We start from the raw sequence: 244,503 nt of genomic DNA, 5'->3' as shown, positions 1-244,503 counted from the left end.
CCAGTTTTTCTCCAGGAAAGGTTGGTATAGTCTTTGAGTGGTTAAAATCCACCTGTAGCTAGTTTGATGTCCACAATGAAATGAACTACGTTGTAGCTACTTATACTAAATGGTTTTCCCCGCCCTCCCTACCAGACTCAGCAGCTGATATGTCAGCAGGTGAACTGTCTCCCCACAACTCCCCCCAACCCAGTGAACAAGAAGGTGAGCAACGTAGCATGTAAATTAGCATTATTGAAGGGGGTCTGTGGGAATCTCTTTTTTCTCTCTCTATCTGTACTATTACAAAGGCCTATAAAAACAAAGCTATAGCTAAGCTACATAGGCTACAGCCTATAGTCTGTTTTGGATGCTGGGCAGGTTGAAGCATTGAGTGATTTAGTCTGTTTTAATGTCACAGAGATTACTCAAATAATACCTTCAAATCAGATATTTTGATGCTGACTGAATTTTGGGAGGTACCCCGAGGGGCAATTTGTTTAAGTAGCTTTCACCTCTTAATAATTGTAATTAATAAACTTGATCCGATAAACTTGAACACAATAAAGTATCAAATCTAGCATTGCTGATACAGAACAGCATTATAGATCCATTATTCTGCATGATTCAGTGCTGCTCTTTTCTGTTGTGCATTCATTTTTAAAGACTGTTGTAACTTTGATTTTGATGTTATTATAAATGGTATACTACCAGACATATATGGGGCCCAATGTGATATTTTTTCATGGGGCCCAAAATCCCTCAGGGTTCCCACGTGTCCTGGAAAACCTGGAAAACCTGGAAAACAGTTGACCCGTTTTCCAGTACTGGAAAACACCTGGAAAATGGGAGAAAAAGTAAAATGTCCTGGAAAATTATTCCAACATGGCTGCGTTTGACCTGACCCTATTAACAAAACACATCCCCATTCATTGAAAGTTGAGTGCACGCTGTGCTGGAAAAGACAGCGACACTGCGCAACTTTTTTCACGTCTTTTCTCCTTCACTTCATAATCATGCATTCACAGAAAACGGGGGTATATTGTTTATGTTTTATGGTACATGAACCTTGTAGAGTGCTCTATTGATTCAAAGAGTCTTATATTTAAGTTATAGTGTAACCAGTGGAGTCGGGCAGAGAGCTTGGGGGTCTGTGCCTCACAACTTTCTCTGCAGGCTGAGAGCTCAATTACTGTACTCTAGCTCAGTTGTTCTGAGACCTGGGACCCCTGGGGGTCCGCGAACCATAGCGTGGGGGTCCGTGAAATAATTTGAATAAATTTCTAATAAATTATAAAATTGTGCTGTGTCATTAAAAACAGCATATACACCATTGTTATGATACCATTTGGTGGCTCTAAGGGATATGTGAGTCTTGTTACTGTTAATTTTCTGAAAGTGTTTAAGATCAGTTACTTGAAAAGTATAAATGCTGTCATGTTGAGTCCACAAGGAATGAAATGACCCTCTGTTTTAAAGTATAGGGTTAGGATTAGGGTTAGGGTCATGATTAAGGTTAGGATTAGGGTTGTGATTAGGGTTAGGGTTAGGGTTAGGATTAGGGTTAGGGTTAGGATTATGGTTGTGATTAGGGTTAGGGTTAGGTTTAGGATTAGGGTTAGGATTAGGGTTAGGGTTAGGGTTAGGATTAGGGTTAAGGTTTGGGTTAGGATTAGGGTTAGGGTTAGGATTATGGTTGTGATTAGGGTTAGGGTTAGGATTAGGACTAGGGTTAAGGTTTGGGTTAGGATTAGGGTTAGGGTTAGAACCAGAACTAAACTTAACCAAACAGAACTAAACTCATGCAAACAGAACCAGAACCAAACTCAAGCAAACAGAAGCAGAACCAAACTCAAGGGAACCCAACCAGAACTGAACCAGACCTGAATCAGAACCGAACCCGAACCGAACCAGAACCGAACCAGAACCGAACTGAACAAGAACCGTACCAGAACCAAACAAGACTAGAACCGTTCCCGAACCGTACCAGAATCGCATCAGAACCGAACCAGAAACAAACGAGAACTGTACCAGAACCGTGTCAGAACAGAACCAGAACCAGAACAGAACAGAACTAGAACCGTATCAGAACCGAACCGAACCAGAACCGAACTCAAGCAAACAGAACCAGAACCAAACTCAAGCAAACAGAACCAGAACCAAACTCAAGCAAACAGAACCAGAACCAAACTGGAGCGAACATTATTAATGTCCTCAGGTTGGCATTGAGAAAAATCAGATGCCTCAGCTTGGATGGGCTGATCCGATTTCTCCTCTCAGTGAGTATTTGCCCGGTCTTCAAGAAGACTCTCTCTGAAGGAACAGATATAGCCAGGATACACAGGCTCCCCTCCATCACCTGTATCCTATATCCTCACATGTGATTAGCCGCATGGCCGCCATGCTGACCAATCAAAACAAAGTTCTGCTGTGAACAGAGCTGGGGCTGAGCTCTGAGAGAGCTAAGCAGCGAAAGGAAAAAACTGGGAGCCGGCTCTCTCTTGATGCGAGCCGGCTCTTCTGATTCACTATAAAGCATCGGCTCTCAGAGCCGCAGCTTTTGATCATGACATATCACTAATGTTCTTAATCTGTGTTACAATTATGAGGGGGCCATGGACAATTTTCTCACCTGGCTCCAAAAAGTTTGAGAACCCCTGCTCTACCTAGTAGGAGTGCAAACTCCCGATAGTGAAAACAAACAGAACAAAAAGAGTGACACAGCTGCACAGAAACTCCACGTTGTAGACATCGCTGATCATAATAGACATCGCCACGCAGGAAGACAGATTAAATTTTTTTAAATCTCTGAGAGATCTTCAAGTACAGAGTGCGTCTTTACACCGGTGAGATTTTTTCAGAGTTTACGGTAACTCAAATACAAAAACCTGACATTTGCTTTGTTTTATATCGACCACTTAGCAGGATGAATATCATGATGAAGCAGATATATTTTGAGTTTGAGTTGAGTTGAGAAACATTTATGGCCATTTTTGTCATTCAGTTCTATTTAGGTAATTAAAGCCCTGATACTCTGATCATTATTACTATTTAATTATTTCAGTAAGGCAGCTTCCTGATTCCTTTGCAGGCTCTTTTGTTTTTTTCTTAGCTCATTTTATATTTTTTGAGAAAAGAGAACGCTGAGATGTTGCCCATCATTGTTACTTGGTTGCACTAATAAAGTGAAGTGCTGTACATCTGTGGTTGCATTATTCTATTATCAATTTGCCATAATTTTTAAGTATGTAAGAGATGATTTCATTGATAGCCATAGACTACATGTCTTTCAATGTAGAATTCCACTGAGAGGAACATATTAGACTATTTAGGAACTAAATTAGGAACTAAATTTAGACTGTCATACCAGCTTGATCATCAATGAAAATGTCCTGGAAATGTCCTGGAAAATGATCTCTGGAAAAGAGTGGGAACCCTGCCTATACTGCAGCCAGCCACCAGGGGGCAGACACACTGCTGAAAGCTTCACCACCAGGGGAGGATCCGCCTCCCTTGGTTTGGATCAACTCCTTGACACCAGAGAGTGCCGTGAGGTGACTCTAGACCTAAACCGCCTGTCACTGCAGGTGCATTCAGGGACCGTCGTAAAAGTGCAATGCAGACCTGTACTTTGCGTTCATGGCATTTTTATTTGAATCAAGAGAATTTAGATATAGTGTTCACATGAAGAATGTTTTCTTTTGACTTTTTTGCAGGCTAGATTATTTAACTTAAGATATTACAAAAATAAAAGTGTTAAAAGAGTGAAATGTTGACGATTCTAATACTTTGTATTAAAAGTAGGCTATGCTGGACCAGCATGTGAATAGTTTGGTATGTTCTTCTTTTTATCACTCAAACTCAGACCTTTTGTGTCCACAGCTGAGCTGGAAATGATTATACATGATTTTGTGTCATCTCGCATGGATTATTGTAATTCTCTCTTTACAGGTCTTAGCAATGCATCCTTGAACCGCCTACAAGTGGTCCAAAATGCTGCTGCTAAACTATTGACCAAATCATCTGGAGATCTCATGTTACACGGATCCTCATTTCTTTGCACCGGCTTCCAGTTAAATGTAGGATCCAGTTTCAAATTCTTGTTGTTGTGTACAGAGTGCTCAATGGACAGGCACCAGTCTACATTAGGGAACTGCTGAAGCCTTATAACTCCAGCAGGACTCTGAGGTCCTCTGATCAGGATTTATTGGTTGTGCCTCGTACCAACCTGTTGTTGTGGACTCTGTTGACATGTTTAAAAAGCAGTTGAAGACCTATCTGTTTAGACCTATCTGTTTAGACTTGCCTTTGTTTAATCTGTCTGTTTTTATGTCATGTTTTTGTATGTACTTGCAATCGCTGTTTTGCCTTTTAATGTTTTTCTATTGTTGTTGTAAAGCACCTTGTGACCTCTGTTCCTGAGAGGTGCTCTATGAATAAATGTTACTTACTTACTTACTTTGTAAAACCCTGATACCGATATCTGATCGACTAGGCCTACATAGATAGATAGAGGCAAAGTCTGTCTGCCTCGGTAAACAGTGTTCAGGTTGTTTTTTTTTCCTTTAAAGTGGACCTAAGGTAAAGTGATCATTATCAGAAACCATATAATCTCATCTTGATCTGTTACACAATCCCCACACTGGTAAAACATCCAGCCCTGCTGTCATACACAACATGGACCTTGACTCCGTACACAGACACACTGACATATAATGACATAATAACATAACTTGAGCGGCAGCTTCTTGTGTTGTTGCAGAGTGGATCGTGGCTTCATTGAGTTAACTCGCACTCCCTGGTGTGAAGGAGGACAACTACATCTTCATCAGAATACTTACAGCCATGGTATGTTTGCTTTAATTCTATTCAGTCTCGTGGTTTGGCCAAATCACTCTAAGGGAAAGGAACTCTTTAAACCAGATAGTTAAATGGTCAAGCAAGTTGATTGGTGAGCCACAGGCATCCACAGTTTCCCTGTACACTCATCAGTTACAGCAGATAGCCACCTCTATTTTAAATAATGCCTCACACCCTCTGCACAGTGATTTCCAGCTTCTTCACTCTGGACGACAGTTTTTAGTCCCAAGGTGCAGGACACAGCGTCACAAGAAAAGCTTTGTTCCTGCTGCTGTTACTGAGCTGAACAAGCAATAGCTTTTATTTTCCACGCAGTCAGCCTCCAATCTTATGACTTGAGCCCAGATTGTCTTATTTATTCATGTGATTCCATTGTTTTCATTGGTTGACTGTTTTCTGATATGCTTTTTAAATGGAACCTTTAGCACTTTTATCATTTTATCATTTTATCATGTCTATTCATTTTACCATTTTTAGTGTTAGATTAGTTTTTAGGATATTTTTTGTATGTTTTGCACATTAAGTAGATTGTTCTGTCTGAAGTCTATCTTGTAATTTTGTATCGACCTAACATCTCACTGGCTGCAAAACAAGTTTACCTACGGGTACAAATAAAGTTACCTGAACCTGAACCTGAACCTGATTCATTCTGTGTCTTGGGTTGTTTTAAATTAGCTTTGATGCTGTTTTGAAACACATAACTTGCATTCAGATACTTGTTTATCACTGACTACTAAATCTAATAAATTAATGTTGTTGAAGTGTTTTTGCCCTCAAATAACACAAGATCTGTTGCCATCTGGTGGTTTGGTAAACAATTGTTGTATGAAGGATCCTAGCAAAAACGTTTAAGTACATTTTGCTACGATTTTGCATTTTGGTACACAAAGAATGACAACATATCATTATTCTTAAACAGACAAAAATTTTAAAAGAAAAGTCTTATACACATAGGTTAATCACAATGTTTAATGAGGTATCTACATAATGTATTGCTTTTGAATACAAGCAATGCAAAATTAGCCATTATACAATAAACTGACCTTTGTGAGAGATATTGTTCAATATGTACCGTTTGTACATGATTATGAGATGACTTACTGTTACTTAATGTGGAGCTAACTGCACTTTTTAGGTAGTTTAACAAGTATCAGATACTTTAAAAGCTGGTCTTTTTTTGCATGTGAAATGATAAAGGAACTGGTTAGTAGTTAGCTTATCTGTCAGATAAGTAGAGGACGTGAAAGGTGGTGAAGTAAAGAAGTTGTGTTAAAGTACAAGACAAAGCATGCTCATTGTTCAGTAGATAATGTCAGTAGTTCATTTCCTTCATATACAGTTGTGCTCATTAGTTTACATACCCTGGCAGAATTTATGGTTTCTTGGTTAGTTTCTGTTGTCTTTATGATATAAAATGAGTGAACACAGTTGTTTGATAAAATTTTTGCTTCACCCAACCACTAACCATGAGTGAAAAAAAGTTTTTCTGTTATCATTCATATTCTCTGAAAAATGGCCAAAAAAAATCACAAATTCTGCCAGGGTATGCAAACTTATGAGCACAACTGTATCTGTGATGGTTCAAAGTCACCCAGTTCACAGTAATTCAATGCTTGATCTGAAAAGGCAACTTGAATTTGTAGAAATTCTTGAAGATGTTTCATTTCTCCTCCGAAAGGTTTCTTCAGTTTGGAACAGACTGAGGACGAAACTAGGAAATAAAAGCCTCCAACTTCTTCAAGAAGATCTAGTCCCATCCTGGCTTATATTAACTCAATTTAACTCAACTCTATTTATAAAGCACTTTAAAAACGACCACAGCCGAAACAGAGTGCTGTACATAAATAGACAAACAACGCAGGCATCAAACAATTAAAACACAGGACAAGAAAACAATAAAAACAATAGAAACAATAAATAAAAACAAACCATAAAACACTAAAACTGGAGCAGACATATATTAAGATTTAATATCATTGTTACACAACTATTCCCTCACTGAACTAATAAGGTTTTAATAAGATGTCTTATATGAATACATTTACCAGCAAGAAAGATATGTAACCCTATTTTTTTTAAACATTGGGAGTTCCATGTAGAGTAGATTTAATTGCAAGATTGAACCACTAGGGGGTGTTGAAGTAAAACCAAACAGCAACAGTCTGCTGTACTGCAATTTTTGAGGAATGTTAACTATGTACATTTTAACACAGGCCAGAAAGACTATGTATATCATTTTAACTATACTATGGGGAATTCATTTAGTTATTCCTAATGCTTATTTATTTCAGCTAAAGATATTTTTAAGTAAAAACTAAAAGTGTCATCTCAAACCAAACCTACTGGAGGGGCTGTTTTGTACAAAATCAGAAATAAATAAATCTGAGTGGTCATAAAAGGATTAACAGGAGAGTAACAGAAGAGATAAAGAAAGTTCAGATACACAAGTCTGTGTTAATTATCAGAGTTTCCCCTTTATTTATGTTTGACAGTTTGATCTCTTTGCACCTTGAACAGTAAATTGAATCATCTGATAAACTTGCTTAAAACTGGCTTTGGTCAAACCACGAAAACATGTGACAAGGCGACAAAAAACCACAGATTTAATCTTTCACAAGGAATTGTTTTGATAAACTGATACCAGTTTTTATGTCAAGTGTAGTATGCAAATACTTTGCAACCTGCACTGCAAAAAAAAAAACGTGGTGGAGAGCAAAGATAGAATTTAAAAGGAACCTCAGAATAATTTCAATTGCAGCACATAAGCAAAAGTATTAAGAAAGCAATAATTCAAATGTAATCTGTCTTACTTCTCTGTGATGTTTAAGACTGAAGAAATGTATTCATGATTCTTCTTCTTTTAGGTGACAGCTGAGAGTCTAAGAACATGTTTATTGGAGGTAAGTTGATTTGTCTTTACTATCAGCATTAATTACTTTTAAACACATATTTTTTTGTGTTTTACAGGAAATATGTTGAATATTGAATATTAAGAAAAAATGAGAAATCAAAGCTGTATTTTATCCACTGTATGTTTCAGGTGATCCTCTCACACCCAGTCTTGTCCTGTGTTTTACTTCTGGTCGCTCTTGCTTCAATCCGCTGGTTAATCAGAGATTCTTACACACTGAGCGGCCTCAGCCAGAAGCATGTGTTCATCACTGGCTGCGACAGTGGCTTTGGAAACCTTCTGGCCAGACAGCTGGATGAAAAAGGTGTCCACGTCATCGCTGCATGTCTGACAGAGAGAGGTGCAGCAGATCTGACAGCGGCGGCCTCCCCCAGGCTGAAGACCCTCCTGCTGGATGTTACAGACAGCTCGAGCATCAGGAGGGCGGTGGAGTTTGTGAGCGGAGAGGTCGGAGAGCGAGGTGAGGGGCACACATGCTCACACAGATAGGGTGCCAGTCAGAGTGAGGCACTGGAGGAGATAAAAAAAAAACAACAACCTGGAGCATCACATCAACTCATCATCCTCCTACTGAAAATCCTTACCTCATAGGCAGAGTTTTACCAGGCAGGAGAAAACTAAAGCTTCTCCACACATAAACCTGGACTACACATTGATTAGAAGTTGATCCTGACCATGGGATAAACTTTGAAGAAGCTCTCTTATTATTTTCACTGAACATGTCTGGTCTATATGGGTGAGTTTAGCTGTGGACATAAATACACAGAATGTGCTTTATTCTAATCTCCATAGTTCTGATAGTTTGGCATTCCGACACTGATTGCATATTTCTTTGTCATTATTCCCATGGAGCAAAAACAAACATTTCATATAAGTATCTTATTAGTTTTCTGGATCTAACAAAAATTAGATTGGTCTTTTTTATTTCCTACAGAAATATTAGACAACTAATTATTTTTTTGCATACTTAATTCAAGTATAGCAGGGTTTGTGCTCAGGAACAACAATAATGTTCCTGGGTCAATTTGACCCGGGGCATGTTTCATTATTCAAAATGTCAGAACCCCCCAAAAAATCCCAGCCACATTGAGTGTCCCTTCAATGTGGCTGGAGTTTGCTCAAAGGAACAGAATAGGTACTCGTCAAATGTCATGCCAACACCTGCATTCTCCCACTTTTCAGATGAGGTCAAGTGATAGGGAGAGTGTGTGTGTGTGTGTGTGTGTGTGTGTGTGTGTGTGTGTGTGTGTGTGTGTGTGTGTGTGTGTGTGTGTGTGCGTGATTGGGGTGAAATATGTCACACAGTTGCAAAGAAACCATTAATATGTGACACTTTGTGCCCCTTTTGACCTCCAATTTGGGTGCCGGGTCAAATTGTCCCCCAAACAGTGTCTATGTAATATAAACATGCAGGGGGGTTGCAAATATGTGAATGAACCCTTTTCATTTCATATGTTGATTACGCTAATTAAGCCAAGCAGAAGAAGTTTCATACCGAAAAAATACTTTGAATGATTTTGTTTTACATGTTTAGCTTTGAAATGGGTTACTTTGACCCGCAACATAACAGGTGGGTTAAATGAGAAGGGAATTATTTTTATTGACAGTTAAATTAATCACGATAAAATATATATTAATAGTGTCAGAATGATGGAAAACAGGTAGAAAGATCAGGATGATTGTAAGAGCTGGAAACAAACTAACTCACCACCATTGCCAAGCAGCTGACGACAAACTAAACTGAAAAGAAATTTAGAGAGGAGATCTCAAAAGCGTTTCACGAATGCCGCTGTCCCACTTCTCCACACTTAGCTGAGTGTGCCTGATTATGCACACACTTTGGCACGTTTTGCTACGTGAAAGGAACATTTGCCTACCACGTGTAAGTATGTCTTAAGTTGCCAAAGGTGTGGGAATTAAAAAACAAACCACAGTTACCAACCCTGTTTTCATCGTGTGATAGATTGTCAAAGACAACAAAGTGCTTCTGATTGTGCTTGCATTATTTGGCACCCTGCTTGGGCACTTTCTTATTACTTGCTGTGGACAGTAGGAGCTTGCATACCTATGGTTATATCACCATTGTTAAGATATGAATATAATATAAAGTTACAACATTTACATTTAAAAAAAATCTTTATACATTGAAATTTATTCTTAAATTTCTTATTCTTAAGTAGCATCTCGTGGCTCTTGATAATAACTTAGTGGGAATAAACTTCTTCAAAGTGATGCATTGTGGGATTTATATTGGGCTAATACTGCCAAGTAAATACAGATAAAGTGGAAATCAAGTGCACTGCACTTTTGATTGCTGAAGAATTGGGAGCTTTGCACACCTGGGGGCCTCATGTACAAAGAGTGCGTACGCACAAAAACGTGGCGTACGCTCTTTTTCACAGCAAAGTTCAGATGTATCAAGAGTGAAATGACCGTGGAAATGTGCGGTGCCTCACGCCAACTTCATGGCTGGCGTACACAAGTTTCTACAGCTGTTGATCCTTGTGCACAGATTCATACATCTGGATATGTTTGTGCGTACAATGTTTTCTGGATTTGAGCGTACGCCATGTTTCGGTAGGAAATTCACGCAATTCTTTGTACATGAGGCCCCAGGTCTTGATCAGAGACCAATCAGACACACACCTGATCCCGCACTGAGAGGATTCCCTCACAAAACTGCCCTCAGTAGTAACAATAACTCCATGCTTACTGATTTAGAGGCGGTGTCTGTTTAGAGTGGGAGTGTGTAGTGCTGTCCAGAAGTCACATCATCAAGTGTGAGCTCTCTGATGGAGATTTTACTTTGCCAATTTACACTCACTCCAAGAGTCTGTAATTCTGCTGACTCAACTTTGGGACTCAGAGTTTATTGTGAAAGTGCTGACGTGAAGGGTGTGATTATCCAGCCCCCTATTACATATAAACAAATGTTTTATTTTTAGGCAGCAGTGTTAATTTTGGCGGCTATTTTAGATTTAGTCTTAGTCTTTTTTAAATGAAAATGCCTTTTAGTTTTAGTCTAGTTTTAGTCGGCGGAAACTGAAAACATTTTAAGTTAAATAATTAAGCCTGTCCTTGCTAAAATGTCAAAAGAAAACATTCTTGATGTGGCCTCTGTGAATGTATCTTGATTCTCTAGATTCACAGAAAAATGCCATGAAACGGCTGTATTGCACATTTACGACGGTCCCTGAATGCACCTCGCTGCGACAGAGGCATAATAGGCAGTTTTCAATCCAGTTTTTCAACAACATAATTGAATAAATTAATAAGTAGATATAAAGAAAGCAAGCATGATATAAATTACTTTTTCAGTGAGATATCTCAGATGGTTTAATCACTAGTCATTCATTCATGTATGTGTGTGGTGTCTTGTGTCTCGGCAGGTCTGTGGGGTTTGGTGAATAACGCAGGCAGGGCCATTCCTATCGGCCCCACAGAGTGGATGCAGATCGAGGATTTCACAAAGGTGCTGGATGTGAATCTGATTGGAGTCGTCGAGGTCACTCTGCAGTTTTTGCCCCTGCTGAAGAAGGCGCGGGGCAGGGTGGTGAATGTGGCCAGCATTCTGGGCAGACTGTCTGCCACTGGTGGAGGATACTGTCTGTCCAAATGGGGAGTGGAAGCCTTTTCCGACTCCCTCAGGTACCCTCATGATTAATCACACAGAGTAAGAAGTCAAGAACAAGAAATATGGGAAGGTAGAGCAATCAAAGAAGTACACAGGTTAACATCTATTACTGTCAGAAAGCAGCTTAAAAAGGACATAAATGATGAACCTGTGTCTCTGTTATGTCACCTGTAGGAAGCCTACTTCACAATACTTCACAATACTTAACAATTGTAAAAAGTATGTTGAATTGATGTGATCTAAAACTGTTTTTAGAGGAATTTCAGAGACAGAATGATAATAAATATTCCCGTCCAAATCACATTTCAATATAAAATCTAAACCTCCTATGTGCCTCAACATGGGAACACTGTAGCTGTTGGCTAGGAGGCTCAAAGCTCGCCTCTTTATGTCACAATCGCTTGACAGCAGCAATATGGTTCCCTTAGCTCCCCCTATGTTTGATCCCTATGTATGGCCCCTGTATATGGCCCCTGTGTATGGCCCCTGTGTCTGGCCCCTATGTATGGCCCCTGTGTATGGGCCCTATGTATGCCCCTGTGTATGGCCCCTATGTATGGCCCCTGTGTATGGGCCCTATGTATGGCCCCTGTGTATGGCCCCTGTGTATGGGCCCTATGTATGGCCCCTGTGTATGGGCCCTGTGTATGGGCCCTATGTATGGCTCCCTCCAACAATTGGCTTCAAAACAGCGCTTCAGAAACAGATGGGTGATGTCAGGGATACTATGAGTGGCACTAAAGGAATATGATATTCTTCTTTTTCCCAGATTGGACATGAGGCATTTTGGCGTCAAAGTAAGCATCATCGAGCCTGGTTTCTTTAAGACAGCCGTCACACAGTTGGATCTCATTGAAACCGACCTGAGGAGGCTTTGGAACCGCCTCCCTCAGGAGATCAAAGACTCCTATGGGGATACTTACTTTGATGAATGTAAGTAGAGGCATTACATGCAGCAACGTACGGGTGCCCTGAAGGACAAAACAAATTTACAAAAGATGAAACACTTTTACAAAGTTGGAGAAAAATGTACATTTTATAAAGCAAAATGACATCAGCAAAACACTTTTACCAAAGGCCAAAACAAATTCACATTTAAGAAAACAAATTTACAAAATCAAAAAAACACATTTTCAAGCGTTGAGACAATTTTACAAACTACGGAACACTCAGCTATCAGGGAGGTGTTTTAAGTTTAAAGCATGTTTCGATGTGAATCAGCTGTTAAAGGTGTTGCGCACAGCGGAGACGCTCAGCTGGCGGCTGCAACTGAGTGGCAGGTCTCCGCTTTTTAAAGAGGATCAATACACAACTGCTGCCTACAATGACACAAAGGTTGACAACTTTAAACAGGACATTTCCACCTTTAGATACAAAGCCAACAGACCCTGGGAATTGCTAGTACTCTAAGTTTGCAGACCAGCAACATCAGAGCCGTCTGGGCTTTTCTCACCTGACCGAATACACGTTTATTTTTCTCAATAAGAATGAGTAGACAGAAAACTGGACACTGTGAGTCTGAAGTACTTTTCTGTTAGTATTATGGTTCAGGTTCAGGTTACTTTATTTGTACCCGTAGGTAAACTTGTTTTGCAGCCAGTGAGATGTTAGATCGATACAAAATTACAAGATAGATGTCAGACAGAACAAACTACTTAATGTGCAAAACATACAAAAATATCCTAAAGCTAATCTAACACTAAAATGGTAAAATGAGTAGACATGATAAAATGATAAAAGTGCTAAAGGTTCCATTTAAAACGCATATCAGAGAACAGTCAACCAATAAAAACAATGGAATCACATGAATAAATAAGACAATCTGGGCTCAAGTCTTAAAATTGGAGGCGGACTGTGTGGGAAAATAAAAGCTATTGCTTGTTCAGCTCAGTAATAGCAGCAGCAACAAAGCTTTTCTTGTGATGCTGTGTCCTGCACCTTGGGACTAAAAACCGTCGTCCAGAGTGAAGAAGCTGGAAATCACTGTGCAGAGGGTGTGAGGCATTATTTAAAATAGAGGTGGCTATCCGCTGTAACTGATGAGTGTACAGGGATGCTGTGGATGAGCCTTCACATTATAAGATATGTCCTCTGAGAATATTTTTATGAGCCTGATGGTTGATAATCAGTGTTAAACATGTTACCTATATTTGGAGCGCTGGTGGCCTAGCGGTCTAAGCACCCAACATACAGAGGCTACAGTCCTCGTCGCAGGAGTCGCCGGTTCGATTCCCGGCCGGTTGACCATTTCCTGCATGTCTTCCCCCGCTCTCTACTCCCCACATTTCCTATCAATCTTCAGCTGTCCTATCCAATAAAGGCAAAAAAGCTGAAAAATATAAAAAAATAAAAACAACAAAAAAATAAAACCATGTTACCTATATTCAATACCGCCAGTTATATGCATTTTGTTGCTGTAGAAAATATAATTTTGGTGGAAAAACATATTTGGCCTTGTTTTTCCACAGAAGAATAATATATATATATATTTTTATTGATTAACCGATAATTGATCGTTAACATTTCCAAAAATTGATCACGGAAAATACTTAAATGTACATCCCTATTTTTAACGGAAAGGGAATGTACCAAACACCGGAAGTGATCCGGTACCAAACGGAGTACCAGTACCAAACCTCGCTCCGTTTGGTTCCTCTCCATCCAAACAAAATAAATGACCCCTCACTCGATCACTTCCTGGATCACTTCTGGTATTTGGTACATTCCCTTTCCGTTAACAATAAATGTAAATTTGTTTAAGGAATGGTAAAAGTGTTCCGTCATTTGTAAAATTGTCTCACCGCTTGTAAAAGTGTTTTTTGATTTTGTAAATGTGTTTTCTTAAAAATGTAAATTTGTTTTCCAAAATGTAAATTTTTCTCCAACTTTGTAAAAGTGTTTCGTCTTTTGTAAATCAGTTTTCCTCCTTCAGGGCCACCGTAGCAACGAGTGGATCAAATCAAACATTCTAGGCAGCTAATTCTTTCTTGTTTCTATCCACCAGATTTGAAAGCTCAGGACTTCTCCATGGGCATGCTGTGCAGTTCAGATCTCTCTAAGGTGACGAGGTGTATGCAGCACGCGCTGACCGCTCAGTTCCCACGCATACGTTACAGCGCTGGCTGGGACGCTAAGTTTTTTTGGATTCCTCTGTCCTACATGCCTTCGTTTGCATTAGACTTTGTCATCAGTGTGCTTCTGCCTTCACCTAAGGGTGAAAAAGCAGCCAAGAAGGCGCAGTAAGACACTGTAATGTTTTTGTAACGTGACAATCAAACACTCATTGTGACAATACAGTAAAAAAAAAAAGGAGTCAAGACTGTGTTACAAAATAGGAAATGTATTCATTCATGTTTCAGCAGCAGCAATTTAAAACCATGCGGGCATGTTGTGAATAATCACAGTTACAGTTTTTATTTGTTCTCATTATGATACAAAATAAATCATCCTGTGATAAATTTATGAAACATCTGTCCACGTCTGCATCCTCATGTCATGTGATGCTAATCAACAACATACAAATTAATTTCCATGTGGCAAACATGGGCACATTCAAGTATTGCTCCAAAACATTTTGGCCAGTATCCAATGTCATTCTTAATAATAATCATGTTGATTCAAAGTCATAAAGTCTGGGGTACATAAGATGTGAATGAGAAGCCTGTTTTTATCTGATGTGTCTGTTTGTACTGGAGCAGATGTCTTCAAAAATGAATGCTATAGCTTTAGATCCAATTACTTTAGTCTGGTTTTCAGTTTCCAGCCCTGAAATGAGGTATATAAACATACAAGACGAAGTAAATACATCTTCAGTTTTGTTCAGTGGCAATAAAAATATCATAACTAAATAACCTTTGATCACATTAAGTACTGTACATTCAGAATGCAGCTTTGTTTATGTCTGTTATTGAGTTTATGCTGAACTATTCATAGGCTCTATTTCAAAGATATTTTCTGACAAAAATCTTACTGTTCAAATTTACAAATATACAACTTATTTATTAACATTTCTATCAGCAGCTTCAGTGCAAAGATATACATATTGTACATCAGAATAAAGAAAAACATCAACACAAGAATTGGCATAAGAAATATCAGAAGGCATAGTCACACCAGACTTTTTTTCTTCATCCTATAGAAATGTGTTTCTCTCTCCTACAACAATTTTAATTTTGTACACAGGCTGCATAAAAAAATAAATTCTGTGCAAATCGTGTTTCTTTTATAAATTTCCCGTCTGAGAGATGGGGTTATACATCGCTGTCCTCTTTCACGAGGTTGGCTGTGTCTTTGAAAGTGTCCTCCGTTGGTGAAAAGGCGCTCGGACGATTTTTCTTCAGAGGTTTGGCGGGGGGCGCGAACGGGGAGGGCTCAGGAGCTGAGGGGCCCCCGCCATCTACAGGCTTTTCATCCTTCATCTACAAAACAATATGCACTTAAACCCTCTTTTTTATATCTTTATAAATGTCTTTAAATTTTAATATCTTATCCAAACTTACCTCTGAATATGAAGGGTTATCAAATGTGGTGCTTGGCTTTAATTTCCTCTTGAATAAGCTCCACCTGGACTCCTGGGGAAAAACACAAACAATGATGTTGCATCACATGTCTCTAAGTCTGCTTGTGTTGTTTTATAAGGACTCGGTGAGAGACTTACCGGTACAGGTTTGGTACTGACAGAGGATGTGTTCACGATGACGGCGCTCTGATCAACTCGATACGCTGGGTTCACAAAGTTGTTCTCCAACTGTTCACCGCTCACATTAACAGTCACCTGTAGAGAGGCAGGTTATTATTATGTCATGTTTGTAATGTTTGGTGATACATACAACCTTTATTTTGAAATGCATTGCAACGGAAACCGGAAGTGTTGTGTACATGTATGTAGCTTGACGCTAGGACGTAAATGCACGGTGCGGGAGAGAAATAAAGAAGTTAGCCGATGAGCTCAAACTCCGATACAACTGCGTGGACCTGGATTTATTAGTAGACAGTCAGTCACAACATGGTGTCAGAGTAAAAGAAAAGTAAGTCTACGAACCCACTAAAGAATTCAGTATATTCAAGAAAGGAAGAAAATGGAAGCTTTTGGTGTTCCGACCCCGCGGATGGACTGGGAATCATCCAACCTGCCTGATGCATGGCGCCGTTTCAAACAACATGCAGAGCTCATGTTCACGGGCCCGCTCAAACAGAGAACAGAGGAACAGAAATGTAGTTTTCTCCTGCTGTGGATTGGGGACAAAGGACGGGACATCAGTAACACATGGACTGTGTCGGTGGACGATGCTAAACTGTTAACAACATATTATGACGGGTTTACAGCATACCTCACACCGAAAGCAAACCCCATATTTGCAAGGTACAAGTTTCATGTAAAGACGCAGGGGAGTGGTGAGTCATTTGAGCAATTCATCACGGAGTTAAAACTTCTTGTCAAGGACTGCAACTATGCAAATAGTGATGAAATGGTTAGAGACCGCATTGTATTTGCCACCAACTCACCTAAAGTGAGGGAAAAGCTGCTTAGTCAGGGACCAGAGCTAACGCTAGAAAAAGCGATTGATATAGGGCGCTCCCATGAGCTAGCCCAGGTGCAGCTAAAAGCTATGGCTAGTGACAGCCAAGTAGTGCACGCGATACACAGAAGATATGGAAAGCCAGGCGCTGTTAAACATGCTAACAGACCAAATGAGAGCCACAGAACGTCTGACAAAGCCTGTGGTGCATGTGGAGGACACCACAACAAGCAAACAGAGTGCCCAGCAAAGGGGAAACAGTGTTTAAAATGTCGGAAATTCAACCATTTTGCAAGAGCATGCAGATCCAAGTCCCATACTCCATACAAAACAGGACACAAAGAAGTGCACGCTGTTAAGGAAATAAATGAGGATTTAGACTCAGAGCTGTTTGTGGACACCGTCACAGCAGTGGAGGAGGAGGAGGACAGTGCGTATGCAGACTTAACACTGGGACAATGTAATAAAAAAACTGTCATTCAAATTAGATACTGGTGCACAGACAAGTGTCATACCCTTAAAAGACTTTATGAAGCTCATGCCTAGCACAAAGCTGAAGAAAGACAAACAGAAGCTATATGGCTACGGGGGATACCCGCTGACAGTGAAAGGCTACTGCAACCTTGAAAGCAGGTACAAAGACAGATCAACCACACAAAAGTTCCACATTGTTGACTGCAACGGTCCACCCATTCTAGGCTACAGAGCATGCAAAGCCCTTGGACTCATCAAGGTGGTGTACGCAGTCACTACCACCAGCAAGAAAGACCTCGTCACCCAGCCGCCGGACATCTTAAGTGAGTACTCGGATGTGTTTAAAGGCATAGGGGTATTCCAGGGAGAGTGCAGTTTCAGAATAGACCCCAGCGTAGCGCCGGTGGTTTGCCCACCAAGAAGGGTGCCATTCGCACTTAAAGACCGTCTAAAGACAGAATTAGAGAACATGGAAAAAGATAACATTATATGCAAAGTGACTGAGCCGACACAGTGGGTCAACGCACTAGTAACTTGTGAGAAGCCAAAAACTCAAAAGCTCCGCATATGCCTGGACCCACGGCCTTTAAACAAAGCAATAATGAGGCCATACTACCCCCTCCCAACACTTGATGACGTAACATGCAAACTGGCTGGAGCTAAATATTTCAGCATATTGGATGCAAGATCAGGCTACTGGGCCATAAAGCTAAGCGAGGAGTCGTCATTGCTCACTACCTTCAACACCATATTTGGAAGGTACCGTTTCCTCAGGCTCCCTTTTGGCATCGTGTCTGCTCAGGATGAATTCCAGAGGAGAATAGACGAGACATATGAGGGCCTAGAGGGAGTGGCCGGCATCGTGGACGACATCGTCGTGTTTGGAAAAACAAAAGAGGAGCATGACCACAACCTCAGAGCTATGCTCAGCCGGACCAGAGAAAGAGGTCTGAAACTAAACCCAGACAAATGCCGGATCTGCGTCAGTGAAGTGAGTTACTTCGGACACAAGCTCACAGCTGATGGACTGAAGCCCGACCCCCTCAAGGTGAAAGCCGTCAGTGACATGCAGCCACCACAGAATGAGGCGGAGCTGGAGACGATTCTCGGCATGGTGAATTATCTCGCTAGATTTGCTCCCAATCTGGCTGAGGTGAGTGCACCACTACGACACCTGCTACGGCAAGGCACAGAGTTCAGATGGGATGAAACACATGAGAAAGCGTTTCAAAAGATGAAAGACATTATAACATCTGAACCAGGGCCGGTGCTAGCCTACTTCGACCCAAAAAAGGAAGTGACACTGCAAGTGGACGCATCGAAAAATGGCTTGGGTGCAACAATCATGCAGGAAGGCAGACCGGTTGCATACGCATCAAAGCTGCTCAACAATACAGAGCAAAATTACGCCCAAATCGAAAAGGAGCTATATGCTGTCCTCTACGGCTGCAAGAGATTCCACGAATACATATATGGGCGACACATAACTGTGGAATCAGACCACAAGCCGCTAGAGACAATACTCCGCAAACCATTAGCCCTTGCACCACCACGCCTACAGCGTATGCTACTCGCACTACAAAAATACAGCATGACCCTCATCCACAGACCAGGAAAAGAGATTCCAGTAGCCGACACATTGTCGAGAAAATCTATGGATGATGAGGACAGTTCACTAGCTGAGGCTATGGAGACCCAAGTGCACACAGTCATCAGCACAGCGCCAGTGAGTGCAGACCGGCTAGAAGACATCAAGACAGCCACAACTCAGGACGAGCAACTGTCCGCCCTCAAGCGTGTCATCCGGTCAGGCTGGCCGGAGACAAGGAAACGATGTTCTCCACTCCTCTGTGAGTACTGGAACCATCGGAATGAGATCACAGAGGCTGATGGGATTCTTCTTAAAGGTGAGAAAATAATAATCCCTCTCAAGCTCAGAAAAGACATGCTGCAACGCATACACACAGGACATTTTGGAGTGGAAAAGAGTAAACACAGGGCTAGGGACATTATGTTTTGGCCAGGTATGGGTCAGCAGATAGAAGAGACAGTAATGAAGTGTGACATATGTCAAACACACCGCAACTCCAACCAAAAGGAGCCCATGCTCTCACAACCAGTTCCAGAGAACCCATGGCAGACTGTAGCAACAGATCTATTCTCCTGGAACTCTGAGAACTACATCGTCATATGTGACTACCTCAGTAGGTACTTTGAAATTGAACGCCTACATAACATCACAACAGCTGCTGTCATTCACAAAATGAAAACTGTGTTTGCTAGACATGGCATCCCAAAGAAGGTTGTAAGTGACAACGGACCATGCTACAGCTCACAAGAATTTAAGCAGTTTGCAGAGACATGGGGTTTTCAGCATGTAACTTCAAGCCCTCGTTACCCTCAGAGTAACGGTTTGGCCGAAAAGACTGTCCAAACTGCAAAGCGGATCCTCACAAAGGCCAGAGAAGACGGAAAAGACCCCTATCTCAGCCTACTAGAGTATAGGAATACTCCTGTGGACGGGCTGAAATCACCAGCCCAGATCCTTATGAGCCGCAGACTGCGCTCCATCTTACCTACAACAACACCACAGCTACGACCCCAGGTGACCCCTCAGAACAGAGTATTAGCAAGGAGAGAGGAATGCCAACTTCGCCAGAGGCAGAACTACAACAAAGCTGCGAGACCTCTGCCGTCATTTCATGCTGGAGAACACATACGCTTCCAACAGGAGGATGGTCAGTGGCAACCAGCTACAGTCATCAAGCCAGCAGAGACCCCGCGCAGCTACCACATCAAGACCAGAGACGGACAGAACCTCAGGCGTAACCGCAGACACCTCCTCGACGCAAAAGACAACTCTGCATCCCCTTCACGGCAGCCCGAGTGCAGCAGGGACAATCTTACCACTAGAGATGGACAATCAGAAGTACAGCAGCCTCATCATGCCCCAATGTGTGAACCAAATCCTGCTGAGCCCTGTCTCCGCACAAGGTGTGGCCGTGTCATCAAACCGAGACAAGTCCTCGACTTGTAACTGACTGAGCGAGATGTTAAAAAAATAATTTAAAAGAATGAATAAATAAATAAATTAAAAAAAAAAAAAAAAAAAAGACAAATAGAAAAAAAAGTTTGTTCCAGTTGCTAAGTGAAGAAAACAAAATAATAATAATAACTGGTATATCTACCTGATGTTGCTGATCAGTCAGTTCAGGACTGTTTATGCCTTGATGTGCATTTCAGTGTTTCTGAAAATTGAAGTGGTGTTTGCACTATGGTTAGGATGTTAAAGCTCTAGATTGTTCTGTTACAAGACCTTAACATATTTTTGTATACTTTGCAGGAGCACTTATTTTGTTAAAGGGAGATGTAATGTTTGGTGATACATACAACCTTTATTTTGAAATGCATTGCAACGGAAACCGGAAGTGTTGTGTACATGTATGTAGCTTGACGCTAGGACGTAAATGCACGGTGCGGGAGAGAAATAAAGAAGTTAGCCGATGAGCTCAAACTCCGATACAACTGCGTGGACCTGGATTTATTAGTAGACAGTCAGTCACAACAATGTTCATCAGCCACCACTGAAATAACCGCATGAAATATTAACATCAGTCTTAGGCCCAATCTCAATGTCCTCCCTGAGCCCTGAGCCCTGAGCCCCGAGCCCTGAGCCCTAAGCCCTGAGCCCTGAGCCCGGAGCCCGGAGCCCGGAGCCCTGAGCCCTTCTTGACTTAACTGATGTCACCTGGAAAGTGATTGAGGGCAGGAGGCTGTAAGGGCTCAAAACTGTAGAACTGGGAATGGGACAGCACTTTGCGACTTCTCACGTGACGTCACCAGCTCACTTTAGCGATATTAGGAACTATTATTGCACAATTTTTACTTTCCTGAAATTCAAGGCACTTAAGGGACTGACTGCCTGATTGTCATGTGATCCATTCTCTTACTGTACAGACTGCTTAACCATACAATGTAAAATATACAAATATTATAAAACTAGGAATTTATGATTTATACTGTATACAAATACAAGTGCAGCTAAAAAAATGTGAATATTTTTTGTCACTCATTTCAGAAAGTGAAACTCATATATTATACAGTTTCACGTAGAATTAGAGTAGAATTGGGAGCTTTGCTCTGTCATTCTGGACAGTACCCTCTCATTCGCACCTCACATTCAAAACATCACCCGGACTGCATTCTTCCACCTCCGCAACATCTCCAGACTCCGCCCATCACTGTCCCAATCCAGCACCGAAATCCTGTTTCATTCATTTGTCACTTCCTGTATCGATTACTGCAACGCCCTCCTCACCGGACTCCCCACCAAACTCATCAACAGACTGCAACTCATTCAGAACTCCGCCGCCCGAATCATCACCTGCACCAAATCATCACCTGCACCAAATCATCCGACCACATCACTCCTGTTCTCATCCAACTTCACTGGCTCCCTGTACAATACCGCATCCACTACAAAAACCTTCTCCTCACCAACAAAGCTCTCCACAACCTGGCCCCCACTTATCTCTGCGACCTCCTTCATGAATACACTCCCTCCCGCTCCTTCCGCTCAACCTCTGCTGGATTACTAATCATCCCATCGTCACGCCTCAGTACCATGGGTGCCTGAGCCTTCAGCTGCTCAGCACCCAGACTCTGGAACTCCATAAGACAGTCTGACTCCATAACATCATTCAAATCCCAACTCAAAACTCACCTGTTCAAACTGGCATATTCCCTCTAACTGGACTCTTTAAACTTCACTAGTTTTTATTTTGTATTTATTACTTTTTGTTTGTTTTTATGATGTTTTAATGATGAATCTTTTTATTATCTGTACGGTGACCTTGGGTGATTTGAAAGGCGCCCAAAATAAAATGTATTATTATTATTTGCACACCTGGTCTTGATCAGAGACCAATCAGACACACACCTGACCCCACATTGAGCGCCTTCATTCTTTCAAAGATACCTGTGTAGCATGTATGACAGCAGGATCCCCGGACACAGGAGCAGTGGCATATAACGGGTTCTCAAATGTGATTGGCTGCCTCCCAGCTTCAGCTGCAAAATTTTCATCCTGTAGGGACAATATATTGATGATTACAATTTCACACTACTTCAAAACACAGATGAATGCTGCTGACACAAGCAGTCCAAGAGGTAATGCTACACCTGAAGTTGTTAATAAACACCACAATGAAGACTTGTTTTGAGTCACAAATCGCTGACAGCAACACTTTCAGCACTCTTGAGAAGGCAGTCACTGCTAATACGCATTCTTGCTGCACTCACCATCTGCATGGCTGTGTCTATGAATGACACTCCGATGCGTGATGGTCCAAGGTCAACGTTATCACCCGAGCGAAATGTCACCCCATTCCCTGTGTCAGCAAACTTCACCAGGCTGCTGAGGCTGGTCAGAAACAAAAAAACACCCCATGAACTCACATTATTCACATTCTTCATGCAGTGACTTAGTTAAAAAAGAGTGGATCAAACCCAAGATACCTGGGTAGTTTGGGCATGGAGGGGATGAAAGACCCTGTTCGTTTGTAGTTAAGGAAAACCCCGACAGCCAAAGCTCCAGTTATCATGATGATGATGACAGCCAGGAGAACTGCCACAGCTAATAAAGAGGGAGAATATTTAGATACGTGCACACACAAACGCACACACACTTGCAATAAAATGGTACTTTAAGAATTCATCTTGTATTAAAAATGTGTTTATTTGTCCATTAATGTTCATGTCAGATGGTCCACTGGTTTGCTAATCCATTAGAGGTTGAACAGTGATCAATTTAAATATTACGTAGTTATCTATTAAGGTAATGTGTGATGAATTTGCAGTCAACATCTTTAGAAATTGCTGATGTGACTGTTTTCTAAGCTGTTTTGTTGAAGCAGTTTTAAGGGAGATAAGCAAGAAGTGTGACTTCATCATGTTTGGCCCTGATCTGCTCTGATAACGCCAACATATCAGGACCATTACTGCACAGCAGCTCCCACATGTTAACCAGTGCGAGGGGGGAATTCGTTTTGTCAACACTTCAAGTTGAAGGAGATAAAATTGTTTCTAGTAGTGAGTGTGATGAAGTGATATTAAATTAATGAATAAAAATAGATAATTATTATATAATGTGGACTACAATACCTGTTCCTGCTGGAGCACCCCTTGACTTCCCCACCTCACAGTAACTGCCTGTGTAACCATAAGGACACCTGCAGGAGGTCATGATGAACACAGGAGAACAATTAGTTAAAGTGTGTTTGAAAATACCAAAACATCAAACTTCACAATATTTGATTGATAAGAGAGTCGATCAATCGCTGCTGTAAGTGATACCAACTGACTCACTTGCACTTTGGCAGACCGCCTTCATCAGTGTAGCACGTTCCACCATTCATGCATCTACATGCAAGGGGCATTGCAACAGGCGCCTCAATGGCTGCAGGAGCAGAAGCCAGGCAAACATCAAATCAACAACCACAAGAACAACAAACGAAAAACACAACAAAACCAGGAGCAGCCAGGCATGTGAGAAATGTATTTATGAACACCAAATGAAATGCAACCAAATAGCCACCACAGGGTGTGGGCACCAAGATGCAATAAGGCGGCGGTTTACCTGCGTCACATTTACTGGAGTCGAACTCCATCGTAGACGAGCCTTGTGGACAGGTGCAGGTGTACCCGCCAGGTCTTAGGAGACAGAGGTGACTGCACACGCTCTTGCACGGGTTAGGTACTGTGGAAGAAACACCAAAGCGAATAAAAAAAACTCCACATTTCATTACACGTTACCACATCAACAAATCTCTCATCTGAACATCTTGAACAATGCCAATGTTTGGAGTAGTTTCTGTTTTTTAATTGTTTTTCAATTAATCAAAGAATATCAAAGTCATGTCTAGGATTGAATATATTTTTTATTCATAATTTCATTTGTGTTCTGTTCTTGTTTGTCGCATATTTTGTCATGTGTCTCATGATGTATACTATGTGACTGCTTATTGTTGCTTTCCTTTTTAGCCAGGACACACATAAAGCATATTTTTGTTTGTACATGCTTAAAGTGTTACTAAACCCCAAACCACTTTTTTTTCAGCTGAGAACATATTCATATAGGGATTTAATAGTGCTGTTAATCCCAGCTGTTGAGCATAAAGTATTAAAATTCCTCAAATTGTGTTGAAAATGTGTGTAGAGACTGTAGCAAGTTCTCTTTACTAAGAGATTCCCACTACAGGGAACTTACTAAAATAGTAACAAACTTCCCAACATTAACCCCAGAAGAGAAACTGTCAGTTCTCCTGGGGGAAGGGTCAGCAGCTCCTCTGGCTGCTAAATATGTGTCTGCCTGTCACAGCCTGAGGGACGCACCATCCCATAATAATTGATTTTAGGTGATGGTTTTAGGAGCATACCGCATCAAGTGAGGACATTGAGATATGCTGTATGGGTGACACCATTGTTCATTAATGCATATAAAATATGTAATATATATAATATGTAATGAATAATATGTAATGAATATATATGTAATGTATGTGTATGACTTTTATGTGCTTTGGCAACAACATGTCTTTGTTCATGCCAATAAAGAAAATTGAATTGAAATGAATTGAATTGACTGCCACCTGCAGGTCGAAACCTGAGTACTGCAATGGAGTTTTTCTAATGGCTGGCTGAGTTCACGGTGACATCATTTGGTACCTGCGTCTGTCATCGTACCCTATATAATTTACCTCACCACATTCAACAAACTCCAGCCCTCTCCAAATGTATACATTGACGTTCCAATTTAATTTTTAGAAATTCCTGGATAGATGTTATTCCTCGAAACTCGGGGGTTTAGTTACACTTTAATAAAGGTTATTATTTTGCAGTATTTTGAGTACATACTCAAAGTTGAAACAGATAAGATTGAGTTGAAATTTTGAACAGACTGTCATGCCTTGAGGAGTCAGAGTTACTGCATTTAGAAAATATGCTGCATAAAGATTTCATATCTATTCATTAATCTTGTACTGATAATATTCTCCACTGGGAACCTTTTCCTGATTATTATTACGAAATATTTGGCAAAAAAGAGAAACTTTATTGTAATTGTTTGTAAGATATGACCTAACATGATGCAATACTGAACTAGAATTACAACTGTACAAGACTGTCTCAACACCAGTCCCTTTGTGTTCTGACCTGACTGGTTGTGCCGGTGCTCCTGGTAGATCCGGACTTGAGTCAGCCAGGGGTTGATGGTAAGAACTTTGACTTTATTTCCTTTACCAAACTTGTTCGTCTTCCACACTTCACCTTTGTCTTTCGTTGTCCAGTACACATGCCCCTCAAACACATCCACACTGAAGGGATGTCCAATGTCTGTAACAAAAAAGTCCTGATCACTTTCATTGTTATTTTAATAAATCCTTCATAAATCAATGATGAACATGAAACTTCATGTGAACTTCTCAGTGTTCTGACCTCCTGATAGGACGATCTTTCTGTCTGTGCCATCAGGCTTCATGGACTCAATTATGTTTTCTTTGGAGTCACACCAGTAGATCCTGTTTCCATTCAGATAGTCCACAGCCAGACCAGTAGGCCAGCCCAGGTCTTCCTCCTTTACCAGCACCTCTCTGTGCTGACCATCCATCCACGCTGATTCTATCCTCGGCTTCCTGCCCCAGTCTGTCCAGTACATCATTCTGCCAACAGAGACAGAGACAAAAACATCTGAATATCCAGATACAAAGGAACTAGAGCTACAAATTTTTAAATACGGGTTTTCAGCTTCATACCCGAGTGAGGGATTCACAACAATAGCAGCCGGCTGGTCAAGGTCAGTGTGGATCAACCACTTTCGGTACCGCCCATCTAGTTTGGCCACTTCAACTCGATTGGTGCCAGAATCTGTCCAGTAAATGTGTCTGTAAAAGGTGATAAAAACAGACTGAGAAGCTGGCTAAACTTAGGAGGAACCTTTTTAATGGATCAGAAACATTCTTGGTAAATTACCCGCCAACCCAGTCCAAAGCGATGCCGTCAGGATTAGCGATGTATCTCAGGTTTAGATCCACCTCTTTCACTGGGTTGTTGCCGTTATCATTGAATGTTGTCATGTAGGCACGTTTGATAGATCCAAACTGAGATCCTCGACCGAGGACTGTCCAGTAAACGATACCTGCAGCACATCGGGGGATAAGGTTAACAATAAGTATCAATCAATCAATCAGACTTTATTTATAAAGTGCTTTTCATACAATGATATTGTAACAAAGTGCTGTACAAATAAAAAATAGAAATAAAAAGACCCCACCCATCCTTATCCCAACCCAACCAGGCCCCGACCCCAAAACCCACCCACAATCATAAGGTGAAGAACACAATATATGCAACAGTAATAATAAAAACAATGAAAATAAAATAAATAAATACAAATCAAATAGAAGTTGCTGAAGGAACTGAGGAAACGCTCCTATGATATCTTAATGAGGAAACACTGCAGGTGAAATAAGATGTTAAAACATGTGAAAAATTAAAGTTAAAATATGTTTCTAAGATAATAAAACACTAAAATATTAAACCATAAAAGGAAAATAAGATGCTATACTTAAAAAATGTTTTTAATAAAAAGTGACTAAAATTTGAACTAGATGATAAATAAATAAATAAAACTGTTAAGAACAAAACTCAGTAAAAGGCGAGACTAAAAGGTAGGTCTTGAGTTTGCTCTTAAAAATGTTTATGCTCTGTGCAGCCCTCAGATATATGGATTTATTGTCTGTATATTTTCATGCAGCCATTAAGAACAACATTAAAAGGCTTACTGAGTCCTTCCCCCTCTGGATCCCACAAGTAGTCCAAGGCTTGGATGTGCTCAGCGTTGTCCACATAGTCTGAATACTGCTCGGAGGACAGGTTGAAACGACGGATGCGTACATTGTCTGGTAAGAGCAGCACTGGCGGGTTTCCTGAACAGAAAGTGAGGTTTGTTTAATGAAATTAGCACATCAATACAAAGAGGAAACTTCTGTGTGCACATGCTGAGCTCTTACCCTGGGCAGCACACTCTGTCCCATGTGGCTCACCAAAGGACATAAAACCCTCAGCACAAAAACACTCGTAGCTGCCCTTTGTGTTCTTGCACTCCTGAGGACATGTGCCGTAAACATCACACTCATTTATGTCTGTTTGAAAAGGAGAAAAAACACACAAAAAAAAGGGACAAAGGAAGTCAGTGTCAGTTTTGTAACAGATAGAGAGCATGACTGAAAAACGGATGTGCTGTTTACCTTCACAGGTGTGTTTCTCTGTCGGTCTGGGTTTGTAGCCGGGCCTGCATGAGCAGAGCATGCCTCCTGATGTTAGGTCTGTACAGTTGTGCTCACACATGTTGTCACTGCATGTGTGCCCACCGCCATGGTCTGAGAGGGAAAAAAACACAATTTAGGCCTAGTTAATTTGAGAGTTGTTAATTAATCATGCTGACTGAACAAAACTAAAGTAAGTTCAATCCATCCATTATCTGGACCGCTTATCCCATTCAGGGTTATGGGGAGCTGACTTTGGGCGGAAGGCAGACAACTTTTCACGCACACACACCTACGGGAAATTTAGAGAGACCAATTAATCTGGTGAGCATGTTTTTGGACTGTGCGAGGAAGCCAGAGTACCCAGAGAGAACCTACGCATGCACAAGGAGAACATGCAAACTCCACACAGAAAGGCACCTGACTCAAACCTGGAACCTTCTAACTTTGAGGCAACAACGCTACCCACTGCACCACCATGCAGCCCGTATGTTCAATCATCAGAAATGATTTGAACTGTGAGACAAACCTTTTTATCATGTGAGAATAAACTCTAAAATAGTAATAATTGAGAAAATAAGACATTTTTGACATATCATGAATGTTTACATTTAGCAGTTTAAACGTGCCGACTTAGTTTACCCCCAGTTGGTGTCAAGTTTGGAAAAAGACCACAAAACAGACTCTGGGTTTGTTGGAATATAACTCTAGAAGACAAACAATGGCAAACAGAAAATATGGATCTTGACTTGGTAGCCTTTAAAATAAGTGTTTACTGATTAAGACATTTCTCCACCATAGATGTTGCACGTTACTGCCACCTTCTGCTCTGGAGAGGTATTGCAGATGGGATTCCTACCTAAACCCTTTAGGTTGTGTTGACATAAAACAATCTTGTAGTTTTAAGGATTTTGCAAGTCGTGTTAAAACTACATGATTTTAAAAATGTTTTACCACTAAACATGAATTAATACAATAGAAGCTACATGTAATACTTATGTTGATAAAACAGACAACCATGTTGCTTTTTTTGGGTGCACACAGCTGCAAAAGAAGTGCACTGTGTAGTCTTTATGGACCTGTTAAAATAGTCTTTGTGAAACAAGCTTTAAGACCAGGCAGGGGTGGCTGTTCATGGTATTAATTAATTAATTCATGGTACTATCAGCAGCCGCAGTCCATTCTTAGGGAATTTGCCTCTGATTATTAGAGCAGACACTAATGGAGAAAGCAGTAAAGCACCTATAGTTTTCCAATGTAATGCTGTGTATGTATGCCCAATAAGGAAGTATCGTATTGTATCAATATCTTCTTTGTTGATGTACTCACGGCAGCCAAGCTCATCTGACTGATCCCCACAGTCATCATAATCATCACAGGCGTACTGTAGAGGGATGCATTGAGCATTACTGCATTTGTACTCTTCATCTGTACAGGGTCCATGAGTCGGGTTCTGACCTAAATCAGGAGAAGCATGTCAGCTTATTTAAAGCCATAGATTCATGTAGTTAAGTTGCTAAAAGAAAATTCGATCATTTACAAGATTTAGTAGCAAACTTAGATATTAGCTACAGTAATTCTTACAGTTTTCTTGTCTTTCATCGGAGCCATCACCACAGTCATCCACAGAGTTGCACAGCTCGTGGCTGTAGATGCAGCGGTTGTTGTCACAGCGAAAACGGAACGGAGTCTCACACTGGATTTCCACTGTGGATCAACAGAAACACATTCATACACAAACAGTGAGTTCATATTTGATTTTTTTTTTATTGTTGGCAGGAATTCTACCAAGCTTTAGGACATAAGTTTGTGTTTATGTTCCTTCTTACAGCAGAGGTGAAGCTCCTCGTCTGAGTTATCTCCACAGTCATTGTCTCCGTCACATTTCCAGTGCGGCTGGATACACACATGGTTCTTGCACTCAAACAGGAAGGAGGGGCAGTATGTGCCATTGGGAAAGCGGGTCGCTGAAAATCAATCAGGCCAAGACAGACTGAATATGCAATCAACACATTCATGCTTTCTTTTCACTCATGCTCAGACCCTCTTATTGTTGTTTAGACCAGGGGTTCCCAAACGTTTCAGCCTGCGACCCCGAAAATATAAGTGCCAAAGACTTTTCCCCACTGTCCCTCGAAGTGATTAAAAGTTGCTTCATACTTCATTCTGCTGGTGTGCAGAAAATAAGCCTAACTACATGCACATGTGGCTTCCGAAGATGCTTTTGTTAATCCTCTGTTTGCTGACCCTAACCCTAACCCTAATCTTAGGAGTCATCTGGCAACCAAAAAAGGCAGAAAACTAATGAAATGTTTTGTTTGCAAGGTCTTACCTCGAATGTAACTACTTCTGTCCCTATTTTTTCAGTAATAGGTCAAATACGCAGTTTTTAGATTACTTTACAAGAAAAATAATAATTCTTGAAGACATCTAGCGACCCCCCACTAGTGTCTGGCGACCCTCCGGGGGGTCCCAACCCACACTTTGGGAAACCCTGGTTTAGACCACCCCCAGACACTTACGACAAGCTGTCTCGTCTGTATAGTCCAGACAGTCAGGGTTGCCATCGCATTTGAAGCGTTCAGCAATACAGTGTCCACTGGTGCACTGGAAGTAACCGGGATGACACGTCCGCAGCTCTGCAACAAAGACAAACAAACACAAAATGAAACTTGTATCAAAGACTTGAATATCAACATATTTTTCTTCACTGCACAATGCAAAATCTTGTATTTCATGTATGTCAACATCAAGTGATGCTTAAAACAGTGAACTGTCTTCAATTCTCTAAGCACTTTGAGACAGGCGCAGAGTGCAGCCCTGGTGAATAAAGTATTTGTGAATAGATGACTATAGGTGGTCCTGTCTGTCTGTTCTACGCCTCAATACTTGAAGTTTTATTGCTTCTTTGTTTAGTGCAGCCCTCCGTTACTCACAAACAGCCGGCCAACAAAGGGCCTCCACTCACCACAGTCCCTTTCATCCGAGTTGTCCTCACAGTCGTTGTCATGGTCACAGACCCAACGGTCAGGAATGCAGCGCAGATTATCACAACGAAACTCACTCTCCGTGCACGCGCGTGGAGCTGAGAGACAACATGAAAATAGGAATTCAGCAATGTGGAATCAAGACATTTTCAAAAAGACAGATCATTCGTCCATGGGATGTCAAAAGGTTTTGTGTTTCTTGAGTGAAGATATCACCTTTTTTTCAGCAGCCTGTGCAGATGTTACTCTGCAGTGAGCTCATGAGTTCACTCTAGAATAAGAAGGTGAAGCGGTACCACCATGATTTAACCACAGACAACCCCTTTGAGAAGCTACATTATCGCTATTAACTGGCATGTTCTCAGACATGTTTAAATTCTCCAGGGCAAAGGGTGACAGACTCCTTCACTCCCTCTTGCTGACACACTGAGGACAGCCTGTTTCTTTAGCAGCTGATAAGACTACCTCTCTCAGCACTGCACTGCAAGCTGAAGTGTTGGGCCTCTTACAAAATCTCTCCGCTGTCTGATAAAATCAGAGCAGGACCATTCGTTACCATCAACACTCCTATTTCATTTGGACAATTAACAGGAGCCGTTTTCAAACCCTACAATAAACCTTCTTAGAAGACACTTGATGATATTATAACAATGTGTGCTCAGCTATCCCTGTACACTCTGCTCATCGCCTAAAGCAAACCCCTCAAGCCATGCTTCAAGTGATGCACTCACTGCAGCTGCGTTCATCAGAGTTGTCCCCACAGTCGTCGTCCCCGTCGCAGCTCCATCTAAGCGGGATGCAGCGGTGGTTGTCACACCTGAAGTCTCCACCAGGATCACAGGTCAGTTCATCTGGGAGAGAAGGGTGCCGGTTAATAATGTTTGTGCTTGTTTCGAAACACCTCCAAGTCTATCTTTTCCCCCTCGCTCTGCTTGAGAGTGTCTGAAGAGAACACTACTCTTCTTCTGTAAATCATTTTATACAACTTCAAGAGCACCCTTAGGATCGCTGGACTTAATGCATTTGAAATGAATGAAGCTCATGGTCAAATGTGGGGTTTTGCAATACTGCTGCTGCTTGCACCAAAGAGTGATTTCAAGCAGTTGGAAACACATACATATATATACATACACATATGTACATATGTATACATATATACACATGCATGCACGTATATACAAATATACAAATATTGATATTTTTGTAAAAATAAAAATACATACATCTTCAGTATTTCAAAAACAATAAAGTGGAAAAGTTGTTTTCAATCAAATAGTTTTGACTTAATTTTTCCTTTCAATTTTGAGTAATATTGTGTGATTTACATATACACCATCTCTATTTTTTCTTAGTTTACTTTGCAGAATATCACAAGATGTCATAATAATGAGATATTGTAATAAATCATGATATATCGTATCGTGACCCAAGTATCGTGATGCGTATTGTATCATGAGGTTCTTGGCAATACTCACCCCTCGTTGGAAATGTAAAGCACATGAAATGATTGCCTTAGATGTCTTAGATGCATTTGTTAAGTCTTTAATGTCGCATAAATGTGTGCTATCTGGGTTTGGCACATGTAATACTGTTGTTATGCCTTAATAGATGATCATCATAATAGAAGCCATGCACTTCTGTTAAATAACTGTAAGTAAATTGATATGCAGTAAAAACTGTTGCAACTAACCAACTTGAAGTTTGTAGCTTTTAAGTCATGATAAAACTGTCAGTTTGAAATGAAAGGGGTCTTGTTTTTTAATTAAACTAGTCATAAAGGGAGGAGAGCAGCCTGTCTAGGACCTCTAACCAGCGTGTTTCTGTAGAGGATAAGACTAAAAGAGATGAGAAGCACAGACGGGTGAGAAGTGGAGGAGAGCTGCTCTGAGCCGTCTCCACCACACAGTGCTGGGGGTCAAAGATAGCGCAGTGTGAGCGAGTCCTGCCCCTCTAGCCCTCCACCTGGCCCATCTGCTACATTCTTACAGGAAGATTAGCACGGATCTCCCGTCCTGCGCGGGCATGGCACTAATGGAGTGAGGGCCTCCGATAAGAGACGGGAGGGCCGCAGCAAGTGTGTTTGGATCGTAGCAAAGTACAAAGAGGCTTGTGTGAACCCTGCCCCCACGCAAGGACAGAGCAACAACACGCTCTCATACACACATGTATGTAGAACCATACCGCTGGACAGCTCATAAATCTGTGGTGCAGGGGAAAGGCAAATGGCGGGGGAGGGTGAGTGGTGAGACCCTCTCTATCAGCACCTCCCACTACCTCACTGGGTAATGTTCCACAGGAGGCTGAGGTGTTGGCTAATTGCCTTTCACTTACTCCATGAACATCTAATCTTGTTTCCATGCCTTACATTTCTCAAATCCTCTAAGATCTTTAGAATCACCTCAAAATAGGGAAATACATGTGACCTGACTAACCTGAAGAGTTCAAACTAAAGATGTACACAATTAATAGATTATCGATTAATTGATTGTTAAGAAATTACTCGAAACACACATTTTTGTTTTCAATTTTCCATCACGTGGAACAAACATCATGTGGTCTCATATTACACTCATCTATCAGGGAGGTGTTTTAAGTTTAAAGCATGTTTTGATGTGAATCAGCTGGTAAAGGTGTTGTGAGTGACAGGTCTCCGCTTTTTAAAGAGGACCATTACGCAACTGCTGCCAACAACGACACAAAGGTTGACAACTTTAAACAGGACATTTCCCCACCTTTAGATACAAAGCCAACAGACTGGTGGGAATTGCAAGTACGCTATGTTTGCAGAGCAGCAACATCAGAGCCGTCTGAGCTTTTCTGCAGCTGGACTGATTATGACCCGGTTGCACTCCCGGCTGACACCTGATCGAATACACATGCTCATTCCTCTCAATAAGAACGAGGAGGCAGAAAACTGGACACTGTGACGTTTCTGTTAGTATTATGAGCCTCCACATTATAAGACTATGTCCGTGGAGAATATTTTTATGAGCCTGATCGTTGATAATCAGTGTTAAACATGTACTCGTATTCAATACTGTCAGTTATATGCATTTTGTCGCTGTGGAAAATAAAATTTTGGTGGAAAAAACGTATTTGGCTTTGTTTTTCACATTAGAATAATATATATATTATTGATTAATCAATAATTGATCGTTAACATTTCCAAAAATCGATCACGGAATATACTTAAGATGTACATCCCTCAATCGATAAGACTTGGAGCCCTCTCTTAAATCATATTGAATCTTTGACTCCCCTGCCTGATTGTGATGGCTGAGCCCCCCCTTTCATTTTATTTATTTATTTTCTTTCTTCTAGGTTTTTATATTATTATTTATTTATTTATTTGTATTTATTAATTTTTACATTTGTGTCTGATTTTCTTATTTTCCTTATTTGTGTAATTGCTGTATGGATTCTGTATTGTCTACATATTATTTTTTGAAGTCAAAGTGGGATGGGTTTGTGGGAGGGAAAAATTAGGGAAAAAATGGGAAGAATGGAAGTCCTCTGTACCACATTGTACTGTTCCCTTGCTACCTGTGTAACTGCTTCCAATAAACAAAGTTATAAAAAAAAAAAATTACATCCCTAGTTCAGACATAAGGGGTTGATCAATCTCAGCACCCATACATATCCTCTGATATTGATATGCCTCTGAGAGTGAGGTTGAGCTCCTTCAGCATTCTGGTTTTGTCAGCGGTGACCTATAAACTACTTTCTGGTAAGGCTTCCTTGTTCAGTGCTGCATTGTTTACATTCCAGTCAGCCACTACATATGTTCAGGTCAAATGTAAAGTGAATTTAGCCCATTGAGTTGAGCCTGCACGCCATCATTTTGTGATTTATTACATACCCAGGTGTAGTGCCCATTCATCTGTTTCTGGTAGGTCTCAGTTTTACTGTAAATAGTTTTAGTAGTAAATTTCCTTGTGATTTACTTGCAATTAAGAGGGACGGGATGGATGGAGTTGGAGTGTCATTTAGGGGCATTACACCACCTGCAGCCCTTATATCAGTATTCAAGTCATTGCTATAATGTGGAGAGGGCCTCTGTTTTCTAACAAGGATGGTTGTAGCAGACTCACCACAGCCCTGCTCATCACTGTTGTCTCTGCAGTCATTTTGGCCGTTGCAAACCGACCACAGTGGCACACAGCGATAGTTGGTCTTGCAGTCAAACTCTGTGTGGTTGTCACATCGATATGCAGGTCCCACTGTTGAGAAAAAAAAACAAGGTTGTCAAGTAAACAAAACACAGATTATTGCACTTTTTTGGAATATAGTTCAAGATTTTATCTGAGGACTTCCTGTTTTAAAAAGGCATGAATAAAGTGAGACGAATATATATAAGAGAAGGAATCTCAACTTACTGCACTCCTCTATTGGTTCATCAGAGCTGTCCCCACAATCATCATCTACATCACATTTCCAGTTCTGGGGGATGCAGCGTCCATTGCGACACTTGAACTGTCCAGGGCTGCAGGTCCTGGTGGAGCAGTGAGCGGGATCCTCGTCAGACTGATCCCCACAGTCGTCCTCTCCGTCGCACTGCCACGTATCAGGGATACAACGCTTATTTGCACACTGCCACTGGCGCGTCTCACACTGGTGTGTAGCTAGAGGAGGAGAAATCAATCAGCTGACTAAAGCACACTCATTTTGAAGAAATTTAAAAAAGAGGAAGCTTCAAGAACTCAATCTACCACAAAGCACAGGGTCTTCATCTGAGCCGTCGTGGCAGTCCTGGTTGCTGTTGCACAGGAAATGTGGACTGGTGCAGTTTCCATCGTTGCACTGGAACTGGCCGAGCCTGCAGTGGCGTGCGGGGCAGGTGGAGGGCTCGTCTGAACCGTCTCTGCAGTCACTCTGACCATCACATTTCCACCAGATGGGAATACATCTGTAGGAGTAGAGGTGTTCAGGTCAGGATACACATGCTTTCTCTTTGCCCTCATTTAACCATCTAAAGCTCAAAACTAAGTCTACAACATCACATAACTCTGTAAAAGGTTGAACAATTTTGAGAGGGCTTTAAGATGAAATATGGCAAATGGAGTGTCTAACTTTTGTGTAGTTATTACACACAAAATTAAACTATTTAATAAGTAGATCTTCAGCTTCTTCTGACTTCAGCCTGTAAACATAATTTGGGTCAACAATGAGGGAGTTTGCAAACCCTAAATACATTACATTATACCACAGACAGCAGGGGGCGCTGTCCGCCAATGCAAAGAGTGCAAACACATGTTTACTGCATAATCTAGTGTTTTGAAAAAATAGATGATGGATTGAGCTTGAGACCAGGCTAAATTAATACTCCCAGAGACTTATTTCCTGTCCAGAGAAAAGAGGATAAAAACACATAAATCAATCCCAGGTTTGAAGTGGCACACACCTTTTTGAGGTAGAAACGTAACCAACTTACCGACCTACCAAGGATCTAATCATTGCAGTGTCACTAATGAGGGCCAATCAGTTAACCCAGTGATTTTCAACCACTGTGCCGTGGAACACTAGTGTGCCGTGACAGATTGTCAGGTGTGCCGTGGGACATTTTCCAATTTCACTTAGTTAGTCCCAAAAAAGTATTATTCATATACTGCAATTTGCCATGTAGTGTGTCTGTGCATGCAGTGTAGTGACTGGCAGAGTAATTCAGTACTTGTCCATGTACTGACCTGCACTACCCACCCACTGGGTGGCAATAAAGCACACTAATGACCTTGTTAATTTAAGACAATAGAATTAATGATGCGTGCGAGAGGTGTATGTGACAAGACGTAGGCATACAACAGCGATGGATAAATAGTCAAAAAGGAAAAATTAAAACTCCAAACAGGGCCCTGGACAGAATTCTACCTGGATGAAGAGCGTAATATGGTTGGTTTAAAAGGCAACTTTTATGAGAAAAGTTACAACAGTGTCTGCGTGAGCTCTCACAGCTAGCTACTTAGTAGCTGAACTTGTAGCCAAATCAAAAAAGACATACACTGTGGCAGAGACATTAATACTACCTGCAAAGCCATTGTAAATGAGATGCTTTGCCCTGACGCAGTTAAAGAAGTAGCCCTTAATGTTATGCATGACATTTTTGTAATGGAAAAACTAACGTTTACTCTGAGGCTCAAGAGTGATGTTTTTGATAATTGTTGGAAAGGATGGATTGAGTTCATTAACCCCCATAGAACGGATTTTAGGTAAAGATCTACAGCTGTACTGTAACTCCCTTAGTTCACTGCTACACATGGACTGTTATATTTTCTTTGTTTGTTGTAATTTTGTCTGTCCTCTTTGGTTTTTTTTTCTTGTGAAAAAAAAAGTGCTCATTTGAGAATGTGCTGTATAAATCTATCTTGAACATAAATACATTTTAAAAAAGAATAAAAAAAAAAAAAAAAAAGAAGTAGCCAAAGTCCCTCTCTCAGCTAAATAGATTCATAAATTGAGAGACTAAATGTGTCATTTTGTAACACTTTTGGTTGGTGGTGTGACTCCGGATTTTTTTAATGTAAGAAATGTGCCTTGGCTCAAAAAAGGTTGAAAAACACTGAGTTAACCAATCTAACTGAGATGTTTTAAATGTGCTCATGGCATTGAAGGATAACACAGCCTGCAACAGAAAGAAACCTTGACAAACCTTTCATTGTTAGCACATCTGTACTGGGTGCTGGTGCACATTGGAAGGCATCGGCTCACACCTCCTATTTGGACAGTCAGGAAATGATCCGGGCACTCACAGGTGTGTTCTCGCCCCCCATGACTGATGAGGCACAGGTGAGAGCAGCCTCCATTGTTCACAGCACAAGGATTGTTAACTGCAAGAGGAGGAGACACAATCAGCAATCTCAGATACAGAGCAGGTATTGTTCAGCTTGTGGTTGAGAACTGTATTTAAATAGACTTTAGTTGTTTTGTGAGCAGAAGCTGTATGACAAACAGCACACTTACCAATCGGCTGTCTGTAAGGATGACAAACATGAATGTCAAATGGTCTGTGAGTGGTGTTAACCAGGAGCTGATGATCAGAGCCGTCGTATTTGTTGCCTTTCTCCACTGAGCGCGTGTTCCAGTCGGTCCAGTAAACAGTGTCTTCAAACACAGTGAGAGCAAAGGGGTGCGGCAGATTTCCATCATACACTGTGTGTCGGTGTCTACCATCCAAGTCTGAGTATCTGAAAAAGAAGTCACATTCAAAGGGGTTACAACAAGTCTCCCTGCAATTTCTGGAGGCAGAACCAGTGTGATGATTACCAGATGAAGGTGCTTACTCGATGTAACTGAGGTGAGCATCAGACCAGTAGAGTTTGTCGTTAGTGTAGTCGATGGTGATCCCATTGGGCCACTCTATCTTTGTGGTGATGATGGTTGTTTTGTTGGTGCCATCCATTCCAACACGACCAATAAAGGCTTTGTCTCCCCAGTCTGTCCAGTAAACATATCTAACAGGAGGCAAGAAAATCACTTAAAACACATCAGAGAAAATAAAGGGAAGAGAATATAGAAGTCTGAACCATCATCCTTTAAAATAATGTTAACACAGTTCAAGGATAGACAAGTCTGAAATTATTCTATTTGTGAGACAGCATTGATGCTAGGTATTATTTGTGGGTATATTTTTTAATTAATTTTCAGGCATTTTTGCCTTTTATCGATAGGAAAGCTGAAGAGAGCTGTCTTTCTTCAGTTTTCCAATCAAAACAAGGGGAGTGGATAGCAGGTAAAGAAATGCTGCAAAAGGTTGATGCCAGAAGTTGAACCAGCGACCCGTGCAAAAAGCACTGCTTAAACTGCCATGCCATCTACGGCCTATTTTTGAGTACATTTTGAAGAGTATCACTGACATTTGGCGGGTTATTTGAATGCAGATGCAGCATATACAGCAAACTTTATGAAGAATAAAAGTAGCAACACAATTGTGTTACATTTTAGAAATTACCTCATTAAGACAATTTCACTGGCTTTAGTTTATTTTTAAATGTATTCATATTAACTGTCCGCCCTATCTAAAAGAGTTCCTGGTTCAATATTCATCTTCATATTCCCTCAGACATACGCAGACATACGCAGCATCCCTTCTTCATTGTCCCCAGAATCCATAAAGAAATTGGTTGCAGGTCATTCAAATTCAAAGCCCCATCCGATTGGAATAATCTACCCCCTTCTTTTAAATCCATCACCTCTATCCACTGCTTTAAATCAAACTTGTTTTATCATTTAAAAACAAGCTGTTCCTGTTTCTGAAGTGTGTTAATGTACTTTTTTGATGCCTTTTTCTTTTATTGATACTGTCTATTGTCAAGGTGTTGTTTAATGGCGGGATGCTGGGTGGGTCCAGGAGTGAGTAAGGGTGAGGGAGAGCTGTCTGTGTTTGTGTATTTGTGTTTGTTGTGATTTACTGTTTTGTGTGTATTAATTTGCTTTGTGTTTTGTTGGGACCCCCTTGAAAACGAGATGCTGCATCTGAAGGGGCTATCCTATAATAAATAAATTACAAATTACAAATTTGAAGACAATTTTGACAAATTGAAATAAAAAATGTTACTCCTGGTTCATAATAATAGGTAACTTTCATTTGATACACCTCTAGATACATACAATTTATTCCACTTAACTGTGTGAACTGGAGTCTTCTGTCATTTATGTACGAAAATAGACACTATTTATTAAGTCAGAGCTCATAAACAAAATCACTCAAAAACTGCCTTAACCCTCCTGTCATGTTGCGGGTCAAATTGACCCTTTTTAAAGTCTATTTCAGGTGATACATGCCTTCAAAACCAGCTAAATGCAGCATAAAAATCTTGGCAGCATGTGACAGAAGAAGGGTCGTGTTAATTCATCAACATCACTTTGTTAAAATAAAAATTCAAAATGTAAAATAAAATAAACAAAAATCGATGTCATGTAAAACTATTGTGTTTATATTTAGGGCTTTCTAATGTACATTAAAACAGTTTTAACATGAATTTTAATAAAAAACGAGTGAGTTATCCTCATTGAACCATGATCTGTGAGAATTAAAGAACACCAATGGACTAAATCTTGATTTAAATGGTTAGTAATGGAGTTAAAAATTATATTAGAAAAAATGTGTATTGGGATTTTTTGGGGTTCTTCTGACATTTTGGATAATTGAGTATGCCCCGGGTCAAATTGACCCAGGAAAAATTATTGCTGTTCCAGAGAAATGAACATAACAGGAGGGTTAAAAAAAACTACTGTTTCTGTTTCTGTTTATAAATTTAAGTCTTATTACATAGAAAACATTGCCAATGGAATTCATCTATAATGAAACATGACAAGGAAACATCTCATTAGGACTATTAAATTTAACATTTCTGTAAGTCATACCTTTAATTTTACACCCTAATTGGAATATGATGCTGTAAAACTAGCAGGGATATTAGCAGCCAAACAAATCCATTGATCCAGCCCCCTTACTCACCCGTATTTGGGATGCAACACAATGGCTCTGGGGTTTTCAAAACAGTAGGTGTTATTGGGGTCCACACAGTGCTCCGCCAGCTTCTTCACAAATCGACCGTCCAGCTCAGACACTTTGAGACAGTCCAAGAAGCTGTCAGCCCAATAGAGTTTCCTTGCTACCCAGTCAACTGCAAGTCCCTCTCCATGTAAAACTCCATTCACCACCACCTCTCTGTTACTCCCATTAAAGGACATCCTCTCGATGACTCTGCGGCTCACATCAATCCAATAAAGACGCTTGTCGACTCTATCAAAGTCCATGGCAACGACACTGGTCAGGCCTTGAAGGATCAGAGAGTAAGCCTCTCCGTCTGTTGACAGGTTCCTTAGGTAATAGCGGTTGCTGAAGATGAGGTAGGGTGAGATGTTGCTGTTCTGACGGCAGCTGTGGCCGTCCGGCTCTCGGAGGAATCCAGGGGAGCACTTGCACACGTAGGAGCCGACGGTGTTCTCGCAGATCTGGCTGCACACGCTCGGTGTTTCTGCACACTCATTGACATCATCGCACGTTTTGCCATCAGACATGAGGCGGTAACCGGGGTGACAGGTGCAGATGAAGCTGGTGGGTGTGTCAGTGCAGTTGTGATCACAGTGGTGGATGGATGGGTCTGTGCATTCGTTGACACCTAGAGTCAGAAAAACATGTTCTATGATTTTAATGTCATCTTTATTCATTTAGCTGTTTAATTATTATTTTTGTCTTCATCATGGCTCATCCTTCTTAGGCTATAAATGTCAGACATCAAAATAAATATATTCTGAATTAGTTCCAATTAAAAGTCTGTGTGGTGAGAAAGCTACATGTCATATCTACAGATATAATTTATTTATTTTTCTGCTGAAAAAGAAATTGTGTATGAAATGCGCCATACAAACAAAGTTGCCTTGCCTTGCCTTGAAATTATGAAATTTCATTATTTTTTTGGTCAGTAATTTTAGAAAATACTGAAATCACACATTTCCTGTGATTTCATAGGTGTCTCAACTATCACAGTTAATTAACTCTCAAACATCAATCAATCAAGCTTTGATTTATATAGTACCTTTCATACAAATCAAATGCAACCCAAAGTGCTTTACAGCGATTGAAAAACAAGAAAGAAGCAGAAATGAAACAATGGCAAGACATATTAGGGGAAGATAATAATAATAATAATAATAATAATAATAATAATTTAAAATAAGAATAACATTAAATATAATAGAGACTAATGCACACCAAAAATAAAATGTGTAATTAAAATAAGTTAAAGCATCAAAATGAAGAATAAAAATAGTTAAAATAAATAGATTTAAAAAGGGTAAGGATAAGAGTTGAAAAATAAAACTAAGGCTAAAAATATCAATAAAAAGTAAAGTCAATCAATAAAGTAGATAAATAAAAATCAAATAAATAAACTCTGGGTGACAGTGCGGATGTATTCCAGCACTTCTCAGACATCTCCTCTAGAGGCAGCAAGCACCAGCTGGAGAAACCTAACATTCAAGAACTGAAAGTTTGAAATGTAGAATTCACGGCGCATTTCCTTTTCCGAATCGCTTCACACTCACCGCATCCCTTCTCATCACTGTTGTCAGAGCAGTCATCGCTCCTGTCGCACACCTGACTCAGAGGGATACAGTGCCCATTGTCACATCTGAACTCTCCAGGGGGGCAGGTGGGTGCTGGTGTGTGACACATGTGCTCGAGCTCATCAGACTCGTCCCCACAGTCGTTGTCTCCATCGCAGACAAAGTCATGGGATATGCAGCGGCCGTTCTGGCAGGAGAACTGGTGCTGTTGGCACGGCAGGTAGGTACAGCTCTGCTCATCGGTGCCGTCCCCACAGTCATTCCGCCTGTCACACCTGGTTTGGAGAACACGACAGAAAAGGTGAACCTACAGTGCCATCAAGACGGATAACAGATCTAATCTATGTTCATATTTCTGACCTGTAGGCGCTGCGTATGCAGAGGCCGTTGTTACAGGTGAACTCATTGATGCCACAGGATCTGCGTGTGCAGTTCTGATGTTCATCCAATGCATCTGCACAGTCTGCGTCTCCGTCACACACCCAGTCACGAGGGATACATTTCCTCTGCGGTGGTTGATTGTTCACACAGGTGAATTCTAAACTTGAACATGTGCGATTGGCTGAAAAAAAAAATGAAAGCAGGAAGGTTTATGAGCATTAAATAATGACGGCGATGACCCAGTGTCAACCTGCATTTTTAGCAATCCGAACATTCCAAACTCTATTTCCAAACATGCAGCCGTGACTTCAAATCCTTCATCCATCTAATGTGATTGATGCACATTGTTTGAAGTGAGTCTCCTACAGAGGCTCAGGCTGTGCTGAAGTCTTTAGCTTCAGGCACCTTATTGTTGGGGCACACATTGGTGAGACATAAAAGTTCTTGATCCACCCTGAGCCAGGAAGCCAGAGAAAGGAGACATGCACAAAGTAACGAGTGAGGCAGGAGAAATCAGGAATGTCAGCTCCTTGGGATGGAGACCTTCTACAGGAGACTAAGATGCCAGGCACTGACTGCCAGTGTCTCCCACACAACACTCCCCCAGTGGTGTGTATCCTAATCCATCAGCGTCCTGAATAACGATAGGATGAGGGAAGCAGGAGGGGGGGAGAAGTGGAGGAGTGATGGGAAACAAGAGGATGGGCTGCGAGGGGAGGAGATGCAGCAAAGGATGAGGGAGAGGACAAAGAGAAAGAAAGGTTATGAGGGGACGCATACCGCAGTTATGTCTCTGGTCTTCATCGCTCATGTCTCCACAGTCATTGTCCCCATCACAGATCCAGGATGAGGCAATGCACCTGCCGTCATCACAGCGAAACTGATCGGAGTTGCAGGTCCTGGCCTGTGTGGCTGTATGGACAATTCATAACACATTAAACTGTTAAAAAACTGCAGAATCATTTGAATGATATATTCTGTTAAAGTTACATTCAGTGTGGATAGTTTTCATGTTTTTCTAAAACATTCCCCCATTTCTTGATTGCCAATTATTTCAGGTACTTCCCCCACTGCTTTCTTTCCAATAATCAAGGCAGAATACGACACAGGCAAAGCTTTCAAAATAGTCATGGCAACTCCCCATTCCCATGCGTGGTGAGCTGTCTAAACAAAAGCCAAAGTGAGGCTCTGTAACCCCTGATGGACAAAGGGAGGGGGAGGTGCTGTTTGTCGGAGGACACTGAGGGGCGTCAGCACCGAGGAATGCAGCACACAATAGGAGGCCTGACTGACCACATCGTCAACAAAGACATACACCACTGACTCGCACTTTCTGCTACATCACTCACACACTCTCTCACACCGGCACACAGATGCAGATTCGGGCAGACAGACACAAATACACAATAACTGAGCAGCTGATAACGGGGCAGGGGTAGACGCACAAAGCCAGTGGGATGCTTTTTTTGGGGGGGGGTGAGAGAGAGTTGTGTGACACTCACTGCAGGAGAGGGGTTCATCAGAGCCGTCAGCGCAGTCAGCCCCTCCGTCACAGTACCAGTGGGCGGGGATGCAGCGGCCGCTTGAGCAACGGAACTCACTTTGGGAACATGTGGATGTAGCTGCAGGGAGGATGGAAGACAGGCATGAAATCAGATGGAGGTCTTTGACGACTTGGGATTCTTAATATGCTGATGATGTGCTGGGGAAAAGTCTGTCACTCTTTTACATCCTCTTTCTCAGAACTCACATTGAATACATACTTTTTCTCAATTAAGTAGACTTTATATTTGTACAAGAATACAATGTTTGATTTTTTTAGTTTGATTCTCAATAACCAGTGGTGGACAAAGTACACAGCTTCATTACTTAAATCAAAGTATAGATCCTCCAGGTCAAATATTACTCCAATAAAAGTGAAAGTTGTTCAGTCAAATTATTACTATTATGTACTATTCTGTTACATTATGTTTATGTAGAAACCATGACTTGAAATCTCTAAAAACTATACCATAGAATAAAAACAGGAACTAAGTTACTCCAAGCACAAACAACTTAGTTTGAAATGTTCATTTGGAGTTAAACAAATGTTACGTAGCTCAACACACTTTCTCAGGTTGGACAGTGAATGTTTGTATGTTTGAGCAGAGTGGGAAACAAGGAGAACATTTCAAATGATACGTATCATTCTTCATTTCAAAAACCTCAAACACAGGTGGAAAATTATAGCCATCATTACCACCTCTAAATGAACTGCCTAGATCTGAATGAAATCTGCTCTGCTTGCTCTACATTCAACCGTGGAGACGCACGATATACAGGTACGACGAAACCACTGATACAAACAGAACTACACAAACACATTTTACTGTCTTAGGGATCAGATTTCAGAAAAGAGAAGGAAATTCATGAACTGACTTCAAAGCTAAAGTAGTGAGTAACCAGAGCACTGATAGAAATGTAGTGGAGTAAAAAGTACAATAATTGTCTTCTGAATGTAGTGGAGTAAAAATAAAAAGTTCCCCAAAAAATAATACTGAAGTAAAGAACAGATACTCAAAAAATGTACTTAAGTACTGTACTCAAATAAATGTACTTTGTTACTGTCCACCACTGTCAATAACAGTAATTTGTACCAGTGTTTTTAATTTTCAATACAGAGGCTCTATCCACAACCACATACTGACATACTACTTACTGCATACTCAGACAGTTTTAACTGCATACATCTTAACTTGACTCTTAGTATGCTGCTAACATCATGCTGAAGCATATCCCCTCAGTGTCATATGACTTCCTCACATACTCACATGTAACATACTACTTACATTTTTACACCACTTGTTGCTGGAATGTGAGCTCTGCTATTATACAGCTTGAAGAGCTAAAATTTTAGAGGCAGTTGGGTATGACTAGTGAGCTCCCATTCTGGCCAATCTATCCACTTCCAGGCATGTCTCCATACAAAATATTGCATACTATGAATTTTGAGCGTAGTCAGTGTTATTCCTTCCTTAATATTAAAAGTATATATGATGATATGCAGTTCAAGACACAGCCAGTGTTTCAATGTAAAATCATTTTCATTGATATAAGGGGCTATTCATCATGCTGGGTCCACGATCATCCCCTATGTTCCATCTAATGTAAAGTATCTAATTGTATGTTTGTATTACACTGGTGTCTCTGGAGCTCAGTGTAAAATCTAATTTAAAACAGAAAAAAATATAATGTTTCTCATGCCCTTTATCCCAAATTTCCCCTCTTGCAGAACAAAATAGATCTAATCTGATGTCATCTAACCTAAAAACTCAAACTGCAATACTCCCGCTATGATGGATCTGTAAATAACAGTCAAGCAATAAGATAAGATTAGATAAGATAAGATAAGATAAGATAAGATAAGATAAGATATACTTTAATTAGGGATGCACCGATCCAAATTTTTAGGTTCTGATACCGATAACGATACCTGGTCTTTGTATCTGCCGATACCGATACTGAACCGATCCGATCCCGGTATTGATTTAACAATTTCTGTTCCTTAATGTGAGGATAACACCAAGAATACTGTTTTAGCAACTTTAGGCTTTTCTGACTTTGAAAACCACATAAGAAGCGTGACATGCACCTAAACTGCAGAGCCTCTGTAGTTATCCACTGATGACGTAGGAGATGCATATGGCTGTTGTAAACACAGAAAAGCATAGAACTGAGATGAATAGATCTGCCATATGGATCAGCACTATATATCGGCCCCTTGTCACCGATATCCAATCTAGCTTTTTGAGTCCGATCTGGCCGGTATCCATTACCAGGATTGGATCGGTGCATCCCTAACTTGAGTGTCCTATGGAAAAAAAAATTTTGGACTCTGTCCTGCAGACACACATACTGTAGAAATCAACATACTCTATCACACTCCATGGAAAACACAGCAGCAATTACAAAACCTTCTGACAGTAAAGACTGTGCGTCGGATATGGCATAAGAACAGACTGTTCATAGATTGTTTGGAGGAATGAGTATTTTTTAAATTGCATGATTTTTATAGCCGTCTGTACAAGGTGCATACTCCAATTGTTGATCATTTCACGAAATATGATGTGAAAAATATAATTGAATCTTTTAATTTAGCGTAGGATACTGTATGTTGTGTTTATGATGTGAGTAATAATAAAAAACTGAAATATAGATTATCTTGTCCTGAACTCACCACAGTGTGTGGGACTCTCATCACTCATATCCCCACAGTCGTTGTCTCCATCACACAGGTATGAACGTGGAATGCAGATGTTGGTAGACTGACATTTTGTGTGCTCTGGCAGGCAGGTCCGTTCAGCTGAGATAATCATAAATGAGGACTTGTTTACATTACACATTTAGATTTAAAGCATCTTCTGTTTCATTGTAGTGGTAACCTTAAGACACTCACGGCAGTTTTGTTCATCAGAAGTCCCGTTGTCATAGCAGTTGTTGATGCCGTTACAAACGTAGTCCTTGGCGATACAGCGGCCATTGTTGCAGCTGAACTCTGCGTTGGGGTCACATGGTCTAAACAGGCAGCCAGCCTCATCGCTGTTGTCTCCACAGTCGTCATAGTGGTCGCAGCGGTAGTGGTAGGGCACACAACGGCCGTTTCCACAAGTGAATACTGTGGGCTCGCAGGTGTGGAAGGCTGCCAATCAGAGTCAAGAAGAGTTTAGAGCTCTGGCCAGTAGATAAGGAGGAGGGAGGAGGGAGGCTGATGTACACACACAGTGGAAGCTCATTTTTACCTGACAGGTCAATAAATGATGACAGCAGCTGTGGGACTGCATGCAAAGATAGAAGGGAATAGATTCATTTGTTAGAGTTAGTTTCTGTTAGTACCGAGCAGGTGCTTGTTAATGGAAATATAATCATAAAGCAGAGGAAAGCATACACACCAACAAAGTTGAAGACAGGTTTAGGTCCTATGAAACACATTTGTTAAAGCAGAAATAGAGAGAAGGTTAGTACAAGGGAGGATTAAAGAGAGAGCAATCCGTTACATAGAGCTGAGGAGAGAGTATCTCTTGAAGTAGAGTGCAGGATTGATTTATTAGTATGTGATGTGCCAATGACTTAAAATCTACAGCAAGATTAAGGTTGGTCCATAAACCAAAGAGTAAAAACTTTCTTCAACTAAACTGCGACAAATCAGATATCATCATCATCATCGTCCCAAAATCCCTCACCACAACCACCCAAAACTTCTCCCTCACGTTTGATAACACCACTCTGACTCCATCAACCCATATTCGAAACCTCTGTATAATTTTTGACACCAACCTCACCTTTGAAAAACATGTCACTAACATCACCAGAACCGCCTTCTTTCACCTAAAAAACGCTGCAGCTGAAACCCTGATCCATGCTTTCATCACCTCCAGAATTGACTACTGTAACAGCATCCTATATGGCTCATCATCCAAAGTCCTCAATAAACTCCAGTACATTCAGAACTCAGCTGCCCGTCTCCTCACTCACTCCTGTTCTCGTGATCACATCACCCCTCCAAAACCTCCACTGGCTTCCTGTCCCCCAACACATTCACTTCAAACTCCTCCTCCTGACTTACAAAGCCCTCCATCCCCTGGCCCCCTCCTATCTCACTGACCTGCTTCACCCTCACAACCCCTCCGGTGCTCTCCGCTCCTCCAATGAAAACCTCCTCTCCACACCCTGTAGGACCAAGCACCGAACCTGGGGCGACAGGGCTTACTCCATTGCTGCCCCCGCCCTCTGGAACTCCCTCCCCAAACACATACGCAACTCCACTGACCTACAAACTTTCAAATCTCAGCTCAAAACACACCTCTTCAGAACTGCTTTTAACTGTTAATGTTTTTATATCCACTGTTTCTAATTTGTTTCTTTTATTGTGTCTTTTAGTGTGTGCTATTTGTGAAGTGTCTTTGAGTTCTCTGAAAAGCGCTATATAAATAAAATGTATTATTATTATTATTTATTAAAGAAGGACTGCAACAAAATGTAACTGATGGATTCAAGCCTTTAAGTGAAAACCCTACCACAGACTCTCTCCAGCTCGTCACTGCCATCTCCGCAGTCATTGTCATTGTCACATTTCCACTGGGCTCGAATACAGCGGCCGTTCATACAGGTGAACTGGCCCGGCTGGCAGCGAGTCCCATTATCAGCGATGCAGTGCTTGTTGTCAGCCAGGTACCAGCGGCCCTCAGATGGACACTGACACTCAGCTCCATTAGGTCCTAAGAAGAGAAAAATGCACAGAATAGTTCCCTAATTAGCAGGAGCTCTTAATGAATAAAAAAGCAACAATATCAAACAGTTTGTACCTGGAGTGCAGATGTGGCTGCAGCCGCCATTAAACTGCTGACAGGGACTGTCACACTGCTGCTGCTTCCTAGCAGCCAGAACGTGGATGTCCATTGGCCGAGATGGAAGATTCTGGATCATGACCCTCTGGTCAGAGCCGTCATGCTTGTTAGCTCGATAGATGCTGCGTGTGTTCCAGTCAGTCCAGTAGATGAACTGGCCAAACATACTCATAGCAAAGGGGTAGATGGCTGTGCTGACGATGACCTCTCGATTGGCTCCCGTGAGAGAAGATCGCTCAATCTTCTGTCTGATGGCAGAGAAAAATAATGGTAACAGCAGAAGCTTGACAATGTGATAGACAGAACACTGTTTATATTTTAATAGTGGGATTCTTTAAGATCTTACAAGCTGGCATCTGCCCAGTAGAGTCTCTGCTCTTCATAGTCCAGGGTCAGTCCGTTGGGCCACACAAGACTGCTGTTCACAATATCTGTCCTGAAGTTTCCCCCTAAGGTGGCTCGCTCAATCTTTGCATGGGTCCCCCAGTCTGTCCAATACATGTACCTATGAAACAAGTCAAGATCATTATTTCTGATCTTGTTTTACCCTAATCAGCAATGAGATAGGCTCTTGTTTCAGCTTACCCCCTGCAGGGATCCAACATGATGGCCCTTGGCCTGGACACATGGGCGATAACGGTCCTTTGAGAGCCGTCTACAGACATGGAGCTGATGCTCTGGTTGACATAGTCACTGTAATAAATTCTTTTGTTTATCCAGTCATATGCGATGCCATCAGGAGCCCCTAGATCTGTCCAGACACAAGAACCAGAGCATCATCAGCAATATTTTTTGTGTAAAATCCTAGTTCTGCAATAGGAAGAAAAAGCTCAGACAGGAAGAAATAAACTTGTGTGTTTTAGTTTTAAACATACCATGAGCCACCATGACAGGAGCTGCAGTAGGAGAGGATAGACTGATGTAGCTGATCTTGCTTGCTCCAGCGCCTGAGCTCTGAGTGAAGTAAACCCTCCTGTCTGTCAGGTCAAAATCCAGAGCCACTGAAGTACGTGGCACATTGACCACAGGGAAAGGTAATGCATGGTCTTCAGGATCGAGTCGCAGGCTGCGCACTGTGCTCTCTGTTGTGTAGATGAGGTAATCATCCCTTGACACCACACAGCTCTCATTATCTGCTGCAAGATTCCCAAAAGCACAGCTGCATTTTTTCTCCTGGTTGTTTATGATGGATGCAGGGAGGGCGAAGCAGAAGTGGGCACAGCCTCCATTGGCCTCTAAGCAGGGGTTGTAGTTAAGCTCCCTGGCTGTAGTAGGCTGCGTGCGCTGGTCAAAGATGGTGACATCTCTCAGCATGTTGATGTTGTCTCTGATGACAGCAGGCTGCTCTGTGCTGCCAGGATCTTTACTCGCCTGGAGCACCTTCTTGAGGTTTCTGTCCACCCAGATTATGCTATTCTCAAACACTGTTATTCCATAAGGAGTAGGATAGCGACTGCCATACCTGACTATCTCTGTCTCCCCTCCTTGAGGATTGACCCGAGCTATCATATCCAAGGAGTCATCCACCCAGTAGACGTAGCCAGTTTGCCAGTCCACAGCAAGACCTCGTGGAGTAATAATCCCTGATGACACCAAAACTGTGCGGTTTGTTCCATCCATGAGAGCTCGCTCAATTTTAGGGTTTTGACCATAATCAGCCCAGAACAGGTATCTGTTTTTGGGATCCACTACAATGTGTCGAGGCATGTCCACCTGGGTCTTCAGCAGCACCCTGCGAAACGTGGTGTTCAGACGGAGAACCTCTACATAGGTCTCCGTCAGGAAGGCGTTGGTGAAATATAAGTTCCCTAAAGTAGGAAATAGAGGCAGCATATATTACACAGCACACTGACAGATGAGATCAGATTCTCTGCTTGTCTTCATGTACAGGGTTTCACTTATAATTCAGTCACAAGCATTCAGATTTTCCAGCCTGCAGCTGTCTCTGATTTTTCTGAACTAGCTAATCAAATCACCCCATCTGTCGTGGATGTGGAACTGATCTCCCTGTTCTGAGACTTAAATACGTTAATGAAGCTTCTGAAACTTCGGCTAAATAAGGCAGACTGCTGCCTAACTGCAGTGTCAGAAAGGTCTCTCTTTGTTTTCTTGTTTGTATAGAGAGATTCATTTTTTTACATATAAAATTTAACTTTTTTTTCATCTCTAGAAAAAATGGTGGCAGACACAAAAGCAGCACTCATCAGAAAAGTAAAATATGTTGGATTCAAGGACATTAAAAACTACTGAAATTGTACAAATGGGGTTCAAATTTCAAACTGTTAAAACTTTGGGCTATGTAACTGTCACACCTGAAGATTTATGATTATCTGCCCCATGATGTTAAATTGTTTTAAGACCATATATGATTAATAAATTAACCTTCCTCTTGTGTTAGCTTTCTGTTACCATCTCTTATGTTAACGCGTCGGTTTTGACCCATGTCTTAAATCAGCTGTAAAATACACCAAAAACAATTATCATCCAATTTGTTTCTCATCTCTTGGTTACCTTGTTAGGCTTCCTTATCCATGTAAATATTGGTTTTAATATTTTTGTGTGGGCCTCTGGGCCTTTTGTTTGTCAGTATACCCCTCGATTTCAAATTTAAAAAATGTTAAAATGAACCTCAAGAGAGCTATATAAATAAATAAAAGGTTGTTGTGTTAACTGACTATTACTGAGGGGTATAGAACACATCTCTGAAATAAATTGTTTTATTTATTTTTTCATTTTAATATTATCAACTATAGTAACATCTATGGTGTTACGCGTCAATTTCGACCCCTATATAGTTACTTCAAAAACAAGGCAAAAAAGGCATTTTTGCATTCTGCAAGTCGATGACCGCTCAAATGATTGAAGTGACGTCACATGTCTGGATATGCCCGTCTTTGTTTGTTTAGTTTTTCTGCAGGTATACTGGAAAACAACATAAAATGAGAATCCCCTGAAGCTCACATGATTGGAAGAGGAGCTGGCTGTCAGTGTGTTGACCAACAGTGCACTTTTTCAGTTTTGGCTGTAATTATTGCTTTATAATCTTATTTTTATAACTGGGTCGAAACCAACCCTAACAACACAAAGGTCATAATTTCAACCAGAGCATTTTTGTGATTTAGTGAAAATTTTGTTTTTGTTTTATTTTGTTGAAATAGAGGTTCCTGACAAAGCCAAAAAGCCTTCATACAATAAACAAATTATTTGACCCGTTTTACGCATTTAAAAACTAAAAACGGGTCGGCGCCGACCCTAACACAAGAGGAAGGTTAAATACTACTTCAGTTGGGAGTCTCACTGTCTCTGCTGCCAAAGCCAAAGTGGAAAACTACAGACAGACTAACAGTCTCTCCAATATATTCCATGATGCAGTGTCAGGATGACTTGATGATGATGGTGAAATACATCTATATGTATTTCTGAACCAAAAACAGAGCAGTAAATTACTTTCTGGGAGTGTATTTAACATTTAAAATAAATACTGCAGAAGTGCTTTAAATGGATACATTAAAAATAAAGAGCATTTAGCACTCATTAGAAATGTAAACAGGAAGGATCTTAACAACACTTCTAGAAAAATGTGGTAAAGCATCATCTGGACATACCTGAAACCCAGTCCACAGCGATCCCTCGTATCCCATTGCGTCCTATTCCAGATGTTACTATGCTACGTAATCCTGAGCCATCTGGCTTGATGCGTCTGACCCCGTTCTGTGATGCTACTGTGCTGCTGAAGTCACACCAGTAGATGAAACCCGAAGCCATGTGTACATCAATGTGTAAAGCATTACGGCCTGCAGGAGGATGACACGGTCATGAGGGATTAGAGATATTTCTTCAGACACATTAACCTCATTATGAATATTTGAGTTTAGCTTCTCTGTCAGCCCCTTATTATGATAAAGTCATTCTATAAAACATATACTGACCTCTCCCAGCTACAGGCACCATGGCCTCAGAGTGGTCTGCCCCTTCCAGACTGAAGCCTTTGACTGCAGACAGAGTGGAGATGACCACATAGGTCTGGTAGGGAGTGCAGGTCCTGTTGTCAGCACTGAGTTTGAAACCTGTGGCACACGCACAGGTAAAAAGACCCTGTGGACGAGGCAGGCAGAGCTGCTCACACGCTCCCATATTGCTGGTGCAGCCATTGGATGTTCCTGCAGAAGCTGAGTTAGGAGAGCGAATACAGTGTGACAAAAGAGCCAATGACCCAAAACCAGGCAACGTTGAGTGAAGATGATGATGATGTCACTCACTCTCACGATAATGCACTTTCAGGACTCTGAGCCCAGAAACATTATCCCGCAGCACAACCCTGTTGGCACCCGTGGACTTGTCCACACGCTCGATGACCTCAAAGTCGCGGTCAGTGAAGTAGAGGTAGTTTTGGTGGACAGCCACACCCCAGGGGTGAGACTGGCCTGTCACTATGGTGATGCGGTTACTTCCATCTGGATCACCACGCTCAATCTGTGGAGATTCACAAGCCAGACAGTCAGTCAAAAGGGCTTTGTTGATTTTGTACAATTACTAACATTAGAATAATGTTGCGTATCATATTATGTCTGCCAGAGCCTTATACAATGAAACCCACCATGCCTGTGCTTGTTACAGCCCAGTACAGCTTGTTCTCTTGGATGTCCACAGTGAGGAACTCGATGTGATCAAGGTTGTTGGTGAACAAGATAACGGGGTTCAAGCCGTCCATGTCTGCAGATGCCACCTTGGCAGGGATGCCGCTCTCTGTTCCCTGGTCTGTCCAGTAGAGTTTGCTAAGAAAACATTGAATAAAACAAGGAAACAAGTCATTTCTTTTGTTCCTGATGTTTAAAGTTTAGTCATGGATCTCTGTCCTTGTTAGTTTCACAACTTAGATGAGAATTATGTGACAAAAAAATGGTCATAAATCTTGGTTTTTACTAAGTTATAGAATTCTCTCAACACTGACAGGACTCAGTCGTACCTGAGTTTAAGGATGAACCATTTTTGTTAACAAAGTCAGATTTGAGGTGTTTTTGCATGAAAGAACATGGATCTGAAATGTTTTCTAGTTTCTTGAGTAAACCTCGATTGTACACCGCTGAGGTTTGAGTGTGCACCAGGGTATTCAGTAACACTGGTTGAGTTCTCTCTAGAGGCAGAGCAGAAGGCGTTGAGGAGGCTGTTAGAGTTCAGTAGCTGTGGGGATGAGGGGCTGTGCCAGCACTGTGTTAAATGGGGCTTACCCACGTGCTGGGTCCACTGCGATGCCAACAGGACTTCCAGCGCCAGTTGGAGAGCCGTTATTTGTGATCAGAGTTTTCCGGTACTGTACTTCTCCTCTCAACTTCAAAACCTGGCCAAACACAAAGACCAAAAAAGGGGCAGTTCATCGTACTGTGCCGCTGTGTGAGCACAAAAATATTCTGATTTAAGTTAAAGACCAATGATGATAAAAATGCAATAGTACAGAATATTTTTTGTCTCACTTCAATAGACTGAGTGGCTGGATTGGTGTAGTACAGGTTCTCTGTCATCCAGTCCAAGGCCAGGCCAACGGGAGAGCCAAGGATGGCTGCAGGGGCAAACTCTGTCCTGTTAGTACCGTCTGACTTCACTTTGTGGATCTCACCCTGATGAATAAAGGAAGGCAGATTCATCCAAACCGCTGCTTAACATGATTGTGAAGAGTATATTGTTTTGTATAATCAATAATAACTGTTATACAAAACTAGGTCTCTACTTAGAGTACAAGTTCACAGTTTAATATAAGTTTGAAGAATTAAAGAACTGTCTTTGGATGGTAACTTACCGGGTGCTCTACCCAGTAAATGGCCTGCTCGTTGTCATCAAAGTCAACATCATAGCCGTTCTGAAGCCCAGCTACAGGCACCATAGCATCATTACTCTTGTCCTCTGGGTTTAGTGAAATGCCATAGATGATGCTATCTCTCACAACCACTAGGAAAGGATCTTCACCTACAAATAAAGCAGCAGTCAATGAACAAGGACAAGGACAACAAACACAATCTGCTCCCTCTATGGTAAAAAAAAAAAAAACACTAGCTGTCCAGGACTGTTTAAAACAGAGCTATGAAAGAATGATTCCTGGATATGGATTGATCTCAGGGTAATCTCTTTTTTAGTGATTGGAACCTGGTGCAAAATAGGAATCCATCAGCCCTTCATCTATAAAGAGGATTGACTGGTGAAAGTTGTTTCCACAATCTGATTTGCTTTGTCGTCAGAGATTAGAATCAATGAATGGTTACGGGGCATTTTCATTCTTGGATAATCATTGGCCTCAGGGGGGAACTGTGTTCTGCTTGGCTTGAATAAGCTGAAACCTGAGATGAGTTAAGCTGTTGACCCAAGGAGGACTTTGAATTAAAGGTCCCTTGTCTTCTTGAGACCTTGAAAGACGTGCTTATATGATTCTAAATATTTATGACTTGGAACAGCAGTTTACACGGAGTTCTAAATGGAACGCTGTTGACAAGTACCTGGATCAATTTTCAGACTAGTTAGTGTTTTCAAAGATGACTCCTCTTACTAACACTGAGACGGTTTCAAATATGTATCGAAAACCATTACTTCTGCAATAACAGTTTATTTTTTTTTGGATGAATACCTTGGAGGTAAACCAATTTATCAACTGCATCTGACCTGACTTCCTTCTTCATCAAAATTAGTTATGAGTGTTCTCCATTTGGCAGAGATGCATACCTCTGTTGCAGGTGATTTGGTCCTCTGCCAGAGTCCAGCCTGAGGGGCAGGCACACGAGTAGTACCTCGGTCCCACAGCGGAGAGCAAGCAGATATGAGTGCAGGGACTCCTCAAGCAGCGATTCTCACCTGAAAGTTGTGAAATCACACGTGAAAAACCAAGAAGAGTCAACAGAGTAAATCATTCTAAAATGTATTATATGCTGCACATTTGTATAATATCAAAATCAATAATTTATTTATTTATTAGTTTATTTGACAGGGGCCATGCAAAACAAAAACTGTCAAGCCAGAGTTAGCTATAAGCTAGTTTTCATCTGTGGTCCCTGGGCAGGAAGATGTAAACGAATGTACAATACAATTGATAAAAAACATACTAGCATTTAAAACAATACATAGGCTACTCAACACAGTCTATCACTAATAACAACACATTTAAAATTACCTTTCATTGTCTCTAGTTTGATGCATTCAAATGATCACATGACTGTTTTTCCTTGAGCCATAATTTTCAGTTTACATAAGACATACCATAATTCAGATGGTAAACAACGGCTAGTACTGACACCACAGGTAGTACAGATTATCTTTGCCTTACCTGCTGGCTGCCTGGCTGGGTGTACCGCCACTAGACCCATGGGCTGAGGGAGGTTGAACAGCATCACTGTCTGGTTCTCCCCATGCCACTTATGGGCTCGCATCACACGGTTGATGTATCTGTCGGTCCAATACACAAAATCCTCAAAAATGGTAATTGCGTGGGGGTGTTGCAGTACCTTTTCACAGAGAGTAGCAAAAGAAAAAAACAGTGTCTTACACATTCTATGAAAGTAAAAAAAAAATTCTCATTTAACAAAAATATGAGCTTTAGAGATGAGTCAGAAAATGAAGACTCACCAGGTCACTTGCCAGAACTTGCTTCCTGTTGTTGCCGTCATAATCACAGAAGTCAATGAAATCCAAGTAGGCATCGGCAAAGTACAACAAATTGTTTGGGTAGTCAATTGTTAGACCGTTGGGCCAGTATAGTTTGTCACTTATAATAACAGTCCTCAGTTTCCCATCCATGCTGGCCTTCTCAATACGTGGGTTTCTCCCCCAGTCAGTCCAAAACATCAGGTGAGCACTGCAAAACAAATGCTTGTCTTTCAACACCAAGCAGAGACCTCAACATGCATAACATTGCGAGTTACAGTCAGTTGTTTCCCTGTCTGTTACTGACCTATCCCTTGGGTCCAGCACCAGGCCTCTGGGGTTGGTTACATTTTGACTGAGCAGCACAGTGCGGTGGGTACCATCAAGTTTCGACACTTCAATTGTCTCCAAAACGTAGTCAGTCCAGTAGAGGTTCCTGCCCACCCAGTCCACAGCCAGGCTTTCTGTTACAGTCACTCCACTGTCAAATATCTGTCCACAAGAGAGAAGCCCTTAGTTACATTTGTTTGTAAGAGAAAATCAAAGGTAGTGTAAAACTGGGACACAGTTTCAGTGCAATATCTACGTGGTGATGAAAAGGACAATCCAACTCACCACAGTTCTGTCGCTGCCATTTGTATTAGCACTCCAAATTCTATCCTGGCTTGTGTCAGACCAGTACACACGGTCAGTCCCAGAGTCAAAATCCAGGGCCACGATATTGCGTCCATCACGAACAAGAGAGCGGACCACATTGGGCTGGGAGGTTATCTCATCTTGCACAATCTGATTTCGGCTGGCCACGAGCAAGAACGCTTGACGAGAATCTGTAAACAGACATCAAAGTTTTTGTTTTCATGTCTTCTCTCATGCTAATAAGATCACGTCAGTTTTTGCATGTCTACTAAAACTCTACACCAGTACTGTGAAAAAGGCCCTGCTCAGGTAGCTTTCCATGGGGAATGCACTTTTGTCCAAATAATGAGCTATTGTACTGCAAAGCCTTTCAGCGGGTTATCTGTGTGGAAGAAGAGCTCATGTCAGGCACGCTCCCCATAAACAGCCCTTTGTTGGTGATTATGTCCTAATTACGCCAATGATGGCCACTGAGTGACATATATGTTATTTGTCTTATCTGAAGAAATCAGAGCAGCAAGGAGAGACAAGGGAGAAGAAAGACATTGTGTCCATCTCACAGTCTGGGGGCCAAGCTCCCCCTTTATCATTACTCATTCCTGCCCTGCACAGCAGAGGAAACTGAGATATGTAGACTTATCAGCTTGACAACCAAATCACTGTGGGCCAGATTAGTGGCTTATTTCCTATTTTACTGCATGATGAAATTATACATGTTTTTTTTTTTTTACAGTGAAGTATTATGTTCCATTCACAGTAGGTTCAAGACAAATCTCTCCTCACCTGAGGTCTTGCAGGTACGCTGGTCTGCTTCCAGAGTGTAACCATCCTGGCAGTGGCAGCGGAAAGAGCCTCTCTCATTAAAGCAGTGCTGGCTGCATTGACCAGGGGGGTTGCATTCATCTATATCCTCACAGGTTTTAGAGTCATTACTCAGTTGGTAGCCCACAGGACATGTGCACTGGGCCCCGAAAGGACCTTGAATGCAACCGTGGGTGCAGCCGGCATTGTTGTCAGAACAGCTTTCCTGATCTGAGAGAAAAGAAAGGAAAGCACGATTTAAAACAAAAAAAAGGAGAAGAAAACCATCCAAGTAAGTAATGTCTCACGTGACAAAAGTACAAAATCTGTCAAATAATACAACTCATGCATTCTCCTATGGTAACTGATAAACAACGAAGCTCTAACTACTCATTTTGAAGTGCTACTCAGAGACGACCCGCTATATTTTCTGTGCATTTGTTGCAACAATTAACACACTCACTCTACTGACAGCATTTTCCTCTGGTTACGTTTCGAAACTGCTACGTTTGTTGAAAATGAATCAAATCTACTTGCAGCATTTCTAGCAATGATTGAGAGTTTGTTCCTACCTGGCAAAGGCTCATCTGAAAGTAGTGAGAAAGGCAAGAAAGGAAAATCACAGATCATTTTTAGGTTAATACAGCTCAAATCACACACATGCATGATTTTAACACAAATCCAAAGACAAACACTTAAAAACAAAATGAATAAAGCCCATTCGACTTACAGAACAGAAGCTTTATAGGAGTGTAAATGTCAACAAAATTAATTGAGTGTATGATCTTGTTTTTCGTGGGATGTTAAATTTAATTGAATTTGTGAAGGCCAGCAAACTTGGAAATGTAATAAAACAATCAAGACGAGGAATGTTGCAGGCAAAGAAAGCAGAGACCAGACTTACTGCAGAGAGGAGACTCATCAGCACCGTTGGGGCAGTCGGGAGTGTTGTCACACACAGAGGTGATGTTAATGCACACACTGTGACCGGGGCACTGCCACTGCCAGCTCGGACATCGGAAAGGCGGCGTGGGACAATCCCTTTCATCGCTCATGTCCCTGCAGTCGTTGTCCCCGTCACAGATCCAGCTGCGCAGCACACAGTTTCCGTTGTCACAACGGAAGAGTGTGGAGGGGCAGGTGCGAGGCGGACAGGCGTGATGCTCGTCGCTGCCGTCTTCACAGTCTGGATGACCATCGCACTCCCAGGTAGACGGGACACAGCTGCCATCGGACTGACACTGGAACTCACTCTCATGGTGGCACATCCCAGGAGGCCGAGTGGCTGGGATGAGAAAACGCCACAGAATGTCAAAAAAAATTGAGAAAAATACAAAATATGAATGAACTTGATAACTTTGGATAACTTGATGCTTGTCCAACATAACTTTCAAATACTTACGACAGCCTCCCTCATCTGAGCGATCACTACAATCAAAGACTCCGTCACAGCGGTAGTAGGCGTTGACACACTGCTGACCGCTGGAGCACTTGAACTCATTCGCAGTGCAGTTGTAGACTGAAAAATCCAGTGGAGTATGTTAAACCTGGCATTCAATATTCCTGCAGTTTTGTATATGGAGAGCTGAATTGTTGAGCAACACTGGTAATAGGGTCAATAAACTAAGACGCTTAACAAATGCTTGTTGAAATTTAAAGAGCGTTCAATTGACCTCAGCAACTTTTTGAGCATGATCAGCTGATACAAGGAGGGCGTTGCTGAATGCAGTAATTAAGTCATGAATGAATGAATGAATGAATGAATGAATGAATGAATCTCACGGAGATATCGCAGGTCTTTTCTTCCTGCAGTGGTCAGACTCTATAACCAATAATATATATATATATATATGTTGTAAGATATGCTTATTTTTACTTCATTATTTTATATATATCATATTTTTTTGCATTGTCTACTTTGCTATTGTGACACTTGAATTTCCCCGTTGTGGGATGAGTAAAGGACTATCCTAACTTATCTTATCTTATCTTACTCTTTATTAGGATGGAGTAAAAAGCTCAAATTTACAATATCTGAAAGTTAATTGCTAGACTTAAGCCCATTAACAATTAGGTCTTTGGAAAGTCTATATGAAATCTGATAACGGATCTGAATAGCAAAATATTAAAAGATTTCTATAATCCAAAGCACAGAAACTGAATGTCCAAGAAAAACTGTAATCCAGAAAGGTATTTACCGCATCCCTGCTCATCTGCACCATCCACACAGTCCCTGTCACCATCACAGACATAGTTGGGTCCTATGCAACGGTGGTCTGGACACTGAAACTGCCCTGGATGGCAAGTGCTTCCAAGATCTGTCAACACAAATTGTGATTGAGATCCATTCTTTCTCTAAAACATACAATTTTGATGTCTTAAAAGATGGAAAAACACGCTTCAAGAAGTGGCTGATAAATAACAGAGGTGTATCTTTTGTCCAACAGCAGATTCAGCGTAATTTAATAGTCAAATAAAAACTTAAATTTGTAAATTGAGTAGCCACTTCACAAGGTTTTATCTCAATTGTTTTATATTACAGGCTATAAGCATAGGTGCATGTGTCATAACATAAAAACTGTGTATTAAATAGCATAAAGTCATATTAATGTTTCTATCTGTAACAACTGTGTTCTCAACTATTGTATATACTGGCTTGTAATATTCAGCCATCTTCTTGAATGTTTGTCCTGTTTCTATTTTTCTATGTATTCATTTTCAGTTCACAGTCCCTGTATGGACACTCACGGCAGTCAGCTTCATCTGAACCATCCCCACAGTCATTATCAGTGTCACAGCGCCAGGTATGTGGGATGCAGCGGTTGTTGGCACAGGTAAACTGATTGGCAGGGCACGTTCCAGGACCCCGTGTAGGGCAGTTGATCTCGTCACTGTTATCAAAACAATCATTTTGGCCATCACAGCGCCATCCCACCGGCACACAGCGCTTATTGGCACAGGTGAATGCAGTGGGAGAGCAAGTGTTGTCTAAAGAAAGAAAGAGAGAGAGAAAGAGAGAGAGAATGAAAGGAAGATTTAAATAAGTTATGTTAAATGACTTCAATCAACCAAGGGGCTATACAGCAGTTTTTTGTATCTAGTCAGACCAAGCCACTTGTACAAACTGGATTGAAAAGAAATAAAACATTACTGTTAATTCCACAGTTGGCTTCGTCACTGTTGTCATGGCAGTCGTCAACACCATCGCATCTGTAAGTGTTTGGGACACATTTGCCGTTGCCACAGGAGAAGGAGTTGGCTCCGCACTGCAGTGTTGGGGGCTCGTTGGAAGCGTCTTCTACACAAGTCTGCTGGTTGGGCAACAGCTTCATGCCATACGGACAGCCGCACACCCTCTGAGAGTCTGGGGCTGGGAAGCAGAAGTGGCTGCAGTCTCCATTTGGATTTGTTGGCCGATTGCAGAGGTTGGAACCTGAGAGGGAGAGTGGGGTGTAATTACCACGGATATGACTGACAAGCGGGAGTCCCAGCTATGCGTGAATAGTGGAGTGAGAAAAGATGTGAATAAAGCTACTGACCAATCTGAGAGTTGGAGTTGAAAGACTTGACATGCATGATGTGGCTGATACCCCTTCTGATAACGACCATCTCCCCACCATCAGTCTTGCGCACACGTACAATGCCACCCAGGCGCCAGTCAGTGAAGTATGCATAGCCTTTAAGGTATGGGAGCAACAGAGCATACTCTCGGTTACTTTATCTTTCATCTCCTCGTGGTAACAGTAATTGACATGACCATCATTAGAGCAAGAATGACAAGAAGACAAACTAAAGTCTGAGAAAAATACATTCCAATGAGATCCTGCTTGATTTAGATAAAATAATGATCCTTCATTGAAACTTATTAACCCTCCTGTTATGTTGTGGGTCAAACTGACCCTTTTTAAAGTCTATTTTAGGCAATATATACCTTCCAAACCAACTAAATGTATTAATTTATCAAAATTACTTCATATAAAAAAAAGAAAATCAAAATTTAAAATAAAATAAACAAAGATCAATGTCGTGTAAAGCTATTGTATTTATATTTAAGGCTTTTCAATGTACACAAAAAAAGTTTTAACATTAATTTTAATGAAAAATGAGTGAGTTATCCTTATTGAACCATGATCTGTGAGAATTAAAGAACACCAATGGACTAAATCTTGATTTAAATTGTTAGTAATGAAGTTTAAAATTAGATTTTAAAAAATCTGATTGGGATTTTTTGGGGTTCTGACACTTTTGGATAATTGAATATGCCCCGGGTCAAATTGACCCAGGAACATTACTGCTGTTCCAGAGAAACGAACATAACAGGAGGACTAAGCAGATTGATAAATATTCTAATGCTTACCTTCAAAAATGGTGAGACCAAATGGATGGGAGATCTGGGTAATGCGGTCCAAAGAAACCCTGTTCTGTCCATCAAAATTGCTGTGCTCAATTTTGTCAAAGAACGCATCCACCCAGTACAGACGCATTGAGCTGGGTGAAGAAAAAGAGACATAGCAAGACCAGTCACAAATACTGTCAGAGATTGGAAAAATCATTGCAGTAGCAACCAAAATATAAGGATAAAGAATTCAAAGTTACATAAAGGTAAAGAAGAAGGTGACATGGTGCAGCTCTTCTAGCCACATGGACTCACCTCCAGTCGATAGCCAGTCCATTAGGCCAGCCAAGAGTAGTGTTTACAATGGACAGGGCATGTGACCCGTCACCCCAAGCCCTCATAATCTTTGCTGGCCGGTACCAGTCAGTCCAAAAAATATATCTGTCAATGTAAAAAGGCAGAGTGTCAACATCATGATGTGCCTTGAAATAGAAAAGTTAAGATTTATGTTGAAGGGTTCACTTGGAAGATATAACCGGATGTGGATGCCATTTATTGAATATTTAGAGAAACTGTCATTCCCAGTTACTTAAAGCAAAATATGTCTGTGAGGTGGTATTCAGACCTGATCATGTGGTAGAAGATAGAATGTAAATGTCTTACTTTGAACACTTTATAAAATGCACAGTATTCAGGTTACAGAAGCCCTACTTACTTAGACGTCATATTTTAAGATTTTGGATACTTCAACATTGTAGAGCTTTTCTGAGTAAGCTGTGTAACTCCTTCGTGGTCTCTACAATACTGCCCGTCACGCTGAACTAATCTCAGCTGCTGGAAACACAAGCCTTATGACTTTGAGATAATTGGAAATAACAGCTTGTTCGAAATAAAGATTATTTTTATCAGGAGGGTTTTTTTATTGGAGGGCTTTTAGGAAGGGGTATTTCATGTTAACATGTATGAACAAAAATAACTACATTCAAGTAGTTTATTCATGTGAGTTTACATTTTGGAGTGAGTCGCAGTGTCATATGTGGGACGTAACATTGCCCTGCATACTCATGTTACCTTGACTTTATCTGCAAAACCTCAATCCAGCAGAATCCCAAAAACTTTTTGTAGTTTAATGTTGACTTTTCATAATCACAATAACCTCTCCATGGTGGATTAAAATTAAATACCAAGTTAACATTCTAAGACCTGTGTAGTAAAACCTGCAATACAACATGTGTGATTCAGTGCAACAGACAAAAAGTCATATATATTCTCCCATCTCTTCTTATTTACCCGATGAGAGGATGCACCACGATAGCCCTGGGGTTGTTGAGGTTTTGAACGATGGCTCTCCTGGACTTATCCGCTACCTTCATGACGGATATGCTCCTGTATCGCGGGTCAGTCCAATAAAGGTTTTTGGAAATCCAGTCGTAAGCCAGGTCCTCCACTCCATCCACTCTATTGGCTGCCAGTACCTCCCTGCCTGTGCAGATCAAAGCAGTCAGACCCCCGTTTTACACAGATATGAAAGAGGAACACATTTAAATAAATAGGCTGTCAGCTCCCATTTTCCCCATGTGGGCCTGACAGAAAAAACTAGAACAGCTCCAAAAACAACATCGCCGATCAGAGCAGTAGGGTTTCTTCTGTTGAGCAGTGTGGCTGCTCATGGATTATCACTTTAGTACCAGCTTTACTCAGATTAGGTGATAGTTGTGAAAGTAATCATCAATTTTAGGTTAGTCATTCCTATTCATTTCTGAACTATCAGTTTCACATATAAGTTGTTTATATGATCTATTTTCCACTATCCATACTCCTGTCCACTCCCTCCCCCATAGTACCAGTCAGCCCCGTCAGTCACTCCCATAACTCCCTGTATAAGCCTGACTGAATCACATGGTAGAGCTCTCTGCTAGGAAAGAAATTATCAAAGGATGTAAGCACAGAGAAAACACAGGAAAACACATTAGCTTGTAGTAGTTTTTCCTACTCTACTTACATCAGGTTATTACACTATGGTTTTAACGTCATGTGTACATATTTAAAAGACAGAAACTAGATGAAGTTAGCAAGAGAAGATGCTCACCAGTCCCATCCACTTTTTGTTTATAGATTATGTCTTTGGCTGTGTCCGAGAAGAAGATAGCATCGTCTTCAGCACTAAAATCAACCCCAACAAAGTAAGAGGGTGATCCAGTGATGGGCAGAATGATGTCTTCCTGAGTTGACAGGTTAAAGGGAATCCCTCTCACGGCCAGCTGGCTGGAGAACAGCAGGAACTGCCTCACAGCTAAGGAAAGGATAAATCTTTTAACATTTATCGTAAACCAGGAAATGTGCAGTGTTTTTTTTTAGAAGAAAATCAAACAATTACAGTTATAAAAGGTGTGCTTTCTTACCATAACATCGCTTTCCATCAGCATGTAGATCATAGCCCATGCGACATTTGCACCGGTAACCCAATCCTCCATTATCACTTCGGTGACTCAGAACACATATCTGCTCACATCCACCTCTGTCTACACTACAAGGGTTTGACACTGCAGACAAAAACAAAAACAATCCCAATGACTAGAAAAGAAATATGTTAAGAACCATGGATTCTAAGCTGCTTTGACTGCACCTATTTATGGCTTTTCTTTTAGTAACTCTAGCAGTCACATGCCAGAAATTTACCTAATGCAGTGCAGTAAACAACAAAAAACTTTGAGCTGCATCAGGACCAATCAAAGGTGACAAATGTAGATCAGTGAAGGGCTTACCATATGGCTGTTGCAGCTGATGTATTACTGCTACCCCATGAGGAGTCTGAGGTGTATTGTAAACAACCTGAGGACTGCTTTCAGTGAACTTGTTGGCTTTCATCACAGCCATCTTGGTCCAGTCGGTGTAATAGATATTGTGCTCAAACAGACTGATTCCAAATGGATGTGGGATCACAGCACCTCCATGGATCACTGTTTTTCTATTAAAAAAGCATTGATTTGTTACAATATAAATGTGATTTTCAAAGAGATTAACCATCAGAATTCTTGGGACTAATTCTTAATTCATATATGATCAATTTAACCTTAAACTGGGTGATTCTTTAGAAATAAAAAATGACATTATACCTGTGAAGGCCATCATATGTTGCAGTTTCAATGTAGTCATAGCGACTGTCAACCCAGTAGACACGCTGGGCTTCTATGTCCAGTGTGATACCAGCTGGCCAGCCCAGTTTAGTTCGGACAATCCCATAACGGTTGGTTCCATCCATGTAGGCTCGCTCCAAGGCAGGCTGACCATTCAGGGCCTCCCAATCTGAGAAGAACATATACCTGTGAAAGAAGATGAAATATTTATTTATTTATTTATTTATTTATATATTTTGGGGCCTTTTGCCTTTATTTGACAGGACAGTGAAGAGAGACAGGAAATGTGGGGAGTAGTGAGCGGGGGAAGACATGCAGGAAATGGTCGACCGGCCAGGAATCGAATCGGCAACCCCTGCGTCGAGGACTGTAGCCTCTGTATGCGGGGGGCTTAGACTGCTAGGCCACCAGCGCCATGAAGATGAAATATTTAATGTTCCAGTATTGTCCGATGTGGTATCACCAAGCGGCAGCCTTGGATGTTGAAAAATGAAGCCAATGCGAAAGTGCAACATTTAGCAGTTTCATGGATTGTCCACCAGGGGCTGGCCCCAAAGGCCCACAAAAACCCAATTAACACCAAGCGGCAACCTCCGGCCTCAAACGATGAAGCCCATGCAGAAGTGTTATAAACTGCAATTCATCGAGAATCCGCTTGAGGCTGGCTGCAGAAACACCGGAAACCACATAGACACCAATTCAAAAAAGATGATCTTTGCAGCATTAATAAACATGTTTACAGCCTGGTACAAAAAACAGCTTGGCTCGACGAAGCTAATTTCTCTATTGGCACACACTGTACGGGGGGTGAATTTATTTCTAACGCGACAGTTTAGAAGATATTAAGATAATGCCCAAATAAGGACATGACTGCTTTGACTCCCAGTCGGGAACACATAGCTGTTGGCTAGGAGGCTCAAACTCCGCCTCTTTACGTCACACTCTGCCTGGTTGAGTTCCACATTTCCAATATGTCTGCCACCGTCGATTGGCTTCAAAACAGCGCTCAGGAACAGATGGGTAACGTCATGGATACTACGTCCATATTTTACACAGTCTATGATTAACACCCATGTTAAAAAGCCCATTTAAACATCAAAATTAAACATCTACATAGTAGAAACTGACAAATGATTTTTTTACAACCTGTCCGTTTTGAGGATATTGAGACTTGAGAGTTATATATTTGCATAATTAGGGGCATGTTTGAGCTGACTGATGATGTAGCTGGTTGCCAGGAGGCCTTAGATACACCTTCGCTCCACCTCTTTGTGTGTTCCTGGGTAGACTAAATGTTAGGTTGAGTCAGCATTTCCAATATGGTGGCCACTATCATTTGGCTTCAGAATGCCTCTTCAGAAATCAATGGGTGATGTTACTGAAAATACGACCATGTTTTATACAGTCTATGGTTATCACCATAGAAACCACAAGTTAATGGGACATTTCTCTCTCCTGTTCATTACTAAAAGCGTCTTCACAATTACACTATGGGTCCGAGTGGGTGGCCATGCATCGCACCAAAGAGCTGCACATTAATTTACAAGAAAAGAAAATTATCTACTGCCACATGGCTCTCCTCCCCCCTTGAGCTATACTATTGGATTACAATGAGGGTCATCACTTACATTGCTCCTCACTAATCCACCCAGGACAATCTGCTAATCTCACACACACACACCCCATTATTCCATGCCACTGGAGCACGACAGTTACTGTATGTGGGGTTTGGGAACAGGTGGATGGATGAATGAATGTAGATTGGGAGATGTGCTTACCCGACAGTGGGGTCCACCGCCAGCCCTCTAGGGTTTCCCAGGTTTTCAGTGATGAGTGTGACCCGGTTACTTCCATCAAAGTCCACCATGTCAATCCTGTTGACGCTGGCCTCCACCACATACAGTTTATTGTTCACCCAATCCACCGCCAAGTTTTCAGGGTAGTCAACTGATACATTTAAAACCACCTGCATGTTGGAACCGTCCATATCCACAGAAAACACCTGCACACAAAGTACACCATTGTTGACAGGAAATGAGCTCAAAGGAGTCTCTACCATCAGAAATAAAGGGAAGATACTGAGGATATGTCTAATGGAATCACATTTTTAAAATCTAATGTTTGAGATACAATGAAATGCAATGGGTCAATGTAACTTTTCTGCTAGTCTACCCTGGCCACAAAAGGATCCATTCATAAGTGAATATAAATGGAAGAGATGAGAGATTAAATCCACAGATCTCTCTTTCAGGAAACAAACTTCCAAATCAGCTCTGGTATATTCTGGCTTCAGTCTGAGTTTGACCAAATCTTTCATATTTTCAGGCTTTTGTGAAAAAAAGGGATTTAATGAATTTCTTCATGAGGCAAAACAAAAACAATAAAGTGAAACGTTGTGCATGTGAGCAAATGTAAAGATATAGACTTGAAAAATTACACATCATTAAAAAGTGAGTATTAAAATAAGGAAAGGTAACAAAAGTACAACTTTTAGTGGACAAAGAAAGTAAGAGAGACAAAATTCTGTCATGTTAATTTCCATGAAGCCTGTATATTGATTTTCAGAACCTGCCACTCCACCAATAACATAATGGCACCAGTTTCTTAGACTGGAAGCCCTATCTGCAGACAGCTGTTTAGGGGGTTACTGCTCTGAGCGGCTTTGCCTTTTTGGAAACAAGATCCATTTTCATCTGACCTGTTTTAAGAGAAACTGAAGATGTGGAAATACCCTGGTAGTTTAACCTTTCTGGTTGCATTCACATGCCCTGTTTGTGCCTTCCCTACTTTTAATCAGATGCCCAGTCTTAGAAAAGTCTAAGCCTTTGGCCCGGTGGCTGTAGTTCAAAACACTGAGGGGCTGAACAAAGACTTTTTAGCTAGCCAAAGAATGCATAAAGATGGACAGTGCCACTGAAAACAAATACAGCATGATTACTTCCAACATGATCGAGTTACAAAAATTGCACCCTGGTATGTGAACATCATACCTGCCTATCAGACAGGTTTCAAGATTAGGCCATTTGGATTCCATTCCTCATCTACTTCCCTTCATTATTACCCAGCCGCAAAGGAGCCAACAGCTATCCCATTATTATAGTATCAACATTGCAGATATTCTAAAGGATAGCAAAAATAATTTCTTTCGGGAAAGCTCCAGTGTAGTATTTCCAATAACAAGAAACTGGTCTACGCTTACCCCGGCAAAACAGAACTTTGGATTTCATTAGTGAAATGGATGTGAAAATCTGATTGAAAAATGTACCTTATTCTGAATGGTATCAGTCCAGAAGATTCTATTGAGACTATAATGGAAATCCACTCCCACTGCAACCCCTCTGTTCTGTGACTGGATCAACGTGCGGAAACTGTTGCCATGGATGTCACCAATTAGCAAGTCTCTGCCATTTGAAAATATCAAGGATGGGACACCAGCTGCAGGAGACATGAACAACAATTTAAAAAACAACATGACATATATGAAAACAATAGTCAATTTTGAAGTTTGCATGCTGAACTGAAGTATCAGTGGAAATTTACAGAAAGAAAGTCCCTGACTCAGACTAATGAAGGAAGCGCTCTTTCCAGCCACTATCATTACACACTCTTTTCACCAAAGCTAGAGGCAGAGAGGTCAGCCTCTCAGTCAACACTCTTTCTAGGTTCCACAAAAGAGAGAGATTAACTAAAACAACCTTTGGTACGCAACAATGCACTAGAAAGGAGCGCAGACGGTCAGTAAAGCAGCCGCGGAGCCTGGCAAACAGGAAAGGAGGCCATGCTAATGAACCTCATTTGGATGAATCATTCACACATTTAACATCTGGGCATTCTGTATGTAAGGCAATCTTTAACTCAGAAAAAAAAAGAAGTAGGAAATGACACTCACTTGAGGTGTCAGCTCTGCAGTATCTGTGCTGCTCCAGGATGTAACCCTCTCGACAGCTGCAGCGATGGGAGCCTATGCGGTCCTCACACAGCTGGTCGCACACACCCCACATTGAACAGTCGTCAAAGTCTGCAGCATGGAATCAAATCCACAGAAGAGGAGGGTTACTTAAACAGAAGCTGATCTATTTGTTTCAGTAATGTAACACTTTAAACACATTTGAAAGAAAAGGATAATATACTAAAAACTGAAATGAAGTGTGAATCAAAATAACATACCAATGTGATCCTTTTAAAACAATTTCTGAGCACAGTATTTAAACATACAAAAATAACTGATTTATGAACACATCTAGATGGTTATAATGTTATATGAGTCAGTTAGATTCCACAATGATAGATGCCTCTGGTATAATGTCCACTCAGGTGAACTTAGCAGCAAGAAAATTACTTCCTGTGAGACTTCTCTTTATATTTCAAAAAGTAACTTGAGAAATGTGTTCAAATCAACAGTGAGGCACTTTTTTTTGTCTGCAAAAGAAAAAATGATATAATTGCTTGATTATTAAATCCCAAAGAGTAGTGCATGTTTGGTTCGTCTGTTTCTGTTAGGTCTCAGCTTCACTGTAAATATTTTGTCACACAGAGGCTTGACTCTGGCTTTGTTTGGAGGGATGAACCAAGCGGCCACCTCCAGTCTAAAAATATGAGTCCAATGTGGAAGTGCTAAAAACTGAAGTTAATTGATGATCCGCTCCGGAAGTACCGTAAACCACATACACACCAATTCAAAAAAGCTGATCTTTACAGCAGAAATAAACATGTTTACAGCCTGGTACAAAAGACAAGTGTAGTCTGGCTTGCTCATTTCTCAATCTGCACACACTCTACGGGGGGTGAACTTCGAAGATATTCAGATTACAAGTCTTCCAATGAGAGGCACAGCTGACTTGATTGACAGGCAGGAACACTGTAGCTGTTGGCTAGGAGGCTCAGAGGCCGCCTCTTTATGTCACAATCGCTCAACAGCAGCAATATGACTGCCGACGCCGATTTGCCTCAAAACAGCTCTTCAGAAACCGATGGGTGACATCACGGATACTACGTCCATATTTTATACAGTCTATGACTAGAACACACTCTGCAACAGATTCTATATTTTCTAGTGATTATTAATTAATTAGGGTCTCAGTGGAATAAGAAATGAATGTCATTGTTTACATTCACCATATTTAGTAAGCTTTTTGGTGTTCTTACAGTATCTTGTGACTGAGTATTAGTGTCGTAAACAAAATTAAGAGGAAGAAAATTCTAAAGTCTTAAAATGTTTTAAAGAGCTTCCATCATTAGCTTCTGCTTCACCCATCTTTTTTGTTTATCAAAAGTAGAAATGTTCAATTAACTCCCCTGCTATGTTCGTTTCTTAGGGACAGCAATAATGTTCCTGAGTCAATTTGACCCGGGGCATATTTAATGATTCAAAAGTGTCAGAACCCAAAAAATCCCAATTTACATTTTTTAAAATGTCATTATTAACTCCATTACTAACCATTTAAATCAATATTTAGTGCAGTGGTGTTCTTTAATTCTGACAGATCATAGTTCAAAGAGGATAATTCACTTGTTTTTTATAAAAATTCATGTTAAAACTTTTTTTATGTACATTGGAAAGAGATTGGGGTGACATATGTATCACAGTTACAAAGAAACATTTAGTATTATACACTTCTGACCCCTTTTAGCCTCCACTTTGACTGCAGGGTTAAATTGACCCATGAACAGTATCTATGTAATATAAACATGCAGGGGGCTGATTAAGCCAAGCAGAAGAAATTTCATAGCGAAAAACTACTTTTAACACTTTTTAAAGTGGGTCAATTTGACCCACAACATAACACGAGTGTTAAATGGACGAGCACTCAACATTACAACTCATCCTTTCAATCGTCTAGATAAAAGAAACTTCATTATGGGGCAAGAGTAACGTAACATCAATGAAGGACATATACCTATACATGAGCGACTGTCGTTGCTGCTGACGATGTATCCAGAAGGACAAGAACAGACCCCTCCATCAGGGGAAGCATTGCAACGATGCTCACAGCTCAAAGAGGCACATCTCAAGATGCCTGAACAACACAAAAAACAGATTTATTCATTACTATACACACAGCAAAGGTTCTCTGATATAAATGATGCTAAAGTGAATTTGATAGTAGCTGTGTTGGTACTAACTGCAGTTGTGTCCAGCCGTTGTGTTGGTTTCATCCTCTCCATCAGGACAGTGAGGCGTCCCATCACACAGCTGATCCATGGGAATACACACACCAGAGGATGGACAGGGCCATTCTCCTGGGTAACATTCCCGTGCTACGTTATCTGAAATCAACACAATTACATCAACTATGTCAGAGCTTTCTGTACAAAAACAATATCAGAAAACAGATCAGCAGAAAGTTTTAATTTGACTCAGGCTGTTGGATATTCAAAGATATTCAGTATGGGAGGTGGAATCAAGTACAGAAAGTCTCCAAAGGAATGTGGTGCTGATCTAAAGAAAGTCGTGTCCAAGACTTTATTGTCAGGGAAATTACTGTCACTTTAAATCGATGCAGGGGAGTGGAGCTTTGAGGGGGTCACATGGGGGCTCAGAGAACTTCTGCAGCCCATCCTCTAAAAACACACACTCTTCACAGCCGTGTGTAGGAATTCTAAAGCCCTTTGGGGGGCTGCGCAATCTTGTGCCACAAAGAGCCATTTGAATAACACACTTAAAGGAGCACAGGCATAGCGTCTTGCTAGCACGAACCAACCATGGAGACTGGACATGAATCAGGATCACACAGAGAGCTTGAGCTGTTAACCACTTCTTGTGTCCTAAAAGTAAAAATGAACCCGATTTAAAGATAAACTGATTTAACTGTTACATTCTTACCACAGCCTTTTTCATCTGCATTGTCCTCACAGTCATCCTCTCCATCACAAACCCAGACTTGGTGGATGCAGCGGCCACTGGGACATGTGAAGTAGTTCCCTCTGCATGTAGGATACGCTGTGAGTAAAAAAGAATATCAATAAACAAGAATGATCAGAGGATAAGTTACAATATGTCACAATTTAATAGAAGAGAAGAGGACAGACACTGGAGGTTTGGTTTAAACTGCAGAGAATAGAAAAGTCTAGGCTACATACTGCAGTTTAGCTCGTCACTCCTGTCTCCACAGTCATCATCATGGTCACAGACATAACGTTGAGGAACACACACCCCGTTGTGACACTGAAACAGGCCCGTGTTGCAATGCTGTGCTGAAGAAAACACAACAGGGAAAGAAAAGAAAGGAGACTTGGTGGTGATGTCACATTAAAGGTAGTAGTTGTCCACTTGAACGATTTATTGCTCAAATTTTCTGTCTTCTTACTGCAGTTTGCCTCATCAGAGCCATCCCGGCAGTCAAGTACATGGTCACATCGCTGGGTCCGGTTGTAGCACGCCCCATTTGCACACCTCAGCTCCGTACACTCGGGGTAATCTGGAAGATTAAATCATCATCAGGCCAATGCTATTCATTCAACTCAACCTGACAACTGTGTTCTTTTAAGCCTCTAAGAGGTGGAAAGCTTGGCGAATGGGAAGGATAAGAGACGAAAACTTAATGCCACCACCATAACAACAGCAGTCGTCACAGCATTCTTTATGCAATTGTGAGATTACCACAGTGTGTAGCGCTGCGAGTCTACCATGTCGGCACAATAATGGCATAGCAGCTGAACTTCAGCTTGACTAATCCACCAAGGAATCTGCAATCAACCTCTGACAACAAGAAGCATATTGTGGCCCATTCTGTCACTCAGCGAGCCTCTTAATCTTAACAAATTGATTAAAATGCCACAGGAGCCTGAGATAATAAAAAAAAAGGAAACCACCCTGGAGAAGACTTACGGCAGTCTCTCTCATCAGACCCATCTGAGCAGTCGGCCATACGGTCACATCGGTATTCTTCAGGGATGCATGCCCCGTTACTGCAACTGAACTGGCCACTGGTGCATGTCCTTCCGGCTGGGGAGAGATTGGAGAATGAATTAGCAGCATGAAGAAAGGTTTTATTCATTAACAGAGTTTCTCATACAGTATGCATGTGATATTCTTGTACTGTAGATATAAGTACCAAGACCTTATCCAATTCCCTAAATTCCTCAGTGCTACAGACCCTTTGGCTACTCAATATTAAAGATCTTATTACTCAAACTTCATTCAGGGCATGTTTTAGCCATAAAGATGGCCCCCCTTAATTGAATGATTGCATTATATTAGGTACGATATACTCACGTTTCAACAAAGCAATTCCTGAACATATCTTCATTTTAAATAAATTAAACATACAAGCTAGTCAACTGGAGGACAACTGGAATAATGCCTTGATACATGATTATTTTCAGGGAAACATAAACATTGTATAAAAAGTTGGATATAATGTGAAGTGTCCTTACGGCAGTGTTGCCTCTCGTCTGAGCCATCTTCGCAGTCCTCCTCATCATCACACACCCACGATTCAGGGATACACTCACCGTCACTCAAACACTGGAAATGACGCTCATCACAGGTTACCTGAGCTGTGGGAATACATGTAGAGCATTTTGTTATTTACAACAGCTGTCTGTAAGCGAGGGGTAAAAAGGAAAATAAGTCACTTTTACTGAAGTGTATTGATTTTTATCTACCCTGAATTAAGGGCATAGATATTGTGCTTTGTGCAGCACTTAAATTACTAGTTATTTTCTAGATTGAGATTTTACAATTAAAGAAAAAACAAAGAAGCACAAAATACAATATAATTAAATTGTAAACTTGGGCTTCAAGCAGTGCTGACAGGGTGGATAAAGCAGAGGTTTGCTGCATATTGGGGTGTGGAGAAAGTCTGGGTTTGATGCATGTTAGATAGAGCAGGATTCAGGTGTGGTGAATTATACCACGATATTGAAATTATTTGACCTTGTAGATTTTCAAACTGCACAAATTGTGTATAAGGCAAGGAAAAATCTCCTTCCAGGAAATATTCAAAGATTGTTCTTTGAAAGAGAGGTGGGTTATACCTTAAGAGGGAAGTTAAGATTAAAGATGGTGAGTGTTCGGACCACAAGAAAAAGCTTTTGTATTTCAATCTGTGGTGTAAAACTGTGGAACAGTCTCAACATGGAGCTACAGCAGTGTCAGAACATAATCCAGTTCAAGAAGAAGTATAAAGAAATGATTTTCCTGAGGTACAAGGAGGAAGACAAGTGTTGAGAATCACGAGGGGTTTGCTTTTGATTGTAGGTGTAAATATGAAGATTTGACTTGTGGGAGTGCACTAGTATAATGCCTGAAAATAGTGAATGAAGGGGTAGGATTAGATAAGTTTTAACTTCTTCACACTCCTTTTCACACATGTAAAGTAAAATGTTTCATTGCTTGCTAATGGAACTGATGGATTTTGTTTCTTTTGTATAACTATTTATTCTTTTCTACTTGTATGTTTTTTTTTCTATTTTACTTTTACATGTTTGAAAAAAAGACATCAAATCAAAAAAAAAAAAAATCAATTGATGTGGAGCAGCTCAGGCTGTGCTGCATTTTGATGTCTTCATCAAACACAGGACAGTCAAAACAGCTCTGAATTGCCATATGAATGTAATTGTGAGATATGATGAATTCACTATTATAATCAAACTTTAAGAGCAGTACTTTCAGGACATTTATAACACTTTAGAATTTTCAAAGCCAGACTTCCCAGCCCCCTCAGTGTGTGATTATGAGTGACTTACGGCAGTCGTGCTCATCAGAGTCATCCATACAGTCTGATGTGCCGTCACAGTGCCAGTCACCTGGTATACATCGTCCTGTCCCACAGCGGAACTGCCCCAACTCACATCCTACACAGACATGCGATAACTCAGTTAAGTGTGAAGCTTTTCTTTGTGTGCTTTTCAGGTTTGTATCAACAGTTGTTTTTCTCTTTTTTAATGTTCATTACTGATAAGCCAAGAGGAGAAACACAGAAAAACTGTATCAACTAACGATTTCTGAATTTCTTTCTGAACATTCTATGCTTAATAAAGATAAACCTGGCCTATGGTGGTAGAGGGTGCCTTCCACTGATAGAGCATGTTGTTAACAGCATCGACAAGCCTTGGAGACAAGCGTGCCAGCCATCTCCCCCCTCAAACAGTTACACAACCCTTCCTGCACTCATCACGAGCCTGCTTTTGATGTTCTCGCTGAGTGGCATCTGTAGAGATAAGGTACCACCACCACTCTACCTTCCCTAACGTTTTCCAGGAAAGATTGATTCAGGCAGCATAGCTCAGTGGCAGAGCACTCCATCAGACCCGTCCATATAGGAATGTGCAATTCTGATTGTCTCTCTGACAGCCTGATTTATGGTGCGTGCTGTTCCTGTCTGGTCTGAGATGTAATTGGAATAAATAGTGGTACTGGGTGGTACCACAACCATTTCAACCCAAATTCTTTGTGTGAAGAGTTGTGAGGTGGTGATTGGTGGTGCACGAGTGGGATTGGTTGTGTATTTTTGTCCAGTCTGATCTTGTAGAGGAAACATTCTTCCTTATTGATCAAGCAGCTTCCTACAAATGCAAAATATTGGTGCTACTGTAATAAAATGGTGAAGTACTCCATAGCTGAAGCTCCAGAACTCCACTATAGTGTCTTGAGGTTGAGATGTCTTCAGTTCAAACTGCCAGAAAATGAATGACCTTAAAACTCACATGATGAATTCTGTCTGAATGACATATTTATTATATTCAGAGTCAGTTTATCTTCTCCATTATGTAATGTCCCTGTAAACAGTTGAATCACTTCCCAAACAGTAGTAAGAACACTGCCTGTTGCACTGAAATTCTTGCATGCTCCCCAAACACAACTGCCTTTCGACCAATTCAACAAAACAAGCTGCACATTTCGCTCCTTCAGCAGTCATCCAGGAGGGTAAAGTTTTTCCTGCTCAGTTTACTAATGTTAAAATTGCTCACTGTCTGCTCAAAGGGAGCCTTTGTTGAAGTGCAGTGATCCCTGAGATCTCAGCATCATCTAATGTATGGCAAAAGTGTCACATACAGCTGGAAGAAATGAGCTTTAATGAACAAACACATCTCTGTCAACAATAACAGGCGACAATTTCACAACAGTTTTGTATGAAACGATGTTAAACGTCACTACTGTCCTCCCAGCGTTCTCTTTCTCAATTGATCACATTGAATAAAACAAAGTGGTTATACATTAAGACTTAGGTTGACACCCTAAAACCATGTATGCCAGAGAGAAACCAATCTGCTGGAGACTTTCAAATGCAGCCACTGTTTCCTGACAGTGTATCCTGACAGTATCACTTCTGGGAAAGGTGACAGACACACTGAAGCTGAACCTTTCAACAGCACTATCTCATGTGAGGGTTCTTTTTACAGTCTGAAAAGAAAAGAGTGTCTTTCTGGTAACTTTTTCTCTAATCCTTTAAATTCTACATCTTTATTCTAACAAAGCCACAGTTTCACTATGTCAGTCCATATAAGTAAAGGCAGAGGCCATGGAAATCTCCCATTCAGTATGTTTAATTGGAGTCTTGTTATTCAAGTTTTTTTTGTTTTTGACGGTTTAGTGATTTTGTTTAGTTAAATGTTTTCCTTTCCCTACTCTACTTGCTTTGTCTTTTCTAATTAGCAACTTAAACCCACAGCAGGAGACAGCACCGCACTTTCCATGCAGGAAGATAAGGACTTCCTACTATTGCCCAACAAAGAAGAGCAGTAGAGGAATTTTCATTAGAATGAAGCCCCCGAATGCTTTAACCCCACTGTGAATTTACAATGACACAAAAGAGGTGCCAGCAGGGATGCAAACTCATAACTGGAAGTGTCACCCTAAAAAAGCTACTCTGGAGATGGACAGCAGAAAGCAGAGTACAGTAGTACTCACTTCCTGGGATACAGTAAAAAAAAAAGGTGAAACTTAAGCTCCACTCTGAAGGCCACCCATTACGAAAACACCTGTCCACGACCACTGAAACATCTCCTTCTTGTCACATGGGGTGTCTGAAAGATGTCTTCAAGCTTTCATCAATGCCGTCTTGTTTTGGGCCAAGTCCTCTGGACTCTCTGAATGTGAGTGGAGAAAAGTGGAGAAAGCGGCTGCTGGCAGCATGAGACGCTGGACCTGTCCATGCTGTCAGAGCGGAGTGCTGCTGCCTATTTCATATGGAAATCAATGCAGCAGAAAGCAGTCAATTGCCAAACAAGTGACTTTGGCTCTTACAGCTACACACAAAACTGTGAAAAAAAACAAGGGGGCTTTGGCAGTGGCATGGAAGCAAAAGGAAGGAATAAATAGAGAGAGGAATAAAGCCTTGGTCTGGTTAGAATTGAGGAATACTCAACATGATTTTTGGTGCGTGCCTTCACAAAAGCATGGGTACAAGATTGATAAATAAAGATGTCAAAATGCTATCAAACTGTTCAACCCCACAAAATAAGACACAGCTTGCCAACTGTTTATTGGAACATACACTTCACCCAGAGCGTCTGTAACCTAGACAGAGAGAGCTGCAGGAAAACAAAGGATTTGCTCCTGATTGGTGCCAACTGTGTTCCTGTTTCTAACGCAGTGTAACTGTTGCACAAGGATTTAGGATCCTGTGCCGGAAAAGAGGCCTGAGTGCGTGAGGTTTAGAGTGAATTTGCTGGTCAAGACTGTGTGTTTTAAAGATTGTAGAATCCTTTAATGATGTTATCACAGATTCAACCTAAGACACCCACACCTGTAGAAATACAAACAGAGGACTATTAGATCAACAACATAATGCTGATTCTCATCATTTGTTCCTTGTTGTAGGACTAGATAATTATTTGTAACATCATTAGAGTTGTTATTGTGCACTTAATAGGTCATAGAATGGACTGGACAATGATTAATAAAGAAAACAACTAGATCTACTGGCAAAAAATGTCTGAACAAGCAGAAATGGTTAACAATACAGCACCAAGAAACCACCTCCCGCTGTCACATTAGTTATTAATGCTAGTGTAAGCATTCTGCAGCAGCATCAAGCTAACGGGCAGGATAATGTGTGACAGAGGTTAGTGGAAAAGCAACCATCAGTACAATTATTTTTATGTACATTAAAAGAAAAAGCATCATGTCATCTCACAGAAAATGTCCCTTAATAAATCATTCTTCATACTTTATCTTAAAGGTCGCACACCTTTTCTCAGATCAACTTTAAGCCTCCTAAAAGCACTTGATGCTACATAACATGGGATGCTTAAACTTAATTCAGGCTAAATTGACTCTATTAACTGCATGTAAACAGTCTTCATCCTTGTCTGTTAATCACAACAAATACAACCTAATGATTAACATACACATGCTGACAAGTCTGTTAAGTTTTAGTCAAGTCATCATTTTGTTCACCTCAGTTGTCATCAGCAGATGTCAGCTAGAAGTGACTGCAGTTCATCAAGGGGGAAAACCAAGGGATTTCTTTTGAGCACTACTGTAGCCTCAAAGTCAACACTATAACACACTTGTCTCTTTTGCATGGACAGTCCTTTCTCTCTCTTAATGTTAAAAAATGAATGAAAGCTCTCTCCATGATCTCACTCTTAGTACTTTTTTTTTCCGTGCTTCAAACTGCTCCTAAAGTTAGAAATGGTTCTATTCTGCAGCAGCTGCAGTGTAATTAGTTGCTCGATTCACACTAAGGAGCTTACATACTAAGGGTTGAGCAAAAAGAAAGCAGATTACAATTTGAGAAGTAGGATCTAGCTGGGCTACATACACAGCAGACAAACACAAGACTCTGATGTATATAAAGCAGCATATGAGCATTCTGTCTGACTCTGTCTTACATCAGAAAATAGAGTTCTTCCCCGACTCTGGGTCAAGTTCGAGTCAGTGTTTTGCAACGTAAAATCTGCTCCACTGAATGAGATTTGTACCAGTAGCTCTGAGTCCTCACAGATTGTCTGTAAGTCACATGCTCTTTTCTGTTACCTAGCAACAGTAAAGCTCAGGCAAAAGTTCCTCAAGAGAACTTCCAATCTGTCTGAGGAAGGCTTTGTGCTCAACCTTTAAAGTAATACTATGTGGTAAAACAATTAGCTCTAATGCAGGAATTACTTCATCTATTGCGTACATAAAAAGCACATGAGGTGTTTCTCTGTCTCTGCTATAGCACTGACTTTTGAGAATAACAAAGTTTTTTACATGTACTAATCTTTCTCTTTATCCACTCATTGTATTGATATGTGTCCAGGATTAAGACAAATACAGAAGCATTTTTAATTAGCCAGTATTTCAATTAAGTAGTTGAGTGGTTTGTTTTGATGAGCAACAATTGAACTGGGTGAGCCACTAGTGGCACAACAACTCTGCAGGTCCTCAATGAATCACTCAGCTGGCAGTCTATGTGAACAGAAAACCCCCCAAAAAATTAAGAGAAAAAATCACACCACTTACCTTCAGAGTGGCACCATCTAACACAGCATATGAAGATGAGAAAGAGCTGAAGCAGCAGTGCTCTCCACATTCTGGCTGGTCCGTCCAGCTCCGCTGTGCAGATGGAGGAGCTGTAGGGACTGGGGCTGAGATGCTGTTGCTTTCTTCAGTCTGTCTTTCTTGGCCCGCTAGTTGATGAAAGGGGCGTGCACAAAGGCTGGGACAGCCGCTCCCCCAAGCCAGCCTCGGCCCTCCGGATAAATCCCTCCTGCCCTGGAATCTGCATAATGCCATGCAGGTCCGACTTGTCCCGAGTGCCAGTGATTTTTCACACACAGCGGGCCATCGGCCCTGTTTATTTGCACCAAACAGGAGTTAGTGGGTACCTACCAATGTTTGATAGCAAAAATATATATATAAAAAAAACCTATAAAATGATAAAACTTAGAACAGTGTTAAATCAGGGCGTCTTTAGTAGGCCCGGACGAGTCACCTAATCCTAAAGTCTCTGGTTCAAATCCGACTAAGGACCCTTGCTGCATATTTACATAAAATTCCCCACATCAAACTGAATAGAGCTAATAACAAAACTCTCAGCCAGTGATGGCAAGAGTATAAGAAAAAGCAATGCAAATAGGTTTTAGATTTTCTACAAAATTACAAATACAATCTGGCACCATAATTACCCCTGAGATCCATTAAGAATATCAATATTTCCCTTACAGCTTTCTAAGGCGAGTTCTCAGAAATAATAGGAACGCTAAATTACAAAAGTTAAAATTGATTGATTGATTGATTGATTGATTGATTGATTGATTGATTGATTGATTAGGTTTATTAGGTTTATTTGGGTCTGCATCAACAACCAACACGTCCCTCCACAACATAGGAGCCATGTGAAAATTACAAATAAAAGCAAAAAAAAAACAAAATAATCGCTGAGGGATTCATCAAGAAAATATATAGAGAGTCTAGCATATCCATACACACACAAAAAATAATTTCAAGTTCACTTGAAAGTTAATTTGCACAATGTTCCAACGTGAAACATGGTTGAAGCAGGGTAAACACAAACATTTCTTCCTCAATGATGTACTTACAAGTTGGTCCCATAGACTGTATAAGGTTGGTCGGTTGGTCCCCACAGTGCCATAGGCCGAACAGAAGCCCAACAGCTCCCCCATGTGGCCGTAAAGCAGAACTGCAGCTCTCCACCTGCTGCTGTCGTAAATCAGAGGACAGAGCAGCTCAAAGGTGGTTACCATTAGCAACCGAGCAACTTTAACTTTGAAGTTTTTCCTGCGATCTGAAGGAAAAATGTTTAAATTTTAACTTGTACAGAATCAAGAATCAATTCAAACCCCCTTTCCATATTTTCACGATGGCAACTCCACAAAGAAATGCAGAAAACTTCTTGAACACGGAGGGAGACACAACGGAGGTATGTAGAAGTTAACACATCTGTGGGACAAATTTTGCTTTAACACATTTTGAGTTGCTTTACTCTCACGTCTACGAAGCCAACTATAGGCTACATTAAATGGATATGTATATTATTGCTGCTTTTAAACCCTCACTAAAAGCATTTGTATATAAGAAGGCATTTCTCAACCTCTAATTCCTGAATTTGCTCTGCATTCAGATGTCATGTTTTGCTTCTCACACACTTTTACATCACCATATCACCAGGGGATTATAGTCCCATACAAACACTGAGTAAATGCATTGAACAAATCAATGACTGGACGAGCCAGAACTTTCTTCAGTTAAACAAAGAAAAAACTGAAATGATTGTTTTTGGAGCCAAGGAAGAAAGGTTAAAGGTTACTGCTCAGCTCCAATCTGCACAGATGAAATGTTCAAACCAAGCCAGAAACCTTGGTGTAGTCTTAGACTCAGACCTTAATTTCAGCAGCCACATTAAGACAATTACAAAGTCCGCCTACTATCACTTTAAGAATATATCATGGATTAAAGGACTTCAGTCCCAGCAGGATGCAGAAAAACTGGTCCATGCATTAACAGGGTCTTTACAGGACTCCCTAAAAAGTCCATCAGACGACTGCAGCTCAAACAGTATTTGTTTGTTCATATTTGTAACTTATTTAGATGTAATTGTGGAAATTAATGTAATAGAGTACTGTGTTACTCTCTCAATAAACGTTTCTGATGTAAATCAGCTTTTTGATGCAGTCGCACTGGCATTAGTATTTGCAGTTTTACACTATAATTCTATAAAAACCCTTTAAAATACTCAATTGGAGCCATGTGACGTCAACTACCCAAACTAAAGCTCCATAATTGAAATAGTCTGTCTGATATGTTTGAGCTTTTACTTGATATACTGAAATCGGTGCATTTTTAACCTAACTAAGCATGTAACAGGATATTCATGTCACTTATTAGGTCATTTAAGAACACTGATTACATAGTTTCCACAAGAGAGCTTTTAGGGATAAAGTGTCTGATTTAAATTCCTTTCAACTGTTTTGTAAATATCAATCTTGTAAGCCTCCAAATCCAGCATGAATCTGGCCCTAGCCTCATCACAACATAACTTTACTAACAAGCTGTATATCTGAACATTTTTAACACTTATCTTTTCTCCATGTTCCCAGCATATGGACAGTTTTCTGAAGTCAATGGCAAAACTCCGAAGCCTCTCTGTGGAGGATTCAACAGAGACTGGGAAGCTGCGGTCCAGAATAGATGAACAATCAAGTCTGATCTGCATGCTGAAACAGAGAGCAGATGAGCTGCTTCTTCGATGTGAAGCCCTGCAGAAAATCAACACAGAGCTGGAGGGCTGCATGAAAGACTGTCAGACAGAACTGGACAGTGAAAGAAAGAAGGCAGATTTAATAGAAAAGAGGTTTATGGATTTAGCAAGCAACAATCAAGCGATTATTGCTTTCATGGACGAGTACAAAAATCAGAATGGCTTGTTGAAGCTGGAAAACAAAGAGCTGCAAGCTGAAAATGATACGCTCTTCTCTCAAAAATTACAAGATAAGGAAGTTTGTGTTCAAAACCTGATGCAAGAAATCAAACAGATGACGGAAAAGTGCATAAATAAGGAAAATGAATATGGGTAAGACAAATCAGACAAGTTTTTTTTTTGCTATAAGATAAATAAATCAAAGGTTACTTTATTAATAGACTTCCCCACAGAACTTTCAAACATTTAATAATATGAGGATTTACTGTTTTTCTGTTATCCGAATTTAATAGCCATGTATTTTGGACTATCCCACTAAATAATGTCTGAAGATGAGACTCTGTCTACTAAGAAACTGTAACCTTATCAACATTTTACAGCCTGAGGGGGTTTAGTTCCCTTCCGGAAAGAACAGCCAACAAATGTATGAATTATGAAATCCTCTGCAGTTGCTTCCGTAGCTTTTGTTTATCACTGTACTGACCAAATCTGCCTTTCAGGGAGAACCTAGTAGAGTACCAGTCAAAACTCCAGGAACAAGGAAGCCAACATCAAGCCAAAGAGGCAGTGCTACTTGGTCAACTCCATGATACCCAGCAACAGCAAAGAGATGCAGATGAGATGTGCAGAGGTGGGGGGGTTAACATTTTCCTAGGATGCTGCTACAAAATAATGCAAGCACTTGTGATCTAGTGACCTTCTTTCCATGATCAGACCTCAAGCTGAAGCTTCAAAAAGCTGGAGAGGAGCATGCTCAGAGGGAAATCCAATTGACAGAGAGCATTACAAGCCTCACCAGAGAGAAGGACACATTATTGGATATCTCAATGGAAAGAGGAAAACTGATACAGGTGATCAAAGTGGCTTTTGTTTGCCCTCTCTTGAATCTCAGGACTGTGTGGATGAACATTTACTGTGCACATACATTTGTTTTAAATATAGGAGAAGCAAGAGGAAATCCAGCAATTGGAGATGAAATTGAAAGAAGAGAAAAAGGCCAGAGCCAAAGCAGAAGACAGGTACATTTTGCATTAACAACACACTACTGCTGGAAGAAATGTCCTCATGTATGGAAAGTGTTCTTGTTTTGATCTCTGGCCCTGCTGCAGGTTTCAAAAGGAAGCAGAAGCTGTGAACACAAATTTAAAAGTGAAGTCTCTCCAGTCTGCTCTTGATGAAGCCACAACTAAAAATAGCCAGTTCACAAAGGTAGGTCAAAATTTGCAACATCAAATAGTGTATTTGACCCATGCAGGTCTGAGGACATGCTAAACATGATTTGTTCTGTCACTACTTTTCAGGACTTCGAGGCCTACAAGGAACACAGCTCCAACCTTCTAATACAAGAAAGGGAGTTAAATAAGAAACTCCGCCACATGATGGGCTGAATTTAAGCACTGTGTGAGTTGTTTTCATTAAAAGAAATATCTTTTAGCAAAATGTTTCTTTACTGACACCGCAAGGAGTTACAAATCATGACAAAATAAAAAATAGAATATATATATTTTTTATTTAATCCTCCCTTTTTGAGAGAAATAGAACCACAACATTAACATACTCAGCATGATATGTTAGAAGTTCCTCAAATCATACAAATGTACAAATGCTCATCTCATAAAACATTGCAAAGAAATCCCTTAAGAGTGTTCTTCTGCTAGTTTCTCAGCCTTTAGGACCACTTCTTCAATGGGACCCACCATGTAGAAAGCCTGTTCCGGCAGGGCATCATATTCACCTAGAGCAGAGAACAATATAATTATTGCTATTCACTATCCATAAAGTTTGACCCATACATAAATCTTTTCATAAGTTGGTGTGACACCATACCTCCAAGAATGCTCTGGAAGCCTTTGATTGTTTCCTTCAGAGGCACCAGCTTTCCCATGTGACCTGTGAAAACTTCTGCTACCTGGAAGGGCTGCGACAAGAAACGCTGGATCTTGCGAGCACGGGCTACAGTCAGCTTGTCCTCCTCTGACAATTCATCCATACCAAGGATAGCAATGATGTCCTGCAGGGACTTATAATCCTATCGAATAAAAGGGAGAGAAGTTGGGTGTTAGTTCAGTTTTTGAATTGAATTTTGAATTGTTGACAGCCATTTAGAATATCTTAGCACCCAACACAAGGCTTACTTGAAGAATCTTCTGCACACCACGGGCAATGTCATAGTGTTCAGACCCAACAATGTTGGGGTCCATGATACGGGAGGTGGAATCCAGGGGGTCCACAGCAGGATAGATACCAAGCTCAGCAATAGCACGGGACAGCACAGTCGTTGCATCCAAATGAGCAAAAGTTGTGGCAGGAGCAGGGTCTGTTAAATCATCAGCAGGCACATAGATAGCCTGGAACAAACAGAGCACATTTAGTAAGTATAAGTCAGGAAAATTAGGCTGTGCTGACTTAAGGTGCATTTCGACCAAGAGTTCCTGGGTCTTTTAGCCCCCAGAACTACTTTCCCCAGAACTAAAAGGTTCCTGTGTCCCTATTGTTATCTGCGTTTCGACCGTGGGCTGAAGTCCCGGGTAGATTGTGCAAATCAGGCCAGTGACGTATGGAGGAAAAAAATGATATTAAATAATATTTTGAAATCTTAATAAAAAACTAAACTAGAATGCATTCCCAGGGACTTCCTCTGTGTTTCAACAACTGTGTAAACTTCACAAACATCGTTACGTTCAACCGAAAGTCCCAGGACCTTTGAAAAGTACTACTCCCCAAGCAGGGGCTTGACGGGGGAGATTATCTACCCCTGAACTAAATTTAGACCCTGGTTCCTCCTGTCGAAACGCACGTAGTTCAGGGGTAAAGTCCCTAGTTCCTGCGGTCCAAAAACGCCTTTTGTGATTGACATCTCTTACTTGTACTGAGGTGATAGAGCCCTTCTTGGTGGTGGTAATTCTCTCTTGCATAGTTCCCATATCAGTGGCCAAGGTGGGCTGGTAACCCACAGCAGAGGGGATACGACCTAACAGAGCAGACACCTAAAAGATAACACTCAGATGTAAGACCAGAAAATGCGTTTTTTTGTTCACGTTAACTGAAAAAGGAAAAATAAATCTACTCCTTACCTCTGATCCAGCCTGGGTAAACCTAAAGATGTTGTCAATAAAGAGAAGTACATCCTGTCCCTCCTGATCACGGAAGTATTCAGCGACAGTCAAACCAGTAAGAGCAACTCTGGCACGGGCACCTGGAGGCTCGTTCATTTGACCGTACACCAGAGCTACCTGGAAACATTCAGACAAGTATGACTGCTTTACACTGAACTGATCTATATGTGTCAAAACATTAAGTAGGCATATTTTAACAACTAAATATAGGTCATTTAGGGTGTCACCTTCGAAGTGGTGTCCTTCAGGTTAATGACACCAGACTCAATCATTTCATGGTACAAGTCATTTCCTTCACGGGTTCGCTCTCCCACTCCAGCAAACACTGAATAACCACCGTGAGCCTTGGCCACATTGTTGATCAGCTCCATAATCAACACAGTCTTACCGACACCAGCACCACCAAACAGACCTGTAGGAATGCAATGTACAAATGATTAATTTGTAAAAACAATGAAATGTGAGAAAATGCAAGTGTAAAGTATTAATACATTTAAGGCGTTACACAGTCCACCTACCAATCTTTCCACCCTTTGCATAAGGTGCCAGCAGATCTACCACCTTGATACCAGTGACCAGGATCTCCTGCTCCACACTCATGTCCGTGAACTCAGGAGCTTCAGCGTGAATAGGAGCAGTTCTGCAGGATAACAAAGGTTGTTAATACGCTGCTAAAGAACAAGCTGGAGATTTTTTATCATAATATTCAACTTATTCTAAGTGAATAAAAAAACAGCCCAACAGTCTTGATGTTGGTCATTATATGGGATTTATAGACATTAAGAATAACAGAACGTTAGCATGATGATCATCTTTTCCACACTCACTGTTTGGTGCTAATCGGCCCCCTTTCATCAATGGGTTCTCCAATGACATTCATGATCCTGCCCAGGGTCTCAGGGCCCACTGGGATCCTGATGGGGGCTCCAGTGTCCAGAACCTTCTGACCACGGACCAGACCCTCTGTGCCGTCCATGGCAATCGTCCTGACTGTGTTTTCACCTGAGAGGAGACACACAAGGACAGACATCAAAGACATGGTTTCACATCCTATCAAGACATCCAAACATTGACTTGTTTTTTTAAAGTCTCTGCATTGGCTTCCAGTATCTTTTAGAATAGATTTTAAGATTATTTTATTGGTTTTTAAATCTCTTAATTGTCTTGGCCCTACTTATTTATCAGATTTGCTTTTATCATTTGAGCCAGTGAGAGCCCTCAGGTCTTCAGGTAGTGGACTTTTAACTGTACCAAAAGTAAGAACTAAGACCCACAGTGAGGCAGCTTTTTATTATCACGGCCCACGTCTGTGGAACACCCTACCTGAAGATCTGAGGGCTGCACAGAGCATAAACATTTTTAAAAGCAAACTCAAGACCGACCTTTTTAGTCTCTCTTTTAACTGAGTTTTATTTTTATTCTTAACAGTTTTATTTATTTATTTATTTATTTATTATCTATTTCAAATTGTAGTCACTTTTATTCTACTTTATTTATTCATGTACTTATCTATTTATTTTAAGTATAGCATCTTATTTTATTTTAACGGTTTAATATTTTAGTGTTTTATTATCTTAGAAATGTATTTTATTTTAGTGATTTTAATTTCCTGTGTTGAGTTTTAACATCTTATTTTACCTGCAGTGTTTCCTCATTAAGATATCATGAGAGTATTTCCTCAGTTCGTTCAGCAACTTCTTTTTTTAATCATTTTATTTTATTTGTATTGTTTTCATTATTATTGTTGCATATTGTGTTCTTAACCTTAGGATTGTGGGGTGGGTTTGGGGTCAGGGCTGGGGGTGGGATCTTTTTCCTAATTTATTCTATTTTAAGTTGTTTTAATGTACAGCACTTTGTGTTACAATGTCATTGTATGAAAAGCACTTTATAGATAAAGTCTGATTGATTGATTGATTGATTGATTGATTGATTGATTAGCAATAATTCCACTGCAGTATGATTTCAGCAAACTCACCCAGATGCTGTGCCACCTCGAGCACCAGCCTACTTTCCCTGCCATGCACCTCCAGTGCATTGAGGATGGGAGGAAGGCCTTCATCAAACTGGACATCAACCACAGCACCAATAACAGCAACTATGCGGCCATTGGCCAGTGCTGCCTGAGCAGCTGGGGCAGCATAACCTCTGCCTGAAAGGACAAAGACAGAGGAAGGACATTCACATAAATCTTTAAATCTTTTGCACTTTAAAAAGACTGACTTATGAAAGCATCAACTGCATTTAATAAACAAAAAGTCAAACAGAAATTACACACTGCTCAAAGTATGAAAGTAATATAACACATTATACATTGCAGCATTAGCATATAACACCATACAAATATAGTATATGTCCACACTTTCTGCTTGAAGTCAGCATAGCCCATACATTGTTGCCACTGTTGCTTGCAGATGAAAGTTCTAAAAGGGGGTGTGTGGAACATTGACTTGCACTGGGGTAATTGGAAAGGTCATACATAGGAGACATTGAGCCAAAACATGACAGAAGCTACAGAGTCTGATTGAAGAGCAAAACCAACCAAATATTTGCTGATCCCTTATTTCAGCTGCTTAATAAATCAATATACATGCTTACTGCAAATGAATGGGGAGACTTATGTCAACTTCGAGGCCTGAGTCACAGAGCATGCAAACTTTTGAGTTAGAACCATGCCTGAACTGACATTAAACATGCAGTACGTCCAAGCTGAAAAAGACTTCACTCACTCAGAGACAGAGCCGCATGTCTTCCGCTGATTGTCTTTAAAGAGTTGATCCCTGGCTTCACAGCCCCGCTGCAGCACCGTCCCACAGCACCCAACATGGTTAAAATGGCTGAAGGTGAAGGCAAACACTCGGCTATGGGCGAGCAGCTTGTATTTGATGAATCTAGGAGCCGGTCTGAGCATGCGTGGTTTGATCTGTTGCTTGCTGTCCCCTCATTTGCCGAAGGAGGGCATCAAAAACCCACACGTCGTGCTTAAGTGTTGCTACTGCCCCCCAGTGTTCTTTGGTAGTACTGCAGCAGTGTTCATAATATAAGATATACTTTATTTGTCCCCGTTGGGGGAAATTCTTTTGTTACAACAGTTTACAACACAGGACAGGGGAATACAACAATGTACTAACATAGTTAAAAAATATAGCAATAATAATAGCAATGACAAGGGTAGAATAGAATAGAATAGAATAGAATACAATACAATACAATACAATACAATACAATAGAAGAAAAGAAAAGAAAAGAAAAGAAAAGATGGCATCTATTACAGATATATACACACTATGTACACTTCTATCTGATAAATAGATAGGGTAACTTATTGCACGATAAAAATTGCACCAGGTTATTTAAACAAACATACACAGTATGAAGAACAGTGCATTCATTCACTTCATGAAAGATTTACTGTGACATGAATGTGGTGAGTAATACTATGTTTATGTTTATGTTTATGTTTATGTTTATTTATTTGCACAATTAAAAGAAAGTACATACAAAAAAAAATAGCAAAGATAAATAATATAATGTGCAGGAAGAGGCAGAAAACTCAGAGAGCTTATTTGAAGCCTCCACCCAAATAGTGTTCTATTATCAAAAATGAATTTAAAAAATACTAAATTGACACATACAAAGACAATAGTTGATACTAAAAATAAAATAACATAAGAATTAAACAAAATTAACAATTAATATAAATACAGTTATTACATCAACAGAATTCAAAAGTAACAAAATATGAATATGATGTGCACGGACACCTACTCTATGAGTATGTGGTTGAGCATGATGAGTATAATTAAGTAACAGTGGTTAAAAGTTTTTTCAAGCATCCTTTATAACCTTTTAAAGATAAGCAGTTTTTCGTTACATTGGAATAAATATTCCAGAATTTGGTTCCCCTGAAACGTATTGAGAATTGACTTCTACAAGTAAAACATTTAGGAGGATGAAGAAATAAAGTTTGACGAGTTGAGTAAGAGTGGACCTGTGAATTTTAATTTGAAGTAAGACTTGAAGTAACCAGGGATGTTCCCTTCACGTTGTATTTTATACAAAAAAACACATATTTGAGAGATATTGATGTTATAAATATTAAGAAGCTGGAGCTATCAGTAGGTAGTTACGTGCAAATATAGCCTATATATTTAATGACGGTGGAAAAATGTACGACACTCAAGATGAAACAGCACTGAACTAAAGACAACTCAGAGAGCAAATGTCCTTTAGCATTGTACCTGTTCATTTTCAGTGGTGGACAGTAACAGAGTAAATTTACTTGAGTACTGTACTTAAGGCCATTTTTTGAGTATCTGTACTTTACTTGAGTATTACTTTTGGGGGGAACTTATTACTTTTACTCTACTACATTCAGAAGACAATTATTGTACTTTTTACTCCTCTACATTTCTATCAGTGCTCTAGTACTCACTACTTTTGCTTTGAAGTCAGCTCATGAATTTCAGTAAAATGTGTTTGTGTAGTTCTGTTTGTCTCAGTGGTTTAGTCCTACCTGTATATCAAACACAGAGCAAATTTCACTCAGATCAGGCAGTTCATTTAGAGGTGGTAATGATGGCTATAATTCTCCACCTGAGCACCCATGGTCATATCTTCAGTCCGTGTTAGAGGTTTTTGAAATGAAGAATGATACGAATCATTTGAAATGTTCTCCCTGTTTCAGAATCAGAATCAGCTTTATTCGCCAAGTATGCTTGAACACACAAGGAATTTGACTTTGGTAAACTGTGCTCTCTTTGTACAAGGCATAAGAATAGGAATAAGAATAAGAACTACAATAAAAAATAAAATGAAAATATAATAACAATAACCTTAGCTATAAATACAAAGAAACAACAAATAGCTTGACTAATATGTACAGGCTAAAATAATATGATAAAGTGCAGTGGTGAGTTGCAGAGGTGGTTTTACATTATAAAATAGAAGTTAAATAATACAAAAAATAGAAATATGGAATTCTGCTTGAGAATTGTTGCATTGTATATCTACATGTATATTTACAGAGAGTATTTATCTGACAGGTATGACACTGTTATGGTTTAGTGTTCATCAGAGTGACAGCCTGGGGGAAGAAGCTGTTCTTATGGCGGGTTGTTTTGGCGCACAGTGATCTGTAGCGCCTGCCGGAGGGGAGGAGTTTGAAGAATTTGTGTCCAGGGTGTGAGGGGTCAGCGGTAATGCTCCCTGCCCGTTTCCTGGCCCGGGACCGGTACAAGTCCTGGATGGGGGGCAGGTCGACACCGATGATTTTCTCTGCAGTCCTTATAGTCCGCTGCAGTCTGTGTTTGTCTAGTTTGGTTGCAGAGCCAAACCAGACAGTGATGGAGGTACACAGAACAGACTGGATGATGGAGGTGTAGAACATGATCAGCAGCTCCTGGGGTAGGTTGAACTTCCTGAGCTGACGCAGGAAGTACATCCTCTGCTGGGCCTTTTTTCTGATTGTGTCTATGTGGGAGGTCCACCTCAGGTCCCGGGAAATAGTGGATCCCAGGAACCTGAAAGAGTCCACAGTAGACACAGTGCTGTTCAGGATGGTGAGGGGGGGGAGTGGGGGGGGGCTTCTCCTGAAGTCCACTGTCATCTCTACCGTCTTGAGCGGGTTCAGCTCCAGATGGTTCTGACTACACCAGAGGGCCAGCTGATCCACCTCCTGTCTGTAAGCAGACTCGTCTCCGTCCTGGATGAGACCGATGACGGTGGTGTCGTCTGCGAACTTCAGGAGTTTCACCGAGGGGTCTCCTGAGGTGCAGTCATTGGTGTAGAGGGAGAAGAGCAGTGGGGAGAGAACACATCCCTGTGGGGCGCCAGTGCTGATGGTCCGGGTGCTGGATTTGATGCTCCCCAGCCTCACCTGCTGTCTCCTGTCCGTCAGGAAGTTGGTGATCCACTGACAGATGGAGGCCGGCACTGTGAGCTGGGTGAGTTTCTGGTGCAGGATGTCTGGTATGATGGTATTGAACGCAGAGCTGAAGTCCGAAGTCCCACTCTGCTCAAACATACAAACATTCACTGTCCAACCTGAGAAAGTGTGTTGAGCTACGTAACATTTGTTTCATTCCAGATGAACATTTCAAACTAAGTTGTCTGTGCTTGGAGTAACTTAGTTTCTGTTTTTATTCCATGGAATATTTTTTACAGATTTCAAGTAATGGTTTCTTAATAAACATGATTTAACAGAATGTACTCCTATGTAGTCTTGAATGCATTTATGCTTTGTGAAAATACAAAGTTTTGAGATTTTTTAAGAAGTACTTTGAATACTTAAGTATTTTTAAAAGCCAGTACTTCAATACTTTAACTCAAGTAATAATTTGACAGAGCAACTTTCACTTGTATTGGAGTAATATTTGACATGGAGTATCTATACTTTGACCTAAGTGATGAAGCTTTGTACTCTACTGTTCATTTTACAAACTGTATAGCACACCTTTTTGGTCTACCCCTCGGTGTTGTTATATTAAGATACACAAGATTCATGATGAAACTTAATTTGAAGAGTAATGATAAAATAAGATACTCCTTTATATGATATAAATACCACATAGCAGCAACATGTAAAGTTGCTTACCACAATCAAAACTAGTAATTCAGTGTGTTTTACTGGACACTACTTCTGTATTTATGGCATGTCATACATAAAGATGTTGTGAGTTTGAAAAATCTTTTCCTGTGTAGGAGAGAGAAGAAAGTGAGGGACCCCCCTGCCAAAATGCCCTTGATGAGCGTCATCTAGTGTAAACATATTCATCCACATTCTTCCAGTCTTCATCTCAGCCCGTATTATCACAGGTTTTAACATTTTCCACTAGAAAATACGCCTAAGCGTTTGTAATCCCCAGTAATCTATCTTAATTGAAGATAACAAAAGCACAAAGTCTGTGAGAGACATACATGAAAGACAAAATATCTTACAATTGTTTTCACAACTCACAAATCTAGCTGCAGCATAAAGTGACTCGATGAAAGGTTATCATTCATCACGAACCATAAGTGACAGAGAGGATTTTGCCATTTTGCCATCATTCAGTGCAACATTCCTTTGTGTCAGAAAGCCTCCTCTAATTACGGCTTGCCTGGAGCTTAGCAATACAAAGACTCCTCACCTTGAAGACAACATGCACAAAGCTCCATGAATCCTCAGACAGTGTCTGAACCACACCAGGGGGAGCACTCTGAAAGGTCACCTCTGCTGGTGAATTTTCAGATGGTCATCTTCTAAGGTCGAGAAGGTGAAGAACCACCTACCGCTTCCAGTTATACATTTTCTAAAAGATACATTTCATGTCATTTAGTTGTTGCAAACCCCCTTATATAAAAGAATAATTAAAGGAAACAAATCACAATGACCGCCTGCAGTTTGTCTAGAGTGCTCTGACAGCACAGAAACTTTTACTACGCATATTAACTGATCCTATTTTGGAGATGTTTAACATTCACACTAATATACATTTGAAATATTCCAAATATTCCATTTGAGGAGACACTTGTTTAGTGTTCACCTCAACATCTCTGATTTTCAGGGTGCTTTAGAAAGAGAGTGCACATGCATCTTCTTTCTACATCATTTTTCTCAGAGTTAGCTGATCTGTTCACTGGATTAAAGTTAGTTGGTTTGCATCGACTGGTCTTGTCCAGATTTCTGTTCAGAAGACTATCTTACATCACTGTTTTTTAAGTAACATAACAGGAATTTATAACCTTGTTTATTATTTGGCAATTTAATGATGAATATAGAAATGTGTACACCTTTTAACCCCTTTTCCTCAGGCATGGCTGTTATGGTCATTCCAAAGTCCAGGGCAGAGACCAAAGGTGAGCAGGCCTTTGCCATGAGGGCTTCTAAATCTAAAACCCCCACTACCTGTGGAATTTATGCTGGAATCAGTGCCACTTTATGTCACCTCTTTAAAAATGCTTTTAGCTCTATTTTATTGATGCAATTTTGTCTCAGTGCAAGTCTGTTGTGAAGCATCCTAAATGTAGCGAAACATATTTTCTGCAAGTTTTTCTGACTTCAAGTTTTTTTGAACAGATACCCTACGGTGGCCCTGAGAGCTCACAGCACTGCAACTTAAGAAAACACGTGCAAAAAGACAAAACACATGCAAATTAAGAAAACATCTTCATCAATTTGACAACACATGCGTAGCATTTAGGAAATGCGCTGCAAAGACCACAACACAACGGAGGCAGAGTGTGACGTAGTGTGAGCCTCCTAGCCAACAGTTATGTGTTCCCAACCGGGAGTCAAGTCAGTCATGTCCTTATTTGGGCAAAAACTCGTAATCTTAATATCTTCTGAACCGTCACGTTAGAAAAGAATTCACCCCCCGTACAGGCCAAGCTGTTTTTTGAACCAGGCTGTAAACAGGTTTATTAATGCTGCAAAGATCGTCTTTTTTGAATTGGTGTTTATGTGGTTTCCGGTGTTTCTGCAGCCAGCCTCAAGCGGATTCTCGATGAATTGCAGTTTATAACACTTCTGCATGGGCTTCATAGTTTGAGACCGGAGGTTGCCGCTTGGTCACAGCGCTATTAAGGTTCTCTTACCATCAGTGGTATTGGAAAATAGTGTTTTTGATTTATTTTAACATTGTGATCGCATGATTCAGCCTATCACAGTGATCTGCTGTTAATCATGCGATCACAATGTTAAAATGAATCAAAAACACTTACTTTTTTTATCTCATTTTCCAACACCACTGACAGTAAGAGAACCTTAATAGCGCCGTGACTCAAAATCTGCATCAACAACAAGCGTGTTCTGACATGTGCATCACTTTTAAGTGTCCTCTGGAAACATTTCCGTTGTGTTGCGGTCTATTTGCAGCGCATTTTCGAATGTGTTGTGTTGTGGTCTTTGCAGTGCATTTTCTAAAGATGTTTTCTTAATTTGCATGTGTTTTGTCTTTTTTGCATGTGTTTTCTTAAGTTGCAGTGCTGTGAGCTCTCAGGGCCACCGTAGATACCTTAGCTAAAATGCTTGGTCTACACTATCAATACCGACATTTTATCCTTTTTATGAAACATGTTGAAAAAATGATCTAACTGTTTAACTGTAATTTAAAAGCTCAAATGTTCCTATCAAATGGAAAAGATTCTGTAACCTTCAATAAAAACAATAGTGCAATTACAGCACAGAAAATACAAATCTGCCAATATAAAAACAAGTTACTTCTATCTACCCTGTTTCCTCCATCTACTCATCTGTGTTTTTATACTTGTAGTGATTGGAATGCACATTTACACAAAAGGTTGAACACTGCTGCAAACAAATCCCAGAAGCCTTCCCCTACCCTGAGGGCAGAGCGGGAGGCTTGGCAAGGCTCCATGAGATCTGGTCTGTGGGTGCCTCCTTATAAAAGAGGAGTGTCTCAGGGTCTCTCACTCTCTGCGCCTTAGGATGACTGACACCACTGCTTCTGCAATTGCTGAACAATCAATGAGCTAACAGGAGCTGATTGCGCCTCCGGTCGTCTGCTGCTCCTGCTCCTGCTCCTGCTACCTTTTTCACATCTACATTTAAGGCTCCACAATCTGGCACACTAGAAATTGCAGTATTTTCAAAGGAGTTTGGACTGTGAGTTGACATGAAGAGAATTGCATATTTATTTTAAAACCAAATAATATGGAGAAACTCAGCCAGAACTTCAGCCTCCAACAGTTTTCTAAAATTATTTTTGACTGAACAGATATAATATAAGGATGCACAAACGGTTCCACTGTTATTAGAAACAGAAACTACCTGTGAGTATTTTAACATTGCTCATTTTTGTTGCATTTTTTCTCCATAGCTGGGACAAAGATGTTCCCCTCCTTTACGTCAGTGCTCCTGCTCACAGCTCTGGCCTGTGTGTGGGCTCAAGACTCTTATGAAGAGCGGAACTCTCACAGGAGACCCAGAGTCAAACCTGTGGCTGCAAATATTCACGAAGAACCAGGTAAGAAAATGAATGCAAAAAACAATGAAGGAGAATGAAATCATCATCACCATGCTGGGGCTGTTTTGTATTTAGTTTGTTAGTGTTTCATGTGTGCATGCTTTTTTTTTGTTTTACCCAGAGCACCAAAATAGATAAGTCTGATATTGTGCAGGCACTTACACTTTTCCTCATCTGGGTTATGATTTATAGTTGTGTAGGGAGGGAAAATGTGTTCTGTCTTCTAAATTGAATCAATAATTCTGTCAAAAATGGACACCTGTAAAGTATGTTGTATGGTAAAAATTGTACTTAATCTCGTTCTGTGTATTCAGCAATTGTAGACGAGGTCTGCAGTTTGGAGCTTTCCTTTCTGTTGGACAGCTCTGAGAGTGCCAAAGACAATCACGAGCAGGAGAAGCAGTTTGTGATGAATGTAGTGGACAGACTCCATGGGATGCGACTGCAGACTGGCCGCAGCATGAGCTTGAGGGTGGCTCTCCTACAGTACAGCAGCCATGTCATCACAGAGCAAACCCTCAGAGACTGGAGGGGCATTGACAACTTCAAAACCCGCATAGCTCCCATCATCTACATCGGGCATGGCACCTACACCACCTACGCCATCACCAACATGACCAAAATCTACCAAGAGGATTCCAGCCCTGGCAGCATCAAAGTAGCCGTGCTGCTCACAGATGGTGTGTCCCACCCGAGGAACCCTGATATTTTCTCCGCTGTTGCTGATGCCAAGAACCAGGGGATCAAGTTCTTCACTCTGGGCATCACCCGAGCAGCCAACGAGCCAGCCAATGTCGCCCAACTCCGGCTTCTCGCCAGCTCCCCAGCCTCCCACTTCCTACATAATCTACAGGATGAAGACATTGTTGAAAAAATCGTCACTGAGATTGTGAGTACAATTCCTCGTCTTTCAGTAGACGACTCTGAGAAGAATGGTGATATATTTGTTTTGAATGAGCATCTTTTCAGAGATGACACATGGGCAGGCTTGTTCAGGTTCTCCTGCAGAGATGGAATGATGACAATGCTCTGGAGAAACAAATGAAAGAATGTGTGTGACAGCTCTGTATTTGAAGCTTTGTACTCTTTAGAAAAATACTGTCTGACATCTACATGAGCATATCCTCCAGGATTTACTGTCTAGAAACCTCACACTGCATTCCTTGAAGGAGAGACAAGCAGGATTACAGCCTCTTTACAGTAACAAATGACTTGCTTTAGACATTTGTTTATGATACCATGACTTTTCTGTCACTCATCATTCTCAAAGAAGGAGAGATATTTGACTTGAACTGCTTTTCTTTCTAACTTGAGCGCTTTTAGGTTCACAAAACTATACATTTGCAATCACAAATAAATCAAAAGATTTCATTAGGGACTGTATTATTGCAATAATTCAAATTCTGTCTGACATTTATGAGTTTTTTCTTTTTGCAGAGTGGCCTGGCTGATGAAGGAGTGAGTATTTGTACAGCTTTACAACTCCTACAGGATCTTTTGACGTTAATTTATGTGTAATGAGGTAAAGGTGTCTTCTTTGACTGTTTACATCCATGACAGTTAAGAAACCTTGTCTTGTGTTTGTTCAAAGTGCCCTCTGGCTCAGCGATGTGCCTGTCAGAAAGGAGAGAGGGGGCTAAGCGGGCCTTCGGTGAGTACTCAGGATCAAACTTTTACAAATATCCCAACAACTAAAGAGCCGTTACCTTTGAAGTGTCAAGAGTTGGTTCACCAGACGGACAGATTCCTGGAATCTTAATGATATCCGGATATTTTGGGAATGGTAATTGTGCAGTTTTGAACAATCAGGATAATTATTTGCCCCTTCCAGTGTAGCCTGCAGGCATTTGCACAAGCAGAGCAAGTAGATAGGTGGTCCTGTCCCACATTCTAAACGCAAATCTATGGCAACAGGATAAGAAGTGTAGACCAGAGACAGCTTTCCCCAGAGAAATATGTTTGTTGTTACTCTGTGTACCCAGGCAGTTATTTTACATTTTTCATGTAACATACTATGTCCCCCATGGAAACCAGAGGCACCACTCTAGGGCTCAGCTCCCTATAAAACTGGACCTTTAGCCACCATAAATCTCACCTGCAACCTTTACTGCAATGTTCAGCTGTGCAGGGAAAGAGAAACCTCACTTTTGCTCACCAGATATTACACTTAGTTTATTGAGCACATTACAAGAAGATGATTCCACTCAATCTAGACAACCAGTCTACATTTCCTCAAAAAAAAAACAGACAACTCAGGTGATGTCAAACTTTTCAAACAAGCCTCCAGATAATCATGTTGCTGACAGACAGCTGCATGGCCATTAACCAGGTGCTTTCTCCTCTGAGAGATTCTTGAAATTCTTACACTCAGACAAAGAGGCTCTTATAATTGCTCTCATTAGTTTAATGGTCACAAACTGGCGATTTCTGGTTGATAGCTGCAGACACACGCTGTCCAGGTGCATCTCCAAACAATGACCCTTGGCCCTCCGGACAAGACTCCTCATGTCCACCTATTGCTCCAACTGTCATACATACAACCCTTGCATCAATATAACAACACAGATTAGCACATCAGCCAAGTAACATTCTGCCTTTCAGGCTTCCCGGAACAATGTCTGTTTAGAGGGAAAAGAAGATAGATGTGCAAACCAAGAAAAGAGAAACATTTCAATGGAATAAATTCAGCAAATAATAATCCTGATTTTGTTTCATTCCTTAGGGGAAGAAAGGTCGACCCGGAGATGATGGAGCCCCAGGGCTCCGAGGGCAAAAGGTACGTGCTCTTTGACGGACACAAGGACTATAGATTTCTTAGCTGGAAGGCTCTTTTGTAAGTTATACCAGCAATACTTCCTGAGTGGCCGACGCCTATATTCTGTTTTAATTTAGAAAGGTTATTGGCTCCCTGGACCCAGCCATTCAGCCTCTGTGACAGTGTTTGGTAAAAGTGTTACAAAGATTCTCTAGTCCATTTTATTAATTTTCAAACAGATACGTCATTTTGAAGTTAAGAATAGCCTTATGAAAAAGATTGTTTTGTTGTTCTATTGTATTTCCTCGGGGTAAAAGAATATCCTCTTATTATCACCCACAAATATACAATACATTTAGGCCCAAATAGATAGAGATATAAAAGGTGAATCTTTCGGATGAGTAAGTATTTCCACGCACTCAAGAAACAAACTCTGTAATACTGGAGGAAATAAGGAGAGGAAATCTTGCATGTTTCACTTAAAGCAAACTTGTGAATATTAAACTGACATGAATTGATACGGTTAAATCAAGAGGAAGGTGATGCTTGCTGGGCTAATTTTGACTTTATACAAAACTACTGCAGTTATCACTCTTAACTTTTCTTCCTTTCCTCTCCCATCATGTGTGGAGTACCACAAGGTTTGATAATTGTCCCACTTTTATTGTATATGTGCTTTTTCATCATTTCAAAGTCTTATCAGTATTTGGGGATTGCGCTATGATTTATTTGATGGCAGTGGTATGCAGGGGCGTATCCAGATGGGCTCTCCTTGAAATCTGATTGGCCACCCCAGTGCCACTTGATAATCCCAAAGAAAGATTGGCTATTTGTCTTCTCAGAGGCTGGACTTGTGCAAATAAAGACAAATGGTGAATTAATGATATTCATGTGTGCACAAATACGTCATGCCATCCCTGCATGAGCCAGTGTCCCTCATGTGCCACCTCATTCAAAAGTCTGGACACGCCCCTGGCATATGGCCGTTTTTTTTACTTTAAGACATTTTGGAAAGACAATGCTAGATGACTTCTGCTCCCAATTTCTCTTCAGTAACTTCTAACTGAATATGGGATTGAGTCAGAGGTTCTTTTATGGCTGCCAGGTGGCTAATATTTTTTATTTTTGCTGGCCAATTACTCTTGTTTTGTGTCTAGAGAAACATTAGTCTGAATATATGACTCTACTTTTTTTTTCTTAGTGATAGTATAAGCAGCATTTGCTGTTCTCAATTTAAAATGAATCAAGTTGTCATGAAACTTCATTATTTCATTCATATTTACATATACTGTAAATGATGATAATAAATAGCCATGTATTCTAAATGATCTTACTATTCATCTCAAAGTTATTCTAAATTTTGGGCAGACACGCATTCATTTTAAAATCTGTTTGAGATGTTTTATTTGATCATCTTTCATCTTAACATTTTAATGCCTGTAATACAAGACTGCACCTCACAGCAACTATTATGAACTACTGATAAAATGTGTGTATTGTCTTCTTATCAGGGTGAAGCAGGATTAAGTGGTCTTCCTGGGAGAGAGGGTGCTGAGGTAAACACGAACCTTCAGTAATGAAAAAATACATTCTTTACTGTCACTGTAGTTTTTTTAATACATTACATTTACATTGCATCTTTTTCATTTTCTTTGCAGGGGAAACCAGGTTACAAAGGAGAGCAGGTATGTTTATCATGACAGGTTCATGACAATGATCTCATTTAAAGTATATAAAGTTGTGAGTTCAAGTAACTGTAATTTCTACACAGGGTGAGAGGGGTGAGTGCGGCACACCAGGAATCAAAGGAGACAGGGTACGACAACATCGCCAACACTAGACATACTGAATGTTGAGTTTGAGTTTTATAGCTCACACTTATGGTAAACTTTTTTTCAGTTTTTATCTGATGGGCTTTTTGTTTCCTCTGTGATGTGCTTCAGGGCCCTGAGGGTCCATTTGGAGCGAGGGGGGTCAGAGGTCTTCAGGTCAGTGATATTTATTTATCATAAACTATGATCACGTGATACTGATTTACTAGCAGACAAAAAAATCACTTTTTCAACGTAAAAGAAAGAGGTCCTTAGTCATACTTGTAACTTGTAACTTGTACAATTCTTGATTTGCAATGTTATTATTAGAGATATCAAATGTGCTGCTGTAAGTATAATAAACAAAATAAACAAGAACAAATCTATAGAAATCACAGTATCATGTAAAACACTTCCTCTCATTCATTCAGAATGACTCCAAATCCTCACATGCAAACACATATTTATCTGAATGTTCCTGGAAACTCCTTGATTAATGGCTGTGTGTTTACTCTTGCCCAGGGGTTACCTGGACCACATGGAGATATTGGACCTGAGGGCCCTCAGGGAAAGCAGGTCAGCCCCTTTTAAACAACTTTTACTTACCTCATGGTGCACATCTGCTGTGACCTTTACGTTTCCTTTTTATGATTAGTTTAAACAAGAGGTTGGAGCTTTAGTACCCAGTGTTTTCACTTCAACACACAGAGGCATGTTTGTCTGAGTAATAAACCTCCTATGTGAACATTTGGCAACAAGCCAAAGTCTTCCCCATCATTACTAACACACGGAGGAACCATCAGCTAAAAATCCCACTACAGGCTCTCCTAATGGCTTGTATCCTGTGTTTAAATACAGACTGAGAAGTGCCGACAGCATCGTCAGCCTCTCAAACAAGGCCTGCACTTAATAACATATATTCAGAGTTAATGTGTGTTCAGTGTCTCACCATGTGACGACATGTCGGAAGCATTTGCAAAGATAAACAAGGTTTGGTGGTCCTTGAATAGCATAATTATAGCTGCTAAACAAGCTTTAATAAACCTGTCTCTATTTTATTATTCAAAATTACAGTAAAATGGCACGTCCATATCCTTTGACAGGAAAGGCTAAATAATTTATGGGTCTTTAAATTTCATGTTCAGCATTTCTTTTTTCCTGTTTATAATTTCAGACCCAACCCCAATTCGAGAAAAGTTGGGATGCTGTGTAAAATATTAATGAAAACAAAATTTGATGGTTTACAAATCATTTAATGATGATGAAATTATGAAATCCCTAATTTCTTTGCAGTTCTACAGTGAGGATTTATTTTTTTCTAATTGTTGAAGCATTTGCTCACACTGTCTCTCACAGAGTTCTGAACCTCTTCCCATCTTTCCATCTGATAGATTCAGCCTTTCTTGAATTTCCTTTTTATACCAGTCATGTTACTCATCTGTTGCAAATAAACCTAATTAATTGGTAGATGTTCCTCCAGGTTTTTTTTTATAACATTTGAAAACATTCTAGTTTTACTTTGTCCCTGTAACTTTAACTTTGGTTGTAAAATATATCTTAAACACCAAGCAGTTTGTTATTTACCCAAGCTTTGATGTAATAAAGACCTTTCATCAGTTCTTGAATATTTTGAGACGCAACATGTTCTCTTTAAACTTTGACAAATTACTGGAGCTCAGGTTTAGATCTGTTTTTGCCTTCACTTGTAGGAGGAGATCAAATATCTCACTCTCCAACCAACAATGCTAAAAGATTAACAGTATTATTTTCAGCTTCAAAGGGGCATATTATCCATTAACCTGTCAGCACAAGTTGGTATACAAATTTCGCTTTTAACTGCATCATTTTTCAAATGTGAAGCATTGTTCTTTTTATAATGAAGACATCAAAGATCTTTAATAGATAGGTTTACGGTCAGAGTAGCCAGGTACTTTAACTACAGCAGGTCTTGTTTCGGTTTAATTTCAGTGTGTATTGATGTTGGATAATTTCATACTTGTGATAACAGGGTGAACGTGGCCCAGCTGGTCCACCAGGAATTCAGGGAGAAACTGGTATTGGACTTGCTGGACCAAAAGTAAGTCATGTTTTGATTTCCCCTGTCCATAAATTATTTAGTACTTTGTTGATTGTTTTCTTCCTTTCTGCAGTTCTTTCAGTTCTCTCAATAAATACTGTTTGAATCTGCAGGGTGACATGGGATTCCAGGGTCGGGGGGGCCCTCCTGGTCCTCCTGGAGTGGGTGAACCCGGCCTTCCTGTAAGTGAAGACGAAACCGAGATGGAGCTATTGCAAAAAACAACAATAAACTGTTGATGGTTTCATGACAGTGATATGATACAATGAGAAAGCCAATACAGGTACTCTGACCTTTGCACAGTTTGGGTGACAGATTGTTCACTGCCTTTGTTTACAGGGACCCCAAGGATCACAAGGTGTTCAAGGAGACAAAGGACCCCACGGCGAGGGATTTCCAGGACCAAAGGTATTATTTCAAGTGTCCTCAGAAACAACAGTAATATTGTCTGGACCCAAACCAAAACAACACCATGCTAGTGTTTTCTGTAGATTAGACTCTCGGTGAATGTTGAAACTGGTGCAAAGAACTGCATTACTTTTAAAGTTGTTATGACACTGATACCAAAATCTGCAGTATCCCAGTACTGTATGTATTATGCACCACTAAGGAGAAAAACCTAATTTTGACACACAGCTGTGCAATGACCATAGACTGTGTAAAATATGGACGTAGTATCCGTGACGTCACCCATCTGTTTCTGAAGCGCTGTTTTGAGGCCAATCGGCGGCAGCAGCCATATTACTGCCGTCGAGCGATTATGACGTAAAGAGGCGGGCTTTGAGCCTCCTAGCCAACAGCTTCAGTGTTCCCACCTGTCAATCAAGTCAGCTGTGCCTCTCATTGGAGGACTCGTAATCTCAATATCTTTGAAAGTACCACGTTTGAAAAAAATCCACCCCCCTCAGAGTGTGTGCCAATCGAGAAATGAGCTATCAAGACTACACTGGTCTTTTGTACCAGACTGTAGACATGTTTATTTCTGCTGTAAAGATCGTATTTTTCCCATTCATGTGTATGTGACTTCCGGTACTTCTGGAGCCAGCCTCAAGTGGATCCTTTTTGAACTGCATTTTTTAGCACTTCCGCATTGGACTCATATTTTTAGACCGAAGGTTGCCGCTTGGCAATGACAAAAGAGGCATTCTGATGACGTTATTCAACAGCCCCCCGAAGCTCAGCTGGTTTTAGATAAATTATCATGATGTGATAATACCAGCAGAACTATTTTTTTTTCTAATCCAGCCGGTTGTGGAGTGGGTACTCAGTATCAGCCAATACTAAAGACTGAGTATAAGACATTAGACGGTGATGTCAACCTGATACCAGTATCAAATTTTGGGCTGCACAATTTCGTTATCTGATAACCACAATGCAGAATCCGAATGGGTAACTAAAAATATATTTTTCTTTATCCTAATAACTCGCCACCAGAACCTAACCGCTAATATTAAACCAAACAAAATAAAAATACATAAACATTGTATAAATCAACTACTACATTGATTTTCAGAGTGTCTGCTTTGCAAGGCTTGCAGTACTTTAAGATACAATAGTCAGAACCATTATACAGCTATGAGAAAGAACACTGTTTTGGCAGTTTTAGAAGTAAGTCTCTGTCTTACTGCAGGTGTCTGGGTCATTCTGTAGTCCATGTCATTATCTGTCAAAACCTAATCTTTCTCTGTTCCAGCTCAATGAGTCAAAACTCAGGTGTGCATTCAAGAGTAACTACTTGCCCTGTAGATAAAATTTACAGGCTGTTGACACAGTATTGCTTTAACATGATGCACTATGGGCCATATATTGAAAACAAATGAGATACAACCAAGGGTGGCTTTCAAATTAGAATGTACAAAATACATAGAAAAGCAACACAGTGTAGTAAGATTAATGCATTGTACCCAAAATATAATTTTTTCAAGTTACATCAAACCTCTCTCACAAGACCTAACTTGTTTTGACAATGGGAGGAGATTATTTATGTAGCTGTAAGGAAGTACCCTGTGAATGTCCTCAAGCTACCACACATCTGTTTGGTTGTGCCAGACTTCCTAGATTTTTATCTATTTTACACTTCTGCTGACTTATATGTCTTGTAAAATGGGTTCTGAGTGCTTCTGTCTGACAGAATGACAATATGAACAGATCGGCATGTCACAATTCTTTACATTGGATGTTGCCTGTGCTGCTCCCATCTTCAACCTCTACCCTTCATAAATCAATGGCACAAGTAAAGTGGACGCTTCATGTAGTTCCATGAAGAGGGGGAAAAAAGGGTTCCATTCCTTTTGCATAGGATCACTTTTTTTATCAATCACAAGAGGGAAACAGGAGCCAACATGCTCTCCTTTCTATCCTACTCCAAACTTGAGAACAATGCAAACTTGGCTGAGACCCAATGGAGAGTGTCTGTGATGTAACCGACAGAGATTACCTGAATTTGTTCCACAGGGTGATCGGGGGTTTCATGGGCCGAGAGGGCCGAGGGGACAACAGGGAGTTGGAGTCAAAGGAGACAGGGTAGGTCATAATTCTTCTTTAAAAAAGGAAAGCAACAAAAGGTTGTGGAATGGTAAAATGTTATGTAGTATTAGAACTGTTTTAATTCAGTTGAGGATGTTCATGCATCGTTTAATTAATTAAAGGTGCCCTGTGTAGTTTTCTTATAAACAAACACACAAAGGTTCACATTAAGTGTTTCAAACTAACAAGTTCATTTGGGTTAATATGTTTGTTCTTATAAAACACTTTGAGAACCAATTTTGAGAACCTGTCTATGTTTATTGCAATTTTCTTTCTGTGGTTTTCAGTGGGTTGTCACTTTCTCTTGATCAGCAGATTTATTTCAAACTTTGTCATGACATATATAACGTATCACCTCTCATGCATGCATAGGTGTCCAGAGACAAATACAGCAGGGATAAACTATTAAAATGAATCCTACTCAACAGTGCCCCTAGTGGTCAGAAACAGCCTCATTTCCACCAAGCGGTCTGGTATGGATCGGTACAGTTTGGTACGGGTCAGATAACGCCTGACCCTGTTTGCGTTTCAACAGTCAACCGTGCCCTACTTGGTGGGCGGCGTGTAAGCCGGATGCCGATAGCCGTGTCAGCGACGTAATAGCGTGACGTCATGGCAGCGCGACACAGTGTACCCCGCTAATAAATGCAACGAAGAAGAAAAACGTGACCTCTGTAAACAAAGAGCAATGATGGAAGACATCCAGCAATTCTTCTTATTTGTGATTGGCATGTGGCTCTTTGTTTCAAAACGCAATCAAGCTTTGTTTCGGAGAAGGCTGTGTGCCGCGTGGAGAAATACAGCTGTCGCACAGGAAGTGACGATTCTTTCGACCAATCAACGGACTGCAGTGTTCCTATCTCCACCTTCTGGGGTTGGATCGGTATGTCTGGCACCCCAACAGAAGGGTACCAAAAAGTGGGACGGTACGGCTCAGTAATTTGGGGACCTGTTCCGGTTTCAGTCAGTGGAAACGCCACAAAATGCGTGCCGCACCAAGACAAACTGAACTAAACCGATTGGTGGAAACGGGGCTCTAGATTTGCGTGGTGTCAGTGACCTGCTTTAAGAAATAAGTTTCCTTTGGTGTAAGCTTTTCCTGTAGCCTCACATCATATTTATGTTATGTAATGAACTCAATACAGTGCTAACAGTTCATTATTAGGTTGAGTTTGTGTATTTCTAATAAATCCATGTCACTTGATTATATAGATAACATATGCACACCTATGTAGTTGAGGGACTCACTTAAAAGAGATGCTTATATATCAATCTGACAACAGTGTTTTACTTTCAGGGTGACTTGGGGCCTCTAGGTCCTCCAGGGCCAACTGGACCAACAGGAGTGGGCATACAGGGAGAGAAGGTCAGTGAAATGTCTTTATCTTTATTTTTAAAATGTCAGTCTGATATATTCTCTATTCATAGAGTAGTAAGACCATCTGTACTGACCTTCTGTATCTTTATCACTGCTCAGGGTATTGAAGGTCCGAGAGGTCCTCCAGGAGGCAGAGGTATCCCAGGAGAGGGTTTACCTGGATCTAAGGTTTGTTAAAACACCAACATATCACATCGTCTTCATTCCTGAAACATGCACTCCAGTATCCTGGTCCTGATCAGGCTTGGAAGTATACCGTTGCATGTGTTATTGGTGCAAACATTTAACCTAGTTAGTTATATGAATAAGCCCTTATCCAGGTTTTTTAGACACCTTGGTGTGCTCCCAGAAATCCTCTAATATATACAAGGATACTGATGCATTTAAACACCCGGACTAGACTAGCCAGATCACAGGAGTTAAAAATCAAGACAACTTCAGACATATGATTGATTACCTGGATATTGTCATGATCATGTGTAATTTTGTAAACAAAAAAAATCACTTATCATATATCATTATCAAAATGTACAGGCAAACTATGAAAGTGAAAACAGCTTTACAAACAAGCGCAGAACATCTCAATACTCACATTTTCTAGAATGACTTTTCTCTTCATCTTATGTCATCTTGTTATTCTAGGGAGATCAAGGTCTACCAGGAGAGCAGGGAGCTCAAGGAGAGACAGGAATTGGTGAGCCAGGTCCTAAGGTAAGACAAACATGTCAATTCAGTGTCAGTCTATATTGGCATATGAGGAGTGCCAATGTAATCAATCCATCAGTAATATAATTATTCTATTCTGCTATTACAGGGAGAGCCTGGAGCAGCTGGTTTGGGTGGCTTGCCTGGTCTTCCGGGAGAGGATGGAGCTCCAGGGCAGAAGGTAAAGTACATTCTGCCAACTCTGTGGAAATGTTTTACAATGTATCTTATTTTACAATGAAATCAACTTAATTGCATTCAGAACTATTTGTCACAGAGTTTTTATGTGTTACCTTTCCTCTCTTAGGGGGAGCCTGGTTTATCTGGTTTAAGAGGTCCTGAGGGGGCACAAGGAATTGGCATTCAAGGAGAGAAAGTATGCTTTAGAAAATATGTCCCTATGTGGTTCAGTGTTCGTATGACAGGAAATGTAAATCACATTACATGTGTTGTGATCCCTACCAGGGTGACCAGGGTTTGAGGGGCATCCGTGGGTTACATGGACCTCCTGGGATCTCAGGACCTTCAGGACCCAAGGTGAGATTCAGTTTCTTTCCCTTTATTCTATGATGAGTATGTTCCTGTTGAAGATTTATGCCACTGTAAATTACTCTTTAAAACAAGCCAAGTAAACAAGTCTTCTGCAGATTGTTGGCAGCTCAAGTTCCGTAATATTATGTTGAACATGAATTGGATCTTAAGTTTGTGCCAACTGTCATTTTGCAGGGTGAACGTGGGATACCAGGCCAGCAGGGCATGCCAGGGCAGCAAGGACGCTCCATATCAGGTCCAAAGGTGAATAAATAACAGCTTATCATCTAACTGTCTCTTCATAATGATCTTGGCACAGAAAGAGACAAGAAGCAGGCAGCCAGAAGAAATAGAGATAAGTTCATATTCAGAAATTGTTTCCACTGTGACTTCATTATCTTGTCTCCAGGGTGATCTGGGCCCTGCTGGTCCTTCTGGTCCTATTGGAGAAACAGGCCATGGATTACCTGGTCCAAAAGTAAACATAATATTCCTCTTCTTTTAGAACGTTAAGTTGCCATTTTGTTCCAATCAGCAAATAATGTTTTTTAACCTCTTCATTTTGTTAAACCAGGGGGAGCGTGGTCATCAGGGTTTACTGGGTCTAACTGGTCCAAAAGGCGAAGGCGCTCCTGGCCCTGTGGTTTGTAAAATCAACATTTTATTGAAATCTCCATGACATGTAACTTATGTGAAGGTTGGTTAACTTATTTATGCACTCAATTTAGGGTCCTCCAGGATTGCCAGGTTTAACAGGCGAGCAAGGACCAGAAGGAATTGGAATTCCTGGTCCCAAGGTTTGTGCAAATGTTTCTTAAGCTTGTTGTTGACTGTTTTTGCATGTTTATGAGAAAATAACTTCAAATTTCCTGTCTTCTTTAGGGTGACATTGGCTTTAGGGGGTTGCCAGGTTTGCCTGGTCCAACAGGAGAGGGCTTACAAGGACCAGCAGTAAGAAAAACAATCCAACAGCTTGATCAACTAGCAATTTTCAAGTCTGAAACAAAGCTTCTGATGACTTAAATTCAGGCTTGACAAGGTTGGAGGTTGTGCTTCGTTGAATGAATCAGTGGTCTCATTTGTTTGAACATTTGTTTTAAGGGTAATGTTGGAAGGCCAGGACCTACTGGTCCAGCTGGACCTCCAGGAGAGGGAATTCAAGGCCCAAAGGTAAATGTTTCAAGGAATTAGTTTTCTTCATCTGTGAAAGGTTGTCCAATTAAATCACACATCAAACCGCAGTAAAGAACAAAGACATTTATTTATGATCCCTTGAACGTGTGGAGTGTTCTTGTAATCCAGTGATTCTTATTCCAGGGTCAACCAGGATCTCAGGGTATGACAGGACCCAGGGGGCCTCAGGGGGACGGATTTCCTGGAGCCAAGGTGACTTACCTGCTGAACATTTTGCTGGTGTTTGATTAGTTGGTCTCTGACCGAAGACTGACTCTTCTCTTGTTGTAGGGTGATCGTGGAGTACAGGGGGAAAGGGGAACGAAAGGCGCAAAAGGAGACTTTGGAGATCATGGAGTTCCTGGTGAAGCTGTAAGCAAAACAGAAACGCACAAACAAATTATGCAAGACTTCTTGAAGTTAAAAAATAACAAGTTAACGTGTGTCCAGTAGATCAGAACTGTTAAGTACACTCTCATAGCAGCTCATTTCAGAATCCTTTTATGGCAAAGAACTATTTTTGGTATGATTCTTTAGAAACAGTGATTTAGTTTCTCCTTTTGTTAATTCTCAGGGAAGGCCAGGAGCCAAAGGAGAAGCAGGCCTCACAGTGAGTTCATCAGTTTTACTCATGTTTGAACATTACATTTATATCCAGGGTGACTTTGCTCTAGAAATGTGTTAACTTGACTGTTGTTGTGTTTTTCAGAGGGAAGACATTATTAAACTGATCAAAGAAATCTGTGGTGAGAGATCAGGCTAAGTATGAAACATGGATGTAGTCTCTCTGACGTCACATACTGGTTTCTGAAGATGCATTTCAAACACAACGATCGCTGTTGCCATATTGGAAATGCTAGCTTAACCTTACTTTAGGTCAACCTAAGACAAAAAAAGTAGAGGTGGAGTTAAGGTGGGCTTTTAGTTTCCTTGCACACAACTGCAGTGCAGCCAACTGTCAGTAAATTCAGCCACGCCCCTCATTATGCAGGTTAAACTCTCAGCCTTTATATTATCTTTTTAGATGTTTTTAATAATCCTTCATATTCATTGTTTACTACATAGACCAAAACAATTTTTGAACAAGGCTGTAAACATGTTCATTACTATGGGGCGCCATTTGTCAAGTTATGCATACCGAAAATAACAGCAACATTTCTCCACATTTAGCTCCAAAACGTCATAAAAATGTAGAGTACATTTTTTGGTACTTCCACTAGGCAACAGTGTGAATTTGTATTTGGCACTGTTAGTACCAAAATAAAAGCTTCATAAAGTGATACAGATATCCCAATCATAGTCTGTCAGTATGACTCCAGTGACGTCATAGCCGGACACCCCGCTGTAAAAATGCTGGATAGGCAGTTTTGGAGGCTATAAAGAGATTTCTCAACGCTCAGAGACAGAACTGACCCAGTCTATGGTAGAGACAAGCTAAGTTGCTATTGCTAAGTCTGTATCACTTTATGAAGCTTTTATTTTGGTATTTCCGCGAGGCGGCAGTGTGAATCTGCATATCAGCTAAATATTTAGGATCGCAGAGCAACATTTAACATTTATATTTATATTTAACATTTATATTTATATTTAGCATTTATATTTATATTTAACATTTAGATTTATATTGAGCATTTAGATTTATATTTAACATTTAGGTTTATATTTAGCATTTAGGTTTATATTTAGCATTTAGATTTATATTTAACATTTAGGTTTATATTTAATATTTATATTTATATTTAACATTTAGATTTATATTTAGCATTTATATTTATATTTAACATTTAGGTTTATATTTAATATTTAGATTTATATTTAACATTTAGATTTAGATTTAACAATTATTTTAACTTAATATATTTTTCACAACAAAATTAAATGTGAAGAATATCACATATATTCCTCTAAATGTGATGAAAAAGTGACTTTTTAAAAATTCACTCATTTTTATGACGTTTTGGGTATAAATGTGGAGAAATGTTGCTGTTATTTTCGGTGTGCACAACTTTACAAACGGCGCCCCATACATTACTTCTGTAAAGTTAGCCATATAAACATGGGGCTGAATGAGGTTTCCTTGGTTTTTGAAGTCAGCCTCAAGTGGACGTTTGAGGAACTGCAGTTTCTGCCTTTCCATGTTGGCTTCATTTTTCAACACTGGATGTTGCCATTTTATCTAGACTCTCTTTAGTGAATGTAGAGCCCAGTGTTATATAATTGTGTAGTGTTATTGGTTTTGGTTTAAATTATGGTAACAGCATTTTCTATAACAAATAGCTATATGATTGGTTTATGTTGGCCTCTACAGAGCAGTGGTAAAACTGTCATACTAATACTATCACCCTATAAATTTGACTCATCAAATATGTTAAGAGAGGGTAGCACATTTACACATCAGGAGGTTACACATTTTCTAAAAAAATTTAGTGACGTAATTTTTTTTTTTCAGGATGTGGTGTCAAGTGCAAAGAAAGGCCAATGGAACTTGTGTTCGTCATCGACAGCTCAGAGAGCGTCGGCCCCGAGAACTTTGAAATCATCAAGGACTTTGTCACCAGGTTGGTGGACCGCACCACTGTTGGACGCAACGCCACCAGAATCGGCCTTGTCCTCTACAGTCTGGACGTCCACTTGGAGTTCAACTTGGTTCGCTACATTAACAAACAGGACGTCAAGCAGGCAATCAGGAAAATGCCTTATATGGGCGAGGGCACCTACACTGGCACTGCCATCAGAAAAGCGACTCAAGAGGCGTTCTACAGCGCTCGGCCTGGGGTCAGAAAAGTAGCCATCGTCATCACTGATGGTCAAACTGATAAACGAGAGCCGGTCAAACTGGACATTGCTGTGAGGGAGGCTCATGCTGCAAACATCGAGATGTACGCCCTGGGGATTGTCAATTCTTCTGATCCCACACAGGCTGAGTTCCTGCAAGAGCTCAACCTCATCGCCTCTGATCCCGACAGTGAACACATGTACCTCATTGATGACTTCAACACTCTACCAGGTGATAATCATAACATGTTGTTTAATTGTGTTTTAATCTGTGTGCTATTGAAACATACCACTGATTGCTTTCAACTGAGATTGGCTGAAGGTAACAGAGTTTTTTTTCTTCCTTTCCTAGCGCTGGAGTCAAAACTCGTCAGCCAATTTTGTGAAGATGAAAATGGAGCCCTTATTTATAACCGTATAACAAACGGGCACTGGAACAGCAATAATGGACATGGCCAGGGTTCTAATGGAAATAATGGAAATGGAGAGAATACTAATGGATATTATGTCTATGGCAACGATGGTTATGGAAACAATGGATATGGAGACACAGGGGATGTTTACAATCACCAAGAGGAGAACCTGAATCAGAGACGCCCCAGCAACCGAGGCCGAGGAGACACTTATGCACTGCCCATCAGTGCTGATCCTCTCCCTGCTCAGGTCTCTAATGAAAACTGATACTATATTGTTTTAATTTAACTTTCTGTTTTTGATTTTCTTAGTTTGTGGGACAGAGATCTTCCCAATACTAACACATTTTTATGTTGTTTTCTTCTCTAGGTGGTAGAGGATGATGACGAAGGAGAGGACCTAGACTTGAGAGCCCAATCACGGGCCACTAATACTGTAGCTGTAGTTAACAAAACATCTTATTCATTGGTGGAAGAAAGCTCTGCCTTCAATGACGCTGTCATATCATCTTCATCATCTTCTTCATCAACTTCTTCATCTTCCTCTACCTCATCAGCAACATCTTCAACTATAGGTTCAGTTTCAGCTTTAAACTCTAATCAGCTGCAGCCCTCAGAGAGTTTAGACCTGCCTGAAGGTGAGTACTGCGCTCCTACGGGTGTATATAACAAAAGAAACATTGTTTTTATTATTATATTATTAAAGTGTGGCTCACTCATTAGAACATTCTTTTTTTAACTCACACACAATCTTACACTATCACATTTTCAGAGGCCCCAGTTCTCAATCCACGCTGTGACCTCACCTTGAACCAAGGCACCTGTCGGAGCTACACCATCCGCTGGTATTACGACAAGCAGGCCAATGCCTGCGCACAGTTTTGGTATGGAGGCTGTGGTGGAAATGACAACAACTATGAAACAGAAGATGAATGCAAGAAGACTTGTGTCATATTTAGAACAGGTTGGTTTGAAGATCTTTAACAGCAAGCAGCATCATTCTCTTTTTATATTATATTTGTGTTAATATAAGAAATGTTTTTGTTCCCAGCAGGATAAACAGAGAATAAGCCATCAGGAAGTGGATTTTTGCAACTCTACAATCTGCAGATTTTATGAAAAGTCATTAATTCAGTCATTTGTCTTCAGAACATCTATCACATATGTCCTTACCAACAAACAATGTTTTATGAAATAGCACAAAAGCACTGAAAAAGTTTCACCAACTCAAAACAATATCAAAAACTTCTGACATGTTGCTGTGTCAACACACTGAATGACTGATTTGAGACTAACTTCTTAAAAAACGACCTTATTACCTCAAAAGAATGCATTGTGCTTGATACACAAGGATAATTCCTTTATTCAGGGTTTGAATGTTCTGAGTTTCAAATAAAAACTATAAATATAATCAGCAGATCATCTTATACCTCCACGTTCTTTGCTTTACATGTACTGAGTATTTTTTGCTAGACAGCAATGATAAGAAGTGTTTATTTTTGTTTATATGAGTTGCTGAAATATGCTGGTATTTTGTTTGTGTTCTGTTGGTTATTTCAGTGTGTGCATTCTTTATATCTGGCAGCTGTGATAGATGGCCATTTATGTCAGTGTAGTGCAATTTATACATAAACCTGTCTATTTGGGCAGTGTCTGTCTGTCTATTGTATTTGTTTTGTTTTTTATAATAAAACATGAATTAACTGTGTGAGCCTCTTCCCTGTGTTTTTATTTGTAAACACTATCGACATACCCATCATTATGTTGCCCTCTCTGTTGTTTCCCTCTATTTCCTAGAAGAAAGCCATTTGATGGCCTATATTTTTTATTTAATGGTCGTAAATGTTGTGAGCTTTTCACTGCTTTTAGATTTCTTTTCATATGCTTTTTTATCCAAAAATCGTCTATGAAAATGTCCTAAATCTAACTACGAAACAAAGCTTTGATTCTTAAAAATATGGATAAAGTACACAGCTTCATTACTTAAGTTAAAGTGTGATTCTCCAGGTCAAATATTACTCCAATACAAGTGAAAGTTGTTCAGTCAGATTATTACTTGAGTTAAAGTACTGAAGTACTTGCTTTTAAATACTTAAGTATTCAAAGTACTTTTTAAAATATCTCAAAACTTTGTATTTTCACAAAGAATGAGTGCAGTCAAGAATACATAGGAATACATTTGCTTACATTATGTTTATTTAGAACCCATTACTTGAAATCTCTAAATCTATTCCATGGAATAAAAACAGAAACTAAGTTACTCCAAGCACAGACAACTTAGTTTAAAATGTTCATCTGGAATTAAACAAATGTTACGTAGCTCAACACACTTTCTCAGGTTGGACAGTGAATGTTTGTATGTTTGGGCAGAGTGGGAAACAGGGAGAACATTTCAAACGATACGTATCATTCTTCATTTCAAAAACCTCTAACACGGGCTGAAGATATGACCATGGGTGCTCAGGTGGAGAATTATAGACATCATTACCACCTCTAAATGAACTGCCTGATTTAAGTGTAATCTGCTCTGTGTTTGCTCCACATTCAACCGTGGAGACGCACGATATACAGGTACGACTAAACCACTGAGACAAACAGAACTACACAAACACATTTTACTGTCTTAGGGATCAGATTCCAGAAAAGAGAAGGGAATTCATGAGCTGACTTCAAAGCAAAAGTAGTGAGTAACTAGAGCACTGATAGAAATGTAGAGGAGTAAAAAGTACAATAATTGTCTTCTGAATGTAGAGGAGTAAAAAGTACAATAATTGTCTTCTGAATGTAGTGGAATATAAGTAATAAGTTCCCCCAAAAAATAATACTCAAGTAAAGAACAGATACTCAAAAAATTTACTGAAGTACTTTACTCAAGTAAATTGACTTTGTTACTGTCCACCACCATAGACTGTAAATAAAAACACCACTGGTTGTGAGTTTGTCCCATTCGCTTGCCGTCGGTTACCACGGTGATGCTGACGCTTGAAAGGCTTTTCAGATTAGCCCGTATACCATTTAAGCTAGCTCGTCCACCCACTGTTGATAACCTCAGTTCGGCTCTTTGGGGAGAGTAATAACCTGTAAACATGGCATCTGTTTTAGATGCTCTCTGGGAGGACAGAGACGTCAGATTTGATATAACAGCACAGTAAGTAAACCTTACTATTCGGGGATGAGTTCACAAGTGTAAAAGCTAGTTAGCTCAGCTACGCTAATTGTCTAACTAAATGTAGCGCCCTAAAAGAGGTTTCTCCTGGTTTCTTAACGAAACTGGATTTCATTTTTTAAGCAGAGATGTCGTAGGTTACCTTCATTTTCATCACCAGCTCCGAAATGTCTGCCACTAGCCTGACAGCTCCATTAACTCTTAGCACCAGAGCTATCACTTCTCCCTCTGTTCCTTTGACACAGACAGATGAAAACTCGTCCAGGAGAAGCGCTCATAGACTGCCTGGACTCCATAGAGGACACCAAAGGAAATAACGGAGATCGAGGTACATCTGTTAGGCCGCCGTGGAGATCAAATCTTGCAACCTATTAGACTGTCACCCTAATAAACGGTGATGTTCCTTTGCTTACAGGACGACTGTTAGTAACAAACCTGAGGATCATCTGGCATTCTTTGGCCCTGCCGAGAGTCAATTTATGTGAGTATGTCGCTGCTAATGTCAAATGTATGACTTGACAATCATATTGTTTGATTATTTCTCCTCTTGTATGACCTCTCACTTTAAAAAACACTGATACAATTACTGGAACAGGCTCAAACATCTTTGATCTCTCCACAAAACACAGACTTATTCAATTTAATATTATGCACAGGGTATACTATTCACCTGCTAGACTCCACAAATTTAACTAAAATATTTCCCCTGTGTGCACATGCCTTGGCTCTGTCGAAAGATTATAGGTTTCTGGAATTATGTCATTCAAACTATTTCAGCAATCATAGGAAAAAACATTCCACAGGACCCTAGTTTGTGGATCCTTGGAGACCTAAAGTCACTAAATTAAGTTGACAAACCATGTTAAGTACTTTGTGTTAGTAGCCAGTACTGCAGGTACAAAATGTATTTTGACTAAGTGGAAATCTACGGAAGAGGATTAGGGCCACTGGAAGAAAAAAAATTAAGATTCATTTATTTTGATTATTATTATTGTTCTGAGAAAAAAAGTCAGAATTCTGACTTGAATGTCATCTCAGAATTCTGACTTAAATCTCAGAATTCTGGATTATGACTTTAATCTCAGAATTCTGGCTTTTTCTCAGAATATAATAATAAAAAAAATGTTTGACCTTAATTTTTTTTTAATTTCTCTGGTGGCCCTAATCCTCTTCCATAGAAATCAGATGTCCCTCCCTTGCAAAGATACTGGCTTAATTAACTGACATCATTTCTGTACTCCAGAAGATTCTTTATTTAATATTCTTATTATTGCTTTTATTATTATATTTTTGACTTATTTATTTTCAAACTGTGAATTCCAATTCCATTATAATTTATATTACTTTTTGTGTCTTTATTTCCTTTATTTGCATAAAATGTAAAAATATAAAATAAAAAAACTGAGCACAAATGATTTATTGTGACTGTAAGAAATAAAAATATCATTATATATATATATATATATATATATATATATATATATATATATAAAAAAGCATGGCAGTTATTTTCTAATTCATCATTCTGTCAAACTGTATTATAGGGAACAACTTCCAAACAATTGAGGTAGGGTGGGAATCACAGGATAACTCCTGATACATATTATCACAATGCATCACTTCTACAATAGTTCTAAGGTTAAGTGCTGGATTGATGTCAATAGCACCACTGTGAGGAGTCATGATATAGTGACGAGGGGCTCTGTGTTAACAGAGCAGAATCATTTTTAAATTGATGAATAGATTTTTTGTGCCAGCAGTATGCTCACTGTATCACATGAGTCAGGACAACTATATATTGCCATGTTGATATTTTCACCCATCCCAGTTAAAGTTAAAGTAGGAGAAGAAAAGTGTGAAGATAATATATGACACATCTGACAAACCCTAATGTAAACCTGTAATATTTTACAGCTGTGGGTTACAACTCCATCATAAACATCACAACAAGGACCGCTAACTCAGTAAGTAGACCTTTTTGTTACCTCTGTAACAATTAATACTTAAATGATCTGAAGTGGTCATGGTATTAATCCATAACTTTTTGTTCATTTTTGTAATATTTATTTTTGGTTTGTGTTTCGATTTTTGTGCTATTCAATTTTTTTTTACTTTTACAGAATAGAACAGATGAAGAGAGACAGGAAATGTGGGGAGTAGAGAGTAGGGTTGACATGCAACGAAAGGTCATGGCCATGAGTTGAACTAGCGACGGCTCCCTCAAGGTCTATATCCTCCATATATATTGGATGGGCACTGAAACTGCTAGGCGTACCCAGCATTCTGTGTCCCTTACTTTTAAAAAGTTACTCCTTTTATTTATTTGGGTGCAGTTATCTTATTGACAAATATGTTATTGCCTCGAAAAGCTTGCAGTGAGTTTTTTTTCTTAAGAATCTTTACAACACATGAAGATAAAACCAATGATGGCAACATTGTTCAAACATCCTTCATGGGTTCATAATAACTGTGATAAAGACAGATAAACATTTAAATTGTTTACCCTGATGCCTTTTACAGAAATTGAGAGGCCAAACTGAAGCACTCTACATCCTGACAAAGTCCAACAACACAAGATTTGAGTTCATTTTCACAAATGTGGTTCCAGGAAGTCCAAGGCTGTTTACTTCAGTCATTGCTGTACACAGGTAAAACAACGCTGACAATAAATGTTCATTTATTTTAGAACATTACTGTGAACTTGCAAAACGTCCTACATTATTTTGTTTTCTTTTAGGGCCTATGAGACATCCAAAATGTACAGAGATCTGAAATTGCGAGCAGCTCTTATTCAGAATAAGCAGCTAAGACTCTTGCCCAGGGAACAAGTGTACGATAAAATTAACGGAGTCTGGAATTTATCCAGTGATCAGGTATGTGTCCTTTGGATTAGCTTGCTTCACATCTGTGTGTGTAAATACAGGTAACTGAGTGTTGCTCTCCTTGACTTTTTTTTTCTTTTTTTCAAGGGTAATCTTGGCACCTTCTTTATTACCAATGTTCGGATTGTTTGGCATGCAAACATGAATGAGAGCTTCAACGTCAGCATTCCCTACCTTCAGATTGTAAGTGCAATACCTTACATTTCACTACCTATATAAAACCTAAAAATATATTGCCTCACACATTTTACAAATTTAAATCCTAATTGAATGTGTGTCCAGATGTTGTAATGAAGTTGTTAGTGATGTGGCTTGGTTAAAGCCCAAAACATGTTACATATCTGCTCAGTTTAAAGCAGTTTTTGTTACTAAGTTTTTGTTACTAAAGTAGTTCCATTCTGGTCCCAGACATCTCTGTTTCCTCACACATCACTAGTGCTTGTGAACTTGTGTCTGTTGTGAAATCATTTCCTTTTCTTCTTCCCTTTGAGATTGTATCTGAATTTAATTTTGTAACCTTTTTTCCCTCAAGTGGTCCATCAGAATACGAGACTCAAAGTTTGGCTTGGCGTTGGTGATTGAGAGTTCACGCCAGGTATGCTGATCACAATAACATGGTCAACATCTAATAATATGAGTCTTTTTCTAGCTTGTTATACACAAACTGTGTGCTTATTTGTGTTTATATAGAGTGGTGGCTATGTGCTCGGGTTCAAGATTGACCCTGTGGACAAGCTTCAAGATGCACTGAAGGAAATCAACTCATTACATAAGGTGTACTCTGCCAACCCCATCTTTGGAGTGGACTATGAAATGGAAGAAAAGGTCGGCATCCATTTACAAAATGATGATCAACTTCTCTCACACATCCCTTATAAAACTTGAGGAAGCGTTTGCTGCTGTATCTTTAAACAGACTGACTGTAAAGTACAGTTCTACATGTCTTCTTTAAATCACTGTGTTAATTTAACAGCTGATTTTCTTAAGCACAGCGACACTTTTCTTAAAAATCAACCGTAGCTGGCTTTGTCACTATTTCAGCTGATTTTGTGGTCACAGTGTTTTTTTATCTCTACAATAATTCCAGCCCCAGCCATTGGATGAACTCACAGTGGAACAGCTTCCTGATGATGTGGAAATTGAGCCAGATGAGCAGACTGATGCCTTCACTGTGAGTGTTCCTGTTGGCCCACACTCATTGCTCCACTGGGAATCTGTGGTTTAGTTTTCAGGCTCTCAGAATAGCTACTAGCTAATGGCCTTTAGTTTAATGTACAAACTGGAAATGATGTTGCCTAGTGCTTATATTTACCCGTGTTCATCATACAACAATAACCTGTTATTACAAACAACATGTTCCTGATATGTTTTCTAACATATGAGTTGTGTGTGTGTGTGTGTATTTCTCACTCACAGGCTTACTTTGCAGATGGAAATAAGGTAAAGTGTCAAGAATAATCTCACCACTGACTAAAATGATAAAGTAAGCTGTATATTTTGCAGTGTTATAACATCTGTTTGTTTACTTGTCTTTAAAAGCAACAAGACCGGGAGCCCGTTTTCTCTGACGAGATGGGCCTCGCTGTGGAAAAACTGAAGGATGGGTTCACACTTCAAGGACTGTGGGAAGTCATGGGCTAAAATAGTATGAGACGTGTGTGTAAATATAGTGATTGTTAAAGCTAGAGTATATTTATTTATGTATTTGAGGGGTGGTTAAAGTTGTACAGTTTGCATTAATACTTTTTCACAAGAGGAAAATAGTGAATTACTAGAGTTACTGTATATGTGTGTTGTGGGCAGGGGTGTGTCCAGACTTTTTTGACTTTGGTGGCTCCGATGAATGCAGGGGGGGCATGAAATATGTGCACACTCAAACACACACAAACCAGTGTTAATTTCGTTAACAAAATTATGACGATAAATGTTCGTCAACGACTCTTTTTTTCATGACAAAAACAAGACTATGACGAGCTTAAGTGCTTCACTGATAATAAAAAATCTGACGAACATATGTTTTGATTTTGTTGACGAGACGATGACAAGATGAAAACATTAGTGGCCGACCGTCCGGCAATGAAGAATCCATGTTTTCCCCCGCTGTGCGTCTAATCTTTAGAAATAAAAGTGATGCATTCCTGTGACAGGCTGAGTTATTATCTGAGGGGCTCAGTGTTAGCTTGGTCTCTACCTGCAGCAAGTGTGCTGGGTGAACCAGCTCTCCCCGCCTCCATGCATCTGTCTCAGTTTCATTGAGGATTTTTACCCCTGGTGTGCGTTAGTGACAAAGACACAACCGGGGGACGTCTGTTTGATATTTGATGTTTGCAGTTTTTGCCGCTATTACTGTAAAAAGCTCTGCGTCTAGAGTTTGATTTATTCCAGTTTGGTGAAACATCAGACACCTTCAGTAAGTTTGGATCAACTCTTACTCATCAGAGATGCAGATGCATTTCAGAGTGCCATGAACTGACTGTCTGTCCAGTGCGCCTGTCACTGCAGGTACATTCAAGGACTGTCGTAAATATGCATGACAGTCCTTTCATGGCATTTTTCTGTGAGTCAAGAGAATCAAAATACAGTCACAGTGGTCACATCAAGAATGTTTTCTTTTGATTTTTTTGTAGGGACAGGCTGAATTGTTCAACTTAAGATATTACACAAGCAAAAGTGGAAGGAGTGGACGATTTTAACACTTGGTACAACCCTCATACCAATATCTGATCGACTAAATGAATTATTTAAAGAGTGAAAATGTTTTGGGTTTTCGTTGACTAAAACTAGACTAAAACTATAAAGTGCTGAAAAGACTAAAATGGGATTAATCTAACAGGCATTTTCGTTTTAAGACTAAGACTAAATATAAATCTAAAATAGCCACCAAAATGAACACTGACACAAACACAGAAATAGCATTTATATTACTTTCCTATTTCCAGTAATCATATCTACTTTTATCATTAAACTTAAAGTATCACACAGATGACATGTATATTATTTACTGTGATGCTTAACACAACAGTGGCTGCTCCTCTGGGCTAAAATCTATTTAAACTCAAAAAGAGTTTGATCAAAGTAACTTTTCAAAGAACTAATAAAATTAGATGTCCTATTGAAATGCAAAAGTGGTGATGTTGCAACTAAAGCCTGTATAAAAACTGACATAGTCTCTGTGATGTCACCCACTGGTTTCTGGAGAGATGTTCTGAAGCCTTAAAGGCGGACGCCTTATTGGAAATGTTGACTCAACTTGACTTTTGATCAACCTTAAAACAGGAGAAGAGTTCAACTTGAGGCAAGCTTTCTTGCTGGGGGCGGCAGTAGCTCAGTCCATAGGGACTTGGCTTGGGAACCAAAGGGTCGCCAGTTCGAGTCCCGGTATGGACGAAGTTTGGCAAGTGGACTGGTGGCTGGAGAGGTGCTGGTTCACTTGCCTGGGCACTTCCGAGGTGCCCTTGAGCAAGGCAGCGAACCCCCAACTGCTCTGGGTGCGCTGGTTGATGGCAGTATCCTCACTCTGAAATCTCTCCCTAAACATGTTCACTGCATGTGTGTGCATTTGTATGTATACACCCAAAAAACTGTATGTGTAGCATGTCCAAAATAGCATGAGTGAAAAAATTGATTTTCCCCCCTGGGGATCAGTAAAGTACCTTTCTTCTTCTTCCCTAGCAAAGTAAGCTGTGCCCCAAGTTATACAAATGAATGTAAAAATCTTAGCCTGTGTATTTCTTTAACGGATGCATCATGAACAAAATCATTTATGTACACATAAATGAAAGAGCTTCATACCCCAGAATACTTTGAACTGGGCTGTAAAAATGTTACATATTGCTGTTCATATGTGCATTTTAACATGGGATCGTATGTGGTTTCCTTGGCTCTTGCAGCCACTCCTTGCCATCACTCTGGACATGCCCCTGATTGTAGGTACATTTGTATGAAACATATTTTTTGTACTTAAGTGAAAAGAATGTGACATTTGTTCAGTTTGTATGTTTTAAGGCTAATAAATGTAATTGAATAGATAATGAAGAGAGTATTTTTTTAACATTTCAATACTGTTAATATGACAGATTTGAGCTGTGTTTCATACATAATTAATTCGTATGTGGAAAGAACACAATGATCTCAGGCTGTACACATAACTGCTTAGGGTACTGAAGTATTTTGAAACTCTAAAAACAGGACAATCAGTCACCTCCTGAGGCTGCAGCTGTTCTCTGACCCTGTCTGGTTGTCAGATAAGTCCTCTGTGGACGCCTCATGCACAAAGAGTGTATCACTCTGTCATGAAGTGGTCACTACTATCAGTTAATCATGATTCACTTCCTAAAATACACAGACGATTATTGTAAACACGTCATATCTGAACACAGTAGAGTATACTAGTCTGTTATTTTGCTCATGTTGTATTTTTCTTGTCAAAATCTATTGGACCCTATAGAAAGTCAAGATTAAGTGACATAAGGGGATCATAGGTTATTTATGTGTGGCCATACAACAATGTTACAAGTCACTATGGTGACAAGACCCACAGTAGTGTTTGCTCTCTGACAGCTGTGTGTGCTCCCTGATCTGGCCAACCTGAATTCTTCCTGGACTGGCTGTTTGTCTAAATTTAGAGGGTCATGGTTATATTGAAGCCGCTGCAGACCTGGCTGCCTATAGTTCTCTGTCTTCACCAGCTACAACACTCTTTCATTCACGTACCTGCTTCCAACCAGTCCTTGAAGAATGGATCCCCAGGGTTTGAGAGAAGATCTGCGTTTGTTTCAGACCACTCTGCTGCAGGATGGACTCAAAGAGCTCCTGAATGAGAATAAGCTGATCGACTGTGTTCTCAAAGCTGGGGACAGAAGCATCCCCTGCCATCGCCTCATTCTGGCAGCTTGTAGTCCTCATTTCCGGGAGATATTTTTCTCAGCTGATGGCAAGGAAGTGGAGGAAAAGGAGATTGTTTTAGAGAACCTGGACCCCAGCATTCTGGATTTGATCATAAACTATATGTACTCAGCAGAGATTGACATCAACGACAACAATGTTCAGGACATTTTGGCTGTTTCCAATCGCTTCCAGATCCCTTCAGTGTTCACAGTTTGTGTGAATTACCTCCAGAAGAGGCTGTCAAAGGCAAACTGCCTTGCCATCTACAGGCTGGGTTTGATGCTGAACTGCATCAGGTTGGCAGTGGCGGCCCGGGATTGCATTGCAGATCGCTTTGAGACCATAGCCAAGGATGAGGATTTCTTAGAGCTTGCTCCACCTGAACTCTTTGCCGTCATTGGAGCTGATGGGCTGAATGTGGAAAAAGAGGAGGTGGTGTTTGAGGTCCTCATGAGGTGGATTGGGAAGGACAAAGAGAAGCGTGCAAAATCCTTAGAGGAGGCCTTTGACTGCATCCGTTTCCGTTTGCTGCCAGAGAAGTACTTCAAGGAGAAGGTGGAGAAGGATGAGCTCATCAAAGCCAATCCTGAGCTTCAGAAAAAAATCAAAATGATAAAGGAGGCGTTTGCTGGGAAGCTGCCAGAGAAGAAGAAGGGAAAAGAAGATGAGGAAGGAGAGGAGGGGAAGTTGCCTGGCTTTCTGAATGATAACCGCAGATATGGCATGTATGCCAAAGACATGGTGCTGATGTTAAATGACACAGCTGGTGTGGCCTACGATGTCCAGGAGAATGAGTGTTTCCTGGCTGCAATGTCAGAGCAAATCCCCCGAAACCACGTGAGCCTGGTATCAAAGAAGAACAATCTGTATGTGTTAGGAGGACTGTTTGTAGATGAAGAGAACAAGGAAAACACTCTGCAGTGTTACTTCTACCAGGTATGGAAACTTCATTTGTATTGCAAATGTATAGGTACAACCAAAACTGTTTTCCTCATTTATTATACATATCTTTCAGTTGGACAGTCTGGGTGCTGAGTGGCTTGCTCTTCCTCCCATGCCCTCCCCCCGCTGCTTGTTTGCTATGGGGGAATTTGAAAACCTCATCTTTGCTGTAGCAGGACAAGATTTACAGTCCAATGAGTCTCACGACACTGTTCTGTGCTATGACACTGAGTAAGTTCACCCTACCACTCTTTTAGAGGTGTATGAAAGCACTGATGTGTGTGTATGTGACATATTCTGAGTAACGTTACCCACTCTGTTTAGAAAAATGAAGTGGTCTGAAACAAAAAAGTTGCCCCTGAAAGTCCATGGCCACTCTGTGGTCTCTGAGAACGGGCTGGTGTACTGCATTGGAGGAAAAACAGATGACAAGTAAGACTTAAATCCCATGCTGTGTTTTATGAGTGCAAAAAATATTTTCAAATCATGCCAACCTGCCTTTTTCTTTTGTTTTAAAGTAAATCAACCAATAAGATGTTTGCATACAACCATAAGAGGTCGGAGTGGAAGGAGGTGGCTGCTATGAAGACACCCAGGTCCATGTTCGGTGCAGTTATCCACAAAGGGAAAATTATAGTAGCAGGTGGAGTCAATGAAGAAGGCCTCAGTGCAGCATGTGAAGCCTATGACTTCGGAACCAACAAGTAAGCACATTTTATTTCTTATACAGTCTGTATTAGTACGGCTGTTTTGTTTTTTTATGCAATCATTTTCTTAATTATTTTTAGTGTCAGTTTTTAGTTTGTAGGGAGAACGGGGTTGGTTGTCACACTTTTTACTATTTTGATGATTGCTCATCATCAAAACATCTTTCAATAGTCATTCCTACATTAAATTGAAGCTTAATGTGTTGGCTTGAAATGTGTATCCCTCTCATTTTCCAACTCATTGTAACAAAGCGGCAATTAACTATCAAAGACACTCTGACACATCGTGACAACCAACCCCATCACAGGGTTTGTTGTCACACACTATGGGGTTGGTTGTCACACACTATGGGGTTGGTTGTCACAATGGTATTTCAATGGGAAAAATCTTTAAAAAAAAAACAAAAAGGCAGAACTAAATTTGAAAGTTTAATTGCACTGACAAGTGATAGGTCTACATAACTTAATGCATTTTAACATAAAATGAGCAAGGAACATGAACAGGAAACACATCTTCAGGCCGGCCTATATAACAACATAAAGAACAAAACAAATAGGCCTAATAATAATGGCTTACTCAACTAGGCTACATGCAGTCACTGTCTGAGTTACAGTGACGGAAAATGTAGGGTCTGCACACTCCAACTAATTTCACCATGCATGATTTTCCCAACATACTGGTTAGTTGTTACATGTGACAACCAACCCCAAAGAGAATGTGACTACCAACCCCAACTGGAATTTTTTTGCAAGCATCAAGGCTAACAACCATCTAACAACTACTTAGCTAGCTAATAAAAATCTAAACTTTAGCTTTCTCCTCACACTTTGTAAGGGTAACACTTGTTTTGTTATAAACCCATCGTTTAAAAGCCTAGAAGAAAAATACTGAGGAGCTGAATATTTACAATTTGACATGAAAAACACAAAAAGTCCTCTCACCTCAAGTTCAGCTGTCTTACTCAAGATAAGACTATGTAGGTGAGCTCTGATCCTAATTCTGGAAATGTCCATACCCCAATTTGAGACAGTGCCCTCTGGTGGCGAGATATAACGAGTGTGCCAACCAACCCCGTTCTCCCCTACTTAACTTTGATGGAATATCATTTAGGCTTGAAGTATTTGTTTTTTAAAGCTTCAACACTACAATGTAAATTGAGTTTAAGCCAAATATTATCAAATGTTGCGGGTATTGTTTCATATATTGATTTGTTGGATTTAGTTCATGCACATATGTGTTGCTCGTTAGACTCCTTGCCATGACCCTGTGCTGCATGTCACCCCCAAAATAAACTCCTAGCATTTCTCGCCCTTAAGATTGAACTATACCATACTTTTTTCACATGAATCCCCCTACTTTCTCATGACTGAACCAGTGCTTAAAATCCATATAGAAAATAAATGTTCAGGAACTCAGACATAGTTTTTTTTTAACACAAACATTGATAAATGACATCAAAGCAGTTAAGTGTACCTTGTTGCAGGTGGTCACCGTTCACAGAGTTTCCTCAGGAGAGGAGTTCAGTGAACCTGGTGAGCTGTGGAGGGTACCTGTATGCTGTAGGAGGCTTTGCAATGGTGGAGAATGAGAACAAAGAGTGCGCACCCAGTGAAATCATCGACATTTGGCAGTACGTGTTGAATTGAGTCACATTATGTTGTTGATTGTCTGATTTCAGCCAATGCCATCTTCCTTTTAAGATCTTGAAGTTCTCATATGATAACATCATTTTTTTTTATCACTTTACTAGGTATGAAGATGACAAGAAAGAGTGGAGTGGGATGATTCGTGAGATGCGATATGCAGCCGGAGCCTCTTGTGTGACCATGAGGCTGAATGCAGCCAAAATGCCCAAACTGTAACAGCACAGAGATTTTTAGTTTACTGTTGTAGCAAAGAATAATATGTACTTGTTTCTTTTTATTAACCCACTCATTTAATATACCCAACAAATGTTTCTTTTGACATGTTTGGGTGTTTTAATAAATTTTAAACTGTGTATTGGTTGATTTGATTTGTCATGAATATTCAATGTCTAAAAATGAGCTGTCATTGTTGTTTGGACCAGACATGGTTGTTGATTTGGTTCCTCCAAAACATATCACTTGTTAAGAATTCCCTTTAAATGTGGGTTTCATTGGTGTTAACTGATACTAGTTTGCATACGAAAATAATGTTTAAAACTAAGAATTTGGTAATATTTCTCTTCAGGCAAACTGTCTGTGTACACAGCTCATCGCTGCATCCAGAAATGCAGGTTAAAACTGTACGTTGCATGGAGGAAACTACGGTGGCCCTGAAGGGCAAAACCCAACATTTCAGAAAACACGACGCCATTACAGAAAACACAACAACATTTAACAAAACATAGTATCATGTTGCCTATCCTCAACACCACAGGGCTTCTTCAATGAGCTCTCTTCTGGAAGTCTTTTCATTCCATCATCTTGATATTCTACTTCAAAAGCACAGTTCAAACTCCAATGTGAGGAATGTGTTTCGTTTCCCTCTCCTAGGGAAAGTCCTCGCCAGGATTCAAACTCAAGACCCTTACATTGAAAGGCAGCAGCCCTGCCCACCACACCACAGGAAAACTTTGTCGTGCTTGCCTATTTAGGGTTTTCCATTTCACATTTTTTTGTAGTAGTTTAAAAGCACAGCTCATGGACATTGTTTCATTTCCATCTCACATTAGAAGCCCATAGTGGGTTTTAAACCCAGGACCATCAGATTGAAAGGTAACTGGTTTATCCTCAACACTACAGGGCTGCTTGGATGACCTTAAGTTTGTAGTTCATTTCATTTCACAATTTTGTTGATGTAGTTGAAAGATCAACCACATTGTGAAGGAATTGTATCTTTTCCATCGCACATTTGAAGCCCTCATAGGATTTGAACCCAGAACAATCAGATTGCAAGGCAGCGTTCTTATCCATCACACCGATCACACCACAGAGATGCCTGTCAGCATTTCCGTTTTTGTCTTTTCATTCCACCAATTAGTTGTAGTTGCATAAAAGCACAGTTCAACATTGTTTCCATCTTACATTTGAACCCCAAACCATCAGACTGTAAGGCAGCAGTCATATCCACAACACCATAGAGCTCCTTAGCAATGCATGCTTGTTTTGGTCTTTTCATTCCACCAATCTGTTGACATAGTTAAAAAGCTCAACCCTATCTCCCCGCTGGAATTTTAACTCAGGATCTTGCATTGAAAGGCAGCCGCCCCTTTCCATTTTGTGACAAGTTGTGTTTTCTGTAATGTCGTCATGTTTATTGAAATGTTGTTTTCTTCAATGTGACTGTGTTTTGTGAAATGTCATTATTTTTTGAGGAATGTTGTGTTTTCTGTAATATTGTTATGCTTTGCCCTTCAGGGCCACCATAGAAAACCCACCCAAGCCCATTTAAGATGGACTGAGGTGAAGTGAAAAACTATCTTCTTGGTGTGATGAATCACAATTTGACATTCTTTTTGGAAATCATGGACGCCATGTCATCTGCTCTAAAGAGGAGGATTGCCAGGTTGTTACCAGCACACAGTTCAAAAGCCAGTATCTGTGATGGTATAGGGATGCATGGCTGAGTATTGTATGTGTACCTGACATCTGGGTAGTTACCATTAATGCGTTACTATAGATACCAGTTTTGGAGCACAAAGGCTGCCATCGAGACGATGCCTTTTTCAGGGAAGACCTTGCATATTTCAGCAAGACAATCCAAAACCACACACTATATATACAATAGAGGGGCTACTTAGTAAAGGAGTCTACGTGCTGAACTGGCCTGCCTGCAGTCCAGTCAAGCAGAAATGTGTTGCTGGCAAATTTAAAATGAGCATATATTTTCCACAAAACAATAAAACTTTTGGTTTCAACTTTAGATATGTTGTACTATCTTCTGATTAATTAGGGTTTAAATTATTTGAAAACGATCAAATACTGTTTTTGTCTACATTTAACAGTTTCCCAGCTTTTTCAAAGGGTTGTACTATTTTAGTCCTTAAGAAATATGAATTAATAAAAAAGGAACTGCAGGTTTGTATTTTATTTAAAATACTAATTTTCATACAAAAGCACACAATACAAAATCTCATTCATCATGAATGAGGTAGATTCATGTCAACCTAAGGAACACTTGATGTATATCTTTTTTTTCCCAGCCCCTTAAGTGTTTTGGCCTAGGAAATGTTAAAGCTCAGTTTTGAATGTAACATCCTTCATAGTTCAGTAAATAAGGCCTTCAAGAAGAGAGCTCTCCAAATATTTTCTTCTTCAGATATTCCTTCCAAGCATCCTGCGTTGACAGCTCCATGGAGTTCCACTCAAAGTGAGGAATCTGTAGAATAAGAAAATGAATTTACAAAGAGTGGTCTTCTGTGATGTTTAGTGCACTCCAGTGTAGATGTACAATAGAACATGGATCTCAAAATGTGTTTTCTGACCTGGACAACGCGGTATCCCAGAATTTCCAGGTGTCTTTTTCTCATCAGGGCTTCGCCTTTCATATGGTGATGGTTCTTGCAGAATAACTTTGAATCAAGAAAGTCCACAGCAACTCTGAATGATGAGTAAAAAAAGGTGATCAAAGATATTTCACATTTAAACAGTCTGATTATCAACGTTTCAAAGACATCCCTTACCGCTGAGCTCCAGGTGGCAGCTCATTCCCACTGCTTTCCAGTGAGTTTGGCCCCCAGTGAACCTTTCCTATGTCTGAAATCTGCAGAGTACTCGGCTCGTTGTAAGGCAGCGGGTGCATGTCTTTGTCCAGAATGCATTCAAAGTCTGACAAGACAAAAAACAAAGTCACAAAATATACTTGCATCATATTAATATTCTTTGTGTATTCAGTACCATATAAAACCTAACAGTGCTGTATTAGACTGCCTTTCTTATTTCAGAGCATTATTCAGCCTAGCTCGAGATGGGGTAATTTTCATGAACTGCAGAAGTAAAGTGACTGTGCCTTAAAACATGGGATTGGGACTTATAACTTGAAATGTATTCATATATTAACTTGAGATCTAGGAAATTAGTTCAACAAGGTGTAAAGAGTTTAGAGATTTTATCAAAATGCAATAATATTATGAATATACGTATATGTTGTTGCTGATTTTCAAAGACGGCTGTCACCCAAATGTTGCATAGCCACCAACTATTGGGCTTAAAATGCAACTCATTTCTCTAGATTTCTTTAAATTGAAAGAAACTTTGGCAGTGTTGGCACTTTGCCAGTCAGCACCAGAATTACTAGTTTGTTAAAGATATAAAAAATGTTATTATTGTAGGCCAAAAATGCTGGTCAAATGTGTAAGGCTGTGTCTGGTGAATAGAATGTAACCATTCGACTGGAGCTACGCAAAACCAGCAAAGGCCTACAAGCAGGACCAAAAATTGGGGGTGCCAGTTCTGCTAGAGGTAGTCGCAGTCAGGAAACCAGTTTGACAGAATTTACCTGCAGATTCTGTGATCCAATGTTAAGCCATGTTAAATAAATTTTGCCCAATTATCTAAGTGTTTCCTTACTTTCAGACCAGTCAGTTAGTCAAAATACAAATTTCAGTTTAAACAACCAGTCACTTCACAACATCCCTATTTGATCAATCAGGGTTCCCACTCTTTTCCAGAGATCATTTTCCAGGACATTTCCAGGATCATCACAACCCTAACCCTAATCACAACCCTAACCCCGACCTAAACCCTAACCACTAACCCTAACCCAAACCCTAACCCTACCCACAACCCTAACCCTAATCACAATACCTAACCCTAACCCTAAACACACCCCTAACCCTAACCCTAATCAAAACCCTAACCCTAACCCTATCCCTAATCACAACCCTAATCACAACCCTAACCCTAATCACAATCTAAACCCTAACCCTAACCCTAATCACAACCCTAATCACAACCCTAACCCTATCCCTAATCACAACCCTAACCCTAATCACAACCCTAACCCTAATCCTAACCCTAAATACACCCCTAACCCTAACCCTAATCCTATCCCTAATCACAACCCTAACCCTAACCCTAATCACAACCCTAACCCTAATCACAACCCTAACCCTAACCCTAATCATAACCCTAACCCTAAACACACCCCTAACCCTAACCCTAATCCTAACCCTAAACACACCCCTAACCCTAACCCTATTCACAACCCTAACCCTTACCCTATCCCTAATCACAACCCTAACCCTAATAACAATACCTAACCCTAACCCTAAACACACCCCTAACCCTAACCCTAATCAAAACCCTTACCCTAACCCTATCCCTAATCACAACCCTAATCACAACCCTAACCCTAATCACAATCTTAACCCTAACCCTAACCCTAATCACAACCCTAATCACAACTCTAATCACAACCCTAACCCTATCCCTAATCACAACCCTAACCCTAACCCTGCCCCTAATCACAACCCTAACCCTAATCACAACCCTAACCCTAACCCTAATCCTAACCCTAAACACACCCCTAACCCTAACCCTATTCACAACCCTAACCCTTAACCTATCCCTAATCACAACCCTAACCCTAATCACAACCCTAACCCTAATCACAACCCTAACCCTAATCCTAACCCTAACCCCAACCCTTACCCTAACCCTAATCACAACCCAACCCTAATCAATTCGGTTCCGGTTCTGGTTCAGTTCTGGTGTGGTTCTGGTTTGGGTCTGGTTCGGTTCTGGTTCAAGTCTGGTTCGGTTGGGTTCTGGTACGGTTCTGGTACGGTTCTGGTACGGTTCTGGTTCGGTTCTGGTACTGGTTCAGTTCGGTTCCGGTTCGTTTCTGGTTCATTTCTGGTATGGTTCTGGTTAAGTTCGGTTCCGGTTCTGGTTAAATTCTGGTACGGTTCTGGTTCGTTTCTGGTATGGTTCTGGTTCGGTTCGGTTCTGGTTCAGTTCTGGTACGGTTCTGGTCCGGTTCTGGTAGGTTCTGGTTCAGTTCTGGTTCGTTTCTGGTTTGGGTCTGGTTCGGTTCTGGTTTGGTTCTGGTTCAAGTTCAAGTCTGGTTCAGTTCTGGTTCGGTTCTGGTTGAGTTTGATTCTGGTTCTGTTTGCATAAGTTTGGTTCTGGATCTGTATGCTTAAATTTAGTTCTGGTTCTAACCCTAACCCTAATCCTAACCCTAACCCTAATCCTAACCCTAATCCTAATCATAATCTTAACCCTAACCCTAAACATCACCTTAACCCTATCCCTTACCCTAACCCTAATCACAACCCAACCCTAATCAATTCGGTTCCGGTTCTGGTTCAGTTCTGGTGCGGTTCTGGTTTGGGTCTGGTTCGGTTCTGGATTGGTTCTGGTTCAAGTCTCGTTCGGTTCTGGTACGGTTCTGGTACGGTTCTGGTTCGGTTCTGGTTCGGTTCGGTTCTGGTTCAGTTCTGGTATGGCTCTGGTTAAGTTCGGTTCCGGTTCTGGTTCAATTCTGGTACGGTTCTGGTTCGTTTCTGGTACGGTTCTGGTTCGTTTCTGGTATGGTTCTGGTTAGGTTCGGTTCTGGTTCAGTTCTGGTACGGTTCTGGTTCGGTTCTGGTAGGTTCTGGTTCGTTTCTGGTTCGTTTCTGGTATGGTTTTGGTTTGGTTCCGGTTCTGGTAGGGTCTGGTTCGGTTCCTGTTTGGTTCTAGTTCAAGTTCAAGTCTGGTTCAGTTCTGGTTCGGCTCTGGTTCAGGTCTGGTTCGGTTCTGGTTCGGTTCTGGTTGATTTTGATTCTGGTTCTGTTTGCATGAGTTTGGTTCTGGTTCTAAACCTAACCCTAATCCTAACCCTAACCCTAACCCTAACCCTAATCCTAATCCTAACCCTAACCCTAATCAAAACCCTAACCCTACCCCAACCCAAACCCAAACCCTTACCCTAACCCTAATCACAACCCTAACCCTAATCATAACCCTAACCTAAACCCTAACCCTAACCCAAACACTAACCCGAATCACAACCCTAACCCTTAATCTAACCCTAACCTAAACCCCTAACCCTACCCCTAACCACAACCCAAACCCTTACCCTAACCCTAATCACAACCCTAACCCTAATCATAACCCTAACCTAAACCCTAACCCTAACCCAAACACTAACCCTAATCACAACCCAACCCTAACCCTAATGACAACCCAATCCTAACCCTAACCCTAACCCTAACCCTAATGACAACCCTAATCACAACCCTAACCACAGCCCTAACCCTAACCCTAACCCTAATGACAACCCAATCCTAACCCTAATGACAACCCAATCCTAACCCTAACCCTAACCCTAATCACAACCCTAATCACAGCCCTAACCCTAACCCTAACCCTAATGACAACCCAATCCTAACCCTAATGACAACCCAACCCTAACCCTAAATCTAACCCTAACCACAGCCCTAACCCTAACCCCAACCCTAACCCTAACCCTAATCACAACCCAATCCTAACCCTAACCCTAACCACAGCCCTAACCCTAACCCAAACCCTAACCCTAATCACAACCCAATCCTAACCCTAACCCTAATCACAATCCAACCCTAACCCTAACCCTAATGACAACCCTAACCCTAATCAAAACCCTAACCCTAATCACAACCCTAATCACAACCCTAACCCTAAATCTAACCCTAACCTAAGCCCTAACCCTAACTCAAACCCTAACCCTAACAGTAACCCTAACCCTAATCACAACCCTAACCCTAACCCTAAACCCTAACCCAAACCCTAACCTAACCCTAACAGTAACCCTAACCCTAATCACAACCCTAACCCTAATCACAACCCTAACCCTAAACACACCCCTAACTCTAACCCTAATCACAACCCTAACCCTAAACACACCCCTAACCCTTATCACAACCCTAACCCTAATCACAATTCTAACCCTAATCACGACCCTAACCCTAATCCTAATCACAATCCTAACCCTAACCCTAATCACAACCCTAACCCTACTCACAATCCTAACCCTAACCTCAACCCTAACCCTAATCACAACCCTAACCCTAACCCCAACCCTAATCACAACCCTAACCCTACTCACAATCCTAACCCTAACCCCAACCCTAACCCTAATCACAACCCTAACCCTAACCCTAACCCCAACCCTAAACCTAATCACAACCCAACCCTAACCCTAACCCTAACCAAAACCCTAACCCTAATCATAACCCTAGGATCAGGGTGGGAATGATTTTGTAACAGAATAAATGCACACAATTGGGTAATTATAAGGCTTCTCATAAGAACACTACGTAAAAGGGTTTTCAACACACAAACCATTATTTTTTTGCAAAGTTAAGGTAAAATATACGGCTACAAAAGATCCTAAATTAAGAGCCGTTCGGGAGTCGAAAGAGCCGGCTCTTCTTTGGGGGCCGAGTCAAAAGAGCCGGCTCTCTGAAAAGAGCCCAACTTCCCATCACTAAAGCACATGCTTCCTACCATTTGCACTCTTAGTTGCCCTTGGAACTATTTGTATTGTAAAGCGTATCAATGTAAATACTTCAGACCTGTACCATAGTGATAAACAGATAACACTTAAAACAGAGGGTCATTTCATTCCTTGTGGACTCAACATGACAGCATTTATACTTTTCAAGTAATTAATCTTAAACGCTTTCAGAAAATTAACAGTAACAAGACTCACATATCCCTTCAAATCACGAAATGGTATCATAACAATGGTGTATATGCTGTTTTGTAATGACACAGCACAATTTTATGATTTACTAGAAATGTATTCAAATTATTTCATGGACGCCCACGCTATGGTTTGCAGACCACCAGGGGTCCCAGGACCCTACTTTGAGAACAACTGAGCTACAGTACTGTAATTGAGCCAAATGTACCATAAAACATAAACAATATACCCCTGTTTTCTGTGAATGCATGATTATGAAGTGAAGGAGAAAGATGTGAAAAAAGTTGCACAGTGTCTCTGTCTTTTCCAGCACAGCGTGCACTCAACTTTCAATGAATGGGGATGTGTTTTGTTAATCGGGTCAGGTCAAACGCAGCCATGTTGGAATAATTTTCCAGGACTATATGTGATTTTCCAGGACATTTTACTTTTTCTCCCATTTTCCAGGTGTTTTCCAGTACTGGAAAACTGGTCAACTGTTTTCCAGGTTTTCCAGGACACGTGGGAACCCTGTCAATTGATTGAAAATAACAGTGATACTCACCTATTGTGTAATAATATGGAGTGATAACTGCTCCTCTAACACAGTTTATTCCCCCAAGAACTTCACCCAGCATTCTGTGGATTTGCTGTTGTGCTGGACTGAGGGTGCCACCTCCTGAAAACATTTTGGCATATCACATTAAAAAAAACTAACATTTTCATTTGAAAACACACCTAAATCAGATGGTAATTTCTTTGCATGTCTTTTACCTTTCTTTTGTAACTGCTGGCAGTAGCGCTCATGAAACCAAGGCACCTGAAACTCAGGACACTCTAGACATACGGCACGATTGAGCTCCATGAGACGTAGTCTGGTCCTCATGTTGAGGGTATCGGGCAGGGCTGCAGAAAGTAAGTAACAACAACATTAGCACACTGGTCTCATTCACTTTGTTATGGCTGAAGTCTAGCAGTTATATTCTGAACACAACTGCAGGCAGTGGGACATACTTTCTAGTTGAGCATCCAGCTTTCCCAGGAAGTCTATATTGAAGATTTGTCTTATGAGTTCCTCAGGGAAAGTGTCAGCCACAGCAAAGGCATATGTGTGGAGGACCAACAGATGTGGGTCAAAGGTGCCTGCGAACACAGGGAAACGGGTAAGAGACAGCTTAAAATAGAGAAAAAAATATGTGCTAACTGGTTCACTTACTGATATGAGGAGTGATGCGCTGTATACAAACGTCATACAACTCGTCTGCTTTTACAGAATCATAATTTAGCACAGAGAAAGGTAGCATGATGGCATATAATGCGGTGGGGTGAATCTAAAAAGAAAAAAGAATGGTTCAGTTGATCCAAGTTGCATTATATACAGCTTTATATGTTGTAATGTTCATTGCAGCACCTTTTCAATGTCTCTAATGGCCACACTGGCGATTTGCTCCATTAAAGGAGGGTTCAGGTGATTTAATCTAGTTAAGAAGAAGGTCAGGTCAGGCAAATTGCTCCAGTTCATCTGATCCATCATCCTCTTCAGCGTCACCATCGTCTCCTCCACCAGCATCTCCTCAAACCATTCCCCTGAGAGGTACTTGAGCTCCTCCATCAACAGGTCAAGCCGGTCAGCCGTCTGCAGCCTCTGGTGCCCGCAGCGGTTCAGGGTCTGCAGCAGGCGGACAAACTTGCTGGGAGTGTTGTGGTGGTAGGAGGGGTCATTCCGCACCCACTTGGCCACGACAACAGCTATGGTGTTCAGGTCGTTTAGGCTGCACTGTGACACCACCGCTTCAACCCGGGAGAGGACGCCCTCGTCGAGTCGTGGGCAGGGCAGCATGGAGAGGACTCGGGTCAGCATGGTGACCTCACAGGGGAAGACGCTGCTTTGCAAAAAGCTAAAAGACAAAATACTTAGTCTTGTTTTATTCAATATTAAAAGATCAGAAAAGTTGAATCATTTATCAAAGAACTTACTTGATCAAAATAGTTCTTAGTTTGTTGTAGAGTTCAGGGTTCTGGTATTGCAACATTAAGAGGGCTTGGGTGATTCTGGCCACTTCCACTGGCTTGTAGACGTGGAGGTTTCTTTGGATTATTGAAGCAATTCTGAAAATAAAATAACAATAAGATAAGATAAGATAGTCCTTTACTCGTCCCACAACGGGGGAATTCAAGTGTCACAGTAACAAGGTAGACAGTGCAAAAAAAAAGAAAAAATATATAAAGCAAACAAGAGCCTATAAAGTAACAACTATTAAAAAGTTATAAGCAATTAAAGTTCAAATTAAAGAGGTAAAAAATAAGCATATCTACAACATATATATATATATATATATATTATATATATTATTGGTTATATAGTCTGACCACTGCAGGTAGAGAAGACCTGCGGTATCAATCTTTTTTTTTTAAGATTTACAAGAGGATTTTTTAAACATTGCTGGACATTTTTTTATGTTTATACTAAATTTTTTTATAAATGATTATAATCTCATTATTCCAGGACTGTTTTCAAAATATGTTTTTTTCTTTTAAAATGTGGCCCTATTGCTCCATTGTTCGTACACGAGTAGCAGTGTTCGCTGTTAAAAAAATCTCACCCTACTATATTTTACCAGTCAAACACAACATTCACTTTGAATCTCTGCAGTGGAAAATGTAAACAAAGCAAGCAGCTAAATACACCTTATAGGAGCTTGAAATAACTCAAGAGTCAGCAGGTATGAACTTACTTGTTGATTAAGCTAAGATTCCTGCTCTGAATCTCCTCCAGAGTGTCACCTACAGCCAGAGCCTGGTGTGCGCTAAACTCATCAGCATACAGGAGGGCGGTGTTCTCCAATCTAATAAGTATTAAAACACATTAGAGACCTGTGAGATTCAAGAACTGATCAGTGGGTTGGATTTCCATGAACGGATCATCTCAAATAATGATACCAACCCTTCTCTGATCTCCTGACTGGCCATCGGAGCCAGAGCGACAAACAGTTTGGTGAAGGAGACAGGATCTGTACTGGAGTCAATCATCTCTATAAGTCTTTGTTTCACAGCCAGCCTGAAGTCACAGTTGTTGAACTGCAGGGACTGATACAGCCCCATGATGACGCTGATGTTCTCTGCGTCCATATTGGGAACGTTGCACAATATCATCTTGTTGCACTTCTCCAGCAGAGGCCGGTGGCTGTACTTTATGTTGCGCAGGAACTGCACTACTCTCCTTGGGTTGTTAAATTGTGAGCTATTTAAGGTGTCCAGCAGAATGTCGGCCCTAGTAATGAGGGCGTCACGAAGCCGGGGGGACACCAGAGAAGACACACTTATCATCAGTGTGGACAGGATCCTGGGAAAACACAACCAGACAGTTAACACACAACATGAAATTCTTATATTTAATTTATCTTTAATTATACCACTTCATACACCAACCTGACATCATCAATAGACGACAGCCTCTGATCCAGAATATTAGTGATGTGTCCCATCAGAGGGCTGTGTTGAAGGTATTGATCGTTTAGACAGGTGGCAAGCTTGGACAGGGATGCCATCTGAAATCTGCAAAATCAAATGTAAGAGAATCATTTGATTAGTGCTTAAAAATTAAACACAGAATATCGTAATCAATGCCCAACATGTTAAATCAACATTCACTGGTTTTAGCTTTATCTTTGGTTTGTCATTTTCAAATTGACTTCATTTTCACTACTTTTTTTGGCATGTATTGAGTCATTACAAAATGAAGCTGCCACATTAATAGATATGCTTGTTACTTGCAGCCATACATCTCATTAACTAAAAATAAACTGATGAAAGTAAAAAATGAAAAATAATCATACCTGTCGATCCTGAGCCATGCTTCTGAAACCATTTGTTGAACAAGAGAGTCATGTGGATCCACATTAAATCTAAAGATGTGAACAATTAAATTATGTTATCATGACAGCCTTATTATAATTCAGTTCAACTGTGAATGTTTCTACCTTAATGTACCTCAGGAATCTGTAAAGCATGTCGACCAACATAGAATCATCCATAAGAGCAATTTTGTTCTCAGCCAAAACCCTGAGAGTCAAAAACTGTGGATGGTTCTTGATGAGACTGACAGTCCTGAGAACTTCTGGTTTCTCCTTCTGAAACTCCCACAGCATCCCCACAGCCAGGCCAACATGGTTCACTGTGAGCTTGGCCTTGTTCTTGCCCACAACATCAAAAACCTGGTCTTCAACAGAGCAAACCCGTAGCTGCTCTAGAACCTGGTCTCTGTTTACTGTCCCCCCATGGAAGAGCCTCCGAAGGGAGGAATTCACACACCGGAGCCGAAACATTCCTCCATCCACTATCCACCTTATTATCGATCAAACAGGCCCCCTCAGGCAGATGAGATCACATCCAAAATGAAAGAACTGCAGGATAGATGCAACATTGGGACCTGTGTGTACAGAAAACACATACATAACCTTTATCACAATGCCCTATATTATGTTTGGTTATGGTTTAAACTATAAAGTTATGCATAAAGACAAAACGTGTATTATAACATAAACTTTGTTTCGCATGACATGCTGACCTCGGGTTTCATCTCGCAAAAAAACTCCACTCACAGATTCCCAGTGACATCCAGCTGGTGCACCACTACACTGAAGTTAGCTACCAGCTGCTAAGTTCAGATTGCTAACACGGTATTCACGTGGATGGAGAAACAATCACCTTAATTGATTGGCAACCCCATATTACCCCTGCTAATTGGATTCGTAGCTTCATTTATGTAGTTTAAAGAGATTCAAACTTTGTTTATCTGACACAAATAGAATAGTGTCATTAAAATCCCTGTTCAAAGTCAAAATTACACAGCATGTGTGTTATAACGTTTCACTTCCGTAGCCAGTGACACAACGACATGAGGGAAAAGTGGTACCCTGGGTTTTGCCTGTCGGGCAGCGACTTCTTCATACTTTGTATGTTAAACGGTCTTTAGAGGGCGTTTTTGTAATATACATCTCTCCACAAAATAGCATTTTAACAAATGTGTGTTTACTGATATCAGGCGGTTGTACAGGGACGAATGAAGCAGAACTGTAAACTAAGGTGGCCCTAGAGGACAAAACAAATTTACAGAAGATGAAGCCCTTTTACAAAGTAGGAGACACATTTACATTTTGGAATACATTTTTACATTTTATAAAATAAAATAACATCAGCAAAACATATTTACCAAGGCCAAAACAAATTTACATTTAAGAAAACAAATTTACAAAAGATGAAACACTTTTTACAAAGTTGGAGACAATTATACAAACAACTGAACACTTTTACCGTTGAGTCTGACTCCTTTGATCATCAATCAATCAATCAATCAATCAATCAATCCTTATTTGTATAGCGCCAAATCACAACAAACGTTATCTCAAGAGGCTTTTACAAACATAGGAGGTCTAGACCATTCTATGTCAATATATATCTAATCTATCAGAATATATATCTAAAAAAGAAATGTTCATCAAAGACGACAGATTGGTCATAATCCTCCTGTCAGCCACCACCTCCACAGGGTCCAGGTCTGAGCTGGCCTTCTTCACCAGTGTGTTCAGACTTGCTCTCCTGTATCCTGTCCGCCCACAGCAGGTTTAATCCTTAAAATGTGGCATTCGTTTAGCCTGACTCCGTTTAGTCTGAGGCTATGTGGTCTGAGGCCATTTCATCTGGATTCTGACACATGATGAAGGTTTTGCAGAGATATGACGGAGCTTTTACAGAAACATGATGCTTTTTCATCTGAGGTCTGACACCTCACTCTGAGACCCCAGGATGTCCTAATATGTAAACCATGTCCATCTCCGTTTGGTTTCTCTCCATCAAAACAAACTAAATGACCCCTCACTCGATCGCTTTCAGATCACTTCCGGAACACTTCAGGTATTTGCTACATTCCCTTTCCGTAAAAATGAAATGTTAATTTGTTTCAAAAATGGTAAAAGTGTTTCATCTTTTGTAAATTTGTTTCCTTAAATGTAAATTTGTTTTGGCCTTGGTAAAAGTGTTTTGCTAATGTAATTTTGTTTTATAAAATGTAAAAATGTTTTCCAAAATGTAAATTTGTCTCCAACTTTGTAAAAGTGTTTTATCTTTTGTAAATTTGTTTTGCCCTTCAGGGCCACCGTACTAAACTGATAAGGCACCAAATAAGACTGATGATTCCCGTGAAACCGAAAGAAAATATGGAATGTTCTGCCCCTCAATAACAATTACTCTCATTGCACCACTTGGTTTTAATCACAGTTGCTGAATTTTTCGATAAACAATTAAAAGTAGATAAATAATCAATTTGAAAGATATAAGCACAACGATAGAGAGTGGCCCTGAAGGACAAAACAATGTACATAAGATGAAACACTTTTACAAAGTTGGAGACAAATTCACATTTTGGAAAACATTTTTACATTTTATAAAACAAAATTACAAAATCAAAACACTTTTACAAGCAGTGAGACAATTTTACAAACGGTGGAACACTTTTACCATTTCTGAAACAAATTTACATTTAATTTTAATGGAAAGGGAATGTACCAAATAATGGAAGTGATCCAGTACCAAAGGTCACACCGTTTGGTTTCTCTCCATCCACACAAACTAAATGACCCCTCACTTGATCACTTTCAGATCACTTCTGGTATTTGGTACATTCCCTTTCCGTTAAAATTAAATGTAAATTTGTTTCAGAAATGGTAAAAGTGTTCCACCGTTTGTAAAATTGTCTCACTGCTTGTAAAAGTGTTTTGATTTTGTAATTTTGTTTACTTAAATATACATCTGTCTCCAACTTTGTAAAGGTGTTTCATCTTTTATAAACTTGTTTTGCCCTTCAGGGCCACCGTACTAAACTGATACGGCACTAAATAAGACAGATAATTCCCGTGAAACCGAAACCAAATGAGGAACATTATGCCCCTCCTATAACATTTACTCTCATTGCACCACTTGGTTTTAATCACAGTTGCTGAATTTTTCGATAAACAATTGAAAGTAGATGAATAATCAATTTGAAAGATAGATAGAGAGTCGTACCTGACAGACCAGTTTCAGGGTAAGACTCTCCCTCCTCCTCCAAGCAGCGAGCCGCACTACTTTGACTGGCGCACGCGTCTCTGAATACATTGACGTCCCTGCCGCGCCATCTTTAGAAAACGTAGAGCCAACCACTGAATGAAACTTCATCTTCATCGTTCGTTAGGACTGCCCGTTGCATGGAGTAATATCATTACATTTCCAGGTGACACTATTGTGTAACAGCTTTATCTCAGTAATATATGTTTATCGTTCATTCATCTAAATCGTATGGTTTAGCTGTGTAGTAGAATAAGAGCTCAATGCTAATGCTAACACCAGGCCTAAGTTTAGGTAGATGCTGTGGGTGACCGTGCGCCAATCTTAGACTTTAATGACTAAAATAATGACTGATCAGTATTTAAGGAGAGTATTTGCTATTAAGAAAGTCGAAGTGTTGCACTTGTAATCTGCTCTACGGACAACTGACACCGAGAAAGCGATACTAATAAGCTAACTGTAGCATGCGAGGTACAAACAAACGAGCATGAGCTAACCTAGTGTTGCATATAGTCCAGCTGTGCTCGCTGTGTTAACTGGTTCAATAACCCTGAATTAATCTATTTTATATATTTTACATGATTTGAAATGGTGTACAGTTAACATGCTGGTTATTTATTCTACAACAAATGGTTTGCAGTGGCGAACAGTCATAAACAGGGGCGTTAAACTCAGTTCAGGTCAGGGGCCACATACAGCTGTAGTTGATCTGAAATGAGCCTGACCAGTAAAACCATAACATAATAACCTTTAGGTAGTGATAACTCTAAATGCTTCCCTTTGTTTTAGTGCAAAAAAAGTACAAGTACATTCTGAAACTATCTTTCTACAAAAACAGCTGTTGTATTTTTTGCCATGATGAGTCTCATAGTTTTTCTCTTCAAGCCCTGAAACCTGCTACGAACACGTTAAACACACAGGTTACCCATTCACCTGACACAGAGTGTAATGTTTACTGCAAAAGAACAGATAGATTATAATAATGAAGAAGGTAAAGTTGATTATTTTGGACCCCTCAGCTCCAACATGAACAGTTTGCTTGCTGGACAGTGTTGTATGCAGAGGTGTAAGTGCTAGTGTTAGTAGTTAGTGGATCATCTTATAGTGCTCTAAAAAGTCTTAATGAATCTCAACCAGATTATGCAAACAGGAAGTAATCTATTTTCTCACTTTGAGAAAAAAAGCGCTGTTCAGGGCGCTCAGTCAGCACTATGATTTTATGCGACCCCCAGAGGACAAATCTGAAATAGTAGTTACTTTTATTTAAATACTGCAATTAAAGTCTTCTCTGTAACTTTTTCACTTTGCAAAGTTGCTCTGCGGGCCAGATTGGAACCTCTGGTGGGCCGGTTTTGGCCCGCGGGCTGTATGTTTGACATCCCTGGTCATAAGAATCACTCTGTTGGCCAGACCCAATAGTTCTGCAGTATTTTCTTTCTTTTTTTAATGCGTGCTAGAGAGTAATTAGTCCATAAGTCTTCAATGTATCATCTGTCTCTCTCCTACAGGTGTTTGATCAGTAAAGGTGATCATGGGTATCAAGGCTCAGCGCCCTCGGTGCTTCATTGACATTGGAATCAATAATGTGCTCGGTAAGAGAAAAACCTCAGTCCCTCTTCTTTACATTACCTAGAGTTGAAATGAACTAATCTGTCGGTCTGTTAGTCGGCTCTATCTTTATTATAGTTGAAAATCTTTCCATATGGTTTAAACTGGTTTCCAAATTCTACTTAATTTTGATTGATCTAGATTATGCAGCTGTTGAATTGTGTGTAGTTATAATAAACAAAATAAACTAATAGATTTGTTATGATGCATTGATGCTCTTTCTTCATAGTCGGCAGAGTTGTGGTGGAACTGTTCTCAGACATGTGTCCCAAAACATGTGAAAACTTCAGATGCCTCTGCACAGGTGAATATAGAGTTTTATCCACTAGAATGTGACTCAAAAGTTTTAACTTCCAAGCACAGTTTGATATTGATATGCGATGTGATCTCATTAAGGTGAGAAAGGCGTCGGGAAAGGAACCCAAAAACCCCTCCACTACAAAGGATGCCTGTTCCATCGAATTGTCAAAGACTTCATGATTCAAGGAGGAGACTTCAGTGAAGGTAAGTTGCATTATATGAGGAGTTGTGTGCTAAACGAAGAACACATATGGTCCAATTATCAGCTATCTAAAAAGGTTATGATGTAGTGCATTAACCCGTTGTTTTGTTACTGACATAAAACACAAAGTACACTTGAGGCTTATGATTTCACAATAGTATTAAAATGAAATGATTCCACAACTACCCGTCTCTAATTTCTCATTCTTTTCTGACATCGTAGGTAACGGAAGAGGAGGCGAATCCATCTATGGAGGCTTTTTTGAAGGTAAAGAGGCCACTGTCAGAGCTGTCAGTTGTTATCCCAAGCGACGTTGGCTTCAAGATGGCAGTACAATCTTCTCCTTTTCCCCCAGATGAAAGCTTTGCTGTTAAACACAACAAGGAGTACCTGCTGTCTATGGCAAACAGGGGCAAAGACACTAATGGATCACAGTTTTTCATGTAAGCACAAAGTCTATTTCTACAAATGTAAGATTTGACACAGTATTAGTTAATTCTAAAGCCAACTAAATTTTGATGTGCTTTTTTGTTTCCTTGGATGGCCTGCTGTGACACTTCAGTACGACTAAACCCTCACCACATCTGGATGGGTAAGTCTTCTTGAAAGGCCTGTTAGTTGCATAGTGTTTGGTTACATAAAGATCAGCTAAGTTATAACTGAAGCTCTAAACAACTCTTAATTTCTCAGCGTCCATGTAGTTTTTGGTCATGTGATCTCTGGCCAAGAGGTCGTTCAAACTATGGAAAACCAGAAAACGGACCCTAACAGCCGACCGTATGCTGACGTGAAAGTGATGAACTGTGGAGAGCTCATCCCTAAGTCTAAAGGTTTGTTTGTGAGAAGCATTTTTTGTACCTGACAATCCATTTCAAACTTCAACCTGTCGATACAGTTTCTTATGTTGTGCAACAACTCTTAATTCTTTGCAGCAAAAAAAGAGGAGAAAAAGAAAGAGCGAGCCTCTTCCAGTTCCAGCAGTAGCTCCAGCGACTCTGATAGTTCATCTAAGTCCTCCTCTGATTCTGAAGAATCTGAAAAAGATTCTAAGAAGAAAAAAAAGAAGGCTAAAAAGCTTAAAAAGAAACAGAAGAAGAAGGAGAAGAAAAAGTAAGTCACTTATTTCTTTGTGATTGTGCAACGGAAACAGCATCTCAAGTTGATAACCGTACCCTGAAATGCTTTTCTAGGTCTGATGCAGAAAGTGCTGAAGAAAAAGAACAAGAAGACTTGGTTACCTCTACTGTACGTCCTGAAGAAATTCCCCCCATCCCAGAAAACCGCTTCCTTATGAGGAGGAGTCCACAGGCTGTGCAAAACCCCAAAGAGGAGTCTGAAAAGAATGAACGGAAGAAAGAAGAAAGACCAAGAGAGAGGTTAGTCTGCTTGAACAACAGCTTTATTTGACAAACATCCAAACTCTAAATCATTGCTTGATTATAATGCCTTGGTTCTTTCTCTCTCCCCAGTTCTGGCCTGTCTTATAATTCTCAGTCAGCCTTTAACAGACGACTGGTGATGACACGATCTGGGAGGAAAATCAAGGGCAGGGGTCCAAGGGTAGGTCCACTTCAGCAATAAGGGATGCCCAACAGATATTTTTGTCCAGTTTGTGACGGATCCAATGAAACTCTAATTTTTGAAGTTGCTTTAAAGGCTATGAGTCATGATTGGGGGTGGGAATTGATACGATTTTATCAATGTCAGTGTCATTGTCGATTCTACTTAACAATCCAATCCCATATCAATTCTCCTAACATTTCCTGAGTATTGTTTTGAGGGGAAAAAAGTAGTTTTACAGTCTTCTACACCAAAAGGAACCATTTTATTAAATCCAAAATTATGTCTGCACAAGACTGAACATGAACATATTCAACTTGAACATACTGAACAATAGGTTGACCTCATTCTCGGTCGTGTGATTCCGGACGTGGCCCCTGGAGCCTGGATGAAAATACTTTGAATTTGGAGAGGTAAAACGCTTTTCCTCTGGGGGTCATCTCTGTGGTATTTTACCCGCTCTCGGTGCCTCATTTTCGGCAAACCCCCTACGCGAACATGTTCACATGGAACCCTTCTCCACTTCGGCCTGACGCGAACCCCAAGCTTCGAGGCCGAGTCGACAAATGCTTCAGCATATTTGAGGTATTTGCACCTTTACATGAGATGACAGCGTTGCACTGATTGCACACGGCATTGTTCTCATCTCTTTTACTAAAATGAAGCCACGCTTTAGACTGCTTCTTCCTCTCCGTGTTTCCTCGTGGTTGAAGGAGTTCTGCGTCACAGAGTGTGTGACGTAATGCAACGTACAGCGACGTGACGTGACGTCGTACTGGTAAATGAATCGTTAAGAAGAATCGATAACATTTGAGGTGTACAATTCCGATGGAATTGATCAATTGGAACCGGTTCTAAGTCGGATCCGGTTTTCGATTCCCACCCCTAGTCATGATATTTACTTTCACCAGTCACAAAGATTTGATTAGTGACGTTTAGAGTCTGTGGAACAAAAGTAACTGATTTCCCATTTCTCCAATCTAGCGGTATCGCACTCCATCGCGCTCTCGTTCAAGGTCCAGGGATCGTTTTCGGCGCAGTGAGACCCCTCCACACTGGCGTCAGGAGATGCATCGTCAGAGGATGAGGGCAGTCACTGGGGAGCGCTGGATTAAGGGTGACAGGTAACAACTTCACTTTTCTTTTTAAGAGTTCATTAGCACCCGTTAGATTTGCTTTGATAATATTGAAAGAAAGTCAAATCTGCTCTCCTGAGAAAATTCAGAAATGTTCTTGAATAAATGTTTTGTCATGTGTTCCTTTTGACAGAGGGGACATGAATGAAGCCAAGGATGATGCTGCCAAAGCTCCGAGAAGAGAGAGACGCACGTCCAACGCTAAACACGAAAACACAACTGAGAGTAAAAAAGACAAGAAAAGTCGGTCACATAGGTCCAAAAGTAAGGACGGGGATGCTGATGAGAAGGACGAGAAGCAAAGCAAACACAAGTCAAAGAAAAGGGACAAATCTCAAAGTCGCAGTAAAAGCAGAGAAAAAAGTAAGAGGTCCCGAAGCAGAGAGAAAGGGCAGAAGCAAAAAAGTGATAATAAAAGAGGGCGCTCAAGGAGCAAAGACAGAAGTGCTAGCAAGAAAGAGAAGGAGTCAGAATCAAATCATAGTAAAGATAGAGAGAGGGGTCATGAGCCAGAGAAGAAGAATAAAGAGGAAGACAAAGGAAGAAATGGGGAGAGAGCAAGGACAAAGTCAAAAAGCAAGGAGAGATCAACTACAAAAGATAGGAACAGGTCTGGTAGCAGGAATAAGGATAAAAGTAGACCTTCAGCTTCCAAAGACAAAGAAGAAAAACGAGACCAAGACAGAGAAAAGGGCAGAGAGCGTAGCAAGAGTCAGGAGAGAAGGCACAACTTTGAAAAAGAGAGTAAGAGGCGGGGATCATCCAGGGATAAAGAACGCCGGTCAAGAAGTCCTGACAGGAGTAAGCCCAGAGACTCTCATAGAGGCAGACGATCCAGAAGCAAGAGCGACAAGAGAGACCGCAGCAAGGACCGCTCATCCAATAGAAGGGACAGAGACAGAGAGGCTGCCAACCGGAGGAGAAGACGAAGCAGCAGCAGCTCTGACAGCGACAGAGACGGGAAAAGGAAGAGCAGAAAGAGTCCAGAGGCCAGAAGGGGAAGAGAAAGAAGTACATCAAGATCAAGAGACAGAAGAAGTCCAGCTAAGCCCAAACCTGATAGTACAAAAGGTAAAGGCGACAGAAACGACAGCAAGAGGAATAAATCCAGCTCCAGCTCAAGCTCTGACAGCGACTGAGCCTGTTAGCATATCCTAAAAGAAAGGCGAAGGTTTGAAAGTCCTTCCCCTATTTTTTTTTTTACCATTATAAGTGTAGTATGCAGCTCCAGCTTCCCCTCCAGAGTGGCACTTAATCACATCACTCATTCAGTGCTAAATAATCAACTACAGCCAGTGCTTACGTGATGGCTCAAACTGATGGACTGTATATAAAGATAGAAAACTTGTGTCCACGTCCTCCAGTTTTACAAAAGTGAAGCCAAAAAGCCCCAAGATGTTGCTGACATTGCGCATCCCCAAGCTGTAGTGATTGGACTGGTTGAGCTGCAGTATTGACCTCCTGCCCCGAAACCCAAACACACATTTAACTTGTGAGTAAAACAGCAAAGATCACTCGGTTATGAACAGTAAATCGATTCTTGTTAGGTTTTGTTGCGTCTCCTCACATCAAGTTTTTGCCTCTTCTCGGTGAACAAAGCTGCCAATATGGCTCAAATCACCTGATAGGAAATAACTTTAATGAAAGAAACCCTGTTTAAGAAATGTTTGTGTCAAGTCAATTTTAATGGCAGAGTTAGTTCAGTATCCCATCTGACAACATGGAGGAGGCAAACTGTGTGACCTTTACTGCAGTCTGTCAGCATGGGGAGCTCTAAATGTTTTGGCTTCACTCTTGTAGAGCTGTCATGTCATCCAACTTATCAATCTATGCTCTAAACTCTTTTGAATATTTTTTTTTCCTTGCTTGAAAAACAACAAGTAAACTAAACTGCAAACTTTGAATCCCACTTAAATGTGCAAAGACTGAGACTACAGCACCACGTGAGCTTTGGCTGAACTCTGGGCTTCACCTTGGCTCTGAATGGAAGATGTGGATTCTCTTCCCCATAACGTGCATTTCTCTGCTGATGGGAAGCTAAAGCTGCTTGGACATTTTAAGGAAAAGGAATTGTGACTGATGAGGAAATTCCCAGTTTGTGCTGTTAAAGTGGCAGAAAAAAAAGGACAGGTATTCTTTTAATTGTATGCGCGAGGAGGACGGCAGGTTGAAGGATTTTATTCATTTGGATTCTTTGGTAAATTATATTTTTTCTTTGCTATAGTTTCACTCTGACTGTTCCTTAAAGGCATATTTAAACTTCACTCCGAAACAACCTTTTAATGTCCTTTTTTTTATGCCCTGCAGAGAGTTTCTTTGAATTTTCTGTAACACAGATGGTATTCATAATGTAGAGCTTTAAGTTTGGAAAATATTTCTGTCCAATTTTATTTTTTACCGCAATTTGAAAGACAACTCTTTATTGCTTGCATGCTTTCCCTAGTCATTGTTGGATGAAATGTGCAACCATGACTTTTTTTATTTTTTTTTGTAAATCCACAACCTTTTACTCCTATTTGTTAACCAGTTTTGAGATACCTCTGGCTTGTTATTTTGAATGAAAAAAAAAAACAGTGTGATGCTGTAATTACAAGATGAAAAAATCAGTTTGTGTAAATTGTGTTTTATTTTTCACCTCAGTGTTGAATGAATCAAAAGGCTGGACTTTGATTTTAATTAAAAACATTTCAAATTCTGACTTTAGTGTCCCAAACACAGTCTACTGTTTGCATCACTAGCATCCATGGTTACAGTAAGATAAGATAAGATAAGATATTGATTGTTGATCCCCGGGGGGGGGGGGGGATTAAGTTGTTGCAGCAACCCAGACATAAGTACAATCAAGAATAGGCTTAAATAAGTAAGAATAAAAATAGATAAATGAAGATGGAATAAAAAAATTAAGATATATAAAAATGTTACAAATGGTGTAAATAGTGGTAATTAAAGGCAGTATTAAAGTATTAAGTAGTAATAAACAGTGATTACAGTGACACATTATGGTGTGGAATACACTCCGCACTGTTCAAATTTCAGGCATCCAAGGACAGGTTTAATTAATTCAGTGTTGATAAGAGGCCTGGTTCAGTGTAGACCAAGGGTTCCCAAAGTATGGGTCTGGACCCCCTGGGGGGTCGCGAAACACAGATAGGGGGTTGTGAGATGTCTTCCAGAATGTTTTTTTTAAGTTATCTAAAAAATAGTCAATTTTACCCATCATAGTAAATAATATCAACAAATATAGTAGCTAAACTTGAAATTAAAACCTTGAAAATAGAACATGTAATGAGTTTTCTGCCTTTCTTTCTTTAGATGACTCCTAAGTTTAGGGTTAGTGAACAGTTAATTATCAAAAGCATCAGTGGTAGGCTCATTTTCTCTAGACCAGCTAAATGAAGCCACATTAAATCACTTTGAGGGACAGTGGGGGTCACAAGACTTTGTGTAGACTGATGCACAAATTAAGGCCCAGATGTTTTTGCACCGGGTGGTAAATATCCACAGGACATCTTGTATTTTGATCAGTTCATAATAATTGTCTTTGAGATCAAGGAACATTGTCTAAGGCCCATGTTACTGTACCTGGGTACACGACACTTGGCCTTCAAATGGGGCACATAACTTGCATTTATGGTGTGATTGGACTCACCATGCAAACCATTAATTTCATAAAATAATGCAATGGTTTGGATGTGAATGTTTCACAGCACTGCATCTGTATATTTGATATAATACAATGCAAAAGGATGACAATTCATAAGTGTCCAAAATCCCAATTTAGCATCCCCCTTAGTGAGTGAGGGAGTAGTTTCAGACACTGTATGTCTACATATTGTGTATATATTACTAAAATATTCAGTTGGTTCAAAGAATTTTATTGAAACAATCTTAAAACCAAATTTCCAGCTTGGACCAGCTCACCATGTAAATCCCAGTCTCTTTTTTGCTTCTTCAATATCTGCAGCCTCATGAAGCTTTTTCATGTCCTGAGTGACACCAGACACATATTTGGGCATCTGAGCACCAGTCCCGTCCTGAACAAGGTAGCTAGGTCTGACTCCACCATAGACAGGGCCCAGTCCTCCACCGTACCCTTCCCTTGCAGCTTTGAAAAGCGGGACCACATTTCGCTGAGCCTCTGATGCTGCATTAATGACTTGCTGTGAATACTGCTGAAACTGGATTTCCTCTTCAGCCACGAGCTCAGCGTTCTTTGCTTCAAACTCATATTCATCTCTTCTCAGCCGCTGACCTCTGGATAGTTTTTCAGCCTGTATTTAAAAAGCAAAGGAGAGGTGTTAGGAATTCTGTTTCTTCTCAAAATAAAGCCAATAACTATAACTAAATGATAATATGTGTGATAAATGAAAGATAGTTTCAACATCACCATTTGTGCTGCGTTAAAGTCCTTTAACTTTCTCCCATCGTCTTTAATCTTCTGAGCCTTCAGCTTTTGTTTCTCAGAAAAAATGGTGTCAGATTCTTTAATGGCCTGAAATCTTTCTTTGGTGATCTTTTCAGCCATTCTTTCCCTCTGCTCCTTTTCTTTAATCTGATGAAATAGTTTTAGAACAGATGTGTCAATAACCCTGTAAAAACCCTTGTTAGGCCCGACATTAGTCTCAGGTGTAAGGTTTCATAATAGGAGAAAACCATACACACACTGTAGGCATGGCCGTGGGAAGAAGGGGTGCTGAGGGTGCTGCAGCACCCACTGTTGGAAAAGGCATCACACATTTTTTTCTGGATGCATAAATAAGTTGAAACAAATACATTAATTAACACAATAAATCAGTTTTTTTTTTCATTGTATTATTTTCTGAAAATGTAATGCCTGAGGAAGATTTGAGAAATAATTATAGCAATTTTAAATAAATTTTCATTTTAAAATAACCCAGTGCATGGGCCCTGTGTGTGTGCCTGCTTAAAAGCCTTTTGGGCCTGTTTTACCAGGTTTGGCTTGTATGCTCTTTGCTGTACAACGGGGAATGGAAGTTGCAATTTGTGAATTTATAATGAAAAGTTCTCTTGAAAGCTTGTATTCAAACCAGATAAATAAAAATAAAATGTATGTGCACTATAGCCTATCAGTTGGATAAGTAACCTAATTGCAAAAAGAAAAAAAAATTGCACCTCTTACTACAGCACCCCCAACTTAAGCCACTTCCCACGGCTCTGACTGTAGGTGTTGAGCCCATTTGACCCCTGCTACAAGTCTCTGTATGTGGGGCGTTAAGACCGCTAGGCCACCAGCGCCCCAATGCAGAAGAGAATTGATGATCCCTGCAATTAGGTGTTCGGAAAAAAATACTGGTATAGCGGTAATTGGCTAAATGAGTTGTAAAATATCGGCATTTCAGATATCGGCAAAAAATCCAATACCGTGCATCCCTAGTTAAAACCCTCCATAAATGACCCATGTGCAGCATCTGTGTTTGTGTTACCATGAGCTCTCTGTGCACAGCGATGGATTCCAGCATCTTGGCCTTTTTCTCCCATTCCTCCTGCTGCTGACGTGCTTGTTTTGCTTCCTGCTCAGCCACAGCTTTAGCGATCCTCGTGTCCTCACTGTCAGTTAACTCCTGCTGTTGGATTGTCAGTTTGTCCATGATCGACTCCTTACACGCCTGAGCCTCACTGAAACAGAAGTGTGGTCCATTCTTATTCTTGCATTTTGTAACACAAACACATACCACAGAGGTCTTCACTTTTTTTTTTTGCTCTTACTTGAACAATTGTTTTTCTCTGTCTGTCCGCAGCTTCAACATTTTCTGTTTGGCAGTCAGAAAAAGTTTCCTTTGCTGCTCCTCAGCTTCTTGTTTCTGTGCTTCAGCCGCTCTAATCAGATTTCTGTTGGTGATGTGTTCCTGCAAATACAGAGCTTAATATAGTGAATATATGTAAGAATGCAATTACTAGACAAGCTGTACTGCTTGGAAGCTACCAGATGAGTGTGCATCAGGTCTCTCTTCTGCCTTTCTAATCTTTCTTCCTCCATTCTCTGGTCCAACTGATAGAGTTCTTGAAGACGTTGGGTATCCTCTCCGTCTTTTTTGTTCTCTATCTTGTGTTGCTCTTTCAGCTGCTTCTTGTCCTTGATCCTATAGAGAGAAGCAGAGATCCTCTCATGAAGCTGATTCTTTTTGTATCTCATCAGGCTCTTGCTTTTTTAAATGAGCAGTTGTTTTTTTTTAACTCTGATGTCAGACTTACTGAGTTTTCAGGTCATGTACAACTGCCTGTCTTTCAAGCTTCTTCTCAAGTGCTTTCTCCTCCTCCTTCCTCAAGGCCTCATCCTCTCTGATCTTCACTATATCTGTGAATTTTCTGTCCACATCTTTGGAGGCATTCTGGATTCTTTGCTTCAACTCAACCTGGGCATCCCTCTCCTTCAGCACCTCTGTCAGCAATAGGGCACTCTGTAAAAGTAGCAACAATTATTCCACTTCACACTGTCATACATTTCATAAAAGAGAGTAAAGGTCTCAAACCATACTAACATGTAATCCTTTAACACGGTCAGTTTGATAATAGAGCTGAGTCTTGGCTTTTTCAATGGCTTCTTTCTTCTTCTGCTTCCGATATTCAGCCTCTTCTTTATCAATCTGCATCCTTTTCTCCTCCTCAATCTGCTCCCGGATCTTCTTTGCCTGTAGCTTTTTTTGCCTTTGACCCTTTAATGTAAGTTAATATAAATTGTGTTAACTTGCAGAATAAATTAACTCTGCAACTTTATGAGCACATCTTTAATCCGACAGAAACCCTTGTTTGGACAACTTACAGCGATGGTACTGGACCAGGTTTTCACCATCTCCTTTGACTGCATATGGAGTTTTTCTCTCTGTCTTTCCTCCTCTTTCATACTCTCATTGTCTTTATTAACTTGGTTCAGTTCATCCTGAATCCTCCGCCATTCAGCCTTAGATAAGACGGTGATTTGCTGGAGGTCTGGTGGCTGGGTCATTCTGTTGGCATCATCAGCTGAAACCACTAAACAAAAAGATGGAAATACCAAAAGAAGTTAATGAGTTCACAACTCAATTTTTTTTAAATATAGAAACTGATTCCTAGTTAAAAACAGTAATTTATGTAATGGAATTCTATCCAGGATGATATGTGGCCAATCTTTATTCATCCCCTTGTGAATGCCTGGACCCATCATTTGAATAATGACATTGATGTTACAACTTTTGTCACATTCTTTATGGTTCTGCCTAAAAGTGCTTCTGAGGAGTTGTCTGTTTGTGTAAATGTTGGCGCTCCCTGTGGACAAATATCTCTAATAACTCTGCTTATCTTGTCCTGTACATGTGTAAATGTTGTTTTCTGACAAATCAAAAAGCATTCTTTCTTCATACAATCTGATATGTCACTCATTATGAATATTTGTTGTGGAAAGAAATCCAAAAAGTTTTTCTTCCCTTTGTTTTAAATTGCCTCATCTGACACCTCCCCCCTTGCAGCAATTACAGGCTATAACAATGACAGTATAGAAATTGTCCTTTTGGCTAATGGTCTTGTTTGTATAGGCCATTAACAAAAGAGTCATCACTGTCATAACCCCTAAAAAACTCCTCAGCAACTTAAAAGAAGCTTCCTTTAAATAACTAAAAAAACTGTAAAGACACTAACAGACCCAGTACCACCCATTGGTTAAATCAAATGTTGTCAACCCTCCGATTAGAAGAAATAACACACATCCAGAGAGCCAAAGAACATGTTTTTGAAACAAATTGGAAATCCTTCATTGATTATGTTGAAAAACATCCAACACTGCAGTCCCAAAATCCATGTAGAAATGCAGATTCTTTCATTTTGCCTTAATATATGCCAACTGACCTTGATTTTGTTTCTTTCAAATTGAATAGCATTGTTTGATTTAGAGAAGCTTTGTAATTAGTATTATTACAATGATCTTTCTTTCATTTTTGTTTAGTTGTTATTGTCTTGTTTGTCCATTTGTTAAACCTTGAGATACAGCCATATAGCTGTGAAAGTGGAAAACGATGAATGATAAAGCTGTATTTCTGTGTTTATAAACTTCAATAAAAACACTATGGCAAATTAAAAAAATAAGCTTTTCACTCTAAGTGTACCTGAGATTATTATGGGTAACTTTATTCTACTTTAACCAAAACGGAAATCAGTTTATGTACTTTAGGCCTACAAAATAAACGTCATTTTAATGAGTCATATTAAACCTTCCCTCTAATTAATTACAATTAAGTGTTTAAAATAAATTGCAATTTTGTTCTGTTTGCTTTATCGGGACTTAAATACTGCTGTCACCAACTAAGGCGTAGTTACAGGATGTTTGTTTTCCATCAACTCCAGCTTACTGTCATTGAAGAATAATGTTTATAACTCTTACCTCTTCGACTGGAGCCTCTTCGTCGACCGTGCTGAACAACCGAGGCCATGTGTTTCTTATGTATGACAGCAAAACGGATAAACACTACTGCAGAGTAAAACTATTCTCAAGAATCTTTTACTCCGATAGCTTTTACTCTCTGCAGTTGAAACAAAGCTGAGTCTGTATGTCCGCATTTGTTGCGTTGTATCCATAGTATCCAGGCAACACTTCACCGTTCTGCTGATGGACGACAGGGAGCGCTGTGTGTCTCTATTTCACATCAGCAGAGGAAAGAATAAATCCCATTGTAAAATAATGTGATTGAAAGCCCTGAGTTTAAAATGTAACTTAAAATACAAATGCTTACTGTTTATTTTAGGGTTTTGTTGGAGGTGCTAAAAGTGAAACAACCCTTACATGTAAAACAAACTCAGCTGGAAGTAAAAGGAGATTTCTTTTTTGCCCTCAAAAATGTCTTTTTGGGTGAAATTAGCTTTTATAACAGGATGCAGGATAGTGCTGAGGCATTGGAAATCAAAACAGAAGATCTGCTTTAGTGAATGGAGAGATGAACTGGCCAGGATAGCTTCTTTTGAACAGCTTATCTACAGAATGAATAATGACAATAATGAAGTATTCAGATCTATATGGGGTCCTTATCTGGAAATGATTGGAGAAGGGGACTATGTTGGTATTTGATGTGCAATTAATCTGCCCTCTATTTTTAATGAAAGTCATGTATGATTAAGAAAAGTAATATTGTGACATGAAATAAATACTATACATGTTAACCTCTAAACATCACCAAGAGGAAGAGGAATGCTCTCTTTTTTTCTGTTTATTTACACTCTTTGTTTATTTACCTTGTTTTTTATGTTCATCTTCTTGATTGCACAGTTTCTTATTATTATTTCTTTATTTAATATCATTTTTTGTATTTTTCTCTTTGTTGGTTTTGTATAACTTGTATATAATTTGTTAACTTGTGGTAAACAAAGAAATACTGAAAAAATGCAACAAAAAGATTAATGATAAAAAGAAAATGAGAGGATGGCGTGGAGTAAATGCAGCTTTTTGCACTTTAATCTAGCCATAGATTCATTTGACAACATTGAAAACAAAAGGCCTTGGTTTATTTCAGTATTCTCATTTATTCCCCTTTTTATTTCATTTTCCAGACCAATGAATGCAGAGACACACATATGAAGGTAGGACATTCATATAAATTCTGACTTTAAACTACATATGATTCACATTCTAGTGTTAAAGCAGATGTAGATAATGTGCGATTGAGACAAGGCATTTTGAACTACTGTGCTTGCTCCAAGATTAAGTGGTGGGGCTGGGGTGTCACGTGCAGCCTAATGAGTCAGGTGATGAACAGCGTCTGTTAAATTAGGAGTGAACAAAATGGACTCTCCTGAACTGACCTTTAGTGTAACCAAGAGAAAACATGAGACAGAATGATTCTCATTAGGACACCAGAAAATTAGAAAAGTTTTTTACACACACTCACAGTGAGTTGGTGGCTGGTGATCACATCTTGTCTACAGACTCTTACTCTTAGGATTCATCTTTTGCTTTGTAATGGATACTTGACTGTACTTTATATGTAAGCTTCTTGATACTCTTATTCCATAGCATTACAGAGAACAATAGCCTCTGATATCTTTACTTAACTCAAATTATATGAAATTTATAGTTGCTTCTTTGTATAACTCACTAAACCTATTATAAATCCATATACAATGCATGCTATATGTAAAGTAAATATATAGTCTAATAATGAGAACCCTCTTGACCATGCTTCAACATGGAGAATATGCTTTCATGCCGGCGTATGAGAATTAGGAGTAACCCACTTGTAAACAATAGCCTTTGAAATCATTGAGAGGGGCCTTTACCTGCTCAATGAGTACTTTTAAATGTCAGACTTGAACATAGACTTTCAGTAAGTTTTGTCCACATAAAAAACTACTAGACCTTGGGACTCATTATCATTATTCCTGGGAGTGCAATAGAATTGCTAGGTACTGGAGTCACATAGCTAAGGAACTGAGTGGAATTTTGTAAGACCACAATAAGAAAGGATCCAGGGCTCTTCTAATTGGGTTTGCCCAACACTTTCTCATAATCACTACATATTGTTGGACAAACTCCTGCTTCTCGCTCGCAAATGCATTCTGTTAAATTGGGTTAAAGATACCCCACCCACAGTAACACAGTGGTATAGGGAGATTTTCAATGTTATGCCTTGTGAAAGGATAAGTGTAGTTCTTAGGACCAATGAAGGCTCATTCCTTAAGATCTGGAATCCTGTTCTGGATTATTTACCTTCAGATCTCAAACATACACTTTTGAAAGGCCAGTACCCTTCAGAGTGGAAGAAAACGGTGCCTAGAACTGAATAAGATGACAAATCCAACATCACTTTTCATGCATTCTTCATGGATGGGAGTTGGAGGAAGACTTATTATGTACTGATACTTGTGTTTTCTTTTTGGTTTTTTTTTGGTTTTTCTCTCTCTGCTTTTTGTGTTTGTTTGTTTCTTTCTTTTGTCTTTGCTAATCTTACTTTTTGACATGTGTCATGTTCGTTGACTGTATAGAATATGGACGTAGGATCCGTGACGTCACCCATCTGTTTCTGAAGCGCTGTTCTGAGGCCAATTGTTGGCGGGAGTCATATTGCTGCTGTCGAGTGATTGTGATTTAAAGAGGCGGGCTTTGAGTCTCCTCACAACAGCTACAGTGTTCCCGCCTGTCAAACAAGTCAGCTGTGCTTCTCATTGGAAGAATCGTATTCTCAATGTTTTCGAAATTGCCTCGTTAGAAAAAAAATCACCCCCCTCAGTGTGTGCCGATCGAGAAATGAGCTATCCAGACTACACTCGTCTTTTGTACCAGGCTGTAAACATGTTTATTTCTGCTGTAAAGATCATCTATTTTGAATTGGTGTGTATGTGGTTTCCGGTACTTCCGGAGCCAGCCTCAAGCGGATTCTCAATGAAGTGCAGTTTTAGCACTTCCGCATTGGACTCATAATTTTAGGCTGGAGGTTGCCGCTTGGTCATGTCTTTTTGAGTCAAAGGTCTGTTATTATTATTTTATTTATGTTTTATTTATTTGGGTTTTGTTTTTTTGTTTTTTTCTGTGCTTGGGGGAAGGGGTGACAGTACATATCCTTGTCTGAAAATCTGCTTTGTACACAAAATGAGCCTGAATTTTGTTGTTATGTTCTGAAAATGATAAAATTACGGAAGAGGATTAGGGCCACTGAAAAAAAAATAACTAAAGTCAATTTTTTTTTTTTATTATTATTCTGAGATTAAAGTCAGAATTCTGAGATTAAAGTCAGAATTCTGACTTTATTCTCAGAGAATAAAGTCAGAATTCTGACTTTAATCTCAGAATTCTGACTTTAATCTTAGAATTCTGACTTTAATCTCAGAATTCTGACTTTATTCTCAGAATTCTGACTTTATTCTCAGAATAATAATTTTAAAAAAAATGTTGACCTTAATTTTTTTTTTCAGTGGCCCTAATCCTCTTCCGTATAAAATAATAAAAACATATATTGGGAAAAAAAAACAAAAACCAACTACTTTCACTGCTGTTAATGTCCTAAATTTCACCTTTCTCCCCTAACTTTCCTTCAGCTGGTCTCCAGCAGTCTGGATGCCTTTCTTTGCGTGACGTCAGAGCAGGAGATGCACGAGGGGCGGGTTTCATCTGAAAGGGGGCTGGCATTAATGCTAGATAACCATTCAAAAGCAACAGAGGGAAAGTAACTTCCCTTGTCCATCATATCACCTCACGGAGAGACATCAGCAGCCGAATCAGCAGCACCAAGCTCCCACTATAAGCTCCCAAGATGGCCCCTGTCTCCATAAAGACTGTACTCATCAGTGAAAGTGTGGACCCCCGCTGTAGGGCCATACTGGAGGAAAATGGCATCCAAGTGACGGAGAAACAGAACATGAAGAAGGATGAACTAATCGCTGAGATAAGGGTAAGCTTTGCACACAGAATTGCACATAATATTTCACCTGAATCCGGCGTTTCTTATTGTCTTCTTCGCAGCAGAAAGTTCAGACGCACGTTTGCTAGCATCTCTGCAAAAGCTCGTGTTTTTGTCTTGGGAGAAGTGTTCGTAAAGCAAAATCCCCAAAGCACCTGCAGTTATCTTTCGGAGAACATTGCAGATATGTATAGGATATGGATTTTAGGGTAGTGTACTAAACTATTTTCCTCTGACTCGGACACGTTTCTGCAATGCTTAGGTGACATATTTGATTGTACATGTTAGTACCGCCCCTTCTGAAGCTGATGCAACTCATCCCTTACTTTACCGAGTCCCCCATCACTGTGTGTGAGAACCACATGCTGCAGGCTCCATGCAGCATAATGCAGATGATGTGCATACAATAAAACCGTGATTCCCCTTTGTGAAAATGTGTCAAATAAACAATCCGTTTGATTTACACACAATGTGCAGTATATTCAGGGCTGGACTAACTCTCTACTGGGACAGAACTGAACATGGTGTTCCACTTTTTAAACGAAAGGCCAATCTCTGGTCCTCCCCAACTAATTAAAGGACAGTGAAAGATTGTGAAGAATCTATCAGCAAACATGGAATATGATATTCTAATGAGTTTCATCAGTGTATAACTACCTTAAAATAAGAATATTGCATTTTAACTTCCTTGTAATGAGCCTTTTAAAGCTAGAAAGTGAGCCCTGAGAAACAGGTTCCTCACATTTTTGTGGCTAAAGTCTGTTCTCCTAGCCTACACACTTAAAAAGGAAGGATTTGGGGAGCAGTTCATTGGTTGCACTCTGCAACCCCTCTGCTATAAGCTATTGAATCCTACTTAAATAATCTTTCAAGTCTCTTAAACTACACAGTCACACCCAAAGCTTCTTTTTTTTTTTTTGTCCAGAGAAAGCAGCTTCAATGAAATAAAGCTGTCTTAGTTGTGGTTCATGTTCCTGTGCCTTTAAGAAATAAACAAGCACAGACTTGACGAACAACATGAAGTTCAATGAGAAGTACTTCATCTGACATTTTCCATTACTGTAATTTGTGAGCATTTTAACCTCATGTTATAAAGAAAAAAGTGAAGCTGCACTGGACTGCTCTCATTTACATACCACCTGAGGTCACCACAGACCACTGACCCTTTTAAAAAAGGACTAAACATGCTCTTATTTCAGAGGGCTTTATCCTAGTTTTTATTTCCCTGGTTTTACCCATAGCTTTTATCTGACCTTCTACAGTGTTTTTAACAAGTGTCTGCATTTTACTGTTTGTCTTTAACCCTGTTTTTATTCTTACTGCCCTTTTATTATGCCCTGTAGCACTTTGAGATTTGCTCCAAATGTAAAGTGCATGATAAATAAAATTCATTATTATTATTATTATTATTATTATTATTATTATTATTATTATTATAAAAGTCACTAACAGACAAGCCTTCGGACACACAATGATTTTTTTAACCTGAGTAACACTCAAGAACAGCTACTGCATTGATGCTACCTTTCACTCATTACTTACTGAGTATGTGCCTAAACAAACACCAGCTAAACACACCTCAGGATTAACTTCCCTTCTCTTTATGAGAGAAAATCCACATGTTAGCTAACACACAAATGTGTTACCGCAGTTAGAAAATGAACTTGTGTATCATTGACAGATCACTTTCACTGATGGGTTGATAGCTTTGTTGAAACAGGCCTTTGGGTTTGTCTGCTTGTTTCCACACAACGAATAAGCCACACCAGAGTCTATCTTGAAGAGGAACTTGAGCCGCTTTTTATAGGGCAGTTTTGGTCAAGGTTAGGTAGGGCGACGGAGTAGAAACATATGTAAGTGTGCACACTGACTACAAGATTAAAAGGCTCCCTCAGATGTCAGAGCAACCAGTCAAGATACAAGGCAAAGATCTAATGACCTCATCACACCATATTTTATTATGCTCTACTGGTAAAAATCAAAGTACACCCACAAACAGACTAAGTGTAATCCTTAGACTTTGGTTAACTGAAACCTTTTCTTCCTATCCCAGAAATACGATGGCCTTGTTGTAAGATCTGCAACAAAAGTAACAGCTGATGTCATCAATGCTGCTGATAACCTCAAAATCATCGGGAGAGCGGGGACCGGTGTCGACAATGTGGATGTTGATGCAGCCACCAAGAAGGGTATCATTGTCATGAAGTAAGTCTCTTATCATTGCAAAAATCTGCCTTCACTATAAATCACACTTGTACATTAACTGTGGATTGTTTCCCCAGCACACCGAGTGGCAACACAATCAGTGCTGCAGAGCTTACATGCACCCTGCTGATGAGCCTCTCAAGGCAAGACGAGACATGTTATTACGGGCAATGTGCACACTCCTTTGTTTTTTATATTGATGTGCTGCTAAAGTGCCATTATTCTACCACTCTGTTTTTTTTAGACATGTGCCGCAAGCTGCAATGTCGATGAAGCAAGGCAACTGGGATCGTAAAAAGGTCAGCAGAGATTTGAGTTTGCTGCTGTGTGCTGTTTGAACACAAAGCGATTACTGTTGCATGATTGGCCCCGTTGTCCAGCTCTTCATCACTAATCAGATGTGATGCCTCACAGTTTTTGTACTGGTTTTGATCTTTGTTTTTCTTGCTAATTTTACAGTTCATGGGTGCAGAGTTGTACGGAAAGGTGCTTGGAATAGTCGGGCTTGGAAGAATAGGAAAGGAAGTCGCCTCAAGAATGCAGTCATTTGGCATGAGGGTAAGTTATGAGACTGTATGATAAGATTGTGCACCCACATTTCTGAGTGGTTGGTTGTGTTTGTAATATTTGGATGCTCCTTCTTTACTCAGACTATCGGCTACGATCCAATCACTCCTTCTGAGGTGTCGGCCAGCTGGGGGGTTGAGCAGATGTCATTGGAGCAGCTCTGGCCGCTTTGTGACTACATCACTGTCCATACTCCTTTGATGCCCTCTACTGTTGGTGAGTTTAACACAGGTCTCCTCATTATACAGCCAACAAAACCAGTAATTAAAAATGTGGGAATACGTTTTCTTCTTCTGTCCTAGGCTTGCTCAATGATAAATCATTTGCAAAATGCAAAAAAGGAGTGAAGGTTGTGAACTGTGCACGAGGAGGTATCATTGACGAGGCTGCTCTCCTCAGAGCTCTGCAGACTGGACAGTGTGGAGGAGCGGGGCTTGATGTCTTTGTTGAGGTAAGATTACTCATGTTCAGATACAACAAATCTAATTTTTCAGATTACGACCTTGTGATTTGCTTCTGGTTTGGGTTTCAGCACACATCATTTCATCTTGAATCAGAGAGTTGCTTTGTCTTCCTTATCCAACCATAAAATAGAACATTGGTACATTTTTCTGTACAAGGCCATACTACATAAACTGTTTCCTTAATGTTCTCTTCTGACTCCTAAAACTATCTTACTCTGTCTTTGGTAAAAGTGTTTTAAATGTTTTTGCTTCCTTATTTTATTCTGAGTTACAGGGTCACTTTAAACTAGATGAACTAGTGACATTTTTATGCTGCTGTCTTGGCCTGGACTACCTTGTGGAAAGAGTTTGTTTTGTTCCGTCACTAGTGAAAGAGATGTCAGAGCTTGTATCTTACTTCTTGTATCTGTTTGGCATCAGGAGCCTCCTGCGGACCGCGCACTGGTTGAGCACCCCAATGTCATCAGCTGTCCTCACCTGGGGGCCAGCACAAAGGAGGCTCAGGCTCGCTGCGGGGAGGACATCGCTCTGCAGATTGTAGACATGGTGAACGGCGCAAAGCTGGTTGGAGCAGTAAGTTCCACTCTGTCTTTTAATACTTTTGCAATCTTAGAAACTACGAATCAGACCTTTAGTTCTACTATTAATATATAATGGGTGGCAGTAGCTCATTCCATAGGGGCTTGGAGGGTCGCCGGTTCAAGTCCCAGCATGGACGAAGTTTGGCAAGTGGACTGGTGGCTGGAGAGGTGCTGGTTCACTTGCCTGGGCACTGCCGATGTGTCCTTGAGCAAGGCACTGAACCCCAAACTGCTCGGTGCGCTGGTTGATGGCAGCATCCTCACTCTGACATCTCTCCCTAAGTGCATGCCACTGCATGTTTGTGCATAAAATTGTATGTATATACACCAAAACTGTGCGTGAGTGTGAAAATTCAATTTCATAAAGTACGTTTCTTCTTCTTCTTCCTCTTCTTAAATCAAAGCTATTGAGCACAGTACAGGACTTTCAAGGGACAAATAAAAAAACCTGTTTAAAATCACTGCAGCACTCACAGCAGCGTTTTGTCATCACAGATGACTGAAGAAGCCTTTATACACATCATACAGGCTGAATATGGGGCTCATATAGGCTGATATAGGAATTAAGTGTGGCTCTAAACTGTAGGAATGAAACTCTAAGCCTGAGAGAAGACAAAAAGCCCCAGCAAAAGATGTTTTTATTCAAAGAGATTCTTATTAGATGAAGACACAGATGTGTCTCAGTTTTGACGCTCTGGCTAATAAATTTGGATTTCAAAGTGTCTTCTGCGTCACTTCCAATAAGGCACATGACAGCTAAATTCAACCCAGAGTGACTGAAGTGCATCAAAGTGGCTGAGTAGAGTACATCAGCATATTTTAATGCGATGTTTTTGTATTTGTTTTAAGGGTTTTCTTTTCAAAGGCTCCCATGTAGAAGAGCCACATTTACTGAAACCCACTCCTGTCACCTGCTTTTTTTTCTAACAGGTAAATGCTCAGGTTTTGGCCAGCACATTTTCCCCAGAGTCTCACCAGCTGATCAAACTGGGCGAAGCTGTGGGAGCCGTGCTGCAGTCATGCACTACTGCTGAGAAACCGTTCAGTCATGTCGTAATCACTACTCAAGGTAAAAACCACTGGTCTAACCAGTTTTCAGTGAACAGTACAGAGAAGAAGCAACCAGAGCAGAGGAGAGGTGTATAGGGGGAGGATAATGTTGTTTCAGTGTTCTTTCTCCCTCTGGTGGTATGATTGTGAAACAGCCGCAGTGGTTGACCCAAGAATGCCAGTAGTAGATGGTTTAATATAGATTTATGAAGATGCACATTCTGCTGTTGAGAATTTTTTCAGAATGATAAAAAAATTTGTCTTGCAATATTTGCAGTACAAATAAATCTTTTCTCCAAACCAGGTGATTGCATGAAGTCCTCCACTGGTTACATGACTTCTTCTGTCCTGGTCGGGCTCTTGAATCACAAATCAGGCTGCTGCCCAAATCTCATCAACGTTCTGAGCCTTGCTAAGGAGTCTGGAATCACGGTACAACAACAGCAACTCACTCTGGAAACACTGCATGCAGATAACCAACCTGTTTGAATAACCTTACCACGTGTATGAATTGAACCTGCAGGTAAACCAGAGCCACTGTGTGTCCGATGGCGCCAGCAGCGGTGTGTGTAAGGTGGAGATCATGTCCAATGGCTGCAGCTTCAAAGCCACCGGTTCAGTTCAAGGTGGTATGCCAGTGCTGCTGGAGCTGAGCGGCAGTGCGTTCAGACAGCCCGTTTCTCTGACTGGAAATATGCTTTTCTTCAAGGCCTCTGCAAATCCTCAGCTCCTGTCCTCAGTGGCTGGTAAGAAACTCCAGAAAGATTGGAGATTGAAGATGTTTATTGTTGCTGAGCAAGCACAGGTGCAATCATGTGAAATTCTTTCAATGAAATGTAAAAGATGTACACATGTTATGAAATATGTACTTTTATATCGGATGCAGGAAATGTAGTGAAAGTTGTTAGAATAAGGTCAAAGCTGAGAGCTTTTCAAAGGTTGATCTACATGATTTGATCTAATACATGGCACTAGCATGTTTGTTCCATGTCAAATGATGGCAGTGGAGCAACAGTGTTGTCTCCGTTGTAGGAAATAGTTATTCAGTCAACCCCTCTTGAACTCTAAACAGGATTATGTTAAGGGTAATGTTTTCCAGATGCTCTCCATACAGCTGTTTTTATGCATACCTTAAATACCCACAGAAAAGCTTCTGAAATGTACTACTCAGTCCTCAAATGGAACCAAGAACGCTTCTGACATCCTAAATCTTGGCCTACAAAATCTGTGTCATATGTAGAACCTGTAAAGAGTGATCAGTCAAAAGCCAATTTAGGTACCAGCAACAATCTCGATAGCCATTTATGAATTAGATTTACGTCTACCGTTCACTATAAAGTATCAATTTGAAGAGAAATTTCAATTTTCAATCAATGACTCAAAATCCCAATAAAAAGGAAAAGAGTTGTACGTTATTCTCACATTCTCAATCAGACTTTTAGGTCTATGTCTCATACAAAACATGTTCTGTACAATAGTAGAGAAACGTTTAAGTTTTAAAAGACGAATCAATCTTTTCCTCTGTTCCAGGCCTTTGAGACTATCCTATTGTTTGCTTGTAAGCCAAAGATCTAGTCTATTACTATTTGACTCTTTAATCATCACAAAAGTTTAGGGCAGAAGAAAGTGGTGCTCCTATAGCTGATAAATTGTTTTCTCATCTTTATTTGTTAATCACTCAATCTGTGTGACAAGGAAGAGAAAACTTCTGTCTCTAAAGTCCTTGGTTCCTACATAAGGAGCATGTAAGGTGCAGTTATTACCCGTAGCAATTTTGATATGCATACCTGTCCATGATTTTGGTTTGATAATGTATCTTCAAACACATTTTCTCACACATGAATGAAGGCTTAATTTTATAACGGTAGTATTTCAACACATTATTTCTCAGTAGCTTCTTCAAAGATTGAATATAGCAGTGGAACATAAAGAGAAGATGTAGCTGAGTTTAAAGCCACTGAAAGTGATAGTTATGTTTAAGGTGGTAAGGCACTGTCTATGCTGTTTTTTTAATATCCGTTTGAATGAAAGGTGGTTTTGAATTATGACCTCCATGGAATAAGAGGCAGTGTTTTTCTTTTCAAATCACACCTTTTTCACTCTTTGATTGTTCTTTGTTTAGGACGTCTGGCCTCAGAGGGAGTGGAGATTGAGTCTTTCAGCGCTCCTGCAGACCGCACCGGGGATCTGTGGTATTGTGTTGGGGTCTCCTCCCTCCTGCGTGACCTCAGTGCCTTGAAGCCTCTGGTGAAGGAAGCAGCACAGCTCGCCATTTAAATGGCAGTCATCTGAAAAAAAAAAGTTCTCATTCTCAATGACCCATCATGGTCCCTGCGTTTACAACTAACAACTTGTTTAGAAGTTGAATTTTTGATAACATTCCAGTGTTTAGGTTGTTTACATGCACTTTGAATTACATAAGTAAATCTCCATTAAATGTTTCGTTTGTGTGCTGTTCACTTTATTGTTTGACCTTTTTAAGCAGAGATGTAAAATAATAAAGTACACTTACTTTAAATACTGTAGAACTTTTGAGCTACTGTCCCCTAAGTGTTAATTCCTTTAGTGAAGTTCACACTCTCACCTCTCCAGATTCATAGAGATTGTACTTCACTAAATTGATGGTCTGTAAAGCACACCTGTACAGTTTAAATGCAATCCAATACAGCAGCCCAGTAATAAAACCTTAAAGTGCCATTTGGTCAAGATCACATTGTTGAATGTTTTTGTATGTACATTACACAGCAGGGTCGAACCCTATAGACATGCTTACTTCAAAAAGTCTCATTCTAAAAGAAACCCAGTCAAGACAACAATGTTATTTCCAGTGGTGGACAGTAACAGAGTACATTTACTTCAGTACTGTACTTAAGTACATTTTTGGAGTATCTGTACTTTACTTGAGTATTATTTTTTTTGGGAACGTATTACTTTTACTCCACTACACTCAGAAGACAATTATTGTACTTTTTACTCCACTACATTTCTATCAGTGCTCTGGTTACTCACTACTTTAGCTTTGAAGTCAGCTCATGAATTTCCTTCTCTTTTCTGAAATCTGATCTCCACGGTTGAACGTGGAGCAAACACACAGAGCAACTTTCACTCAGATCAGGCAGTTCATTTAGAGGTGGTAATGATGGCTATAATTCTCCACCTGAGCACCCATGGTCATATCTTCAGCCCGTGTTAGAGGTTTTTGAAATGAAGAATGATACGTATCATTTTAAATATTTTCTCCCTGTTTCCCACTCTGCCCAAACATTCACTGTCCAACCTGAGAAAGTGTGCTGAGCTATGTAACATTTGTTTCACTCCAGATGATCATTTCAAACTAAGTTGTCTGTGCTTGGAGTAACTTAGTTGCTGTTTTTATTCCATGATATAGTTTTTAGAGATTTCAAGTAATGGTTTCTAGATAAACATCATTTAACAGAATGTACTCCTATGTATTCTTGACTGCACTTACGTGTTGTGAAAATACAACGTTTTGAGATTTTTTAAAAAGTACTTTGAATACTTAAGTATTTTTAAAAGCAAGTACTTCAGTACTTTAACTCAAGTAATAATTTGATGGAACAACTTTCACTTGTATTGGAGTAATATTTGACCAGGAGGATCTATACTTTGACTTAAGTAGTGAAGCTGTGTACTTTGTCCCCCACTGGTTATTTCCTTGTGGTATGATGCATAAAGCATGATGCAGTACTAAGTATTAAGCCCTGATACCATTTGAAAAAATACTTGTTTCGCAAGAAAATAACAAATGAACCCAACTGAAATTTCCAAATATTTAATATAAGTAATTTTTCAAATGAGAATAGGCTACAAGTACTGAAGTTCAACTTTCACTTGGGATAAGGGTTTGGTCAAGGCTTTGGGGGGGTCGTTATTTTCAAATAACGTCATCATTTTATTGATCAAACCTAATATTTAAAGCCTTGTTACACTCTCCTTTTCGTTTTTTTCTCTCCATGTAAGGTTCCGAAAATGACCACAACCCAGCTCATGTTGTCTGAGGTCTTGTGCAAGCATGAATATTGTGCACTGTGTTCTGGTAATCCTTGTTAGGATTAGGTAAAGCCTTGGCCACCCTGGAATTGGGTTCAAAGTGCCATGGCAACGACAAGAATAGGGAGAAAACATGAATGGTGAACAGTGGCTCCATGTTGTGCTGCACTGAAGGCGATGCTCATTTAGATAAGATTTGTATTCTGCAAGTGTTGCTGCTTCGCCGGTCGGGTACATTAATGGTCTGTCCGTGAAGGCATCACGAGACAGTGTGTGAATCTGGATGGAGGTTATATTTAGACCCAGAGAGGGAGAGAAAAAAATAGCGTTGTTGAGGGTGATTCCTCTGAATGGTTGCTTGGTTTTGTCAAGGACCTGCTGCAAGAGCGGAGGAGGAGGGGGGATGGCCAATGCGCAGGAATACCAAAATAGGTTCGAGCTGCATGCGACTGTCCTGCTGGAGCTAAATTAAGGTTGATGTGTTTTGGAGAGGGGCATTCAAAGAGAGGACACAGCCGATCTTCTGTGACCAACACGTGTCATTCATGGAAACAAGGTTAAAGGTAAGCGTTTGGTTTTTCGAGCCCTTTTAAGTCTTTTACTTATGAATCAGAGGGTCATCAAAAGGGCATTCGCATTGCAATCAATAATACATGTGAACGCGACACCATGATATTGCTTTGTTTTCCATACTGCATGTAATTTGAGCACTGGCTTGTTTTCATCCCTGCAGATACAATGTCACACAGCCAAAGTGAGATGTACACATACGACTTCAGCGATGGAGACCATGCAGCAGAGCTCCTGGACGCACTCAGGCATTTCTACATGAATGGCCTCTTCACGGACGTTTCTCTGCAATGTGGAGACTCCGGACAGGTGTTCCAATGCCACAAAGCTCTGCTGTCAGCCAGGAGCTCCTATTTTAAAGTCATGTTCACAGCTGATATGAGAGAGAGGTCCAACAGCGTGATCAAGCTTACTGGGGTGGACTGTGTCGTCCTGGGTGCTCTGGTGAACTATGTGTACACAGCTCAGGTTGACATCACTGAAAGCAATGTGCAGAGCCTGCTGGAGGCTGCAGACCTCCTGCAGTTCCTCTCTGTGAAACAAGCCTGCGAGGGGTTTCTAATTCGTTTACTTGATGTGGGGAACTGCCTCGGGATGCATGCTTTTGCACAGCTGCATCTGTGTCCCAGCCTGGAGAGGGAAGCCCGCAGGGTGATGCTGAGCCGGTTCACAGAGCTCATTCTGCAGGAAGAGTTCCTTGAGCTGGATCATGAGAGGATTAGATCAGTGTTGGCGGCTCAGAGCCTCACTGTGCAGAGGGATGAGGTGCTAATAGACGCTGTAGCCAAATGGGTAACTCATGACTTGGATAACCGTGTGCACCATGCTGCAGACTTGCTGTGCTGCATCCATCTCCACCTGGATGAGATCTACTTCAAGGCTACCTTAGAAGTGCAAAGACCATGCTTGCTGAAAAGTGAGGGGAAATTAAAAGCTTTGATCAATCAGGCATTAAGATCAAATGGCAAGGAGATGTCTGCATGCAGGAAAATCTCATCCAGCATGTACATAATTGGTGGATACTACTGGCACCCTCTTTGTGAAGTCCACATATGGGATCCTATCAGTAACACCTGGGTGCAAGGAAAAGACATGCCTGAACATGGGATAGAAAGCTACAGCGTCAGTTTATTGGGAGCAAATATCTACGTTACAGGAGGTTACAAGACAAACACTGTGGAGGCTCTGGAAACTGTTTCTATATACAACTGTGACTATGATGAATGGACCGAGGGTTGTCCCATGATAACAGCTAGATACTACCATTGCTCGGTGGCTTTGCACGGCTGTATTTATGCAATTGGAGGCTACCGAGGAGGAGCTCCGGAGCAGGAGACAGAGTTTTACGATCCTTTGAAAAAGAAATGGTTCCCTGTGGCCAAAATGATCCAAGGTATGCAAAATATGGAGTGATACACTGGTAGACTGATGAGTTGAAAAAGCCATTCTCATTATTGTAACTGTCCCCTGAGTGTCTGATCAAATCACTTCAAAGATTCCATGTCTGTTTGAAGCTCAGTTTTAGGGTTTTTCTTAACCACGCAGCTACTGATAACTGTCATGAGAGTAGATTATAAGCTTGTAAACATACCTTAAAGGAACTCGTGATTAGATTGTTTCCTCAGCTCCTGTTTAAAGAGTCATGGTAGATTAATGTACCTGGTTGTGTGCATGCAGTTTAGGGGGGAAAACACACACTACAATGGGAGCTGAAAGGTAAATTTTTTACCTTTGGATAAATTGATTGATGAAAAAATCTGATTACAAAGTCTTCCTATTTATGCTGTTTCTAAGCTTTGAATCAATGCAGAGAGTTTCTAATGACATAACTTACCATTGCTCCTAAATAAATGTAATACACTGACAGAAATTGAGGTAACAGTAACGCTTTTTTTAAAAATGAAAGCTGCAATGCTCAACATTTTAATATTCATTTTGGATCATGGCTAAAAGTATGTGGCAGTGGATGTGCCCAGATATCAACTCCTATAGATATTACCAAATTCAGCTTTTAGCCTCAGGTCTAGGTAGTATTTCAGCCTCTTTAAGCGTATTGCTTTTCTTTGCCGGTGCACTTCTTGACTGCTTTGGTTCACTTTCAGTGTTGTCATCCAGCTGGTATTAACAGCACAAGCTGTTTTAACAGTTAACCCAAACGCGCCCCTATCAGGACTTATATTTCTGGTATCCATAAAAACATTTGTCCTAGTCAAACCTGTATACTCAATGATCGGCTATGTAATCAAGCAGTAGGTATTCACAATAACAATCCTAAAAGAAGAAATTGGTTTCAAGATATCTAAAATCGTATTAATCTGAGTCAAATTCAAGATGCCTCCAAATCTTTAAAAAGTTGAAGTGGCCACTCTTACATTTAATAGCTAATTGGGACATACATTTCAGATATCTACCATTTAATTGCCCCTGAAATATCATCAACAACATTATCAACAATAAATGCAAATGCATCAGGTCCACTCCATAAATCTAATAGTATGTAAATATGTCATAATTCCAAATGGGGCATGTGATTACACTTTTTAATGGTCACAATCTCTTTTGGATATACAAATTTACATTCTGGATATCTAGATTGATTTCTATTTTAGATTACATGGGTAACAAATGGACTATAGACATTTGAATACTTATTGACTCTTTAACATTAAAATATACTGTCATTTAAAGTAATTGGCATTTGAAGATGTTAGTTATTGGTTACTTAATACCTTTGCTTCTGTTTCCTTTGAAGGTGTTGGAAATGCCACTGCCTGTGTAATGGGAGAGAAAATCTATGTGACTGGAGGTCATTATGGATACAGAGGAAACTGCACGTATGAGAAAATCCAAGTCTACAGGCCAGATGTGAATGAGTGGAGTATTTTTACAGTAAGCCCCCATCCAGGTAAGAAAAACAGAAGAATACATCAGATTTGAAATGTGATGAACATGTGATTCAGATTGGTTACCACCTGTTTTTCAGAGTACGGGCTGTGTTCTGTGTCCCTCCACAATAAGCTGTACTTGGTGGGTGGGCAGACAACTGTTGCAGACTGCTACGATACAGAGAACGATGAGTGGAGGCCGATGTCAGTGATGAAGGAGAGGAGGATGGAGTGTGGGGCGGTGGTGATAAATGATTGTATTTATGTAACAGGAGGTTATTCCTATTCAAAAGGGACTTATCTGCAGAGTATTGAGAAATACGACCCTCAGCTGGACTCCTGGGAGATTGTGGGGACTCTTCCGGGCCCTGCCAGATCACATGGATGTGTCAGTGTCTTCAGTGTTTAGTTTCTCATCAGTACTGTTGTCATTTGTGCCAAACATCAAATTATTAACTGTAATCTGTGAAGTGTGAGAATGTCAGCTGCACTGTCATGCCATATTTTGTGATAGGCCATGTTTTGCTCTGGATACTGTGTTAGAGCCACACGTTTACCAAACTGTGAATATAAGGAACTAGCTTTTTACTTACAACTCAGGGGCTTTACAGTTAGCAGTTTATTTAATATATTTTGATTTTGTTTTAATAAATGAAAATAAATACCAGAAGGTAAAAGAAGGTAACCAAATTTGAGTATTTGATTTCCATAGATGAGTATATAAATTCTATTTTCATACAAACAGAAATGACCTCAGACTTCTGATGCATGAGGGCACTTCTCCTAGTCCACAAGGCCATTTCTGGATTTATTTAATTACTAACCTAAAGATGTGTTTTCTGCTTTTGAAAATCAGTATGTTCATTTAAACCCTACATTTGATTGAAAATATTTCAAAGACAATATATTAAATGCTGAAACTGAAAAACTGTAATTATAATTTGAAAAATATATTCCTGTTTAAAATTTGATGTCAGTGACATGTTTCGATCCTAAGTAGTTGGAAGATGTTTCTCCAGGTATTTATTTTAGCATCACAAAACTTTTTCAGCGTGTCTTGACCTTTTTCCAACTGTTTTGAAATATGTTACTGGCATCAAATTTTGTTTGTCTTTGCACTATTTTCAGTTAAATATAGGCTTTTAATGACATGCAAACCCTCCTATGGAATTGGGGTTGTAGTTTAATCACATCTGGTTTCACTTTTTATATTATGTATTTATATATGATTTGAATGTATAAAGTTATCTATCACTCATGTTAGCTATTGCCTTACACACTTTATATAAATTGGAACTTTTATATTTACAGTCTGGAATTGGAGTTCCTTGCTGCTGGTTGGAATTTGAAAGCAAAGGACGTTTATTTATACAGCAACCTTTAACATCAAAGCAATAAAATTGGTTGAACATAGGACTCACATAAGTATTTGAGATGATAAAGAAATAAAAGATAATATTTAAAATAGAATAATGTGTGTTATTTTAAAATATTTTATAAAACAATGATTCAAGTTAGAAATAGAAAACAAAACTGTAAAAGGCAGACAGAAAATGTGGTATGTCTGTTAAAGAATTGACATGTTTTGATAATGAAGATATGCTGAGCGTGATTCTTTTGTTTAAGTTTAAATTGAGCATGTTTCTATTAAACAACATACATTTAGAAAAAGGACACAATCAAGTGCACTCCTCAAGCTTGATTGTGTATGATTAATTTTCATAAGAATGTGTCAAGCCCTACAAATGTAAGCATTCAATGCATAACAGGAATAACCTATTTTTAGACAAAGATAGATAGATATACTTTATTTCAGACCCATAGGTCCATATCAGCACAAGAGTAATATAAAAGACTGAAAATAAGTAAAATACATGTCCAGCAAGAAATAAAAAGATCATATGACAACAGTTTACACATTCATTTTGATTAAAGCATAAAAGGGCATATGTTCCAATGTTTCCAAAAGCAAGAAAAATACCTTGTCCCTTAAAATTTCCTTTTCTGAATCAGCCAAGCAACACATAAATTTATACATCAAATTTCTCAGTACAGCATGAAATGTAGGGACATTGTTTGATACAAACATAAAACTTGCACTGGTCCATCGTGGTAGTTTAAGGAAAATTCGATAGGCATCATTATGCTACTTGAAGCTTCTTCATTTTAACTCTACCGTGACTGTACCACAAATGGGCAGTATAAAGAGGAGTACAGTAAGCTCTAAAAAGCTCTGTTTTAACATTATCTGTGCACATTGGAAATTTACATGCCAGCATATTAGCCTGTGCATAAAGTTTACAGCACTGTCGCTGCAGATCGTCATCACATAAGTCATTTCTGATAATGTGCCCCAGATATTTGACTTTGTCCATTACACTAAGCATTTGATCTGAGATACAGAAAGCAGGAAAGTTTTGCGTCTGATCATCCTTGGCTTTCACAATCATTATAACACTCTTTTTGCTGTTGAACCTGATGTCATGCTACACACCATAGCTAACACATATTCTGAGCAGTTGCTGTAAGCCAGCACTGTAGGGGGACAGGATGACTAAAATTAAAAAAAATAATTTAATTAAATATAATCTTTATTTCAAACAACACAACAGTTACTGAATACAGTTGAAATGTTATATGTTGCACACTGTCTAACTACAGTGGTTTGAACAAGGAAACCGGATTTTCTTTTGATTAAGTGATGATGGAACAACAACCAGAATTCGGTTCCCATTCATCTATTGCAAGTGAGTCTCAGTTTCACTGTAAATACACTTGCTGCACTCTAACTTCAGTGGTTTGAACATGCAGACCAGATTGTCCTTTGATCAAATGATTGATCGACCACCACAAATCTGTTGCAGTAGAAAAGTGTTCATTCATCTGTTGCCACTTGGTCTCAGTTACACTGACTGCACTCTGGCGTATCACAGTGGTTTGGATGTGTAAAACATTTTTTCTTTTGATCGAGTGATGATGGACAAACCATGATTGCTCTGTTTTAGTAGAAGAAGCCCAGTCATCTGTTGCCAGTGGGTCTCAGTTTCATTGTTAATGCACAGAGGCTGCAATATGGCTTACCCCTTTTAACACTCCCATGTTTACATGTCATTTCATGTTTACTTGACAGCACATGATCTGACATTACGGGTGCTTCCTGCCTAACCGCTCCCTTGTATCACAGCGGCACCCCGAGGCTGTGACAAACATCACACATATTCATAGCTGCCCAGATTTGTCTCGCCACAACCGCGTAAGCAATAACCCACCGCCTTTTGGCCCTCGCTGCGCTCCGTAGCACGCAGGTGATTCAACAACGTGCAACTAAAAAGCAGTGAGGACTTCTGGTTTGAACGATTTTAACAGTAGCTAGTAGAGACTCAACGCACCGTAAGTATAACTTTTCACTGTGCTGTAGAATGCCATTTATTTAACTCATGCTGCCTTTGAATGCTCTTTAAAGTAAACATATAACAGACTCAGACACTCACGTCTAACGCGTTTACACAGCATGCGTGTTCCTCTAATGGAGTTAAGTAGAGTGCAAATGACTGATTACACATTACAACACCATCTCTACAGTTAATGTATCATTCAGAATATATCGCATAGAATAGACCGTGTAATTGCAATGTAGTCGAATTTAATGTGGGAGGTGAATGGGCTTTTTAACGCCCGTGTTTGGATACAGCATGGCCGGTGTGGAACGTTTCAACTGCGATCAGATGGAGCTAAGCTAGCAGGCTAGCTTTCAAGCTAGCACTAAGAAGAGCATGCAAAGTGTTTACTGTATCATCAATGTATTTATCTTCCTCGTTTAAGTTGTCTTCTTAGGGAAAACTTATTGAAGGTTGTTCATGATTTTTTTATTTTGAAGTGAAACTAGAAAATTAGAAACCGACTTATACCATACAGTATACACCCAACTAAAGCTGCTGTTACTGCCCATTGCAAGGAATAATCAGAATCAGAATCAGAATCAGAATCAGCTTTATTCGCCAAGTATGCTTGAACACACAAGGAATTTGACTTTAGTAAACTGTGCTCTCTTTGTACAAGGCATAAGAATAGGAATAAGAATAAGAACTACAATAAAAAATAAAATAAAAATATAATAACAATAACCTTAGCTATAAATACAAAGAAACAACAATAATAATATTAATAATAACTTTATTGATGAAGCACCTTTAAAAACAAATGTTTACAAAGTGCTTTGTCACACATGGCTGGCTCAAATAACAGCAAACATTTCGAACGACAGGGAGGAGGAACTTTAACAATGTAACAAAATGCAACGCAAGAGGTTAAAAGGAATACACGTCAATTAAGGTTTTCAGAATAAGAGCTCGACATCACATCCTGATCACATCGGGAAAATTAGAAAAAGTGTTCAGGATAAATTAGGAACAGTAAAATACTAGATTAAATAAATAAATGTGTAAATACAAATAAATAAATTAAAACAATAAATAATCAAATACAATTTAAAACAATTAATTATTTGGATAAAAATATTATTAGGAAGAGTTTAGAACAGATAGCAAAATACTTTTTTAATCAATTTAAGTCTCAGCAAATATCTAGACACACCTTATGGTATGTGGCCCTACAAATAATTTATCAGAAATTTAAAGTAATAATAATAATAATAATAAGAAGAAGAACAACAAGAAGAATACATTGATTTATAAAGCACCTTTCAAAACACAGTTACAAAGTGCTTCACACAAAGGGAACATATAGACAGGGAGATTAAAATAGCATTAAAAGCAAGGAAAAACATTAAGTGTAGGACCTGAGCTGTTAAAAAGTGTGTGAAAAATACAGTGAGCTTGTGCTGAAATTACAGTGAATAAAACAATTGAGCCACTAAAACAGTAAAACTGGATACATAATAAAACAAATTAAAAACAAAACAAACATTAAAATCAGCTAATTTATTCTAAAAGTGCCTTTCTATAAAAGTAAGTTTTTCAGAGTGATTTAAAAGCAGGTATTGTTTGAGCCGACCTCACTTCCTCTTGTAGGTACTACACAGCTGTGTCTCTAATGATGGGGATGGAAGTTTAAGGATTTGTGCCCACAGTCTTGAAAAATTATAATCATATATACACTTTGTAATCATTTTCCTTGTCAAAGTTGTCTAAAATAACACAGACTTCCCTAAATGGCCATTTTTTATGATTTCTTTTCAAACACTCATTAAATATTGTTGGTTAGCTGCCAAGAAGTCAGGGGCATTACTCAGAAACTGGAAACAAGCACAAGTGCTGAAGATAACAATTGATACATTTTTTTTTTCATGTAATTAATCTGGTATATAATAAATTTCCATTTCCTTAAATAACTGACAAAAAAGTTGAACATTTTCACAATATTCAGATGTATTAAGGAATGTTGAAGCACTTCATGAAAAGTCCATATTGTGCTCATTGGTAGAGAGGAGCACAAGCAGGGTTACCTCTCTCTGCCTTTATCTGGTCTGAATGATTGGACCGGCTTATAGGCCTATGACAGCCACTGATTTTTTTTGGTCTAAGCCTTTCATCATTTAATTGTGGTTTAGAAGGGACCTTTTATTCAACAAAAAAAAGTGCATCTACATAAAATTGGCCTGCCCTGCCTCCTAAGTTAACATTTTCTAATTGTATGTCACTGTTTCCTACACAGAACTATCATGGCAGAAAAGCAAGCAGAGATGACTCCACTTGAAATGAAAGTGGTCCGACAAATCGAGGTAATTCCCAATTCAAATGTATATTTTTGTGAGTTTGTTTAATTTTGAAAAAAATAAAGCATTCTAAGTATATCTTTTTCATATCCATTTATAGTACTACTTTGGGGATCACAATCTCCCAAGAGACAAGTTTCTGAAAGAACAACTTCAGGTTGATGATGGCTGGGTCACTCTGGAGACGATGCTTAAGTTCAACAGGTTTGTTTTAACATTTCCTCCTATCATTGTTTAACTGCTGTTACAGTTGCTACTCATATTTTAGAGCTCTACTGCATTTGTTAATTTCATAATATGTATCCTTTGGGTAAGTCAAACACAACTTGTGTTTCAGAGTTGAATTTCAAAACACTAACCTGGGATTGCCTTTTAAAAAAAAATAACTTTTTTTCACTTGCTGGATGCCTAATTATGGAGAGCGCTTTTGTGCTTGTTTGAACAGCTGTTGAGGAAGTTCTATATGTGCATGTTGGGGTCTCACCTGCACAACTGGACTTAATCATGAACTCAAGGGTCAAAAACAATGAACGTCACCAAGAAAGGGAACTTGTGGTTAAGTTGAGGATTTTTCAAATAGCTCCTGGGAGGAGTGGAAACCTGGTTGTGGGTTGACTGAGAATGTAGAGATTGACAGTGATGACTAATCAGGTCAAGCGGCATCCTCCAGTCTGAAAATATGAGTCCAATGTGGAAGTGTTAAAAACTGTAGTTCATCGAGGATCCGCTTGAGGCTGGCTCCGGAAGTACCGGAAGTCACATACACATGAATGGGAAAAAGACGATCTTTACAGCAGAAATAAACATGTTTACAGCCTGGTACAAAAGACGAGTGTAGTCTGGAAAGCTCATTTCTCAATGTGCTCTCACTGTGAGGGGGGTGAATTTTTTTCTAACGCAGCAATTTCGAAGGTATTGAGATTACTTGTCCTTTTCCTGAAGTGCACTTGTTAAATTTAGCCACAGCATGCACATGCAGAACCATGCACTCCTCACAAACAGATATGTTCATGTAGTGCCATCAGACTTGGATGCCCCTTCTATGGACAGCTTGCTACAATCTATCTGGTTTAAATTGTGTAGTTGTGTTTTATCCAGACTACCCTGCAGGTTTGTCTGCATTTTCCAGTGGACACAAGTCTTTCAAGAGTAATTCTGACTTTTTTTTTTTATCCTCAAAAAATGAGGTCTGGGGGCACTGGTGGCCTAGCGGTCCAAGCGCCCCACGAACAGAGGCTACAGTCCTCGTTGCAGGGGTCGCCGGTTTGATTCTCAGCCAGTCGAACATTTCCTGCATGTCTTCCCCTGCTCTCTACTCCCCACATTTCCTGTCTCTCTTCAACTGTTATTAAAAAAAAAAAAAGGAAACTTAGGCCTGAAGGTGTTAAGATGACCCCAGGCATGAGTGATTGTAGTAACACATAACCCATGCTTTATACTGCCACTGCATCAAGTGAATAATGTTACTTTTTTTCATCCCAGGCTGAAGTCCATAACTCCAGAATCCAGCATTATTGTCTCAGCTCTCCTGAAATCAAAGAGTGGTCTTTTGGAAGTCAGCGAGGACAAGACTAAAGTCAGGAGGTCTCCAAACAAACCCTTACCTGAACTGAATGATGATTACAAAGACACCCTCAAGCACAAATCTGTCTACATTGTAAGTTTTGAATCGTCTGAATAGTTCCAACTTATTTTGTTTGGATTATGTAACTTACAATAAATTGATAATTGGTGTTAGACCCAGCAGTTTAATACAACAAACCTGGGAACCAAGATTACATTTTTTTGTTTATTACCATAAAAAGTTCATTTTTCTTTCATTTAGTGTATTCTTTAACACCAGCATTTCATGACACTAGCTTCATTTGAATAAAAATGGAGGTAATGGATTGGTTTTCAATGTGCCTACTATTTTTTTCATTTCTATATTGTTGTTTACATTTCATTTGTCTTTTTTTCCTCATGTAGAAAGGTTTTCCTCTTGAAACTTCTCTTGATGAGATCCAGGAGTGGCTGAATGGCAAAGACACCATAGAGAACATTCAGATGAGGAGAAATCTGCAAAGGCAGTTCAAGGTATATTCATATCACGTGACCAATCCAAATGTTTTTTTCCCTTGTTTTTTGGAGATTTGTTTAATAATTATTTTTCTTTGCAGGGATCAGTGTTTGTCTGTTTCGACACAGAGGAATCCTCTCAGAAGTTCCTTGAACGTGACGACATTAAATCTTTCAAAGACAACGAGATGCTGGTGTTGTCACGGTAAGTTGTGCTGCTTGGTCACAAATTGAAATGTTGTGGATACCATGTAATATGAAAATAATCATGCTGCTGGTCCTTATTCAGGGAAGCATACCATGCAAAGAAAGCAGAGGAGAGGAAAAGCAACAAAGCAGAAACAAAAGCAAAAGCTAAACAGTGAGTACACAAGAAAAACTCCTGTTCTAAAAACATTTTGTAGATTTTGAAAATGACTAACCCTCCTCAAATATGTTCATCAGGGACAAGGAACAACAGCAGAAAAATGTAGAAGACAAAGAAATGGTAAGATCTCTTCAAGTGCCAATAGCTGTTTCTAACTGTGATGAACTGTGAGCACATGAATCATTTATCATTCGTTTTGTAGGGTGCACTCTTGGATGAACAGACTGGTTGCTTGTTGAGGTTTGCAGGAGAACTTGAAGATGTCTCAAGAGAGGACTTTCATGCATTGTTCACTGGGCACGGAAAGATAAAGTGGGTTGATTTTACACGAGGAGCCAAAGAGGTAATACAGCTTTCTACCCTGAGAGTTTTGTACCAAGACTAAAAAGATGTGAGATAGTAAAGTAGTGTTTTTCACTCAACAAGGGAACGCTACTTTTCGATGGAAATGCAAAGGAAGCATTTGATAAGGCCAAAGAAGCAAATGGAGGAGAATTGAAAATCAAGGGGAACAGTGTTGAATGGCAAGTGCTGGAGGGAGAAGAGGAGAAAGAGGAGCTGAAGAAGATAATTGAAGCCCAACAGGAATCATTCAACAGGAACAAAGCTAGAGGTAAAGATATTTTCACCATGCATTTGTTAAAAAAAAGAAAACTATGTTACATCATCAATGGTTTATTTCCTGTACAATAAGGTTGAGTATATCTTGTCTGTCCTTATAAGGTGGCAGAGGTAGATCAGGTGGCAGAGGAAGAGGAGGCCGAAGGGGAAGAGGCGGCAGAGATCAAGGCAGAAACCAGTACAGAGGCAAAAAGACGAAGTTTGAAAGCGATGATGATGATGATGATGGTAAAGTGAACATTTTAGAGCCTTAAAGTTTTGATTGATGGGTTTGATATTAACTTATCCTGACATTAATACAACTTCATGTCTGTTTTTTTCCCCCTAAGATGCTGACGGTCCTGCAGCCAAGGTTGCCAAAACTGAAAATGGATCTTAGTCAAAAAGTTGCAACCAAATTTGTGTATTTTTTTTAAACCTTTATTATAAACAGTGAAAATGCAGAGGCAACTTAAATCCATTCCAGTATAAGTGTCAGGCTGTTGAGAACCGTAAGAAGTCCACCTGGATGTCAACCTAGAGAAAATGAAACAAAGATCTGTCAGTTTTCATCTCTTAAGTCCCTGTATGTTGTGCCTCTCAATCATTGTGTATCTATTTTCCCTCCTTAAAATGCTTTTGATTTTATCATTCAACATAAATTAGCTTTTTGACCATAATTTAATTTCTCCTGAACATAAAGCTGGTTTTGCACACCAGTGATGACAAGAATCTGTGTGCCATTGTGTTTTTTTTTTTCTTGTAGATTTCCTACATTGAGTGCTGAGAACATCTGTTTTGCTATTTTTTTAAGTTTGCATTATGTGAATAGCAAATAAAATCCATTTATAGAAATTAGTCAAAGAACTATTTCTGTGTGTCATTGATTACAGCTTGAACCCAGCTTGCAATAAAGTGGCACAACATATAGGCTTACCGATTTCTTCTTGTGAAACTTGTAAGATGCTGGTAAGTCGTATCGTAGTTCTGTAATGACAACACAAAGTCAGTCTTTGAATGTTACAGCAGTAAAGAGGGAAGGCTGTAATGTTTACCTGCTATAACTTCCATCTTTACACCCCAGTCATTAGCCTTCTTTTGTATGTGCTGTAATCAGATGAGGGAAAACGCATCAGTCTTCAAAATACTGAGACTCAAGCCAAGCCAGTATGCTTAAACTGAGAGCACAAGAATTTGACTTGAGGTTAAACTAATAAAGCCCATGAAAAGAAAACATTGTGATAATTTCCTTACAACCCTGTGTAATGGAGATCAATCTATTCCAAATGTAGAGAGCGTATTCAAAAAACATGTTTTTCAAAAAATACATACAGTTGTGCTCATAAGTGTACATACCCTGGCAGAATGTATGATTTCTTGGGAAGTTTCTGTTGTCTTTATGATATAAAAAGAGTAAACACAGTTGTCTGATAATAATTTGGTTCACCCAACCACTAACCATGAGTGACAAAAAAGTATTTCTCTTATCTTTCATATTCTCTAAAAAATGGCCAAAAAAAAATCACAAATTCTGCCAGGGTATGTAAATTTATGAGCACAACTGTACATTAGATTAATGCCTGCAACACATTTAAAAAAAAAACTTTGGACAATGGCTTGTTTACTATTATATAACATCTCTTCTTTTAACAACATTTTGTAAATGTAAAAGAACCAAGGAGACCAGTTTCTGGAGTTTTAACATTCAAATGTCTCATTCTTGCTTGATATAGGATCTGAACTGCTCAACAGTCCAGGGTTGAATTTATTTTATTTTATTCCATGCTTTGCCAAATATTCTCAATAGGCGACAAGTAGGGACTGCTGTCAAGTTTAACTCGATAATGCTAAATTCAGATTGTGGTTTGGCCCATCTATACAGTCTATGGGTTTTGGACATTATTTTGATAAATTTTAAAACTTTTTTTTTTAACTCCTTGGTCCCTAATACTACCAATACTGCAGTGCTATTAATAGGTGTGAGCAATGAACTCACTTACCTCTCGTGTTGATGTTTTATGCAGTGAATACACTGCCGTCTTTGCCATCATCAAAGCGGCCCGTAGGAACTTCATGTCCATGCCTTGAAAAACGAAAAATCAATATAAAATTAAATGAAACTGCACCTGATTTAAGGGGATAATTCAGCTTTTAAACATAACTAAACCACTACAGTGGACTCTTACATTGTTTGTACTCACCCTGGTTGTGTTTTGTCCCAAAAGGAGGGTTCATAATGACCGTGTCAAACTTTTTGGAATAAGCCTCTGTCTCGAGAGCACAGAGGTCGCACTGGACCAGATCCAAATTAGAAATTTCAAATTCCTCTGCATTTCTTCGGAATATTTCCAGTGCGTCGCTATCAATGTCGAAGCCAACACATAAACTTAGGGACAGCGAAAGACAAAGGATTAAAAAAAGTGGACAGTCGTGATTGTTTAATGCTTGACATGGTGGACAATGTGTCACATTTTCAGACGTCAAATTTGCTCTCACCCTGCTTCCAGCACTGCAGCCCCGATACTGAGGACTCCACAACCACATCCAAGATCCGCTACAAGTTTTCCCTCAATGTCATCAAACGTGTTATGGATTGTATAAAGCATGCATGCTGTAGAAAGGAAAGAAAACGTCAACGAGATCAAAGTAAACTGTCCGTGCACTCTTAGATGATTACTTATCATCTCACCTGCAATATGTGGACTCGTTGGATATTGCTCAAGAAGAATTTTTGGCTCTTCAAATCCGTCCACCTGCTGTAGACAGCTCTCTAACTCCTTTAGTTTCATGACTAGAGACTGTGATGTCCCAAATATTTCTTAAGAAACCCAGATACTTTATGTCAAACGTTTATTTTTTTTACTTCAAATCATTGCGAGTGAGTTTCGAGCATGTTTAAGACCACTTCCGCAAAAGTGTGCGCACCAACCAAAACAATCCGACATGGACCCGAGAATGCGTGACAGTAGTTCCCCACAATTTTGTATGAGATTTTTGTTTTTTAGTGTTCAGAACATATGTCGGTGATTGAGTTATTAAAAATAAAACAACATGAGTGAATCTTACGTCAAACCAACACATAATTTAAATCATTACTTTTACATAAAATAAACCAAAAAGGAATGTAAAAAGTTATTCAATGTTGTATTCTTCAGGAACTATAGTGTCTAAAAATTAAGGGTAAAAATTGAATTTTTACTATTTGTAAATTTATGTATATATTTTTTTGTAATTATCTGAAAAACGAATTAATAGCATTTAGTGACTTATGCAATGCTTTACCTTGTTTTGTATGACGATTTTTCTGGACGGGCTAAGTTACCTAGAAACAAGAAAACATAACAGCAGTGCTGTCTAATTTTTTCCAAGGGTACCCTACTGCAGGCAAGATGGCGCCGCCACAACATCCACACCGGAAGTCCATACCGGAAGTCCATACCGGAAGTTACAAAGCTAAAAACGTTGCAATAACACCCACACCGGAAGTCAATACCGGAAGTTACAAAAATAAAAGCCTTCAAAAAATAAAAGCCTTGAAAAACAGGAACGTGAACGCAAAATAAAAGCCTTCAAAAACACGTAGGTTTACGCGTAATTCGATGAACTTTTTTGCACTTACATTTTAATCGTATCAGTATTATTGACTAGTTGATTGACTCCAAAAGTGTATAGGCTGTTGAGAATTCAAGTTACTTAGAAGCCTGCACGAATCACTAAGTTATAGTGTTAACGTCTCAGCCATGCACAGCCTTTTGTTCCGAGTGTGTTGAAATACTTAAAGCTGATTATGATGCTGCCGTGATGACATCTGCATATGCCTCTCTTGTTTTGTCTGGGTCATATGTTATTTTATGTTGTGTTAGCCTGACTGTACCTCACCTGCCCACCAGTTCCCTGTGGTGTGTGTCCTGCCCCTGCACACCTGCTTCCCTTTGACTGATCCCCCCAGTGACCCCTCTTCCTTCCTGCACAGCTGTTCCCCACAGGTTCATTATGATAACTGTGCAGCGTGCAGGAGTCTCTTTCCATGGGGACTTGTCACATTATCTAAGTTTGCTGTAGTGTTTGTTCCAAATTACCTTGCATGCTGTCTGCCTATGTGATCACATGTATAGATTAATGAATGAATGAAATACAGATCCAGAGTAGATCCACAGTCACGAGAGAAGAGCAGAATGTTATCTATGGTGCAGGGGCGAGTGGAGGAGGAAAATGTAGAGGTGTGTGGTGACTGTTTCTTTTTTTAACATAATTTGTAACACGTTACAATGACACAGTGACAGGGGTGTTCATTAACCACAAGAACAAACGGAGGGAATGGTTTCTCCTTCTATTTTGAGACATTAGATGGGCGTAAACACTCTGAGCTTGTCAAACAGTTTTATTCAGATTGAATGCTTGATGCATGTACACCAATGTCTTAACAAGATCACTTTATTTGGCGTCCATGAAAACATTGAAGTTGGAACCTTCAATTAGAATGACTAGAAAAACTGCAAATGTATACATAGCTACTGTTTCTTTCCATCCAACCCCTACTTGAAATGTAGAATTATACTTTATTTTATGTTCTTTTAATGTTATATGTATGATGTCTTAACCCTTTTGTATTGATAATGTTGTACTTGAAAAAGAACAATGCACTTTTGCTATTACAAACTCCAAATCAACATAAAATATTAGGACTAAAATATTTCAACTTGAGGCACCACTGTCAGCCACTGATGATAGATGTACAGTACACATTTCTGGGGAGCCTCTGTTGTTTTTGTGGTGAATATAGATCTCTGTGTACAGCTTGAGTGTATTTTCCCTCTTACTTACAGTCTTTTCCTTCTCATCCCCTCCCCCCACACACACTAACACTCTACATTATTCTGTTCTTCATACACAGCGGGATCTCTCTCACTCACTCTCTCTATCACAATTAGCTTTCTGCTAATTGATTTAGCAGCGACAGACTAATGCAATCAATACGCTACACGAAGAAGAAACTTCCAGTTCGAAGCATCCGGCATTGGGTAGAGAGGGGGTTAAAGAATCACTTCCGGTGTGGACTTCCGGTATGGACTTCCGGTGTGGATGTTGTGGCGGCGCCATCTTGCCTGCAGTAGGGTGCCTCTCAATTTTTAACCGAGCTGGTTAAGTAAACAAGAAGTATTACCAGTGGTAGACAAAGTACACAGCTTCATGTCAAATATTACTCCAATACAAGTGAAAGTTGCTCTGTCAGATTATTACTTGAGTTTAAGTACTGGAGTACTTTTAAAAATACTTAAGTATTCAAAGTATTCTTAAAAAATCTCAAAGATTCAAAGATTCAAAGGTTTTTATTGTCAATTTTCACTGTATATACGAGACATATAGGAAAAACGAGATGCTGTTTCTCTCTTCCAGCTTTAAAATATCTTAAATTTAAATATAAAATACAATAAAATATAATAAAATACAGTGTATAAAAACAGCCTATGTACACAGTGCAGTCAGTGCAGTGACAGTTTAAAAATGGACAATGTAAATAGATAACAGTGCAAATGATATTAAAGTGCAGACATTATTTGAGATAAGTAAATGATTAAGTTAACTGTTAATGTGCAAAAAGCAGCTGAGGTAGAGTCCTTGTATGTAGTGGGTGTGCTACAGTCCAGGGGGCAGAGGGGGGAGGTAGTGAGTTGTTTTTTCAAAATACATGAGTGCAGTCAAGACATAGAAGTACATTCTGTTACATTATGTTTACTTAGAAACCATTACTTGAAATCTCTAGAAACTATACCATGGAATAAAAACAGAAACTAAGTTACTCCAAGCACAGACAACTTAGTTTGAAATGTTCAACTGGAATCAAACAAACGTTATGTAGCTCAACACGCTTTCTCAGGTTGGACAGTGAATGTTTGTATGTTTGAGCAGAGTGGGAAACAGGGAGAACATTTCAAACGATACGTATCATTCTTCATTTCAAAAACCTCTAACACGGACTGAAGATATGACCATGGGTGCTCAGGTGGAGACCTATAGCCATCATTACCACCGCTAAATGAACTGCCTGATCTAAGTGAAATTTCTCTGTATTTGATATACAAGAATGCATAGGCATTTCTAGCCCATTTTTGGGTGTACAAAACAGTGAAATGTATCTTGCCTGGCCAGGCAGCTCTCTGGGTGCTCAGCACCCCGAAACATCTGATCCTAGAATCGCCCCTGCAGGTGTGACTAAACCACTGAGACAAACAGAACTGCACAAACACATTTTACTGTCTTAGGGATCAGATTTCAGAAAAGAGAAGGACATTCATGAGCTGACTTCAAAGTTAAAGTATTGAGTACTAGAGCACTGATAGAAATGTAGTGGAGTAAAAAGTACAATAATTGTTTTCTGAATGTAGTGGAGTAAAAGTAATAAGTTAATGCTTGTAACCCTTCCTTTGGAAAAAGTGACATATATTATAAAAGGAAAAAGTGACATGTTTGAAAAAATATGGGGACCCTTTACTGCCTCTGTGAAAAGTATTGAGCTGTCAGATGATGAGGAGAAGGAATGAGTTTTCTCCTATGGTTTTCCCTGATAGAAACCTCAATACATATTGATTGAAGCTTGTGGTGATAATAATATTTTTTGAGTGTATACTACCCTTTCATGTAATTTTATTTTATATATATGTTTGCATAAAAGATGGCCTTTGGTCTGAGAAGAAGTTTGTTTTCATGTTTAAGGTTGGTGGGTGCCTTGACTGTGAGGCACACATCAATTTGTTGTTTTGTCTCTAAAATGTGTAAAAAAAACCTCAATAAATATATTGATTGAAAAAAAAAAAGTAATAAGTTCCCAAAAAAATAATAATACTCAAGTAAAGTACAGATACTCAAAAAATGTACTTAAGTACTGTACTCAAGTAAATTTACTTTGTTACTGTCCACCACTGTTAACTACCAAACTAAATAAATCTCACATGCTTAATTTGATCTAAATTACCGGTTAGATTTAACATTATTGTACAGTGAATAGTATTTAAAGTTGTACGTTTGTCGTCTGACAACGACGCAGCGAGTGTTATCGCGAGAATCCACGAGAACATGGAAACAAGACAACAAAAATAAATTTGTGGACAACAAACCAGAGTGCATGATGGCGGCGTCGCTGCTGCGCCGGGACAAGAAAGCTACTGCCGCCCACTTGAAGGCAGACTTAAACCGGACTGATAATAGCACTGGGGTCAGACAACTCCAGGAGTTGCTTGACGTCGTACTAAATCCCGAGAAACCAGCGGCTGACACTGAAGCCTTGGACTGGTGTAAATGTCTGATTGCAGGAGGCGAAGGTTTCGAGGAGTTCTGCAAAACGGTCCGGTCCTATGACAACGCGACTCTGTGCGGCTTGGTCTGGACGGCTAACTTCGTGGCTTATCGATGTCGAACCTGTGGGATCTCCCCATGCATGTCACTGTGTGCTGAGTGTTTTAATAACGGAGACCACACGGGCCATGATTTTAACATGTTCAGGAGCCAGGCTGGTGGGGCCTGTGACTGTGGAGACAGTAATGTCATGCGAGAGAGTGGGTAAGTCCAAGCTAGCTGCTAGCTAAGCTGGCTAACCACAGGGAGAGCCAGGTAACGGGGGTTTGACAGGTCCCATTGCAAAGCCAATAAAAATATATTATCTGCGTAGCTGGTCTCAGCTGTAAGATTATTCTGTTTTGGATATGCTTACGAGTTACTGCCAGCTTAAAGCCGTGTTGAATGGTACGATGCTCCTGTCATTTATTAATAGGAAACCTTGACTAAGCACCTCTGCTCCGAGAGTTAGCCAGTCATGCTAACCACAACAATCCTCGAACCAGCAGCTAGCAGGTGGAGATGTTATAATATCTCTATACAACTGGTACATGACTGCCTACATGTATAGTTTATTTAAAGGGATCAAGTATGCATTAGAAATAAATTCTTAACCCTCCTGTTATGTTCGTTTCTCTGGATCAGCAATAATGTTCCTGGGTCAATTTGACCCGGGGCATATTCAATTATCCAAAAGTGTCAGAACCCAAAAAATCCCAATACACATTTCTTACTCTAATTTGTAACTCCTTTAGCCGTTAAAATCAAGATGTGGTCCATTGGTGTTGTTTAATTCTCACAGATCATGGTTCAATGAAATTCATATTAAAACTTGTTTTAATGTACATTGGAAAGCCCTAAATATAAATACAATTGTTTTACATGACATAGATTTTTGTTTATTTCATTTTACATTTTGAATTTTTATTTTTCTATGAAGTGATGCTGATAAATTAACACGACATCTCTTCTGTCACATGCTGCCCAGAGTTGTATGCTGCAAATTAGCTGGTTTGGAAGGCATATATTACCTATGATAGAGTTTATAAAGGGTCAATTTGACCACATAACAGGAGGGTTAAATGAAATAATTGTATTATAAATTCATACCTCGGTAGTATATTAGTCAATACGTATGTACCCAACTGCCCATCAAATCTCAGGTCCGTTCATTTTACTTTCAGGCCATACTGTAATTCAGGGGTTCCCAAAGTGTGGGTCTGGACCCCCTGTAGGAGCCATGTAGGAGCCATGAAGGATTCAAGTGTTTATTGTATCTTATTTTGAGGTTTAGGGTAGTTTATTGTTTGTATATTTTTGTTGTTTGTTTACCATATGGTTTATTGTGGAATCAGTTAATTAGGTTATTTACGGGTCATGTGTTAGGGGCGGGGATATTCAGTTCATTTAGGTCACCTGTTTTCTTATGTTTGCAGGTAGAGAGAGGGGGTGAGCTGGGTCTCCGTACTTTTTGTTGACCACTTAGTTTACGCTTATTTATCACTTATTTTCTCTATTTTCTTTTGTGCACCATATCATGAGTTAATTATCCTTTTTCGTTAATAAAAGGTTAAACTTACTTTTTTGTGCATTAGTGAACTTTTGCTTTTAGCACGTCTGACACTAACTAGGCCCAACCTCAGCTTCTCAGCAGCTTTTGGCTCTTCGTAGTCGCTACACTTAAGTTTATCTTTCTTTTTGTTTGTACTGTTAAATTGTATTATTTCTCTATTATTATTATTATCATTATTATCATTATTATTATTATTATTTATTTATTTTTGTATTTATTTATTTTTTCTTCTCTTTGTTGGTTTTGCGTTGCTTATATATAATTTGTTAACTTGTGGTGAACAAGGAAATACTGAAAAAATGCAATAAAAAAAAGTGGAATGACAAAAGTTATCTAAACACAGTACATTTTACTCATTTATAGTAAAAACATAGACAAAAATAGTAGCTAACCTTGAATTAAAACCTTGAAAATAGAAAATGTAATGAGTTTTCTGCCTTTCTTTTTGCCAGATGACTCTGAAGTTTAGAGTTAGTGAACAGTTAATTATCAAAAGCATCAGTAGCAGTAGGTTAATTCATAACAGCACAGGAAACACAGACATATGCTCATATAGGTAGGCTAACTTTCTGCGGACCAGCTAAATGAAGCCACATTAAATCACTTTCAGGGACAGATGGGGTCGCAGATCTATGGCATCTATATTTTGGGGGTCGCAGGCTGAAAAGTTTGGGAACCCCTGCTGTAATTGATAGATCACAGCCCTTGTTATTGGGCACTTATTTTTAGAGGTTCAATAAAATAATTGTGATGCCACAACAGCTTTGTTGACTGCTGATATTACTCTTTTATTAAACCTATACATGGAGGGATTACAGTACTGACTGATTCATGTCATGCAAATGGAGTCTGGAAGAAATTGAGCAAGAGATGAAGTGGTTGTTGTGGTCCTTAATCAGAACGACATCCAAGAATCTTATCCTGAAATGCTCACCTAATTCCAACCATCCCTTAGCCTCAATCCAACCATATCTCCAACGCTGTGTCTTGATCCACCAAAAGTATGACATCTGTGAAGACGGAAAGCCTTCAGCTGTGGTGGGACATTAATGGAGCTTTTACTTAACTTTAAATACCCTTAGTTTCTGGTGTGACTTATGGGAATGATTTAAGCTGCTTATGTATTTTAAAAATTGGATTAATGAGAGAATATAAGGAGAGGACTACTTTGATCACAATGAGAGTTCTGAAACACCAACACGGTTATTTTTATGTTTTTTTTATTTGTGTGTGTGTGTGTGTGTGTGTGTGTGTGTGTGTGTGTGTGTGTGTGTGTGTGTGTGTGTGTGTGTGTGTGTGTGTGTGTGTGTGTGTGTGTGTGTGTGTGTGTGACAGGTTTTGCAGACGGCATCGGTTGAGAACGGGGGAGAACATCCCCTCAATACCTCGAGACCTTCTCTTGATGTCTGAGATGGTTCTTCCTCGCTTTATCCTGTGTATCATCCAGTACCTGAGAGATGGCTACATTGAGCCAGGTAAAACTTTCAAGAAAACAGTCTTCTCTTATTAGAAGTATTCCATAATTTCACATTGATTTCTATTTTGACAGTTTCTGTATGATGTGAACTCCTGATTGCATATCATATGCAAACCAGGTGTTGCTGTGCTAGCTGGATACCAGTGTTATACAACTGTTCACGTCCTATTTACGTGTCATTTACGTGTCTTGTAGATAATCTCTCTTATCTCGCTTTACCAGACACCTCAACTGAGAGAGATCTACAGAAAGTCCTGCAACAGCTGGAGCCTCAGATCTCCTTCCTCGAGGAGCTAACAAAGATGGGCGGAGCAATGAGGACTGTACTGACAAAGATCTTAACTAATCAGCAAACATTCAAGGAGTTGAGCATGGGTAAATGCCGACATACAAACTTGTGTTGTTGTTTTCCTTATTTGTCTGTTATGCAAATGACAAGTTGAATGATTCAATGAAACGCGACTCACTGCAGAAGTTTAGTGATTTCACTGTTTTCGCCTGAAATATTTATAAAATCAGTTTATTAATGTTGTGTGGTTATTTATTTTATAATTTTCTGCTATTGTATTACATTTCTTATATCTGCTAATGAGGAGAGGGCAGATTCTGCTTTATTTATTATGGCATGTATAACATTTTTGAAACTTGTAATAAAAAGGAAATCCATATATGAATTAGGGAAGCTTTACAATTTAAAATGTAAAGAAATAACAGGATGAAAATGTTTTGGTCTCGATTGTTTATCTAAGCCAAGCTTTTGGAGCTAAATACCAACTACTTTACTTCAAATACTGCCCATTTGCTAGTTACTTTATTGTGTTCATCTTCAATATTCTTCATCATAGTAATTGTTTGTGATTGATGTTTTTGCTTTGCTCTTGCAGGCCAAGAGGAAAATGTGTATGCTAAAAAGAACTATGACAAGTATTTGTCAGCCTTGAAAAATTCAGGTCTTGTGTCTGTGGAAGAGAAAGCTCAAGGTGCTGCTGCTGATGTCACTGTTGGTGCAGAAGGAGGTGCAGGAGCGATAGTCCTTTTAGGTAAGGCAGTCATTACACTTTAATATGACGTATAGTTCAGTCAATCATTGGTCAGCTCTTTAAAGTGGCTTTAGAAAACCTGCTTTGAGTTTCTGATAGTTTGTGGATTACCTGTCCTAAGCACCAAGCCTACAGAGAACAACACATAACCCCATTTGGCTGTATGCTAAGGAAAGACACCGTCTTCATTGAAGTGTTCAAATTTAATTTCATAGAACTAAAGTATATTGAACTTGCTGTAGCCACTTTCTCCTACACTTTTTTTTATAGCAATCTATTGGTTGAGGTCAACAAAAAGTTGATTGCACAACAGGAAAGCCCTCAGCAGTAGAGAAGTCTAACTTTGCATGCATGATTTTGATGTGATTAGAAAGTGTCTCACATGTTATGTAACCCCAGTTTAGTGTTGCTGCTGATATCTTGATCGTCTGTCTTGAGATGCTACTTGTGATTTTTTTGTGTGTGTGGCTAAATTAATTAATTTGTTTTCTCAGGAAACTCTTCACCAGGGAGCCCAGATGAGTCTAATAAAGAGGTATGTGCCAACATCTTGAAGAACTTGTTGTTCTTCAGAAATCAGAAATATCAGATCAGAAATACTTTATTTATCCAAGGGGGAGATTCAGTCATTAAATTTGCTTCTATACACAATAATTAAGAATATCAAATAATATTAATAGAAGAAGTAATTAGTAAGATATATATATACAAATACAATGAAAATAATGATAATAAAAGTATTTACAGAAGACAGAATAAGCTATGTTACAATGTTACAATGTTACAATGTCATTTGGCAGACGCTTTTGTCCAAAGCGACGTTCATACGAGATGTAGAAAATAAATGAAGTGAAGTGTCTGGAGATCGGGATAGGGCACTCTGGTGGTCTGTCTGTCTTCAAGCACCAGTGTTGATATTTGGATTGTTCAATGACATAGTAGTTTTCCTGGATGAACTACAGACTGTTTCAGCTTGGACTTGAAGTCTCTACATTACTTGTGTTGCAAATTAGCTTAAAAACGTAACATTGCAAAATATAAGTGCAGAGGATGTAACAGGATACAGTTTTCCATTTTTTACTTTACAATGATAGTTCTTAAAATTCAAGGAAAGGTATACAGCAAAATAAATACGCACAGGTCATGAGTGCCTACTCAAGTGTAATGCATCTTGGTTTATGCAGATTTAAAACAAAGGTCTACGTGAGCATACATTGAGGACATTTTGCTCACTTGGCTACATTAACCATCAACAACTAAAGACCAAACAAAATGTAGCCAAAAACAATTAAATGCAACTAAAGGAATGTCTGTCTTAAGCTGTCAGAAAGTCAATAAAGATACAGTTAAAGCTGCTGTTGGTAGTCACAGAGTAAACATCTGTTCAGAGAGAGGGACTTTGAATGTCAACACTATCTCTCCCAACCAGATTTCCTCTTAGCCCCTTAACGGCATATCGGCGTGTGCAGTCATGATAGTGCCGGACTCGGAACCAATCAGAGGACCTAGTAGGGGCCACCCCTTAACCAATCAGGACAGAGGATTGGAGATGAGCTATAATTGGTCCGTCATAACGGGAACGAGGGGAATAATAGCATTGCTTGATACAAAGGCATTGGAAAACGGAAAGATTTCGCAATAGTCTCAATTGACTCCACTTACCGATGAGTACCGATGGGCATTATGACTTTTTCTCCAAACCCAGCAGAAAAAAAGCTATGTTTTTTACACCATTCCCACTAACAGCAGCTTTAACCCTTCAAAAATCTAAAATATCAAAAAATATGAAATCGATGTTTGGCAGTTTACTTGATATGTTATTGGATGATGACTGCATACATTCAAGGACCAACTGATAACCCTGTAACAAACTTTGTGACTCTCACAACATGTGTAGTCCTTTTAGCTGTAATGTGTGTTGTTGATTTTCCCCCTCAGGAGGACCAAGATGCAGGGCTTTCTGTTGGGCAGAGGAAGAGGGTTAAGCTGAGCAGTAGTACCAAAGGTAAACGTAAAGAAAATGTAATTACTTAGTATACTAAGTATATGAAACATGCATTGATGCCCTTATAATGTACCCTCTCTGCCACCAGACCCGTGTATTATTGAATCACTGAAGCATAAATGCTTCCTGGAGGAGCTGCTGTTTTGGACAATAAAGTATGAGTTCCCTCAGAAGATGGTCACCTTCTTACTAAACATGTTGCCAGATCAAGATTACAAGGTATAATTTCCATGTGTTATAACATTTGACTTTGTTTTGACTTATAGATGTAGGGCTTGTCTTTTGTAATCATATATTTTCACACGTAAAACAGAAACTCCTTGAAAGGAGCTGCAGCATTTTAGCATATCGCCTTACTCGTGTCCTGGTCTTTTCTCTACCTGTCTTGCAGATCACTTTCACAAAAACGTTTGTTCAGCATTATGCATTCATCATGAAAACACTGATGAAGAGCCACGAGTCAGACACTATGTCCAACCGCATTGTACATATTAGCGTACAGCTGTTCAGCAACGAGGAGCTGGCTCGACACATGACGGAAGACTGTCAGCTGCTGGACATCATGGTCACCGTCCTCCTCTACATGATGGAGAGTTGCCTTATCAAAAGTGAACTTCAGGGTAAGTCTGATTATTTCGGACCAACAAACCTAATCCCAGCTCAAAAAGTCCAGAGCATTAAATGTGAACATCAGGAGAATATTTTTATGCTGTGTTTTAGCAGTGAGTCGTGATGCTGTTGCTACAACAAACTGAAATAAAGGCATTTAGATGTAGCAAGACTTAAAATACTAAGGAAGGAAATCTGGTCTACATTCAAAGGAAACAAATGCAGCTGTAATTCTTTAGATGCATTCTCTGGGATGAAAAGAAACTTGCACAGATGTTTCATCCCTCTGGCCTTTCTTACTGAGCAAAATCTGCTTGAATTTTTAATTTCTGTGTGCAGTTATTCTTTTTCTGAATCTGATGCAAGCTATTAGCTGTGTCAGTTTTAGTGCATCTGGGTTCTCTACATATTGTCCCATTTCTTATGATGTGTTGGCTTAAATAACTAAACACATAATTAGCCAAAAGGCTGTTTGCTTATGTCTTCATCTCTCTTTGTCTGTTTTTTTTCTTTTAGACGAAGAGAACAGTCGCCACGTTGTGGTGAACTGCAGTGAAGCTCTGTTGAAGAACAACACCTACTGGCCATTAGTTAGTGATTTTATTAACATCCTCTCACACCAAAGTGTAGCAAAAAAGTTCCTGGAGGACCATTCATTGTTGATGCTGTGGATGAGCTTTGTGTCATTTTTCCAAGGTGAGTGCACATATATTATCCTTATTAACATAAGCAGGACATCCTGTTTCAATTTGATACTCAGTCATATATTCATCTCCATGTCACTGCACAATTTAACACCTCAATACCTACAAAGTACATACAGCCAGAAACCGTGCTGGATTTGAAATACTTGCTCCTGCTTGGGCAGATTTTCAGTCAGACTTTATACCAACAGTCTGCACATTGAGACAGGGTGGACCTCATCTTTCCTCCCCTCGTAATAATGCCTTAGAGAAAAAGTGAGTCAGGTAGTGTATGACTGAATTAGAATCGTGCTTAGTGCTGCTCACTTGCCATGTGTATTCGACCACAACCTAAAAATACACCTCAGTGGGTTGGAGTATCCTCTTGCTGATGTCATGTGTGCAGTGTCACTATTACATTGCACACTGCTCTGCTGTTGCATAACTGTAGGTGTTTGATTAAGATATATCTGCCTTTTATCAATCTCATTGATTTATACAAATATAAAGCTCTGTGCCAATAAACATATATTCTAAAGTTTTAATATGTGCATGAGCGAAAACATATAATTAGGGGTAAATAAGTCTAAAAAGCGGCAATATAACAAGTGTGGACTGTCTAACTTAATGCACTATTTTTCCTGCTGGGATAGGTATGAACCTGAATAAGAGGGAGTTGAATGAACATGTGGAATTCGAGTCTCAGACATACTATGCAGCATTTGCAGCAGAGCTGGAGGCCTGTGCACAACCAATGTGGGGTCTCCTAACACACTGCAAAGTCAAAGTAAGTCTAATCTGGATGCTATTCTCACACAGATCCCCTTTGCATTCCTGATGTTCTTGAACAGTGAATGGCACATGCATTTGTTGTGCTGCATGCACTTACAGTATAACTATGTTTGAATGTTTGTAATGTGGTGTTTTCTGTTCACAGGAGACACAAGAATATACCAAGACTGTGGTACGTTACTGCTTGGAGACCCTCCAGATCTGGTTTGATGCCATTGGCTTTATTGACGAGGTAAAAAAAACAAATCAGAGTTCTGTCTTTGTCAGCATCTGTTCCTCTGGTTTCTAATTGCTGTTATATGTTTTTTTTTAGCCTGCTCCAAATCAAGTGACATTTCACCTGCCACTGCACCGTTACTATGCCATGTTCCTCAGTAAGGTATGTCAGACACTCTTGTCTCTTTAAGACTCTGTATTGTAGTCTTGTGTGTTTATATGTCTCTTAATTGCTTTCATCTAAAATCCTCAGGCTGTAAAATGCCAAGGCCTGGACCTGGACAGCCTCCTTCCAGACCAAGAGATGCTTATGAAGATCATGGTGCATCCACTCCAAATCCAGGTATTACTCTATAGACACATAAGCATATTTGTGGTTTGTAATCATGGATGTATCTCATACATGTATGTAGCCACATGTTGAGTAGCGCTTTGCTTTGTATGGCTGCAGGCATGCCTGTCAGAGATCCACAGCAACATGTGGGTCAGGAATGGTCTTCAGATCAAGGGACAGGCTATGACCTACGTGCAGTCACACTTCTGCAACTCAATGATTGACCCAGACATCTTTCTGCTCCAGGTCTGAATTGCTGCATCACCAACAATACTCTGTAGAAGGGTTGCCCATTTGATGCAACTGTTTGATGCAAATGTTGTTTGAACGAAAAACACTTATTTATATTTATCTCATAGGTTTGTGCATCAAGACTGGACCCTGACTACTTTATCTCAAGTGTATTTGAGAGGTAAGCTCTAAATTCTACTCTTGCATTTGTGTATTTTTTCCGTATTTTTAAACACAACACAGTGGTTTCATTTTTACTCTGTCTCTCCTCACACAGATTTAAAGTGGTCGACTTGCTGACCATGGCGTCTCAGCATCAGAATGCTGTGTTGGACTCTGAGCAGGAGAGGCCAATGCTTGAAGGAGCACTAACCTTCCTTGTGATACTGACAAGCCTCCGCATTCATTTGGGTAAGTGGTGCAACAGAGGACGCTCGCATTGTACGAGTAGTAAAGAACAAACGGCTTGCAGTGCAATAAAAACAACAAGGGTTCAGTTTCACTTTGGTAGAGCTCATTATTTATTTGCTGCATAAGAAATGAATGCATTTAATTTGTAACCGTATCTACTATTACTCTCAGCTACAGCTGTTTTTTTTTAATATTTATATATGTCTTCAGCTTTTACAGTCAGGTGTAGCCAATTAAAATAAATACCTTGAGCTTGAAAAAGAAAGAAAGAAATCCTTGTTCATTTTCTGGCTATTAAGTCCAAGTGCTCTTTTTCACATATTACAATAAGCCAAACAAAGGCTCCATATAATTAAAGTGTTTTAAAAGAAGGAGAGGACTGTATTTTTACTGTGCTGAATATCTCTTTGATACACTGTAGTGCTGATTACTTCAAACCTTACTCTTAACGGGCTCACTCATATAAATTAGTTAGTATAAATTACTGCCAGCTGCTTAATTGTGTTGACAGTCAGAATCTTACAGTTTGATTATAAAGCACAGTTTATCATATTCCCAATTCACAGGTGCCATATTTTCATGCCACAGTCATGTCTGAATTCCACAGAACCACTTCATGTAGGGTCCCTGTAATATTTTCCCCAATACCTGGCTCACCTCCTCCACCAACACACTCCATCCCGGAACCTACGGTCTTCGGACCTGGGTCTCCTCTCCATCCCCCGGACTAAGCTGCAGACTTTTGGGGACAGAGCATTCAGTGCGGCAGCCCCTACCCTGTTGAACTCTCTCCCTCCCGACATCCGCAGCGCTCCAACCCTCAACAGTTTTAAGAAAGCAATCAAAACGCACCTTTTCCTCAAGGCCTTTCCCGGTTAGATATCCCCACCTACCCCCCAGACCCCCTACCTGACCCTGTGAAGTGACCTTGGGTTTCTTGAAAGGCGCTATGTAAATGTCAGTTATTATTATTATTATTATTATTATTATTATTATTATTAGAGGATGAGTGGCATAGAAAAACTATCTGGTAATATATTTTAAGATTCACTACACCTCTGAAGAGATGCTTTCGATTGGAAATGAAATTTGAACTGAAGTATTATGTTCATATCGAGATGAGTGTCTCTTTAAAAGCTTCCTTCTGCAGTGTCTTTGTTCACTCTGTCTGATGCACAATACACTGTATGATACATTAACCATAAGAGCAAAGCAGTGAGTTGTCAGGGTCAGTTAAAGTGATGAACAAATGACTCATATCCTCCCACCATATATAGAAAAACTGCATTATTTTTTAATTATCTGTGGTCACAGGCAGACACTCGCTGACTCTTTAATAGACACTTAACATTATACTTATATTAACCCCACTGCCTCCCCTCTGAGCTCCACTAATTAGTATTAAATGCAGAGCTGTAATCTTCATCATTTTGTGTTTACATTCGATTTCTTGCTCTCACTTACAGGGATGACGGATGACGAGATCCTCCGGGCTGAGATGGTGTCACAGTTGTGTATGAATGACCGTACACACAGCGCCCTGTTGGACTTAGTATCCTTCAACACTAAACTAAAAGTGCATTAAGAGCAGTTACACTCATTTATCCATGGAAATGTTTCCTTAACAGTGTTCTCTTAGATCCCTGAGAATCCCAACCCAAAGAGTGGCATTGTACCAGGGAGTTGTAGTTTTGAGAAAATGCTGTCTGATGTGGCAGACTTCAAGGCACCAGTGTTTGAGCCTGGAGGCTCGATGCAGCAGGGCATGTACACACCTAAAGGTAAGGCATTTATGGAGCCATGATTTAGAAATAGACTATTGTAAAATGTAACATGTTTATGTAACCTTTTGAAAACTGCAGTGAGGGGTTTTATCATAGACTGTATAAATAAATAAAATGATAAATAAATAATGGACATAGTATCCGTGACGTCACCTGAGCTCTGTTTTGAAGCCAATCGACGGCGGCAGCCATATTGGAAATGCGGAACTCAACCAGTCATAGTGTGACATAAAGGGGCGGAGTTTGAGCCTCCTAGCCAACAGCTATGTGCTCCCGACCAGGAGTCAAGTCAGTCATGTTCTTATTTGGGCAAAAACTCGTAATCTTAATATCTTCTGAACCTTCGCGAAAAAAATTCAGTGTGTGCCGATAGAGAAATTAGCTACGTAGAGCCAAGCCGTTTTTTGACCCAGGCTGTAAACATGTTTATTAATGCTACAAATATCGTCTTTTTTGAATTGGGGTCTATATGGTTTCCGGTGTTTCTGCAGCCAGCCTCAAGCGGATTCTCGATGAATTGCAGTTTATAACACTTCCGCATGGGCTTCATAGTTTGAGACCGGAGGTTGCCGCTTGGGTTTTATACAAGAGGCCTGTGTTATTGATGTGGAATTTGCTCCCACCAAACCAAACTTTATTTGAACATTGAAATGAAAAACTAAGTCATACCTGCCAAGTGTTAATGTTAGTTATTATGTATCAGGACCACAGGGCCTGTTTGTCAAGTGATTTGCACAGTAAGGTTTGTATCTGGGAGGTGTAGTGCACCTCTATCAGAGGTAGAGTGTTATTCTGCTGCCATCTATTGGCTGAGGATGGTGCTTGCAGTTACAAGGACGCCATGTGCAGGGACTTTGATCTTCTGAATACACTGGGGAAAAATGTGCATGAATTATTGAATTATTAAATTATTGACATGTGAGTGTATTTTTTTCTTTGAATGAATAGTAGTATTGAATACAGTATTTTTTTGTACCATGTCCATGGAACAATGACGAATCAATCAATCAATCTTTATTTGTATAGCACCAAATCACAACAAATGTTATCTGAAGACGCTTTTACAAACATAGCAGGTCTAGATAGTACTCTATGTTAAATTATTAACAAAGACCCAACATCAAGACAGGGTAAAACTCAGTCTTACCCCACCTTAATCCATCATGAGCATTGCACATTGCAATATTAAGCTAGTTACAGATGTGAGGAAAAACTTCCTTTTAACAGGCAGAAACCTCAGGCAGAACCAGACTCATGTTAGACAACCATCATGCCTCGACCGAGTTGGGTCTTGAAAGAGGGATAGAGGAGAATAAGAGAGAGAGAGAGAGCGATGATAGTGAAGAGAATAAAATATTTATCTTTATTCTGAAGTAGTTTTAATACATGACTCAAATAAGGGTTTTGTTGATGTAGTATTCCACATAATAAAAAGGAAGACAGTGTCCAACTATGTACCTTTGAGATATATATTTAACACAACCCACATAGGGAATGAATATTGCACATTTGTCAGACCACACGTAACATGTTAATTTGTGTGTTAAAATGAATAAATATTATGGGAATGAAGTTTGAATATTCTGTAAGTGTTGAGTATAAAATCTATGTCTTCAGTCCTGAAGCAGCCACTTGGGGGCAACCTTACACCACTTTCATGGAGAAGGTGACGAGAAGGAGAATCAATGTGACTTTGTACCAGAGATTACAAAACATTTCTCTCCTTTTGTTCCAACAGCGGAAGTGTGGAAGAAGGAGTTTGATCCCATCATGGTCATCCTCAGAACAGTTTACCGCCGTGACGTCCAGTCAGCTATGGACAGATACTCAGCATTGTAAGTTGACACTGTTGCCTTTGTCTCCCGAGGTAAAAGGTTCCTTCACATCATTAAGAAGTAAATTGAAGTGTAATTAATCAAGACACACTTTTCCCTACATTCATTGGTGAAGTAGAGGTATATCTGGAGTGTTCATGTTACGTCTTCCCAGCCTGCATCATGCTCAGTTCAGGGCCTTAGGCTCACCTCCATCACCTGGACATTAACACATGTGATAAGACAGGTCAGGTCAATCAGGCGCCCAAGTTGCTTCCAATTAGATAGTTGTCGAGACAAATCAATATTTCAGTCTCAATCCTAATGGAATCAAGGGAATCTGTCTTGTTTGATTGTAGTACAGATACCTCCAAAGACAAATGTGTCAGGTGGAGGTGAAGAAGAAACCCGGGTTAAAGGTTTCTTAAGGGTTGTATGGACCTGTGAAGACTCCTGATAGGGGGAAAGTGTCCCTCACTGAGTGCTTCTGTGCTTTTAGTAGTTTTGAAGATAACCTGGGAATCCATTTAGTACAGCTGTGATTGAAAGAATGATAAGAATAGTGATGTGGATTATTGAGCTTCTTTTACATGCACCACCTGCTTTTCCAGGGCACTTCGGGTATTCTAGGCCAGATGAAACTGAGGCATGTTTCTCCTTGAAACATATTGCAACTGCCTCTCCCACCTTCAGAGTGCGATACAGCCTCATGTTGCTCATTCACACTGTTTGAATATGATGGATTGCCTGTCAGGCTGGCCCTGGTTTTATATAACAATGATCCCATCATTCTTAATAGAGTGAGCGACTGTGCTGCCCATCAGATGTTCGGCTGCATAGACTACAAACCATTTCTGCAGTGAATGGACTCTGAACACATTTTCTTGCATGCTAACTCTTTTTTTTTTCTGACATTTCCTTTTTGATGATTACAGTTTAAAACAGACTGGTATGCACACTGGCAACCCATGGCCACCTTACAAAGAGAGGACTCCTCTGCATCCTTGTTACAAAGGCCTAATCAGGCTGTTGCACTGCAAGACGCTTCATATCGTGATATTCACTCTGCTTTACAAGGTGAGCCTTTCAACGCTTCTTTATGTGGTGTAATAAAGGGCTGCCATGCATCTCAATTCAGTCCTCGGGCTAAACTAGAAGAGCCCCTGTTTTCAGTATTTAATTGGTACACAAATTATGATCGGTTTATTAATTGGTGCTGACATTTTGCAAGAGATTTATAAAAATTGGTCTGATTAAATACAAAATGAGCAGGAAAAAGAGGCATATTGAAGAAGTACAAATGTAATGAACTATGCTGATTATTATTGTCTTTTATATTCTAGATATGGATGGATCATCAGAACATGTCTGAGCATGTACTGTGCATGGTGCTGTACCTGATCGAGCTGGGCTTGGACAACCAGGTTCAAGAACACAAGGAGGATGAGGTTAGATGAGTGTTTGTGTCTCCTCACTGTGTGGACTTCTCATGTCCACCAGCATCTCACATGATCTTATGCTTCTAGGAGCCTTGCATTGAGGAGCACTGCCATGACAGTTGGTTCCCCTGCACCAACCTCCTCTCCAACCTCCACCATGTCATCAACTTTGTGAGGGTTCGGGTTCCTGAGACGGCTCCTGAAGTGAAGAGAGAGGCCCCTCCCAGCACCAGCACTGAAGCTTCTTCATATGGCCAGGTAAGAAAGAAAAATGTCTCTTCTATTTGGAGAGCTGGATCACAACACCATTAATATCTGTGCTATATCACTGAAATGTAAAACCTAAGAGTATCATTTCTAGCTGCTGTACTGATTTTTTGTTAAGTATTGACTCCATGTTTCTTGCCAGTATAAAATGGCATTGAACGAAACCAGTGGCCAGTGAAGGAAGTAAGCTTCTTAAGTTCAAGACCCAGATATTTTGCTACAAACACAAGTTAAAGTCCAATAGTTATTGAACTTGATTTGTCCGGTGTCAAAGAAACGCACTCCAGTGCCAATATTGCATTGTATTTGCTGGATTGTATTTGTAAGCACTGGTCTGGAGGGCTAGAACCATTGAACACACGTAAAGCATGCCAGGCCCGTCAGGCTTTGTTCCCACATCTTCACTGGAATACACTAAACAGTACATGGTGCTTATGCTACCATAAAAAGACAGCGCGGTGTGGAAGTAAACTTGTAAAATACTCAGTGTTACGACAGTGTTGTAAACCTTATGCAATAAAAAAACACAATTTGTTTGTTGTGGCTCTAAAATGGGAAAAGGTGCTGTAGTCGAACAACACGTCGGCTTTTAAAAAGTCAAAATAAACGTTCAAATAAAAAGCTCCTGTGACAGAGCTCGCAGAGTTATGTTTGAGTCACTTGTTTGCCAGGGACTTGTCATGATAAAAATAGTCTAACAGTGAAGTGCTGATTTGGGATTAAAAAAACAGGGATGACTGCTAGTGGGATCAAAAGTCTTTTGTGTTGAAGGTGAGTAACTCATTTTTAGAAAGCATCTCATCGGACAAAAACTATGTATACACACAATGAGAATATTGCTTATGTTTTCTAGGATATAAACTATAAAAAGTCATTAAGAATACTTAGAAAATCATGTTTTTGTCATTACTGGGAAAGATACTAGTACATAAATTATGGTCTGTGAAAAATATGAGTGTGACCCAAATGTAGTCTGCAGGGATTCTCCTGGATTGATCTGAAATTCTGGATTTTCTAACCTGAACTGTTACCAATGTGAATCAATGAAAACCATGAAAATACATTTTTAAAAGATTGAGTCCAATAAGCTGTTGGTGAAATGAGAATTTCAAAACCGGTCCAGGCGAGAATGTGTGATGAAACTTATCATATCAAGTATCCATGCTAATGTTTCTGTTGAGCCATAACCACACCTGTTATTTTGAATTCACACCGATGAGCCAAGTTAGCTCTTTGTGTTCATTTGCAGGCTGTGCATGTACTTCAAAGTATGATATGACATTAATTACCAGCTAACGGCACAGCAAACAACGTTGAGCTGAGAAAATATCATCCCCTCTTTATTAGCTATTTAATTCTCTATGTTTTTGTGATGTCGGATGTAACCAGCTTTGAAGTGATCACGGTCAACCCCCCAATAGTTTTAATTCTTTAATTTAACTTTATTATAAAGGTGTCATGACTTTTTGTTTCACTGCTCAGAGTCCTCAGCAGCAGAACTGCAATGAGTTGTTACTTTTATTGTCTTTCCCTGAAACTTTCTTTGGATGCTCAGTTATGAAAATCAAGATTCCTTTAGGGACAACAAAAAAGAAAATCACCTGTGTGTGTGAAAAATGCTTCTTTACAGTAAGTGTCACAGACATTATTCACATTCTGAATCATTTTTTATTTTACTGTTCTTGCAAGTGCACAAAACTTAGATTTAAGTTGTGTTACTATAAATGAACCATACAGAGGCTACTTATCAGACGTCAGTGATATCACTTCTGCAGTGCTGAAATATTTCTGAAACAAGAGGATTTTTCAGTTATTAAAGTGATGTGAACTAGGGTTGCAAAGGGGTGGAAAATTTCCAGTAAATTTCCAGAAAATTTCTGGTAAATTTCCTTGGGAAGTTAAGCTGGGGAATTTTGGAAATATTCCAAATTGGAAATTATGGGAATTAACTGGGAATTGAGGGTAATTTAATGCAAAGGTATCATATTCAAGCATAAATATTTGTTTTGTTGTAAGCAGACATCCATCCAAAATAATACAATTAAAACAGATTTATTTGTAAAGTAGAACTTTATCAAGTGTTAAATATTTTATTGAACAATAAATTCTTTCATTAAAGAACAAAAACATAATGGTGAGTTAAATGTTACTCATCCCCATGACCCAACCCATTCAAAAAATAACAAAAATGCAATCCCAACAAAGTCCCATTCAAAATATTAAATGAAAAGAGCCCCTCTCCCTCCAAAAAAAAGTCCCAACATGCAAATAAAAGTGCATGTAGGGGGCGTGGTCTCAATAGCCCTGCAGTAAGCAGTGTGCTATGTGCATGTGATTGAGGATAATATAGATATTCAACAATACTTACATGAAATCTGGTTGTGTTAGTCAGGATTATGCTAAAATATATTTTTATATTTAAGTTCCTGAAGAGCCAGCCTTCAATTTAGTAAATTCCTGGTTCATTCCCGTTAATTCCCATGAAGAGTTTCCAACTTTGAAAATTCCCAGAATTTTGCAACCCTAATGTGAACACGTGCCATATGCACCGTTAAAGTGGTTTAAATGAGAAATCATCATTTGACATTTGGCATGATCCTTAGAGGCTAGATCCACATAACTTTGCTTCCATCTAAAAGCTCCACTCGGCATGCTGCTGTGACTTCATTATGCCTATTACATCAAGACACAAAAACACTGGAACTGTTTTTCACCATTTGTTGGAGATGTGCCCTGACATGCGTGTGGTTCATTCATCATCTCATTTTGTTATTTTCATTTCTTTCATGTTCTTCTTTCACATCATCATTATTTTTGTTCATTTTGCTGTACCTGCTCCACAGAACTCCAGGCGCCTAACAGGGAATTGGAGAGAGGTACCTATCTACATCCATTTCTGTAAAAAGGCTGATGGCTTTGATGCCATTGGCGGCTTCATTTGTCCACTTTTTTATCCCTACCTTGAAAGAGTTCCTTTGCACTCGTTTGTTTTTGTGCATCTCAGAGGACGTCTGCCTCTGTGTGTTATGGTGTGTGTGTGTAATGCCGTGCTTCAGCAGTTCTCCTCCCTCTTGACTGCTGAAACTAATTACATGTGTAATGCAGGTTTGGGTAAATGCTTTTTAACCGCATGTCAATATGATTGATGTTGCCCAGAGTGGACTATTTGATGAATGTTTATTTAACAGTGCCGCTCAGGTCCTCTCTGTCAGGTCAGGTCATGGTAATCTTCCAGACGGCTTTTGTGCTCTAACATCAGGATGATTTAAATTTGATGCAAGAATATGGTTGTTCTGAGTGCTTTTAGTGACGCTGTTTGTGAACCGTCAGCGGAAATTTATGACTGCTATTTAATTTGAAGTGTATTGTGCCCGCCTCACTATGGTAATGACGCACTTCTCCAATACATCAAAGCTTTTTAGACTGCATGTGATGTATTTTTAGGAGATGACGCTTGTGCTCTAAGATCTGACAAAGCACTCAAATGTAGGTGGAATTGAAATGGAAGAAATTTCGGTCAAAGGGTTTTCCTCTCAATCGGTCTGTCAGGATATTTTGTTAATAAAATGTGGACCTGGTACTTGAAATGTTTTTTACTATATAAAATGTTGTTTGTGTGTGATCATTTCTGTGCTACATGGGTGCAACACTATGGGTTTGGATGACACAGATCTAAACAGTGTTTTAATGTTATGTGTTTAAGATAAAACATTAACCTAGTATTTATTTTCATAGACATTTTCTTTGCTTTCCCAGAACCTCCGCGAAGCTCAGGTGTTCAGCCTCGTAGCAGAGCGCAGGAGGAAGTTCCAGGAGATAATCAACCGCAATACCACCGAGGCCACCCAAGTCGTCAGGCCCAAGAGTTCCTCGACACGCTGGGTACCACCGGGAACACCCCCTCAGCTGGTGACGGAGATCTTGGAGATCCGTGAGAGCATGCTGTCCCTCCTCATCAAGCTCCACCAGAAGTTGTCGTCCAGGCAGAACTCTTTGTCGGCATCCTGGCTCGAGGACATGGACACGAGTCATCACGCTCACGGAGACGGCATTACAGCCATCGAGCGCATCCTCACCAAGGCGGCCACGCGCAGCTGCCAAATCAAGCGTAGCATCCAGGACATTTGTGGGAAGGTTTGTCCTCCTGTTCCACCAAAGAAGAACAGTCCTACTGACAAGAAGGCCATGGATAAAGATGAGAGGTAAAACAATCACAAACACATTCACCCTACAGATTTCCATTTGCACAGCTCCATACTCTGTTTTAATACCGTACGTTATATATTTAGAGTGGTTGTGCTTTGATACGGAGTGAATACAACTGTGTTGTATTATTATTAGCATTTGTAATACCATAACTCATCATCAGTACATACTGCATCATTTTGAAGCTTAAAGTAGCAGTAAGCAGCATGAGCAGTCCAACCGAACAAGACATCAGCCTCTCCCTCTGCTACCTCGTATCAACTTTCTAAGCCCCTCCCACCAGATGACGCATCACAGATGCATGCCAGCTGAAGTGTGTCATCCACTCAGCTAGTTATGTCTGTTTTAGAGGACAGAAACCATTGACATATAAGGAGTAGACGCCGCATCGACCGCTACTACCTATTGGCGCTGACGAGCCGTGGTGCCGCCATCTTGGTCTGGTGCATCACCTGCTCCAATCAGTGTAATCTGTTTGGCAGGCATTTAATCAATCATAACTCGCTGAATACTAAACTGATTCTCATGCAGGTTTTTTTTTTCTGCAAACGCCATACATGTAGGTTTGATACAGGACACATGGTTTGGCGTATTTTAATATTCATAGTGGGCTTAACAGTAATAGAATATTCTTATATGTGATATATTTGATGTATGATAGTTATTTTGCCGCACAGTGCCCTGGCATCTTGAAGTCTCTGCTGCTTCAGTTTAAGTTTACAGGTAGGATCATGGGTAGGATGACCGGACCAAGATGGCGGCTGTATTTCTTGCACCCCAGTAGCCAATGTGGCGTCTTCTCTTTATATGTCTATTACAGAAACACTTACAGCTAATTATTGTACATGTGAAAAAGGTTTTGAAGTAGTAAGGGGTGTATAGCCATAGCCACTGTGCTTTCAGCACCATGAGGTGAGGAAAGAAAGCAAGAGAGCGGGAAAGAGAGAGCTGCTCACAGTAAAAGCCAGATGATGCAAGTTTATGCAGTCGCTGTGATTGGCTAGTAGTGTGTGAGCTCACCCTGATTGAGTGTTTGGTTCAGACTGGGTGACTTAAAAACACAAAAAAACTAGAAAGGGACGGGAGCTCAAAGATACAAGTCAGACACACATTTATTGTAATTAAATAATGTTAGTGACTGCTATAATCACATTTGTTATTCAATTCTAATGAAATAAAGTTACCCAATGTAGCTTTAATTTTAATTACATCAACAGCTCAAATTGCCAACTCATGTGTGCAAGAAGAACAAGTAGGTACAATATCAACTCACTCCTGCTGTTTTCTTTTAAATAAACCCAAATGTAAATGTTTCACCACAATATAGTGTAAATGGAAGAAAGCACTATGTTTTTCTGGTCCTCCCTGCCTGTCACATTGCATCACTTACAACCTGAACAGCTACAGAAAAACACGATGCATCACTGCAGAGCATTAGAAAAGCACCTGAGAGGAACTGTTTCACTCTCGCTGAATTGATTCATTTTCACTCATTTCTGTAGATATCACAATTACTTGTTCTACCTTTTTCCATAATCCTAAAAGAAGAACACCTTCTCATTTGCCATGAAATTCGGTTCCATCTGTTGTTACACCAGAAAGCGAGTGAAACCTGGTGGGTTTTTGGCTTCTCCCCTCACATCCACCCGCTAGTCCGTATCTCCCATTCCCTTCCTCTAATGATGATGGAACGGGCTATAACCATGTAATAATTACCTGCTTTTGGGGTTGGCTTCACCCCACGGACTAAGGTAAAGGTAGAACATCTCAAATTCACACGATCCAGTGCTGTTTCCAAGGCAACCGTCAGGCAGCAGTGGAGTCGGCAGCGGTAAAAGGTGGGAAGCTGCTGTCCATTCCTCATGCTGGTTGTCGGCAACCCTGAAGCCATCAGTGAAAATTATTGAGCTGTGACGCTCCTGTCAGTATTTGTTTATGTCCTCTTATTAGGGACTTAATTTACAGTCAGCTAGCGCCCACGTGTCTGCAGAGCGGCACTCAACCCACCGTGTTAGTTTAACGATCAACCTTTCCAACTTTTCAGCACAGCCATGTTTAAATCAGACACCTGCTATGAATGTAATCCTCTAGATTCAGCTACACATGCTGCGGGTGATCAAGGGAGACATGCCCTTACCAGGATACTGTATTGCCTTAGTGAAGTGAAGTACTTCTATGGAGCAATCGGTTGACAACAAGCAGTGTGTCTGTACCAGAGTGTTTTATACTGTGCCTTGATAGAGTAGTTGATCTTTAGTAATCTACTAAAATCAAACTTTTAACTACTACTGATGATTGGTGTTTGACCTCAACAGAGAATACTGCCTTATTGTTTTCGTCCAACATCATTTCTTGTTCTCTTTGTTTTAGGCGTCAGAGGGCAAGAGAGAGACAGCAGAAGCTGCTGGCTGAATTTGCCTCCAGGCAGAAGAGTTTCATGGAAACAGCCATGGATGTTGGTAAGAAAAGTCCAGCTATCATTTTATATGCTAACTTATATTTTAAAAACTATGTCAACAGGCGATCCTCTTTTGTATTTTCCTCCATGGAGGAAAATACATTCAGCTAAAGTGAAAAAGATGCTAGTGTTCATGCATGAGCACAATGCACCGTCACATGCCTCACGTTACTCCCAGGACAGGATGGCATCTCAGGGCTTTAAAGAGGATCGCCTCATGAACCTGCAGGCTCACCTGATCTCAACCCGACAGAGAACTTGTGGTCAATAATAAAGAAGATAATTTACAGTAATGGCAAGAAATACAGCTCAAAGAGCATCTTTGGAAAGCCATACACGGTACAGCTCACTGTGTCAACAGAGAAGTCATCAGAAACTTAATCAGTTTACCAGTGAACTCTGACCCTCACTGAAAGAAAAGGAAGTTATATTGGACATTTGAGAAACCCTTCAGATTTGAAATGTTTTAAAGACATTAACAGTTTTATTTTGTAAACAAATCTAAAGAAAACTGTTGTTTTTGTTGAAGTTTGAATACAGTTGTAGTAAATGTTATTATTTTCAATCAATAGAACATTTAAAATGGTGCCCAGTTTTTAATTTTCACAAGTTATATGCTCTTTACAACAACTTGCATTATAATTTGGCACGCTCATTTCTGCAGATTCTGTATTTATTTAAAAATACAGCCGAAAAGCATCATTTTAACCACACAGTTGAAGAAATATATCTACTATCTGACTTCCTAACAAATTTGAAAACAACTGTTAACACAGTTTTTAAAATATTCATAAAAATGCAACTTGCAAAATAATTTGGAACACGGTGTAGTTTTGCATAATGACAACATTTTTCATTGTTGTCATTAGTTTTTTCTCTCTTTCTTTCTTTTATCAAGGAATAACTTCATACAAAAAAGGGAAGGAAAATGGATTTTGCACAAAGTACTGTTCTGTTAAGTCTTCAGTGTTGGTGACATTGACACCTCTGTACTGTGTACAGCTGTAGCTCTAATAGAATGAGCTTATCAAACTAGGTTTGTTCTGACGAAGGTGCGTAAGACCTTCCAAAGGCACCAAAACAAACATTCACACTTTCTTCGAAGGACATTTTTCTCAACAGTAGCCCTTCAAGAACAGCGCTGCTGGCTGAAATAGACCCATCATTGCTTTGCCTTTTTTCACTGGGGCAAGGTGACAGCGGGCCGAGTCCTAGCCTGTGGTCTCTGCAGGCCTGTTAGGAGAAATTGAGAGGAGAGTGCTCCTGCGGGAGTGTGGGTGGCTGCTGGCTGAGGGCACATAGGATCAAAGCACTAATAGTGGTCTGGACTCAAAGGGCCCACCCTGACACAGCGTGGTTAGGGAATGAATAATGGCTGCTGTGAAGGGACAGGCCTTTGTAACAGGACTGTATGCTGACCTCTTTCTACACACTTCAAGCTGAGCGGAACTTCAAGCTCTTGTTGGCTTTACATCACCTGTGCTTAATGAGATTTGATTTGGAAGGTAGAATTACTATTGAAATCAAGTGAATACAGTGTAGGCTGTTTGGAGAGATCCAGCTTTTGATAAGGGTTTTGGTATCATTTAAAAAAATAAAAAACTCTATGTGCATACTGACAAACCGTGCATACTGAACTCCTATCATGCTGCTGGAAGCATACATCAACTTCAACGCGCCCCCCACCTTGTTTGTCACCTGTTTTCCTTTCCACATGTGTTTTTCTTTCTGCAAATGTGCAGAGTGTTGGTTATATGTACGAGGCTGGCCTGGGGCTAAAAGCCGTGGTGTTGACATCTACAGTAATGCATCCTTCATTTCCCCAGGAACACACTGACCTCTCTTGAGAACATATTTCCCCAAAAAGCAATAAATCAATTTCCAACACAGCTTGACATTTCTGCACAATATCTACAGCTCAAATTGAACACAGTTCTTAACATTTAAAACTAATTTCACAACAGTAATTAATCTCTGGTGCTTTGCTGATCATGCAGATAAGGTTAGCACAGTATGAATCTACCTCCTAGTATTAATATATGGATGTTCTGTACTTCATTGCACATGTCCCCAGTTGGTGTTCTTAATACTTTCTATCATTACCATTGAAGGGCACGATGTATATGAATTATTGAATCCCCCAAAGATTAAATAGAAGTCTTCCTTGTCTTCTTCATCTGACTGCTACTACCACTACTGCTGTTCCCGCTGTAATAAAGTCATGAGGGTGGAGCTATAGCAGCTGTGTGTAGTTCTGAGTTGTGAAAATTCATATCTGTTTTGCTGTAAAGAAGTGTTTATAGCTGCAGGACATTTTTGCTAAAGGACTCTCCAATCATCATCACAAAAGTAACAGAATCTTATGACGTGTTGAATGTCAGGATTTCATCTCAAGAACTTCATTTTGACAGATTTTTAGATTTTGTAGATTTTGTGAAAGATTGCAATCAATGAAAAAGAGCAGCTTAAGCATACATTTTTCACCTACCGAACAATCGGTCAGTCACTGTGTAAATATTTGTTACAGTTTGGGAGTTTGACACATTTGCAGGGAAGACTTCACAAACTTATGAGTACATTTTCCTTTTTTTGTTTTTCTAACACCAGAATCCCCTGAAACTGAAGCAGCCATGGATTTGGGAGCGTCTGAAGTGATGGAGTCTGAGGTTCTTTATGACTGCGTGATCTGTGGCCAGAGTGGACCTTCCACCGAGGACAGACCCATCGGCCTTGTAGTTCTCCTCCAAGCATCCTCTGGTACTGTGTCTCACTTTTATAAGGTGCAATTCGACCAAGAGTTCCGGGGTCTTTTAGCCCCCAGAACTACTTTCCCCGGAGCTAAAAGGTTCCTGTGCCCCCATTGTTGTCTGCGTTTCGACCGCGAGCTGAAGTCCCAGGTAGATTGTGCGAATCAGGCCAGTGACGTATGGAGATAAAAAAATATATATATATTAAATAATATTTTGAAATCTTAATAAAAAGACTAAACTAGTATGCATTCCCAGGAACTCACTCTGTGTTTCAACAACTGTGTAAACTCCACAAACACTGTTACATTCAACCTAAAGTCCCGGGACCTTTGAAAAGTTCTACCTCCCAAGCAGGGGCTTTTCAGGGGGGAGATTATCTACCCCTGAACTAAAGTTAGACCCTGGATCCTCCGGTCGAAACGCACGTAGTTCAGGGGTAAAGTTCCTGCAGTCAAAAAACTTCTATAAAGACACAGACTTAAATAGCCGAGACAGGATGCATTGCTTGTTTTTGGATACAACAATCACATATGATGATTCCATTTTACTGCTGGCAATCCTACATTTTAAATCCAAACAGTTATTCATGGCACCTTTGAGCCACCAGATCTGAAAATCTAACTTTAAATAGGAGGGTTAACTGTTGTTGTAATTGGCTCATTTATCATTTTGTGTTTTTCAGTTCAGTGAACAGAGGAGGATCACTCACTGTCATTCAAGACAATGGCATGTTTGATTAGTGATTAGTCACTTTGAGAAAGGGTTAAAAAGACTATGACCTATCAACAGTGATTAACAGAGGGTCTTTAGCACACTGTTTGTTTGTTGCTGAATGCCATGCTGTTTTGAGCTTATCTGAAATGATGTTAAATAGAAGTATCAGAGCCTAAGGAAGGTGCTTTTTGGCTGAAATCTATTAGTGGATTGATGGAAAAAGATATGTCATCTTTTAAGATAATGAATAATGTTCATAAATACTACGTGACTTATCATGTAAGACAAATCTATAATCTAAAAGAGTGATAAAAAAAAATAGCAAAACTATCCAAAGTTTTCTGGAAATACTGATTCAATTAGACAAACTTACACTTAGTGATTCCTCTCTGACTTTTCTGATTGGCTTTTAGTACTCGGGCACCGCTGCAAGAACAAAGAGCCCAAGAATCTACCCACCAGTGATGACGAACACATCTATGCTGCAGACACGTGTGGAGTGGCTCACGATGTCCGGCTCACGCTCATGCAACGCTTCTTCAAAGATGTAGGTGTCTCAGAGAAAAATGGATGGCTTTCTCACGGGAGAGAAAAAGAGGGCTGAAAGCACTAAGAGCTCTATTAAGGAAAAAAATAACAATGCTATCTGTTCTGTTAAAAGTCTTCCTTTCTTTACATTGACACCTAGTCTACATTTATGACAGCCATGTTAACATCAGCTCGAGAAAAGGATATGGTTACAGCATATACTGTGTAAAGAAAACATACATTTTTGTTCAATGTGTGCTATAGATTCTTCAGATCAAGTCTTTGTGCTGTAGTGTAAGGTACATTTTGCTGGTATTGTGCCAGTTTGATTGGATACAGATAGATTTTGCCTGAAGGTAAGGGTGTCGCAGGGAGAAATTTGTAGCACCCTGAATCTCTGGTTGATGTCCCTTTGAAGCCACATCTGAGGGTGCTGTGACCTGCTAACATGTCGCTTCAATAAAAAGGAAGACATTGCATTCATAGATGAAGGATGATGGACAGTCCTTGCTTAAGTTAAAGTTTTGAAATGCTTGTTAAAGACATTTAAACCAAATAAATTCCACAAGGTAAAATTGGTTTGATCTAGTAAAAAGCTAATTCAACTTAATATACAGTATATACTTGCTAATCAACGCATCACAAACACACAAAAGGCCACAGAGTTCAAGAGTCCTGAAGACTCTAACTAATGGGATTTTTCTCTTTTTGAATTTTGCAGAGCTCTTGTCTGCAGTCCGTGTCAATAGGTTGGGATGGAGGCGTCTACGTCCAGACCTGCGGACACACTTTGCATATAGATTGCCACAAGTCATACATGGAGTCTCTGAGGGTAAGAGCAAGCTTGACCTCATGAAATGATTTTGTCAACACTCTAATTACACCATTTATTTGAAAGAAAGAAAAATCAATGACAACTTGGACAACTGATGGATTATTCATATCATTAGATAAGTTATTAAATCAACATTTTTAAAGGGAGTTCCAAAAACTCCTACTGACCTGTTTTATTTTTAGAATAACGGTAATACCCTATCTTTGAGTAGACAAAACCTAAGCAATCATATTGGCAGCTTCTTTATCTTATGTGAAAATTTGGTCAGAAATATTTAATCATATTTTGCACTCCTACATGCTGCACATGTGTCATCAAAAGTCAAGTGCCTCTTTGAAGTTTTGCATTAAGACTGCAAAGGTCAAATGTATTTTTTCATGTACTTCCTTTTTCTTTCAGAATGACCAGGTCCTCCAGGGTTTCTCTGTTGACAAAGGTGAATTTACCTGCCCACTGTGTCGACAGTTCGCCAACAGTGTCATACCCTGTCGCCCTGGGCGGGGCACAGAGTCTGCCTCCTGGCACGCACCCACAAACAAGAAGACAAGTGTGATTGTGAAGGAGGTGGAAGATCTTCAGGAAAAGCTTGGCCTTTTCCCTGTAAGTTTTATTAAGCATCCTGTATAGTTTACACAGCTGTGTTAATTACTGCTTGGTCGTAACTTAAACAGTGATTCAACACAGAGAAACAATGAGCTTATTCCAAGTTAGTGGGAGCTTTCATGTTTATGTTTTGTTTTTCTTGGTTTAGGTTGGCCTCTCATAAAATCTTATGGCTACAAATAATTTTGACTTTATTTTGTTCTCCTTGTTTTAAGACTGAATCCAACCTGAGCAAGGAGATGGAGTTGGTTATTAAAGACATCAAGAACACTACCCAGAAGAAATACATGGACTATGGCAAGAACCCTGGCTCCCCTGACAATGATTTCCTCTTCATGTACTCTGTGGCAAGGTGAGCAATTTAAGTGGGATCAGCTTATAAAACTTTCCTCAACAGTGAGTATATACCTCTTTTAGCTGTGTTGACGAGGGCAACAGCCCTTGGCATGGTGTTTGAGGAACGACTGGTTGGGATTTGTTGATTTCCTGAGAATGTCCTCCACTATCATACTGCCAAGCCTCCCAGGAAAATCTTGCAGTAAAGGAAGCAGCAGCCCGTTGGCACACTTCAGATTCAGGAATGCAATTTCTGGAGAGGTTATAGAAGGGTCTGCACACGTTTTCTGACTAGGATTTATCACTGGTTCAGTTTGTGGTTTTTTACAGACCGACTCAAGGCACAGAAGACAAGTGATGTTTGTTTGGACAGACCTCTGGCTTCGGGGAAGGTTGCTTTTGAACAGTTGATAAGAGTCTGAGGTTTTGGTGCTTTGCCGGAAAACAGTATACCCACCACCTTCATTTTGGAGTGAGTGGTTGCCCTATAAGAAGGAGTCTTACTTTAATTAAATCACATGCATTAAGTATATCCGTGCATTATAAATATGCTGTCCTGTAATCTCTGTGATGGAAAAAATCAGGAACAAAGAAAAATACATTCAACATTTTTGAGTTAAATGAAAGTAATTTGTCAAATAAAACACCAGAAGCACTAAAGTTCAGAGTTGACTGCAACTACATGTTGCTGATCTTTCTTAGAGATGGTTTAGTACTACCAACATTTACATGTTCGACCATGTAAATGTTTGACCATGAAAACCAGTTTGTCACAGAGGTGACTTTTACTACACAACAAAAATCCTGTTTCCTGACTCAGCAGTTGGGTGAAGTAGCTTGCCAGCATTAAATTGGTGCGAAAAAGATAAAGATAAGGTGTGATAAGATACAGGTAAACACACTCATACTGACATGAGTGCATGGCACATTATTTGTAGATAGGGCCAATTTAATCCAATTAGGGCTGGGCGATAAAATGATAATGATAATTATCGATATCGCGATATTATTTTTCTCAATGTAAATATAACAAATGTACGATAAAACGTTGATATATTTAAACCGTGTAAGACACCCCCCCCCCCTAACCGCTGGAAAGGGAGTGTGTCTTAAATGCTAGTTCCAACCCAACATTAAACAGAAGAAGAAGACGGTATGGAACCGCCAATCATGTCGCAGGGTAAGAGTTGGCAGGCTTAAAGACGATTGGAGCCGAATGTAAACACAGCATAAACGAGCGACAGCGACACTGGAAAAACACAAACACCGGCTCATAGCAGAGTGAAAACATGCTCGACAAGAAAGGCCACTAAACTTCATTAGTTAAGATACTTTGGCTATATACTAGACTACTAAATCCCAGATACAAGCTAACAAGCCGTCTGGTTTCTTCAACTTTCACTTAGGAGAATAAAATCTGCCTTTAAAATGATATGAAAGAATGATTTCATATTTATCGTGAAAATTATTGATATTGACTGATATGAGAAATGTTATCGTGATAACATCTTTTTCAATATCGCCCAGCACTACATCAAATATAGAGGTTCAACTTATACATCTGTGCTTTACTGAAGCAGACCCAGTGACCAGCACTGCCATGAAAGCCCTACCATAAATACTCATGCTCGTTATCATGAATTTGTAAATCAGCCAACATAGTCATGCAGCCCCTCATTTTTTAAGTTTATTTAACTAGGTGATTAGAATCTGCAATGTCACTGTAACAATTTATTAAATTTATCAATACAATTTTGCTGCCTAAAACTATTTTGTGACCTACTAGCATGCTATCTTAGCTGCCAAAGTCACATGGGTTTAAATGAATGTTGGTGTGGTCCTTACCCTTAGATATCCTCAACACATTACTGTCTGCCTTTACCAAGAAAAACAAAGTGCAAACTTGTTTCTTTTGTTGTTGTTACTGATCGTGTAACGGCATCATGGTGCAGCCTGTCAGCTTCTGTCAATCACACACAGACACAAATACACACCCTTCATCTCCTCCCAGCCTGCTCAGGAGAAAAAAGTATGTCTTATACTTCCACTTGCAGTGTATGTCATATAGTTTCAGAACACCTTCAATACCCCAGGAGAAGATAGAGCAAAAGACATTCTGACAACTTTGTTCAGCCTGCTGCCAGTGTGATCAAGACCTCTGTGATTAAAAAAATAAAATCACAGGTTGATTGATTTGACTTACCGTCCTTTTAGGCTAAGCTGCTTGGCAGTGAGGATGGGCTAAACATCAAATCAAATCAACTTTATTTATATAGCACTTTACACACAACCCAGTTGATCCAAAGTGGTTTACAACAGAAAATGAGGAAAACAAAGAGAAAATGAAATAAAGAACACACAAACAGAGGAAGACAGAGGGCAAGAAGAGTGGTAATAGAGCAATATATTTAAAAATGAAATTTACAGGAATGACAAGAAATACAATTAACAGTGCAGTGAGGTTAGGGGAAGTTAAAATCTAATGAATAAAAGTGCGTTTTGAGACGACTTTTAAAAGAGGGGGGGAATCGGAAAGTGGGGGAAAGAGAATTCCACAGTTTTGGGGCACAGATGGAAAAGCCCCTGTCCCCATATCTCTTTGTCCTTGATGTTCGGACAGACAGGAAGTTTTGGTGTGATGATCTGAGTACTCTGACAGAGTGATACAGAGACAGGAGTTCTGAGATGTAAGTGGGGGCCAAACCATGAAGTGCTTTATATACAAACAGAAGGACGAATAGAAGTGATATACCCTTTAAACGGGGCATGAATGAAGGATGTTTCTGCACCTCTGCTCATCATTTGTGTTGTCATATTGGACTCCCTGTCTGTGTCTTCTGTCCTCTACCTTGGTGATCCTCTTTCTGCATCACCTCACACATTTTTACCAACATGCACACACCACTGACTTTTATAAGACCAGTAGGATAAATGTCACACTGCTCTTTTGTTCCCTGTTAATGTCAGCTCCTCAGCTTGAATAACAATGATAGTCCATGCAAAAAAGAACAGAAGTGTCCTCTCCCGTTGTCCCGTTCGCACGAGTCCTGCTCTGTAAAAGTTTCCCGTCAAAAACTCTTTGATATCGAACTGAAATTCAATACTGCAGTTGTAGCAAAGCTCTGGCACAAAGTATATAGATTGCTTTACTCCTTTTTTCAAATTTGTTCAGGGAGCTGTGAAGGATTTGTTGATTTGTTTACTTCATACTTGTCATTATATTGCTGCATTGGTTCTGGAAGGTGATGCACGCAGAGCACCTTTCTGAAACAGCATTAGCACATTTGTCACTGTAGGCCCCGGTAAAATTGTATTAACCCTTTCTTCATCTTTACGTATTAAGTCTGAGTTGGTATGGATCTACAGCATGTCACCTCCTTTGACTGGTCTCTGGAAGGGTACATTGCACAGTTCCTCCAGCCTGTTTCACTGGTGTTGAACATCTCAGGGTATGCTGCTGGTCTAAGTCACATATGATGTACCTGTTCTATTTGGGCCTGGACTCTTAATTGTGTGTCACCCTCCACCCATAGTCTGTCAAAAAGGCCAGAACATAATCAAAGAAAATCCCTCATTCACCTTTTCAAGGTAATTATTTCTTCCTACAAGCCTGTCACAGGTCATAGTATGACCGCTTTTCAGTTCAACTCAGGACTGTAACTTTTCACCACTCCAGTTCTACAAACGCTGCCCTTTCTGCAGCATAACCATCCAGACCTTTTGCCCACCCAGTGCCTCAGATCCCTCAGCCCTCCACCCTGAGCAGAAAGATCCCCTGAGTGTGTCTTGGTGCCTGTTGGCTCTCTGAAGTTCAATGAACAGCGCAAATTGCCTGAGGAGTGGAAAATTCCTTTGTCACAGGGGCACTCTTATCAGCAAAAGCCAGATGGAGCTTCACCGTGGCTGCATTATCTATGTGAAATTGCTTTTTCTCCCAGGAAACCCAAGGATTTGCCCCCACCTCCCTGGCCTATAGAAGGAAATGGCCAGTGGCAGAATGGAAACAAGCCTAGATCAGTCTTATTTTAGTAACACCTATCTGTTTTCACCATCTCTGCACTTAGTGAGAGGGTTTGCTTTATTTTGTAGCTGTTTTGGTAGTGGGGAAAAATTAAGATTCTGGAGTAAAATGTGTTTGGTTATGCATGGGAAATGCATATTGGGAATTATGCATGAACTGTGGCTGGAAAGAGCTTTTATGCTAATGGTCCAGCTTGTTCAAAATCAGACTTGGAAAGCTGTCGTTTACTTGATATGGAATTGCTGCTGAAAACAGGCGCTAAGTGGCAAAATGGCTTGAGTAGGCAGCATCTTTCTTCTTCATAATCAAAGTGGTGCAAGAAGGAGGCAGAACCAAAAGCTGAATATGATGATGCTCAGATCTTTATTCGTCTAACACCATCCCCTCTGACACGTGCAAACTCTCTGTTTTAATGTTTGGTTTTCTAAGACTTATTGTACCTAAAACTGATCATTGTTCAGTGACTCATTCTGTGGTACCTGCAGACATGACCGACTTTCTCTTGCTTGCCTTTAGCGGTAGCAGCAATTCTGGTATTTTGACGTAATCAATCCTAGAGATGCCTTTAGTTACTAAACAAATATTGCAAAAATTACATCAATTGTGCTACATAATGAAAACATTATTTGGTCAAAAGTATTGCCACAATTTTCTAGAAAAAACCTGCTAATGACCACGTGCATTGCAAACTTCGACACACATGTTCATTCACTGAATAACCAACTCCATCTTCAACTTCCAGCGGAGGCAGCAATCTCTTATGTCAGCTGTTCATTCTCTTGTTTCTCCCCTGCTTTGCTTTACTCTGTCATCTAAAACAGCTTACTTTTAGCACATATAAAGCAACTTTCACACAGCAACACATGAGAAACACGATGTAGGATAATGTTATTGGAAGTGATGGATCACCACAAGATGTAAGCCATGATGCTTACCTAATATGTCACAAGCAGGGATGTACATTTTAAGTATTTACACTACACTGCACTACAGCAAATGTAGATTTTATGATTTTGATTTTTTTTTAGTTGAACTCTAACCCAATGGTTAATGTCGTAGTGTTTTCTGATTTGCCGTTGTGATTTGCACTTCAGGGCCACCATACAAAACAATGCCAAATACGTTGTTTTTCCCCTAGATTATATTTTCCACGGCATGTTTAAGACGCTAAAAAACAACGATCAGGCTCAAAAATATTCTCCACGGACACGTCTTATAAAGTGAAGGCTCATAATATTAATTGTGGTTTTGCTACAACAAGAGAACTGAATAGAAAAGTAACTCAGACTCACAGTGTCCAGTTTTCTGCCTACTCGTTCTCATTGAGAAAAATGAGCATGTGTAGGTGGTCAGGTGTCAGACAGGATGGGGGAATGTCCTGTTCAAAGTTATCAGCCTTCGTTTCCGTGTCGTTGGCAGCAGTTGCGTATTGATCCTCTTTAAAAAGCAGACTAATGACCCGGCGCATAGCCACAGCCGCCAGCTGAGCATTCCCGCTGTGCGCAACACCTTTAGTCAGCTGATTCACATCGCAACATGCTTTAAACTTAAAACACCTCCCTGATAGCTGAATGTAATATGAGACCACATGTTGTTTGAAAAATGCGTGTTTTGAGTATGTTCTTAACAATCAATTAATCGATACTCAATTAACTGTTAACATCCCTAGTCACAAGTCAAATATCTAAAGTCTACAGACGGACATTTGAATCTCCATTTGTTCTCTTATGTGTCTTAAGTCTATATCTGTGAGTGAACATAGAGAATTAAGTGGGTGTTTGCCCCTTTAAATGTCAATCACATTGACTTCACTGATAGTGAACTGCAGTGACACTGACAGCTTTATTCAAACTTTTAGGTATGTTATAAAATGTTTTTTTTAATGATGCTTGGGTTGTTGTATCTATGTTTGTAAGTGTGTTTCTTGTAATGCAAGTGCAATTCTCCGACTTTATTCACCTGAATTTTACTAATCTAATCACGGCCCTGTCTCCTCAGGACAAACCTGGAGCTGGAACTTGTGCACCGGGGAGGAAACTTGTGCTCTGGAGGAGCCAGTGCTGCTGCCAAACGCTCGTGTCTCAGTGAGTACTTCCTCATAAACCTTTTCATCTGTGATATCTTACACCAGAATTTCTCTGAAAGCTGTATCCATCATGTCAAGGAGAATGCATGTGACCTGATATTACTAAATCTTTGACACCAAATGAAAATAGTCCTACATTGGAGCAAGGTGACACTGCAGAGGACTTACCTGTGCACAAGTAAAATCTTCCACAATCTAAACCTAATGAGTGGAAGAGAAGAGAAAGGTAGTTTGATGCATTTGCGAACACTGCACTGTGCTCCCATCCCATCCCAGCTCTGTGACAGCAAAAGGCCCCAAGTTTTCCTTTTTCAGCCCATCATTTGATGTATTGATTTCTCTCCGGATGTGTAGGGAATTAAAGAAAAAGTTGTCTGCCTTAGCTTTCACAGTACTCTGTGGTTTTTCATTGACCAGCAGTATTTTCATTCCTTTATAAAAAAAAAGAAACACAACTTCATGCTGCGCTATGTGTGATGTTATTTGGTGTTGAACTTGACAACTATCACACCCTGTGCTATTGCAGTAGGCTGAACTTCATCTCCCATGGGCCCCTGTGTAATCGAGTGTCTGACTGGAGATTAGATTCATTCTTCTGTGTTACAGTTGAACCATTAAAAGAAGCAACAAACAAACAGTCAATTAGAAATGGCAAGCGATGAAAGACGCTGTCCCATGTGAGTTGTTGGGAGGAGGCAGGCTAAATGAAGCAGACAAATGGGTTAAGTGCTGTTTTATTTGACTGTGTCAAAGCTGACAAGGGTGTACATCTCCTCACAAAAAAACTGAACAACCAATGCCAATATTTGTCTTGAATGTCAGATTCATTACCAATCACATTCTTCAGTCTGAATCATTGTTTGAAGATTTATGGACAAAGAATGTGATACTGCAGTGAGTGTATCTGAAGCTCAACTGTTACTGTACAGACTACAGCCCCTGTTTTCTGATTGTTTAATTATTCTGTCAAAGCTTTGTGTGCTGCAGTGAAATGGCCTGTCATCCTTGAGTGGCTGAAAAAAGAGATTTCACACTGGAGGTTTGCCATTTTTGAGCTACATTAACCATGTAGCCGTGCTGACAGCCAAATTTACTCAGTTGCAGTACATTAGTGTTCCTTCTTCTTTGGGTAATGGCTTTGAAGGAAAACGGCAGACGTGGGCTAACCGTGGGAGCTCGTGGGATTCCTAAGCCTGTCCCCCAGCAGGCACTTCCTCTGTTTAAGTGATGAGGTTATGATAGACCACAGCGGCAAACGGCCTGAAATTCCCTTGATATGAATCCGCTCAATGAAGTATAGAGTCCAGCCACTGAGTACTTTGTCCTTGGTTTATTTAACTGCAAATATTGTAAATAATCTAGGGACTATGTGGCTGTTACTGTTATGGGAGTTGAAGGCAAATAATGATGACCTCAGTTTTGCAGACTCAGCTCTTGGTGAGTGTTGACAGCTGTACTATTAGAGGGGCTGAGTTTCAGGGATGCAAAATTCCGTGAATTTTCAAAGTTGGAAAGTTTCCATGGGAATTAACAGGAATTTGTGGGAATAAACTGTAATAAAGCAGGAATTTACTAAATTGAAGGTTGGCTTTTAATAGGGAACTTAAATAGAGTGGGGGAAAATATATTTTAGTATAATCCTGACTAAAACAACCAGATTTCATGCAAGTACAGTTGAATATCTATGCTATTACTCAATCACATGCACATAGCACACTGCTTACTGCAGGGCTATTGAGATCCCTCCCCCTACATGCACTTTTCATTTAACATTTTGAATGGGACTTTGGGTCGGGGGGATGAGCAATATTTACCTCAACATTCATATGAGGTCTTCAATTAAAAAAAATTGATTGTTCAATAAAATATTTAACAATTGATAAAGTTGTACTTACAAAACAAATATTTATGCTTGGATATTATACCTTCCATTAAATTCCTAGTTAATTCCCATAATTTCCAATTTGGAATATTTCCAAAATTCCCCAGCTGAACTTCCCATGGAAATTTACCGGAAATGATCCACCCCTTTGCAACCCTAGTGATTTCACATTTAGAGCGCAGCATGATCATATTCCCAGAGAATACACGTATCTTTCCCATATCTACCACAAAAAGTAATAAAGTGTCACAAGGAGTCCTCACTTTTTCTTTATCGTCTTTATCAGTCAAAACATGCATAGTGAGATTATTTTGTGGATAGTATATGGGTAACAGAATAAACACATTTTAATAATATTAACTACCTGTATTCTAGAAATATCAAGGGTGTTTACATGACTCTTTTGGCTGACAGTTTTTATTTCTCTATTGGTGTCTCACAGTTGTCTCATGAGTTGAGGAAGCACAACAAAATGCTGTAAAAGCAGACTAATTGAAACCCTGTCAGAAAATGTTTTTCATATGTTTGGATACTAGACACTTTAAGGTCCTGACTTTTTATCCCCACACATGCAAAGTATTGTATTTAACCTTTGCCTAAGGTTATTAAGTAATCCTTTTCCATCTCTATAGATTTTCAATTTTCTAATAATGGAAGTGAACAATTTAAACTCTGATGTATACACCGCTCCTCCTTCTATTTTCTGCCTTACATATCCAGGTTAGTATCTGGTAAGGGCTGAGTGTTTGAGAGGAAAGAGAGAGAAGCAAAAAGCAGATAAGATAAATGGGATGCAGTAAAAAAGACTGACCATAACGCCTCGCCTCCTTTCTGCTATGTCTCTGTTTGCCTGTGGAGGGCAGTGTTGCACTAAGTATGGATGCTTCACGCGAGTACAATTGCAGAGCTTATTAAATGAAGTCCTTTGCTGCATTACAGCATCATAATTCCCTGTAAAACAAAATCAAATAGGATTAGTGTTGCTCTTTGGGAAAGGTTTAGATTGTACAGAAGGCTGTTTTGTTCACACACTGTTCATATGTGATTTCAATCTGTTCCTCTTGCATGAAAAGGTCCTGGATTGAGTTCATGTTCAGAATAAGTGGGTTAATTTATTTCTGGACTAATGGGAGGGACAAGGACTTTTATTCACTTTGGAATATGTTACCTAACATCTAAATTGAGCAGGGTCAACCCTCTGCCTTTTGCTGGGCTTGTTGCAATGTCATAAATGTAGTAAGAGCTTTGCTCCAGACAAAGACAATCGAGGCTGTGAAGTGTCCTGCTATTAGAGGCCTATGTGTATATAAAGGATTGTGTATTTACAGAAAGGGGGGGGTTGTGTATCTCTATGTTCCATTAGTTTCACATCGAACAGGTGTGACCTGACCAAAGAATTGCTGGAGGCTATCAAGCACCACCATGTATCCATCTGGCCTGGCCTGGTTTATTCGAGCCAAACCATTAGCAGACAGTCCGTTCAAGTCACATGCGTTCATGGTTTGATCTACACTGGTCACTGCTGGGGCGTGACAGCAGACACTGAGATAAACACACACTTGCTGGTTTTGTTCATGTCAGACCTTATTGAATAAATAACAATGATGTGTTCTCTTTTGTCTCCACTTTTAGATCAGCTGTTCCATGTGCTGGCTATGCACATGCGTCTGTACAGCATCGATTCAGCCTACAACCCCTGGACTAAGCTGACTCAGGTCACACAAAGTAGAGAGGCAGAGTGAGTGACTTTCTTTAAGTACCCCCACTAAGAGTAAATCTATAAATCTGCTCATACATTCTTCACACTCCCCCCTCTCTGTACTTTCCCTCCCTCCTGTAAACATGCAATCAAAGTGCCACTTTGTCCTCTCTCTAAACGCCATCACTTCCTCCTGCCCCCAACAGCTTTTTTTTTTTTCCTTCACACAAAGAGGAGCTAAAAACAGAAAAGGGACCATGCGTGGTTTCCATAGATACCAATAATTGCTGCATCTGGCAAATTACCGGGCACTCCACAAAGAGCAAATTCACAGCACTTGGAAAACTGCACCGCACCAACACCACGAGCATCTTAGCTGTCCACCTTACATCAACTGAAATATGTATTTCACACAATAAAAAAGACATCACTGATACTTTTATGAATCACACCTTTATATCAGAACATGCTGTGCTTCATGCATATGTTAGTTTTTCAGACCAACAGCCAAGACAAACAAGGAAAAAAAAAGAGGCTACTGGCAGCACTTAACACGATGAGCTTGAACAACCTTTCCTCCCTGTTAGTGTAGTAAGACAGCTTTTACACCTGTTACTATTAAAGTGCTCACAGCCATAAAATATTCTCACGGGAGCCATTTGGCGTTTAAAAATACTCTGTAAAGATTTCAGGGAGGTGATCACTGTCATTGACACCCTTAGGCAGTCAACCATATCTAGTTAAATGGGACGAAGAGAGATGGTTCTACACAGATGCACAACATTGTTCTTGCAGTTCTACAAGATTTAACCAAGGCTGAATGCATGAAGATTTTACAGTTGGTAAATATAGTTTGTATGCAGAGGTCCATGCAGGGTTGAAAGCTGGATCCTCTGAGGCTTTCCTTCAATGCACAGAGGAATTAGCTGCTGAGTGCTTTGGTAATGGAAGGTATTATTCTTTAAGAGCAGTTCCCTTCGATGAAAACCCCCGAGGCCTTTCAAGAGCAAAGAGGAGATTGGAACCTCGCTGAATCGTCAACAGAACCGGAGACATTTAAATGGAGGGGGCACACAATATGAATGTGTAACTAGGGCTGCATTAAGGAAGTTCACAGAATAGAGCTTTTAAGCCATGCATTTGATAAGCTAATATAAACAACAGGACCTTTGCCCTTCTGTAACCCTTTTTTAGACATACAGTTAGCAGCATTACTGCCTTTCTCAAACTGTGAAATCACTTGATTTTATCACAATTTAGCAAATTTTCCTTATGTCTCTGTTCACACTATTCTCCAGTGTGCAAAAAAGTGTGAATCAGAATCTGTACTCTCGGGTCTGGACTTTTAGCATTTCAGCATTTCAATTTGTAGTATGTTTGCTGTCTGCCTAGTAATGACCAATCAGGTATCAGCAGGTATCTTCAGTTTATGGAGGAAAAACAGTCCATATGGAGAGCAAAAGCAGGCAGAATTAAATCTGCCCCTAATTACATCCCAGCTCTGCTCTGCAGTAGGGCTGTCAAAATTGCTACAAAATGATGTTTGAATATTCCCTCTAAAAAAAAAACATAGCTTTGAACCATTCGACTACTATATTTGCGCATTATGTCAATAACAGGTGGACAAGCTAATGCAAGGAGACATAACTACTTGTATAGGTATTTTTATTTCAGATTCAACATGGCTAAAACATACCTACACATTACAAAACAAGTAAATGACCTAATAGCCTATACCTTAACACTTTGAAGACCGGAGACCTCTCGCTCGCTCGCCCCCCCTCTCTGTGCGCAATGCGCTGAAAGAGTGCTGAACAAGACTTGTGCGAGCAATTAAAGGTCCCGACTCTTGTCCCTAATATAGGCAGGCTTCATTCAGTGATTGAAGCAATTATTATTAACATTAATTGAAGTTAAAGTTAAAAACGAAAAAGCAGTCCACTTTTATGCTTGTATAAAAAAAAGAGGAAAAACTACATTTTATCTCAGTGTCACTGATTGTCAGGCTCTTTTAGTCCACTGTCAATGTAGGGTCTTAGGCCTGACAGGTTATTTGCCAAAAACACAAGACAGTCCACATGTGAAGAGGCCAGTGCCGATCTCTCTTTATTCACTATATTCCCGGCGGAGGAAAAGACACATTCAGAGCGCACTGAGGATCCGGGAAAGATTTCTCTCTGCTATCTGCTTCACGCTGTGCATGTGCAACTCCTGTGACCTGTCCCTGACCCGTCATGCAGTGAGCCCACTCGCAAAGCAGCCGCCGATGTGGTTTTTTCCCACAGTCGAATATTAATTTTCACAATCGAATCTCCAGGTTTTTTTTAATATTCAAATTTGGAATATTCGTTGACAGCCTTACTCTGCAGTAATCTGAGGACAACTAACAAATATCAGCACGCTAGTGCAGCTAACGATCTGTTCTGTTCTGTTGCAAAACCCAATCAGTGTTTAGATTTCCTGTTTACTTTTCTTCTTGAGGACGGACATGATAAAGCTTAAATTTTAACATTTTATAAATCAGAACAACGATGCCATTATTTAAAAAAACTTAAGACCTTTTGATAGTAAGTATATCACAAAGCTCATACTGCTGAAGTAAGGCAGAGTGAAGCCTCTCTGTATTTACAGGGAAACTGAGACCTACCACAAAGAGATGAATGGGTGCGACCGCAGGGGGTGTAATGGGCCTAGAAATGACAGTGTTTACGTTGCAGATGGAGGGGAGAGGGATGGGTGCTTCTCAAGTTGCATATTGGACTGTAGCGCATGGTTAAGGGAGCCTTGGGTGAAGATGTCATCAAATGATGATTGCTAATGATTGCCTATGGGTTACAAGATTGTGCTCACTCATGATGGTACATTGACGGAAAGAGGAAATGCTCACACAGTATTTGGAGGTAGGGAAAGCAGAGAATCAATAATTATTATTATTATTTTTATTATAACCTTTATTTAACCAGGAAATGCTCATTGAGATTAAAAATTTCTTTTCCAAGAGAGTCCTGGCCAAGATAGGCAGCAGCACAGTTACAGAGTGACAATATTACAATAGACATAAATACAAATAGCAGACGCATACAACAGCTACACAACAGGTACCTCCAGAAAAACAGCATGTCACATTTAAACAAAACATCTACAGACAGATGCTTCAGCCTCCAAGTCGTTTAAGGACTGCTTAAAAGCATTCAAAGATTTCATATCAGACAGTTTTAGATCCTTTTGTAATGTTATGGTACTGAAGAATTACATGATTTAATTTATTTCAAACACTCCATCACTCTTGGACTTAAGAGTACTCTGCTGTTGAAGGTTTAATAACTAGCCCGAGAAAGGGGGATGCCACAGTGAAACCTCTCGATAATTTTTGCATCAAGGACATCATCTAACGTACTCGAGAGCATATTTTCTACTTAATCTATAAAGTTCATTGTGCATAAGCTTTGAGTGACAGGTCGATGAGTTTTGACTGGATTGTATACTAAGTAAGTGCTCTACTTGGATTTTTTTTTATCATGAAAGAGAAGTGATCACATACAAGGTGAATGGAGACACAAGACCAACATAAATAACCATTTAATTGAAGTGGTGAGGTTCATGTCTGAAATAGGTAAATAGCAGTAAAGCCAAGATGTACCTTATTTGTAATAGGTGTACCCATACTTCACTATTTAAACAAACTTATAAGTCTAATGGATGAATAAGTTGTTTTTTTTTTCTGTTCTGTTACAGTGACTTTGATGAAGAGAGGCCTGAGGTACCCATGCTGTTCCGAGATGTCCCATCCCTCCTGATCATCTTTGTGCTAACGATGCCCCAGCCCTTGAGAAAAGGTACCACTCCTAAGTCTGCACCACAGCACTGAAAGAGAGAAGGTCCTCTCAGCGGCTGCTCCACAAGGACAGTCCCATTATCAGCAGTAATCAGGTCTGAGTGCTGCAAAGGAGCATTTCACATCTCTTATCTATGCTCCACTTGCTGTTACTTTGCTGTGAGGATCAGAGAGGCCACGACCCTGGTGATGGGAGGGTTGCTCCTCCTTACCGTGCCCTTCATCTGTGGCTTGTCGCTGCATCTCCTCCATCAGTCCAGTAGAGAAAGACCACCCAGAGACCTGTCCCAGCACCCTGCAGTCAAGTTTAAAGGGAGACATGTCATTGATCACTGATGGCTAAATTAAATTGACCACTGCAAGGAGATTTGATAAAAGTGCAGTCTGAAACACTTAAATATCCTTATTGTTTGAGACTCCAGTTTTATATTCTTGGAGGATTATTCTTAAGGCCATCGTATGATTTTCAGAAAAGAAGAATGGGTGAGACATGATCACCTCTAAATGGCTGCTTTTCACAGGATTTCTTTATAGTGATTGCTTCCTTTTCTAGTTTACCTTTTTATTGTGTGTACTGACACTTGTCACAGTGACCAGGACACTGAAGCTGTCAGCAGCTCTTTGCCGCAGAGGAAAACAAATTGCACTCTTTGTTTTTCTTTCCACCCAACTTGAATATCCTTCAGGCTACATTTTCCACCTGACGTGCTTTGCTAATTACCCTGCGCACTATTCAGCTAAGCTTTCTCTTTTGAGCTGAGACCCGTATAAAGCCCCTGTGAATCACTGCAACTTTCTTAAAGTGCTTTTTTTTTTTTCTAAAGCTATTAATTCTTTTTTTGACTTGAAACATGTGCTCACATATTTACATAATGAATTTGAGTATCTAATGTGTGAAATGTTCATTCCCAATTCTCTTAATGTTTCTTTTTTACTTGGTTCCTTTCTGTGCAGAGCACTTTACATGTGTGGTGAAGATGCTGTACAACCTGCAGTTCACACAGGCTCTGGCTGCAATCTCAACTAAGTTCAGTCCAGAAGAGAGACAGGCCTGGAGCACATCTGGAGCAATCAAGAAGGTAAAACCGAAGTCATTTTACAAGAGCCTGGCACTTGAATTATAATGAAATGTCCATGCCAATCATACCTTATTTCCTTATGCATGTAGACCCAGTGAAGTAATTTTATTTCACTTAATTTGTAATTGTTACAGCCCTTGGCAAATGATGAGGCGTAGAGTTCGACAGGTGCAATGTATTTATTTATCTGCAGTATGCACCATGAAACTAGAAGCAAACAAACAAAGAACATTTCAATTAATATCACACACACAATAACGTTTCCCGTATAGAAATAGACTAACTTTCATTTAAAAACAGACGTACCTCGCTTTGCCTACCAAGGGTGCAAACATTTCATAAGCTTGGAGTAGGGCTGAACGATTAATCAAATTCAAACTGACATCGCAATGTAATAGAATGCAATTTTCGAATCGCAAAGGCTGTGATTAAAAAAACAAACAAAAAAACAACAACAAAAAAACAAAGTTTCATGTACACAGACGCAGCCTTACGTGACATGCATGCAGTAGGTGGCCGTAATGCACCTTTCAGTCGGTTTGCCGACGGCAAAAAAATCTCAGAAGAACGAGACACGTGCGAGCGGGGGTTGAAGAAAATACACTCAGCCACGCTAAGTTTTGATTTGTTGTTTTATTGTTTACATCTTTGAAAATGGCCTCAGCAGAAGAACCCATCATATTGAGGCGTACAAAATAATCAACAAGCTGAGTGTCAACATCTGGAGCAGGCTTATAAAAAATCTCTGCAGACGCAGTCAGTGAAGACCCAGACAACATGTGGATTTACTGCAACAGGACAACTGAACAGAATCATATTTAAGACTCACAGTGTCTGGCTTTCTGACCTACTGGTTCTTATTGAGAAAAAATAGCATGTTTACACGGTGAGGTGTCAGCAAGGAACGCAACTGAGTCATAATCAGTCCGGCAGCGGAGAAAAAAAGAGAGGCCTGTCACTCAGCCGCAGCTCCCAGCTGAGCGTCTCCGCGGTGCGCAACACCTTCAGTCCGCTGATTCACATCGAAACATGCTTTAAACTTAAAACACGTGTTTGGCAGAATTTTGTTAAGTTGGTGTGGTGAACGCTTACAAGACTGCAAGTAAAAGTATTTAGTAAGTTCACAACTGTAATTCAAGTAGATAAATAAACCATCTTTCATATTAATTCATGCTTCATTTGCCTTTATCTTAACAGAAGTCTAGCCTATGAGAAAAAACAGTTTGTGTATAATAAATCTGATATTGTTTTTTATAATACAGATTGATTTATTGCTTGTGTTTGTTGAAAAATACCTGAGAAGAGGACCTTGAAAAAATAATCCCATATTAAATCGCAATCGCAATATTAAGGAAATTAATCGCAATTAGATTATTTTCCAAAATCTTTCAGCCCTACTTGCTGGCCACTTACAGTAATATTTATTCTCTTCTATAAACATTGTGCTTATTTTTGGCTTGTACTTATCTCCTGTTGGGTGGTGATTTGATAGTTTTCCTTGTCATCAATGTATTCCACCAGTTATGGTGTTAAATCTAGTAACAAGTAAGCTTGAATTGTTGAAGGAGGTGTCTTAAAAGAGCTGTGAAACATTTGTTTGTATCCCATGATTGTATCCTCAGAACTGGTTCACAGCAACAGTAAATCATTAAGTCTATCACTTGCTATTGAGACGAATTGAGCTCTTCCAAGATTCATTCACATGATTTCCACAGTGGACATTATCGATCTTCATTACCCGAAAAAGTGTGATTGCTTGAGAGTGTGTTGCATTAATTGGCTATTTATCTTCAGTCTATTAAATCTGTATTAGTAAGTGGCTGGCTTGAATGTCAAAAGACAAATAGCTTAAACCTCCCCTTTGGGGTGTTTCCATCCATAATGCTACACTGGAATAATATCTTTCTACCACTCTGTGATGATCAGTAGTGCAGGCATTCTCAGCTGCTCTTAGGATGGATTTTAAATCCACATGGAGGACTGCATACATATTTGGTAGGTCTGCATTGTAATTAAATTGAAGTTGTTAAAACAGATGCAGTGTGAACACAGATCAGAGCCCAGAGGAAGGAACTCCATGGACTTGAAAATCCTCCCCTATAAATCTTTGACAAAGGACAGCAGACGAGATAAGACTGCTGTTTTATATTCCAGCACCTTCAGCTTGATAAATGCGTGCAGCTTTTCCTCTTTGTAAAATACTACGCTAACCAGTTGAATTTTTATCAGAACACACATTCAGTAATGTCTATACTCTCTATCAGATGGTATATTGTCTTCTGCTATATCTGCATAAGTCATTATATTCTATGGTGCAGTATCATTTATACTTATGAGGACGAGGGGGAGGCTCTACTGAAGCATTCTGATCTGCACTATAAATTCTACTGTGACACATTACAACACTTGAAAACTGAAAAAAGATTCATCAGACCTTGGTTTGAAGAACAAAGTGACACAAGCCATGTGTGGCTTCGTACCTGCATATAGCTACCTTTATGAGACAATTAGCCACCCACAGAGGATTTAGATTTTTAAAAACAATTTCTATTAAAACAAATCTTTTAAAGGGGTAGACTCTATATGTTAGGGTCTTGAGTTTAGTATGGGACGTGTACTGGTTTTCATTGAAGTGATTGTTGTCCATGTAGTATTAACCAATGACATATCGATATGCTTTTGTATTATGCAGGAAAAACAGTTTGTATGGAGGGCAAAATCTGCTGTAATAATGACCCAGCTTCCATAAGCTATAATCTGTTGACTGTTTATCTCTATGAACATATATCATCTTGCAAGTGTAACTTTGATCTGTTTTACTTACATTTTTAACTTGAGACAATTTGACAAATCTACCCTGGGGTTGACTGGGAACGCACTGCTCTGTCGGGGCTAGCACTTGTTAGCTGTGGGGGCTCCCTATGATTTTTTGCTAGAATGGGAGTTCTAGGGGCCAAGGGGGCAGCCCTCTGTGGCGGCTGGCCTTGGTTCCCTTTCCTGGGGCAGCTTGGAAGGCACCGCTCTGACGTGGCTGGTCCTTGCTGTTTCTAGGAGGACTCTCTGGGGTATCTACCTGACACTGTGTAACGAAAGCCAATCATCATTTCTCAACTCCTTAGAATGCATAGGAAATTAATGTTACAACCTCCATTCAACAAACAGACATTTTAAATGTTTCTTCTTCCTCTCCTCTTGAAGATGGACCTGACGAATATACGGTTGTGCTCATAAGTTTACATACCCTAGCAGAATTTGTGATTTTTTTTTTGCCATTTTTCAGAGAATATGAATGATAAGAGAAAAACTTTTTTTTCACTCATGGTTAGTGGTTGGGTGAAGCAAAATTTTTATCAAACAACTGTGTTTACTCTTTTTATATCATAAAGACAACAGAAACTACACACGAAACCATACATTCTGCCAGGGTATGTAAACTAATGAGCACAACTGCATATGATATATACCAATATGAATCATGATGCTGTTATTTCAGCAAACCTAAGACCTTAGTTAGTGATACTTCTCATCAACAGTGAAACTGAGACTTGCCAGAAACAGATTAACAGGCCCTATTACAGGGGATGAAACCATGAAATTACAGAGTTTATTTGCAAACATGTCTTTAGTGGAGAATTTCGCTTGACTGATGATCTGGACACAAAGTTGCTTCTTTGTTGGTTGCTATTTGTACTGTAAACGATGCAGTCATGAAAAAGAAGCCCTTATCTGAAAGTTGTTAATTGCTAATATCTAACTTAAATGGAATGCCTGAAAATTTGGCCATCATTCCCAGAGGCACATATCATTGTCAAGCCATATACACTTTGAGGCCAGATTGGTTGAACACCTATGGGAGATATTGAAGTTTGTGATCGTCAGCACTCTCCACAAAACCGGGACTTTCATCTGAGAGAATGGTATTTATAAATTCAGTAGTTTCAAGACCCTAGTATAATCTAAGCCAACACAGAGTTTATAAATATAACAATGAACTTTATTTATATAGCACTTTTCTTAACAAAGTTATAAAGTGCTTCACAACAAAAAAGCAGAGAATTACAAAGCATAAAAAACGGTGCAAACAGGGAGGAGAAAAAAAGACCGAAGCAAAACAAGACGTCTGAATGCAGAGCAAATTCAAGAATTAGGGGTGGAGAACTGCCTACTTATATAAAAATGTTTTTTAGTTAGGATTAAAAAGCAGTTAAGGTTGTGGACTGTCTAATTGTCAGTGGCAGGGAGTTCCACAAACTTGGAGCTCTGATTGAAAAGGCCCGGTCAACTTTTGTTTTAAGGCAGGATCTTTTAAGGCTGGCACAACCAGCAGAGATGTATCCACAGACCTGAGGAGCCGCCCAGGCACATAGGGGGTTAAAAGGTCTCTTAAATAGTTTGGGGCCTGTCCATTTAATATTTTAAAAGTAATCAATAAGATCTTAAAGTCGACACGATAAAAAACTGGTAGCCAAGTTTAGTGCCTGATAATCTAAATGTTCCTGGTTTTTAAGCCTGACATTGTGTTCATGGTAAGACATTTTGGAGTTTGTTTTGTTTTGTTTTGCCCTTAAGTAATCTGTATACATTTGTGTTTGTCCTACTGACAGATTTGGTAACCACAGAAGCTGTGGTTGGTATTTCTAGGAGCAGTTCACTTCATGTTTGTCTCAATAGTTCCCAACACATGCAGATGTAAGAGTTGTATTTTCTTAAAACACCCAGTATAATCTATGGATCCTTCAGGCATTTTGTGGCCATTCTCTCTCTGTTTTCAGTGGATGTGGTCTTTTGCCTGTCAGTGCTGCACAGCTCTGATTGTACTGTTATACCAGTTGTGTATGTTGTCATCATTTTGACATAGTGCATTTTGATTTTCCTTCACAGAATACTGCAAATGCTGAGATGTCCTTTGAAGCACTGCTCAGTCACGTTATCAGTGAGCTCTCCAAGGACAAGAGTGTCTATAAGGTGAACACTGAAGAAACATCGATGGTGAGGCACTAAAAGGACTGTTTAGCACTTCAGAACATAACTGCCTTCAGGATGGTGCTCTCTCTGCCCTCAGCCTCATTCTGTCCTTCTGTTTTTTGTCTTCTCTTCAACAATAAATTGGCCATTACCCTGAGAGACAGTGGTGTAATATCTTACTAATCTCCAGGGGAGATATACATCACAGGATTATCAGTGAGCTGTTGCCTTCTTATTGATCAAATGCTACTGTTGTTTCCCCTCTGCAGCTGATCTCCAGTGTGTGGTCCCCACAGTCGATCGAGTTCAGCCTCCAGCAGTTCTGTCTACCGTTCCTCCGTCTCTCCTGCCTTCTGCAGCATCACCTCTATGGAGACAACCTGACCGGCTGCCTGGTATATTTTATCTTACATGTCATTCTGCCTAACCAGACTACACATCACGTGTGTCTCTGGAAGAAGAACAACAATATTTCTGCTGGTCATGTTTAAATAGTCGTGAAACTTTGCAAAATGTTTTATCCACGTTTAACCTTTAACCTCTCATGAACCACTCCTGGTCCTGAAAGCAAACCGTAACAGCTGCTTTTCTTGTGTGTTTGTTTTCAGGAGGAAGAGGAGTTCTCGACCTTGGCTGTGTGTTTGGGGATCTTGTCCTCGGCTCCTCAGCCCTTAAACGCCGTGCACAGTGCCTCGTGTCTTTCATGGGCGGTCAGCGCCTTTGACCTTGTGACACAGTGGTCCACTGAGGTCACAGGGCTCTCTGAGATGCAAGCGGAGCAATCACTGGTATGAATCTGGAGAAGGAGAAGATATATATTATGATAACTATATTTCCAGAAGTCACAAGATTTAACATTTTGGATACATTCTAACAGTATAAACCTACTTTAATTAACTTTAATATTAAAAATTGTAGTACTTGTGATTCACGCCTCTGTTGACTTTAAAGAAAGGATGAAAGCAATCATAGATAATTAAGCAGTTAGTTAACTTTGTTTCCTTTTAAAATAGTTTTATTCATAAGATGAAAATCCTTATCTCAATCTGGAAATTTGTTTTCAGGTTACTGCTTAATGTTAAAACATACTACATGGGACGCTGGTGGCCTAGCGGTCTAGACACCCCACGTACAGAGGCTACAGTCCTCGTGGCAGGGGTCGCCGGTTCGATTGCTGGCCGTTTGACCATTTCCTGCATGTCTTCCCCCACTCTCTGCTCCCCATATTTCCTGTCTCTCTGCAGCTGTCCTATCAAATAAAGGCAAAAAGGCCGAACCCCCCCCCCCCCCCCCCAAAAAAACCCCCAAAAACATTACATATCGGAACGTTCATAGGTCAGCCTTTTTAACACCTCCCCCCGTAGTTTCAGTACACAGCAAGATTTTCATAAAACATTCACAAGCTGTCAAATGAGAGGTTACATTTTCCTGTGCATAAGTTAAAACACTTTCTCAGCAATTAAATATTCAAAGCATGTATTTTGAACTTGATGTCCTGTAAACGATTTATGTAACTCGGGGGGATATTGACACTCTGAAATTGGTTTCAACCTTGCTTGACAAGGTCCAGAGCTGATGGTGTCTCTGAGGAGAGGGACTGCATTACTAGCCATGTGTCTAATGCCCCCATCATTCAGTGCTGCAACAACCTTGGGTGTTGTACATCATTTGGTGAAAAACTTGAAATGTCTTGAATGTGAATTTACGTTGCTGGTACTTCACCTGGGGCATCAATCTTGTTACATCTTTAGAGACCATGTGCTTCTTGAAAACTTGTGAAGTTAAAATTAGAGATGCATTTATTTCACTCAGAGTATGTTCTACGCATATTCTACATAATTCAATCTTTCTTCTCCACTGAAGAACTTGCTTGTGCAAGACCCTGATTGGGTAGCCCCGCGCCTTCTCCAACTCCCAGACAACTACAATATCATCTTCCAGTACTATCACAGGAAGGCCTGCACTGCCTGCAAAAAGGTGCCAAAAGACCCTGCGCTCTGCCTTGTGTGTGGCGCCTTCGTCTGTCTCAAAGGCGTGTGCTGCAAACAGCAGGGTATCTGTGAATGTGTTTTGGTGAGTCTCTTAATATAACAAGGCAATCCTGCAGCTATTTAAGGGTGTCAGAATCCGATTCTAAATATATTGTTGTGTTTGGACACTTTTAGCACTCCCAACATTGTGGCGCAGCTACAGGCATCTTTCTACTGATAAATGCCTCCGTCATCATAATCATCCGAGGACATCGTTTCTGCTTGTGGGGTTCTGTTTACCTTGATGCCCATGGCGAGGAGGACCGAGATTTACGGTATGACACATCACACACACGTATAGCTAAATGGCACGCAGATTTATTTGTAGGTATTAATATTACATACTTGCTCCCCAGCTCTATTGTGAATATTTGTTTCATACAATGATTGAATACAAGAAACTAGAGTACTCAGCAAAATGATGCATTATGTGTTCCAATCATAGACTGTACAAAAGACAGATGACATGACAGCTTCCCCAAAGTCCCAAAAGTGAAGCCAAAAACACTTGGAACTCCCCTGACTGACTTACAGCTGTTTAAGTCATGAAGCCCGCCTCCTCCATGTTAACAGATGGGACTTGGGTCAAACTATAAAAAAAACAAAATACACATCAAGTTTTTTTCCTCAAACATATTTATATCATTAAAGTAAGTTTTTATCATAGCGATTTATGCCCATCACAGTGACTCACTTCTCCGAGAAGTTAAGTATTGACTAGGGATCCACCGATCCTACTTTTAAGGTCGATACCTGGGTTTTGGTATCTGCCGATACTGATTCTAGCCGATCCGATCTCGGTATTGATTTAACAATCTCTATTCCTTAATGTGAGGATAGAATCATGTTTTGGCAACTTCAGGCTTTTCTGACTTTGTAAAACCAAAATAAAATGAACATTTTTAAACTGACAGTATCATTATTCAAGAGATTATAAATGTGTACCAGCAGTTTGTTGAGTAAATCTTCATAACCAACAGATATTACAATTCAACTGTAAACCTCAGCAGTGGATAAGACGAATTGGCTTCTGTTGTAAACACAGAAAAGCATACAACTGAGATGAATAGATCTGCCGTATGGATCGGCACTATATATCGGCCCCTTTGTCACCGATATCCGATCTAGCTTTTTGAGTCCGATCTAGCCGATATCCATTACCAGGATCGGATTGGTGCATCCCTAGTATTGACGAGTGATTTAATGCTATAAAAAGGGGTGGCTGTTGTGGCTCCTGCGGTGCTGTGTGCATTGGATTAGCAGAGTAGAGGTGGAACTGTGAGAGGAAACTGAACAAACACGTAAGAGTCACTGAACTGTCCATAACCAAGAGCAGCTAAACCATCTGATCTCCACTTTGCAGACTCTGTTTCTAAATGCACCAAATGTCAGCACCCTTCACTGGGGTATTTTGGCTTCACTTTTGTGCAGGGGGAGGAGATGGGTAGATGTGTCATCCATGTTTATATGGTTGATTGTTCTAAAAAAATTGGAACAAAAAGTTTTTGGACATTATTTTAAATTTCACTTTACAAACAGCTCATCTACTCCCTTAATATAATGCATCATAGAAGGATAGTGCACATCACCAGCAAATCAAGAACATAAAATAATTGATCAAAAGTTCTAACATTGAGTATTTATACAGACTCTTTTGAATACAAACAAACCAAAACCCCATGTATTAGACTGTAGTATGACAAATCTACACTACTTATTTTAGCTGCAGAGAAGATAAACAGAACTCTCACTCACTCACTGTTTTTCCCTCTGGCTTCTCTCCAGCCGTGGCAAGCCTCTCTTCTTATGTGAAGAGAGGTATCGAGTGTTGGAGCAACAGTGGGTCTCACACACCTTTGATCACATCAATAAGCGTTGGGGGCCTCACTATAATGGACTCTAAGATCTTCCAAAGTCCACTGAAAACAGAAACCCATGACTGAGAAGATTTTTTTTTTCTGCCTCGATCAAAAATATTCTGGAACTCTTAACGTAATAAACACAAACAGCCGGTGGGGGTATCGCTGCCACAGCCTTGGTTTATGTGAAGTTTGGTGTACAATCATGCCTAAAGATTAACACGTGTGTGTTTAAGTGATTTTTTGTGTGGTTTTCAGCAGGGGAAAACAGAATTCAGTAACATCAGAAAAAAAAGCACAACTTTGCCCAGAAATAAAATTGGTGTGGGAGAAGGCTTTTCGAAGCCTGACGTATTTATTAGGGTTGAAAATATAAATATATCAAGTGCTGAATATCCTTGCAGAGTTTGATTCCTTTTTGCACCAGTTATGACGATGTTAATGCATATCCCTATTATTTATCAAAATGTGCTCTGCTGTGCTAGCATGAGTTTCAAGCTCCTGATGAGTGTTGCGATGTTATTGCAATGTGCACTCATTGTCTGCTGACATGTGATGGTAGGCAGGACAAGTCCACCCATCAACACACTAGAGTTTTTTTGCAAACAAGCAAAGAATCTTTTTATGGGTCAAGTTGCAATCCATCCTCAGGAATTTATTTTTTTTGTTTTGTTTAGTTTTTTTTGCTGTTTAAAAATACTTTTTAGATATTTAAATAAATGCTGCTGCTCATTGTTAAAGTAAGTAATTTTAACTTTTGTGAAGATTTTTTTTTTCTAAAGTTGTGCTTTGAGTTTACGGTAGATGGCTGGGAATGTTGACTCAAACTACTTTGACGTTTAAGGAGGTATGCGGTCACCTCATTATGCTCACTACAGCTCTCATAGTCCTGCTCAATCTGCGCCTTTTCTCTCTCTGGTTGGCTCTGAAGACAAGTTTAAAATGCCAACCTCAAGCTACAACTGGTCAAGAAAATACTAAGGTTCATCACTCCAAAAAATCCTGAAGTCAAGCATACAGAATTAAGTAGCATACTTTTTTAAGGAAAAGAAATGTCATTGCACAGATATGGTGTCCTGCTGCACCGGCAGAGCTGAATGCCGTATGAGAGCAGAAGTATTTTACTAACTCTGATAAAGTTTTCCCCCACAGATATGAAACTCAATGAAATGTAAGATATTTGAGGAAAAAATGCTGATAATTTTCATCTTTCTGTGCTATGCTATGTCAAAAGATAATCCCCTTTAATTTTTTTGGTTGTCGATCCCTAATTGCAGTATAGATCATTCATTGTGATGACTATCCCTCACTCACGCTTCATCTAGATGTGATTTATAGTTGCATTCCAACATTACAAGATTATCAAACTTGAGTAGCTGTTACACACTGTGCATGACATCCTTTAAGCTACCATTATTTAAGTGTCTTAGCTACTTAATTTTCTGATTATCATCTTTTTTTTTCTTGAAGAGAGGAAATTTATCCGGTCGTGCCTGCAAGACTAATCTTCTTTTGAGTGGATAGTGGCATACTGCTGATATTCCTGGAGTCTGATTTTGAAATGCTGGGCCACGCTGTGCTGCGTCGAGTCATTTTTAAGTTAACACTTGAAAACTCTTCCTCTTTGAATTCATGCATGCTGCTTTTCTGTTTACACAGTTTCTCCTCTCTCCTTTCATTTTGCAGTACCCACTTTGTAAATGACCGCAACCAAATAGCCAACGAGTAATGGGTGTAAAATTGTTTCTGAAAGCTCTTGTGTGTTCTCCTGTATGACTGAAGAGAGAATACAGTACATTACTGTAGGTGCTGACTCAAACTTTCTGAGTTTGACCAGAAAGTACGACTTGGACATTTAATGCAAAATGTAACATATGTGAATAAAATATAAACACACTGATCAGAGTCTTTGTTTTGTTTTCTGTTTCCTTTGAGGTCTATCTTTGAAAAGTAAAATGAATTACCCTATCCACTAACGCTATATGTGCGCAGTGAAACCATTGAGGTCCTGTCAAAATATTCCCTCAGTGACAAATCTGCTTCCATCAAATGTCAGAAACCCTCAACTTTATGTGAAAACAGAAAAAGTGTTTCATACCTAAGCACTCCACCGCAAACGGTCACTGCGCAGAGGTCGCAAGATCATCTCTGATCCCCCTCACCCTGCACACTATGCCTTCCAGCTACTGCCCTCTGGGAGGCGCTACAGGACAATTGCCTCCAAAATAACCCGTTTTAAAAACAGCCTTATTCCCCTTGCAATCAACTTTATTAACTCTGAACTCTAAACACCAAGGATTAAACATGGCCCTTGTCTTTTTGTATTTTGAAATGTTACGTCTACATGTACATTTATGTTTCTATGTCTACTGTTAAATGTAATGTTGGAACCTGCAGCTGTACTGATATAAAAAAATTTCACCAGCTTGGCTGTGTGGTCATTAAAATAATCAATTAATCAATCAGTCAATATAACATTGGTGGGGACTATAATGCACAGATTAAGCATGCACATATTCTGTATAGGATGTTGGCCATGCATGTGGCAATACTTGTGTGCACAAATTGACAAAAAAAAAAGCATGTAGTAGTTTAAAATATAACCACAGTTCCTACAGGGTTGGGGCGCTGTGTGAAATGTAAGTAAAAACATAATTTGATGGTTTACAAATAATTTAAAATCTATATTCAATTGAAAATAGTGCACACACAACTTATCAAAGTTTAAAACAAATAATGTCATTGTTTAACGAAAAATATATTCTCATTTTAAATTTGATGCCGGCAACACATTTAAAAAAAGAGTTAGGACAGGGGCGTGTTCACTGGTGTGTTGCATCACCTTTTCTTTTTAAAACACTGTTAATGTTTGGGAACCAATGATACCAGTTCAAAAGTGAATTGTAAACCAGTCTTACCTTATAAAGGATTTCAGCTGCTCAACAGTTCAGGGTCTCCGTTGTCACATTTTTGTTTCATGATACACCAAATGTTTTCAATGAGTGACAAGTCAGGACTGTAGGCAGGCCAGTTTAGCACCTGGACTCTTCTACTACAGAGCCATTCTGCCATAGGTGCAGGATGTGGTTTGACATTGCTGAAATGTGCAAGGTCTTCCCTGAAAAAACATTGGCTGTTTTCAAAACCACCTACTATACTAGCAGTATGTACTGATTTGGCCAAAACTCAGTATGTAGAATGTGAACAAGAGCAAAATCTGCAGCATGCCAAAACTCCCCGGATGTCTACTGATTCAGGAAAATTACACAGTGTGCATCGGACCAGTCTGCCTCGCATACTGTTTCCCACAATGCATAGCGCTCGTTCTGCTTTTTCTTTTCTCTTCTTTTTTTGATTGGGGCAAACTCCATTTGTATGTGCTGTGAAAATGTTTAATTTCCATATAAACCACTTCCAAACTTTTTAGATCATAAGTGATGCTACAGAAGCAGTTTCTCTATCAGCTTGGCTTCTGCATTCCAAAACCGGAAATTCAGTGACGTCTGGCCCAGCGTACTGCAACACAGATTGAACAGAACAGCCAGACTACAGACTAAATTCAAACGCAGTATGTAGTAGGCAGTACCTACTGCACTATGTAGCAGCCCTTTCAGAAACAGCCTACGCCTGGATGGAAGCATATGGTGCTTTAAAACCTGTATATGTTGTTCAGCAATAATGGGGCCCTCCCAGATGTGCAAATGTATGCCATATGCACTTGTCAGCCCACGACCATCATGGATGCTTTATTCTGAAATGTTTGCTGATAAGTCAAGTGGTCAGTTTCCTCTTCAGAGCAGAAGATATGGCATCCATGATTTTCTCATAGAATTTCAGATTTTATGAATCAGACCATATGACATTTTTTTTGGGTCATAATAAGTCAGACATATTATTGTTGTTTTATTGATTATTTGATTATGCCAAATCAGTTATTTCTGCAACTTCACTGGAACTAATCACACAGCACAAACTTTTTTCCTCTGGCTACTTTGCTCCTTTTTGAATGTTTCAGCAGGCCAGCTCATTTCAATTATTTATGTTTCATTAAGTATACAACCGGTTATACACATGGATGAAAGTATCTGTACAGTTTGACCCTTCTAACATTAATGGAATGCCTCTCATTCAATCAGGTTATGTCAAAACTAACCATTATTCTATCATTTTATATCTACTTATGACCATTAGGAAACATGCGAAGCAGGTGTGATTACACTTTAAAGGAATCTGACTGACATGACTACTTTTTATGTCTCTGTTATCCACTCAGCTCCATAGAGCTCAAATATGATCCTCTATAATGGCTTTTCTTCAGTCTCAGGCATCCACCTCATACTGTGTCCACCAGGGGTCTCAGTTCACTGAAGCTCATCAGATCATAACTAAAGTAACCTAATGAAGTAAAAATGTATCTTTATATAAAATCTAACTTGCTGTAAAAGCAATTTATGTTTCAAATGCAACAAAGCAGATATACCAGTAAATTCTGAGATCATGTGTGTGCTATTTGTAGGAGCCTGTAGGTGAGAAAGCCGGAAAAAGTGATGGAAAAAAGTTTAAATTGTTAACCTTTGAGGAAATATCCTAAAAATACACACAAATATTCATTATTTCTGTATGCATGGTTCAGATTTACCCATCCAGTTCACTGCCCTTTTCTGAGCACCACAGAGAAATTTCATTCCCATGTGACTGAGAATTTTGAGGATAATTGGGTTGAAGTTTCACAAACAAGGGAGGCCCTCTTTTTAATGACCAATTGCTGAACAAAGCCTCTCTTTTCTGCCAATTAGTTTGAGAAAAAAAAACACAGTCTAGCATGGACCAGTGGAGGAGTTGTATCCGGGTGAAACCACAGAGTTTGTGCGACAGATTTCACGCTGAGAAATGTTGGTGTTTCAGGCCGTGCTGCGGAGAGCATCACTGGACATTTCCTCATTTACCTCCTGCCCAGGTAGGTTCATGAATAGACCAATAAAGGTTGCATGAGGTGTTTGTGGTCAGCTGAGAGCTTCTGCTCTGCTCAGGTGTCCATTCTGTTAATAATTAAAATGTTTCACTGAGGCAAACAGGCAAATCAGTTCAGATATGCTGCTATGGAGGGTAAGCTGCATGTAAAGAATGTTGGAGCCAATAGGGTATTACTTCTGTATAGATCAGCTGCAGTGTTTGCTGTTTTGCTTCTGATATTCACAAGAGGAAACACGACTGAACAGCAATCACCTGATGTCTGAACCCTTTCCCCTGTTTTGCAGATTTTAGAGATGGAAATACGGAGGCAACAAAGACAAGGTAGGACCAACTTTTCCTATTAGGAATGCTTACAGAAAGTAAGAGGCCTGCTCTGAATGTCTGGATAACTTCTTCTGCCACTTGCATTATAACTTAACAGTAAAATACTCACCATACAGTGGGTTTATTTATTCTCTATTCTTTATTCAGATCCCCGTTAGCTGCCACTAATGCAGCAGCTACTCTTCCTGGGGTCCACATAAAACAAACATAACATGCAAAATATACATAAAATATAAAACTAAAAATTCTACAAACATTACAAAGAAAAACTGTGAATGCTATATAGAAATAAAATACGAAAAACAGAAAAATGCTACAAACATGAAATACAAAAACAGAAACATTCTACAAACATGTAATACAACAGCTGAATATACTAAAAATGTAAGATACAACAACTGAAAATGCTACAAACATAAGATAGAAAAACTGAAAACTGAAAATGCTAAAAAAACACAAGGTAGAAAAACTGAAAACTAAAAATGCTACAGACATAAGATAGAAAAACTAAAAATGCTACAGACATAAGATAGAAAAACTAAAAATGTTACAGACATAAGATAGAAAAACTAAAAATGCTATAGACATAAGGTAGAAAAACTAAAAATGCTACAAACATAAGGTAGAAAAACTAAAAATGCTACAGACATAAGATAGAAAAAACTAAAAATGCTACAGACATAAGATAGAAAAACTAAAAATGCTACAAACATAAGGTAGAAAAACTGAAAACTAAAGATGCTGCAAACATAAAATAGAAAAATTGAAAATGCTTCAAACATGCAATAAAATAAAACAAAAAACAAAACAGGATGTTCACGAAAATTCATTCAAATTCATTATTAGTTATTATTAAGGTGTTCCTTTAAGAGTCTTTTAAAACTGGCTTTACTGGGAGCTTTTGATTGACATTTGATTCTGTAAGCTGTTTTTCTACATCACTAAACAGTTGATAAGAAGTTATATGAGAAGAGTTGAAGATTAAAGATTTACATGATTAACATCATTTATCGAAGTGATAGTTTCAATGTCTCAGTCTATTAATATACAGTAGTAAAAGTCCTGTTTTTAAAGTACAGTTTAATCATGAAGTACTGAAAGTTAATGTATCATTAGTGAAGGTTGGAATAATGTTAATTATTCCGTTTATCACCAGGTAGCTTGTTTATCCCCAACTGCTAAGCCTTATCTTAAGGTATCATTAAAACCTAACACCTTACATATTGATAGAAGAAGACACACTTCGGTAGTCCCTCAGGAGAAATTAAAATGTTCACTTGGTTACAGATCGTGCTGCACATAGGCCAGAAATCCACATATGAATGAATGCACAAACAGGATTGTGTTGACATCCACTTGATTGAGAAGGCTGCACATGAACAAGCACCCCAAGTAGTTGGTAGTTGGGGGTTAAGTGCGTTGTTCAGTACTCCCAAAGAAGTTAGCTGGCACCTTTCCAGCGATCAGTTCAAAATTCCATATTCTGTACCAGGAGTTTCCATGCCAAGTTCTTACATACGAAGCTCCTTACTACACAGATATACAGTGCTTCATGTCAGTAATTTGAAATTTCATCTTTACTAGTAACTAAATCCGTCAATGAATAGAGCAGCAGTCACGCTAGCACAAAAAAGATGTGGAGAAAAAAAGGATGAGAGGAATATGACCAAGTAAAGTAAACGTAGCTCTAGATTGTCACTATTGTATGTCACTGTATACGTTTGGTCATACTATTCTGTGCCAAGTACCAACCATTTAGTGCGCCACTAGTACACACATCAAACAATATTTTTTTTTGCAATCGCTTGAAGACTATGGCCAAAATCTAGCTGTACAAACATGTTATATTGAAATACAGTGTATGCTAACATATCAAACAATGCACTGTAATGAAAATGGTAAAGGTAATCAGTAGTAAAATGTCTCAGATGAAAGAGAATGTGTTAAGACTCAGTTAGGTGTTCACATAGCTTATGTAAAATTCATATCTTAAGCTGTAGTATAAGCTGTAGTATTTTGCATTTTACCATTGCAGAGTTTTGCATTCAGGAATAAGAATGTGTCTGTTTGCAGCATGAGTTTTGCATTTTCAAACATCTAATGAAGCACACATGAAGCACTGTAACTGAGTTATAATTTTCCGTTATGTCAAAGT

The 244,503-nt window shown here is 39.8% G+C and overlaps 15 protein-coding genes and 1 long non-coding RNA gene across 21 annotated transcripts; 10 read left to right on the top strand and 6 right to left on the bottom strand.

Moving 5' to 3' along the window:
- The first annotated feature begins 4,741 nt into the window (after nucleotides 1-4,741).
- On the top strand, nucleotides 4,742-15,029 carry rdh1 (retinol dehydrogenase 1). Its single transcript, XM_034694367.1, has 6 exons — nucleotides 4,742-4,827; nucleotides 7,704-7,739; nucleotides 7,880-8,210; nucleotides 11,140-11,398; nucleotides 12,154-12,317; nucleotides 14,389-15,029. Exons 1-6 carry the CDS (start codon nucleotides 4,825-4,827, stop codon nucleotides 14,625-14,627), a joined length of 1,032 nt encoding a protein of 343 aa, XP_034550258.1. The 5' UTR covers nucleotides 4,742-4,824; the 3' UTR covers nucleotides 14,628-15,029.
- On the bottom strand, nucleotides 14,705-80,601 carry lrp2a (low density lipoprotein receptor-related protein 2a). Its single transcript, XM_034694361.1, has 82 exons — nucleotides 80,519-80,601; nucleotides 79,440-79,769; nucleotides 74,738-74,845; nucleotides 73,424-73,546; nucleotides 72,876-72,992; nucleotides 72,355-72,465; nucleotides 72,128-72,241; nucleotides 71,871-71,987; nucleotides 71,171-71,314; nucleotides 70,945-71,064; nucleotides 68,937-69,065; nucleotides 68,313-68,482; nucleotides 66,826-67,049; nucleotides 65,027-65,233; nucleotides 64,676-64,878; nucleotides 64,313-64,453; nucleotides 64,000-64,203; nucleotides 63,201-63,393; nucleotides 62,226-62,351; nucleotides 61,932-62,062; nucleotides 61,114-61,251; nucleotides 60,726-61,007; nucleotides 60,323-60,562; nucleotides 59,773-59,892; nucleotides 58,977-59,093; nucleotides 58,479-58,859; nucleotides 58,147-58,161; nucleotides 57,557-57,805; nucleotides 56,753-56,964; nucleotides 56,445-56,629; nucleotides 56,120-56,348; nucleotides 55,821-55,998; nucleotides 55,223-55,351; nucleotides 54,309-54,475; nucleotides 53,986-54,129; nucleotides 53,743-53,852; nucleotides 53,112-53,289; nucleotides 52,774-52,987; nucleotides 52,444-52,683; nucleotides 52,120-52,308; nucleotides 49,390-50,322; nucleotides 49,100-49,265; nucleotides 48,861-49,019; nucleotides 48,473-48,762; nucleotides 48,185-48,385; nucleotides 47,060-47,086; nucleotides 46,910-46,945; nucleotides 46,567-46,809; nucleotides 46,348-46,473; nucleotides 43,634-43,753; nucleotides 42,912-43,043; nucleotides 42,111-42,312; nucleotides 41,730-42,025; nucleotides 40,138-40,804; nucleotides 37,961-38,131; nucleotides 37,641-37,864; nucleotides 37,330-37,507; nucleotides 35,396-35,592; nucleotides 35,063-35,308; nucleotides 34,778-34,906; nucleotides 31,418-31,537; nucleotides 30,668-30,784; nucleotides 30,222-30,338; nucleotides 29,529-29,666; nucleotides 29,284-29,406; nucleotides 29,029-29,157; nucleotides 27,682-27,813; nucleotides 27,445-27,576; nucleotides 27,217-27,360; nucleotides 26,405-26,570; nucleotides 26,188-26,316; nucleotides 25,871-26,094; nucleotides 25,589-25,768; nucleotides 24,015-24,134; nucleotides 23,744-23,834; nucleotides 23,540-23,607; nucleotides 22,895-23,012; nucleotides 22,679-22,799; nucleotides 22,356-22,463; nucleotides 16,042-16,158; nucleotides 15,884-15,955; nucleotides 14,705-15,802 (listed from the first exon to the last, which is right to left on the bottom strand). The coding sequence occupies exons 2-82, from the start codon at nucleotides 79,507-79,509 to the stop codon at nucleotides 15,635-15,637; spliced, it is 14,046 nt and encodes a 4,681-aa protein (XP_034550252.1). The 5' UTR covers nucleotides 79,510-79,769; nucleotides 80,519-80,601; the 3' UTR covers nucleotides 14,705-15,634.
- A 33-nt stretch (nucleotides 80,602-80,634) lies between these two features.
- zgc:172182 (coiled-coil domain-containing protein 89) lies at nucleotides 80,635-83,790 on the top strand. Its single transcript, XM_034694366.1, has 7 exons — nucleotides 80,635-80,859; nucleotides 82,037-82,509; nucleotides 82,857-82,987; nucleotides 83,071-83,207; nucleotides 83,299-83,375; nucleotides 83,466-83,565; nucleotides 83,658-83,790. The coding sequence occupies exons 1-7, from the start codon at nucleotides 80,800-80,802 to the stop codon at nucleotides 83,742-83,744; spliced, it is 1,065 nt and encodes a 354-aa protein (XP_034550257.1). The 5' UTR covers nucleotides 80,635-80,799; the 3' UTR covers nucleotides 83,745-83,790.
- A 57-nt stretch (nucleotides 83,791-83,847) lies between these two features.
- On the bottom strand, nucleotides 83,848-88,370 carry LOC117820547 (ATP synthase subunit beta, mitochondrial-like). The gene is made up of 10 exons (XM_034694365.1): nucleotides 88,202-88,370; nucleotides 87,451-87,624; nucleotides 86,300-86,474; nucleotides 85,991-86,112; nucleotides 85,700-85,884; nucleotides 85,431-85,589; nucleotides 85,221-85,343; nucleotides 84,492-84,704; nucleotides 84,184-84,385; nucleotides 83,848-84,091 (listed from the first exon to the last, which is right to left on the bottom strand). Exons 1-10 carry the CDS (start codon nucleotides 88,296-88,298, stop codon nucleotides 83,994-83,996), a joined length of 1,548 nt encoding a protein of 515 aa, XP_034550256.1. The 5' UTR covers nucleotides 88,299-88,370; the 3' UTR covers nucleotides 83,848-83,993.
- A 6,624-nt stretch (nucleotides 88,371-94,994) lies between these two features.
- On the top strand, nucleotides 94,995-113,292 carry col28a2a (collagen, type XXVIII, alpha 2a). Its single transcript, XM_034694362.1, has 36 exons — nucleotides 94,995-95,079; nucleotides 95,294-95,440; nucleotides 95,755-96,329; nucleotides 96,878-96,898; nucleotides 97,032-97,091; nucleotides 98,163-98,216; nucleotides 99,707-99,751; nucleotides 99,854-99,880; nucleotides 99,967-100,011; nucleotides 100,139-100,183; nucleotides 100,529-100,582; nucleotides 102,015-102,083; nucleotides 102,197-102,265; nucleotides 102,423-102,491; nucleotides 104,538-104,606; nucleotides 105,907-105,975; nucleotides 106,087-106,155; nucleotides 106,630-106,698; nucleotides 106,802-106,873; nucleotides 107,000-107,068; nucleotides 107,158-107,229; nucleotides 107,419-107,487; nucleotides 107,633-107,701; nucleotides 107,798-107,866; nucleotides 107,952-108,020; nucleotides 108,106-108,174; nucleotides 108,325-108,393; nucleotides 108,541-108,609; nucleotides 108,688-108,768; nucleotides 108,971-109,006; nucleotides 109,106-109,142; nucleotides 110,846-111,403; nucleotides 111,524-111,834; nucleotides 111,955-112,222; nucleotides 112,357-112,548; nucleotides 112,639-113,292. The coding sequence occupies exons 2-36, from the start codon at nucleotides 95,305-95,307 to the stop codon at nucleotides 112,641-112,643; spliced, it is 3,729 nt and encodes a 1,242-aa protein (XP_034550253.1). The 5' UTR covers nucleotides 94,995-95,079; nucleotides 95,294-95,304; the 3' UTR covers nucleotides 112,644-113,292.
- On the bottom strand, nucleotides 101,248-115,148 carry LOC117820551. The gene is made up of 9 exons (XR_004632768.1): nucleotides 114,893-115,148; nucleotides 112,391-112,477; nucleotides 108,619-108,766; nucleotides 107,155-107,273; nucleotides 106,986-107,030; nucleotides 106,800-106,894; nucleotides 106,580-106,693; nucleotides 106,062-106,150; nucleotides 101,248-102,263 (listed from the first exon to the last, which is right to left on the bottom strand). It is a non-coding gene; the product is annotated as an uncharacterized LOC117820551 (long non-coding RNA).
- On the top strand, nucleotides 114,532-119,776 carry bbs5 (Bardet-Biedl syndrome 5). Of its 2 annotated transcripts, none has more exons than XM_034694369.1 (12): nucleotides 114,532-114,732; nucleotides 114,996-115,078; nucleotides 115,166-115,231; nucleotides 116,665-116,666; nucleotides 117,271-117,398; nucleotides 117,488-117,623; nucleotides 117,720-117,815; nucleotides 118,165-118,227; nucleotides 118,323-118,457; nucleotides 118,720-118,803; nucleotides 119,049-119,072; nucleotides 119,172-119,776. In XM_034694369.1, the coding sequence occupies exons 1-12, from the start codon at nucleotides 114,671-114,673 to the stop codon at nucleotides 119,271-119,273; spliced, it is 981 nt and encodes a 326-aa protein (XP_034550260.1). In that variant the 5' UTR covers nucleotides 114,532-114,670; the 3' UTR covers nucleotides 119,274-119,776. The 2 variants fall into 2 exon arrangements, with proteins under 2 accessions (XP_034550260.1, XP_034550259.1); XM_034694368.1 differs by having other exon boundaries at nucleotides 116,665-116,714.
- A 2,501-nt stretch (nucleotides 119,777-122,277) lies between these two features.
- On the top strand, nucleotides 122,278-126,161 carry klhl41a (kelch-like family member 41a). Its single transcript, XM_034694363.1, has 6 exons — nucleotides 122,278-123,455; nucleotides 123,535-123,692; nucleotides 123,786-123,893; nucleotides 123,980-124,165; nucleotides 125,653-125,799; nucleotides 125,920-126,161. The coding sequence occupies exons 1-6, from the start codon at nucleotides 122,370-122,372 to the stop codon at nucleotides 126,029-126,031; spliced, it is 1,797 nt and encodes a 598-aa protein (XP_034550254.1). The 5' UTR covers nucleotides 122,278-122,369; the 3' UTR covers nucleotides 126,032-126,161.
- A 2,043-nt stretch (nucleotides 126,162-128,204) lies between these two features.
- On the bottom strand, nucleotides 128,205-140,962 carry fastkd1 (FAST kinase domains 1). 3 transcript variants are annotated; one of them, XM_034694493.1, is made up of 15 exons: nucleotides 140,847-140,962; nucleotides 137,775-138,213; nucleotides 137,621-137,689; nucleotides 137,214-137,339; nucleotides 136,729-137,127; nucleotides 136,520-136,630; nucleotides 135,762-135,893; nucleotides 135,196-135,682; nucleotides 135,001-135,115; nucleotides 134,799-134,927; nucleotides 134,559-134,690; nucleotides 134,350-134,463; nucleotides 128,815-128,959; nucleotides 128,617-128,731; nucleotides 128,205-128,510 (listed from the first exon to the last, which is right to left on the bottom strand). In XM_034694493.1, exons 2-15 carry the CDS (start codon nucleotides 138,107-138,109, stop codon nucleotides 128,415-128,417), a joined length of 2,505 nt encoding a protein of 834 aa, XP_034550384.1. In that variant the 5' UTR covers nucleotides 138,110-138,213; nucleotides 140,847-140,962; the 3' UTR covers nucleotides 128,205-128,414. The 3 variants fall into 3 exon arrangements, with proteins under 3 accessions (XP_034550384.1, XP_034550383.1, XP_034550385.1); XM_034694492.1 differs by lacking the exon at nucleotides 140,847-140,962 and adding an exon at nucleotides 138,352-138,904; XM_034694494.1 differs by lacking the exon at nucleotides 140,847-140,962 and adding an exon at nucleotides 138,386-138,687.
- On the top strand, nucleotides 140,873-148,297 carry ppig (peptidylprolyl isomerase G (cyclophilin G)). The gene is made up of 13 exons (XM_034694495.1): nucleotides 140,873-141,051; nucleotides 142,394-142,477; nucleotides 142,723-142,797; nucleotides 142,890-142,997; nucleotides 143,218-143,262; nucleotides 143,351-143,438; nucleotides 143,558-143,587; nucleotides 143,686-143,825; nucleotides 143,928-144,105; nucleotides 144,186-144,371; nucleotides 144,465-144,555; nucleotides 145,540-145,679; nucleotides 145,825-148,297. The coding sequence occupies exons 2-13, from the start codon at nucleotides 142,417-142,419 to the stop codon at nucleotides 146,828-146,830; spliced, it is 2,148 nt and encodes a 715-aa protein (XP_034550386.1). The 5' UTR covers nucleotides 140,873-141,051; nucleotides 142,394-142,416; the 3' UTR covers nucleotides 146,831-148,297.
- A 1,248-nt stretch (nucleotides 148,298-149,545) lies between these two features.
- On the bottom strand, nucleotides 149,546-154,267 carry ccdc173 (coiled-coil domain containing 173). The gene is made up of 9 exons (XM_034693171.1): nucleotides 154,063-154,267; nucleotides 152,473-152,681; nucleotides 152,192-152,365; nucleotides 151,905-152,110; nucleotides 151,636-151,792; nucleotides 151,419-151,558; nucleotides 151,136-151,328; nucleotides 150,079-150,243; nucleotides 149,546-149,962 (listed from the first exon to the last, which is right to left on the bottom strand). The coding sequence occupies exons 1-9, from the start codon at nucleotides 154,109-154,111 to the stop codon at nucleotides 149,609-149,611; spliced, it is 1,647 nt and encodes a 548-aa protein (XP_034549062.1). The 5' UTR covers nucleotides 154,112-154,267; the 3' UTR covers nucleotides 149,546-149,608.
- Nucleotides 154,268-157,779: 3,512 nt separating this feature from the next.
- phgdh (phosphoglycerate dehydrogenase) lies at nucleotides 157,780-165,643 on the top strand. The gene is made up of 12 exons (XM_034693828.1): nucleotides 157,780-158,056; nucleotides 160,119-160,270; nucleotides 160,348-160,413; nucleotides 160,515-160,569; nucleotides 160,730-160,828; nucleotides 160,921-161,053; nucleotides 161,140-161,288; nucleotides 161,722-161,874; nucleotides 162,813-162,951; nucleotides 163,237-163,364; nucleotides 163,456-163,678; nucleotides 165,055-165,643. The coding sequence occupies exons 1-12, from the start codon at nucleotides 157,919-157,921 to the stop codon at nucleotides 165,207-165,209; spliced, it is 1,590 nt and encodes a 529-aa protein (XP_034549719.1). The 5' UTR covers nucleotides 157,780-157,918; the 3' UTR covers nucleotides 165,210-165,643.
- Nucleotides 165,644-167,016: 1,373 nt separating this feature from the next.
- On the top strand, nucleotides 167,017-171,088 carry klhl23 (kelch-like family member 23). Its single transcript, XM_034693827.1, has 4 exons — nucleotides 167,017-167,506; nucleotides 167,677-168,906; nucleotides 170,266-170,418; nucleotides 170,497-171,088. The coding sequence occupies exons 2-4, from the start codon at nucleotides 167,682-167,684 to the stop codon at nucleotides 170,805-170,807; spliced, it is 1,689 nt and encodes a 562-aa protein (XP_034549718.1). The 5' UTR covers nucleotides 167,017-167,506; nucleotides 167,677-167,681; the 3' UTR covers nucleotides 170,808-171,088.
- A 2,108-nt stretch (nucleotides 171,089-173,196) lies between these two features.
- On the top strand, nucleotides 173,197-180,021 carry ssb (small RNA binding exonuclease protection factor La). Of its 2 annotated transcripts, none has more exons than XM_034693682.1 (12): nucleotides 173,197-173,788; nucleotides 176,072-176,138; nucleotides 176,233-176,336; nucleotides 177,615-177,789; nucleotides 178,101-178,208; nucleotides 178,292-178,395; nucleotides 178,480-178,551; nucleotides 178,635-178,677; nucleotides 178,760-178,900; nucleotides 178,984-179,170; nucleotides 179,281-179,406; nucleotides 179,508-180,021. In XM_034693682.1, exons 2-12 carry the CDS (start codon nucleotides 176,079-176,081, stop codon nucleotides 179,555-179,557), a joined length of 1,170 nt encoding a protein of 389 aa, XP_034549573.1. In that variant the 5' UTR covers nucleotides 173,197-173,788; nucleotides 176,072-176,078; the 3' UTR covers nucleotides 179,558-180,021. The 2 variants fall into 2 exon arrangements, with proteins under 2 accessions (XP_034549573.1, XP_034549574.1); XM_034693683.1 differs by having other exon boundaries at nucleotides 173,649-173,788; nucleotides 179,511-180,021.
- Nucleotides 179,217-182,114, bottom strand: mettl5 (methyltransferase like 5). 2 transcript variants are annotated; one of them, XM_034693686.1, is made up of 7 exons: nucleotides 181,847-182,107; nucleotides 181,654-181,768; nucleotides 181,359-181,543; nucleotides 181,158-181,240; nucleotides 180,213-180,264; nucleotides 180,095-180,144; nucleotides 179,583-179,694 (listed from the first exon to the last, which is right to left on the bottom strand). In XM_034693686.1, exons 1-7 carry the CDS (start codon nucleotides 181,944-181,946, stop codon nucleotides 179,653-179,655), a joined length of 627 nt encoding a protein of 208 aa, XP_034549577.1. In that variant the 5' UTR covers nucleotides 181,947-182,107; the 3' UTR covers nucleotides 179,583-179,652. The 2 variants fall into 2 exon arrangements, with proteins under 2 accessions (XP_034549576.1, XP_034549577.1); XM_034693685.1 differs by lacking the exon at nucleotides 180,213-180,264 and having other exon boundaries at nucleotides 179,217-179,694; nucleotides 181,847-182,114.
- Nucleotides 182,115-186,253: 4,139 nt separating this feature from the next.
- Nucleotides 186,254-238,950, top strand: ubr3 (ubiquitin protein ligase E3 component n-recognin 3). The gene is made up of 39 exons (XM_034693730.1): nucleotides 186,254-186,714; nucleotides 189,398-189,537; nucleotides 189,762-189,914; nucleotides 190,424-190,579; nucleotides 191,074-191,114; nucleotides 192,518-192,584; nucleotides 192,673-192,803; nucleotides 192,976-193,204; nucleotides 193,710-193,889; nucleotides 194,530-194,663; nucleotides 194,814-194,900; nucleotides 194,982-195,047; nucleotides 195,138-195,227; nucleotides 195,336-195,464; nucleotides 195,578-195,630; nucleotides 195,727-195,860; nucleotides 197,327-197,412; nucleotides 197,500-197,641; nucleotides 199,383-199,479; nucleotides 200,394-200,535; nucleotides 200,802-200,906; nucleotides 200,985-201,155; nucleotides 204,921-205,366; nucleotides 207,741-207,829; nucleotides 210,436-210,585; nucleotides 211,706-211,839; nucleotides 212,542-212,652; nucleotides 213,055-213,255; nucleotides 213,474-213,610; nucleotides 219,614-219,699; nucleotides 223,216-223,321; nucleotides 227,018-227,118; nucleotides 228,072-228,196; nucleotides 233,078-233,185; nucleotides 233,431-233,556; nucleotides 233,770-233,949; nucleotides 235,025-235,234; nucleotides 235,327-235,466; nucleotides 236,977-238,950. The coding sequence occupies exons 1-39, from the start codon at nucleotides 186,281-186,283 to the stop codon at nucleotides 237,092-237,094; spliced, it is 5,535 nt and encodes a 1,844-aa protein (XP_034549621.1). The 5' UTR covers nucleotides 186,254-186,280; the 3' UTR covers nucleotides 237,095-238,950.
- Nucleotides 238,951-244,503: the final 5,553 nt, after the last annotated feature.

The sequence above is a fragment of the Notolabrus celidotus genome, chromosome 10 (assembly GCF_009762535.1).
Source record: "Notolabrus celidotus isolate fNotCel1 chromosome 10, fNotCel1.pri, whole genome shotgun sequence".
NCBI lineage: Eukaryota > Metazoa > Chordata > Actinopteri > Labriformes > Labridae > Notolabrus > Notolabrus celidotus.
The sequence above is the reverse complement of the archived record's forward strand: the minus strand, read 5'-3'. Positions and strand labels throughout refer to the sequence as shown.

Bases quoted from the DNA above. Each gene is read 5' to 3' on its own strand.
- rdh1 (XM_034694367.1), top strand. The intron at 7,740-7,879 runs GTAAGTTGATTT...TGTATGTTTCAG, and splicing joins TAAGAACATGTTTATTGGAG to GTGATCCTCTCACACCCAGT. The intron at 12,318-14,388 runs GTAAGTAGAGGC...TCTATCCACCAG, and splicing joins GGATACTTACTTTGATGAAT to ATTTGAAAGCTCAGGACTTC.
- lrp2a (XM_034694361.1), bottom strand. From the start codon at position 79,509: ATGTGGAGAGCACTGCTGCTTCAGCTCTTTCTCATCTTCATATGCTGT. The intron at 30,785-31,417 runs GTGAGTGCATCA...GTTGTCTCTCAG, and splicing joins CTCTGATGAACGCAGCTGCA to CTCCACGCGCGTGCACGGAG. The intron at 26,317-26,404 runs GTAATTTACCAA...CACCTTTTACAG, and splicing joins GCTTTGGACTGGGTTGGCGG to ACACATTTACTGGACAGATT.
- zgc:172182 (XM_034694366.1), top strand. From the start codon at position 80,800: ATGGCAACTCCACAAAGAAATGCAGAAAACTTCTTGAACACGGAGGGA. The intron at 83,376-83,465 runs GTACATTTTGCA...GCCCTGCTGCAG, and splicing joins AGAGCCAAAGCAGAAGACAG to GTTTCAAAAGGAAGCAGAAG. The intron at 83,566-83,657 runs GTAGGTCAAAAT...ACTACTTTTCAG, and splicing joins AAAATAGCCAGTTCACAAAG to GACTTCGAGGCCTACAAGGA.
- LOC117820547 (XM_034694365.1), bottom strand. From the start codon at position 88,298: ATGTTGGGTGCTGTGGGACGGTGCTGCAGCGGGGCTGTGAAGCCAGGG. The intron at 87,625-88,201 runs GTGAGTGAAGTC...TTGTCCTTTCAG, and splicing joins ACATGCGGCTCTGTCTCTGA to GCAGAGGTTATGCTGCCCCA. The intron at 84,386-84,491 runs GTAAGCCTTGTG...TTTATTCGATAG, and splicing joins GTGTGCAGAAGATTCTTCAA to GATTATAAGTCCCTGCAGGA.
- col28a2a (XM_034694362.1), top strand. From the start codon at position 95,305: ATGTTCCCCTCCTTTACGTCAGTGCTCCTGCTCACAGCTCTGGCCTGT. The intron at 96,899-97,031 runs GTGAGTATTTGT...GTTTGTTCAAAG, and splicing joins GTGGCCTGGCTGATGAAGGA to TGCCCTCTGGCTCAGCGATG. The intron at 108,610-108,687 runs GTGACTTACCTG...CTCTTGTTGTAG, and splicing joins ACGGATTTCCTGGAGCCAAG to GGTGATCGTGGAGTACAGGG.
- bbs5 (XM_034694368.1), top strand. From the start codon at position 114,671: ATGGCATCTGTTTTAGATGCTCTCTGGGAGGACAGAGACGTCAGATTT. The intron at 114,733-114,995 runs GTAAGTAAACCT...CCTTTGACACAG, and splicing joins AGATTTGATATAACAGCACA to ACAGATGAAAACTCGTCCAG. The intron at 116,715-117,270 runs GTAAGTAGACCT...TGCCTTTTACAG, and splicing joins CAACAAGGACCGCTAACTCA to AAATTGAGAGGCCAAACTGA.
- klhl41a (XM_034694363.1), top strand. From the start codon at position 122,370: ATGGATCCCCAGGGTTTGAGAGAAGATCTGCGTTTGTTTCAGACCACT. The intron at 123,693-123,785 runs GTAAGTTCACCC...CACTCTGTTTAG, and splicing joins GTTCTGTGCTATGACACTGA to AAAAATGAAGTGGTCTGAAA. The intron at 123,894-123,979 runs GTAAGACTTAAA...TTTGTTTTAAAG, and splicing joins GGAGGAAAAACAGATGACAA to TAAATCAACCAATAAGATGT.
- fastkd1 (XM_034694493.1), bottom strand. From the start codon at position 138,109: ATGTTTCGGCTCCGGTGTGTGAATTCCTCCCTTCGGAGGCTCTTCCAT. The intron at 137,340-137,620 runs GTATGATTATTT...TTGATTTTGCAG, and splicing joins GCATGGCTCAGGATCGACAG to ATTTCAGATGGCATCCCTGT. The intron at 135,116-135,195 runs GTGCTGCAATGA...TTTTCTTTTTAG, and splicing joins CCATTAGAGACATTGAAAAG to ATTCACCCCACCGCATTATA.
- ppig (XM_034694495.1), top strand. From the start codon at position 142,417: ATGGGTATCAAGGCTCAGCGCCCTCGGTGCTTCATTGACATTGGAATC. The intron at 142,478-142,722 runs GTAAGAGAAAAA...CTTTCTTCATAG, and splicing joins TGGAATCAATAATGTGCTCG to TCGGCAGAGTTGTGGTGGAA. The intron at 142,998-143,217 runs GTAAGTTGCATT...CTGACATCGTAG, and splicing joins AGGAGGAGACTTCAGTGAAG to GTAACGGAAGAGGAGGCGAA.
- ccdc173 (XM_034693171.1), bottom strand. From the start codon at position 154,111: ATGGCCTCGGTTGTTCAGCACGGTCGACGAAGAGGCTCCAGTCGAAGA. The intron at 152,111-152,191 runs GTTAGTATGGTT...CTACTTTTACAG, and splicing joins ACCGTGTTAAAGGATTACAT to AGTGCCCTATTGCTGACAGA. The intron at 150,244-151,135 runs GTAACACAAACA...CTATTTCATCAG, and splicing joins CTGTGCACAGAGAGCTCATG to ATTAAAGAAAAGGAGCAGAG.
- phgdh (XM_034693828.1), top strand. From the start codon at position 157,919: ATGGCCCCTGTCTCCATAAAGACTGTACTCATCAGTGAAAGTGTGGAC. The intron at 160,829-160,920 runs GTAAGTTATGAG...TTCTTTACTCAG, and splicing joins TGCAGTCATTTGGCATGAGG to ACTATCGGCTACGATCCAAT. The intron at 163,679-165,054 runs GTAAGAAACTCC...TTCTTTGTTTAG, and splicing joins GCTCCTGTCCTCAGTGGCTG to GACGTCTGGCCTCAGAGGGA.
- klhl23 (XM_034693827.1), top strand. From the start codon at position 167,682: ATGTCACACAGCCAAAGTGAGATGTACACATACGACTTCAGCGATGGA. The intron at 168,907-170,265 runs GTATGCAAAATA...TTTCCTTTGAAG, and splicing joins TGTGGCCAAAATGATCCAAG to GTGTTGGAAATGCCACTGCC. The intron at 170,419-170,496 runs GTAAGAAAAACA...CCTGTTTTTCAG, and splicing joins TACAGTAAGCCCCCATCCAG to AGTACGGGCTGTGTTCTGTG.
- ssb (XM_034693682.1), top strand. From the start codon at position 176,079: ATGGCAGAAAAGCAAGCAGAGATGACTCCACTTGAAATGAAAGTGGTC. The intron at 176,337-177,614 runs GTTTGTTTTAAC...TTTTCATCCCAG, and splicing joins ACGATGCTTAAGTTCAACAG to GCTGAAGTCCATAACTCCAG. The intron at 178,552-178,634 runs GTGAGTACACAA...TATGTTCATCAG, and splicing joins ACAAAAGCAAAAGCTAAACA to GGACAAGGAACAACAGCAGA.
- mettl5 (XM_034693685.1), bottom strand. From the start codon at position 181,946: ATGAAACTAAAGGAGTTAGAGAGCTGTCTACAGCAGGTGGACGGATTT. The intron at 181,769-181,846 runs GTGAGATGATAA...TCCTTTCTACAG, and splicing joins AACGAGTCCACATATTGCAG to CATGCATGCTTTATACAATC. The intron at 179,695-180,094 runs GTAAGCCTATAT...CATTTTCTCTAG, and splicing joins AGTTTCACAAGAAGAAATCG to GTTGACATCCAGGTGGACTT.
- ubr3 (XM_034693730.1), top strand. From the start codon at position 186,281: ATGATGGCGGCGTCGCTGCTGCGCCGGGACAAGAAAGCTACTGCCGCC. The intron at 200,907-200,984 runs GTTAGATGAGTG...TTATGCTTCTAG, and splicing joins AAGAACACAAGGAGGATGAG to GAGCCTTGCATTGAGGAGCA. The intron at 227,119-228,071 runs GTACCACTCCTA...CTTTCTGTGCAG, and splicing joins GCCCCAGCCCTTGAGAAAAG to AGCACTTTACATGTGTGGTG.